Source organism: Sus scrofa, chromosome 1 (genome assembly GCF_000003025.6).
Source record: "Sus scrofa isolate TJ Tabasco breed Duroc chromosome 1, Sscrofa11.1, whole genome shotgun sequence".
NCBI classification, from domain to species: domain Eukaryota; kingdom Metazoa; phylum Chordata; class Mammalia; order Artiodactyla; family Suidae; genus Sus; species Sus scrofa.
In genome coordinates, this window is record NC_010443.5 from 187,457,656 (window position 1) to 187,746,013 (window position 288,358).

A 288,358-nucleotide genomic window follows, 5' to 3' on the forward strand; every position below is an offset into this window, starting at 1 on the left:
TTTATGGTTTGGTATAAATTTTTGGATTATTTGTTCCAGTTCTGTGAAAAATGTCATGGGTAATTTGATAGGGATTGTATTGAATCTGTAGCTTGCTTTGGGTAGTATGGCCATTTTTACAATATTAATTTTTCTAATCCAGAAGCAGGGAATATCTTTCCACTTCTTTGAATCCTCTTTAATTTCCTTGATTAATGTTTTATAGTTCTCAACATATAAGTCTTTCACCTCCTTGGTCAGGTTAATTCCTAGGTATTTAAATTTTTTTGAGTGCAGTTTTAGAAGGTATTTATATATTCCTCTTCTAATATTTAATTGTTAGTATACTGAAATGCAACCAAATTCTGAATGTTAATCTCGTAACCTGCTACTTTGCTGAATTCCTTGATCAGTTTGAGTAGTATTTGTGTGGAGTCCTTAGGGTTTTCTAAATATAGTATCACGTCATCTGCATACAGTGACAGTTTTACCTCTCCTCTTCCAATTTGAAAACCTTGTATTTCTTTTGTTTGTCTGATTGCTGTGGCTAGGACTTCCAATACTATATTGAATAACAGTGGTGAGAGTGCCTTGTCTTGTTCCAGATTTAAGCGGGAAGGCTTTCAGCTTTTTCCATTGAGTATTATATTTGCTGTGGGTTGGTCATAAATGGCTTTTATTATATTAAGATATGCTCCCTCTATACCCACTTTGGTAAGAGTTTTTAATCATGAATCTATGTTGGACTTTGTCAAATGCTTTTTCTGCATCTATTGAGATGATCTTGTGGCTTTTGACTTTTCTTTTGTTAATGTGGTGTATGACATTGATTGATTTGCATGTGTTGAACCATTCTTGTGAACCTGGAATAAATCCCACTTGGTTGTGGTTTATAATCTTTTTTATATGTTGTTGGATTCAGCTGGCTAAAATTTCTTGAGAATTTTTGTGTATATATTCATCAAAGATATTGGCCTATAATTTTCTTTTTTAGTAGTATCTTTGTCTGGTTTTGGTATTATGGCTTCATAGACTATCTCTGGGAGTGTTCCTTCTTCAGCTTTTTGGAAAAGTTTAAGGAGAATGGGTATAAATTCCTCTTTGTATGTTTGGTAGAATTTGCCCATGAAGCCATCTGGTCCTGGACTTTTGTTTGTAGGGAGTGTTTTTATTACATATTCAATTTCATTTCTGGTGATCAGTCTGTTCAATTGACTTATTTCTTCTTGATTCAGTTTTGGTGGGCTATATGTCTCTAGAAAGTTGTCCATTTTTTCTAGGTTGTCAAATTTTTTGGCATGTAATTGTTCATACTATCGTCTTATGGTTTTTTTTTTATTTCTGCAGTGTCCACTGAGATTTCTCCTTTTTCATTTATTTTGTATGAGTTCCTTCTCTCCTCTTCTTGGTGAGTCTGGCCAGAGGTTTGTCAATTTTGTTTACCCTTTCAAAGAACCAAATCTTGGCTTCATTGATTTTTTTCTAATGTTTCTTAAATATCTATTTTATTGATTTCCTCTCTGCTCTTTATGATTTCCTTCCTTCTTCTGACTTTAGGTTTTGTTTGTTCTTCTTTTTCTAATTCTTTTAGGTAGTAGGTTAAGTTGTTGATTTGAGATTTTTCTTATTTTCTGAGGAAGGCCTGTATTGCTATGAACTTCACTCTAAGCACTGCTTTTGTGGTATCCGATAGATTTTGAATCATTGTGTTTTCATTATCATTTGTCTGGAGTTATTTTTAAACTTCTCTTTTGATTTCCTCATTGACCCATTGGTTTTTTAGTAGCATGTTATTTCGTCTCCATGTAGTTGGTTTTTTCTCATTTCTTTTCCTGGGGTTGATTTCTAGTTTCATGCCATTGTGGTCAGAGAAGATACTTTAAATAATTTCTATACTCTCAAATTTGTTGATGTTTGTTTTATGCCCTAGTATGTGGTCAGTCCTTGAAAATGTTCCATGTGCACTTGAAAAAAAAATATATATTATTACTTTTTGGATGCAGTGTCCTGAAAATGTCAATTTAGTCTAAGCCTTTCTGTTGTGTCATTTAAGATCTCTGTTGCTTATTGATTTTCTGTCTAGAGGTTCTGTCCATTGATGTGAGTGGAGTGTTAAAGTCTCCTACTATTATTATATTCCCATCAGTTTCTCCTTTTATGTCTGCTAGTGTTTGTTGTATGTCTCTGGGTACTCCTATATTGGGGGCATATATATTGATGACTGTAATAGCCTCTTCTTGAATGGATCTTTTTATCACTAAATAGTGTACTTCTTTGGCTTTCTTTATGGCCTTCATTTTAAAGTCTATTTTATCTGGAGTTCCTGTCATGGCTCAGTGGTTAACGAATCTGACTAGGAACCATGAGGTTGTGGGATTCAATCCCTGGCCTCGCTCAGTGGGTTAAGTATCTGGCGTTGCTGTGAGCTGTGGTGTAGGTCACAGGCTCGGCTCAGATCTGGATTTGTTGTGGCTCTAGCGTAGGCCAGCAGCTATAGCTCCAATTAGACCCCTAGCCTGGGAACCTCCATATGCCATGGGAGGGGCCCTAGAAAAGGCAAAAAGACCAAAATAAATAAATAAATAAATAAATAAAGTCTATTTTATCTGGTATGAGTATTGCAGCTCCTACTTTCCTATATTTTCCATGGGCATGAACTATCTTTTTCCATCCCCTCACTTTCAAATTGTATGCGTCTTCTGCCCTAAGGTGAGTGTCTTGTAGCCAGCATATTGTAGGCTCTTGCTTTTTAATCCAATCTGCCGCCGTCTTCTGATTGGAGTATTCAGTCTATTGACATTTAAGGTAATAATTATTATTATTTTGCTTATTAGGGCTGCACCCGCAGCATATGGAAGTTCCCAGGCTAGGAGTCTAATTGGAGCTACAGCTGCCAGCCTACACCACAGCCACAGCAACATAATATCTGAGGCATGTCTGTGACCTACATCACAGCTCACCACAACACTAGATCCTTAACCGCAACACTAGATCCTTAAGAAGGCCAGGGATTGAACCTGCAACCTCATCATTCCTAGTAGGATTCATTTCTATGCACCATGATGGGAACTCCGATAATTATTGATAAATATGTATTTATTGCCATATCGTTCTATTTTTATTTTATTTTTTGCTTTTTACGGCTGCACCCATGGCATATGGAAGTTCCCAGGCTAGGGGTCTAATCAGAGCTGCAGCCGCCAGCCTATGCCACAGGCACAACAACGTAGGATCCAAGCCGCATCTGCAACCTAAACCACAGCTCATGGCAATGCTGGATCCTTAACCCACTGAGAAGACCAGGGATTGAACCCTCAACCTCATGGTTACTAGATTGATTTGTTTCCACTGAGCCACTAGGGAAACTCCTTTATTGCCATTTTAAACCTTGTTTGCTAGTTGATTCTGTTTCTCCTTCATTCCTTTCTTTTTTTGGTTGTGTGATTTCCTTTTTATTTTTGCTTTTGTCCTTTTCTTTTTAGTTTTTGTGAATGTTGTGTTTGGTTTTGATTTGTGGTTGCCCTGTTTTTCAAGTATGTTAACACCCTCCTAAATCTGCTGGCTTTAGTCCTTTTTTTTTTTTTTTTTTTTTTTTTTTTTTGGTTTTTAGATCCACACCCACAGCATATGGAAGTTCCTGGGGTAGGGGTCCAGTTGGAGCTAGAGCCAGTTGGAGCTAGAGCCAGCCTACACCACAGCTACAGCCACAGCAGGATCTGCACCATGTCTGCGACCTACACCACAGCTCAAGGCAATGCCAGATCCCTGACCCACTGAGTGAGGCCAGGGATCAACCTATATCATGGATTCTAGTCAGATTTGTTTCCACTGGGCCACGAAGGAAATTCCCTGAAGTCCTTCTTTAACATTTATATGTTTGTCCTCTTGCTGTTCCTTGTGTTTATTGTCACTTTTACAACAGGTTTTTTTTTTTTTCTTTTAGATTTGTATACTGGCTTAAGTGATTGCTTTTTAATTATGAGTTCCTCCATCCTATTTCTTCTTTTTTATTTAGAGAAGCCGCTTTCAGTATTTCTATTAGAATGGGTTTAGTGTTGCTGTACTGTTTTTAGTTTTTGTTTGTTGAAGAAACTCCTTTGCTCCTTCTATTTTAAATGATATTTTTGCTGGGTAGAGTATTCCAGGCTGCAAATGTTTCCCTTTTAGAACTTTGAATTTATCTTGCTACTCTCTTCTGACCTGTAGTGCTTCTGTAGAGAAATCAGCTGATAGCCTTATGGGTGTTCCCTTATAATTAATGCTTTTTCTTTTGCTGCCTTTGAAATCTCCTCTTTAACTTTTGCCATTTTTATTATAATATGTCTTGGTGTGGGCCTATTTGGGTTCAAGTTGTTTGGGGCCTTCTGTGCTTCCTATATCTTGATATCAGTTTCCTTTATATTTGGAAAGTTTTCAGACATAATTTCTTCAAATATATTTTCAAGCCCTTTTTCTTTTTCTTCTCCTTCTGGAATCCCTATTATTCATAGATTGGCCTGCTTTATAGTATCTCCCATAGATTTCTTATATTGCTTTCATGTTTTTTCATTTGGTTTTCTGTCTGCTGTCCTGATTGGGTGGTTTACATTATTCTATCTTACAAGTCACTAACTCATTCCTCTGCATTATTCAGTCTGCTCTTTAACTCAGTTTGAATCTCTGCAAATGAATTTTCTAATTTTTCTTGGCTCCTCTTCATGTTTTCTAGTTCCTTTCTAAAGTAATCTGCATTACTATTTATATCCTCTCTTAATTCTTTGGTATTCACCCTTAATTCCTTCAGTATTTTCACTATCTCATTTTTGAACTCTGTGTATACGAGACTGCAGAGGCCTGTTTCATTGTTTGCTGCTTTAGGTGAATTCTCCTGTTCTTTTAACTGGTAATAGTAGCTGAACTTCTTCATTTTGCTTATGTTTTTCTTTTTTTGCGAGTTTAGGGAAACAAACTACTGTAGTCTTTGAGGGCTTTTTCTATTCAAGAACACCCCTTTGTATTTTGTTTGGGGGTCACTATTTATTTTTGGCATGTGAGTTTGGATATTTGCTGTTTTTCTTCAGTGTGAGCAGGCTGTCATCCCCTTGATAAGGTACGGAGTGTGTTTCCAGGGAGAAGGAAGCAATGGGCAGGGCTAGTAGTCAGGGCCTGGTTCCTGGGCTCTTGACAGTAGAAAGGACCTGCAGGAAAGTAATGCAGGCTACTCCTAGTTGCAGGGCCCTGGGAAGTGGTAATGAGCCTAAGGCAGATTTAAGCAGTGCCCAGAGCATTTGACAGTGGCAGTGGCAGGGCTGGTGTGTTCCCAGGGGAGTGAGAGCAACAATGAGTGGTATTTAGCTGCAGTGCCGTCTTTTTTGCCAACCTCTGAGTTGACTGGGGCTGCAGGTGGAGCCTATTCATAGACCCCCTAATAGTGGCTGGCCACGCCCCTCTCTGGTTTTTGAGATTACTGCTGTGGTTTGTCCCCACCACCTATAGATTACCCAAGAGGCGCTGTGTCACGCTTAGTCCTTGCTGCCCTTAACCCACGAAAGAGGTCCCCAGCAACCCATAGCCCACACAAAAGGCACCTAGTCTCCTGTAGCCCAGCAAGTGGTCCTTCACCACTGTTAGCCTGCACCAGGGACACCCCGCCCTCTGAGAGCCCACGAGTGCACTGGGGAAGAGATTACTATGGCAGTCCACCTCTTCTTCCCTTGCTCTCCCTAACAATGGTGCCTTGCTTCTCCTGCAGGCCTAGACTTCCTCTCAGGTTCCCTCAGCTGAGGCATTCCACTCCCCAGCCTGTAGAATACTGCTCCCTAACCCCTCAGGCTGTCTCCACACAGCCAGCCCTAGTGCTCCCCCTGGAACTGACCTCCAGAGCCTAAGTCTCAGTGCTCAGCCCCGACTGAGAATCTCAGGCTGTGGTGTCCAGGGTGGTGGTACAGATGATCTGTATGGATCTCACTCTGCTTTGTCCTCCTCAGTCCAGCTGCTGTGCTTTTCTCCACGACTTTGAAGTTCCCTCCGTCTCAGCCGATCTCCCCGTTGATAAGGTGGGTTGCCAGGGTGTGATTCCTTTTCTCTTTGATAGCTCCCTCTCAGATGTGCTAGTCCCATCCTGATTCCTTTTCCCTCTCTCTCTCTCTCTTTTTGTTGTTGTTCTACCCAGTGATGTGGAGGGTTTCTTGCCCTTTTTGGAGGTTTAAGTTTTTCTGCCAGCGTTCAGTAGATGTTCTGTGAGAATCTTTATACATGTAGATGTGTCTTTTTGATGTGTTTGTGGGAGGTGAGTACAATCCTGATCCTTCTAGATTTCTTCCCAAGGCTGTTATAGTAAGACAATCTGTTTAGACTTGGCAGATTTAGCAAATAAAAATACAGGATACCCAGTTAAATTTGAATTTCAGTCAAACAACAGATAATTTTTTAGCGTAAGTATGTCATATAAAAATTATTTACCTGAAATTCAAATTTAACTGGACATCTCGTATTTTATCTGCAAATCCCACAACTAGTTCCTTTACTATTGTACTTGAAGACATATTTATTATTTTCTAGAGAATCTTGGTCTCTGGTGGGGGATAATAAATTGCTGAAGTTTTGCATGGTTTCCAAGGACAAATGTGCCTGGGAAGTCAGTAAATGATTTCTAGAATGAACCATTTCCATGATGCAGCCATCTCCGATATTGGCCCTATAATAGCTAAGCTTTGACAGGATAGTTGTGAACACAGATTTTACTGGTAGTGTTCCTTTGATGGGGCATCTTTCTCACCAAGGGCTAACTACTCTCAGACATCCTCTTTGATCCCTATCCAAACCTGCTCTCAAATAAAAACCTAAACTAGGAGTTCTCCTGTGGTACAACAGGTTTAGGATCCAGTGTTGTCACTGCTGTGGCTTGGGTCACTGCTATGGCATGGGTTTGATCCCTGGCCTAGGAACTTATGCATGCCATGGGCATGTCAAAAAGAAAAAAAAAAATAAAAGAATAAAAAAACCCTAAACTAAATCTGACTGCATTAAAATTAAAAACTTTTCTATGACAAGACATTTAATAATTATAAGTAAAGCTACTATAGATATTCACATAGAGGTCTTTGTGTAAGCATACTTTTTTTTTTTCCCTTCTCAGGTAAACATCAGGGAGTAAGGTTTGTGTGACTGCACCATTTTTTATTTAAGTTATGAATGATTGCTTATAAATCCTGTTAAGGAAAATCTCAGACCCTGTAAGTTCTCCTTAGCCATACCAAGTTTTGGAAGGATACAGAAGAACTAGAAGTCCTGTACCCTGCTGGTGACAATCCAAAATGGTAAAACCACTTTAGAAAAATTCTGGCAATTTATTAAAAATTTAAACATATGACCAGGCCATTTCACTCCTAGATATTTACCCAAGAGAAATGAAAGCATATCCATACATAGCAACTTTTTATTTTTAAAAATTTTTTTTGTCTTTTATGGGGCTGCACCGGTGGCATATGGAGGTTCCCAGGCTAGGGGTTGAATCAGAGCTGTAACCGCTGGGCTACACCACAGCCACAGGAACTCCAGATCCGAGCTGCATCTGAGACCTACATCACAGCTCATGGCAACACTGGATCCTTAACCCACTGAGCAAGGCCAGGGATCGAACCCACAACCCCATGGTTCCTAGTCGAATTTGTTAACCACTGAGCCACGATGGGAACTCCCCATAGCAACTTTATTAATAAAAAAACTTGAGATAACCCAGATGTCCATCAGCTGGTGAATGGATAAATAAATTGTTGCATATCCACGCAATGGAATACAGGCAACAAATTAGATGAATCTCAAAATAATTATGCTGAGTGAAAGAAGCCAGTTAAAAAAAAAAAAAAAAAAGGTATACAGGAGTTCCTGTCGTGGTGCAGCGTAAACAAATCCAATTAGGAAACATGAGGTTTCGGGTTGGATCCCTAGACTCACTCAGTGGGTTAAGAATCCAGCACCACTGTGAGTTGTGGTGGCTGTGGTGTAGGTCGCAGACGAGACTCGGATCCTGAGTTGCTGTGGCTCTGGTGTAGGCCAGCGGCTACAGCTCCGATTAGCCTGGGAACCTCCATGTGCCATGAGTGTGGCCCTAAAAAGAAAAAAAAAAAGTATACACATTATCATTCCATTTATATAAAATTCTAGAAAATACATATTAATCTGTAGTGACAGAATGCAAGTCACTGGGTTCCTGGAAACTTGGTAGGGGGTGTGGAGCAGGTGGGGTGGGAGGGAGAGATTACAAAGGGGCAAAGGAAACTTCTAGGGATCATGATTGTGTTCATTATCTTGGTTGTTGTGATGGTTTCATGGGTGTGTATATATGTGAAAATTAATAAGAGTATACTTTTAAAAAATTTTTTTATGGCTGCACCTGCAGCATATGGAGGTTCCCAGGCCAGGGACTGAATACAAGCCACATGTGCAACCCCTGCCGCAGTTGCAGCAACGCTGGATCTTTTAACACACTGCATGGGGTTGGGGGTCGAACCTACAGTGCTGCAGCAACCCAACCTGCTACGCTCGGGTGGTGGGAACTCCTGACGGTGTATAGTTTAAATGTCTGCAGACTGAACATAAAACAGTCTTCTAAAGCAAACCAAAAAAAGCATAAGGAACATGCAAACCCAAGGTCACTGTAGTTAGCTAGAGTAGAACTCAAGTTTAGTCAAGTCAGTGGTTTTTGTTTTGTTTTGTTTTTAGCCTGGTGAAAGCAAGGAGAGATTTGTGCTTTTTCCCTCCTACATATGCTCTGACCCTTTTGAGCTTCCTTCATCTGAGCAGAAATCTTAAGATTTTCCTTCCTTCCTATAGGTATAATAGGCCCAATATATTATTTTTCACTGTTGAATATAAACAAATACTTTTCTCATAATCTACATAAGCTAACTTATGTACTCCTTTCCTCTAATATCCAAACATTTCTCAAATACCTCTTTGAAACACTGATGCTATTAAACTGAAAATTTTATTGTAATGACTTGGGGTAGTCACTTTTTTTTTTAATTAAAAAAAATTTTTTTTTTGTCTTTTTAGGGCTGCATCTGTGGCATATGGAGCTTCCCAGGCTAGGGGTCTAACTGGAGCTACAGCTCCCGGGCACAGCCACAGCCATAGCCACAGCCACGCCAGATCCAAGCCACGCCAGATCCAAGCTGCGCCTTCGATCTATACCACAGCTCACAGCAACGCTGGATCCTTAACCCACTGAGTGAGTCCAGGGATTGAACCTGCATCCTCATGGGTACTTATCAGGTTCATTTCCGCTGAGCCATGATGGGAAGTCCAGAAATTGAAATTTTTAAAATGTCATTTACAATAGCACAAAAACATGAAATAGGTTACAATAAATCTGACAAAAAATGGGAAAGACCTAACCTGAAAACTACAAAGAACTGCTGAGATAAAGACGTGTAAGTAAATGAGGACATGTACCTTGTTCGTGGGTCATAAAACTTAATGTTGTGAAGAATTTCTTTGCTTCTCCAATTTAATGCAATCCCAATCAAAAATCCCAAGAGGCTTTTTTGGTAGATATTGACAAGCTAATTATAAAATTCACATGGAAATGCAAAGGACCTAAAATAGCCAAATTATCTCTGAATCTGAACCATGTTGGAGACCTAACACTACCTAATTTCAATAATTTTTATGGAGTTGTACAGTAATCAAAATGTTGTTTTGGAACAGAATAGAGTCCAGACCTATGGAAAAGAATAGAGAAAAAAAAAAGAGAGAGGAAAAAAAAATTAATTAAAAAAAAAAAAGGAGTCCCCGTCATGGCACAGTGGTTAACGAATCTGACTAGGAACCATGGGGTTGTGGGTTCGATCCCTGGCCTTGGTCAGTGGGTTAAGGATCCGGCGTTGATGTGAGCTGTGGTGTAGGTCACAGATGTGGCTGGGCTCCTGTGTTGCTGTGGCTCTGGCGTAGGCTGGCAGCTACAGCTCCAATTAGACCCCTAGCCTGGGAACCTACATATGCCACGGAAGCGGCTCAAGAAATGGCAAAAAGACAAAAAAAAAAAAAAAAAAAAGGAAGAGTCCAGAAATAAGTCCCTGCCTATATGAACAATTGATTCTTTTTGGCCTCCCCGTGGCATGTGGAGTTCCAAGCAAAGGGATCAGATCCCAGCCGCAGTTGCAATCTAAGCTGCAGCTGCAGCAATGCTGGATCCTTAAATACAGTGTGCTGGGCTGGAGACAGAATTTTCTCCCAGCACTCCCAAGATGCCTCGATCCTGTTGTGCCACAGTGGGAACTCCTGGACAACTGATTTTTGATAAAGATGCAAAGACAGTATAATGAAGAAAGGACAGTGGTTTTTATTTTATTTTATTTTCTCATTAGGGCCACACATAAGGCATATGGAAGTTCCCAGGCTAGCGGCTGAATTGGAGCTACAGCTGCCAGCCTACACCACAGTCATAGCAATGGCCAGATCTGAGCTGCATCTGTGACCTATGCTGCAGCTTGCAGCAATGCCAGATCCTTAACCCACTGAGCGAGGCCAGGGATCTAACCTGCATCCTCATGGATACCAGTCAGGTTCTTAACCTGCTGAGCCACAATGGGAATTCCAGGACACTGTTTTTAAAGAAATGGTCTACAGTAATCAAGGGTAGTACTGGTACAAAAAGAGACATATGGACCGATGGAACAGAATAGAGAGCCCAGATATAAACCCAGACACCAAAAGTCAATAAATTTTCAACAAAGGAGGCTAGAATGTGAAACAGGGAAAAGTCTCTTTAGCAAGTGGTGCTGGGAAAACTGGACAGCTGCAGGTAAATCAATGAAACAAGACACACCCTCACACCATACACAAAATAAACTCAAAATGGCTCAAAGATTTAAACATAAGACAGGCCACCACAAAACTCCTTGAATAGAACATAGGCAAAATATTCTCTGACATCAACTATACAAATGTTTTCTTAGGGCAGTCTCCCAAGGCAATAGAAAAAAAAACAAAAGTAAACAATTTGGTCTAATCAAACTAGGAGCTTTTGCACATCAAAGAAAACTATAAGAAAAAAATGAGAAAAAAAACCTACGGAGTGGAAGAAAATAGTTTCGAACAATGTAACTGACAAGGGCTTAATCTCCAAAGTATACAAATGACTCATACAGCTCAACAACAACAGAAAAAAAAAAAAAAAAAAAAACAAAACCCAACTGAAAAATTGGTAGAAGACCTAAACAGAAGTTTCTCCAAGGAAGATCTATGGATGGCCAGTAGGCACAAGAAAAGATGATCAGCATCACAAATTATTAGATAAAAGCAAATTAAAACTACTATGAGGTGCCACCCTATACCAGCCAGAATGGCCACAAATGCTAGAGAGGGTGTGGAGAAAAGGGAACTCTTTTACACTGTTGGTGGGAATGTAAATTCATACAACCATGATGGAAAACAGTATGGAGGTTCCTTAGAAAACTAAAAACAGAACTACCATATGATCCACCAATCCCAGTCCTGGCATATATCCAGACAAAACTATAATTCAAAAAGATGCATGCACCCATATACCCATATGTTCGCAGCAGCACTATTTACAATAGTGAAGGCACAGAAACAATGTAAATATTCACTGACAGGAATGGATTAAGAAGAAGTGGTACATATTTACAATGGAATACTACTCAACCATAAAAAAGAACAAAATAATGCCATTTGCAGCAACATGGATGGAACTAGAGATTCTCATACTAAATGAAGTCAGAAAGAGAAAGTCGGAGTTCCCGTCGTGGCGCAGTGGTTAACGAATCCGACTAGGAACTATGAGGTTGCGGGTTCGGTCCCTGCCCTTGCTCAGTGGGTTAACGATCCGGCGTTGCCGTGAGCTGTGGTGTAGGTTGCAGACGCAGCTCGGATCCCACGTTGCTGTGGCTCTGGCGTAGGCCGGTGGCTACAGCTCCAATTAGACCCCTAGCCTGGGAACCTCCATATGCCGCGGGAGCGGCCCAAGAAATAGCAACAACAACAACAAAAGACAAAAAAGACAAAAAAAAAAAAAAAAAGAAAGTCAAATACTGTATGATATTACCTATATGTGGAATCTAAAATCTGGCACAAATGAACCTATCTACAAAACAGAAACAGACTCACAGACATAAAGACTTGTGGTTGCCAAGGAGGGGAGGGGAGGGAGTGGGATGGACTGGGAGTTTGGAGTTAGTAGATGCAAATTATTAATTTAGAATGGATAAGCACTGAGGTCCTACTGTATAGTATAGGAAGTTATATCCAGTCTCTTGGGATAGACCATTATGGAAGATAATATAAGAAAAGGAATGTATATAAATGTATGACTGGGTCACTTTTCTGTGCAGCAAAAATTGGCACAACATTGTAAATTAACTGTGCTTTAATTAAGAAAAATAAAGAAATAGTGCTGGAACAACTGGACATCAATATGCAGAAAAGATGTACTTGAAGCCATACTTCACATCACATACAAAAACTCAGAATAAATTCCAAAACCTAAAGCTTTAAAAAGAAAAGAAAACAGGAGAAAGTCTTTGTGACCTTGTACCTAATTGGATTAGGTAAAGACTTCTTAGATATAACACCAATAGTACAATCCACAGAAGAATACATTGATAAAATGGGGCTAATTAAATTCAAAACTTTGGCTCTTTTAAAAGACACTATTAAAAAAAAGACGGTAGTTCCTGTCACGGCTCAGCGGAAACGAATCTGACTAGGATCCATGAGGACAAAGATTTGATCCCTGGCCTCATGCAGTGGGTTAAGGATCCAGCGTTGCTATGAGCTGTGGTGTAGGTCACAGACACTGCTTGGTTCTGGTGTTGCTGTAGGCCAGCGGCTACAGCTCTGATTTGACCCCTAGCCTGAGAACTTCTATATGCTGTGGGTGCGGCCCTAAAAAAAATTTAAAAATAAATAAATAAATAAAAAGACAAATGGAGTTCCCATTATGGCTCAGCAGGTTGAGAACCTGTCTTAGTGTCTATGAGGATGCAGGTTCGATCCCTGACCTTGCCCATTGGGTTAAGGATCTGGCGTTGCTAAGGCTGTGGTGCAGGGTGCAGATGCAGCTCAGATCTAGCATTGCTATGGCTGTGGCTAGTAGGTACAGCTCTGATTCGACCCCTAGCCCAGAAACTTCCATATGCCACAAATGTGGCTATACAAAGGAAAAAATAAAAAAGACAAACAAACTGGGAGAAAATATTTTCAAAGTATATATCAGATAAAGAACTTGGATCCAGACAATATAAAGAACTCTAAAAATTCAATAGTAAAATACAAGCAATGAATTTTTTTTTAAAAGACTAAAGTTTGAACATATACTACTCCAAAGAAGATATGTGAATGTTAAAGAAGCACATATAAATGGTGTTCATCAAGAGAATGAGAAGATATGCTATAGTCTGAGAAAATATTTGCAAAAGACACATCTGATTAGTCCGTTTGGACTGCTGCAACAAAAGTACCATAAACTAGGTGGCTAATAATCATTTTTTTGCTATAGTTGAAGAGGCTGAGCAGTCCAAAATCAAGGTGAGGGCCTTCTGAAGTGGAAGGGGATGGGTTGCTGCTCTGTGAGGCCTCTTTTACAAGGGCACTAATCCCAATCATGAGAGCTCCACTCCCATGACATAATCACCTTCCCAAAGCCCCACCTCCTAATACCATCATTAGTGATTAGGATTTTAACATACGAATTTTGAGTGAACACAAACATTCAGATTATAGCAGACTTACGAAAATATACAAAGAACTCTTAAAATCGAATAATAACAACCAATAACTGTATCACTTTGTTGTAAAGTAGATATTATCACAACCTTGTAAATGAACTGTACATTAATAAAAGTTAGAAAAAAAAAGCTGGCATCAAAAGAAAGAAAGAAAGAAAAGAACGAAAAGAGAAAGGAAGGAAGGAAGAAAGAAAGAAAACAACCAGATGTGAAAATAGGCCAGGGCAGAAAAAAAAAAAGAAAAGAAAGAAAATTGTCCAAGGCAAATAAGTGCATGAAGAAATGCTCCACATCATATGTCATCATGGAAATGCAAATTAAAATAAGGAGATATACCACTATACACCTAATTAGAACACAAAAATTCAAAACACTGACAATACCAAATGTTGACAAGAATGTGGAACAACAGGAACTCTCATTCATTGCTGGTGGAAATGCAAAATGGTACAACCACTCTGGAAGACAGTTTCTTACAAAACTAAACATATTCTTACATATGATCCAGCAATCCTCCTCCTTAATATATACTGAAATGAGGTAAAAAGTTACATCCACACAAAAACCTGCACAGATATTTATAAGAACATGATCCATAATTGCCAGAACTTGGAAACAACCAGGATGCTCCTTCATAGATGAATGAATAAACTGCAGTACACCCAGATAATGGAGTATCCTTCAGCACTAATGGAAATGAGCTATTAAACCATGAAAAGACGTGGAAAAACTTTAAATGCATATGTGTAAGAAGCCAACATGAACAGGCTATATGGTTCTAAGTATATGACATTCTGTAAAAGGCAAACTATGGAGACGGTAAAAAAATTAGTGTTGCCAGGAGTTGGGGTGAGAGAGGGATGAATAGGTGGCATGCAGAGAATTTTAGGGCCCTGTAAACATTCTGCATGAGGAGTTCCCATTGTGACTTGGTTGAAACGAATCTGACTAGTATCGTGAGGACACAGGTTTGATCCCTGGCCTTTCTCAGTGTGTTAAGGATCCAGCACTGCTGTGAGCTGTGGTGTGGGTTGCAGACATGGCTTGGATCCCGCATTGCTGTGGCTGTGGCATAGGCTGGCAGCTACAGCTCCAATTTGACCCCTAGCCTGGGAACCTCCATATGCCATGGGTGCAGCGCTAAAAAAAAAGATAAGAAAAAAAATATTCTGCATGATACTGTAAGGATGGATACATGTTATTATACCTTTGTCAAATCATTGCCATTTGTACAACATCAAGAGTGAACCGTAAGGTAAACTACAGACTTTGGATGGTAATGATGAGTGAATGTAGGTTAATTGGTTATAACTAATGGGCCATTCTAGTGAGGGAAGGAGACATTTATGCTTGTGTGGGTTCCGTGGGTATATGGGAACCCTCTGTACTTAATCAATTTTTCTGTGAATCTAAAACTTCTCTAATAAAATGTTTTTAAAAAGTGTTAAATATCATTAGGCATTAGGGAAATGCAAGATAAAAGCACAGAGAGAATCCACTACAGAGAGAATGTTAAAATTAAAAAAGGTTGATCACGCCAAGTATTGGCAACAGTCTGGAGGAACTAGAACTCTCATATAGCTGTATAGCCATTTTGGAAAAATTCTGGCAGTTTCTTAAAAATTTAACATATTTCTACTATATGATCCAGCCACTTCATCTTTAGGTATTAAGAAAACAGGAAAGATATGTCACATAAAGTCTCACATAACACATGCTTCTTTTTTTTTTTTTTTTTTTTTAAGGGCCGCACCAGTAGCATATGGAAGTTCCTGGGCTAGGGGTCGCTGTGGCCTATATAGCACAGCCACAGCAATGAGGGATCTGAGCTGCTCATGCGCATACGAGACCTACACCACAGCTCATGGCAACACCAGATCCTTAACCCACTGAGTGAGGCCATTGATCAAGCCTGCGTCCTCACGGATAATAGTCGGGTTTGTTACCACTGAGCCACAAAAGGAATTCCCACATACACATGCTTATAGAAGCTTTATTTGTAATAGCCCCAAACTGGAAATAATCCAAATGTTCATGAACAGATGAATAGTTATACAAATTGTAGTAAAATCATAAATTTGAATACTACTTATCAATAAAATGAACCACTGATAAAGCAGCATGGATGAATCTCAAAATAATTATGCTGAATGAAAGGAGCTAGACAATAAAAGAATACACACTGTATGATTCCGTTTACAGGTGATCCTTGAAAAACATGAGTTTGAACTGCACAGCTTCCTTAATGTATTTTTCTCAATAGGGCCCAAGCTGATCCAGTGACAACATGGGATCCTCAACCCTCTTCACTACAAGAAAACTTCCTACAATTAGTTTTTTTTTGTTTGTTTTATTTTTTATCTTTTTGTCTTTTTAGAGCCGTACTCACACCATACGGAAATTCCCAGGCTAGGGGTTGACTCTGAGCTACATTAGCCAGCCTACACCACAGCCACAGCCAAGTCGGATCCCAGTGCCTGAAATGTACACTGCAGTTTAGGGCAACAGGGGATCCCTAACCCACTGAGCGAGGCCAGGGATCAAACCCGCCTCCTCATGGATACTAGTCAGGTTCATTAGAGTAAGCCACAATGGGAACTCCACAATCAGGTTTTAACAATAGCGCAAGCTCCCAAAGAGAAGACAGTTATAGGAAGAAACATACAGTACTCAAGAAAACAATGACCTATGTATAACTTACACCTGCCTACTCTTCACGGGTGAAGGCCTGGCCTGCTTCTCAACCCCAATGGAAGTCACAGCAGAGATGATCACCTTGCTTTGCAAATGCTAGTAATATCGGTAAATTGCTAACTAACCAGCCAACCAAAAAAGATAAATCTAGGTCTTACCTGGCTTATGCCTTCTCTTGGGCTTAGTATAAAAATCCAAACTCGGGTATTTGGGAGGAAGTCTTACCTCCTTTCTCCCTGTCTGCTGAATAAGTCAAATATTAGAAAAGCACCTAGACTAGCATCATGGGTCTCAGTTGATTTTGCTCTGGAACCTTTGGCTCTCAAGTCCGGACCATCAAATTAATGTTTGTTTTTTTTTTCCACGTTAAATTATGCTTATCATTACTTCAACAAGCCTCCTTCCTTCTGCTATTGAGCTCAGGTTGGGAACTGTGGACAGCTGGGTTCTTCTAGGAGATAAAGCTAAGGAGGTTGGAGAGTATGGACTAGGGCCCAGGTGCTCGGTGGGCAGAAGTCTGAGCTAGAAATTGCCCACCATTGAGATATGACTGAAATTTACAGCTGGGGAAACTGAGGCCTAAGGAGGATCAGTTCCCTAGCTGGCCAGATTGCTGACATACTGGGATCTGCCCAATTAGGTGTCGTAAGCAGAGGCACTGGGGCAAGTTTGGGTTAGGGGTTCAGAATTTGGAGTGCGACCGATCTGGGTTCGAACAAATCTAGCCCTGTTACTCTGTTATCTGCAAGGCTCCCACACACCTCTCTGACCGTCGGTTTCCTACTCTACGCGCCAGCCTCAGTGCAAGGCGTCGACGCGCCGCTGCTCACGCCGGCAGCCAGGCGCCCGTGAAGCTCCGAGGACGCTATGGGCACCGCGCCCACGCCCCCTGCTGGCGGGTTGGGCTTCCCGCGCTCGTGGTTCCGCGCTCAACGCTCAGCTTGTGGGACTGCCCGCGGCCGGATGCCCGGCGTCCGCACTGTCCTCGGCCTTCTGGCAGCCCTGACAGCCTGTGGCGCCGTGGCCTTCTTTGGCTACTGCGTCTACTTCGACCGGAAGCGGCGTGGCGACCCCGCGTTCAAGCGCCGCCTGCGGGAAAGTGAGTGCGACGGCGGCGGGGCGCGGCGGGGCCGACCCGGCCCATGGGGCGAGGACGGGGCGCGGGGGGGGATGCCGCCGCCGAGGGCCCCGCGGGGCGCACGCCGGCGTCGGGACCACCGACCAGCACGTGCGGCGTTGTGTTTGCAGAAAGAAGAGCCCAGCAACAGAAGGCTGAGGGACGAGGCGCCCAGGTGAAGTGCTTTAGCGACGCCGAGGTGGCGTTACAGTGAGTAGCCTCCCGCCGGTGCGGGTCCTCGCTGGGCCCCAGGCCCCGTACCTCTTCCTGCGCAGCCATTTCTTAGCGCCTCTGCCTGCCCTCAGTCCGCTGCCTTTTGGCCTGGGTTGAGCTTCCGAAAGGAAGGGAAGGAAGGAAGAACCATTCTGGGGTCATAAAAAGGCAGCAGTACAGTAAACGTGGTAGAAAAAGGCGTTTCTTTTAGTTTATAACAAAGAAGAAAGAGGAGACTTTGCCCTCTCTGAGCAACACCTGACACTTGGGAACCCAGGCAAGAATTTGAGTCTTTGTTTTGTTTTGTTTTTTTGGCTTTGTATGGTTGGTGAGGCATATGGAAATTCTCAGGCTCGGGGTTGAATAGGCGCAGCAGGCGCTGACCTACGCCACAGCCATATCAACGCTGTATCCTTAACCCACTGAGAGAGGCCAGGGATCAAACCCACATTCTCATGGATACTAGTCGGGTTGGTTACTTCTGGGGCAGGTGGGAAACCCCGAGTGATCGGTTTTGAAGATAATCACAGCTAACTCTTTTCATCTCTTATACACGGTGTTCTTAGGTTCTTCTGTGACTTTTCATTCATTCTGTCAGTCCAGGCCCATTGGAGCGCCTGCTGTGTATAAGGCCTTGTTCTAGGTGGGACAGAGGTTAGCAGTGGGCGGAGACTAGCTCCCATCAACAGGAGGAGCATGGACGGGGCAGAAGTTCACAATCAGGGCAGGATTATCATATATTACCATGTTCTATTTACCTACTACCTACTAAGTAGGACGGGACCACGCTCTGTCCTCGCCCCATGGGTAGTAGCTGCTACCTGCTGCTTTAGTGCCTTAAAACAATATCTCTTTTGCTCCTGAATCTGCAGTTGCAGCAGGGCTGGGTGGGAATACCACCTTTCTGCTCCACTCAGCTTCGGCTAGGTTGGCCCCAGGGCGTGGTGCGGGGTCTTCGGAAAGCTCACTTCCTTACACTTGGGGCAGTTACTGCTGGCTGTTCCACTTAGCTGGGACTATTGGACAGAACACCTACACATGTCCTCTCCATGCGGCATGGTCTTGCTCACAGTATGGATCACGCAGGGCAAGCAAGTGTATATAATCAAGTGGTGTGTGTTTATGTGTATACACAGTTGACCCTTGAACAAAGTGGGTGGGGGTGGGGTTGGGGCAACAACCCTTCTCCCAGTCAGAAATCCGAATATAACTTTATAGTTGGCCGGCGCCTATCTGTGGCTCCAAATCTGAGGATTCAACCAACAGCAGATCATGCAGCACTGTAGTGTCTATTTATTTTTCTTTTTTGGCTGTCCATGGCATATGGAGTTCCCCGGCTAGGGATCAAATCCCACCCTCAGTTGCTGTATCCTTTAACCCGCTATGCCAGGGCAGGGCTTGAATCCCATTCTGACACAGTGGGAGCTCCAATAGTGCCTGTTTATTGAAAACAATCCCCTGTATAAGTGGACCTGGCCAGTTCAAACTCCTGTTACTCAAGGGTCAGTTGTAATATACATATGTTTCAGAGAGAGAGAGAGAACAGTGGGAGCATGCCAGGCGGTGCCACTTCTGCGGCATTGAGGCCCACTTAGTTCCTCAAGGGGAGAGGAAGTAGACTCCAGCTCTTTTTTTTTTTTTTTTTTTTTTTTTTTTGTCTTTTTAGGGCTGCACCCACAGCATATGGAGGTTCCCAGGCTTAGGATCAAATCAGAGCTACAGCTGCGGGCCTACAGCTGCCAGCCTATGCCAGATTCGAGCCGAATCCATGACCTATACCACAGTTCATGGCATCGCCGGATCCTTAACCCACTGAGTGAGGCCAGGGCTTGAACCTGCAACCTCATGGTTCCTAGTCGGATTCGGTTCCGTTGTGCCATGACAGGAACTCTGACTCCAGCTCTTCATAGAGGTGTCTAGGTTCTGGAAGTGCATGTGGGGTTGGGACTATTACTGTGGCCGTCTTTGGAACATGCAGTTCTTTAAAGAAGGGTTTGGAAAAGAAGTGGTATTGAACTGAGTGTGGGAAGATGTAAATTTGGGTCCTGGTTTCAGGGGAGATAACATTCAGGATGAAGGGAAATGTAAGTTATATAAAGGTGCAAAAAGGGATCTGCCAGGCCTTTTCAGTAAATCATTATCACAATGGGGGATAGTAGGAAGGAAGGTTGGAGAGCTAAGTAGGGGTTGCTTAGGGAAGGCTTTAAAGGCCAAATTAAGGAATTCAGATTCAGTGGGGGAATTACTGAAGAGCTGGTCAGGAATCCTTTTTAAAAAGAAGGAAAGAAAAAACCTTTGTAGATTAGATCAGGCAGGCGTGTGCTAGATGGACTGGAGGAAAAGAAAGTCATTACAGCTGTGCAGGTGAGAAGTAATCAAAGTCCTTATTTGCAGTGATGGCACTGGCAACTGGTGATGAGAGATGTGAGATGAATTGTCCAGAGAGCATGATTAGATTAAAGGGTCATGGAGAACAGGAGTCAGAGATTTCTGGGGAGTCTCTTAGAAAAGATACAGTTTGACATGGTTAAGAAAGCAGGATAGGAGTTCCTGTCATGGTGCAGTAGAAATGAATCCGACTAGGAACCATGAGGTTGCGGGTTTGATCCCTGCCTTGCTCAGTGGGTTAATGATCTGGCATTGTCATGAGCTGTGGTGTGGGTCACAGACACGATTCGGATTTGGCATTGCTGTGGCTGTGGTGTAGGCTGGCAGCTGAAGCTCCAATTCGCTCCTAAGCCTGGAAACCTCCATATGCTGTGGGTTTGGCCCTAAAAAACAAAAAAAGAAAAGAAAAAAAAAAAAGAAAAGAAAAAAAAAAAATGAGAGTGGAGATGGGGCACTTTCTGTGGGGGCATAGTCCTTCTCCTTCACTGCCCTTGTCCGTGGTTGCTGTTACCTCATCTGTTTGCATGATTATTTGATAGATGCTTTCTGTTTATTAGCATCAGCTCCATGAGAGCAGACCTCATCTGTGTTTTTATTCTTCATTGTCTCTCCAAAGCCTAGAACAGTGTCTGGTACATGGTAGGTCCCCAGCACATATTTGTTGAATATTGTTGTTTATTGTAGGCAGAGAGAAACAGCTTGTGCAGAGGCACAGACCACAGAATTGCCATATTCAAAGCGTCATGGCCACAGAGATAGCTGAGTTGTGGTTTGGTGCCTTATTGTGGAGGGCTTTGAATGCCAAATCAAAATGGTTTGATATTTTTCTGTCAGTTATGGTGACTTTATTTCAGAAAATGAAGCTAATATATTTATTTTTTGGAGTATGGAGTGGAGGAGGGAAGTCAAAGATAGGAAAAACAGTGGCAGTCCAGATGGGAAATAATGAAGCTGTGAATTATTTCAATTGAGGAAGAGGCAGAAGCAGGAATTTTTCAAATTTCTTTTATATAATCCTCATAACAACTCTGTTCTTCTAGTTTTCTAGATGAATAAAGCAAAGGCGCTGAGAGATGTCTCACCCCATCTCTTATAGGATCTTTCTTCCTCCTCAATCCGTGTCCTTTTTGTTTCCCAAAGTTTGGTCTGTGGTCATTCTGCACTAGATTTACCTGGGGCATTTGTTAAAATATAGATTATTTGACCCAAGGACCAGCTATTATGATTTAGGAGCTCAGAGGTAGCCCACGGGTTTGGGGCAGTGATTCTCAGACTTGAGGATTTATAAAAGCATCTGAGGAGCTTCAGATTCCTCGACTGCAGCGGTTTGGGTAGCAAGGAGGTGCAGTGGATTAAAGGATCCGGCATTGCCTCAGCTTCAGCTTGGATTCAGTCCCTGGCCTGGGAACTTCCATATGCTGCAGGTGTGGCCATAAAAATTTTCTTTTGGCAGATTCCTGGGCTGTACTCATAGAGATTGATTTAGAAGGTCTGGGTGGAGCCCAAGAAAACTGCAGTTGTAATGGCTTCTTTGTGAAACACTGCTCTCAGATTCTGCATAATTCCTCTTCTCTCTGGAAACTCCTTCCTTTCTCCATAAGCGATCTCAGATGTGCTGCTGTAGACCCGGAGCCCCAGTTTTGCCTGCCTGCCTGCCAGAGTCTGCAGCCTAGATGCTCTGTTGGCACCTCAACTGTGTGTGTTCAGAAGTCAATTCATCATCATGTGAGCCCTTGCCACTGCTCCTCCACTGTTTCCTTGTGATGCTGCTGCTATTGCTAGCCTTCCTGCTTTGACTGTGACTCATCTGGCTTCAGTATCAACCTCATCTTCCACAATCAATCCCCAATTCTTATTTTTCTGTTCTCTATCTCATTTCCTATTCCCTTTCTATTTCCATTGCTCCTGTACTACTTCAGGCTTTTATTATCTTTCACCCAGGAAATTGAAATAATTTCCTGACTTGTCTCTCTGCCTCTCTTTTTATACTGTCAGAGTAAATTCCTTCTAAACCTCAGCTCTGTATATATAACTCATTGCAGTAGCTCCTTACTCTGCACATGAAAGACTAAGAAGCTTGGGTGCCTTATATATTGACAGCCTTATTTTCCTAAGGGTTAGAAATAATACATGGAAAGTTATCAATGTATAACTGGCCTTCGGTAATCAATAATTATTATTGTTACTCTATCCACTGTGTCATAATCCAGCTATACAGAATCACATGATATTTTCCCTGCCATTTTGCATTACTTGTCCTCTTCATCAGACTTTCACTGAGGTTCTCATCTCAAGTGCTTTTTTTTTTTTTTTTTTGCTTTTTTTAGGGCCGCATCCATGGCATATAGAAGTTCCCAGGCTAGGGGTTGAATCAGAGCTACAGCTGCTGGCTTACACAACAGCTCATAGCAATGCCAAATCCTTAACCCACTGAGTGAGGCCAGGGATCGAACCTGCATCCTCATGGATCCTAGTCGGGTTCACTAACTGCTAAGCCACGAAGGGAACTGCCTTCAAGTGCTATCTTTTCTGAGCTTTCCTTGACCTCCCACATAGATGGAATGTCTCTGTACTTTGAGCCCTAGAAGACGTTGTATTTCATTGTTAATGTATTATTGATTTTGGAGTTCCCATCGTGGCTCAGTGGTTAACAAATCCAACTAGAAACCATGAGGTTGTGGGTTTGATCCCTGGCCTCGCTTAGTGGGTTAACGCAGGCTGGCGGATGTTGGATGTGCTGGTTTAATAAGGTATCATCCAGGAAGGCAATTAGATGTGCATGGTGATGTCATGGCCAGTGCCTGCTGTGTAATTTTTTGTTGTTGTCTGAAATTGTAACTCTGTTTTTTTTAATTTTGTTTTTTTTATAGTTGATTTACTATATTGTGCTAAAGTGACTTAGTTATACATATATGTACATTTTTAAAAACATTCTTTTCCATCATGGTCTATCTCAGGAGATTGGATTTAGTTCCCAGTGCTATACAACGGGATGTTGTTTATCCATTCTAAATGTAACTCCATTTTAAGAAATTATTAATATTATTATTTTCCTTTTTGGCTGCCCTGCAGCATATGGAGTTCCTGGGTCAGGGATCAGATCCAAGTCAAAATTGCAGCATAAGCCACAGCTGCAGCAACACCCGATGCTTAACCCACTGTACCAGGCCAGGGATCGAACCTGTGTCCCAGTGCTCCCAGTATGCCTCCAATCCTGTTGCGCCCCAGTGAGAACTCCAAGAAATTACGTTAAGTGTTATAAAGAACAATTGCATTTGACATACTTTTTTTTTTTGAGATTGGAGTCAAGAAAAATTTATTACAGAATCAGCCAAGCAAGGAGAATGGGCAACTTGAGCTGAGAAAGACCCCCAGGAGTTCCTGTTGTAGCACAATGGAAACAAATCCGACTAGTATCCATGAGGATGTGGGTTCAATCCCTGGCCTCACTCAGTGGGTTAAGGATCCGGTGTCACTGTGACCTGGGTGTAGGTCCCAGATTCAGCTTGGATCCCATGTTGCTGTGGCTGTGGTGTAGGCCTGTAGCTGTAGTTCCCATTCAGCCTCAGCCTGGGAACTTCCATATGCCCTGGGTGCAGCCCTAAAAAGCCATAAAAATCAAAAAACAAAAAACCCACCAAGCCCCAAATAAAACAACCAAAAAAAAAAAAAAAAGGGAAAAATAAAGAGACCCCCCAAATGCCACGTCACACTTTGGATTTCAGGACTAGATTAAAAATGTGCTTTTTTTTTTTTTTTTTTTTCTTTTTCTTTTTCCGGGCTGCACCTGTGGGATATGGAAGTTCTGGGGCCAGGGGTCATATCGGAGCTACAGCTGAGGACTGTACCATACCTACAGCAACACTGGATCCAAGCCACATCTGGGACCTATGCAGCAGCCTGTGGCAATGCCAGACCCTTAGCCAGGGATGGAACTTGCATCCACAGAGTCACAGAGACAATGTTGGGTCCTTAACTTGCTGAGCCTCAGTGGGAACTCTTCAAAATGTGCTTTTAAAATAAAAGTTAAATACTTTTGGTCAGTAACCATATGCCTTATATTCATTACTTATTTAAATATTCTGTGACTCTTTTAGTTGTGGGATCCAGCAAAGAATGAAAAATTACAAGAACTTTTTCTGCAAGAGGTACAAATGGGAGAATTTTGGTTGTCCAGAGGTAAGAATGTAAACATTATTTTGTAAGCAGTTATTTATGGTAATTTGAGAAATATTTATGGGTTGGTATTTGTATGTCATATAACTAGCTGGATGTATTAAACAACTTGCTTCAGTTAAAGAGAATCTTTCCCAGCATTTTCACTTCATCACACTGTCCAGCTCCACTATGTTATAATGTTTGGGTTCATGTTGCAGTCTTGGCAGTGGGCAGATGGAAAAGCAAAGACAAATGCAAGAACACCTCATTTATTATCAGATAAAGTTCTAACTAAATGAGTTTCCCAAGTAAATGATGTATGATTCAAAACTTAAAAAAATTTAACTGCTTTATGAAAATTTTGCTGCCTTAATGTATTCTTAATAAAAGAATTACTTTTTTTGGGGGGGGGCTACACTCATGGCATGTGGAAGTTCCCAGGCTAGGGATTAAACCTATGCTACATCAACAACCTGAGATGCTGCAGTGACAATGTCAAATCCTTAAAACACCGTACTGCAAGGGAAATCCAATAATTACTTGTTTTTGATGGTAAAATTATTATGAATGACCATTCTTAGATTGTAGCTAATATAGTGATACCTGTGAGGGCACCTTGCACTTAATGGCCATGAACTGTATTTTGAATTATAATTTATCCCCACCTAACTCCAGATAAATTTGAGGAAACTGTGGAGTTCCATGGTGGCTCAGAGGGTTAAGGATCCAATGTTGTTACTAGTATGGTTCAGGTTTGCTCCCTGGTCCTGGAACTTTTTCATGCTGTGGGTGTGGCCAGAAGAAAAAAAAAAAAAGACTTGAGGAAAATTCACATTATTTGTAGGTGAAATGATGGTAGATAATATAAAAATGGAACCTTTCAGCCTTAACATTTTTTGAGTGTAAATATGGAGTAGAAGATTATGGATTATAAATAAAAAGAAAAATAATTTATTACATTTTATTTTTAGGTGCTATCATATAAATAGTATAGTTAGAGGTGGATATGTTACAAATATTGAGATGATGAAAACAAAAACTGTAAACTTGAGTTCAAAAATCTTTATTTCTAAGACAATAACATTATTTTTGTGACCCCCCCCCCAAATTAGCACTTTTAGGGTTATATACTTCACTGTATTTTACTTCTAATGCAGTTCTTATCTTGGCTGCTTATTCTTTAAATCCCCACCAAACCCCAGACCAATTAAATAAGAATCCCTGGGGTGGGACCTAGGCATCAGTATTCTTTAAACCTCTGTAGGTTGTTACAATACACTAGTTGAGAACCAGTGTTCTGATGGAATAGTTTTTCACCCGGTTTTCTCTAATCTCCACTCCCTTTTGCAACCACCCCTATTTTCACTACTTTGCTGCCAGGTAGCCCTCTCAATTGTTTGTGGCTATATAACCAGGAGGACCAAAGAGCCAAAAAATTTTATAGAAATTTCTGACAAGCTGATTTGATTTATTGGTTGGTTGACCCAATTAACCAAATTGATTATTGTGTTTGGGTCACATTAGTACCATCAGCTTAAAAGCAGGCACTATTATATATTTTTCTTTCTTTGAAAGGTTTTATACAAAGTGTTTTTTCCTATTTATGTTAAATATGTCAAAATCTCATCTATTATTGGATACACCTGAAGAGAGGCAGCACACTGTAGTCACAGGGTTTAGAAAATTAGGTTCTATTACTAATTCAGGCCTTTTTGCTGCACCTGGGAGCATGTAGAAATTCCTGGGCCAGGGATCAAACCTGTGCCACAGCAGGGGCAATGCCAGATCCTTAACCTGCTAAGCCACAGAATTAGGAACTCCTAATTCTAGCATTTTAATTACCTTTGAAACCTCAAATTATTTCACTGATCTTTGCCTCTGTTTCCTAAAATCAGGTAGTGAGACTAAGCGATACCATGTTTTAGCTTAAATAGAAAGTCCATTGTTAATTTCCACTCTTCATGTTATCATCCTAAACTCAAAACCACTTAGAAATCTAAGTTCATAAATCTCTTTTCTTCCCCTGGATATGTAATTCATGTTGCACTAAATCTTGATTCATTTCTTTGATAATACAGTCTATTTTTAAAATCTCATTAAACTAAAACACCAAGACGTTTCATAACCTTTTTAAAAAACTCAATCCCTCCCTCTTGCATACCCACATTGCAGAACATGAGCATTTCCAATGCAGAGTGCACTTTTAAATAGTAATTTGGGGGCATTCCTGTGGTGGCTCAGCAGTGAGAAACCCGACTAGTATCCATGAGGACATGGATCCAATCCCTGGCCTCCACCAGTGGGTTAAGAATCTGGCATTGCCAAGAGCTATGGTGTGGGTCAGACGCGGCTTGGATCCCTCGTTGCTGTGGCTGTGGTGTAGGCTGGCAGCTGCAGCTCCAACTTGATCCCTAGCCTGAGAACTTCCATATACCATGGGTTCGGCCCTAAAAAGACAAAAGAAAAAAGCAATTAGGGTCACAAAGTTGTTCTCATTGCAATTTGACCACAATGAATCTAATTGGCAGCTCAAAAATTTCCCCTTTATACTCTTTACTCTTTTTGAGACTTGTCTAGTCTAGTTTTAAAAGCTTGTGTAGTTTTAATGCTTGGTGCTTTCTTGGTAATTTGTAGAATGTACATTTTGAAGAACTTTAAAATTTTGTTGTAAACTTTATGTTTCAGGAGAACATCAAATGGGGGTTGAACACCTCAGCAATGCCCTTTTGGTGTGTGGCCAACCACAGGAACTTCTGAAAGTTTTCAAACACACACTTCCTCCCAAGGTATTTGAGATGCTGTTGCACAAAATTCCCCTTATTTGCCAGGTAAGCAAATACTTAATTATCTTTTGTGAAATGAACACAGTAAATAAACATGTTGGGCTTGATTACAAAAAAGAGCAAAGTATGTGTGTGAATGGCCCAAAGTTTCAAATGAGTAAAGTCTCTGAATTTTTGTTTGCTTTTCATAAGATTAAGCTTATTCTTTCATGTTCCTTTGACTGTAATTGTATATTTTGTTGGGTATTAGGCATGTCTCAACATTTCAACTTTAAAGATAGCATTGTTATCATTTATCTCTGTACTTTGAAAGATATCAAAACTATTGATTGCAATGTCAACAGAGGCTTATAAGTTAAATGGTATTATTAAATGATCTACTGGCTTAAAAATCAGATGTAACACAGAAAAATATAAATCATCAAAGTAGAATAACACTTCTACTTTCCAATAATGTGATAAAACATAGAAATCACTTTGGTAAATTTAAACACATAGGCCAGTTAGTATTCTCTTAAGTACAAGTTAGATTGGTAAATATAAGTGGACTGATACCTATTAATAAACTGGCTTGTGAGTATATTTCATTTGATACCAAACTGCTGGGTGTACTTACGCATCAACTAGAATTTCGTGCTGGGACAAGGGCTTGGATTTGTTTTAGAATTCACTTAGCTATAAGACACTACTTTGGTTTACTTTTTATTACATTGGTCACATGCAGTGGCTGAGAATATACCGTATATTATTGGTTTAACTTGGAATCATTCATGTTGGATTCTCAGCTTTTGAACAACACAGTCTCCACTAAAGCACAATAATCAGCTCTTAAACATTCGCAAGCTAGTCTCAGATGGGATGTTTCCTGAAGATACATGAAATTGTAGCTAGGACAAAAATGTGTAGTGCTCACCCTGACACAGGAAGGGAGCCAAGAAAAGGATTGTGCATTGAAATGATTAGCAAGTAACTATTTTATGTATTTACCAGCAATTTGAGGCAGATATGAATGAGCAGGAATGCTTGGAGGATGATCCTGATTGAAAATCACTTCGTGTCCACAGTCCAGTCATAATACCCATGGTACTATATAAACAGCTGTTCAGTGATATTTCCATTTATTTCACTTTTAGCAATAAAAATTTTTTTCTATCTCATACATGATTGAACACATATTTTGCTTTAAAATTAACAGTCACGTCAAAGAAACAATGGTTTATTTTTTCTAATCAAGTGACCAAGCTGCTGAATCTTAAGGCCTCAACAAGTGTTGTATCTCACTACTTTTACTGAACAATAAGACCTTCTATTTTGATTATTTCCGGTAAATAGCAATTATGTTTCTCCAGTGGTTTCCATTTGCTGTTTATGACAGATGGCTTAACATGGTAGATGCTGCTTTCAGGGGATTCTATCAGGTGAATCCTCATTTCCAGTGCAACAGCTTTTGTCACTTTTCATCAAAAGTCCATCCATCAGGACTTCTTTATCGTGGTTGACCAAGGAGTCCTGCTTTGGCAGCCAGGGCTTCATTTTGCTGAATATGATATTCCTGAAATCTCATGGATATTCGCTGAGTCATTTTTAAATATTTCTGTAAGCAATGTTCTGAACAGGTGTTCTAGGAATAAAAAGATCCAAGAGGCAACATAAAAATATTAATTTTAAAAATGCATGTATTCAAAAAGAATAACCAGTGGTTACTTTTCTTTGAATGTATCTGAGAATTAAATGGTGTTAATGAGTAGCATGTGATCATAGCTTTCAATTGTTAATAGATTTTTTGCAGTCATGTTTCAATATTAACTGAAATCCCACATGTTCATCTCTTATTCCAATTGTTAAAATGTAGGCCCAGTAGCAGGTTTGTGCCTTTTTAATAAGAAACTCCACTCTCAACACTCTAATTTCAACTTTTTACTTTTTTGTCTTTTTAGGGCCGCACCCATGGCATATGGAGGTTCCCAGGCTAGGGGTCAAATCGGAGCTATAGCTGCCAGCCTATGCCAGAGCCACAGCAATGCCAGATCCAAGCCACGTCTGTGACCTATACCACAGCTCACGGCAACACCGGATCCTTAACCCACTGAGCGAGGCCAGGGATCAAAAACCCATGTCCTCATGGATACTAGTCGGGTTTGTTAACCACTGAGCCATGATGGGAACTCCAACAAAACTTATTGATTATCAGTTATATGTTAAGTTCTTGGCATGAATGTTTATTAGTACCTTATACAGGAGGAAGTTTATGTCACTTTTAGCCAATATGTAAATGTTTTAAAGAAGATATTAAAAGTGAAAACTTATAGTGGGTTTTTTTTGGAGTCTACCCAATATGAGCCACCAGATTCAAGCTCTTTTTCCAGAATTAATCTGAGCTCTCAGGGTCAGATAGGAAAGTCATGTCAAGTTTCTCTAGCCTGGCCATCTTGACCAAAAGCTAATTATTAAGAATCTTTAAGGAATTCTCATTGTGGCTCAGTGGTAACAAACAAATAGTATCTATGAGGATGCTGGTTTGGTCCCTGACCTCGCTTATGTGGGTTAAAGATCCGGCATTGCCCTAAGTTGTGGTGTAGGTCATAGACATGGCTTGGGTCCCACATTGCTGTGGCGTAGGCTGTCAGCTGCAGCTCCAGTTCAGCCCCTGGCCTGGGAACTTCTATGTGCCTCGGGTGAGACTCTTTAAAAAAAAAAAAAAAACAAAACTTTGCTAACAGAACAATATATTCAGCAAGTCCTAGACATATTGTCTAAAAAAGTCTGCCATAGTTCAATGTAGCTCTCATATTAAATTTGGCATAATTAAACTCAATGTCATAATTAAACTCAATGAGTCCTTGGCTGCTTCATGTCCTCTGAGCAATGGAACATACAAAAGGTAGGCTAAGTTCCTATAATAATTAGAAACAAGCAAAATGCTTAGGAGGATCCAATTTATATTATTTATGATGAGCTTAGAGAATCTGAATAGGCAACACTCTTCATACCTCTTCAGGTTTTACTTCTCTTGTTGTGAAGTCTTTAACACAGTCCAAAAAGCAGGTTTCTGTAAGTTTATTGTAGGTTCCAAGAAATTCCTTAAACTACAAACAAATGAGAAGGTCCTTTAACATATGATTTTCAAAACAAAGATGTTTTAATTACTGATGTATTCAGGCAAAACATCCTATAATATTTGAACTCAAAAATTCTTTTGCAAGCTTGAATGGATATGTAGTATGATGTGCATAATATGGCCTACAAAGTATAGTCAGATTTTGTAGCTGAATGTCTGTTCTTTCCTGGATTATCTTTCAAATTACCTGAAAAATAAACATGTTTCATATCATTTATTATTCATTTGTAGAAATGAAATATAGTTATTTTGGGAGATCACTGATAAGTTGTATTCAGTAGTACCTTAAATTTTTTTCAAAATCGTTTTTCCCTTAATTATAATACCTTACCTGTTTTATCTGATCAGATTCTGGTATTTGTGTAGCCATATTCTTTTGGTACGTTTATAAGTCACCTGATTTAAAAGTAAAAAGTTTGTCAGTATGTATTCAAATGTTTTTAGCTGAAGAGTTAGGTAATCAAAACAAGAACAGATTATGAAAATAGAATTGAAACAAGTCTACCTGAAATTATTATTCTCATATTTTATAAATTTCTAACTGATAATGTAATTATATGCCACCATCCAATCTCCCAGCTCATTAATAAGAACATTATGGTTTAGAATTAGATTTTTTAGATAGACCCCAAAGCCCTGTCTATCTAAATCTCCAATTATAAGACAGTTTGCTCTGTTACCTTGCAAAGCCGCATGTTAAAGCCCCATTTATAGTAGGTTTTATGGGAAAGAGATCGCTGGTATCTTTCTAAAAGTACTTAAATAAACTATTTCACTGGTTGCTAGCAATGTAGACCTGTTCTACTAAAGATCATTTTACTATCTCTAGTAAATGAAAAGGCTTTAGTCATTAACAAACACCATCCATTTATAAATCAACAGTGCTAATGAGTCAGAGCTCTAAAACACTCTAAAAGGAAGTTACAGAAGTTTATGTTCTACAGTTCAAAATGGGTAATCACAGAGACTTCCCAAAAGCTTCTGAATATATGACATTTGCAATCTAACTTGGGGACAATAGAGAAATAAAGATAAGGGAGTCAAAAGGCCTTTCTGAATTACTGCAATTTCCACATATCCTAAATGGGGGACCCAGGCTCAGTTAATTCTGATATAAGAATGGATCACATTTTTTACTTATTCCATCCTGGTTAATTCTAAAATGAACATCTTTCTATAAAAGGTCTGCATAAAACAAACCTGTTTAAAATAGAAATTAAACATATAAAAGGAAGAATAAGCAAATGCTAATCATGTATACTGTAGACTAACAGAATTTCTATGCATTTTATTTAGCTTTCCTTGAGTTTCATAAGTGGATGTGTATATCATTTCTTATTAGCTCATCAATTATTATTTAAAGTGACTGGAAAAGCACAAAATTTTCATAAAGTTTATGTGGAGATTAAGTAGGAAATTCAAGTTTAGGGCAAAGTGTATGTATGCCGTTATCATAAAAAATTAATTCTTACTTTGATTAACAAATACAATCAATGGTAATTCTGTTCCAGCACTCTCAACCATGTATACACCCTTCCCTCTTCCTTCCCTCTTTTTTTTTTTTTGGCTGCACCTGTGGCACATGGAAGTTCCTGGGCCAGGGATCAAATCCAAGGTGCAGCTGTGACCTGCGCCACAGCTGTGCAATACCAGATCCTTAACCTACTGTGCTGAGCCAGGGATCAAACCCATGTTGCCACAGAGACAACGTCAGATCCTTAACCTGATGTGCCACAGCAGGAATTCTCTCTCCCCCCCCTCTTTTGCCCTTACCCTGTATGTTCATGAATATTACTGTCATTTAAGAAATTTTTTTCCACATGCAAGGGACAGCACCAGTTCTTTTCTATTTGCTATCCTAGTCTCATGCCAAATGTGTAACTGTCCATACATCAGACAATCTTTGATTTAGTAGTAACAGGTTATAAACTGTCTTTTCTACTAAAACTTCTCTATCTGCTACAAACAATGCACTAGAGGTTTTAGATCAGGCCAACATTCAGGCAACTAGTGTTCCATAACAAACACCTAAATAACTACAAAGTTAACAAGAATGCTTCTTTTCTTTTCTTTAGGGCTGCACCTGCAGCATTTGGAGACTTCCAGGCTAGGAGTCTAAATGGAGCTACAGCTGCTGGCCATGGCCACAGTCACAGCCACAGCCACAGCAACACAGGATCCCAGCCACGTCTGCGACCTACATCACAGCTCATGGCAACACTGGATCCTTAACCCACTGAGCCAGGCCAGGGATTGAACCTGCAACCTCATGGTTCCTAGAGTTGGATTTGTTTCTGCTGCACCACAATGAGAACTCCCAACAGGAATGCTCTTTATTGCTATTTTATTTTTCAGCTTTATAAATTATATATATATATATTTTAACCAGATAAACCACCTGAAAAATACCAGGGAAGTTCCTGTTGTGGTTCAGCAGAAACGAATCCAACCAGCATCCATGGGGACGCAGGTTCGATCCCTGGCCTTGCTCAGTGGGTCAAGGACCCGGCGATGCTATGAGCTGTGGTGTGGATTGCAGATGCGGCTCGGATCTGGCATTTCTGTGGCTATGGTGTAGACTGGCGGCTACAGCTCCAATGCGACCCCTAGCCTGGGAACTTCCATATGCTGTACTTGCAGCCCTAAAAACCAAACCAAACCAAACCAAACCAAGCCAAACCAAACCAAACCAAACCAAGAATTAACTGAAGGTCACAAATTTTCAGGAATTGCTGTTGCCTATCATCACTGGTATGTTCCAGGTAAGGTATTTTGATTATAGTTACTCTTAGCTCACTTAAGTCATGAAACACTGATTCCCATACCCTTTTAACTACTGAACTGCATAGACGTGCAAACCGAATTATTGCATCGTTAGTATCAACTTCAGACATGTATAATTTGAGGTTATTAGCAGTTACTGTCCTGTTAGATATGGGTAGGTAGGGATAGATTTCATTCAGTAAACATTTATTTACTGTACCAAGTACTGTGCTAGTTATGATACCAGCCATACTTCTGAGGTAAGATATATTTTTGTGGCTGTTATAAAATACCACTAACTAGTCAAAAAAGTAGGATTCTCTAAGTACATCGTACAGAGAGGCTTAGGACTTGTGTTTCTGTGAAGATGGGGTAGATGTCCTTTTCCCTGTTCCTCTCATTAATTACAACTAAACCCCTGGACAATACACATAAGACAAACCTAAGACTAAAAAGTAGAGAGAAGAAAGTATACTAGCTAGGGCTCTTGAAACCTAAGAAACAACACAGTGGTGAATTCTCTTCCATTTTTGGTTCTCATATATCACAAGCTTGGAGCTGAAGAAGGTGGCAATCTGCAAATGCTCGGTGGGGGGCACTGAAAAAAAAAAAAGCCCCCCCCCCCCCCCCGCTCTCTCTAGCTTATAGGAAAGGTGAAGCCTGTAAGACTTTTAGGCTGTAATTGCTGTACTCCAGGAAAATACAGAAAAAAACTGGCTCTAATCCCCATCCACATCAGCATAAGCCAGGTTGACTTTCATCCTCTCTTGACAGCAAGGAGACACTCTATCTCCCACTCCAGAGTAGTGTCAGAGAAGGGTGATTAGGGAGCAGAGACTTTAAATATTACTGGGCAATAATAAGAACCCCTCCTCAAGTATCAATGTAAATTACATGGGGGCCTGGACCTCCAGCTCAGTTATCAGCAAAGAAGAAATTTCTCCCTCCCCTCTGGGGTGATATCAAAGGAGGCCTAGTTGAGATGCAATACTTGCATACTGCCTCATGGTAATGAGGCCACATACCCTCCCTGTGGTGTCAGTGGAGGCCATGTGGGGAGCAGTAATGAGGCACTCCAGTCTTTTGGAGTGCCTTATTGGGAGATACCAATGAAGGCCTAGTAGAGAGCCCTAACCTCTACTCTCACCCAGTAGAAATGAACATCCTCCCAACACCCCCCCCCCAATCAAGCAACAGACTGAGGAACCTGGGCTTCTAAGAATCTCATCTGGCAGCAATGAGGTGCCCCCCTCCTCTAATGGAGCAGTGTTAAAAGAAGCCAGCTAGGGAGTTCCTGTCGTGGCACAGTGGTTAATGAATCCGACTAGGAACCATGAGGTTGTGGGTTTGGTCCCTGCCCTTGCTCAGTGGGTTAATGATCCGGCGTTGCCGTGAGCTGTGGTGTAGGTTGCTGGCGCGGCTTGGATCCCGCGTTGCTGTGGCTCTGGCGTAGGCCAGTGGCTACAGCTCTGATTTGACCCCTAGCCTGGGAACCTCCATATGCCGAGGGAGCGGCCCAAGAAATAGCAAAGAAAAGACAAAAAAAAAAAAAAAAGAAGCCAGCTAGAAGAGAAAGTTTAAATAAGATCTGGAGTCTCATAACACAGGATGCAAAACATCTAGATTAAAAAACAAAAACAGGAGTTCCTGTTGTGGCGCAACAGAAATGAATCTGACTAGTATCTATGAGAATGTCAGTTCAACCTATGGCCTCACTCAGTGGGTCATGGATCTGGCATTGTCATGAGCTATGGTGTAGGTCACAGATGTGGCTTGGATCCCATGTTGCTGTGGCTGTGGTATAGGCTGGCAGCTGTAGCTTGGATTTGACCCCTAGCCTGGGAACCTCCATATGCTGCAGGTGCAGCCCTAAGAAGCAAAAAACAAAAACAAACTCATACTAAGAACTAAGATCTCATGAGTTCCCGTCGTGGCGCAGTGGTTAACGAATCCGACTAGGAACCATGAGGTTGCAGGTTCAGTCCCTGCCCTTGCTCAGTGGGTTAACGATCCGGCGTTGCCGTGAGCTGTGGTGTAGGTTGCAGACGCGGCTCGGATCCTGCGTTGCTGTGCCTCTGGCGTAGGCTGGTGGCTACAGCTCCGATTCAACCCCTAGCCTGGGAACCTCCATATGCCGCGGGAGTGGTCCAAGAAATAGCAACAACAACAACAAAAGACAAAAAGACAAAAAGACAAAAAAAAAAAAAAAAAAAAAAGACAAAAAAAAAAAAAAGAACTAAGATCTCAAACAAAAAAGTTGTTCAACACTGAGATGGCAGATTTAGAATTATCTGACAAAGATTTTAAAAAATTGTGATTATAAAAAAAACTTCAATGAGCAATTGTTTGAAACAAAATGAAAAAAATATATAAAGTCTTAGCAAAGAAATAGAAGATATCAAGAACTAAATGGAAATTTTAAGAAGTGAAAAATAGAAAAAATAAGCTCAATAAACAAAATCAACAGCAGAACAGAGGAAGCTGTGAACTGGAAATTAAAAAATATAATTATTCAATCTGAATAACAGAAAAAGAAAATAAAAAAAGGACAAGTACCAGGGGTCTGTATTACTATAACAAAAGATCTAACTTTAAAAAAAATTTTTTTTTTAAATTTTAGGGTTTCACCCATGGCATATGGAAGTTCCCAGGCCAGGGATTGAATCCAAGCCACAGCTGAGGCAATTCCAGATCCTTAAAGGAGCCACTGCAGACAGAATCTTAATCCATTGCACCACAGCAGGAACTCCATAACATTTGTTTTATTAGAGTCCTGGAAGAAGAGAAAGGACAGTGCTGTTAAAGTACTAGAAGAAATAATCGCTGAAAACTCCCCAAATTTGGCAAGAGAAAAGCTCACAGACTCAAGACTGAATTGAATTCCAAAGAGCATAAACACAAATCTGCATCAAGATATGGCATAGTCAACATCTAAAAGACAAAAAAATTTTGAAAGCTACAAAAGAAAAAGCAACACCTTATCTATAGGAGAAAAACAATTAGGACAGCAGATTTCTCATCAGTCAACTCAGAAACCACTATCTAGCAAAAAAATTCTTCAAGAATGAAGATGAAATGAAGACATTGTCAAGTGAAGAAAAACTAAGAGAATCTGTTGCCAGCAGAGCTAAAATAAAGGATTAAAGTTCTAAGCAGAATGAAAATGATAAAAGGGGACTTGGAACATCAAGAAGGAACAACAGAGTAATAAAAACTCTAAGTAGGTACAGTATACTTTCCTTTCAAGTTTCCTAAATTATGTTTGACAGTTGAAGAAAAAATTATAAAATTGTCTAATGTGGTTCTAAATGTATGTTATAAATGGGCAAGGTAAAGGGAGGCAAGGCTTCCACATTTCACTGAAACTGGTAATATGCTGACACCATTAGGCTGATAAGCTTTGTATATAACATGTAATACCTAGAGCAACCACCAAAAAAGATACATAAAGAGATACACTCAAAAACAGATTAATTAATCCAAATGGAATTCCAAGAAATATTCAAATAATCCTCAGGAAGGCAAGAAAAAAGAAACAAAACCTGAACAGAAGACAAAAAATAAAACAGAACATCTGGAGTTCCTGCTGTTGTGCAATGGGATTGGTAGTGTCTTGGGAGCAGTGGGACACAGGTTTGATCCCCCACCTGGCACAGTGGGTTAAGGATCTGGCATTGCTACAGCTTTGGTTTATACTGCAACTATGGCTTGGATCTGATCCCTGGCCCAAGGAACTCTGTATGTTGCAGAGTGCCAAAAAAAAAAAAAAGCACATCTAAGCCTTGATAAACAATTACATTATATATAATTGGTCTAAATAATCAATTAAAAGAAAGACTGGCAGAGTGAATTAAAGAAATAATGAAGTATATGTTGATAATTGTCTCTAAGAAACTACAAATACAATGATATAGACAGGTTGAAAACAAAAGGATGGAAAAAGATTTACCATGCAAATGTCAATCTAAATAGTAGACATATTAATATCAGACTAAGCAGGAGTTCCCATCGTGGCTCAGTAGTTAATGAATCTGACTAGGAACCATGAGGTTTCGGGTTCAATCCTTGACCTTGCTCAGTGGGTTAAGGATCCCGTTGCCATGAGCTGTGGTGTAGGTCGCAGATGTGGCTCGGATCCCACGTTGCTGTGGCTCTGGCATAGGCCAGTAGTTACAGCTCCGATTAGACCCCTAGCCTGGGAACCTCCATATGCCGTGGGAGTGGCCCCAGAAAAGGCAAAAAAAAAAAAAAAAAAAAAAGACTTCAGAGCAAAAGAATTATCAGAGACAGAAAAGGACATTAAGGGTCAACCCATCAAGATGACACAGTACATTTAAATAAGTGTGCATGAAAAACAGCTGAAAAATACGTAAAGAGAACTGGAAGGAGAAAAAGACAAATATAGTTAAGAGACTTAAACATCCCTCTCTAAACAATTGATAGAACCACTCAAAGAAAATTCACAGGATATAGAAAAACACCATCAACTAACAGGATAAAATCTATATTTATAGAACATTTCACCCAATACCACAGAATACACATTTTTTATCAAGTGCTCATGGAACACATACCAAGATAAACCATATCCTGGGTCATAAACTAGCCTTAATAAATTTAAAAAAACTGAAATCATACAGAGTCTGTTCTCAGATCACAGTGGAATGAAACTAGAAGTCAGTAACAGGTAAGAGGAAAATCAAAACATACTGAAAATAAACAATATACTTGTAGATAACCTATGAATCAAAGAGGAAATCTCAAGGAAATTTTTTTTTTTTTTTTTTGTCTTTTAGGGCCTTACTGGCGGCATTTGGAGGTTCCCAGGCTAGGGGTCGAGTTGGAGCTGTAGCCACTGGCCTACACCAGAGCCAAAGCAATAAAGGATGTGAGCTGTGTCTGCGACCTACACCACAGCTCAAGGCAACTCCAGGTCCTTAACCGACTGAGTGAGGCCAGGGATCAAACCCGAGTCCTCATGGATGCCAGTCGGGTTTGTTAACCACTAAGCAACGACGGGAACTCCATGGGAAATTTTTAAAAAAATCACTGAACTGAATGAAACTAAAAATAGAGCATATTAAAATTTGTGTGACACAGCTAAAAACTGGTACCAAGAGGAAAATTTTATAGTATTAAATGCATACATTAAAAAGGAAATGTCTCAATCTATGTTTTTTTTTTTTTTTTTTTTTAACCTCAGGAACCTAGAAAAAGAGCAAAACAAACCCACCCAAAGCATGTAGAAGGAAATGATAACAAAGTCAACTAAAATAAACACAGAAAAGCAGCAGACCAAAAACAAACAAACAAAAAAAATCAATGAAACAAAGAGCTGGTTCTCTGAAAAGACTATAACAGACAAATCTCTGGCCTGATTAACATCGGAAAAAAGAAGTCACTAATTATCATCAAGAATAAAACGGGGGAAATCCCATCGTGGCTGAGTGGTTAATGAATCCTACTAGGAACCATGAGGTTGCAGGTTCGATCCCTGGCCTTGCTCAGTGGGTTAAGGATCAGTGTTGCCATGAACTGTGGTGTAGGTTGCAGACGTGGCTCGGATCCCGAGTTGCTGTGGCTCTGGCATAGGCTGGCAGCTACAGCTCCGATGAGACCCCCTAGCCTGGGAACCTCCATATGCTGTGGGTGTGGCCCTAGAAAAGACAAAAAAAAAAAAAAAAAGAAAGAAAGAAAAAAAAAAGAATAAAACAGGATATAGTACTGTAGACGCTGCAGTTAAAAGGTTAATGTTGTGGCTCAGTTGGTTAAGGATCTGGCATTGTCACAAGCTGTAGGCTAGGTCACAGATGTAGCTCAGATCCTGTGTTGCCATGGCTGTGGTGTAGGCCTGCAGCTGCAGCTCCAATTCAATCCCTAGCCTGGGAACTTCTATATGCTGCAGATATGGCCATTAAAAAAAAAAAAAGGAAAATAGAACTAAGAACAACCCTCTCTCTATCTCTCTCTCTCTCTATATATATAACATCATATAACAACTTACTCATGAGTTTCATGTTATAACAAGAAAACTACAGAAAAACATCTTCATGAAATAGACATAAAAATCCTTAACAAAATAATAGCAAATATAATTCAGCAATATATAAAAAGAACTATACACCTTGAAAAAGTACGGTTCATACTAGAGGTATAAGGCTAGATCAGCATTTGAAATCAATAAACATAATCCATCATATTAATAGCCTAAAAAATAAAAATCATTATACCAATTGATGCAGAAAAAGCACTTGACAAAATCATTCATGGTTAAAAAAAAAACACACACACAAAAAACTACTCTGAAAATTAGGGAGAGGAGAACTTCAACTTGGTAATAAACACCTACAAAAAACCCTACTCTATATAGCTGATGGTGAAAGACTGAGTACTTTCCCCTCTGTGAGTAAGGCCAGATGTCTGCTTTTACTGTTTTTACTTGACATACTGCTCGAAGTTCTACCCAGGGCATTAAGGCAAGAAAAGGAATTAAGACACATAGACATATGGGAAGGAAATAAAACTCTCCCTCTTTGCAGATGACACGATTATGAGGGTAGAAAATCCCAAAGAACCTACAAAGAAACCCAGAGAGAGAGATGGGAGCTCAGCAAGGTCACAGGATACAAAAGAAACATGCAAAAATCAAATGTATTTGTATACTTTCAGTGAACAAATGAATACTGAAATTTAAAAATCCAATACCATTTATAATCACTTAATAAAAAAGACTTAGGGTAAATCTAACAAAGCCTGTATATAGGACTTGTATACTGAACACTACAAAATGCTGATGAAAGAAATCAATGGCCTAAATAAATGGAGAGAGACAGTGTGCTCATGGACTGGAAGATTCAGCATAGTAATTTTACCAAAATTGATATATAGGTTTAATGCAATTCCTATTGAGTTCCCAAGTAAGATTTCTTATAGAAAAGATTATTTTAAAATTTAGATGGAAAACAAATGGACTTAATACAAATTGGAAAAAAGAGTAATAATGGGGAATCAGTCTACCTGATTTCAAGACTTATTACATAGCTGTAGTAATCAATATTGTATGGTATTGGTAGAAAAGCAGACACACAGATCAACAGAACAGGATTGAGACCTCAGAAATAAAGTCACATAAATATGCCCAACCGATTTTTGGTAAGAGTAAAAAGCAGTTAAATAAAGACAAGCTTTTTCAACAAATGGTGCTGAAATAACTGTACATCCACAGGATTTAACTTCAAAATAAGTCTTTCACTTTATATAGAAATTACCTCAAAATGGATCTGGGACTTAAATGTAGAACATAAAACTTCTGGAAGAATAGAAAATCTGTGGGCTTTAGGGCAAAGGGTTCTTAGACTTGGCATCAAAAGCAAACTCTGTATCTGACAAAGAACTAATACTCAGACAATATAGAGAAGTCTGCAGACTCTACCGTAAAAACAAATTACCCAACTAGAAAACGGGCAAAAGACATAAGACACTTCACCAAGAGGCTATACAGATAGCAGACATGCACATGAAAAGATGTTCAACATCATTAGCCATTAGGAAAACAAAACCACAATGATACGCCTTACACACGTATCAGAATGGCTAAATTAAAAAAATACAGTGACAATGCCAAAATGCTGGTGAAAATGAGGAAAAACTGGATCACTCAGATATTCCCAGTAGTAGCATATAGCCCCGATAAACAGTTTGACAGTATGTTAAAAATTAAATATACAACTACCATATGACCCAGCAATTACATTCCTGGGTATTTTTTTTTTTTTTTTTTTTTGTCATTTTTTTGCTATTTCTTGGGCCGCTCCTGCAGCATGTGGAGGTTCCCAGGCTAGGGGTCGAATCGGAGCTGTAGCCACTGGCCTACACCAGAGCCACAGCAACACAGGATCCGAGCTGCGTCTGCAACCTACACCACAGCTCATGGCAACGCCGGATCGTTAACCCACTGAGCAAGGGCAGGGACCGAACCTGCAACCTCATGGTTCCTAGTCGGATTCGTTAACCGCTGCGTCATGACGGGAACTCCCCTGGGTATTTTTTTCACTGAGAAATGAAAACTTATGTTCACACATAAAAACCTGTACACGAATATTAATAGAAACTTTATTCATAATGGTCAAAAACTGGAAGTAATCCAGAAGTTCTTGAACAGGTTAATGATTAAACAAACTGGTACACCCATACTATAGACTACTACTCAGCAATAAAAAGGAATGAGATACAGATGCATGCAACAACCTGGATGAAACTCTAGAGAATTATGCTGAGTGAAAAAAGCCAATCCCGATTCCATTTATATAACATTTTTTTGGTCTCTTTAGGGCTGTACCCGCAGCATATGGAGGTTCCCAGGCTAGGGGCTGAATTAGAGCTGTAGCTGCTGGCCTACGCCACAGCAATACCAGATCCAAGCCATATCTGCAACCTACACCACAGATCATGGCAATGCTGGATCCTTAACCTACTGAGTGAGGCCAGGGATTGAACCTGTGTCCTCATGGATGCTGGTAAGATTTGTTTCCCCTGAGCTACGATGGTAACTCCTATATAACATTCTTGAAATGACAAAATTACAGAAATGCAGAACTTATTACTGGCTGCCAAAGTCAAGGAAAGGGTGGGGGAGAAGGGAAGTAGGTGTTACTATAAAAAGGCAACATGAGACTTTGAAATGGATATGTTCTATATCTTGACTGTATCAATATCAGTATCCTGGCTATGATATTGTATTATGGTTTTGTAAGATGTTACCATTGTGGAAATCTAGGTAATGGCACAAGGGAACTCTTTTTTCTTACAACTGCATATAAAACTACAATAATCTCAAAAAGTTTGAGCTTGTCCAGCTTTTTAATCCCTGCCAAAGAATAAGATAGTGTGTAGTGTGGTAAATGTTAGCAAATGTTCAGAACTAGAGTTTTTTTGGCTTCTTACTCAGAAAACAGCCTGTAAAGATCTAAGAATGGTAAGATAACTTTGTGGAAATAGTTTTTAAATGAAACTTTTGTTTTGTGGGAACTCAAAAAAAATACCAGGGCAATAAAACAAGAATTAAAGGAACTTGGTTTATCAAGAGCCATCTAGATGTTGGGGTTCCTGTTGTGGCACAGTGGAAAGGAATCTTGACTAGTAACCATGAGGTTGTGGGTTCGATCCCTGACCTCACTCAGTGGGTTAAGGATCCGATGTTGCCATGAGCTGTGGTGTAGGTTGCAGATGTGGCTCGAATACAGCCAGCAGCTGCAGCTCCAATTTGACCCCTAGCCTGCGAACCTCCATGTGCCCTAAGTGCGGCCCCAAAAAGCAAAAAAGAAGAGGCATCTAGGTGAAGGTACAAAAGGTTAGCCAAAGACCCTGAGTCTTCTGAATTGCTAAGCTGTACTTGCTGTACAAGAGAACATGCAACAAACTGGATTTTTTACAAGTCTCACCAAAAAAGAAAGACCTAATTTCCTTTGGTACAAAACCTTAGAAATTTACATGTTTGATAGTTATAATGCCAAATTAGTTTCTTTTTCCTATTCCTATCCTGGTATTTCTTCAGGTTAAAATTCACATAAAGTAAGAATTCACAAATATGACTTTTTAAAGCAGAAGTCAGAGAGGCAGGAAGTATGAAATCTTTAAATGTTTAAGTTTCAGAGACTTGTAACACCGTGCTGACTCTAGGTCACTTCTCCCTTGGTATACAACTCAGAATGACCAAGGATAACTGTTAAGTCTTTGACAGGATATGGATGAAGAGCACCCCCAAATGTCTGAATGAATTTTCTTGGAACTCACTTTAAATACATAGTCCTTAACAACATATTTCCTCATGAAGTTTATCATAAGAGTAATATAATCTATTTCTTGAGAATTTGGAAAATAAAAAGAAGTAATTTTACTACTCAAAGTCCACTGTATTAACAGTATGATTTCCTTTTCTCTACAGTCATCATTCAGTTAGATTATTTTTTTCAAATATCTTCCCAGACCCCTAACTGAATTCAAGAGCTAGGAGTCAGCAGTTTTCTTAAGTCTGTCTATATCTCCAAAGCTCTTCTCATTAGCCACCAATATCAAGATCATGGTATACTTAATTGTAGGCAGTCATTCCTAGAAAATATTGAAGATGACTGGATAAGTGATTTTCAAATTTACTTGCTAGTTTGGGTCTTCTAAGTCTTCCAGCATTCTATTTTGCAGTTATTTAATCATTAGTTATGCTGACTAACAAACTACCGGATAGTAAGAACAGGAAGAAGCAATGTGACTGCCCTTTTATTTGATCCTAATTTCCACATATTACAAACAAATGTTTGTTATTACAGAGGCAAATATCCAATCGGGGGATACCTTCTGGTTATATTTCTGAAACCTGGAGAGGGAGGCATGAGATAGAGAGTTTTGGAATCTCTGTTTTGAGTCTTAAAAATGATTACAGCAATGCTAGGTAATTTTTGCATCAGACACAATCTTTCATAAAACCAGGGAACTTAAGAGTAAAGAGATAAACCAGCTGTAATGGAAAAAAATAAAAATCATCATAAAAAAAAGAGTAAGCAGAGATGTTAGTCATCAAACTCAAACCTTTTCTGATGCATGAGTTTCCTTTCTGTTCTGGAAAAGTAGTTGTCGAACCTTTGCTTCAGTGTTTTTTCCAGTGAGGCCCGATTTCTTACCTGAAAAATGTGGGGATTATAATATGACTGCTAAGACCCCTTAAAGTTTATTTGAGGAAATCTAAACCTCTGCTGGCCAAATCATGTTTTGAAAACCTCTTTTCAATAAGTGAAATTAGTTCCTTCAGTCTATTCTGAGGTTACAATTCTGTGGCATGTGTTGCTTATGTATTAAAAATACTTCATAACTTAATATCCTTATCTTTCTAGGTAATGTGCCTATGTTTTGGTGAACACTCAAGGACAAACAATTCTCAGAAATATCTGAGCATTAAAAAAATTTTAAACTAATCAGGATGTGATGGGGCGGGGGCGGGGGGGGGTGTCAGAGAATACCCTCCATTTTTTAGAATCATACAGATTTGTACCAGATCTGGAGCCAAATTTCTAATTCTGTTCAGATTTAGTTTTCAAGAATTGATTCTTCTGATGTCTTTGGCCACCAAAATTGATTCTGATTTTAGCATGACTAGTACTGGTAATTGGTAATCTTGTGATTCAGGCAAGGGTCATGAATGGATGATAAATCTACTGGGTCATAGGTTGTTGGGGAACAGGATATATCCATTGTCTCAAAGCACTGAACACAGGTTATTTATTGCAAAAAGATCTCTTTACATTGGGAAGATCTGTCAGTCACCACCTTAACCGAAGTGGTACCACCTATGTGGTATTCTTGCCAAAAATGTTTGATGTGACTCTGATCATGAGGGAATAATTAGGAACATCCACATTGTGGGGCAATTTGTACAATAACTAGACTGGTCTTTTCTAAAAACTGAAGTCATAAAGAAAACAGTGGAGTTCCCTTCATGGCTCAGAAGCTAACGAACCTGACTAGCATCCATGAGGATGCAGGTTTGATCCCTGGCCTCGCTCAGTGGGTTAAGGACCGGCATTGCCATGAGCTGTGGTGTAGGTCACAGATTCGGCTCAAATCCCGTGTGTTGCTGTGGCTGTGGCGTAGACCGGCAGCTGTAGCTCTGATTTGACCCCTAGCCTGGGAACCTCCATATGCCTTGGGTGTGGCCCTAAAAAGCCAGAAAAAAAAAAAAAAAAAAAAACAACAACCCAGATAAAGGCTATTCTAGATTACAAGACTAAAAATTATGATAACATAGTTGTTGAAGTTTGATTGGATTATGAATCAAAACATTTTTGAGTTAAAATTAAAGACATTTTTGGGATAAGTGAAGAAATATGAATATGTTATCTACTTAGGTGTGATAAGTCACACTGTGGCTATGTAATAGTATATACTTAAGGAGATACATGCTGAAGAAATTAGTGTTGAAGGTGATGTCTGCAACTTGTAAATGGTTCAGCAAAAAAACCTCCAACTGTTTGTCTATTTATGTATATATAGAGACATGAGAGTGGGAAAGAGAAAGCAAACAAGTAAAAATGTTAACAAAAGAGAGATGAAACAATCTTGTGAACCATGTTTTTTGTTCTAGGGCTATTTGTTCTTTGTTAGGTCAGATGTCTAAACTGATCTGAACTAATTTGTCAGATTGATGTAGAACATCGCATGTCCCTTTACTTTTTAATTATTTATGTATTTGTTTTTGGCCACATGAGCGGCATGTGGAAATTCCTGGGCCAGGGATCAAACCTGTGCCACAGAAGTGACTCATGACACAGCAGTGCATGTCCTTTTACTTTAGGTTATTTGCAGCAGGTTTAGGAAATTGTGCATGATTTAACTGGCAACCCTAATTCATCTTACTATTAATCAGAGCAAAAAAAATTTTTGAAGGATTACCACATACTACCCTCTGGTTTAAAGAATGGCTTCAAGGACAAAGGATGGGACTATGGGCACTGGACTAGATCCTCAAGGCCTAAAGGATGAGCCTATGAGCACTGGACTAGATGGGGGCAAGACTACTTGGGTTTAAACCCCTGCTCTTATATTAAGAGGTTTTAAGATCCAGATCAACTCATTTATTCAAGTCATCTTAATGAGTTTCTACACCTATGAGCACACTTTAGAGAAGGGAAAGATAACTTTATTTCACACCCAAGTTTCATCTAGAGAATAAGGGAGATAAATCATCTCCAAAGTCTCTTACAACTGACACTATCATTTTCCTTTTAATACATGTAAATTATAAAACAAGCTGTGAACAAATAGGTACCACCTGAAAGCCTGATAATGAAGGAAATGTAACTGAAATTAATTACAGAAACTCATTAAGATTTAAAGGGTTCTCCAAGGCTGAGCCCTTAAGGTCCCTTTTAATTCTAAGACTACTTTTTTCAAAGTAGGCAGCTGAGATCTAAGAATAAAATTTGTTACTTAACTTTTCATCAGATTACATTTTTTGATTAGTCTTTTAAAAAGCCTTTAGTAATGCATAAAAGGAAACGTTTAAGTAATGCATCCTCAAAAATTAGCAGATGAGATGAGGTGTGTTGGCCCTGGTATTCTGTCTAGAGAGAATTTTTTTTTCGGCTCAAGGTCACGGCTTACAGACTAATTCACTATCCCAAGACAAGACCACCCGACTCCCCAAACTCGGGTTGAAGGTGGCTCAGGGCCTTGAATTCCGACCCTAGCCCCAGTGACGCTGGATTTGGAGGCAGGTCCCACACCCGCTCAGGAGATGCACTGCCAGGCTCAGCAGCACCCCCCCTCCCCCAAGGTCCCAAGTACACGCGGCGGCCTCCTTCAGAGACCCTGTCGCCTTTCCGGAGCATAGCCTGCCGCCCCCCCGCCTGGGAACCCGGGACTCTGTGGGCAGAGAAAAGAGACCATACTTGAGCACAGGCTCTCGCACACGACACCAGAACGAGGCTGGGGGGTTGCGCTGCCAGTCGAGTCTGGGGGCGGAGGGTCGGGGTCAGGGCGGGCGCCGCAGCCGCTGGATGAAAGAGAACACGTGGGAATGGCGATGTCAAATAACTCTTATACCTTTCGTCGCTGATTCGTTATAATGCCGGAAACGCTAGAGGGAAAAGCCGATATCATAAGTGAATTTTAAAATCTCCTGAGAATTGATTTTTTTGATTGCTTAGACAAATTCTCAATTTCTGACTTTCTCGCCAATATTAACACGAATCTGTCGAAGTTCTTTATAAAACTAATTTACTTAATCCCGCTCTCTAACGGTCTCCTGGAGCTACACTGTAAACTGTCCCTAATAAACGAGAGTGATATTACTTAGCTAGGTCCGGAGCTCTGCGGGTTTCGGATGACTCTTTCTCTTGGGTGTTATTCAGTGTTTAAGTCTTGTGGGGCGGTGTGCTGCTTTTAATAAAACAAAACAAATTCATACCCGCTTTAAGCCTTTTATGTTGGGAGTTTGTTTCCACCCGGAGAGGGACGGATGAGCACCGGAGCGCGTTTAGCCTTTTGGTTGGATGTTTTGGACGGTTTTTTTAAAGGCGCGCAGGCGTGTTGTGTCTCAAGGGCGGGTTTAAAGGGAGGTGGGTGTTGACCCGCGGGCAACTGCAGCTCTCGTCAGAATGGACCTGTGGCCCCGCAGTTGCTGAGCGTTCGGGAGACGCAGAGGGGTGAATTTAGGTGTCTGTTGGTTGCTTCTGGAGGGGTGTGTAAGACTCTTTTGCTGAAGAAAGCTATTAAGCTTCTTATGTGGGTTATTTTGGAAAAAATAGCATTTCAGTTTTACCTGCTTGACTCCCACTTATCACATTTTAACTCCGCCTACACGTCTCTCGGTTTGCACCTTTGGGAGTGGTCTGTGTTGTTCTTATTGCTTATGCGGCCATTCTCTTGTCATCCTCACTTAGATTCATTTGGCATGGTGCATTGATAGACTGAGTGCGATTAATGGGTAAATATGTTCTAGTCATCTCTAATCCAGGATTAAATACCAAATTGAAATTTCTAGCTTTGTAGATTGTCTGTTTAGACATTGTTTTGTTTAAAAGTTGATGATTGCATGTTTCAAAATCCCTTGAAATTCACATTTTTCATCCTATTCTCTCCCTCATTTCTTCTCCCCTACCCTTGACCCCCAAGCCCTGAAAGCAGTGAAAAGTTTGTTCTGAAGTTTTATGGACCCAGAAGAAAATCTGTTCGGAACTGTGAAACTAGTTTTGTAACAAGTAACATGAAAGGCTCTGAGTTTAGCCTGGAAAAGAAAAAAAAGGTGAAAATACCAGCGAGGAGACTTCGTGAGGTAGTTTCTTCAAGTCAAGGAGATAATTTGGCTTTGCTGAAAGATAAGTTGTCCTGTGTTCCTCCAGTATTATCTGCAAATAAATGTCTTCCTGTTAGAACAGGGAAGAGCTCGAATGGAACCTTACCTGGTATGTGATTCTAAATAGTTTTCAACTTTTGTATCTCTTTAGTCTTTATTTTCATTTCGTTGTTTTGTATTTCAAAATTCAGAGGGTTTTTAATGTTTAAATTCTTAAACATAAGATCGGTCTAGTTTGTACAGTGGTTTGAAAAGTGACCCCTTTCCCTGGGAAAATGACAGGCACAGACAGTCTACCTAGAATAATATTGAATAGACGGGATGAATAAAACATTTTGTATTTTTTCTCCACTTTTTTTTTGCACACTGTTCTTGTTCACATCTGTGGTGAACACACTTAGAGTGATGTGCTTACTTTTCACCAATAGGGCTTACTTTTTCCCTTCTGTTTGGATCATGATATCAAGTTTAGCAGAGCAGAAAAGCACAATTTCTGCTTTTTGATGGCTTCCATGTTCCAATTCACTTAACTTGTCTGGAGCTTGCTGAAGGTGAAGATATCTTTTGCTTTACTGGTAATCAAATCAATGTATGTGCAAAACCAAAAAATAAAAATGCAGCTTTTATAATGCTGCTTTTTGGAGGTACAGCATGACATAAGCCTGCCGTTAAATCAGACTTTTATATTATGTGCATGTTTTATTCCTGGCAAATGATTGTACCCATAGTTTGTCCAAATCCAATAGTGTAATGATCTATCTTATACCATTTTATACTTATCTCACTTGTCAGTTCTGCCCTATTTTCCAGAATATTGATGTAAAAACAAACCTTAAAGATATATTAATGTACATTTTAAGATTTTTGCATGAAAAATGGCTTCTAGTTTAAGTCTTGCATGAAGTTTATAGTTCTTGAATCATGCCTGTACAGCTTCTAACAGTAATATTCTGATTTAAAAATCACTAAAATTGATTCCTTTATTTTATTAGGTTCATCAGACTTAACTTCTGTCAGAAATTGTCAGCAGCCTCCATTAGAAAATTCCACTGTGTCAGAAAATGTAAGCAAAATAATTCCTTTTTTTTTTTTTTTTTTTTTTTTTTTTTTTGTCTTTTTGCCTTTTCTAGGGCCACTCTGGCGGCATATGGATGTTCCCAGGCTAGGGGTCTAATTGGAACTGTAGCCACCGGCCTACACCAGAGCTACAACAATGCAGGATCTGAGCTGTGTCTGCAACCTACACCACAGCTCACGGCAGCGCCGGATCCTTAACCCACTCAGCAAGGGCAGGGACCGAACCCGCAACCTCATGGTTCCTAGTCAGATTCGTCAACCACTGAGCCATGACGGGAACTCCCAGCAAAATTATGTTAAAATTTTAAGTATTGTCAAAAATTTTTTTAAAAACTTTGTTTCATTAGCCACAGGCCTTGTTTTTATTTTAATTTCACTTACCAAAGAAATGTTTTTACATACTGTTAGGTAAAGGTAAAGGAATTGTAACAAAATAATTTTTAAAAAGTCAGGTGTGAAAAATATATTATTTAGACTATTCTGAAGTCTTTTGTGTGTGTTGTGTTTTTGGTTTTTTTTTTTTTTTTTTTTTTTTGCTTTTTAGAGCTGCATCCATGGCATATGGAAGTTTTCAGGCTAGGGGTTGAATCGGAGCTGCAGCTGCCAGCCTACACCACAGCCATAGCAATGCTGGATCTGAGCCAAGTCTGCAGCCTACACCAAAGCTCATGGTAACGCCAGATCCTTAATCCGCTGAGTGAGGCTAGGGATTGAATTTGCATCCTTTTGGATGCTAGTTGGGTTCTTTACTACTGAGTCACAATGAGAATTCCTTTTTTTTTTTTTTTTTTTTTTTTGATGACCACATCCGTGGCTTATGGAAGTTCCTGGGCCAGGGATTGAATCCGAAACACAGTTGCAACTTACATGTCAGCTGTGGCAACACCAGATCCTTACTCTATTGGGCCAGGCTGGGGATTGAACCCAAGTCCTCATGGATACTATTTGGGTTCATTACTGCTGAGCCACGATGGGAACGCCTCTAGTCAGATTCTTAAGCCACTGCCCCACAATGGGAATTCCATGTGCTTTTTTTCTTCTCTTTTTTTTTTTTTTTTGAGGGGTCTTTAAGAATAATATGAAATTCTCATCTTAGATTTTTTTATTTATAATGCTGAAAATATTTGATTATAGGTAATGTTTTGGTCGTGCAATCTAATTATACTTTGACCCCTTATAATAATGTTGACCTAAATATTGTCAATTTAACAAGTAACCCAAAAATGATACTGAAACTACTTATAAACATTGTCAAAAACACACAATAAAAATGTATAATTGTGTGCTGTACTTGGTTCCTGAATAAAAGCCTAGTCTTTGGGTTGGTGTTTGTTTCTTTTTTGAGCAGGCTTTAATGATTAATGTATTTGAATTCCATTATCTAAATAAGTTTCCAGTTGTATGGATATGCTTTTATTGTATAATTGAAGATAAAAGGGTGATCTTTGGAAGATCATCAGGCAGGATTCCATTAGATTTATTATGGGCTTACAGCTTGTTTTGTGTAGAATTGCCTACTGTAAAATATACCTGCACAGCAAACCTAGTTCATTATTGTTTTACCCTGCACAAACTGAAATCTCTCTGCATTATGTTTTTATTTCATAAATGAGTGCTAAGATTATAGTGTGTATTAACTTGACCCTGCTTTTTTTTTTTTTTTTTTTTTTGTCTTTTTGCCATTTCTTGGGCCGCTCCTGCGGCATATGGAGGTTCCCAGGCTAGGGGTCGAATTGGAGCTGTAGCCACCGGCCTACGCCAGAGCCACAGCAACGCGGGATCCGAGCCGCGTCAGTGACCTACACCACAGCTCATGGCAACGCTGAATCGTTAACCCACTGAGCAAGGGCAGGGATTGAACCCCCAACCTCATGATTCTTAGTCGGGATTCGTTAACCACTGCGCCACGACGGGAACTCCGACCCTGCTATTTTAATGAGAAAATTGAAGGAGTTTGTGCCTGATATGCTCACATTTTTAAGCTTATTTGTATTTGCTCCTATTCATACCTATTTCTCTCTATTACTGGAAGATGAGATATACCTTGTCCTATTTGGGGCAGATCCTTACACATGTGCAGAAATAAAACAAAAGCTTTAAAAAACTTCATTGTAAAAAATACAAAAAGAAAAAGGAAAAACAAAATTCCACAACTAAAGTCAACTGTTAACATTTTGAGTTTTTTTTTTTTTTTCCTATGTGTATATGTATTTTATGAAGTAGGACCATACTGTTTTGTTTTGTTTTTCTTTTTCAGCCACACTTGAGGCATATGGAAGTTCCCTGGTCAGGGATGGAATTTGAGCCACAGCTGCAAAATGCTGGATCCTCAATCCACTGCCCCTGACTGGGGATCTAGTAGGTGCCTCCACAGAGACAAGACAGAACATTAACCCACTGTGCTGCAGCAGGGACTCTCATACTGTTTTATAACTAAGTAGTATTAAGGTTATCTTTGCATGTAATTGATTTTTTTTTTTCCCCTGGGAACTTTTAATAGGTTCACAGAATTTCAGTGTATGTTTGTGCCACAGTTTATTTGTTCATATTCCTATCATTTGACATAAACATTCTTTTCCCCCAATTTTTGATAATATATACAACCAGGTGATAAACATTCTGGCATATTTTCCAGGCCATTTCCTTAGATTAATTTCTAGGTGTAAAGTTATTAGATAAAAGATATACATACTTTTTTGCAATGTTTCTAAATTGCCTCCATAAAAACTGTATCAATAATATATTTTCTCTAGCAAGATCATGAGTAGAATATAGTGGAATTATTTTTCCCCATCTTTATTTACATGGAGCCGTTGAAGTTAAAAAACTACCATTTTGATAGGTGAAAAAAGCATCTCATTGTTTTATTTTGTATTATTAGTGAAGGGGAAGTTTTTTTCATGTACTGAGACCACATTATGGCTCAGTAACAAAGAATACTGTGATTAATTTGTGATGTTGTGCCATGCATTGGCCATACTTACGAACTTCATTCAACTCACAGTGAATCACACTTTCACATTTAACTATAGCCACTGAGATGTTACATGAGTTGCTCTGCTGAAAGTAGCAAGTCAGGATTTTTTTTTTTTCATTATAGCTGGTTTACAGTGTTTTGTCAATTTTGTACTGTACAGAAGGTGACCCAGTTACATATACATGTATACATTGTTTTTTCTCACATTATCATGCTCCATCATAAGTGACTAGATATATCTCAGATATATTCCCAGTGCTATACAACAGGATCTCATTGCTTATCCATTCCAAAGGCAATAGTTTGTATCTATTAACCCCAAATTCCCGATACATCCCACTTCCTCTCCCACCCCTTTGGCAACAACAAATCTGTTCTCTATGTCCATGATTTTCTTTTCTTTCTCTCTCTCTCTCTCTCTCTCTCTCTTTTTGGCTTTTTAAGCCTGCATCTGCAGCATATGGAGGTTGCCAGGCTAGGGGTCTAATCGGAGCTACAGCGGCTGGCCTATGTCACAGCCACAGCAATGTAGGATCTGAGCCATGTCTGTGACCAACAACCACAGCTCACAGAAATGCCGGATCCTTAACCCACTGACTGAGGCCAGGGATCGAACCTGAAACCTCTTGGTTTCTAGTCAATTTTGTTTTTGCTGAGCTGTGATGGGAACTCCTCCTGATTTTCTTTTTGGTGGAAAGGTTCATTTGTGCCGTATATTAGATTCCAGATATAAGTGATATTCTATCATATTTGTCTTTCTTTTCTGACTTCACTTAGTATGAGAGTCTCTAGTTCCATTCATGTTGCTGCAAATGGCATTATTTTGTTCTTTTTTATGGCTGAGTAGTATTCCATTGTGTATATATACCACATCTTCTTAATCCATTCATCTGTCAGTAGACATTTAGGTTGTTTCCATGTCTTGGCTATGATGAATAGTGTTGCAGGGAACATGTGGGTGCATATGTCTTTTTCAAGGAAAGTTTTGTCCAGATATATGCCCAAGAGTGGGATTGCTGGGTCATGTGGTAGTTCTATGTATAGTTTTCTAAGCTACCTCCATACTGTTTTCCATAGTGGTTGTACTTCAAGTCGGGATTTGAGTCTGAATTTCCAGACCATAGTTGCCTGCTCATTCATTTACCCATTCATTCACTCCTTTGACAGCTCATTACTCATTCATTAAATCTTTGAGTAGCTTCAAGATACCTAATTATTGTAGTGATGATGGGAATTAAGTATATAAAAGCACACAGTCCTGAACTCCCAGGATGCAGTCGTCACAAAGCTAGTAAACGGTACCTGGTAAATAATAAGTCATAAAGTTTATTAGCCTCTCATTTCTTCCTTTTATGTCCTAAAGCGTTTTTCTAAAGATGTTGCAGTGCAAGGGTTACCTTTGGATAAAACAGAAGAGAACAACAGACAAGGTAAAAGGGCAGATTTGATTTTTTTGTGTGTGATAAAATATATGTAACATAAAATTTACCATTTTTAAATGTACATTTCTGTGGAATTAGGTACATTCACATCGTGCAGCCACAGAACTCCATCTCCAGAACTTTTCGTCTTCTACAGCTGAAACACTGAACATCAAATACTGACTCTTTTTCCTTCTCTCACCATTCTACTTTCTATCTTTATAAATTTCAGTATGCCTCATTTATATGGAATCATACAATGTTTGTCCTTTTGTGATTGAGTCATTTCATTTAGCATATTGTCGTGGTTCATTTATTTTTTTAATTTTTGTGCTTTTCGTTGTTTTGTTTTGTTTTGTTTTGTTTGGTATTTTTAGGGCTGCCCACCTGGCATGTGGAGATTCCCAGGCTAGGGGTCAAGTCGGAGCTCTAGTCACTGGCCTATACCACAGCCACAGCAACGTGGGATCTGAGCTGTCTGACCTATACCACAGCTCATGGCAATGATGGATCCTTTAACCCACTGAGCAAGGTCAAGGATTGAAGCTGCATCCTCAAGGATGCTAGTCAGATTTGTTTCCACTGAGCCACAGTGGGAACTCCTGTTTTTTTTTTTTTTTTTCCTTTTTTTTCTTTTTTTTTAAGGACTGCACCTTTGGCATAGTTCCCAGGCTAGGGGTCAAATTGGAGCTATAGCTGCTGGCCTATGCTACAGCCACAGCAACATGGGATCCTTTAACCCACTGAGCGAGGCCAGGAATTGGACCTGCATCTTCATGGATCCTAGTTGGGTTCCTTAACTGCTGAGCCATGAAGGGAACTCCAGTTCATGGTTCATTTATCTTGTAACATGTCAGAATTTTCTTGTTAAGGATAGAATTTTGGTTTTTTTGACATTCACTGTTTTTTTTTTTTTTTAGGTATTTATTAAATAGCATTATAATTTTTTCTTGTTTTCATTTTAAATTAGTTTTTCCTTCCAAATTAAGCTACTAAATGACTCTCTAAAGTCCAGAAAATGGTTTGTATTGGTAGTTTTATTGCCAACCTATTTTGTAGGTTTGCTTTTATTTTTGTATTAAAGTATAGTTGATTTGTAATGTTCTGTCAAATTCTGCTGTATAGCAAAGTGACCCAGTCATACACATACACACACATACATATTATTTTTCTTGTATTATTTCCATCTTGTTCTATCACGAGTGATTGGATATAGTTCCCTGTGCTATATAGCAGGATGTAGGTTTGCTTTTAGATTTATAAATGATGAATTTAAGTTCTGAATAGTCTTTTGTAAGATAACAGATTAAAAATATGATTTTAAAATAGCTAATGACTTTTTTTTTTTTTTTTTTTTTGGTCTTTTTAGGGCTGCACCCATGGCATATGGAAGTTCCCAAGCTAGGAGCTGAATTGGAGCTGCAGCTACTGGCCTATGCCACAGCCACAGCAATACCAGATCTGAGCCACATTTGTGACCTATACCACAGCTCATGGCAATGCCGGATCCTTAACCCACTGAGCAAGGCCTCGTATTGAACTCTCATCCTCATAGATACCATGTGTGTTCTTAGCCTGCTGAGCCGCAAGGGGGAACTCCTTAATAACATTTTAAAAGTAGTTGGTTTTATTTTCATCTAAGTGGTTTTCTTTCTCTCTTTCTTTTCTTTTTTTTTTTTTTTTGTCTGTCTTTTATCTTTTTAGGGCCGAACCCGCAGCATATGGAGGTTCCCAGACTAGGGGTCTAATTGGAGCTATAGCCGCCGGCCTACACCATAGTCACAGCAACACCAGACCCGAGCTGCGTCTGCAACCTTCATCACAGCTCATGGCAGCTCCAGATCCTTAACCCACTGAGCGAGGCCAGGGATCGAACCTGAAACCTCATGGATACTAGTTGGATTCGTTAGCCACTGAGCTATGATGGGAACTCCAAAGCGGTTTTCTCTTTAGAGTTGAACAAATGTCTAATTTGGCCCCAAGGTTTTTACACAATTTTTCTCCTATAGTTGAGGGTTATGACTATTATTGTTCAATCACTTAATTTGTTCCTTGCTATTTAAAATTGAGAAATCAATTGCTGAATTCCCAAACATTTTTTTTTTTTTGGTTAAGTTTTTTTTAAAAAAAATAGCTTATTAAAATTTAATATATTTTCAGTAACCTAAAGTATATTTTTGGTCTTGATTTTGCAGCAAATGACATCTTTATTTCTCAGTATACCATGGGACAGAAAGATGCTTTAAGAGCAGTTTTAAAGCAAAAGTCAGTTTCATTTACAGAAAATAGGTGAGCCATTTCTTGTGTTTCTATATGGTTTTCTAAAATCAACTTCATTTATGCTTTGGACCTAGGAAAAAGTTTCTTTTCAATGTGTGAGATATGTATTGTGTGATAATATGTATAAAACATCTTTCATGCTGCTGGGTACATATAAAATACTCCATAGCTGTTAACAATTGTTATAGAAGAGGTACTGTTCTAAGCACTTTATGTGCATTAACTCATTTAATTTTCTCAAAACACAATGAAATAGATTCTGTTTTTGTTCTAATTTTGCAGAATCCCCATTTCATAGATGAGGAAACTGAGGCACAGAGGGATTGATTTTTCCCAAAGTCATTTAGCAAGTATTCATTGGGCTGGGATCAGACAGTCTGTCTTCAGAGCTCTCTCTCTTAGTCACTTCTGTATACTACTGAAGGCAGTGGTCAGGTAGTTCCAAATTATCATATTTATTATTTTTTATCAAAGGACATTTAGACTTTTTCTGGTTAAGACTTGAAAAAGGGACAAGCTTAGCATCTGGATGGAGTGAAGGGAAACCATGGTTACTACTCTATTTAAATGTTCCCTCTTAACTTTATCTTAGATGTCAATGAAATATAAAACCAACCCCTTGACTGTAGCACCATGATAAGCATGAAACAATGCATCACTGAAGGCATTTTTTAAAAATTCATTAGTGGGGATGGAATGAGATATGTATTCTTAGGCTAAATGTGTTCCACTCCTGCACCAGAGCAGCCTGGGAGGCCCTTAGAAAATAGGAAAAATTTAAACATACTTTTGAACTATTTTATTCAAAAAAGAAATTTTATATTACTTTGTAAATAGAAAATCTATTTCTAATAATAAAATTAAAAGAAATATACAACTGTTAAAGTTTATTCCTTTTTTACCTGTAGTTATCCATGGTATACACATTATACTCTGGGAAACACTAACAAAATAAATACTACCTCTAAACCACAAGCATGTGATCTGAGCCATCCAGAGTTTTACACCTAGTTGTTTGGCCTAATTGTATTTTCCCTTTTACGTTTGTTCAGCCTCCAATTCCCAATATGTGGGTATAATGTTTAGGAGGGGAATTTGGATGGTAAGTTGTATTCTGGGGTTTGTAAATATATAAGAAAAGGCAAAAGTAGGGACCCGAGGGGGTGGTGTAGTTTCTCAAATTCTACTTGAACTAAAAATTGCAGATTACATCTGACTCATTTGGACAGTAAGTGGTTACCACTTCTCTCCGCTGACCCCCAGTAGAAGTGGCAACTTGAATTTACAATAGGCACTTTATTAACTTGCCTTCAAGTCAGAACTCTGAACTGAAACCTGTCAGACTTCTCAGAACTCTCATATCTGAGAAGCAGAAGATACTCATAAACAAGTGGACAGTGAGAGGTAACTGTGAATACTGCCCCTTTTATCTATTCATAGTTAATCTCTCCCCATTCCAGGATGAATGAATGGAATAAAAAAAAAATTACCAAGGGCCTCTGAGAAGGTCTTTGCAAATGTAGAGAATAATAATTGAGTCAGAACTATAAAAATGACTTTCATGTTGGGTTAAAAGACAGTCTAATTATGTCTCAAGAGTTATACTCCTTGTAGTCAGTGTCACTTGATCTGTTGTGTTTTTTTTTTTTTTTTTTTTTTTTTTTGAGAATCGTAGATGGAATTTGGCCAAGTGATTCTGAAATTTACTTGGAAGGATACACAGTTGAGAATACATACACATACTGTTAAGAATAGATGCATGTAGAATGCACATAGTTGAGAATAACTGATTTTAGAAAAACAAGAACAGAATGATGGAGAACTTGCTCTGATACTATAATATGCCATAAAACTGTATTGAATGGTACTGGACTGGAGCCTTTAAAGAATTAAGAGTAGGTCTAGAGGGTCTAGAATAAGGGTAGAATATTCCTTACTTGTGGCTGGAGAGGTAAGCAATGGGCAAGGTTATAAACTACTTGAAAGAAGTTTAGATTTAAGAAGAAATGGCAAATCATTTAACAGTTTTAAAGTATGATATATATTTCTTAAAATGCTTACTTAGGTAGATAAAAATTGCATTGGAAGAGCACTGGATTGGAGGCCAAGAAACCAATTGGCTATAAATTTTTCAGGGATCTTTTTAAGAGATGAATTATATTGGTTCTGGGTACACTGGGGAGTGGTGGAATGAGTGTGGAAATCATGCTAGATTGGAGAGGAGCAGACAGATTTGGAAGATGTTTTGGAGATAGAATTGGCAGGAATTGATGATTAGGTGTGAGAGTGTGGAAGAAGCTAAGGGTGAATCCCCAATTCATTGGCTTTTATAAATGAATAATCATTGGCAGTATTCACTGAGAAGGGCATTCTTTGGGGAATAAATTTCATTTTGGACATAGGCAAGGGTTTGAAGTACCTAGGAGACATCTAGGTAAAAAAAAATCCAATAGGAAATCCAATATAAAGGTCAAATTCACAGGAGTTCCTGTAGTGGTGCAGCAGAATGAATCTGACTAGGATCCATGAGGATGCAGGTTCAATCCTTGGCCTTGCTCAGTGGGTTAAGGATCCAGCATTGCTGTAAGTTGTGGTGTAGGTCACAGATACAGCCTGGATCCCACGTTGCTGTGGTAGTAGTGTAGGCCTGCAGCTGTTGCTCCAGTTGGACCCCTACCCTGGGGACTTCCATATGACTTGGGTGCAGCCCTAAAAAGCAAAAAAAAAAAAAAAAAAAAAAAAAAAAAAAGGTCAATTTCACAAAAGGGGTCTAAGCTAGAAATCCAGAGGTAGACGTCATCAGCATGTAGGTGGTAGTCTAAACTCTAGAAATGGTTGAAGTGACTCAGGTGAGAGTGAAAAGAAAGGTAGCATAGGGAAGGGCTCTGAGAAGAGCAGATATTTAAGAGATGTGCAGAGAAAGCAATGTGGTTTCTAAATGCTACTCAGAAAGTTTATCCAGAAATGTAGGCGAGTGTGGTGTTCACAAAGCCAAGGGGAATGAGCCTCTAAGTTTGTAGCTGCTCAGAGGTAATGAAAGATAAGGAGTAAAAGGGGTCCATTGAATTGGGCAAGAAGTATTGGTAGCCTTCAGTTTCAGCGCAGTTTCAGTGATTGAGATAGATGCCAGATTCAGAGGATTTAGGAATAAAGAAAAAAGTTCTAGAAAAAGTAATAATTTCTTCTGAGTGGGAGAGTTTTGTGCATTTTTCTTCTGGTTCTTTACACTTAGAAGTTCTTTACATTTGCTACATTGAGCATTTATGAATTTGATAATTTATTAAAGCCTGTAAAGAAGTTGGTGTCTAGACTTTGTAATGTTATTTTTCTTGTTGGTCAATTTAGTGTATCAGTGTGGTATGAGAGATCTTAAAGGACAAGTCACATTCAGACTACAGACAGGAATTCTAGAAGGTAGGGATTGTCTGAATTATATTTTCTTAGTATACCACTCAGTCAATTACATATATTGAGCAGCTACTATGAGCTCTTTCTGAGTTTCTATTTGAAAAAATAGTCCCCTGCCCTCACTCACCACCTCAAGTTGCCGAGAGCTTAGTTGAGAGGAGAATATGTACGTTTATGAAGGAATGTGTGATTTGAACTGAGAGGAAACACTCGATATATTATTAAACTGTTTTCTACAGACATTTAAACTGATTATCAAGCCTCAGTTGTGTGGTATAGCCAGTAAATGCAAAAGGGATTCATGAAGTGAGAGATGAAGAGGAAATGTTAAAAGAACCGGCTTATTAGAAAAGATAAGGCTTGTGTTGGATCTTAAGAAGAAGGATAGAGTAAGTTGGTTTTAGAAGATTGAGAGAATAGTGTGAGAAAAAGCATGGAGTCAGCTGTGGAAGTGGTGTGTGAACTGAGAGCAGTGTGACTCAGGAGAGAGGTGGTTTCCTGAGCGAACAGCAAGTACAGTATGTATGGGAGCCAGGGGAAGGGCTAGAGGATGGAGTGTGAGGAAGGCCAGACGGAAGAAATTAGCCTAGTCACTTGTCTCTATAAGGAACAATTTTAGATTTTTGAATGGTGGAAAAATGTGTGTGAGAAAAAATGTGAGAAGTTTTTAAGCAAGTAGAAACTGGAAGAGTGAAATAGTTGGCAAGAGATAATGAAGTTTTAGTCCTAGAGGGGGAGACGTATGAAGGGAGAAGTCTAGTCTGAGAGAGAAAGCTTGGTGTCCTGCGGAGATCTCAGGGAATGATCCTGACTCTGCTACTTACTAATTCTGTGGCTTTGATCAAGCAAATCCCATTGCCTCTGTGGACCTCACTTTCTTCATCTGCAAAATGAGGACATTAGGTAAGATGGTCAGTTGGCTTCCTCCTGCCTCTGTAATTCTATGACATCGTTCCTGTGATTGTGATGAAATAATTGACAAAACTGGTGACTGAGTTGGGTGTGAGAAGGTGAATGGAGGATAGAGAAGTTAAGATAACTTCAAAATGTGGAGAATAAGAGAAAAATGATGCTTTTAGTAGAAATGAGGCAACATCAAGGAGGAATAAGTTTAAGAGCGCTGTACCTTCTTTAAAAATCAAAAGGAAATTTAGCAACTGGAGGTAGAACTCATTCCTGCTGAGTTGACTTAGTCTTACCTAGTGACGCCTCAATTTTGTCAATGTTTCCTTTCATTGATTTCTTTCAGGGCAAATACAGAGCAAAATTGATCAGTCCTTTTTTCTCCAAGTATTTAGTTAAGTATGCTGTATTGCTCTCTCTTTGTTTGGTGAACCTGCAGCATGTAGAAGTTGGATCCCTGACCTGCTGTTCCATAAGGGAACTCCTGTATCTCATTTTTAATTCAAACTGCTCAGTAGCATTTTTGTGCCTATTTTGATAAAGTAGGTGACATTTATTAAATCTAAATGAGCTAGAATTTAATAAATTCTTTTCAGTAGTTTTAACATCCCTCTTGGGTTGTCTTCCTTCGGGAGTAAAACTAAATTTTTAGAGCCTTTTCTGCATGTTTTAGATGTTAGTACTTTTTTTTTTTTTTGCTTTTTAGGGCTGCACATGTGGCATATGAAAGTTCCTAGGCTAGGGGTTGGTTGAATCAGAGCTGCAACTGGTGGTCTACACCACAGCCACAGCAATGCCAGATCTGAGCCGCATCTGTGACCTACACCATAGTTCATGGCAACACCGGATCCTTAACCCACTGAGTCCAGGGATTGAACACCGGATCTTTAACCCACTAAGTGAGTCCAGGGATTGAACGTGCCTCTTCACGAATGCTAGTCAAGTTCGTTACCATGGAGCCACAGTGGGAACTTCCTAAATTTGTACTTCTTGACTATAAATCATAGAAATTATGCTCATGTCTTTTGCATGTGTGCTGAGTCATATTTTTTGAAGTATTGCTGTCTTCAGGGAATTATCTTTTTATTTTTTTAGTGTTTAGTGACCTGAGCCTTAATAGATTTTGTTAACCAAGTGACCGATAAGCTGCTGATAGTGAAAAACAGGGATTTAATTTTTTTAAAAATCAAGAAAACTCACCTGCAGCAGATTACCACTTGTAGTTATTTCTTTTAATGTTCAGTGTAGCTTAACTGAATAGATTTTTATTCCTTGTTTATTTACAGAGCTCAAAGCATGCCTGTTTTTAAGGAAGTAAAGGTACAGCTTTTAGAAGATGCCAGCACAGAAAAGGATGCTGTTACTCAGGAGAATAGAACTTCACCCAGTGGCATTGATTCAGCTACAACTGTGGCTGCAGCGACTGCTGCTGCCATTGCAACAGCAGCTCCACTGATAAAAGTATGTTTCTCCCCAGATAGTCTGATAACTACTTTGTAAAATGTAAAAATGTTTATTAGAAACCGATTCTGTAGTTGTTGTGTCCAGCCAGGAACATTTTCATTGCTCTCCATGGTTGTGTATTATTTCTCAGAAGTTATGAGAATTATGCCTCATCAATGTCTTAGTGCTAGAAAACCCAGGGCTTTCCCAGCTTTAGCACTGAAAATATCTTATCCTGGGAACTCCTCAGTCCTGGGCAACTTGGGACGACTGTCATCTTTATTTTAAAGCCAAAATGGATCATAGAGACCACCTATGCCAGACCCTTCAGTTTGCAAATGAGAAAATTGAGAAACAGGTTCGGGTCAACATAAGGTCTTAGAGCTAATAGGTTGAAGAGCCAGGACTGCCAATCTAGTTCAGCCTTAGATTAGTGAAGTCTTGAAAGGTACTTTGTTTTGCTCTTTTTAAGTTCCATATAAATATTTTCAGTTTCCATTAAGTGCTTAATTTCCAGTAAAGAAAAATTCTATGTGATCAATTTGTCATTTTTTTTATGAGTAAGAAGATCTATTCAAGGATAACTATCTTCTGCCTTTTATTTCTTTTTAATACAAAAAATAAAGGCATAAAATCATCAGAAATTTAAAGGGTAAAAGCTTTGGTTTGATCACTTCTCAATACTAGTCACTGTATATAACCTTTATAGTAATTGAGTGTATTTCTGTTATCTGGATATTTTTATTGTTTTAGGTGCAGAGTGATTTGGAAGCAAAGGTCAATTCTGTTACAGAGTTACTCAATAAATTACAGGAGACTGATAAACAGTTACAACGTGTTACAGAGCAGCAGACAAGCATTCAGAGTAAACAAGAGAAACTACACTGTCATGATCATGAAAAGCAAATGAGTGTGTTTATGGAACAGCACATTAGGCATCTCGAAAAATTACAGCAGCAACAAATAGATATTCAGGTATCTGTAATAAAGTCAGCACACATCCCACGACATTTTGTCTTGGATCTCTAACCTTAAATTCATTGATTATTGCAGTAGCTCATTAGATTGTAATAGTCTTAGTTCTCAAATAACAGTTTGCTTGTTCATTATTCTTCCCCTCTATGTGGAGAACTGCACATTCTAGTTCAAATGTCTAGTTCTGTGAAATTTCTCCTTATAATTGATTTTTCCTTCTTTTGTAGTATTTCTGTTAATACCATATTTTGTTTTCCCTTTTTTGGCTGCCCCTTGGCATATGGAGTTCCCCGGCCGGGGATCATCTCCGAGCAGTAGTTATAACCTAAGCCACAGCTGTGGCAACGCCAGATCCTTAACCCACTGTGCTGGGTCAGGGATGGAGCCTTTGTCCCAGGGCTCCCAGGGCTCCTAAGACTCCACTTATCCTGTTGCACCGCAGCAGGAACTCGCATACCATTTTTAAAGGACTTACATTGCATTGCACCTATTTGTTTACATTGGTGCTTCTTAGCTGGGGAATGTACATCAGAATCACTTGGAGAGCTTTATCAAAATACACATGCTTGTACCTCTCTGAGACATGCAATCTGAGACACGAGATTCTGAGACAGCAGGTCCGAGATGGGGCCTGGGATCCTTGAAAGCTCTCTAATGACTCTGATGCACATTCATGGATGAGAACAACCTCATATATGCATTTATGTCTACATTTACTTAATTCAAAAGAATGAGTATTTTTAGTGCTTTTTGCACATGAGGCCATGGGCTATTATAAAAAGAAGAGTTATCCCACAAGGAGCTAATAGTATGTATAGTTTCTTATTCATTTTGGAATTTCCAGGCCCTGGGATACTACCTAGCATGCAGGTACTCAGTAAACGGTTCTTTTTTTTTTTTTTGGAATGAGTGAATGACCAGCATTGTAAATGCATTGGTTTTAATTTACTTCTTTTCCCCTAATTGGCATGCAATTTAAAAACTTTTAAAAATTAAATTAAAATATAACATTTAGAAGAATATATAAAATAAGCTTATTATAACTCAATATAAGGTGATAAAGTGAACACTATAAAGTGGCCTGTAATTTTCAAGACTTCTTAATAGAGCTTGTCTTGAACTTTTCATGTGGTTCAGACATTATTTTTATTGGAATGATCATGGGCATATAAAATAATGTTTTGGTAAGGCTAAAATTGAGTGTGTAGCATGTTATCTGGAGAGAGGCTAGGAATGGGCCTATTAGAGTGCTGGTCCCCAGTCTACAGATAATTTTATTTCTCTGAAGCTTCATTTTTTAAATTATTTATTAAAAATAATTTTTTTTTGGTTGCACCCATGGCATGTGCATGTTCCCAGGCCAGGGATCAAACCTGCGCCATAGCAGCGATCTGAGCCACATCAGTGACAATGCTGGATCCTTAACTGCTAGGCCACCAGGGAACTCCTTGAGCCTTCATTATTTACCTAGAAAATATTTTATTTTTTTGCTGAGTATGAAATGAGATGACATATTTGAAAACACATAGATATTTTTTCAGATAGTCCTAACTGTCTATCTGCTATTCATTTATCCTTCAATAAATAAACCTGTTATTTAACTTTCTGCTTTTGGAATGATGGAATCTTTGCTAATTCAGACATCTTACTTAAAAAGCTTATAATTAGAGAGATGTGAAGATTCAGTGACATACTAGGTATTTTAGTAGTTCAGTTAATACCTGATGAAACAGTGTTCTTTGGGAGTTCCCATTGTGAGTCAACAGGTTAAGAACCCAACATGATATCTGTAAGGATTTGGGGTTGAACCCTGGCCTTGCTCAGTGGGTTAAGGATCCAGCCACAAGCTATGGCATAGGTTGCAGATGTGGCTCAGACCTGGCATTGCTGTGGCTATGGCATAGGCTGGCAACTGAAGCTCTAATTCGACCCCTAGCCTAGGAACTTCCATATACCATGGGTTCAGCCCTAAAAAGAAAAAAGGAAAAAAAAATTCTAAAAGGGGAGTTCCCTGGTAAGCTAGCTGGTTAAGGATCTGGCATTGTCTCTGCTATAGTTTGGGTTACTGCTGGGGCGCAGGTTTGATCCTTGGCCTGGGAACTTCCGAATGCTGCTGGTACAGCCAAAAACAGACAGACAAACAGAAAACAAAAACTCTCTTCTTTTTAAAAACCAGTCTTGGAGTTCCTGTCGTGGCGCAGTGGTTAGCGAATCCGACTAGGAACCATGAGGTTGCGGGTTTGGTCCCTGCCCTTGCTCAGTGGGTTAACGATCCGGTGTTGCCGTGAGCTGTGGTGTAGATTGCAGACACGGCTCGGATCCCGCGTTGCTGTGGCTCTGGCGTAGGCTGGTGGCTACAGCTCCAATTAGACCCCTAGCCTGGGAACCTCCATATGCCGCGGGAGCGGCCCAAGAAATAGCAAAACAAAACAAAACAAAAAAAAACACCAGTCTTATAAGATACACTTTTCACTTATTTTAATAAATAGTGCTAAAAAGTAGTCATTACAGTGTCCATCTAAATATAAATGAATATATTACTGCTGCTACTAAGCATGGCTACTATTTTATTTGGGTGCTTACTATCAGTGTTTTTTGAACTTTGATTAAAATGAAATCTTACCATCCAGGATGTAACAGATGAGATGTTTTGGCTTAAGTAGAAGTCTAGGGCTAGGTCCCTTCCTCCTGGTCCTTTCTTAGCTAGCTTCAGTGTCTCTTGAGCCATCTCTGAGGTTAAAAGGAAGAAATGAAGGTTTAGAATAAATTAATTGATCAAGGCCACACCACAGAGCCAAGCAGTCTTTGTGATACCGTGTCCTTCCCTCTGCATTGCTGCTGCAGTGGATAATTGCAAGTAAAGTATGTATTTTCATTGTTTATTGAATTTAATAGATTGTTTACAAGTCCCCTAATAAATTTCAGTGTATTTTGTCATCTAATACATTTGAGTTGATATTTGAAATTAACAAAGTAATTTTATGTTTCCTAGACTCATTTCATTAGTGCTGCACTCAAGACTAGTAGTTTTCAGCCTATTACTGGGCCTCCTTCTAGATCAGTAGAAGAGTATTCTGTAAAACCAGACCATGTGAATTTTGGTAGCTGTAATCTATCTTCAGATAACACCTTTGCTTCCAAACAAGGTAAAAAATGTAGTTCTCTATGAATAAAAAATGCCAGATATGAATGTTTTTTATAGTGTATAAGGTGAAAACTTATTTTACTAGGCTATAGAAGGCTAAGTCTTTGTTTTATAACACTAGGGTTTTTTTAGGTCAAAAAATTTCTAGGTAATTTTGAAACTTGTTCACTCAAGTTTTGGATTATGCCCTACTGAGTGGTTTTAATTAAGTTTCATAAATTGTCAGAAGCACTTTTATGTAAAGGTTTTACTTCTCTAGCATCAGAAATGCTTGTTATCAATTCGCTGATTCTCTGACAAACTGCATATTTACAGCTTTTCTCGATATCATCAGGAGAGAAATCACCTGAATACAATTATAAACATTTCTAAATATTTTCAAAGTAGTAGTAATGCAAATCTATTTTAATGGAATTTTAAAAATATTTTTATATAATAATAAAAGAATACATAGCTTATTTAAACCTTTAGAATTTAAACTGCCTCAATAAATTTGTCTCCAAATTATTGATATTTGAATGGTGAACTGATGAAAATCAAGAGCCCATATCCCTTTAATGATATACAGATTCACGTGGTAAAATATTCCCGATATTTGACTTGTTAGAATACAGTTTTTGTTTTTTGTTTTTTTTTGGTCTTATAGGGCTGCACCCATGGCGTATGGAGGTTCCCAGGCTAGAGGTCCAATTGGAGCTACAGCTGCAGCCTACGCCAGAGCCACAGTAATGTAGGATCTGAGCTGGGTCTGCAACCTACACCACAGCTCACGGCAATGCCAGGTCCTTAACCACTGAGCGAGGCCAGGGATCTAACCCCCAACCTCATGGTTCCTATTTGGATTAGTTTCCATTGTGCCACAATGGGAACTCCTGACTTGTTAGAATGTTGTTATGGGGAGTTCCTGTTGTGGTGCAGCAGAAATGAAACCGACTGGTACCCATGAGGATGTGGGTTCCAATCCCTGGCCTTGCTCAGTGGGTCAGGGATCTGGCGTTGCCATGAGCTGTGGTGTAGGTCATAGATGAAGCTTGGATCCTGTGTTGCTGTGGCTGTGGTGTAGGCGCAGCTGTAGCTCTGAATTGACCCCTGGCCTGGGAACTTCCATATGCTGCACCTTTGGCCTGAAAAAGCAAAAAAAATAAAAAAGAAGAAGAACATTGTCGTGTTCCAGATATATTAAAGATTCCTTATACTTGCAAGGTGCTTTGCCTTCCACAACAAATGATTGAGCCTTACAAAACTGCTAGGAAGTAATGTGAGTCAGTTTTTTAAGTTGTAAAGGGAGGAAGATGAAGCACAGAAAGGCTGTGACTGCCTGCTGAAGGTCACCTGGCTTGAGAGTGAGTGTCAGAGCTATAGCCAGAACTCAGGTTTCTGCGCTCACAGTTTAATGTATCTTGTACTAATGAAGTGAGATTTCTGTTTTCAATCTTTTATTAAATGATTCTGGGGAAACCAGTATGACCAGCCATGTGCTTTCAGTAGAAGTGCACACTTGGTTCATGCTCAATTCTGGAGAATTACTTGCTCCTAATTTTTTTCCGTTTTGCTTTGGTTTGGTTTTTGGGGATTTCTTTTTTTTTGCTTTTTAGGGCTGCACCTTCAACATGTGGAAGTTCTTAGGCTAGGGGTCGAATTGGAGCTGTAGCTGCTGGCCTACACCACAGCCACATCAATGCAGAATCTGAGCTGCCTCTGTGACCTGCACCACAGCTCACAACAGCACTGGATCCTTAACCCACTGAGCGAGGCCAGGGATCGAACTTGTATCCTCATGGATGCTAGTCGGGCTTGTTACCGCTGAGCTACAATGGGAACTTCCCCAATTTTTTTTCTTTTGACTTGAGTTTTAAAGGAAAGACTTTTTTTGGTTGTATACTGAACTTGTTTCCTTGTGTATTTTAGTGACAGTAACAGAAATAAAAGAAAAAAATGACTAAATTAAAAATTCAACAAATTAAATTTTATTTTTCTGTGCTTTTTCTTGAGCATATATCGTTTTTATGTACTCATCATTACAAATAGAATTTCATGTGCTTTTTACTAACATATCAGGTTTTTCCCTTGTTTTACATAATTTTCTTCATAATTTTTTTAGTGACTGAATAACTTCTTCACAATTTGCTTGACAATTATCTTTGGATACTCAGGCAGTTTTTAGGTTTTTTTTCTTTATAAATAATACTATTTTGAAAATCATTATATATTTGATGTTTTCTTTATTTCCTTCGGATAAATTCCCCAAGAGTAAGATGACTACATCAATGTATATAAATTTTTTTTTTTTTTTTTTGTCTTTGCCATTTCTTGGGCCGCTTTTGCGGCATATGGAGGTTCCCAGGCTAGGGGTCTAATCGGAGCCGTAGCCACCAGCCTACGCCAGAGCCACAGCAACACCGGATCCGAGCCGCGTCTGCAACTTACACCACAGCTCACCACAACACCAGATACTTAACCCACTGAGCAAGACCAGGGACCGAATCCTCAACCTCAAGGTTCCAAGTCGGATTCGTTAACCACTTCGCCACGATGGGAACTCCTAAATTTTTTTTTTTAACGGCAGCACCCACAGCATATGGAAGTTCTTGGGCCAGGGATTGCATATGAGCTACAGGTGGGACTTACCCCACAGCTGTGGCAATGCCAGATCCTTTAATCCACTGCACTGGGCCAGGGATCCAACCCATGCCTCTCCAATGACCTAAGCCACTGCAGTTGGATTTTTAATCCACTGTGCCACAGCAGAAACGCCTCAATGTATATAAAATATTTCAGACTTGCTAATCTTAGTGCCATATGGTGTCATGAGTTTTCATTGACATGAGCAGTGTCTGGCTATGCCATTTTCACCACAGCTTAGATAGTACTGAATATTGTCATTTTTTTTTCTTATTAGCTATAAGTATAAAGTATTTATCATCTATTTCTTTTGATTTCTAGTGAGGATGAAATTATTTTCTATGTATTTGTCAATGATTTGTGTATCCTATATAATTTTGGTTTGATTTTAAAATACAAAGAAGAGTAATATTACAGTTAAAAAAATTTTAAAAAGTCAGTTAAACTTATTATTTTCTTTATTTCTGTTGAAGCACCTTCAAGAGAGGTTGAAGATATGAATTTTGATAAACAAAAATCTCCTTTGGAGACACCAACACCTCGTAGATTTGCTCCTGTACCTGTTTCAAAGGATGATAAAATATCAAAGAGGGAAAATCCTATGGAAGAAAAAGAAAATATGGAGATGTCACATCATACAGGTAATAAACCAGTTATAATTAGCACCCACTACTTTTATAGACCTAGCTCAAGTTAGGAACAGATTTCCACACTCATAGTTTATAATTCTCTAACTGAAGTGGGTTTCTTTTTTTTAATATTTTTCTTTAAATGATATTTACTGGGCAAATTAATCATCTTTAGATTCTTTGTAGAAGGAATTGGAGATAATCCTTTATAATCTATCTTCTACAGGCTCTCACTTAAACCTTTAATGAAAAAAATTTTGTTATTAAGAAGTAAAAAATAATGCTTTGTTGAGAGTAAGGCTGATAGTGTTACTTATGTTGTTTTTAGGTTTGAATTTTAGTAATAAAACTCAGAGCAATTTAACTTAAAAAAATTTTGTTTTGCTTTTTTTACGGCCACTTCTGCAGCATATAGTGGTTCCTGGGCTAGGGATCAAATTGGAGCTGCAGCTGCCGGCCTGTGCTAGCTACAGCAACGCCAGATCTGAGACTCATCTGTGACCTATGCTGCAGCTTGGGGCATCACCAGATCCTTAACCCACTGAGAGAGGCCAGGGATCAAACCCTCATCCTCATGGATACTAGTTGGAGTCCCACTAAGCCACAATGAAACTCTTAACCTTTATTATCATGTTCAGTTGGAAAAAGTGTTATTAACTTTTTTTTTGTTGTTGTCTTTCTGCCTTTTCTGGGGCCGCTCCCTCTGCATATGGAGGTTCCCAGGCTAGGGGTCTAATCGGAGCTGTAGCTGCCAGCCTTCACCACAGCCATAGCAACACGGGATCTGAGCCGCGTCTGCAACCTACACCACAGCTCACAGCAACGCTGGGTCCTTAACCCACTGAGAGAGGCAAGGGATTGAACCCGCAACCTCATGGTTCCAAGTCGGATTCATTAACCACTGAGCAACTATGGGAACTCCATTAACTTTTATAGAAGTGACAGGAAATAATTACTTGCTAAAGACCCTTAAAATATAGCCTTTCTAATAAAAGTAAGTACAAATGTTAAATATAAGCTTTTAATTTTTTTTTTTTTTTGTCTTTTCTAGGGCCACACCTGAGGCATATGGAGGTTCCCAGGCTAGTGGTCTAATGGGAGCTGTAGCTGCTGGCCTACGCCACAGCAATGCAGTATCTGAGCCACGTCTGTGGCCTACACCATAGCTCATGGCAGTGCCAGATCCTTAACCCACTGAGCAAGGCCAGGGATTGAACTCTCAACCTCATGGTTCCTAGTCGGATTCATTAACCACTGAGCCATGACGGGAACTCCTAAGCTTTTAATTTTGGAATAATTTAAATGCATTCAGGTTTTGTCTTGGACATATTTAAAGAGACTTGAGAAATTTAAAAGGTAATCTTTAATAAACAAGTCAACCTCACCAAAAAAAAAAAAAAAAGGTTATTATGTAGTCTCATTAAAGATGAGGCCAAAGGGAAGATTCAGCCAATAATTGTTGGGAAAAAATAGTAAATCTCTCTTTAACTATTTATAAAAATAGTTCCATTTACTGGGTTTTGTAATGATGTTACACTTCTAGGAGTTCCCGTCATGGCGCAGCCGAAATGAATCTGACTAGGATCCATGAGGTTGCAGGTTCCATCCCTGGCCTTGCTCAGTGGCTTAAGGATCCAGCGTTGCTGTGAGCTGTGGTGTAGAGTGCAGACGTGGCTCAGATCTGGCTGGCATTGCTATGGCTGTGGCATAGGCTGGCAGCTGTAGCTCCAATTAGACCCATAGCGTGAGAACTTCCATATGCCTTGGGTTGACTCTAAAATAGCAAGACAAAACAAAACAAAAACAAATTCTTTTTTTCTCTGATGGAAAAAATTCAGGCCTAAACTTTTACAAGTATAGTTTTCATGAGTTATAAATACTTAGTTTTATTTGATGGATGTATTTATAATCTATATCGTAGAGTGAATCAAGTAGATCATCACTATAAGAAACTAATTTAGTACAAACATGAGATATTTAAGAGCGAAATGAATTAGTACTTGAAAAATGAGATTGTATTTCTTCTATTGTAGGAAATATAAGACTCTTGGAACAAATTTTGAACAACCCTGATTCTTTGACAAGAATAAGTGAATCTTCAGGTAAAACCCCACTAACTAGGTCCAAACTAGGATGGCAACCTGAGAGGAGAAACAGGTAAAAACAAGGACTGGCTTAAAAGCTAGATGGAAAGAGCTTTGTTTATATTTCTAAAATATCTTGAAGAATTCCAATAAATTTATAGCATTGCTTTAAAAAATTATCTTAGGTTTAGTTATTATTTTCTATTGCTAATATATATATTATATATCTTTCCTCTTTTCTATAATTATAAAATGAATATCTAGTTTTCTCAAAATGCAGATTATTAATTTCTCTTCATTTCTGAAGAAATGATACTTGGGATTTGCTTCAATAATAATCCATTGCAGGATAGGGGAACCCATGTTGGAGGTATAAATGAAATGATGATAGACATGGGTTAATGATGTTGTAGTTAAATAAGAGTATATGGGGGTCATTATACTATTCTTCTTTCTTTTGTGTTTATTTGAAACTTTATATTATAAAAGGTTTTTGTAAAAGTCAGATTAACCTAGGCCAATATAATTTTATTTTTCTTGAAGTCATGAAAACTACAATAATAAAAACTAAATAAGTTACATTTTGGGTAATGTAATAAGAAATGTACAATACTGCAAAATAATGCCATTTGCAGCAACATGGGTGGAACTAGAGACTCTCATATTAAGTGAAGTAAGTCAGAAAGAGAAACAAATACCATATGATTTCACTTGTATCTGGAATCTAATATATGGCACAAATGAACCTTTCTACAGAAAAGAAAATCATGGACCTGGAGAACAGGCTTATTGTTGCCAAGAGGGGGTGGGGGAAGTGGGATAGACTGGGAATTTGGGGTTAATAAATGCAAACTATTGCCTTTGGAATGGATAAGCAATGAGATCCTGCTGTATAGCACTGGGAACTATGTCTGGTCACTTGTGATGGAGCATGATAATGTGGGAGAAAAGAATGTATACATGTATGTGTGACTGGGTCACCATACTGTATAGTAGAAAATTGACAGAATACTGTAAACCAGCTATGATGGAAAAAATAAAAATCATTATAAAAAAAGAGAAATGTACAGTTTTGGTCTATTACATTTAATGTAATTACTGATACTACATGTTCTATATCTTCATTTGTTTTTCTTTATTCTACTATTCCTCCAGAATGCCTTTTTTTAGATCGAGTAGGAATTTTCTAGTGTAACATTTTAATTCCCTTGTTGCTTCTTTTACTATATTTTTGAGTTATTTTCTCAGTGATTGCCCTAGGTATTACAATTAACATCTTAATTTAAAACAATCAAGTTAGTGATTGACACTGGTTTGATTTCTATAGAATTCAAAAACTTTGCTCCAGTGTATGTTGATTCACTCCCCCTTTCTTTCTGCTATTGTTGTCATACAAATTACATCTTTATATGTTAAAAGCTCATCTGTACAACCTGATAATTATTGCTTTATGCTGTTGTCTTTTCAATCGGTAGAAGAAGAGTTATAAACAAAAATGTGTTTTAATACTGTCTTTTATATTTACCTATATAGTTAACCTTTACCAGTACTCTTTATTTCTTCCCGTGGATTTAGGTTAGAGTGTAGTATTCTTTTATTTGACTCTGAGGGACTCCTTTTAGTATTTACTTTAGGGTAGATCTTCTGGTGATGAGTTTTGTTTACCTGGGAACATCTTATTTTCTATTTTTGAAGGGTAGTTTTGCTGAATGTTGAATTTTTGGTTGATACTTTTTCTTTTAGTGCTTTGACTATATCATTTCACTGCTTTCTGGACTCCATGGTTTCTGATAAGAAGTGAGCTGTTAATCTAACTGAGGAAACTCGGTATATGATTGGTCATTTTTTTCTTGCTGCCTTCAGGCTTCTTACCTTTCAGCTTTTGACTGTTTGACTGTGATATATCTAAGTGTGGCTCTCTTTCAGTTTATCCTCTTTAGACTTTGTTGAGCTTCTTGGATGAGTTGATTGATATTCATTAAATTGGGGAAGTTTTTGACTGTTATTTCATTTTCTTTCTTTACATTTATTTATTTATTTATTTACTTACTTTTATAGGGCTGCACTCACAGCATGTGGAAGTTCCTGGGCCCGGGGTCAAATCAGAGTTGTAGCTGCCAGCCTACACCACAGCCACAGAAACACCAGAACCAATCTGTGTCTGCAACCTACACTGCAACTCATAGCAATGCCAGATCCCTTTTTTTTTTTTTTTTTTTTTTTTGCCTTTTCTAGGGCCGCTTCCGTGGCATATGGAGATTCCCAGGCTAGGGGTCTAATCGGAGCCATAGCCACTGGCCTATGCCAGAACCACAGCTACTCAGGATCCAAGCTGCGTCTGCAACCTACACCACAGCTCACGGCAACGCCAGATCCTTAACCCACTGAGCAAGGCCAGGGATCGAACCTGCAACCTCATGGTTCCTAGCCGGATTCGTTAACCAACGTGCCACGACGGGAACTCCAATGCCAGATCCTTAAGCGCACTGAGTGAAGCCAGGGGTCAAACCCACATCCCTATGGATACTAGTCAGATTCATTACTGCTGAGCCACAGGAACTCCTGACTTACTTCCTTACACAGTTAAATAGTACACATGACCCTTATCTTCTCTACTGAGGCTATTTGTTTGTTGGTATGCTTGATGGTGTCCCACAGGTCTCTGAGGCTTTTCATTTTGTTTTAATTCTTTCCGTCTCTTTCTCAAACTGGATAATCTCAATGAATCTATCTTTAAATTTCTGATTCTGGGAGTTCCCATTGTGGCAACAGTGGAAACAACCTGACTAGTATCCATGAGGATGCGAATTTGATCCCTGGCCTTGCTCAGTGGGTCAAGGATCTGGTGTTGCTGTGAGCTGGTGTGGGTTGCAGACGCAGCTTCCATCCTATGTTGCTGTGGCTGTGGTGTAGGCTGGCAGCTGTAGCTCCAATTGGACCCCTAGCCTGGAAACTTCCATATGCTGTGGGCACAGTACTAAAAAAAAAAAATTGCTGATTCTTTCTTCTGCCAGTTTGAATATGCTGTTTAGCCCCTGTGGCGAATTTTACATTTCAGTTAATGTAGTTTTCAATTCCAGAATTTCTCTTTTTAAAAAATTAGTTTTAACTTTATTGATATTCTCTATTTGGTGAGACTTCATTCTTATACTTTAATTGTAATAGCTAATTTATGGGCTTTGTCTAGTAAGTCAGATACTTGGAGTGTCTCAAGGACAGTTTCTGTTGCCTATGCTTTTTCTGTGTCTAATCTGTACTTTCCTATTTCTTTGTGTGTCTCAGAACATTTTGTTGAAAATTAGACATTTTATTTTTAATTTCTTTTTTTTTTTTTACAGCTGCACCTGTAGCATATAGAAGTTCTCAGGCTAGGGGTTGAATCAGAGCTGCAGCTGCAGGTCTATGCAACAGCCGCAATAATGCGGGATCCAAGCCACGTCTGTGACCTATGCCATAGCTGCATACTTAACTCACTGAATGAGACCAGGGATTGAACCCACATCCTCATGGAGGCTACATCATGTCCTTAATCCACTGAGCCACAATGGGAACTCCTGGACACTTTATTTTATTTTTTTTCTTTTTTGGCTGCACCCACAGCATGTGGAACTTCCCAGGCCAGGGATCAAATCTGATTTGCAGCTGCAACCTGTGCCACAGCTTTGGCAACATGGGATCCTTAAGCCACTATGCTGGACTGGATATTGAATCTGCACTGCTGCAGAGACAATGCTGGACCCCTAACACGCTGCTGGACATTTTAAATGATATAATGTGCCAGTACTGGAAATCATATTCTTCCAACAGGGTTTGTTATTGATGTTTGTTGTTGTTCTTCTTGTAACTTTGTTTATAGTGATTTTCCTGGACTAATTCTGTAATTTGTATTTTTTATCATGTACAGCAAATCTAATTGGTTATCTAAGTCTGCTACTGATTGGGAAGAGATTTCTTTAACTGTTTCAAATGAATAAGACTCCCTCTCTTTGCCAAGAGACTGTGTGTGTGTGGGGGGGGGGCACAGTTTCAGTGCTCTGCCAGTTTATAAACATCTCTTTTTTTTTTTTTTTTGCCATTTCTTGGGCCGCTTCCACGGCATATGGAGGTTCCCAGGCTAGGGGTCGAATCGGAGCTGTAGCTGCCAGCCTACACCAGAGCCACAGCAACGCAGGATCCGAGCCGAGTCTGCAATCTACACCACAGCTCACGGCAACGCCGGATCGTTAACCCACTGAGCAAGGGCAGGGATCGAACCCGCAACCTCATGGTTCCTAGTTGGATTCGTTAACCACTGCGCCACGACGGGAACTCCTATAAACCTTTCTTAACCTTAACTTACCATTTGCACAGAGCCCAAGGTCAGCTAGATGGGAGAGATTATATCCTTCTTAGGTTGGTCTTGTACATGAGCACAGCTTTATACATGCACATGACTTTCTAGATTCCCAGTAACATGTTGGAGCTTTTCAAAACTCCACCATGGACATCTCATTCCCGAGGTTTTCAGTTTATTGGCCATCCTCCTGTTTGCCTCAACTGATATGACCATCTCAGGCAGCAAAGATGTTAAATAATTGCCATTGTTTTTGAAAAATGATCTAGGTGTGGGGTTTCTCACTGAGCTAGCTCTGAGTCAGGCATAAAGAGAAACTTTGTCAATGGGACATTTTGAGGCTCTCTAAACTTGTTTTTCCTTTGTTAGTGGTCGTAAGGCTGTTTGTTGGTTTTCAAAGCTACCACAGAGTTGGGGAAAGAGCTCTGGAAATAGGACAAGTTTAAAATGCCCTAAAACTTGCTCTTCTTATCATTCATTTTCTTAATTCAGTGTTCCTTGGAGTGTGCAAGATTTTGTTTAATTTCCAGAGTTCTGAAAAAGCTGATTTGACCAGGTTTGCTAGTGTTCTCTTTGCTTTTATGCAGGAGTGGATTTTTAGAGGTTCTTACTCCTCTATTCTAGAAGTGCTTTGCATGTTAGCTTCTTCAAAGCAAAACTTTTCCTCTCTTTTCATACTTTTCCTAAACCAGTCTGGCCAGGGTAATTTTGCTTCTTGTAATTTTTGGTATTTCATATGTTTAATTACTTAACTGGTTAATTCCGCTGTACAATTTTAATAAGACATCATTCAGAATTCATATAACTCAGAATGTATCAAAGATTTACATAATCAAATATTTACTGAATTTATGACAATTTAGAAAATTTTATTTTTAAATCTTTTACAGCATTGATACTCTATCCACTCAAAGATTTCCTTCTTATGAAGAACTAGGAAGAGCTAAAGTGACCATGCAGAAGTCTGATGATATTCTTCATGATCTTGGCCAAAACAAGAAAGAAACAAATGGCATACTTCAGGTAAGGTGGGAGCAAGATGTTAAAGTTATTGATTAGTAAAGGTAAAAATTACAAAGAAATTAAAAAGTTATCAAGACAGAAAACAAAAGGAAGGATGAAGACAATGCACTGAAAAAGGCATGTCAGCCCAACCTGATGCCCTTACAAAACTTTTTCAAAAGCCCTTACCAAGTGATTTCTACCTGCTGCTATTTGGCTGAGACTGAATCACATGGCCACCTGTAGCTCTCCAGCTTCTACTGGAGAGGAAGGAAGGCTGAGGGAGAACTATGAATGGCCCTCATTTATCCAGTTCACATTGTCCACTCTGCTTACCTAGAGCCAACTTGCCCTCGTTATGTTTTAATATTCTTCACCAGATACAGCTTTTATTGGCCACTGAATTGCTGTGAACTTAATAGCCCTAGTTCACTAAACATTCATATTAGTTCTTCTAAATGGAAAGAAACTTTAATTGCCAAGAATTTTTTTTTGTTTTTTAGTGGCTGTACCTGCTACATATGGAAGTTCCTGGGCTAGGGGTCGAATTGGAGCTTCAGCTGAGGCCTACGCCATAAACCCCATCAACTTTGGATATGTGACCTATGATGCAGCTTGCATCAGTATTGGATCCTTAACCCACTGAGGGAGCCAAGGATTGACCCCACGTCCTCATGGAAATAATCTCTGGTCCTTAACCCCCTGAACCACAGTGGGAACTCTGTCAGGTGTTCTTTTAAATCTCTTCAGTTTGACATATTGATTCTTTAGATTGTATTGGCATAGTGTGTGCCCCAACTATAATAATAGCTCTTTTTTGGATTTAAATAATTAATATGAGTTTTACATGGTAATATTTTTACCCTTTTATATTTTAAGCCAAAAGAATCTCAGATTGTATCAAGACTTGCTGACTTACCACAGAATTCCATAAAGCTTCAAACAACCAGTACAAGATCTGTACTAAAAGATGCTGAGAAGATTTTGAGGGGGGTACAAAATAATAAAAAAGTACTTGAAGAAAACCTGGAAGCTATTATTCGAGCAAAGGATGGAGCTGCCATGTATTCCTTTATCAATGCCCTGTCTACCAACAGGTAGGACAGGGTGTTGACATCCCAGGGTTTTTTATGAAACTGGCAGGTTACAGGCTCTCAATTTTTTTCTTAACACTTTGTTTAATGTATTTTAACATCTAGAAAAATTCTTCATTGCTTTTAACAATGTAGACTCCAAAGCTAGAATTTGTATATACACACATTGCTATTATTTTCATAGATGTCAATTTTCCCTTTAATTTTTTTTCTCGTTTTGGTAAATATTTTCTATGATTAGCATGTCCTTTTCAAACATCCTTCAAACATTTAATGAAACTAATAACATTGGTTTTTCCTTTTCAGATGAAAGGATAATGTGCTACACAGTAGATTTAAAACCAAGCAAGAGATCTGTTATTAGGATATGTAATATTAATTTAATAAAATTATTTTTTCTCTTTTTAGAGAGATACCAGAAAAGATTCGGATCAGAAAGACAGTAGATGACTGGATTAAAACTATTTCTGCAGAAATTCAAGTAGGTATTGGAAAAAACCAATTAAGCCAATTCTCAGTAGTTAATATTGATTCCAGTTTATAAGTATAATATTTATCCTCAAAATTTATAAATCTACTTAATGATTTTTTTTTTTTTTTGGCTGTACCCATAGCATGCAGAAGTTCCTGGACCAGGGATTGAACCTCTGCCATACTGCAACCAGAGCCACAGTAGTAACATGCCAGATCCATAACTTGCTGAGCCTTGAGAGAATTCCTCACTCATGATTCTTAATTTCACTCTGTCATCCTTTACATTTACTTAAAAATAAGTTTCATATTACTTAACAAGTGCGTTGTCTCATAAATTATATTATGGCTCTTTTCTGGCAAATTGTGAACAATAACTAAAATACGAGTAAGTTGAATCAATTTCAGATGGAAAAACCACCACTTTCTCACCTCTACACAGTTCACGGTGTATCTTCAGACATTAGCTTTGCAAAAATCCAGGAGAGTTAATATTAGGGGATCAGTAATTTAAAGGAAACTTTTAAAATTCTGTGTATTAGAAGAAGCAAAGCTAAACAAAGTCACTCATTTTTATGGGGTGCAATGTGTTTTTTTCCTGACTGTAAGATAAGTGTATATGCTTACAGTGGTAGCAAGATGAAGTGTCAGTTCAGTTTCCACAGCAGTAAACACTAAAATATACTTCTAAACACTGTTGTTTTAAGAATATATATCTGTAATGTGGTTATAAAGAATTATGTGAGCTATTATATGAAACACTAGAAGAAAAGTTGAGCTAAGAATAAAAAGACTTGGAGTTCATAATCTGGTTCTACAGACAACTAGCAATGTATGTTACTTTGTAACTGTGGATTCCATGCAAAATATGTTTGTTTAAACCTTCAAGTAGGGGAGTTCCCATCATTGCGCGGCAGGAACAAATCAAACTAGAAACCATGAGGTTGCGGGTTTGATCCCTGGTCCCGCTCAGTGGGCTAAGGATCCAGCATTGCCGTGAGCTGTGGTGTAGATCACAGAGGCAGCTCGGATCCTGTGTTGCTGTGGCTGTGGCGTAGGCCAATAGCTGTAGCTCAGTTTAGACCCCTAGCCTGGGCACCTCCATATGCCACGCGTATGGCCCTAAAAAGCGGAAAAAGAAACAAAAAAAAAACAAACAAAAAAACCAACAAAAAACCTTCAGGTAGGGAGTTCCTGTCATGGCTCAGTGGTTAATGAGCCCGACTAGTATCCATGAGGACTCGGTTTTGATCCCTGGCCTCACTTGGTGGCTATACCATTGCTGTGGCTGTGGTATAGGCTGGCAGCTGTGGCTCTTATTCAACTCCTAGCCTGGGAACCTCCATATGCCGTAACCCTAAAAAGACAAAAGATAAAAAATAAATTAAATAAATAAATAACCCTTCAGGTACCTTTAATTTATACATATTTATCTCAGAGATTTATTACAAGATTGTTTACTTTTTGGAAACTATTTTTTTGAACAGTTACTATCTTCATATAGTTAAACATCAAAAAGTATAAAAAGGTTTATAATGAAAAAATTGCCCTTCTACCTCTGAACCCCATCTACTATTTCTCATTCTCTCTTCTCCATGAAACGTCATTGTTTTATTTATTTATTTATTTATTTTGTCTTTTTAGGGCCACACCCATGACACATGGAGGTTCCCAGGCTAGGGGTCGAGTCGGAGCTGCAGTTGCTGGCCTGCACCACAGCCACAGCATGTGGGATCCGAGCCACATCTGTGACCTACACCACAGCTCATGGCAACGCTGGGTCCTTAACTCACTGAACAAGGCCAGGGATCAAACTCACGTCCTCATGGATACTAGTTGGCTTCCTTAGCCACTGTGCTGGTTTGATGAGAACTCCAAAACGCCATTGTTTTAATTTTTTTCTTTATTTTACAAAGAATTTTTATTCATATGTAAACTAATATAATTTAGAAAGCATTTAAAACTGCTAAATTTTATGTCTGTAACAGCAGAAAATAATTCCTAGATCTTTTGATATGCAAGCATTGCTGCTTGGATAGATTTTAAGTAATTCTGATTTTGGTTGTGTTAAGGATGAACTGGCAAGAAAAGATTATCAACAAAAGAAATTTGATCAAAAGAATCAAAGGACCAAGAGAACTCAGAATATGAGCAAAGATATTAAAACAAACACACAAGGTAAAACTGTAAATAATTCTTTATTTCCGAGAAGACATTCTCAAAGGCCAAAAGAGGAGTGTTTTAGAAATCCACCTACAAGGAGCATGGCTGCTTCAAGCTTACCGAAAGAGAGAAAAGAAGTAAGATCTGAATTAGATTTTGTGACGTAAATGTTGTAATTGGTTGTTTTTTAAAGATATAAATAATGAAATGACTATGCAAATGTTTTAAAAATATGAATGACGATACAGATGTAAACCGTCTTTAAACTGTTGATATTCAGGGGTTTGGATATCCATTGTTGGAAATCACTGTACAAAATACACAGTTCCTTCTGAGATTTCACACTTATAGTATTTCAGTCAGGTATATGGAGTCATTTAGTCCAAAAATTAGGTTCTCTAGTTCATGGTATTCAAAATTGTATTTCATTTTTTTTTTCTTGATCTGTGGTATACGGAAATTCCCAGGCCAGGGATTGAGTCTGAGCCACAGCTGTGACTGACACCACAGCTGCATCAAGGCCAGATCCTTAACGCACTGCGCCACAGCAGGAACTCCTGTATTTCATCTGTGTGTGTGTATGTGGCTTGTTTGTTTTCCATTTTAACAAATACGTGTTTACTGCCTAGTGATTTCGAGGGAGGCCTGGTACTCTACGTTACAGAGAGAATTTTTTGGCTTCTCAAAGCTGTAACTTAATGCCTAGCGTAGATTGTTGAATAGATTAATAAAGCGTCTAATTCAGTGCTTAGCACTTAGTGGATGCTCAATAAATTCTGCCTTTCTGTGGCATTTAGATTATGATTGAAGCTGAGATCAGGAATGTAGAAAATTATTTAAGCACTTAGTTTATGTTATTTCATTGTACTTGAAAGTACTAAACACGTAAAACGTGTTTAAACCTTTTTGGTGCTGAAAATATGCTGAGTTGTAAGAACCTTCATGTTTCTTGGGTGGATGATTTTTTTGTATTTAATTTTGAAAACTAAAAAATATTCTTTTGAAAACTGTAAAACTTTAAAACCATAGTTTTTTGTATTTAATTTTGAAAACTATAAAACTTTAAAACTATAGTTTGAGAACTATCGGCAGAAGTTAAGAGCCATTTAAAATAGAGAACTTTCTCAACCTTAGCATTCTTTTTTTTTTTTTGGCCACGCCCACAGCATGTGGATATTCCTGGGCCAAGGATCGAACCTGCATCACAGCAGCAACCTAAACTGCTGCAGTGACAATGCCAGATCCTTAACCCCTGTGCCACAAGAGAACTCCTATGATCATTCTTAATGTTGTACTTATGCTGGCAAAAGGAGGCTTTAGAAAAATGAGATAAGTGTTTGGTGACTGTTTTGATGCTGAATTGAATAATTTTCTGTACTTAGGGACTTTTGAAAGCAACCACAGAGGTACAAGACAACGATTATACATTACAAATTTATGGAAAACCAGTTTATCAGGGTCACCGCAGCACTCTTAAAAAAGGACCATATCTCAGATTTAATTCTCCATCTCCTAAGTTCAGACCGCAGAGACCAAAAGTAATAGAACGAGTTAAAGGTAAGGAATCTCATTTTTTTTGGTGTGTGGTAAACTGCATTTTTTATGATAGTAGTTTAATATATAAAGTTTAATTTTAGTTTTTTTTTTTTAAGTGCTGCTATTTATTTATTTATTTATTTATTTATTTATTTTTGTCTTTTTTAGGGCCGCACCCATGGCATATGGAGATTCCCAGGCTAGGGGTTGAATCGGAGCTGTAGCCACTGGTTATGTCAGAGCCACAGCAACGCAGGATCTGAGCCGAATCTGTGACCTACACAGCTCATGGCAACACCGGATCCTTAACCTGCGAGGCCAGGGATTGAACCCACAACCTCTTGGTTCCTAGTCGAATTCGTTAACCACTGAGCCATGACAGAAACTCCTAATTTTAGTTTTTTATTTATTATTTATAAATACAGTTCAAGTTATATAATGCTTAAGAATGGAAAAACATTTCCTTCTAGGAGAGTAGGGAAAAGCAGACCAGATTCAAGATAGGAATAAGTGGGGAAAAATATAGTATTAGATGCTATATTCAGATAAAGCATGATAAAATTTATGAGATGATGCATTTTAAGCAGTTTAAATTATAATCTTGAGAAAGTAGACATTTCCTTGCAGACCTTGGTCCATCATGGTTATTTATAAACAGAAAGATAAACCATGTACTGTACGTTATCATAAAAGTGCTTATGGAAATTGGACCTGTGCCAGTTGCTTTAGTTTTCCTTTCCTAAAGTTAGGTGATCTTATGGGGTATTGGATTATCTAGAAATCATACTGATTTTTATTTTAGTAAGCTTATGGATGATATTTACCTAAAGTTTCCTCATTTCTTGGAGCTTGCTGTTAACTTACAATTGAGGTTTAGAAAGCCTTTGCAAAAGATAACTCAAAGTTTTAAAATGCTTTCAAATCCAAAAATCTCTTTATTAAGCAACCTTTTATTAAGCAAACCCTTTTTATTGGTAGAAGTGCTTGAGAACCTGTAGACATAGGCTCTTCCTTGGGCCTTGGAACCTGCTATTTCCTTTGCCCGGAGGGCTTTTCCCTCAGACACTTGCATGGCACACTCATTTTTTTTTTTTTTTTTTTTTTTTTTTTGGTCTTTTTAGGGCCACACCCGTGGCATATGGAAGTTCCCAGGCTAGGGGTTGAATCAGAGATAATAGCTGCTGGCCTGCACTACAGCCACAGCAATACCGGATCTGAGCCTTGCCTGCGAACTACACCACAGTTCACAGCAATGTCAGATCCTTAACCCACTGATTGAGGTCTGGGATCAAACCTGCATCTTCATGGATACTAGTCAGGTTCTTAACTTGAACTCCTCACTCACTTCTTTTGATCTCTGCCCTCAGAGTTAGCTTCTCAGAAAGGTCTACCTTGACCACAACAATACCAGATCTGAGCCTTGTCTGCGAACTATACCACAGTTCACTGCAATGTCAGATCCTTAACCCACTGATTGAGGCCTGGGATCAAACCTGCATCTTCATGGATACTAGTCAGGTTCTTAATAGGAACTCCTCACTCACTTCTTTTGATCTCTGCCCTCAGAGTTAGCTTCTCAGAAAGGTCTACTTGACCATCCTGTCCAAAATATTACCACCTCGTCCTCCTTAACCCCTTGTTCTGCCTTATTGTTCTTCATAGCACTTTTCACTATTTGATGTTATGTTTTTATTTGTTTGATTTTTTTCCCCTTACTAGACTGTAAGCTGTGTGAGTATAGTTGGTTTATTGTATTATATTTCCCGCATCTGGAATGATGCCTAATGCATTTTTTTTCTTTGCTTTTTAGGGCCGCATCCACAGCTTATGGAAGTTCCCAGACTAGGGATCAAATCGGAGCTACAGCTGCTGGCCTACGATCCGAGACGTTTCTGCTACCTACACCATAGCTCATGGCAATGCTGGATCCTTAACCCACAGGGATTGAACCCGAAACCTCATGGTTCTTAGTTGGATTCATTTCTGCTGCACCACAATTCAAACACCTGCCTAAAACATTTTAAATGCTGATAAAGTGTATTTTAAATAGACATTTAAGAAAAATTCTTTCAGCTGAGTGAATGAATATTTGAGAACAGGATGAAAAAACATAAATGTGGTGCTAAAATTTTTCTTCCTGTCTAGATTTATAAAATTATATGTAAACTATATTTAAAAGTCTAGATTTATAAAATTACATATTAAAAGTGAGAATGTAGTAATATCAGTAATTTATTTAGAAGAGATTTTAGTTTCTTTTCCTTTACACTTTTACTTTTATTCACTTTTCTTAGATTCCATAGAAATTTATGTACTTCTCTAAGGAGATAGATAATCAGAAAAATTCTCAACTTTTTTTTCCTGCACTCACAGCAGGTGGAAGTTCCTGGGCTAGGGATTGAGCCCTCACTATAGCAGTGACCCCAGCTGCTACAGTGACAATGCCAGATCCTTAATCCACTCCACCACAAGGGAACTCCCAAAATATCCAGTTTTTAAAAAATTCAGGATTTAATGTCTATATTTACTTCACAAGAATTAAAAAAAATGCATGATGATAGTAACTTCTGTAAGACTTTTGGTAAGTATAGAATTTGATTGCTGTACATAATTTCAAAAGATAAAGGTTATTGGTTTTTCATAATAATGAGAAGATGAAAAAAAATTTAATTCCAAAAATGATCATTAACTTTTTTATAACTACAGGGAAAAAATGTAATGAGTTAAAGAATACATTCTGAGTATCTTTTTTTTTGTCTTTGTAGGGCTGCACCCACGGCATATGGAGGTTTCCAGGCTAGGAGTCAAATCAGAGGGGTAGCTGCTGGCCTATGTCACATCCACAGCAACGCCAGATCCGAGCCTCATAGTCAACCTACATCACAGCTCATGGCAATGCCAGATTCTTAACCCACTGAGCAAGGCCAGGGATTGAACCCAAGTCCTCGTGGATAGTAGTCTGGTTCGTTAACTGCTGAGCCATGGCAGGAACTCTTCTGAGTATCTTTTAAATCTTCAACATTTTTTTCTAAGTCATTTTATTTTTTTCTATCGTAGTAGTCGCGCAAGTTGTTACATCTTTTCAGAGGTTAAGAAACAATGGCCTGGGAGTTCCCTTCGTGGCTGGGTGGTTAACGAACCTAACTAGATCCATGAGGATGAGGGTTCCATCCCCAGCCTCGCTCAGCGGGTTAAGGATCCCGCTTTGCTGTGAGCTGTGGTGTAGGTTGCAGACGCAGCTTGGATCCCGAGTTGCTGTGGCTGTTGTGTAGGTCGGCAGCTGCAGCTCCAATTTGACCCCTAGCCTGGGAACTTCCATATGCCTCAGGGGCAGCCGCCCCCCGCCCCCAAAATAGCAGAAACCATGGACTGCAGGTCAGCTGCCTATTTTTGTAAAGGAAGCTATATTGTAAGATAGCTATGCTCATAAATTTATGTATTGTCTATGAGTGCTTTCATGCTACAGCAGCAGAGTTGAGATGTTGCCAGTGAGACCACATGGCCCATGAGGCTAAAATATTTACTATCTGGCCACTTAAAAAAAAGTTTGCCACCTCCTGGTTTACATGTTCTATTTTGGGGCCTTGTAACCTTATGTAGAATGAGATCATTCTGTAAAGAAGAGTTTCTATATTTCTAGATGACTGGATAGTAAATGTTCAAACAATATTTAAAAATATCTTCCATTGATGCTTATTATAGGCACTAAAGTAAAGTCAATAAGAACACAAACTGACTTTTATGCAACAAAACCTACAAAGGTGGATTCTAAACTGCAACATTCCATTACTACGCTGTCTCCTGGTGATCAGCAGTATTTGTTCAGCCCAAGCAGGGAAATGCCTACTTTTTCGGGTACATTGGAAGGTCATCTAATTCCTATGGCGATTCTTTTAGGTAAGACCCAACAGAATAATGGGTAAATTTTAAAATTCTGATCAGAACTTACAAAATGGGACTGATAAAATAGTCACCCACCATTTCCTTCCTGTGTTGCTTGTATTTGTGGCTAGGGCCTCAAAATGTGTCTTACTCTGTGTAGTAGCAGTCTCTGAAATGATGGGTTCCTGTTCCTGCTATAGTTTCACTTACAGGAAACATTCTCTTGGTATTTTACAATGTATTACCATAAATGAAATGAAATTAAAATAATGTTTAGATGTCATAGACATTGATAATAATGAAAGAATTCAAGGATTTTGATTGGTTTAATATCATTGTGTCTTAGGAAAAGTACTTTAGAGTACTTTTTATGTACTTTTGAACTAGGCTGTGATAAATGAAAATTGCAGAGTTGTGTGTTCTAAGTCAATAATTTGGTTATTTACTTTGGTTATATACTTATTTAAAGTCTCTCAGATCCATCATTGTAAAAATGGAACAAATTATTTTTGCTCTCACACTAGCTCTTCAAATCTAGTTGGCTGTTTTTTCTTTTAGTGTCTTTGCTATTCTTCCTTAATTTTGATGAATTATTTATGAACAATTTTCAACATAAAAGAATTTGTAATTTTTGATATTTTGGGTTAATGGCATGACTACTTGGAAGCTAATGTCTATTCAAACATACCTTCTACTAAAATAGTAGCTAATACTTACAAAGTCCTTACTGTATTCCAGGTACAGATATAAGTGCTTTATATATGTTAACTTATTCAATCCACCCTATAAAACACATGGTAATGTACCAGTTTTATATTTTTATTTATTTATTTATTTTTTATTTATTTGCTTTTTCTAGGGCCACTCCCACAGCACATGGAGGTTCCCAGGCTAGGGGTCTAATCCAAGCTGTAGCTGCTGGCCTACGCCAGGGCCACAGCAACGCAGGATCCGAGCCGTGTCTTTGACCTATACCATGGCTCATGGCAACACCGGATACTTAACCCACTGAGCGAGGCCAGGGATTGAACCCGCAACTTCATGGTTCCCAGTTGGATTCGCTAACCACTGAGCCACAATGGGAACTCCAGTTTTATAGATGAAGAAACTGATGCATAGAGGAGTTCAGTAATTTGTCAAAGCCCACATAGCTAGAATGGAGCCAAGATTCAAACCCAGGCACTATGGTGTTCGAGTCTGTGCTTTTAATGAGTGCAAAAATACTGTCCCTCTTTTTTTTCTTTGCTTTTTTAGGGCTGCACCGTTGGCATATGGAGGGTCCCAGGCTTGGGGTCGAATTGGAGCTACAGCTGCTGGCCTATGCCACAGTCACAGCAGCGTTAGATCTGAGCCGCATCTGCAACCTACACCATAGCTCATGGCAATGACGGATCCCTAACCCATTGAGTAAGGCCAGGGATCAAACTCCCGACCTCATGGTTCTAGTCAGATTCATTTCTGCTGCGCTCTGATGGGAACTCCAGTACTGTCTCTCTTTACTTTGAAATACAGGAAATAAGTGGACTTTTGAAGTGAAAGGTAACAAAATTTCAACAGCTATGATAATTACCAAATAGTTGGCCTACATGCCATTTATTGGTAGTTAAACACTAATATTTTGTAGTTGGCTTTATTTCTGTCCGTTGCTGCTCTATGAAGATTTGAGTACTTCATAGAATATATATTATAATGCAGTACACTTTAGTCTTGGCTTTAGTCTACACTAACAAACTATTATGACCTTTGGCAAATTAGGTTGTTTCTGAACTTCTGTTTCCTCAATTGTAGAATGTGAATAATAATACTTCATAGGCTTTTTTAAAATTTATTTTTATTTTTTGTTTTTTAAGGGCCTGTGACATATGAAAGTTCGACCCCAGGCTAGGGGTCGAATTACAGCTACAGCTACTGGCCTACACCACAGCCACGCGGGATCTGAGCAGTGTCTATGACCTACACCGAAGCTCACAGCAACGCCCAATCCTTAACCCACTTTGTGAGGCCAGGGATCAAACCTGTGTTCTCATGGGTGTTAGTTGGATTTGTTACCACTGAGCCACAGTGGGACCCCCTTCATAGGCTTATTTAAAGAAGCGTTTAGTACGTATGAGTGCTTCATAAATGTTAGTTGCTGATAAAAGGATGACATGATGAGTATGATGACGGTGGTTAGGTGATTACAGAGGGAAAGGTGATTACAGATGGTGCTTTCCTTTCATATGAGAATTTAGCCTTAAAAATCCAGGTTGTTGAGTATTAAATTTTTTTCTTTATTTCTGATGCCTGACTCCTTTTCTCCCTGCAATTTTTTTTAGGACAAACCCAAAGTAATAGTGATTCCATGCCACCTGCTGGAGTAATTATAAACAAGCCACACCCTATAACAGTGACTACTTCTATTCCACCATCACTTCGAAAAACAGAAACCAGAGTAAAGAAACCTAACATAGCAGTTGTAGAAATGAAGTCAGAAAAAAAGATCCTCCTCAGCTTACTGTACAGGTATGCCAGTGTGCAGAAACAGAAAAATTAAAGGAAAAAAATCTCTCACTTAACTTTAAGCACTTAAAATCTATTATGGTCCTTCATGAAAAGTTTGCTTTCATGATGGGTCTTTTGTTCTTTAAAACTGTCATGTTAATGTGGTATCACTACCCTTGTTCTGCATGGTTTGATCTACCTTTCCAAAGGCAGTGACTGATAGCCAGGTGACTCAGTGGCGTTCCAAGAGGAGCAATTGAACAGTATGTTATAATTAACTTAAAAAAATGCAGTGTGTTTGCTGTAATTAATACTTTAACCTTTACACAAACATATATAAAAGAACTTGAATGAAAAGAGAACTTATATGTAAGCTTAAATATTCAGGTTGTCAGTTCTTCCTTGGTGTATAATTTAAATGAAATTATATTAAAAAATAAAAGCATTGATTTTTATTTTAACTTAAACTTTATGATCATTTTGATATTTGAAAGAAAAAAAGAAGTTCCCATTGAGGCACAGTGGAAATGAATCCGACTAATATCCATGAGGATGTGGGTTTAATCCCTGGCCTTGCTCAGTGGGTTAAGGATACGGCCATTGCCATGAGTTGTGGTGTAGGTCACAAATGTGCCTCAGATTCTTCATTGCTGTGTCCATGGTGTGGGCTGGTAGCTGCAGCTCTGATTCGACCCCTAACCTGGTGAGGCCCAAAACAAAAAGCAGGGGGAGGGGGAGGGAGTGGGATGGACTAGGAGTTTGGGGTTAGTAGATGCAAACTATTGCATTTGGAGTAAATAATGAGATCCTGCTGTACAGCACAGGGAACTATATCTAGTAGTCACTTGTGATGGAAAATGATGGAGGATAATGTGAGAAAAAGAATGCATATGTATGTGTGACTGGGTCACTTTGCTGTACAGCAGAAATTGACAGAATATAAATCAACTATAATGGAAAAGTTAAAAACCAAAAATAAATAAATAAATTAATTAAAAATTTAAAAAAATAGAGAAAAGGGGTTTAGAAAAGTTAAATTGTTTTGGTAGTGGTCCTATTTCATAAATAGCCTTGGTTATTTAAAGAATGTAATATGTGATGGATACTTCATTAGTCAGTGGGAAATGGGATTCTTATTTTTTTGCCTTTTTAGGGCCACAGTACTGGCATAGTTTCTAAGCTATGGGTCGAATAGGAGCTACAGCTGCTGGCCTACACCACAGCCACAGCAATATCAGATCCGAGCCGCCAACACTGGATCCTCAACCCACTGAGCAGGTTGGATTCCAGTTGGATTTGTTACAGCAGAGCCACAGCAGGAACTCCTGGAAATAGTATTCTTATAAATGAAGTAATCTATCTTATAATTGGTTAGTGTGGAAAATAGATCAGTTTTAGACTCTTAAGTTTTTCTGTGTAGAAAATGAGCTCCACATAGGGGATAGGCTAAAGTACAGCTACAGAGTATAAAAACATAGAAGAATTAGAAAATAATTGCATGTAATCCTTATCAGAATTGAAGCTAAGCCTGGATATGAGAGAAGAAAACTTAAATATGATAGAAAAATAGATTTGAATATATAGAATCTAAAACTTATACACAAAAAATTCCTAAATAAAAAGGAAAACATTACAGTGAGAAAGTATTATTGTTGTTTCTCATATGTAGAAAGATTTAATTTTTAAATATAAAACCCACCGTAAATAAATAAGAAAACATAAGGACAAGTCCAGAAATATTCGAAGAACATGAATAAGACTCTATAGAGGAGGAAATAGAGTTTACAAGTAAGCAAATTGAATACTTGAAATCTTGCTAGTTATCAAGATAATGCAAATTAAAGTAATAGTATACCTCCATTTAGAAACTTATTGCTAAAATGCTTCTACTATGTAATTTGGGTGAAGGTTGGGTAAAACTTATGATTATGCTTTTGATGATGGAAATAGAGCTCTTTTGGACTGCATTTTGGCAGAAATTATCAAGAATCTTAAATATTTATGCTTAAAGAAGTTCATCTAATATTTGGCTATCCAGCATAATGAAATAATTCAAAGTTCAGGGAAAAAGGCTCTACACATATGTGAAATGTTTGGGAGTGATATATATTTGTCTATATTTATCTAATAGTGAATATATTAGAGATATCCTAAATGTTTATCAATGGGAAATGATTAAATAATTAAGGCATGTATATTTCTTGAAATACTGTGCAGTCATTTAAAATATAAATATGAAGTCTATGTGGAAGCATAATGTGATGTTTTTGACCTAGTTACAATTATAATCAGGAATGAAATTATTTCAGATTTTAGCTACACATAGTGGATGGTAAAAAGATAAAAGCAATAGTGAAAGTGAAGTTATCTTAAGATAACAGGATTCTTGGAGTTCCCATTGTGGCTTAGCTGTTAATGAACCCAACTGTCATCCATGAGGACATGAGTTTGACCCCTGGCCTCATTCAGTGGGTTAAGTGCCATGAGCTGTAGTGTAGGTCAGAGATGTGGTTCGGATCTGGCGTTGCTGTTGCTGTGGCGTAAGCTGGTGGTTACAGCTCCAATTGTACCCCTAGTCTGGGAACCTCTATATGCCTAAAAAGACAAATAAAAAAAAAGGTAGTAGGATTCTTTGTGTTTCCCCTTTTTAAAAGTTATTTTAAAAATATTTTATTAATTTTTATTTTGTACTATTTATTTATTTATTTTTATTCTTTTCTTTTTAGGGCCACACCTGTGGCATATGGAAGTTCCTAGTGAGTTGAATCAGAGCTGCAGCTGCTGGCCTATGCCACAGCCACAGCAATGCCAGATCTGAGCTGCATCTGTGACCTACTCCGTGCTCATGGAAACTCTGGGTCCTTAACCCACTGAATGGGGCCAGGGATTGAATTTGCATCCTCATGGATACTAGTCAGGTTCTTAACCCGCTGAGCCACAACAGAAACTCCTGTATTTCCCCTTTAAATTTTCCTCATTTTGTAAAATATGTAGAATATGTAAAATTTAAATTTGTTATCCTTTGACTTCACAATAAGAAGTTAAATATTTTATCAGTATATAGATTCACAAATATTTGAGTCAAAATGATAAGCTGAAAGCTGGATGTTGTTTTCTGCTTAGGTACTACCCAGCGTAGATATTGACAGCATTTCAAATGGTAGTGTGGACATCGGTCTGTCTCCGTCTAGTCTCAAAGAAGCCTCTCCTCCTCTGAAAACCTGGATACAGGTATTGCTCAGAAATGTATCATATAGCTTTGAGCAGTGTCTGACTATAGATTTTAACTAATGTTTTCCATGAAAGTCTTCCATTATAATTATAAGCTATTACAGTAATTTAGGTTTTAAGGAGAAGATTGAAAACAAATCTGAAATTGCTTATGGATTTTAGAAAAAAGTGTTTTAGATCTTTACATATGTAAACATTCTAAAAGTGATAATCCTTAGTGTAACTTTTTGGTAACTTAAGTTCTAAGACTTACATGTGAAGAAAGAATTTCTGTCTCTTTGGAGAAGAATCTTTTAATTTAAATGGGAATTAAATTATAGTTTTCCTAAGTGTGCATTTTATAGTGATGATTGGAGTTCATGATTTGGGATGTTACTCTGTCACCATACTATTTTTTTTTTTTTTTTTTTTTTTTTTTTTAGGGCCTCACTCACAGCATATGGAAGTTCCCAGGTAGGGGTCAAATTTGAGCTACAGCTGCCGGCCTACGCCGCAGCAGTGCAGGATCCAATCCACGTCTGCGACCTACACCACAGCTCATGGCAACACCTGATCCTTAACCCATTGAGGGAGGCTAGGGATCAAACTCACAACCTCCTGGTTCCCAGTCAGATTCGTTTCTGCTGTGCCATGATGGGAACTCCTGTCACCATACTATTGACGTGATGCAAAAATATGTTTATTCCTAGTATTTATTTGCTGCCTGTGACTGAATTACAAAATTATGTCTTTACTACACAGCAAAATAATACTGTTAACTTTTCCCCAGGTTTCATCTATTGTAAGCAAATTTGGTTATTGAGGCTACAGTTTTTTTTGTTTTTTTTTGTTTTTTTTTTGTTTTTTTTTTGTCTTTTTGCGTTTTTTAGAGCCACTTCCTGCAGCATATGGAGGTTCCCAGTCTAGGGGTCTAATCAGAGCTGTAGCCGCTGGCCTATGCCAGAGCCACAGCGACGCGGGATCTGAGCCGCGTCTGCGACCTACACCACAGCTCATGGCAATACCAGATCCTTAACCCACTGAGCAAGGCCAGGGACCGAACCCGCAACCTCATGGTTCCTAGTTGGATTCGTTAACTACTGTGCCATGATGGGAACTCTGAGGCTATAGTTTTAAGGAGAGGAAGAGCATCAATTTTTCACATTCAGAAATAGTAAAGTAGAATTGACGCTGAATGGCATTTGTGCCTAATTTTATTTTTTCATCAATACTTTTTTAACTAGAAGTTTATTAAAGCATATTTGATTAAAAATAGTAATTTTTTAGACTCTATCATTCTGCTTTCAAGAATTATCTATTGTGGTTTTTGGTGACTAGATTATATATAGTAAGTCATAGAGGCTAAATTTGTAGAATAATTATTTTGCTTATCACTAAATTGATTCTGTATCTGCCGTTTCTTGAGTTTGTATATGTGTAAACTTATATATATATATATATAAGTTTATATATGTATAAGTTATATATATATATATATATATATATATATATATAAACACTTTTCTTTATCTGTACCATAGAGAAATCACAATCATATCAACTTGAACAGTTGTCTTAAGTAACATTTTTGGTAGAATTCTTGATAGAAAAACTGTTACTTAATTTTTTTTGTCTTTTTTAGGGCCCCACCATGGCATATGGAAATTCCCAGCCTAGGGGTCGAATCAGAGCCATAGCTGCTGGCCTACACCACACCCACAGCAACGCCAGATCCGAGCTGTGTCTGTGACCTATACCACAGCTCACAGCAACGCCAGACCCTTAACCCACTGAGTGAGGCCAGGGATTAAATCTCTGTCCTCATAGATCCTACTCAGATTCGTTTCCACTGAGCCATGACGGAAACTCCCTAATACTTAATTTCTTATAGCTATTGAAATAACTTAATGGCTTGGGGACTGGATTGAATTTCATTTACTAGTCAAATCAATTTCGAACAAGATATTAAAATAAAAAATGGGGGTATTTAATAATAAGCTTATGCTATGGGTGGTATTATGATAAATTATATATATGATAAAAAGATACTAACCAAAACAAAAACTTTCTGAAAATGCTTTCCTTAGACTCCAGAATTCATGAAGGCAGATGAAGAGGTAAAGTTCCCAGGAACTAACTTTGATGAAGTAATCGATATCATACAGGTAACAAAGCTTAGCAACCATGAGAATTTATTTTTCTACTAGTATTTTTCATGTGATTTGACCATTTTTTTAAAGACTTTATTTTTTTTGGAGGAGTTTAGGTTCACAGCAAAATAGAGAGGAAGGCGTAGAAACTTCCTGTATGTTTCCTATCCCAACACATACATAGGCTCCCTTATTATCAATCTACTCCAACAGTTCAAATTTGTTAAAGTTGATGTACCTACAGTGACACGTCATAATCAAAGTCCATAGATGTCCATAGGCTTCATTCTTGTTCTTATACATTCTGTGGGTTCGGAAAATTTATTCATCATTATACTATCATGCAGAGTATTTTCTCTGCCCTAAAATCGTGTGTTCTGATGATTCATCCTTCCCCCACCCACCCCAGTAGCATATGGAGGTTCCTAGGCTAGTGGTCGAATCGGATCCATAGCCTCTGCCTATACCGCAGCACAGCAACGCCAGATCTAAGCAACGTCTGCAACCTACACCACAGCTCACGGCAACCCTGGATCTTTAACCCACTGAGTGAGACCAGGAATCAAATCTGCGTCCTCATGGATACTAATCAGATTTGTTTCTGCTGAGCCATGATGGGAACTCCTTGGGTTGTTTTATTATTGAGTTTTAAGAGGTTTTTGTATATTTTGGACATCTTTTGTCAAATGTATCTTTTGCAAATATTTTCTCTCAAGCTGTGGCTTATATTCTAGTTCTCTTGACATTGCTTTATATAGAGCAGAAGTTTTTAGTTTGAATAAAGTCCAGCTTACCAGTTAGTTTTTTTATGGGTCATGCCTTTGGGCCCTGTGTGTGTGTGTGTGTGTGTGTGTTCCAACAAAACTTTATTTATAAAAACAAGCAGAGGTCTGGATTTGGTCTGTGGAGTATAGTTTGCTGACCCCCTGCTATAATTCACCGGACCCCTGCTTGGGCAGGTCTGAGCAGCCTTTAGGACTGGCCATCCTCCCTAAACTCTGGACCTGCAGTAGCCGTCCCAGATTCCCCAATAGCCTGGCTATCCATTATTGCAGAGAAGAGAGTTTGTATGAGGGGAGAGGAAGCAGATGTTTCCTGAACTTAGTCTCCACCCCCACCCTGGAATCACTTCACCTTTAATTTAATTAAACATGATCAGGTACCTCCCCAGAGAACACGTGTTCATGGCTCCATAAATTGCCCAGGTAGGCCACTTACTTACAGAGATGAACATGGAGTGATCTATCTACAGGGAGTCTTGTGAGTCTAGACAACAAGATGGAACCCTGGGGAGGGGCCACAGGGCTTAGGATCAGGCTGCAATGGGAAAAAATGGTTTCAAGTCTCAAAGCTGCTGTCACTTACTATTCAAATGTCCTTCTGTCCCTTTGGTCCTGTATCTAAAAAGTCATTGCCATAGCCAAAGACATCTATGTTTTCTCCTATGTTCTAGGAGTTTTATAGTTTTTCATTTTATATTTAGATCTGTGGTCCATTTTGAGTTAATTTTTTATGAAGGCTCTATGTCTAAATTATTTTTTTTGCCTGTGAATGTTGAGTGTAACACCATTTGTTGAAAAGACATATATTTGTTCTATTTTATCGTCTTGGTTCCTTTGCTATATTCATATGGATCTGTTTCTGGGTTCTTTATTCTGATCCATTGATTTATTTGTTTTCTACCAAAAGCACACTGTCTTGATTACTGCTGCTTTACAGTAAGTTTTGAAGTAGGATAGTATCAGTTCTCTAACTTTTTACTTCTTAAGTACTGTATTTAGCTATTTTGAGTCTTTTGCCTCTTCATATAAATTTCAAAATAAGTAATGTAACTTGAGATTTTTATTGGACTTGAACTCTATAGATCAATTTGGGAAGAACTGACATCTTGACATTATTGGGTCTTCCTCTCCATGAATGTGGACTATCTCTTCATTTATTTAGTTCTTTATTTCATTCACTAGAATTTTGTAGTTGTCTTCTTATAGATCATGTACATGTTTTGTTAGATTTATACCTAAGTATTTCATTTGGAGGGGAGTGCTAATGTAAATGGTATTGTGTTTCTAACTTTAGATTCTGTTTGTTCATTGTGGGTATATAGGAAAGTGATAGACTTTTGTATGTTTAACTTTGTGTCCTGCAACCTTACCATAATCGCTTATTAGTTCCAGAAGTCTTTTTGTTGATAGTTTTTCAGATTTTCTACATAGGCAATCATGTTATCTGCAAACAAAGACAGTTTTCTTCTCTGTTCCCAATCTGTGTACCTTTAATTTTCTTTTCTTGTCTAATTACATCAAGGATGTCCGGTACCTGTTGAAAAGGAATGGTAAGGGGACATCCTTGCCTTGTTCCTGATGGTTGAGTATCTTTTGACCATTATGTTATATTGTTTTAAGAAACCTCCTTTTACTTTTCAGTTCATTATATATTTATTTTAAAATTACAAGGTTGTTATTCTATACTACAGAATTACCTTCTGTATCACCTAGCTGCCTCCATGAATCTTAACAATTGTTAGCTGTTTCCCACCTGTGTCTCATTTCTCCTGCTTCCTACTTCCTTTTTCCTTTTTGTTTCCTTTGGTTTCCCTGTCTCCAATCTGTCCTTCATTCTGTCATTTTTCTTTTCATTTCTGGATTATTAGCAAGGTCACCAGTTAGTTTGTATTGAGAAAAAAAGTTGTGAGGGGTCTAAAATCCAAGAATCCAAGGGAAGAGCCCATATAGCAGGAACAGTTACAGAAATAAACAGGAACAGTTACAGAAATAGGAAGTAAAATGTAAAGGATGGGAGAAAAGATCATAGAACCTAAGACTACTTGAGTAATGATGTGTCAGAGACTTTAAAGAAGACATTTGTTCATGTTTATTAGACTTTCAGAACTAAGACCAGTTTTGTTAATTGTAAAATAAAACCCTGTTTTAAATATTAAGAGATATTCAGTATTTTAGTGTTAGTTTCTCACTGGTATGTCTTCTCAATGTGAGCTCCACATGAATGTTTTGAAGGCAGTTATTTATCTTTATATTCCTAGTGCCTAGGCAACTGTTTGTTCAGTATACAAGTGAAAGAGACATTGTAGAAATTGCAGAGAATTTGGAGTTCAAAGAGAAGTGTTTGTACCTTTCCTCTGCCATTTAACAGCTGTGGACTTCATTTTTCAATGGGGGAATATTATTGAGTTAACATTTTTAAAGAGCCGTAACTTTTTTTGGGATACATATTGGATTATTTATAGATAAAATGATATAATAGTTGTGGTTTATTTCAGAATGGTATGTAAAGGGAAAAGTGGATGGGAGAAGCATAGACACAAAGTTCATTAGGAGTTGATAATTGTTAAAGCTGGGGAACGGTTAAGTGGGATTCTTGAAATTTATGTATAACAGATAAAGTGCATGAGTACAATTTTGTTTACTTTTAAACATGTATGATATTTTTCATAATAAAAAAGTTTAAAATTTCCAGAATAATTCTTTTGATCGTGATGTGATGGTACAAATAAAATATAGGATGACCTAACTGCATATTTAAATGTAAAGTATATGTTCTCTAAGAGTAAGTAGTGGTTCTTGGAAATGTTAGTTTTACTATGATAAAAAATTTCTAGAGCGAAATGTTAAGACTGTTTTATGTAGGAATAGCCAAATTTTCTTGTTTGTTTTGGGACTTTAAAATTAATATGGGCTTTTAAGAGACAAAATAATTGTGTAATTAAGGTTTCTTCAATGTCATTTATGTGGCAAATGTGTACGTTATAAGTAATGTGGTACCACTTTACTGAGAAAATGCTATTGATTAATTTAGAAGTGTTGGTTAATTCACTTCCCTGCCTGTACATGGCATGCAGTAAGTATTGAAGAGATACATAAATATAATAGTTTTGTTTTTATTATTACCAGGAAGAGGAACAATGTGATGAAATTCCAGAATACTCTGAACCAATTCTGGAGTTTAACAGAAGTGTTAAAGTTGTTTCTACAAAATATAATGGCCCTCCATTTCCACCGGTTGCTTCTACTGTTCAGCCCACTGCTGATGTTCTGGATAAAGTAATTCAGAGAAAAGAAACATTGGAAAATAGCTTAATTCAGTGGTGAGTTTACAGTGGTGTTGGGTTGAGCAGCATTATATTAGCAAGTATGAACAGCACATATCAAGTTTTCGTTGAAAATCTTCCTTGTCTCCTTAATGTTTATTCAGTTTTTCCTTTGCAGTGGTCACTGCATGCTGTCTAATGTCATGCTGAGGGTCTTAACTAACTGTTGGAGTTAGTTGTTTCTATCCTTGAATATTTGCATATAGGCTGTCTGTTGTTGAGTTACAGAAGCCTTAAAAATGTACATGTTCTTTCATCCAAGTGGTTCACTTTCAAAATTTATCGTAAGGAAATAATCAGTTCTGCTGCCAGGCCCTAGGACACTTAGCACTTAGAGCACTTACTACAAACAAGGCACACTCTGCTGTTTGTTGCTTATTTAAATTTATGAACTCTATTTTTATACCTATTTGTACCTGTGAGAAACCTTGAGGAAGTTATGGAATAAGTTAAACTGAATTTTAATACAGTGGTCAAGAATGGGTTTAGAAGAATATTTAATGATGTGGAAAGATATTAATAACATACGGGTGCATAAATGAAGCAGGATACTAATGATGCAACCACAGTTTAGAGGAATTCACTCAAAAATAAATATGCATGGGGAAAACTAATATCAAATGTGCATGTTGAAAAATAATATCAAATTGTCAACTGTGTTTATTCCTGGATCTGAGATTGTGAGTGAACCTTATCTATTTTTTTAACTTTTGTGTATGCTCTGGCTTTTCTACAATGAATGTCTGTTACTTGTATCATAATAACTAAGAAGCCTGTTAGCTTCTCTAAAGAAATGTACAGAAGCAGTCTTCTATCATGTTTCCCTTCCTTTTCCTCTTCCCCTCCCCTTCCTAAAAATGACCTTGAAAATAAATGTTCTTTTCCTTTTTAGAGGAAAGCTACCTGTATTGCCTGTATTGCAGGCTGTATATTTATTTCCTTGAAGAGGAGGGAGTTCTTTTCCAGCTCGGATCTTGTAGGGTTTTATATGCACTTTCAGAGTAGGGAACCCAGAATTTTAGGCACGTAATATGCTAGGTAATCATTGACCTAAACCTTATCTTGAATTTAGGAGGTCTGTTAAAACTTTTCATTAAACTGATCTGAAATATTTAATTTGATATAATAAACTATCTCCCACATGGTGATTCTGTTTCATGTGCTTTATTTTGCTAGGAGATATATTTGAATTTTTTCTTCTCTCCAGATTCACCTTTCAGAATGACTGCTTTCACCTATAAATGTTTGTGTCCATGGATAATGTTATTTTTTAAGGGTGGTATTTCTAACCATTTATAAATTTCAACTAAATTTAGGGATCCTTAACTTTTTCCCCAGGGTAGAACAAGAAATAATGTCAAGAATGATTTCTAGGCTCCTTCCAGTCCAACAACAGGCCACAGCTAATGTCAGTGTATCAGTTAGTGAGGCCAGCGAGCCATCAACTTCTGACATTGGTAAGTGAAATGGAATCTTTTTGCTTTTCTTTTTCTTTCTTTCTTTCTTTTTTTTTTTTTCCTTTGGCCTTCCCTGTAGCATGTGGAAATTCCTGGGCCAGAGACTGAACCTGCACCACAGACGTGACCCTAGCTTCTTGCAGTGACAACACGGGTCCTTAACCCACTGTGCCAAAGGGAACACCTAGCTTTTCTTGTTATTAAAAGGCAACACCTTCAGGTTGTTGTGGATTCATATATTCTAGAGGTCACATAATCTTCAGTTGACAAAATGTAAAAGTCCTCTTTCTTTCAGTGTCATTTCCCAGTTCTCTGTAGTGGAATTTAGTTCTCCCTCACCCCCTTATCCACACTGCAACATTCAGATCATTCTACCAGCTTCTATCCCTCCCACCCCAAATCTCTCCATTATATCCTATAATACTTTGTGTGTGTAGGTGTGTGTATCTTTGTTATAGTAACTATCAAATTGTATTGTGATTGGTTTGCATATTTATTCTCACTCACTAGATTGTAAATTACTCGCAAGTAAAGATGTTTCTCCTTTAGAGCCTAGCCTTTGACTGACACCTAGTAAGAATTCTCACTGAATGGATAGACAAGCCTCTTTCTTTCTGTAGCTCACACCATTCTTTCTCCTTCTTTCTCCTCTTTCTCTTCTCTCCCTCCTCCCTTCTTCTTCCCCCTTTTTCTCCATTAGTTTTTTGAGGTATAATTTACTTACCATAAGATCCACCAGTTCTATATCTACAGTTTGACCAATTTTGTTAAACACAACTACACATTAGCCACACATTCATGATACAGAGAAACATTTCCTTCATCCCGAAAAGTTCCCTCATGCACTTTGCAGTCGATCTCTAATCCCTTCCGTGCCTGCTAGGCCCTTACAACCACTGATCTATCACTGAATTTTTGCCTTTTCTAGAATTTCACATATATGTTATCATGTAATATGTAGTCTTTTGTTTCTGGCTTCCTTTATTTAGCATAATGCTTTGACAATCATGTTGTTGCATATAGTAAGTAATACATTGTACAGAAATACCATAATTTGTTAATCCATTTACCAGTTCATGGGCATTTGTAGTCCTAGTTTTTGGCTATTATAGATAAAGCAGTTCTGGAGTTCCTGATGTGGTGCAGTGGAAATGAACCTGACTAGTATCCATGAGGATGGGGGTTCCATCTCTGGCCTCACTCAGTGGGTTAAGCATCAAGTATTGCCATGAGCTGTGGTGTAGGTCACAGGCTGGCTCAGATCCCATGTTGCTGTGGCTGTGGCCAGCATCTCCGGCTCCAATTGGACCCCTAGCCTAGGAACTTCCAAATGCCATGGGTGTGGCCCTAAAAAGCAAAATAAGTGAATAAATAAAGCAGTGCCATGAATATTCGCAAATAGATCTTTTACACAAATCTTTTTATTTCTCTTTGTCATATGGTAAGTAGATATTTAGCTTTATGAGACTGCTGGAAAAATAAAGAAATCCTCTGGTCCTAAATATAATAGCTTCATATAAATAAAATTGTAAAATACCTATAAAAAAAGAGACTGCTAAATGTTTCCAAAGTGGCTGTTCTGTTTTGCATTCCAGTCAGCAGTGAATAAGAGTTCCAGCTATTTACACATCCTCACTAGTGCTTGGTGTTGTCAGTGTTTTCAGTTATAGCTATTCTGTAAAGCATGTGGAGACATCTCATTGTGGTTTTTATTTGCATTTTCCTGGTGACTAATAATGTTATGCAATTTTTCATGTGTTTATTTGCCATTTGTATGTTTACTTTGGTCAAGTATCTTTTAAACTCTTGTTCAGTTTTTAATTGGGGTTTGTTGTCTTACTGTTACTGAGTTCTTTATTCTGGATACAAGTCCTTTATTGTATATGTTTTGCAGATATGTTATCCTGGTTTGTATCTTACCTTTTTGTTTTTTCAGCATTATCTTTTTAAGACCAAAGATTAACTTTGATGCAGTTTTATCAATTTTTCTTTTATAGCTTATGGTTTTTTGGGTATACTATTTAAGAACTCTTTGCCTGACTCCAGATCATTAAGATTTTCTTCTATGTTTTCTTCTACAAGACTCTGGTTTTAGACTATACATTTAGGTCTATGGAATGTTTTGAGGTAAATTTTATAAATGATGTGAAGTAAGGATCAAGTTTTGTTTTGTTTTTTGTTTTTAGTTTTTTTTGTTGTTGTTGTTCTGTGGCTATTCATTTGTGCTCGTATTATTTGTTGCAAAGATTTTCCTTTTTCCTACTGAACTGCCTTGACACCTTTGTTGAAAATCAATTGGCTATACATTTGTGGATCTGTTTCTGGATTTGCTATTGATCCCATTGTTCTACAAGTCTATCTTTACACCAATACCACATTTCTTTTTTTTTTTTTTTAATTTTTTTATATTTAGGGCCATACCTGAGGCATATGGAGGTTCCCAGACTAGGGTTCTAATTGGAGCTACAGCTGCCGGCCTATGCCACAGCCACAGCAGCATAAGATCTGATCTGTGTCTGCGACCTACACCACAGCTCATGGCAATGCTGGATTCTTCACCCACTGGGCAAGGCCAGGGATCAAACCAGCAACCTCATGGTTCCTAGTCGGATTTGTTTCTGCTGCACCATGATGGGAGCTCCCAATACCACATTTCTTTTTTCTTTTTTTTCCTTTTTTTTGTCTTTTTGCCTTTTCTAGGGCTGCTCCCGCGGCATATTAAGGTTTCCAGGCTAGGGGTCTAATTGGAGCTGTAGCCACCGGCCTACGCCAGAGCCACAGCAATGCAGGGTCCGAGCCATGTCTGTGACCTATACCATAGCTCACGGCAACGCCGGATCCTTAACCCACTGAGCCACGATGAGAGCTCCAATACTACATTTCTTAATTACTATAATTTAAAAATAAATCTTAAAATTGGAATGTAAGTTCTCCATCTTTTTTTTTTTTAATATTCCTTATGTGTCATTCTTCTGTTTTCTCCCTTCTTTCCAGCCCAGAATAATCTTCTTCCTTCCTAAGCTACCTCTTAGCAACCTAAATCCTAGACAATAGAGTCTATATTTACTGCTTTTATTTTCTCATTGGTCACTTTCTCTTTAGTTCTTGTGAATTGGCTTTCTTCTTCCCTCTCCCTCATGAAGCTCCTCTCTCCTTTTTTATTTTTCAAATCCTTGTTCTCTTATATGGCTATAGTATGGAGAATTGACTGCCTCTAGTTCTTAAATGTTCTACTGGTTTTGGTGTCTTAGAATTCATTCTGTTGTTTGTCCATTTATCTTTTTAATTTCTTTTTTAAAAAAGATTTTTAGTTTTTCCATTGTAGTTGGTTCATAGTGTTCTGTTGTTTTTCTACCGTACATATATACATTCTTTTTCTCACATTATCCTCCATCATGCTCCATCATAAGTGACTAGATATAGTTCCCAGTGCTATACAGCAGGATCTCATTGCTTATCCATTCCAAAGGCAATAGTTTGCATCTGTTAACCCCAGATTCCCAGTCCCTCCCAGTCCCTCCCCTCCCCCTTAGCAACCTCAAGTCTGTTCTCCAAGTCCATGATTTTCTTTTCTGTGGAAAGGTTCATTTGTGCCATATATTAGATTCCAGATATAAGTGGTATCATGTATTTGTCTTTCTCTTTCTGACTTACTTCACTTAGTATGAAAGTCTCTAGGTCCATCTATGTTGCTGCAAATGCCATTATTTTGTTTTTTTTTTATGACTGAGTAGTATTCTATTGTGTATATATACATCTTCTTAATCCATTCATCTGTCAATGGACATTTAGGTTGTTTCATGTCTTGGCTGTTTTGAATAGTGTTGCCATGAACATACAGGTTTATGTGTCTTTTCCAAGGAAAGTTTTGTCCAGATACATGCCCAAGAGTGGGATTGCTGGATCATATGGTAGATCTAAATTGAGTTTTCTGAGGTACCTCCATACTGTTTTCCACAGGGGTTGTACCAATTTACATTCCCACCAATAGCGTAGGAGGGTACCCTTTTCTCCACACCTTCTCCAGCATTTGTTATTTGTTGACTTATTAATGATGCCCCTTCTGACTGGTGTGAGGTTGTATCTCATAGTAGTTTTGATTTGCATTTCTCTAATGATCAGTGATGTTGAGCATTTTTTCATGTGCTTTTTGGCCATCTGTATATCTTTGGGGAAATGTCTATTCAGGTTTTTGGCCATTTTTCAATTGGGTTGTTGGTTTTTTTGCTGTTGAGTTGTGTAAGTTGTTTGTATATTTTAGAGATTAAGCCCTTGTCAGTTGCATCATTTGAAACTATTTTCTCCCCTTCTACAAGTTTTTTTTTTTTTTTTTTTTTTTTTAATGGTTTCCTTTGCTGTGCAAAGGCTCGCCAGTTTGATTAGGTCCCACTGGTTTATTTTTGCTTTAATATCTATTGCCTTGGGAGACTGACCTGAGAAAACATTTGTAAAGTTGATGTCAGAAAATGTTTTGCCTGTGTTCTCTTCTAAGAGTTTGATGGTGTCTTGTCTTACATTTAAGTCTTCAAGACATTTTGAGTTTATTTTTGTGCATGGTGTGAGGGTATGTTCCAGTTTCATTGATTTACATGCAACTGTCCAGTTTTCCCATCAATACTTGCCAAAAAGACTATCTTTTTCTCATTTTACATTCTTACCTCCTTTGTTGAAGATTGACCATAGGTGTCTGGGTTTATTTAATTTCTTTAAGACTTCATTTACTTATCTTTTTTTTGAAAAAAGATTAATTGAATAAAAATTCAATTTGAATAAAAATTTTCTCCAAGTTCCTGTGTTCTGCCCTATTTCTTTTCTGTTTTTTTTTTTTTTTTTTTTTTTTTTTTTTTAGTCTCTTCTTGGCATTAGTTATCCAGAGTGACCCATCTAGGCTTTACTTACAGTTTTACCTGTTGATGCAGTTTTACTTGATGTTCCACTGGCATACCAAACTTGACGGGTCCAAAATGCTCATTTTTCTAGCCAAACTTGCCCCTCCTTTGTTTCTGTTAATGTTATCACTATTTTCCAAGTTCCCAGTCTCCAAAGCCTTGGAGTTATTATTGCTTGTTCTTCTCTACTTTCTTTGGCCTTCCTCAGTGCACACCCAGCCACATCCTATGTCCTGGCTCCGTGAAATTTATTCTTGCATTTGACTAATTCTTCCTATTAAGTGTAATTCAAATGCCTCTTCCACTGCTACTATCCCAGGTTTTCTTTAATCATCTTATTTTTAAAGGAAGGAATAAAATTATGAACAAAGTTACTAGGGATTGTTTTGTTTTGTTTTGTTTTTTAAGATTAGTGCTGCTTTAATGATAAAATCATTTTGCTATTTTAGAAGACACTTTTTGGAAGAAGGCATCTAGGAATACAACCCAAAAGAAAATCAAAACCAGTTCATCTAGATAATTGCTCTGAGAATTTTCAAACTCTGTTGAAAAAGCCACAGGTAGAAAACATCAGCCAAAATGAAACAGAAGAAAAAGAATGGGGAGCTAAAAAGACCACCAAAGACCATGAAATGTGCCTTGGAGAAAGAAATAGTTGGACCTCTGTAGCTTTTGGTCAGAATTCTAGTTGTGGAGGTGGTATTCAGCAGTCCCAAGACAAGAGCAGTGTAGGAAAGTACTGTAGGAGTCACAGAAACAAACAGATGTCTCCAAAGATTTGTCTGGTTTATGATGAATGCTGTCCAAACTGCCAGATGCTTTTTCCCTCATTGCTAGGTCAGATACCTCCATGGCATGTTTTGGAGTGTCTGGACTCTCTGCCAGTATCTGTCAGCATGAAGCAGGGCTAGTAATAGTCCTCTTAGCAGTTCTTCACATTGGTCAGGTGGTGGTTTTAGCGAGACTCATTCAGGCTTTGTAGCCTCAAGAAAAGATGATCTAATATAGAAGATATTTAGATCCTGTTCTCTTCTCTTTAAAAGCATGTGTGTTTACTTTTGTTTTGCTTATGTCTGGGTAGAACTTTTGGGCTTTATAACAGAAATGTTCTGATTTTTAGTCATGCCTAAACAATGAATTATGGGAACTAAAAAGGAGACATATTGACATGTACTGTTGAATATAAATTTGGGATCGTGATGGTCTTTGCTTTGGTAGCTCCAAAGCAAATCGTTGTTACTTCTCTCTCAGCAGGTGATTCCAAGACACCTGTACCCACCTTCTAGGGAAATGTGAATGATGCCGCTATAGTTGTACTAGTTAAGGAATACTTTTGGGAGAGGTCACATCTCCATAAAGTTGTATAGATCACTGCTTTCATGTTTTCCACATGGAGCTTTAGAAGTTAGCCACTTTAAGCCTAATAAAGACTATTTAGGAAGTGTTACTGAATTTTATATATGTTCGTACAAGTAAAAAGTACAGCTCATTTGGAAAATTAACATACCTGTAGAGCTGCTGATATCAAGCCCCTAAACCACTATAAAAGTTTGAGGAGGACTAGCCTGTAAAGTTATAACTGATATATCTGAAAATAGAAGGAAAGAAGGTTTGTCTGCATATTTATGAAGAAGCTGCCATTTCTCTAAAATGCCCCCACAGCCCTTGTGTCTCTGTGTTTTACCAAGATCTGTCACATATTTTCCTGGTGCCCTACTTACGGAGGTGTGGATTGTTTTAATGAAATCATTTAATGTAGATGCAAATCCTTTCTAACACTCAGTTCTGTAGTGGTAGGAAAGAGGACGTATAAGTAAATTTTCATCCGGGTGTTTTTCTCCTTCCCTTTTTAGTTTGTTAAGAGAGGATGTTCATTATGTGAGTTAACCATCTTCTTCTCTTTCATAATATTAAAGTAGATTTTGTATTTTCATTTTATTCCTCCTCACATCATCTTATATACATTATTCACATCTCTAAAATTTTAAGAATTAAGGCTCAGAATACAGGTACGTTTCTTGCACACTTATTCTGAAGTTCTTTTATTTTTTAGTGGAAGGAACAAGCAGTGGTGCCCTCCAGCTTTTTGTTGATGCCGGGATTCCTGTGAATTCAGACATGATTAGGCATTTTGTGAATGAAGCTCTTGCTGAGACCATTGCTGTTATGCTGGGTGATGGAGAAGCAAAGAAGCAAGGTCCTGTTGTTACAAGTATTTCTGGGGATGTTTCAACAGCACACTTGCCGGTAGGTGTGATTCTCCTTTATGACTTGGAGTCCTGGGGAATTTTTGATAATTTTATTAAAGAACAGTAAAATAGACCAATTTTAAGTTGGATCATAGATCATAGTTTGTGGTGGAGATTGGTTTCTTGTAGCTATCATTTTAGTAACAATGCCTCCAGCATTTTATTTAAAAAACGTAAAAACCTATAGAAAATTTAAAGTATGATGCAATGAACATTTGTGTGTGCTTTACTTATACTTACCAATGGATAACATTTCGGCACATTTTCTTTATCTGTCTTTACATGTTATATATTGTATGTTCTTTAAAAATCATTTGAAAATTGCAGATATCATGGCACTTCTGAAAGCATCAGCAGAAAAAAAATATCATTAACAGGATCTCCTAAGAATAAGATTCTTTCTTACATAACCAATATGCAATCGTTACACTTCCTAATATTGACATGTTCCCTTTAACAGTGGTGTTAACAGCATATAACATGGAGTCCATATTCATTTTTTTTTCTTTTTTAGGGCTGCACCTGCGGCATATGGAAGTTCCCAGGCTAGGGGTCTAATTGGAGCTGTAGCTGCTGGCCTACGCCACAGCCACAGCAACTGCCAGATCTGAGCCACATCTGCAACCTACACCACAGCTCACCATAACACCGGATTCTTAACCCACTGAGCGAGGCCAGGGATCGAACCTGCAACCTCATGGTTCCTATTCAGTTCGTTTCTGCTGTGCCATGACGAGAACTCCTAGAATCCATACGTGAATTTCCCGTTGTTCAAAAAATATGCTTATAGCTTTTATTTTTATTGTTTTTCTTTTTTTGTTGCTCCTCGTCATATGGAGTTCCCTGGCCAGGGATCATTAGATCCAAGCCACAGTTGTGACCTGTGCCACAGGTTTGGCAACACTGGATCTTTTACCCCACTGTGCTGGGTGAGGGATCAAACCTGCATCCTGGCACTTCAGAGGTACTGCTGATCCTGTTGTGCCACAGTGGGAACCCCGGATTTTTTTTTTTTTTTTCTTTTTAGGGCCACACCTGAGGCATGTGGAAGTTCCCAGGCTAGGGGTCGAATCCGAGCTGCATTTGCATCCTACACTGCAGCTTATGGCAGTGCTGGATCCTTTATCCTTATCTGCAGAATTGTCATGGCTTTTTTTTTAACCTTTTGCTCTTTGAAATATATTTTAGTTTAGTTTAGTCTCTTTAGGGCTGCACCCGCAGCACATGGAGATTCCCAGGCTAAGGGTTAAATCAGAGCTGTAGACACTGGCCTAAACCACAGCCACAGCAATACCAGATCTGAGCCACATCTGTGATCTATACCACAACTCACAGCAATGCCGGATCCTTAACCCCCTGAGCAAGGCCAGGGATGGAATCTGCGTCCTCATGGGTGCTACTCAGATTCGTTTCTGCTGAGCCATGATGGGAACGCCTAAGATATATTTTAAAGTTAGTTTTCAAGTTCTATAAAATATTTTGTTGGGGATTTTTTGGAAGTTAATTCCATCTTGATTGGCTTAATTTTGGGAGAATTGACATCTTTGAGATACAGTATCTTGTGAGCCATCACATAAGGTTTTGTAAAAGATTCAATTAGATAATATATGAAAGAGCTTAATCCAGTGCCTGGAACTTGGTAAATACTCAATAACTATTGTTTCATTATTACCCATTTAAGACTAGTAGAATACCTTTAATTTCTATCATGATGTTGAGTCAGAAGCCTTATATTTGAAAACAGCACTCTTATGCTATAGCTTTATGGAGTCAAGAAGGAAAAAACATATGGTGTATTTCTTTCATTTAAAAAAATAACCTGGGAGTTCCTGTTGTGGCTCAGGGGTTAATGAATCTGACTAGGAACCATGAGGTTGTGGGTTTGATCCCTGGCCTTGCTCAGTGAGTTGAGGATCTGGCGTTGTTGTGGCTGTGCAGTAGGCTGCAGCTACAGCTCTGATTTAACCCCTAGCCTGGGGACTTCCATATGCCATGGGTGTGGTTCTTTAAAAAAAAGAAAAAAATTTAAAAAACAAAGCTGACAATATGTTATTTATTAAGCAGTTCTGTAGAATTTCCGATATACTTAATGATTTTTAATTTGTATATCAATTTGCAACTCATACTACAATGTAAAGGCTAATCATCCTACTGTAAAAATGTTTTAGAGAAGAAAAAGTCAAATAGAAAAGTAGGCAAGAGACATGTCCAGAAAGTTCACACATGAAAAGGAAATACAGTTGGCCCACATACATACAAAATAAGGTGGTCAGTCTCACTGATAATAAAAAAAAAAAAAAAAAAAAATCACTGAAATTCCTTTTTTACAGCTCCAGTTGGTAAAGCCTTAAAAGCTTGATTAATGCCATTGTTCAGCAAACCTTTGAGAAATGAGAATTCTCATACCTTCTGATGTTAGTGTAAAATAATACAACCTTGTAGAGGGAAATTTGTATTCAAATTAAGAATGCAATTAGTGGACTTCCCATCGTGGCACAGCAGAAATGAATCCAACTAGGAACCATGAGGTTGTGGGTTTGATCCCTGGCCTTGCTCAGTGGATTAAGGATCTGGTGTTGCTGTGAGCTGTGGTGTAGTTCGCAGAAGTGGCTCGAATCTGGCGTTGTTGTGGCTGTAGTGTAGCTCCGATTCGACCCCTAGCCTGGGAACCTCCATATGCCTCGGTTTGGGCCCTAAACAGCAAACAAACAAAACAAAATAACTCAAAGTGAGCAGTCATAAGTTTTGAAAAAAATAAAGAATGCAATTAGCCCTTTAACCAAGCAGTTCCACTTCTGGGAATTTATGCCATAGATAACCTATACATATGTGAAATGACTTAAGTCTCAAAACTAAAAATAGAACTACCATATGACCCAGGAATTCCTATCCTTGGTATATATCAAAAAACCCCAAAAACACTAATTTGAAAAGATATATGCACTCCAGTGTTCATAGCATCTTTATTTATAATTGCAAAGATATGGAAGCAACCTAAGTGTCCATCAACAGATGAATGGATAAGGAAAATGTGTTGAGTGTATATTTCATTATCTATAATGGAATATTACCCAGCTATAAAAAAGGATGAAAATTTGCCATTTGCAGTGACATGGATGGACCTAAAGATTATCATAGTAAGTGAAGTAAGTCAGACAAAGTTAAATATCATATAATATTTATCATGTTTATCATATATCAATGATACCATATTTATCATGATATCATTTATATGTGGAATCTAAAAAGATAAAAATGAACTTATTTACAAAGCAGAAACAGAGTCACAGAAAACTCATGGTTGCCAAAGGGGAAAGGCAGGGGAAGGATAAATTAGGAGTTTGGAATTAGCAGATACAAACTACATATATAAAATAGACTTATAAATACTTATAAATATATATATATAGGTATGCTTATGTATAAGTATATATAAATATACATATATATGTAAAAGTATATATAGGTATGTGTATGTAAGTATATATATTTTTATATGTGAGTATAGTATAACTGAATCACTTTGCTATACATCTTAAACTATAGCAAAACATTGTAAACCAACTATATTTAAATAAAATAAAATAAAATCAACATAAAAAATTTTAAGTGGGAATATAGCCAGTATTTTGTAGTTACTGTAAACTAAGTATGACCTTTAAAAATTATATAAACATTAAAAAGTAGAATATTTTAGACATAATAAAAGAAATGATTTAGGATTATATTTGATAATTCTGTAAGGGAACTAGGTAGATAGGACATGGGTAGGATCATTATCATCCTTTTGAATTTGTAATCATTCGAGTTACCTATTTAGATTGACTTTATTCATTTATTTCTTCTCTAGTACCTTCTATCTCCACATTGTCTTCATTTCATTTCCCCTACTTTTTCTTATCCTTTCATTGCTTTTCATAAACTTTGTTCTTTTGATATCTGGTCAATTATAAAATGCTTTCTTTCTGTACATGGTCTACCCAGCTTGTATTTGGATTTGATCTTCAGCTGTGTCTGTTTAATCTTCCTCTCTAAATTAGATAAGGGAGGCTTAGATTTCTTAGGGGCCTAGTTCAGAGGCAGAGCTGTTTCAATTGCCTGAGGCTTTCTGCAGGCTGGTCTTTAGTCTAGTGGCCAGAAGTTTAAGATCCAGGGTCTAGAGTGCTCCATTTTCCCCATATTAATCCATTTGAATTTTATGCAACCCTGAATAACATCATTTTATTTTTTAAATTACCTTTATTTGGAGATTATAAGTGCCATTTATCTTGTTTTATTTATTTTAGGCAAGAGCATGTACCCCGTTGCCTACCCCACAGCCAACTCCTCCTTGCTCACCTTCACCACTTCCTAAAGAGTGTGTGTTGGTAAAGACTCCAGATTCTTCTCCCTGTGTTTCAGATCATGATGTAGCTTTACCCGTGAAAGAAATATTTGCTGAAGAAGGTAGAAACCTTATTTCTCTAACTCAGTTTTAATTTTAGCAACTTTTAAATACAATATCATGGCTTGTTTTATAAGATGCTTTGCAGATTAATATACACATACCTGTTGCTTACTAGTTTTTAGTAAATCATTTTTTCTTGAAAGCAAACTAAGCAATTGGTTGCCACTTTTATTTATTTATTTTTGTCTTTTTGCCATTTCTTGGGCCGCTCCCACAGCATATGGAGGTTCCCAGGCTAGGGGTCTAATCGGAGCTGTAGCTGCAGGCCTACGCCAGAGCCACAGCAATGCGGGATCCGAGCTGCGTCTGCGACCTACACCACAGCTCACGGCAACGCCGGATCGGTAACCCACTGAGCAAGGGCAGGGACTGAACCCACAACCTCATGGTTCCTAATCGGATTCGTTAACCACTGCACCACGACGGGAACTCCGGTTGCCACTTTTTTAAAGTATATAATCTAGTAGACATTTAGACTTTTTCAAGTTCATGGTGATGTTGAAAGTGATAAATCTTTTCAAGATTATTTTCTTGTACTTTACTAAGTTAATTTGGAAATGTTCCCATCAATGGCCATCATCATTATTATTAGTTATTATTGCCATTATTTGTATGCCAAAATGTTAAGGGATAAATAAAACAACATATCTTGCCTTCCTGTGGACTTCTTACTGACTGTTTTTTCTTTTAAAAAACACCTTTAGGAAATGATATGCCTGGCATCACACTCGTTAATACCCCAGCAGTTACCCCAGCGACTACCCCTCCTCCTGCAGCAGTTCTTACCCCAACTTTGTCAGAGACTTCCATTGATCAGTTGAAGATATCAAGCCCTGAGCTGCCCAAGCCATGGGGTGACAGAGACCTGCCACTGGAAGAAGAGAATCCCAGCTCTCTTCAAGAAGAGCTTCATCCGAGAGCTATGTAAATGATAATACATTCACTCTTAGTAACTGTACATTTCATCTTCTGTTGACTTAGGTGACCCATTGAAAACATCAGAAATGACAAACGAAGGTTCATAAACCACAAGCTATTCTATACTTTAGTTGGAATAAACTTCATAAATTTTAAATTAAAAAAAATTTTACCAAATTTATTTATACCTTTAGTTCTCTCTTTTTAAAACAAAACTTTTTGGGAAACATTAAGATAAAGATATCTCTAACATTGTTTTTGGGTTTGTTGTTTTTTTTTTTGACCGCACCTGCGGTGTGCAGAAGTTTCCAGGCCAGGGATTGAACCTGAACCACAGCCGTGACAATACTGAATCCTTAACTGCTAGGTCACCTTGGAATTCTCTATGATGTTTTTAATAAAATTAGAAGAATGATTTTTCCCCCACTGTGAATCTTCATTTACTGTGATCAGTTAACTTTTATGTGGTCAAAGATCCCCATGTAGATTTATTTTAGGGATGATAAAACTTTCAAGATGCTCTGTGATTAAAACATGAAGATAATTTTGGAAAAATGTCTTGGTTAATTATATGGGGCATATTATAGAAATATATAAATTTATATATCAGAATAGAAATATGTCTAAAGGAAATGTAGTACTTTGAATCTATTTTTATTTTTAATTTTTTTTTTTTGTCATTTTGCTATTTCTTTGGGCCACTCCCGCGGCATATGGAGGTTCCCAGGCTAGGGGTCGAATCGGAGCTGTAGCCCCCGGCCTACTCCAGAGCCACAGCAACGCGGGATCCGAGCCGCGTCTGCGACCTACACCACAGCTCATGGCAGCGCCGGATTGTTAACCCACTAAGCAAGGGCAGGGACTGAACCCGCAACCTCATGTTTGCTAGTCGTGTTCGTTAACCACTGCGCCACGACGGGAACTCCATGAATCTATTTTTATATAAAAATTAATATAGGCCTTCACTGACCTAATAAGTTCAAAATATGTCTTTTTCTTAGTGTAATGTCTGTGGCCAAGGATGAAGAACCTGAGAGCATGGGTGTCCCTGTTCAGCCTCCACCTCCAGAGCCAGTTCCCGTTATGGCGCTTCCCACTGGCACTAAGGCTCCTGCCCCCACACAGATGCCAAGTTTGGATTCATCAACAACGGAGAGCACCTTTAGCATCACTGTCACGGAAACTGAACCTATAGATAGACTCCTCTCTGAAGGAGAGATTTTATTGAACTGTGGTCAAAAAGTGGTTCCTAAGAGTAAGTTAACATGCCTCAATTGATTTTACTGGTTAGATTATCATAATTCCTACGTAATTCTCTTCTAACATGTTTTTACTTAAATTTTCAAGATTTAACATGGTATAATAGAAAGAAGATGAACTCTGTGCAAGTTAACTTTCCTAGGCCTTAACCTCAGAAAGTAAAATATCCCCTATAAATCTCTAGAAATAATGTTACTCTTAATAGTTTGGGGTATACCCTTCTAGTCTTTTTTTTCCCGTGCATATGTAGATACCTAAATATATTTGTATGTGTGTATATTTTTACCTTTAAAAATGGGGTCATACAATACATATGGTTTTGAAACTTGAATTTTTTAACCTTAAATATGTTGTAGACATTTTTCTGTATCAATACATACAGTCCTACCTCTTTTTTTCAGTACCTGGGTAGTCTGTAAAAACAGTGCCATAGTGATAGGCATTTAGGTTGTCTTCAGTATTTTCAAACTGTACATAACTCTCCGCTGACCATCCTTGCGTGTATGGGCGTGTGCACATGCACACATACATGTATATATCTTTGTGAGCTTATATAACTGATAACTTTCTTTTTTTTTTTTTTGCTTTTTAGGGCCACACTCATGGCACATGGAGGTTCCCAGGCTAGGGGTCGAATCAGAGCTACAGCTGCCAGCCTACACCACAGCTACAGCAATGCCAGATCCTTAACCTGCTGAGTGAGGCCAGGGCCAGGGATGGAACCTGTAACCTCATGGTTCCTAGTCAGATTCCTTTCTGCTCTGCCACGGCGGGAACTCCTAATTGATAACTTTCATAGAGTGCATGCCTAGAAGTGGAATTGTTGAGTCAGAGTATGCACTTTTAAAATAGCAATACATTGCAAACATGCTCTCCTAAAGATGACTCAATTTTAAATTTTAATCAGTTTTTAATTATATCTGTAGTATATAGGAGTACCTCTTTTTCAATTTCATGGTTATGGTTGGTGTTTATAGCTCTTTCTAATTTCTCACAAGCTGGTGAGTGAAACAAAAATCTCACCTTTGTTATAAAATGCACTTTAAAAACAACTGGTGAAATTGAATAGCATATGAAGATATGTGAGCTTTGCCAGTATTTTTATTGTATAAATTTGAAAGTCATGTTCTATGGCTTTATGGTCAGATTATTTGCTAAATTTATTTCTTCTTTTTTCTAAATTTTTGTATTTTAATTTCTAGTTTTAGGAGATGAAGGATTGTATATGACAAACCTAAATGATAGCTTATCCAGTACTCTGCAGGATGCTCTTGAAATGGTAAGAAATGATTGACTTCACATTGAATTCTGACATGAAGAATATCTTGATGAACTTCTTGCCACCAATTAGGGTTTTTTCTCAAATATTTGAATTAATAGTCATAAAATTTTCTCTTCTTTTTTTCTTTTTAGGGCCGAACCTGCGGCATATAGAAGTTCCCAGACTGGGGGTTGAATCAGAGCTACAGCTGCTGGCCTATGCCACAGCCACGCAACGCAGGATCCAAGCTGCGTCTACGACCTATACCATGGCTCACGGCAACGCCAGTCCTTAACCCACTGAGCGAGGCCAGGGATTGAACCCACAAACTTGTGGTTCCTAGTCGGATTAATTTCCGCTGAGCCGCGATGGGAACTCCCATAAATTTTTTTTTTTTTTTTGCGTCTCTCCATGCTTAAGTTTTATTTATTTATTTTTTATTTTCCCAGTACATTGTTTTTTTCTACTGTACAGCATGGTGACCCAGTTACATATACATGTATACATCTTTTTTCTCACATTATCATTCTCCATCATAAGTGACTAGACGTAGTTCCTAGTGCTACACAGCAGGATCTCATTGTTAATCCATTCCAAAGGCAATAGTTTGCATCTATTAACCCCAGATGTTTTCCCATACAATTTAATGAAATATCTGTGAAGGAATTTAAGGTTTCTTGCACATCTTATCACATTTGCACATTTTATTATCATAATTGTGGGAATTAATAGATAATTATTATTAACCTCTGTGGCTCTAGCAGTTGAAAAATGCAGTTGATATAATTAGGTAATGAAAATCTAATTCAAAATGTAATTGTAATGTATACATGTAAGGATAACCTGACCCCCTTGCTGTACAGTGGGAAAATTAAAAAAATTATATAAATAAATAAAAAAAAAAGAAAATCTAATTCAGTGAAAGTTGTTACCTGGATACGTTGGTTTTACAACGTTTTAGGCGGGACATTCACTGTTGAAACCAACTGTCTTATAATACATTTAAAAAATTTTCCCCAACCATAATTATAATTCTTATGCTAAAAAATAATTGAACTTAGTGGCTTTAAAAAATACTGAAGTAGGACCCAGGAGTCCTACTTATAGTAATAACTCTTCCTAGTTATTATCTAACTTTATGGAGAAAAAATTGATGTTTAAAAATATTACATATTTTAACATATATAATACATTATATATATATAAATATCATACAGAAATTATAATAGGAGTTTTCTTTTGAAAACTAAGGAATAGAAATCTTTATTTATTTATTTATTTATTTATTTATTTATTTTTCCTGCTTACAGCATGGAAATCTTCACTTTTTTTATATTTTCAAACAACCTAGGCAAGAAAAGGTGGCTCTACTCAACTTGGTCTGCAATTATCCATAGCCTTTGCTAAACACTGCTATTATTGTTGCTGTTAAAAAAAAAATCTTATTTGATAATTTTTGACATATGCGTATATCTGTAAAGTCATTACCACAACTAATGTAATGAACATATTCTGTATCCACTCCCAAAAGTTTCCTCAGGCCTTTTGTAATCCCTCCTTCTTGTCTCTTATTCCTCTCATCCCCCATACCTCTCCAGCAATCACTCATCTACTTTCTGTTACTGTAGATTAGTGCATTTTTTAGATTTATATGAATGGAATCATGTGGCATGTATTCCTTTTTTTTTTTGCCTAATTGCTTTAATTCAGTGTAATTACTTTGAGATTTGTCTGTGTTATAGTTTGTGTCATGGTTCCTTCCTTTTTTATTGCTGAGTAGTATTGTACTGTATGGATGTACCACTGTTTGTCCATTCACCTGTTGATGGACATTTGGGTTTATTCCAGTTTGGAGCTATTAGAAATAAAGCCGCTAGTTCCCGTCGTGGCTCAATGGTTAACAAATCTGACTAGGAACCCTGAGGTTGTGGGTTTGATCCCTGGCCCGGCTCAGTGGGTTAAGGATCCAGCATTGCTGTGAGCTGTGGTGTAGGTTGAGAACGCAGCTCGGATCTGGCATTGCTGTGGCTATGGTGTAGGCCAGCAGCTACAGCTCTGATTTGGACCCCTGGCCTGGGAACCTACATATGCCTCCAGTGTGGCCCTAGAAAAGACAAAAAAAGAAAAAGAAAAAAAAGAAATAAAGCTGCTGTAAGCATTTGTGTACAAGTCTTTGAATGGATATATGCTTTCATTTCTCTCTGGAAAATACTTAGGAGTTGAATAGATGGAAAATATGGTAGTTATATGTTAATCTTTGAGAAAAACTATCTAATTTGACCTGTCAAAATTGTAGACTTTTCCTAGCTATGTTTTATATTACTATAAATATTTTTAAGCTTTGCTCAGTTAAGTACTTAGAGACAGTTTTACCCTTTTGACTTGTTTTTAAGGTTTGTTAGGCAAGACTAGAACAGTACTATGGAGAGAAGACCCTTCTATGTACTCCATCCAGGGCCTCATTAATAAGGTTTTCCAGCCTGGTTAGTGGGCCAACCATTATCTAGGCTCTGTGTGAGCATCAGGCACTGTTTTACCCAGTCCCTTCTCAGGTGCTTGTTCCTCCAGCTTCCTGTAATCGTCTCAGATGCGTCTGCTGATCAGTACTCAGCTTAACACCTAAAGGGGTCTTCTTTATTTATTTATTTGTTTTGTCTTTTTGTCTTTTTAGGGCCACACACGTGGCATATGGAGGTTCCCAGGCTAGGGGTCTAATTGGAGCTGTAGCCACCAGCCTTCGCCAGAGCCACAGCAACGTGGGATCTGAGCCGCATCTGCGACCTACACCACAGCTCACAGCAACACCGGATGGACAACCCACTGTTCGAGGCCACGGATTGAACCTGCAACCTCATGGTTCCTAGTCAGACTTGTTAACCACTGAGCAACGACAGGAACTCCAAGGGGTCTTCTTTAGATCTCCAGAGTTTACTCCCTTTGCAGCTTTCACTTTTCTAGCTGTTTGTTTTAGGAACTCTAGCTATCTTTTCCTCCCTGGAGTTTCAGCTCCAGCTTCTCAGGTCAGGGGTCCACGGAGCCCTGCTTAGGCTTTCCCTCCTGTGTCACTGCCTGGAAACTCTCACAGGCAGCCGGTTGGAGCATAGGGTTCTCCTGATTTGTTTTCCGTCTCTCAGGAATCACTGTCTTTTGTTACCTGATGCTCCATACCTCAGAATGCAGTTTTTCACATGCTGTGTCCATTTTTTAGCTGTTTAAGGGGTTGGGCATATCTGGTCCTTATTACTCCATCCTGACTAGAAGTAGAAGTCTAGCTGCTTTTTTTTTTTTTTTTGGTTTTTAGGGCTGTAGACGCAGCATATGGAAGTTCCCAGGCTAAGGGTCTAATCAGAGCTACAGCAGCTGGCCTATACTACAGCCACAGCAATGCGGTATCCGAGCCAGGTCTTCGACCTACACCACAGCTCATGGCAACGCTGCATCCTTAACCCACTGAACAAGGCTGGGGATCGAACCAGCAACATCATGGTTCCTAGTTGGATTCATTTCTGCTGCGCCACGATAGGAACTCCTCTAGATGCCTTTTTACCTTCCCACTTGTATCATTATATATGATCATGATGATGACAGAAAGATTAGTATATTTTTGAAACATGTCCTTCTTTCCCCTTACAACTGTAATGTAAGAAATTTCTTTAAAGCAGCCTATTCAAGTGATGTAAACTACAACAGTGTATTAAATTCACCAGTGGAATTTTCAAAAGATATGCGTCCTGGCCCACCCTCTGATATATTGATTCAGTAGGTCATGAGGATTTTTTATGTGTGTGTATAGGTTAGAAGCCTAGATCTGAATATTTTGAAATAGCTTCCAGGGCTTCTGATATGATTGATCCTTTGTTAAAAATATGTGGGAGTTCCCGCTGCGGTGCAGTGGAAACAAATCCGACTAGTATCCAAGAGGATTCGAGTTTGATCCCCAGCCTTGCTCACTGGGTCAGGGATCTGGCATTGCCATGAGCTGTGGTGTAGGTCGCAGACGCAGCTCAGATCCCATGTTGCTGTGGCTGTGGCGTAGGTTAGCAGCTGCAGCTCCAGCTCTACCCCTAGCCTGGAAACTTCCATATGCCATGGGTGCAGCCCTGAAAAGAAAAAAAAAATGTGACTACTCTTCATTTTACTTCGAACTGAATAATGTTAAATGACTTGTTTTTGCCATATAGCTATGTAGTGACATATTCACAACACTTTTTATACAGATACATGATACTTTTGCCTCTCATTTTAAGCTGTCAGCTTAAGCTAATAACTATAAATTTTGAGCTCTAATAAGAGCTGTATGAATCCTAAAGCTTGAGTTGCAAGGACCTGGGTATGTGTTGCAGACACTTGTCAAATCCGAAAGCTTTGAAGGCTAGGTATCAATTTATGCTATTAAAGACACAATGGTGTACAGATGCCAAGTGTGGAGGTTTGTATATTCAAGTAATAAAATTTGTTAAAGCAATTTGCTTTATTATGTGTAGAAAGATGAGCTAATTAATGAAGGAGAGTTTTGATAAGATTTTAATGGAGCGGTTACTTTTCTAACAGTAATTATTTGTGCCAAGTAATTGATTGAGTCTGTTATAAAGAGGGTAGAAACCACTTTTATAAAATAATATGGGGGAAGCATAAATGAGAAGTCTTTGTTACACTAACATTTGGCCTACTTAATATGTCATGGCATTTTTTTTTTTTTTTCTTTTTAGGGCCGAACCTGGAGCATATGGAAGTTCCCAGGCTAGGGGTCAAATTGGAGCTGTAGTTGCCGACCTGCACCGCAGCCACATCAATGCTAGATCTGAGCCACATCTGTGACCTACACCACAGCAATGCCAGATCCTTAACCCCTTGAGCGAGGCCAGTGATCAAACCTGTGTCTACATGGATACTAGTCTGGTTTGTTTCCACTGAGCCATGATGGGAACTCCTCATTATGGCATTTTTATCCATTGTTAGAACTTTATCATGGTGCCAAAGCACATTTATTTAGAGTAAACAGCTAAACTGAACCACGACTAAATGATAACATCTTTCTTTTTCTTCATTTGAAACTAAACTTTAATATTGGTATTTTTGCTAAGCCTCCCTCAGATATGCTACGAATTCATGATAAAGTCACATGCAGATGTGTAATCTTGAAAAATAGAATAACTTTTAAGTCGTGGACCAGTAGGCATTTCTCTATATATACCTGGGGAATGAAGACTTGTACTCCAGAGTTAATAAACTTTATTTTGTTACACATGAGATATTTAAGTAAAAATATTATTAATGGAATTTAAAATCATGTTAAGGAGTTTATGTCATGGCTCAGTGGTTAACGAATCCGACTAGGAACCATGAGGTCATGGGTTTGATCCCCGGCCTTGCTCAGTGAGTTAAGGATCCAGCATTGCCGTGAGCTGTGGTGTAGGTTGCAGACACGGCTTGGATCTGGCATTGCTTTGGCTGTGGCATAGGCTGGCAGCTACAGCTCCGATTAGACCCCTAGCCTGGGAACCTGCATATGCCACAGGTGTAGCCCAAGAAGAGGCAAAAAGACAAAAAATAAAATAAAAATTAAAAAAGTAAAATCATGTTAAGACTTGTATTTATAAGGACATCCACTTTTCTGGCTCTGCAGCCCACACTATCCTTCATTTTTGGACTGGTCTATTTTAAGTCACTAAGCTGGATCTTCTGGTGAGGGCTTTCAGTATCTGCTCCTTAGCAAGTACTGGAGGTCAGCACAAAGCAAAGTGACAATTAAAGGTCTTTAGGTGCCACCACATGTTTCTGCAGTTTTCATTTTTGTCTGTGGTCCAGGCTGCATCACTGCTACAGCGCTTTGCCCCCATTGCCACACTGTGGTGCCGCTTTGTACACTGTATAAACACAAAGCAAGAAATTGTGTGAGCGGAAAACTTGATGACACTAGAAAACATTTATGAATCATTGAAACTCAATTGCATGGAACAGTGGGTCCAATTTTCATAAGCTTTTATAATAAATTTCCAGGCAAAATATAACCAAATTATTTTATACTGTTGTTTATATTGAGGCAAACACAAAGGATTTTTAGTATAGTCGAATGGAAAAGAGAACTAAATGAAAATAAAGTGTTCATCTTCTTTCTGTAAAGTGCTAATATGACCATTTTCATGATGACTGTTAAGTTTTTTGTTTTTGTTTTTTTTTGTCTTTTTAGGACCGCACCCTCGGCATACGGAGATTCCTGGGCTAGGGGTCTAATCAGAGCTGTAGCCACTGGCCTACACCACAGCCACAGCAACTCGGGATCCAAGCCACGTCTACGGCCTACAGCACAGCTCACAGTAACGCCGGATCCTTAACCCACTGAGCAAGGCCAGGGGTTGAACCCGAAACCTCATGGTTCCTAGTCGGATTTGGATTTGTTAACCACTGAGCCATGACAGGAACGCCGATGACTGTTAAGTTTTATTCATCATAAATTATGAGGAATGTAATCATTTGATAGATTAATTTTTTCTTTATTATAGTAATTACCTTTATTTTTTTTTAGGAAGATGATCCTCCCAGTGAAGGACAAGTGACTAGGATGTCCTATAGAAAAATTCACGCAGATGCAATTCTTTCTCTTCGTGCTAAACAAAACCAGGAATCATTAGTTCAACAGCAAGCTGCCTGTCATTCAGAGGTACTTTTTAATCTTAGAATTTTTCTGTTATACCTAAATACAGGAAAAAGATAGCAAAAGTATTCCTACTTTTTTTTTTTTTAAAGCATGCTACTACTTCACCTTATTCAGGAATCAGCCTTATGGTAACTGTAACCTGGAAACACAGAGTTATGAGTTTACAGCTAAAAGGAATTTAGGCCATGTGTTCTGATCTTCTTATTCTACAGATAGAAAGAACTGAAGCCCTTTTAAATGGTTTGTGAAGGTCATCCATTCATCTTTTTTTTTTTCTTTCTGCAACCATTAACTGAGTGTCTACTGTATGCCAGACACAACCTCAGAAAAGATACAAATATGAATTAGGGAGGATCCCTGCCTTTAAGCAGTTACAGTCATGTAGGAAGAAAAAAGCTTAAACAATTGCTCTACCATGCAGTAACTGATCAGACAGCTGTATTTATGTGTATATGAGCACGGAGGAAGGAAAACTCCACTTGAAGTTGGATGACATTTGTATAGGATATGATATTGATGTGGGTCTTTAAAAATCCAATAGAATTTTTTTAGGCAGCAGTGAAGGAGAAAGACATTTCAGAAGCAGAGATAGCACATGTTAAGGGGTAAGAGCCAAGAATGATTAGGGCTGTTTAGAAAGTGTGCAAAGTCTCAGTGTGGCTAGAGCTTTAGGTAAAGAGATAAGTCTGAAAAAGTAGATTGAACCAAATGATCATAAAGAACTCTAGGCCATGGTAGGGTTTGGGCACTGTGAAGCCCCTTAGGAAGAAGTTTTTTTGAGAGGTTTTGTATTCCTGTCCTGGCATGAGGAGGCAGGGAGACAGAAAAGGAATGAGTGCCCATGGGTTCCTAGTCAGATGTCACCTGTAGCTTTTCACCCCAGTTAGGCCTTCATGCCCCTGGTGGTGCTTGGGGTACTAGTGTCTGCAGCCCAGATTGTTGCCAAAATCTTTATGGTTAAGGGGCAAGCAGTGATGATCTCAAGTTAATAAGGGAAAGGGAATGACAGCAGCATTTTGCTCCAGTCATTCTCACTAAACCTGTTCCCGCCCCCTTCCCTTCAGGATGCAGTCTCTTTCTTCCCACACACACCAGGGTAAGTTATCAGTCAGTCTTTCCCAGGGTTTTTTCACAATTTTATTTCGTTCTTAGAAGCCATGATTTCGTCTCACTTCTGTAGTTACTCCAGCATTGATTTAGGGATAGGAAGCTGGTGGCCTTTGTTAGTGTGTCACCTTGGCTAGACCTGAAGCCCAGAAGTTGGAAGTTTATCCTTTCCAGGTCTTTTTCTAAGCATCTAAGCATTTGCATGTATTTGTGTGTGTGTGTGTGTGAGTGTGTGTATTTGTGTGTGCTCATGTATGGATAATTTTTGAGGTATATGTATGTGTTATTCTGCAGTGTGATTTTTTAAATTTATATATAAATCCTAAAGGTATACCATATCCTTTTTTAATCTTATCAAGTACTCTACCCTAGTTTATTCTGTCGAGTGATTTTTAAATTGGTTTCAATTCTTCTCTATTTACACTATAATAATAAAATCCTTTTTTGCATTATGAGGAATTGCCTCTCTATGTAGGATAATGAGAAGTGGAATTACTCAAAAGGCACAAGCATTTATAATTTAAATAGTTACTAATAAATTGCTCTCCAAGTATATGAGACTCCTTTCCAATACCATGCATATTTTTAATCCCAAATTTTTGCCAGTCTGATTAAACAGTGACATTTAGCATGTTATCATATGTTTACAGAATTATTAAATGTTTGCGATAAGAACTACTTATAATGACACATCTGTAAGTTAAAATATTGCTTTGGTAAGAAAATAGTAGCCATCCTTTGTGCTTAAAACTCTGCCCAGAAGGAGCTTTGGATCAATAAGAGTTGTCTGATGGCAAAACTGCAATTGGTACCTTTATGTGGGTGGACTAGGTGTACTACTATAGGTTATAGGCTTAGAACTGACATGAGTCTGAGCTTTGAGTATAATAGGAAAATGATAAATACTTAGAAGTATGAGAGCATTTTGTGAATAGGGAAGCTAAATTTTCAGGAGGGTCATTGAGTATTAAGATGTTCAATAGTTCAGCAGTTACAAGAACCCCAGAAAATTGGTTCATAATGGAGAAGGAACTGCATATTACACAACATTGTACATGGTAGTGGCAGAGTAATAGAGGCCCTGTTAAATAGTTCTAATTAATTTTTAAGGAACCTGAAGCTGCCATCGTTCTAAACATTGCCCGAGAGACTCCAAGGGTTTTATATTCATTGCAGAACAGTCAAAGGATGTTGAGCAATTGATATTCTTAAAGAAAAGTCAGATTAGGGAATAAGAGGAGATACAAATCTATAGAGGATAATTAGGGCAAATTATAGAAAATCTTGAGTGCTGAGCTAAGAAGTTTTATTTTGTAGTCAATAGAGTCATCAAAGATGTTTCAGCAGTCATTTCTTCAATATTCAAGTAAAAAAACACTCTTGGTTGAATTAAACTCCTTTTAACTAAAAAACTTGAGAGCTTTCATATATTGGAATTTTTGTTCAGTTCTTGATTAGTAAACTCATTAATTAGAATATCTTCAAGTCACAAAATGTGCTAGTGATTAGGGCCTACAATTTTTTATGCAGAAAAAAATAGAACTCGTCAGTTTTTAAGTTTTTGTGTCATACATTTGGTAAAGAAACATATTTGTACTTTTTGTACATTGTTTTTTCCTTTTATGGCCACATCTGCGGCATATGGAAGTTCCTGGGCTAGGGGTCAAATTGGAGCTGTAGCTGAGGCTTACGCTATAGCTTGTGGCAGCGCCGGGTCCATAAGCCACTGAGCGAGGCCAGGGATTGAACCCTCATCCTCATGGATACTGTGTTGGGTTCTTAACCCGCTGAGTCACAATGAGAACTCCAGCATTTTCAATAAGTTATTTATTATAAAATTCACACTAATACTTTTAGCCAGTTTGCATTCATGAAGAACAAGGAGTGAATTTTCTATTCTTCTGATTTTAAGTTGTTTGAACAGTGTATAATGTGTGACAGCATGTGGTGTTTTAAATAATAAAATTTTTCTGATGTGTATTATTGCTGTCTAATTTGGAGGTTGAAAAAAAACAGATAATGGGTATTTAACTTCATGAGAAATAAGGAGTTAAAAACAGAGCTTATTGGCGTTCCGTTGTGCCGCACTGGTTAACGAACCCAACTAGTATCTGCAAGGACGTGGGTTCAATCCCTGGCCTTTCTCAGTGGTTTAAGGATCCGGTATTGCCTTGAGCTGTGGTGTAGGTCGCAGGTGTGGCTCGGATCTGGCATTGCCGTGGCTGTGGTGTAGGCCAGCAACTACAGCTCTGACTTCACCCCTGGCCTGGGAACCTTATGCTGTGGGCGCTGCCCGGAAAAGACAAAATAAATAAAAACAAAGCTGATCACTTAGACATATTTTTTCTTTGTTTGTTTGTTTTGCTTTTTAGGGCCGCACCCACGGCATATGGAGGTTCCCAGGCCAGGGGTTGAATCGATTGAGAGCTACAGTTGCTGGCCTATACCACAGCCATAGCAATGCGTGTGCATCTGTGACCTACACCACAGCTCAGGGCAACGCCGGATCCTTAACCCACTGAGCCACAGCAGGAACTCCCCACTTAGACATCTTAAACTCACTGTCCTGTAGTATGTATGTGGCGTAATAAGCACTTTCTGAAATCCCTTTCAAGCAATCGAGTGGTCTGCATCACAATATATTTGACAAATATTTCTTGCTCTGACTCATTTTAATGTAATATTTGTGACAATGGTTTCTACTTCTTGCAGAACTTAGAAAACAGTGTTGATGAACTTAGTGGAGGACAAAGGCCCAGTCTGACAGCAGAGAACATCTTACTGGGACATTCTGCCTATACGCAGGAGCCTGTGGCTAACACAGAGTCTTCAGATCAAAAATGTGCTCCTAAGCCATTATCTCAACAGTGTGACACAGTTACAGGTATACACCAAAATACTGCTTCTTGATGTCAGAATATTCACTTTGAATCCCATCACACTTTCTTTGTACTGTTTCCACACTGAATTCTTTATTGTTTTGTGTTGTTATACTCTTACGGTAGTGTTCCTAATCTGAATTAAGAAAAGCATAACTAGGAGTTCCCATTGTGGTGCAGAGGAAATGAATCTGACTAGTAACCATGAGGATGCAGGTTTGATCTCTGCCGTGAGCTGTGGTGTAGGTTGCAGATGTGGCTCGGATCCCGAATTGCTGTGGTTATGGCGTAGGCTGGTGGCTATAGCCCCGATTTGACCCTTAGCCTGGGAACTTCCATATGACTTGGGTGTGGCCCTAAAAAGCAAAAAAAAAAAAAAAAAAAAAAAAAAAAAGTGTAACTATTTTCAGGTAGGGACTTGCCTAATTTCCTTATTAAAAGGAGTGTAATACCTTTTTCAATGATTTATATAGCAGTATTTCCCCAAATGTGATGTAATAGTGTTGGCACATGAATCACTGGGTGGTGCATGAGATAATTTTGGTAATGTGCGTTATGTCTACTTAGAAATTTTTAAGAGTGATGTATTTGTTTTAATATATGATAGAAAAATATAACTAGCACATCAAAACTATGATATAATAGATCTTATGTAGAACAAGTTTAAATAAGGCAACATTGTAGAAGTTCACCCTGTACGAATTTCTGACTCAGTGTCCATGCACTCTGGACTACTTTGAAACTTTATTAAGTAAACTTTCTCCTGTAACACTTTGGCAATAAGAGTAGAATAGAGAACATCAATTTTATCTTATGTAGTTGATTCTTAGTATATGCAGTATACATGTCCTGTAGAGTCAGCAGAAACACTAAATTAGCAAATGCTGAACCCCTTCTTCTAGGGGAAATAATAGGGTTAGGTTACTATGAGCCTCCGATGTTGTATACATTTTTTTTAAATTTATTTTTATTTTTTAAGTTTTTTTTATTATAGTTGATTTACAATGTTCTGTCAGTTTCTGCTGTACAGCAGAGTGACCCAGTCTATCTGTATGTACACACACACACATATATACATTCTTTTCCTCAACTATTATCCTCTATCATGTTCCATACTGTTAAATACATTTTTGACAGGTGATCAGTACATAGCCTTATTTTATGTATGTTTCTACTTAAATACACTTATTTAATATATATTAGTGATTCATTAATATTGAACTCACAGCCAATAGCACTGTAACTCATTCCTGCAGGAAGCTTATCTAATACATGTATTTTTTCTGTAAGGCCCATCACAGCCTTCTTGCACTTAGGGTTACTAGAAAGACGTTTGGGGGCCATTTTAAACAGTAAAACCACCAACAAAATATACAAAAATGTGAAAAATATGTCACTAAATAGACAGCAAAAAAGAACATTTGTTCACAGTATAAGAACTGATAAGAAAGCAGAGTAGCACTGTGTTCAGCCTCACTTGCTGAAGTGTGTGTAGCGTGATTCGGGTTTTCATTGCTCTGCACATGTCTACAAGTGACTGAACGTGCTGGGAGTATTTTGAGGTTAAAAATAAATTTCCTCAAGGAGGTGAATTTGCAAAAAAAGAATCTTCAAATTAAGGAAAATCAACAATATTCTCATTTATTTATTTTCCCCCTCATGCTTATGACTGCATTCTCTTAAATGAAAGAACTTCTGGAGATATGCAGATTTCCCAGAAACCAGAAAAGGGGATGCCTGAATTTTAGAAAAGCATTGGTGTAGAGTATTCAGTGCTAGTTTTTTTTCCCCCCATGGCTGCGTCTGCGGCAAATGGAAGTTCCTGGGCTGAGGACTGAATCCAAACTGTAGCTGTGACCTGAGCTGCTGCAGTAGGATTCTTTTTTTTGGGTCTTTTTGCTATTTCTTTGGGCCGCTCTTGCAGCATATGGAGGTTCCCAGGCTAGGGGTCGAATTGGAGCTGTAGCCACTGGCCTACGCCAGAGCCACAGCAACGCAGGATCTGAGCCGCGTCTGCAACCTACACCACAGCTCACGGCAGCGCCGGATCGTTAACCCACTGAGCAAGGACAGGGACCGAACCCGCAACCTCATGGTTCCTAGTCGGATTTGTTAACCACTGCGCCATGACGGGAACTCCTGCAGTAGGATTCTTAACCCACTGTGCCACATCCTCATGTCAGTTTTATATTGAGCAAACACCTTGTATCATTCAGAACTGAGAGAAATTCAAGACTGAGTTTTCTATAGCAATAAATGTAAAGTAATATTTGAATTTGTTCTCATTTTATGTGCATAAGAGTATTAAATTTTTTACATTCTTTTAAATTATGATTCAAAGTGGCATAAAATGTGACTTTTGTTTCTTTGTCAACTGTGCAGACTGCAATTACATAGAATTGACACTAGATGGCTCTTGCAGATCACTTGAGAGCTGCTTGGTACTTGGGAACAAGGAGGTACTTACTTGTTAGAAGTGAAATCCGTGAGGATACATCCTGTTCAGCTCCCCCTTATACCCTGGTAGCACCTAGCAGATTACCTATGGGTATAGTGCATTTTTAGTTGTAGGTAAATTGTAGATATTTATTTTGTTCAATTAGAAAAAACAATAAGTAATGTGGCATAAGATTGAGTATATAGATGAGTCAGTATAAGAGAATGTCTAGGAGTTTGAGCTTTTGGAGTTTCAGGAATCACTTCCAGCTCTGTATATTTGGGCAAATAATTTAATCTTTTTGAGCCCAAGTTAATTCATCTATGAAGTGGGGATGATATTTGTGTATTAGTTATCTTTTGCTCTGTAGCAAATTACCTCCCAATTTTTAAAATTATTATTATTTTAATAGGTTTACCGCAAAATTTAACAGCTGAAGATAGCAAACATTTATTGTCTCACATAGTTTTGCAAAGTCGTGAATCTAGGAGTGGCGTATCTGCATGGTTCTCAGGATCTCTTGAGGGTGTAGTCAAGCTGTTGGTGAGGCTTTGGTCATCTGAAAGCTTTAACTAGGGTTGGAGGAGCTGCTTTCCAGGCTCACTCACATGGTTGATGGCAAGATGCCTCAGTTCCTTACTACATGAACCTTCCTATACAGCTGCTCATGACACGAAAGCTGACTATTCCCAGAGTGGATGACCTGAGAGAAAGTGAGCAACCAAGATGGAAACCACAGTGTCTTTCATAACCTAATTTTAGATGTGACATGTCATTTCTTCTGCCACATTCTGTTGATAACACAGACCTATCCTGGAATAATATAATAGGGGATTACAGAAAGGTGCGACTGCCAGGACTCATGTATTAGGGGTCATTGTAGAGGTTTGTTACCACAAAAACATCTACTTCATAAGGTTATTAGGGATAACAATCCATGTAAAGTAGTTAGTAGGTGACAATGCATGTAAAATAGTTAGCACTTAGCTTGATACATGACGACTGTTACTCTTTTTAGTAATGCTTGGCGTATGTAAAAATATCTTTTCAAATGTATTTAATAGAACCAGAGACTATGCACAGTTGCCTAAAAGGACGGTGCTAGAGTGAACTAGCTTGTTCCTCTTGTTTTAAATATCCTGTTACGTTATGGTTACTGTCGAAGAATGAAATCCATGTATCATTACTTTTGCTATTGGCTAATCTCAGGCCTTTCCTGTTGATTTTTAATAACTTCGTTTACAAAGGCTCCCATCTTATTATGTTGCCTGTCTGTATCCCTGCTCACTTGCAGAAAGTGTCCTACTTGGCAACCTATAGCCCCCTACCACTGTTTCTAATTCTGAGGCTCTCAAGTTGGATTGAGTAACAAAAAGATGCTAAATAGGCTTTGAAGAATTGTCTTGAGAATCCTAAAATGTAAACTGGAATTTTGAACAAACTGTGAGGACCCTGGGACTTAACTACCAATTAGAACTCTTCATTTTCTTAGCAAACTTACATTGAATACCTCATGTGTACCTGCTGCCATATTAGTACTGTATCAGAGTCCTGAGATAAGAGATGGTAGACATCTGCCCTCAAGGGAGTTTACAGATTTGTGTAGGAGAAATAAGATAACAATTATAATATTGTGTGATTAGTGCAACAGCGCAGACTGCTGTAGGAGCACGGAGGAAAAATAGCCCACACATGACGGCTCAGAGAAGGTTTCCCACACGAGCCAATGTGAAACTGAATCTCAGAGGAATTAGCCAAATGATGAAGTGTGATATGCATGTTCCATTTTGTTCATTTACCTATTCAGAAAAGATTTTTTTGAGTGCTTATTTCTGCTCTAAGTTCATTCTAGGTAAAAGGAATATAAAACCTGGTAAGGCCCTATCCATAATGAGTTTTTTTCTCTAGTAGAGGTAGTAAATGACAAGGCAAAAACATGTGGTAAATTATTACAGTTATTGTGAGGAAGTCCATGTAGGGTGGGAGTACAGGTCAAGTGTATCTGGGGAGGGCAGTCAAGAAAGACTTCATATGTGGGGAGCTTACTTGAAATGAATTCTCAATGATGAATAGATGATGGTGGAGTTCCTGTCGTGGCTCAGTGTCTAACAAATCTGACTAGGAACCATGAGGTTGTGGGTTCAATCCCTGGCCTCACTCAGTGGGTTAAGGAGCCAGCATTGCCATGAGCTGTGGTGTAGGGTCACAGATGCAGCTCAGATCCCAAGTTGCTGTGGCTCTGGCATAGGCTGGTGGCTACAGCTCTGAATAGACCGCTAGCCTAGGACCCTCTAAATGCTGCGGGTGTGGCCCTAGAAAAGGCAAAAAGACAAAAAAAAAAAAAAAAAGAAAGACAAAAAAAGATGATGACCCTGTAGTAAGTGTAGGAGAAACCTTCCAGGCAGAATATGCAGTGAGACAAGGGGATGGCCAGACAGTGATACTTAAGCAGGGACATGTAAGTACTTTATCAGTGAATTAGATCTTGGGATGCAATGAGATTGGGAGAGTAAGCAGAAACCATGTGAATATGGATGATAATACCAAGCTGTTTTTGGATTTACTGGAAGACAGCAGAGGTCCATTTGTGTGCAAAATAGAAAAGAATTCCAATCTTATTTTGTATTTATTCCCTTGGAAAATTCAGTCTCGAGTTTCTCTAAATTCTGAATGTTTTGTGATATTCACAGATTCCCTTAAGGATTACATATAAATTGGAGTTCCTGTTGTGGCTCAGTGGTTAACGAACCCTACTAGTGTCCATGAGGATGCAGGTTTGATCCCTGGCCTTGCTCAGTGGGTTAAGGATCTGGTGTTGCCATGAGCTGTGGTGTAGGTTGCAGATGTGGATCAGATCTTGCGTTGCTGTGGCTGTGGTGTAGGCCAGCAACTGTAGTTCCTATTCAACCCCTAGCCTGGGAACCTCCATATGCCGAGGGTGCAGCCCTAAAAAAAAGAAAAAAAATTTTTGCATAAATGAGCCATATGATCATGTTTACTTTTTATTTGGCAAGCTCATGTGAGGTGCACTGTGATGGACAGATTGAAAGGATTAAGACTGGGAGCAAGGAGCCTCCAGCTTTTATATAGTTATTAAAGCAAACCTGGTGAGACATTATTCACTAGTGAGAATATATAAAAAGGGAGATTTGAGAGACATTTAAGGAGAATGGGCAAGACTTAGTTTCAATATAAGAGGTGCAAAAGAAGAGAAGGTCTAAGAAATCTCCAGGTTTCTGGCTAGAATGATTAGATGGACGGTATTTGCATTCACTGAGAGAGAGAGGGAATGTGGAGGAAAGACAGAATTAGGAGGAAATAAGAATGAGTGGGGTTTTATCCATGTGGAATTTGAGGTACCTTTGGGTTTCATCCAAATGGAATAATTTATTGGACTTTAAAGAACCAAAGCTGCTGCTGGCACCGGCCATTCATGGGGACTTAATCTTCTCTGAAAGTCTACTATGATTGCTTTTTCATAGCAATAAGATTCTAGAAAAGTAAAATTAGGGATTTCATATTTCAAGCATTAAATTTGACTTGAATGGAATAATACTTTAAGCATCCCTCTTAAACAGAGGGCTCACTAATGTACATTATACTCAATGAATGTACCTTTTAGAAGTTACACAGCAAATTGAAATGTTGTTTGATTGCTGTCATGGAATCTTCTCCTGACCCCTTAGCATTAGGTTAGATGCCGTCAGATACACTCTCTCTGTGTATTCCTGTACTGTCTCCTGCCTGATGTTGCCCTGATCATACTGGTTTGTAATCTCACTTGAGAGTGGAGACTGTATCTTGTTCACTGTCATATCCCTGTCATCCAGCAGAGTATGTAGCATGGTTGGTAAATACACGTTAAATGATAGGGTGTAGTATGAGCTGAAACCTATTAGGCACTTTTAATGGTTTGGGGAGCTGTTTGATTATATACTTCCTTTGTTTCTACGTTTAATTTTTTTTCTTCTTTTATCACAATCACCTTGTGTCTTTTAAATTTTTTTCTTTTACGTAAAAATAAAATGTGATTGTATTATGAATTACTTTAAATTATGGGTTCTTTTTTGGGGATGCTCTCCATCTACCCCTCCTCCTCACATTTTCTCCTATCCCATTTTATGCCTTACCTCAGGTAACTTATGTTAAGATTCTGATATGTAACCTTCTTGGTTTTTTCACTTATGCATATAATTATATGCATGCATACATACAGTAACATAATTGGTACACATGATGTGTGTGTATTTGTTGTGATTTTGCAAGTTGGGATCATATCCATGCACACTTGCCTGTGGTTTTTTTTTTTTTTTTTTTTTCATCTGGTAAACCCTGTGGAAATTACTCCAGGTCAAATAGTATTCCTTAAATTCATTCTTTATATTGACTGTATAAGACCTTTTAATGTGGATTACCAATAATTTATCAGTTGTTGCTCTATTGATGGGTATTTACTTTATTTTCATTCCCCCCCCCATTGTAAACAGTGCTAGAGCAGAAATGTCTGACTACTTGTAAGCTTGTTGGATATTTGAATTTGCTCTTCTGTGAGTTACCTACGGAAGTTACTTTGTAAGAGCTCGTTCTGCATTTTATTTTACTTTATTTTATTTTTTGCTTTTTTTTTTTTTTTTTTTTTTTTTTTTTTAGGGCTGCACCTACAGCATATGGAGATTCCCAGGCTAGGGGTCGAATTGGAGCTGTAGCTCCAATTTAGTACAAATTTATACTAAATATGAACTCGTAAAAAGAATTCAGGAGACTACAGGTACAAACTTGTGCTGGAGAAACCTAACCATGCGATGAAAACACAGGAGTTATTTATAAAAGATGTAAATAACTATATAAAAATTTTTAAAAATTATATGGAAAGAATATAAATAATGCCAATGTACGAAGTACAAATTTGGAAAAAGAAATTTGCAATACAGATGACAGAAAATATCTAAAATACAGAAAGAGGAGTTCCCGTTGTGGCTCAGCAGAAATGAATCTGACTAGGAACTGTGAGGTTGTGGGTTTGATCCCTGGCCTCTCTCAGTGGGTTAAGGATCTGGTGTTGCCATGAGCTGTGGTATAAGTCGCTGCTGTGGTGTAAGTCGCAGACGCGGCTTGGATCTGGTGTTGCTGTGGTTCTGACGTAGGCTGGCAGCAGCAGCTCCAATTAGACCCCTAGCCTGGGAACCTCCGTATGCCGAGGGTGTGGCCCTGGAAAAAGACAATAAATAAATAAATAAATTTTCATTGAGGTAGGAATTTTTTTTCCGTATTTTTTATTCTAAATATAACCTACACCACAGCTCATGGCAACGCTGGATCCTTAACCCACTGAGCGAGTCCAGTGGTTCCTAGTCAGATTCATTTCCACTGCACCATAATGGGAACTCTAGAATTCTATACCTTTCTTAATAATTTTATTTTTTTATTTTTATTTTTTTTGTCTTTTTGCCATTTTTGTCTTAATAATTTTATTGTTCTGGTCACTATAATAAAAGATTATTTTTCCATTTCTAGGTGCATATTGCATAATATAGAGAAAAGACAATGATTTTTATATATTTTTCTGCTATCTAATCTTATAACCAAGTTCTCTTATTCTAGTAAAATTCTTTTCCCTCACTCTAGTGACTCTTGGGTTTTCTATAATCAGCCAGAAAAGTTTTTAATCTCTTCCCTTTCAACATTATATATGTGAATTCTTTTATCTTAATTCATTTGCCAGTCTTAAGAAAATGTTGGAAAAATGACATAGGAATAGCCATATCAGAGTATAAAGAGGCTAATGTAAGGCTTGGAACAATAGTTGCTCTATGGATATTATTACTATTATTTAAATTAATCTTATATTATGCTAGATAATTAAATGAGGGTGAAACGTAATAATTTTGAGGAATTGTTTTGTACAGATCAAATACTGCAAAGATAAAACTTAAAGTCAACGTATGTATTCTGTATTACGCAAAATCTACCTAAAACATAGATTAACATAAAAAAATCAGAGGGTGATTATTTGCTATATCTAAGAAATTGTCAACAGATTACCTATAATTGGAAAACATCTGTGGGGTCTTTAGAATATCATTTCATTTAAAACAATTTTGTTTATGTATAATGCTTCAGGTCTATTTCTTTTGATTAAAACGAAGTAGACTATACTGTGCTGTATTTACAAGGGGACCATTAATTAGGAAAAACAGAATTTTCTTAGAAATAATTTAGCAAAAACGTGAAAAAAGGAACATTGACTAGGTGTTGAAAGATGAGTATTTTAACTCCTTTGCTTACCCGGTACTCTAATTTTTGGACAGTTAACTTCCCTGAGCCTTAGCTTTGTCAGGGAAAGACAGTTTTTAATAAAGCTGTCTGATCATCCTACCTTACAGAATGATTGTGAGATTCAGATTAATGAGCTAAATTATGTACAAGTGCCTGGAGTACAAAGCACAATATAAATGTGCAGTGATATTATTATTAAATATTTATCTCTGCTTATTGTCTTCTTTTTATTGATTTAATTGAAATGTCATTTGAATGAGGAAAAGTGGCGCTTGATCGTTCGAAGAAAAATGTCTACAGAATGTGCTAAACAATACCAACATTCTCTAATCAGGAGATTTCCCCTTGCTTTAAGATTACCTTATAAACAGAAAGTATTCTCTTGACTTTTATTGATTGAAAAGGTAAACTGGAATATTAGGAGTTGGTGTGTAGGCGTGGGTGTTGGGTGTGAACTGTAGGAACAACTCGTTGATTGCAACCTTAGGAGTAGTCCACAGATTTATTTGAACAAAAGTACTTTTTACAGTCTCTTTGAGCTTTTGGTTTTAATTGCAATGAAGCCTTGGTGACAGTGTTTTCTGTTTAAGTACTTCTAATTCTGCAGGTGAGAAATATTAATTTTAGTCAATTTTTCTTTTTCTAAGAAATTATTTTAACTTTTTGTTACATATTTGATAACAGGTGGTGTTTATGAAGATTCTTGTGCTAGTCATGGTCCAATGAGTTTGGAAGAATTGGAGTTACAGCCACATCCTCATGTTGCTCTTCCCAAAACGCTACTGACAGCACAAGAAAATGATGTTAAATTATCAGTAGCAGCTACAGATTTTCCTCAGGTACCCAGTTAATAGCACTTGTCCTTTACCTAAATCAGAATGGTAACAGTATTGCCTTAGCATAGTTCACTGTCAAGATCACAGTCTTTAGAGTCAGCCTCAAATCATGCCTCCTTTTTTTGCTAGTCAAGTCTGGCTGTAAATCTTTTTTTTTTTTTTTTTTGTCTTTTCTAGGGCCAAACCCACGGCATATGGAGGTTCCCAGGCTAGGGGTCTAATTGGAGCTTTAGTCGCTGGCTTGCACCACAGCCACAGCAATGTGGGATCCGAGCTGCATCTGTGACCTACACCACAGCTCACAGCAACACCAGATCCTTAACCCACTGAGCGAGGCCAGGGATCAAACTTGCAACCTCACGGTTCCTAGTTGGATTTGTTTCTGCTGTGCCATGATGGGAACTCCTTTTTTTTTTTAATCATAAGATATTTTATCCTGAGTTAAGCCAATGGCCTGTGCAAGCTTGTGTACTGAAAAAATAGGTTAATTACTCACCAAGATGTTAAAAAAAAATGCTCATGTTATTAATTACAGTTTTTTATCTGTGTAATAGCAGTACATTTCTCACTGTGGCTTACTTCATTCAATAAATAGTCATGGTATAGTATGGTGTAGCACTGCATAGTGTTGAGGATGAAAGCCAAAAAAAATATAAAATGAAGACTGTTTATGGAACACACCATTAGGTAGGGTTCAGTATTGATAACCTGTGACCAAGGAAAGATCAGGGAAAAACCAGTAATGAATAAATATCTGTTCATAACTTCTGTAATAAAAGAAAAATTGTTTGTGACCTTGGGATAGGGAAAAATGATACTACTAGCACAATCCATGAAAGAAAAAATTAATAAACTGGTCTTATCAAAAATAACTTCTACTCTTCAAGACACTATTAAAAGGAAGAAAAGACAAGTTGTAGATTGGGAGAAGATAATGGCAAATCACTTATCTGTTAAAAGGCTTATATCCAGAATATATAAGGAACTCGCAGAATTCAGTATTAAGAAAACAACCCGATTAAAAATGGATAAAATCTTTGGACAGATGCCTTACCCAAGGAAGATATACTAATGGTAAATAAGCATGTGAAAAGGTTTTCAGCATCAGTATCATTAGGAAAATGCCAATTAAAACCACAAGGCAATACTACATACCCATTAAAACATCTAAAATTAAAAAGACTTAGTTTTGGCAAGGGTACGGAGCACTTAAAGTCTCATATCCTGCTGGTTGGAAATGTAAGATGATTTCAGCCACTTTGGAAAGCAGTCTGGCAGTTTCTTAAAAAAGTATGTACCTACCATTTGACCCAGACATTTCACTCCTAGTTATTTATTTACCCAAGAAAAACTAAAACATATGTCTATGCAAAGACTTGCACATGAATGTTCATAGCAGCTTTATTTGTTGTAGCCCCAAACTGGAAACAACATAAATGTCTGTCAGTTGTTGGATGTACAACTTGAGGCATGTCTATAAAATGGAATACTCCTTAGCAGTCAAAAGCCATGGACTACTGATACATATAATAAAATGGATGATTCTCACAAAAGTTATGTGGAGGGAAAAAAGCCAGACCTCCCTCCCCCCCTCCCCTAAAAAGAGTGCATACTTCATGATTTCACTTATATAAAATTCTAGAAAATGCAAACTGTAATTATAGGAGGGATTAAGAAAAGGTTATGAGAAAACCTTTGAGATTGTCTTGATTTTGATGATTGCTTCATGAACATATATGTATGTCAAAACTTAGCAAATAATACACTTTAAATATATGTACATTGTTGTCTGTCAATTATATATCATTTAAGATACTTAAAGAGTAAAAGAGGTGTTCCCATAGTGGCTCAGTGAAAATGAACCCAGATGGTATCATACATAAGGATGCGTGTTCGATCCCCAGTCCTCTCAGTGGGTTAAGGCTCTGGCATGCCATGAGCTGAGGTATGGGTCCCAGGTGCAGCTCGGAGCTGGTGCGTTGCTGTGGCTGTGGTGTAGGCCAGCAGCTGCGGTGCTGATTCAACCCCTAGCCTGGGAACTTCCATATGTTGCACCTGTGACCCTAAAATAAATAAGAAAGATTACTCTCCTTTAATATTGGCCTGTTTTAAAGCAAAACTGCAAAGTGTTACCAGAAGAACAGCTTCAGAAAAAATTCCTTTGTTGGGAGTTCCCATTGTGGCTCAGCAGTAAGAAACCTGACTAATATCCATGAGGACACAGGTTTGATCTCTGGCTTCTATCAGTGGGTTAAGGATCTGGCACTGCTGTGAACTGTGGTTAGGTTGCAGACACGGCTGAGATCCCGAGTTTCTGTGGCTGTGGTGTAGGCCTGCAGCTGTAGCTCCGATTCGACCCCTAGCCTGGGAACTTCCATGTACTGCGGGTGCAGCCCTAAAAAGACCAAAGGGGGAAAAAAAATTCCTTTGTTAACAAGGAAATATGGTTAATAATAGCAATAGCACAAACTGTTTATAGTGCTTACTCTGCCAGATGCTGTTCTAAGTTTATTACATATTTAACTCATTTACTCCTTAAAACAACTTAATTGAAGTAGCTACTGTTTCCATTTTATGAATGAGGAAATTGAGGTATTGGGGGGTTATGTAACCTACCCCAGGTCAAAGCTAGATAATGTCTTAGCCAGATTTGAATACAGGCAGTTTAGCTTCATAACATAAAACAGCTCTTAATCCCTGTCATTAAGCAAGGGAACCTATAGAAAGGTTCTAAGTTGAAGCAGCCCAAGATGGTCATAATACCTATCTTAGAAATAAACACCGAATAATATTTCCTTCAGGGCAGAAACCTATGTGACTAATGGCTATAAACTTAGAAGACCAGAGTTAAGGCTAGTTGTTACTATTGCAGTCTAAAGCTGCTTATTGTTATCTGTAGATAAATAGGGACCTGCCGGAACTGGTTACACCTGAGTCTATGTGGAGTGGGTTTCAGATTCTTCCCTGAGTATCTGTTGATAAGAGTTCAGAGGTACCATTTTAAGTTCCTTTTAAAGCAAATATGATAACTGTTATCAGAGACTCATTCATAATTAGACTCACAAAACAGGAAAGGGAAGAAAGACAATGGCTAAAGTCCTCATAATTTGTAATGTATGATTGTGAAGGAATTTGTGACTACTGTGAATTTCAAATATGGTTAAAGTATGGGTGAGGAAGAGATGATGGGGCTTGTGGTAGAGTATACATTTCTTGAATGGCAAAGGAGGATAACAATACCTACTCAACACTTGTGAGAATTAAATGATGTTACTATATATAAAAGCTCTTTGAAAATTGCAGTACATTATGCAAATTTTCATTTTATGCAAAAATGGTTATATGAGAGTGCTTACTGCCTAAAATTAAGTTTTTATCCTGTCTAAATCCATCATGTGTATATCTGGAATAGTTGATTTATAAGTAGCTCTGAATTCTCTAGTAAAAATGGAAATGATTTGATTATTTGAAATCTGTATATATTACTCAAATCTTTCAAAAAAAATTTTATTTGCAGTATTTTTTCTTTAGTAATATATACTCCTTTGCCCATTTGGTAATTAGGGGGTATGCATAATATTCAAATTTTATGTACTAAAACAATTTAATTGCTCAAATCTTTATAAAGTAACTAAAAATAATATTATGACTTCATTTCTTAAATTCTTTAGTACCAACAAAAGGAAGATCAAGATGTTAAGCAAGTTGAACACAAGCCTGTTCAAAGTCGTTTAATACATGTAAGAAGTAAATCTGACATTTCACTTCAGCCACAACAAAGTAAGATTTGTTTTCTTGCAATATTGTAATAGTTTGATATTTGTAATATTGAATAAATATATAATGGGAATTTTTACTTTTTTAAAGACTTGTTTTTATGTAAAGTATAATCAGTTTGATACTTGTGATATTGAACAAATATGTAATACTTATATTTTATAAGGCAAGACGTTTTCTTATAAAATGTAATAGTTTGATACTTGTCCTAATATTGAACAAATATATTCTTTACTTCTCTTAAGTCTTATTCTTGTCTCTAAGTTGTTTTCCCTCATTTAATCCATTCAGATAAAGAATCTGGCATGATATTTGAGTATTTATTTGTTATTTTTACCAATAAACACTATATCTAATGAATTTTAAAAACTCTCAGGTAGTATTTTTCTCTCAGTCTTACATTTTGGTTCTTGTATAATTGAATGTCAGTGTATTTTTATCTATATAGAAGTCTGAATCTGTATCATAGCTGTCTATTTTAAATTATAATATGATAAAGGCAGTAGTTATGGCTGTTAAGGTGCTTTGTATAGACTGTTTCTGTTGTGTGGTGACTTGATCAATAAGTACAACCCCAAACCCAAAGGATTCTCATGTTAAATGTTATTAAATGAGTGAACTTTACTGATTATCAAAATCGTGTGGTTGAACAGTAATGCTACAGTCAGCATCACAGCATTTTGGTGTTGTCTTTGTGTTTCTGCAAGGCTGTTAGCCATGTGCTTCTTTTGCTTTCTTGCTTCTTAGTTATTTAAATTTATATAACCTAAATTCTGAAATTTGACAGTAGAAATGAATATATCTTCTGTTTAAAAACTTTCTATCTACAGTCCAGGTAGAAGTATTATGACTATTTTGAGTAATGAAATGTTTTTCTTTGCTTTTATAATTGTGTTTTTTATCTCCTGTATTGAATGCCAATATAATTGCATGTGTAACTAAGCATTTGGCAGTTTGAGGATCTGAATGAGGAAGTGCTTAAGACTATGCTATATGAGATTTAGGTTTTTACTTTTCTTCTTGTTTTCTGTTCCTCTCTTGCCCTCCTGACCTTTTTTTTTTTTTTTTAACCTAATGAATTGGTACAATAGGGTTAATACTGTATTTTGGAATCCTATGGAAAGTTGCCTGTAAAGCTTTTCTCATTATATTTAAAAATTATTCATGACAGTGTATAGATAAGAGCAAATGAATCTTCCTATGATAATATAGGACTGAGTTGATGTCCTTCTACTAAGTACAGTTACCATTCATAGTCACTGTCAATGACTGTATATTTAATGTAATTTTTTAAAATTATAATTTCTTAAAATTATAAATGAATTTTGTTTTCTTGGAGAATGCTACTATATATGATGAAATGAGACATTGTTTTCAGTTTCACCTCATGAATGTCTGACCACAAGACGGCAATAATTAAATTTTTGTTGACTAACAATATCATGAAATAAAATCCAATTAACAGTTAATGTCAATAAAAATAATAAAAATGAAATCAACATGTTAGCTAGTAAGAGGAAATTTTACTTAGAATTTGGAACAATTGTATTTAATATGTGGAAAATTTTAATTTTTTTTATTTTAAATGATTTTTATTTCTTCCATTATAACTGCTTTAGTGTTTTGTCAGTTTTCTATTATACAACAAGGTGACCCAGTCACACATACAAATACCATTCTTTTTCTCACATTATCCTCCATCATGCTCCATCTTAATTGACTAGATAATAGTTCCCAATGCTATACAGCAGGATCTCATTGCTTATCCATTCCAAAGGCAACAGTTTGCATCTGTTAACCCCAAATTTCCAGTCCAGCCCACTCCCTCCCCGCCCCGCCTTGGCAACCACAAGTCCATTCTCTAAGTCTATGATTTTCTTTTCTATGGAAAGGTTCATTTGGGTCGTATTTTAGATAATATGTGGAAAATTTTTTTGTCTTTTGTCTTTTTTGTTGTTGTTTTGTTGTTGTTGTTTTTGTTGCTATTTCTTGGGCTGCTCCCGCGGCATATGGAGGTTCCCAGGCTAGGGGTTGAATCGGAGCTGTAGCCACCGGCCTATGCCAGAGCCACAGCAACGCGGGATCCGAGCCGCGTCAGTGACCTACACCACAGCTCACGGCAACGCCGGATCCTTAACCCATTGAGCAAGGCCAGGGACCGAACCCGCAACCTCATGGTTCCTAGTCGGATTCGTTAACCACCGCGCCACGACGGGAACTCCATATGTGGAAAATTTTACATCTAATATAGAAGTTAGGGGAGCAGACCTATGTCAGTTTGACCAAGACAAATAGAATATTTTAAATAGAAGCCAAATGTTTCACTCTATAATTGATACATATCTCTATACTGAGTATTTTTTGAATGAATATGATTGCCTTGGCACATACAGTCAGTTATAATTTTTTTCCCATAAATTTTGTAGGTTTTATTTTTTTCTCTGTTGAAACTCTGCTACATTGACAAATGTTTCAGAGAATAGTAGAGTTAGAGTGCCAAAATAATCCTCTAGGACTTTCAGGACCTTAAAGAAATTCAGTCCTATCTCTTATAGGCAAAGGCCATGAAGATAATGAAGGAAATTCACCTTATCTCAAGGGAATCAATAGTACATCTTTCTGACAGATAAGAATGTTTGAACCTCAAATTATGCCTGTTTCGGGAAAAAGTATGGTGTATTTCACTTTGAAATGCAATGTGTATATGTGTATATGAAGTGTATATGTGTATATGAAGAAAAGTCAAGCAGTTGACTTGCAGTGTATATAAAGAAATCAAGCAATTGACTAGCAGTGGCAGAGGTTTCAGTGACATCCATTAAAAGTTGTCTGAAAATACGGTAGGTCATATATTCTAGCACTATGCTTTTGGGAAATCTGTAGTCCTTGTCTCCCTGCCTCTCCCCTTGATTATTACTTTCAGATTTTGATATGAAATAATTGATTGTTCTGACAGTTGTTATCCTTGGAGTCTAAGAGTAAAACTCTTTCTTTTGGTATTGAATTCATTGCATATATTTTTGACCACATGATACCACTTATCTATGTCAAGATTAATGTCTAATAGTTTTATAGTGAAAGCAACTTTCAAGTGTTTTAATGAGTCATTTTAATTTTTTCCCTTTTACTGTGTAAGATAACTTTCTTCAATATATAAATGAGACTAATTTTAAATCCATTTATTTATTATGAACTGAGGAACAATTAAATTCTATAAAGTGATGTATTAAAATAGTTCACTTTAAAAAATATTTTTCTTCTTTCATTTCTCTCTTAAAATTTTAAGGCCCTACACTGTAAACCAGCTATGGTGGAAAAAAAATAAAAATCATTATATTAAAAAAAATTTTTAAGACCCTTATAATAAGGAATAACTAGAAAGTCAAACGTGCTCTATTATAATTAATGGGAAAAAGTTAGAATATATGTTTTATGGTTAAATGCTAGGACAGATTAGTTGTCAAAGTTGTTTGAAAATCACAGCACTTTTCAGTTTTCTTATTTGTGGATGACATGTTGCTTGGGAAGTATTTATCAAAGTGCTAAAAGTAATTAATGTAAATGCAATAATTTATCAAAAGCAAGTTATGTTTTTGTAGGAAATCACAGATGGATTTTTTTTTTTTACATTGTGTCTTGAGTTTAATTCCTAACCATCTTAGTACCTTTTTTACCTTACGTACAGTGAGTGATTATGACTTATATAAATATGCGAAAATTAGGAAATTCAAAACTTATGTGTATGTAGAAACTATTTCTAACCATATGTGCAAGTGAAATCATTTTTATTCTTTAATAAAGTGGTGATTTTTGCCTTTGTATTTGAAATATAGCTTAACTAGAGTAGCTCTCAGAATTGATTTTTAGCAGTTTAAAAGTCAGAGTTGAGGAGTTCTCTGATGGCTCAGCAGGTTAAAGATCTGATATTATTGCTTTGGCTTTGGTTACTGCTGTGGTACAGGTTCTGTCCCTGGCCCAGAAACTTCTGCAGGTCATGAGTATGGCCAAAAAAAATCACAGTTAAAAGTTTATTGATTTTTTTTTTTTTCCTCAAAAAGTATGACATTGATTTAAAAACCATTTGTGTGGATCTCTGATATGGAGAGGATGGGGCACAGACTAATAAATCTGCCCTCAACCTATGAATGCAAATGTGTGACAAGTAGAATCCAAATAAATGTGTCTTTCACAAATCAATGCTATTATTGATTAATAAAATAGAAATTCACTTTAAAATGTTGCTGAATTTGGGTGTTCTGTTTCCACCTAGGAGGAATGGAGAGTGTCACTTCTCCTAACTATAATAAAATGTCAGATAAACTACAAAATCATAATATATCTTGAACCCATCAGAAGACTTATGATGCAGAGCAACTAAGTAGCCTAAAGTCCACAGAAAGACAGATTCTTCTAAAGAACTGTCTCACTGTGCCAGAGCACAGTCACAGGAAGGGGCATTAGGCACCATACAAGCAGATAGGATGTATTTGACTAAACTTTTTTTTTTCTGGCTATGCCTGTAACATATGGAAGTTCCAGGCCAGGGATTGAAACCATACCACAGCCTCAACCCGTGCCACAGCAGTGACAATGCCAGATCCTTAATCTGCTGAGCCACTAGGGAATTCCACTGACTAAACTTTTTAAAAATGAATTGCTAAAGGTCAAACATAGTAGCTACTGATACAAGCTACTGATATACTCCCACTTGGAGTCTTTTTTCCACAGACCTCTATAAAAAGAAAGATCAGGAGATAAGGCAGGATCCTGGAGATACACTTCTTCGCTGGTATAGGCCTGGAAGAAGAGAGTGACTGCCACTGCTGGAAAGACTGGAAAATTTTCCTAGCATTACTCTGATACGAAAACCAGGCAAAGACATTATTGAAAAATAAGATTGTAAACCAGCATCCCTCATGATCATAGACACAAAATTCCTCTACAAAATATTAGCAAATTGGATCCAACACTATATAAATCATGACCAAGTAAGCTTTTCCCAGGAAGGCAAGGATGGTTCAACATTAAAAAAAATCAATGTAGAGTCATCATGTGAACAGACTAAAGGAAAAAAAAAAGTGATCATTTCAATAGTTGCAGAAAAACTTTTTTTTTTTTTTTTTTGTCTTTTGTCTTTTGTTGTTGTTGCTATTTCTTGGGCTGCTCCCGCGGCATATGGAGGTTTCCAGGCTAGGGGTTGAATCGGAGCTGTAGCCACCGGCCTACGCCAGAGCTACAGCAACGCGGGATCCGAGCCGCGTCTGCAACCTACACCACAGCTCACGGCAATGCCGGATCGTTAACCCACTGAGCAAGGGCAGGGACCGAACCCGCAACCTTATGGTTCCTAGTCGTATTCGTTAACCACTGCGCCACGACGGGAACTCCCAGAAAAGCTTTTGACAGTATTCAATATCTTTTCATGATTAAAATCTCAGAAAACCAAGAATTAAGTGAATCTTTCTCAGTTTTATAAAGGACATTTACAAGAAACCTATGGCCAACATCATACTTGATGGTGAAAGACTTAATGCTTTCCCAGTAAAATTGAAAACAAGGCAGTGAGGTCTGCTTTCACTACTTTTATTCAAAATCATTCTGGCAATCCTAACTAAAACAATAGAAGGCATACAGATTAGGAAGGAAGAAATAAGGAAACATTTCTATTTGCTGATGCATGATTGTCTATAGAAAATGCCACAAGGCCTAACAAAAAACCTACTAGAATTAATATTTGATTTTATTTACAGGCTATAGTGTCAGTGCACAAAAATCAGTGATATTTCTCTGTACTAGCAATGAAAAATTGGAAATTATAATGAAAAACTGTAATTTATCATAGCAACAGAAACAGGAAACACTTAGGCATAAATCCAGTAAAAATATTTGCAATATTTGTGTGCCAAAAAACTACGAAAACACCTGATGAGAGAAATCAAGGAAGACTTAAATGAACAGATATAATATGTCCATGGATTAGAACACTCAAAATTAAGATGTCTGTTCTTGCCAACTTGGTCTATAGATTCAATGCAATCTCAATCAAAATTCTAACAAAATTTTTGGTAGAAATTAACAGCTGAATCTGAAACTCATAAGGAAATACGAGGGTCTTGAATAGCCAAAGTAACTTTTAAAAAGAAAAACAAGGATGAAAAATTTATACTGTCTGACTCCAAAACATAAAGCTCCAGCAATCACTATAGTTATTGTATTGGGATAAAGATTAACAAATGGAATGGAATAGAGAGTCCAAAAAGTAGTCCATGTGTTTATGATAAATTGATTTTTCACAAATAGCAAAGAATCTAATGGAGAAAGAATAATTATTTTAACAGTGATGGGGCAAGTGGTCATCTATATGCAAAAAATGAACCTTGACCCATATCTCACAAACACATACAAAAATGAGCTCAAAGTGGATCCTCAATATAAATATAAAGCCTAAAACTACAAAAATTCTAGAAGAAAATATAGGGGGAAATCTTTATGACCTTTGGGGGAAGATTTAAAAAATATTACAGATAAATAATAGTTCATGAAAGAATACATTGATTAATTAGACTTCATCAAAGTAAAAACTTCTTCAAAAGATGCTGGTAAGAATTGGGAGAAAATATTTGCAAATCCACCTTTTGATAAAGAAATATATTCTTATATCCAGAATATATTTTCAAAATCATAAAACTCAGTATTAGGGAGGAGTTCCCATTGTGGTGCAGTGGAAACAAATCCAAATAGTATCCATGAGTATGTGGGTTCAATCTGTGGCCTCACTCAGTGGGTTAATGATTCGGTGTTGCCATGAGCTGTGGTGTAGGTCATAGATGGGGCTCAGATCCTGCGTTGCTGTGGCTATGACATAGACTGGCAACTGGAACTCTGATTTGACCTCTGGCCTGGGAACTTTTTGTATGCTGCAGATATGGCCCTAAAAAGCAAAAATAAATAAATAAATAAATAAAATTTAAAAATAAAACTCAGTATTTGGAGAATCAACAACTCAATTTTTGGAAAAGGTAACATGGAGTTCCCATTATAGTACAGTGGAAACAAATCTGACTAGTATCTCTGAGGATTCGGGTTCCATCCCTGGCCTTGCTCAGTGGGTTAAGGATCCAGCTTTGCCATGAACTGTGGTGTAGGTTGAAGTCTTGGCTCGAATCTGGCATTGCTGTGGCTGAGGTGTAGGCTGGCAGCTGCAGCGCTGATTCATCCCCCAGCATGGGAACTTCCATAGGTGCAGCCCTAAAAAGCAAAAAATAAAAATAAAAATGAATAAATAAGGGTAACAGATTTGAACAGATACTTCTCCAAAGAAGGTTATATATGTGTGTGTTCATACACACACACATACATATATAATGCATTTTTTGTATTAAACTATATATATATACATATATAATCAAATAAACACATGGAAAAATGTTGAATATCATTAGTTACTGGGGAAATGCAGTTTAAAAACTAGATACCACTAAATGCCCATTAGTTGGGGTGAAATCAAAGAAACCGATAATATCATGCATTGATGAGAATGTAGAGCAACTCATATTCTCATTCATTGTTGGTGGGAATATAAAATGCTACAGCCACCTTGGAAAACAGATCGGCAATTTCTTAGAAAATTAAATATAACTTTACCTACAGCCTAGCAGTCCATTTCCTCTTGAGAGAACTGAAAACTTGTGTTCACACAAAACATTCCGATATTTTTTAGCAGTTTCAATCACGATTACCAAGAACTGAAATCAACCAAGATGTCCTTCAACAGATTGATGGGTAAACAAGTTACGATTGCATCCATGCAGTAGAATACTACTCAGCAATTAAAAGGAATGGAATACTCACATACACAACACCATGAATGAATTTCAACTGCATTATGTAAAGTGAAAGAACCCAAATTCGGGATTCCCCTCATGGCTCAGTGGTTAGCGAATCTGACTAGTCCATGATTTTCTTTTCTGAGGAGATGTTCATTTGTGCTGGATATTAGATTCCAGTTATAAGTGATATCATAAGGTATTTGTCTTTGTCTTTCTGGCTCATTTCACTCAGGATGAGATTCTGTAGTTCCATCCATGTTGCTGCAAATGGCATTATGTCATTCTTTTTTATGGCTGAGTAGTATTCCATTGTGTATATATACCACCTCTTCCGAATCCAATCATCTGTCGATGGACATTTGGGTTGTTTCCATGTCCTGGCTATTGTGAATAGTGCTGCAATGAACATGCGGGTGCACGTGTCTCTTTTAAGTAGAGTTTTGTCCGGATAGATGCCCAAGAGTGGGATTGTGGGGTCATATGGAAGTTCTATGTATAGATTTCTAAGGTATCTCCAAACTGTTCTCCATAGTGGCTGTACCAGTTTACATTCCCACCAACAGTGCAGGAGGGTTCCCTTTTCTCCACAGCCCCTCCAGCACTTGTTATTTGTGGATTTATTAATGATGGCCATTCTGACTGGTATGAGGTGGTATCTCATGGTAGTTTTGATTTGCATTTCTCTTATAATCAGCGATGTTGAGCATTGTTTCATGTGTTTGCTGGCCATCTGTATATCTTCTTTGGAGAAATGTCTATTCATGTCTTTTGCCCATTTTTTCCATTGATTGATTGGTTTTTTTGCTGTTGGGTTGTATAAGTTGTTTATATATTCTAGAGATTAAGCCCTTGTTGGTTGCATCATTTGAAACTATTTTCTCCCATTCTGTAAGTTGTCTTTTTGTTTTTTTTTTTGGTTTCCTTTGCTGTGCAAAAGCTTTTCAGTTTGATGAGGTCCCATGGGTTTATTTTTGCTCTAGTTTCTATTGCTTTGGGAGACTGCCCTGAGAAAATATTCATGATGTTGATGTCAGAGAGTGTTTTGCCTATGTTTTCTTCTAGGAGTTTGATGGTGTCCTGTCGTATATTGAAGTCTTTCAGCCATTTTGAGTTTATTTTTGTGCATGGTGTGAGGGTGTGTTCTAGTTTCCTTGCTTTGCATGCAGCTGTCCAGGTTTCCCAGCAATGCTTGCTGAATAGACTTTCCTTTTCCCATTTTATGTTCTTGCCTCCCTTGTCAAAGATTAATTGACCACATGTGTCAGGGTTTATTTCCGGATTCTCTATTCTGTTCCATTGGTCTGTCTGTCTGTTTTGGTACCAGTACCACACTGTTTTGATGACTGTGGCTTTGTAGTATTTCTTGAAGTCTGGGAGAGTTATGCCTCCTGCTTGGTTTTTGTTTCTCAGGATTGCTTTGGCGATTCTGGGTCTTTTGTGGTTCCATATAAATTTTTGGATTGTTTGTTCTAGTTCTGTGAACAATGTCATGGGTAATTTGATAGGGATTGCATTGAATCTGTAGATTGCTTTGGGTAGGATGGCCATTTTTACAATATTGATTTTCCCAATCCAGGAACATGGAATATCTTTCCATTTCTTTACATCTTCTCTGATTTCTTTGATTAAAGTTTTATAGTTCTCGGCATATAGGTCTTTTACCTCCTTGGTCAGGTGTATTCCGAGGTATTTGATTTTGTGAGGTACAATTTTAAAAGGTATCGTATTTTTGTATTCCTTTTCTAATGTTTCATTGCTGGTATACAGAAATGCAACTGACTTCTGAATGTTAATCTTATATCCTGCTACTTTGCTGAATTTATTAATCAGTTCAAGGAGATTTGGGGTTGAGTCCTTAGGGTTTTCTAGGTATAGTATCATGTCATCTGCATACAGTGACAGTTTGATCTCTTCTCTTCCTATATGGATGCCTTTTATTTCTTTTGTTTGTCTAATTGCTGTGGCTAAGACTTCCAAAACGATGTTGAAGGGCAGTGGTGAGAGTGGGCATCCCTGTCTTGTTCCAGATTTGAGTGAGAAGGCTTTCAGTTTTTCCCCATTGAGTATTATATTTGCTGTGGGTTTATCATAAATGGCTTTGATTTTATTCAGGAATGTTCCCTCTATACCCACTTTGGCAGGGGACTTGATCATGAATGGATGTTGAACTTTGTCAAATGCTTTTTCTGCGTCTATTGAGATGATCATATGATTTTTGACTTTTTTTTTGTTAATGTGTTGTATGATGCTGATTGATTTGCGTATGTTGAACCATCCTTGTGAACCTGGGATGAACCCAACCTGGTCATGGTGTATAATTTTTTTGGTATGTTGTTGGATTCGGTTGGCTAAGATTTTATTGAGAATTTTTGCATCTATATTCATCAATGATATTGGGCGATAGTTTTCTTTTTTGGTGGTATCTCTGCCTGGTTTTGGAATGAGGGTGATGGTGGCATCATAGAATGTCTTTGGGAGTATTCCTTCTTCTTCAACATTTTGAAAGAGTTTCAGGAGGATGGGCACCAATTCCTCTTTATATGTTTGATAGAATTCACCTGTGAAGCCATCTGGTCCTGGACTTTAATTTGTAGGGAGTGATTTTATGACCTCTTCAATTTCATTTCTAGTGATTGGTCTCTTCAGTTGGTCTGTTTCTACTTGATTCAGTTTTGGCAGGCTGTAAGATTCTAGAAAATTGTCCATTTCTTCCAGATTGTCAAACTTGTTGCCGTATAGTTGTTCATAGTATTCTCTTATGGTTTTTTGTATTTCTGCTGTATCCATTGTGATTTCTCCTTTTTCATTTATAATTTTGGTTATTTGGATTCTTTCTCTCCTCTTTTTAGTGAGTCTGGCCAGGGGTTTGTCAATTTTGTTTACCTTTTCAAAGAACCAGCTCTTGGTTTTATTAATTTTCTCTATTGTTTTTTGAGTCTCTATTTTATTGATTTCTTCTTTGATCTTTATAATTTCCTTCCTTCTGCTGACTTTAGGACTTTTTTGTTCTTCTTTTTCTAATTTGTTTAGGTGGAGGGTTAAGTTGTCCATTTGGGATCTTTCTTCTTTTTTGAGAAAGGCCTGGATTGCTATAAATTTCCCTCTGAGCACTGCTTTCGCAGCATCCCATAGATTTTGAGAGGTTGTGTCTTCATTATCATTTGTTTCAAGGTAGTTTTTAATTTCCTTCTTGATTTCCTCATTGACCCATTGGTTTTTTAGTAGCATGTTGTTTAGTCTCCATGGAGTAGGTTTTTTCTCTTTGCTTTTCCCATGGTTGATTTCTAATTTCATGGCATTGTGGTCAGAGAAGATACTTGAGATAATTTCTATGCTCCTAAATTTATTGAGATACGCTTTGTGTCCCAATTTGTGGTCGATTCTTGAGAATGTTCCATGAGCATTTGAGAAGAATGTGTATTCTGCTTTTTTTGGATGTAGTGTCCTGAAGATATCAATTCAGTCTAACTTTTCTATTGTTTCCTTTAGGATCTCTGTTGCTTTATTGGTTTTCTGTCTAGAGGATCTGTCCATTGATGTGAGGGGGGTATTAAGGTCTCCTACTATGATTGTATTCTCATCAATATCTCCCTTTATGTCTGTTATTATTTGTTGTATGTATCTGGGTGCTCCTATGTTTGGGGCATATATGTTGACAATAGTAACATCTTCTCCTTGGATGGATCCCTTAATCATTAAATAGTGTCCTTCTTTGTCTTTCCTTATGTCTTTTGTTTTAAAGTCTATTTTGTCTGATATGAGTGTTGTGACTCCTGCTTTTCTCTCTTGCTTATTGGCGTGAAATATTTTTCCCCACCCTTTCACTTTCAATCTATATGTATCTTTTGTCCTAAGGTGAGTTTCTTGTAGGCAGCGTATTGAAGGATTTTGCCTTTTTATCCACTCAGCCACTCTGTGTCTTTTGATTGAGGCATTCAGCTCATTGACATTTAAGGTGATAATTGATAGATGATTATTTATTGCCATTTGAACCTCATGTTCCAGTTGATTCTATGGTTCTCCATTCTTCCTTTCTTTTTTTTTTTTTTTTTTTGGTTGGATGGTCTCCTGTTATTATCTGCTTGAGTGTATTTTTTTTTTCATTTTTTGCAAATGTAATATTTGGTTTTGGCTTCTGGTTGCCCTGTTTTTTAAATATGCTAACCCCTTTCCATAATTGTCTGTTTTAGCCTGATGGTCCTGTAAGTTCAAACACTTCATTACTATATTAAAATTAAGAAGAGAAACTTACAAACAAACAAAAAGGGTTATTTACTTCCTAACATCCCTTGCCCACATTTTATGGTTTTGATGACTCTTTTTTATTTTTTTCTTTTTAATTTTATTTTGTTTGAAGCATGTTCATGATTAAATCTGTATGCTGGCTTATTTGAGTGACTGCTCTCTGATTGCAGTTTCCTCAGTCCTAGTTCTTTCTCTTCTTTTTTTTTTTTTCTTTTCTTTTTCTTCCCTTTCCTTCCTTTCTTTTTGGTTTAGAGAAGCCCTTTCAATATTTCCTTTAACCTGGGTTTTGTGTTGCTGTATTCTTTAAGTTTTTGTTTGTTGGAAAAAATTTTTATTTCCCCTTCTATTTTAAATGATATTCTTGCTGGATAGAGTATTCTAGGTTACATATTTTTTCCTTTTAGCACTTTAAATATCTCTTGCCATTCCCTCCTGGCCTGTAATGTTTCTGTAGAGAAATCAGCTGATATTCTTATGGGGGTTCCCTTGTAGGTAACATTCTGTTTTTCTCTTGCTGCCTTTAGGATCCTCTCTTTATCACTAACTTTTGCCATTTTTATTATGATGTGTCTTGGTGTGGGTCTGTTTGGGTTCAGTTTGTTTGGGGCCCTCTGTGCTTCTTGTATCTTGAACCCAGTATCCTTTAGATTTGGGAAGTTTCCATCGATAATTTCTTCAAATATATTTTCCATCCCCTTATCTTTTTCTACTCCTTCTGGAATTCCTATTATGCATAGATTGGCCTGCTTTATATTATCCCATAGGTCTCATATTGCTTTCCAGTTTTTTGATTCGGTTTTCTGTCTGTTGACTGGATTGAGTGATTTCCATTATTCTATCTTCCATATCACTGATTCCTTCTTCTGCATTATTCATTCTGGTTTTTACTGCCCCTCGTTCTGTTTGCATCTCTGCAAATGAATGTGCTAGTTTTTCTTGCCTCCTCCTTATATTTTCTAGTTCCTTTCTGAGGGTATCTGCATTACTATTCATATCTTCTCTTAATTCCTTCAGTATTTTCACTATTTCTCTTTTGAACTCCAGGTCTGTCTGACTGCAGAGATCTGTTTCATTGTTGACTGTTTTAGGTGAGTTCTCCTGTTGGTTTGACTGGGGGTGGTTTCTCAGCTTCTTCATCTTGCTTGTTGTTTTCTTTCTCCTGAGGGAGTTGTACTCTCCGTGATCAGACAGTGTTTGCCTTGTCACTGCCGTGGAATATTTCCTGAGGGCTGGCGTTGTTGGTCAATCTTTTTTGAGGCAGTGTGGCTTTTCTGGAGTGTTGATGGGGCTAACAGTGTTTCTTTGACGCAAAGGAGGACTTCCTGAGGGCAGACAGGACTGGGAGGTCCACCCCACGATGGTAGCAGATTTCACTTGGTCATGCAGAGCTTGCTCTGGTGTTTTTAGGCTGTGGGGTTCTTGCAGGGGGTTGGCGGTGTTGGGCAGCTGCTCCTCAGGGTTCAGCACCCCCTGGGGGCTGGAGCAGCTATCTGGGTCACTGAGAACCTAAGAGGCTCTTCCCTAGGGCAGCCCAACTCAGAAGGACAGCCTGAGAATGTAGTCGGATCTTTTCACAGTCTGGCTGAGCTTGTTGCAGTTTTTCTGGGCTGCAGGGGCTCTTCCAGGGGGCTGGTGGTGCTGAGCAGCTATTCTGCGGGAGTGGGGCACCCCCTGGGGGCTTGGGCGGGTAGCAGGGCCACTGGAAACCCAAGAGGCTCCTCCCCAGGGCAGCCCGACTCAGAAAGACCATCTGATCTCTTTTCCTGACTCAGCCAGGCTTGTTGCAGCTTTTCTGGGCTGCAGGGGGTCCTGCCTGGAGCTGGCAGTCCTATGCAGCTGGTCCACTAGGTCTCAGCACCCCCTGGGGGCTTGGGCGGGTAGTAGGGCCGTTGGAGACCCAAGAGGCTCCTCCCCGGGGCAGCCCGACTCAGAAAAACCGTCGGAGAATTAGGCCGATCTATTCACGGCCTGGCTAGGCTTGTTCTAGCTTTTCTGGGCTGCAGGCCTTTTCTCTGCGGAAGTGTAGCCCCTCCAAAGGGCAAGCAGGCCTGTGCAGGGACAGCCCCTGCGGTGGTAGGCTTCAGGCAATTGTTGAGGCCAGCCCTCCTGGATGGCAGGCAGCCCCAGGTCCGTGAGAGCGTAGGGGGTGGCGGGGGTCGGGGGAGGGAATGCACTGGGAAGCACAGCTTTCTGCTAGCTAGCGGGCCTGTAAGCTTGCTGTGGCATGGGGGGTATTCTATGGGGACCCACCCCTTCTTCTCTCCCCTCCCCAGCAGGGGCGCAGACCAGGCTCTTCTCCCAGGTTCCCTCTGATGCAGCTTTCCACTTCCCCACCCCTAGAGTATTGTTCCCTTCCTCTGCGACAGCTTTGTTTTCTAGTCTCCCAGGCAGTCTCTGCCCCATCAAATGGTTTCTAGACCTCCCAAGCAGTTTCTGCTCCGCCCCGCCCCCCCAGCCCGGGGACTAACCTCCTGGACCGAGGTCTCGGCGCCCAGCCCCCACCCAGGCATCCCCCGGCCCTTTCCCGGGGACTAACCTCTGGAGCCGAGGTCTCGGTGCCCAGCCCCCACCCAGGCGTCTCAATTTTTGGTGACTGTGCCCATAGTTCAGATGGTCCATTGGGTTCTTGATCGGCTTTTCCGTACTCCAACTTACTGCTACACTCTTCTCTGCATCTGGAGATTTCTCCGGTTTGTTTGATCTTTCCCCCGGTAGGTGACTTTCCAGGGTGCGGGAACCCTTTCTCCTCCACAGTTTCCTTTCGGGAGTGCCCGTCCCGCTCGGATTCACCTTCTCTCACTCTCCTCTTTTCTCCCGTTCTGCCCAGTAATGTCACGAACTTCTTGCCGTTATTGGAGTTTAGGTTCCTCTGCCAGCGATTGGTTGCTGTTCTGTGCGAGTCATTTATTCTGTAGATGTGCTTTTTTTGTTGTGTTTGTGGGAGAGGGCAAGCGTGTCCTCCTACTCCTCTGCCATCTTGTCCTCTCTCCCCAGTTACTGATATTTTTGAATGTTTACATGATGTAAACAGCCATGGTAAAATAAGCCAAAGTCATTTTTACTTGCTTTTCTAAAAGACTATGTCGTTTCCTTAAGAGTTTGTGATTTCTTTTTTAGTATTAATTTTTTTCATTCTTTGAGGACATATAAGGCAAGGTGAAGGGACTGCCAAGAATATGCCTAAGGGTAGAGAAAATTAAATGAGGTTACATGTTAGTGGGAAGTTTTTTTTGTTTTGTTTTGTTTTGTCTTTTTAGGGCCACATCTGTGGCATGTGGAGGTTCCCAGGCTAGGGGTCAAATCGGAGCTGAAGCTGCCAGCCTACACCACAGCCTAGCCAAATCTTTGACCTACGCCACAGCTCATGGCAATGCCAGATCCTTAACCCACTGAGCAATGCCAGGGATTGAACCTACATCTGCATGGTTACTAGTCAGATTCCTTTCTGCTGAGCCATGACAGGAACTCCCCCATTCATTCTTTTTTAAAAATGAGATATAATTCATATATCACAAAACTTTCCCTTTTGTATTATACAATTCAGTGTTTTCTTTTTTTTAATATTTTCAAAAAGCCATGGAAATTGCAGAAAATTTTCTTTACCCCAAAAAGAAGCCTATTAATATTTACTCTCAATTTTCCCCTCTGCCCAACCCAGTTCCTGAGAACTACTGGTCTACATTCTATCACCATGGATTTACCTACTCTGCACATTTCATGTAGGAATCATACAGTATGCGCTTTTTGTCTGGCTTCTTTCACTTAACATGTTTTCAGGGTTCATTCATGTTGTAGTAAAAGTCATTACTTCATTTCTCTTTGTGGTTCAATAATGTTCCATTGTACATCCATTTTTAGGTCAGTTGTTTTAGCATCCTTTTTGTATAAAGGACTATAGAAGGTGCTTTGGAGCCAGAGAAAGGAGTAAAACAAACATCTGCTCTCAATGGATAAGAAGAAAGGGGTAGTTTGAGAAGAATAATTTCTTTAAAACACTGTGTCTTAGAAATAATTTGTTAGAATACGATTAAATACAAGAAGACAAACATCTTTATGTAATCATACTGTCAAATTGTCACTTTTTTCTTACAGTGCCGAAAAATAAACATGTGGCAGCAAGTGTGTTAGGTCAACTTGCTGATTGTGTATATACATTTCTTACCTTTTACATGAGGATGTTTGTATGGAGGTGGGGGCTTAAGCCACATGAGAAAAGACACTCTTCTGGCACGCTAATAGGTTTTTAACATAGATGATTATTTCCACTATTTATTCCTACAAGAAAGGATTTACACCTTTGATTTAAAAAAAAGTAAAAATACAGGCATTCCTGCTGTAGCACAGTGGGTTAGGGAGGTCACAGTTGCAGCTAGAATTTGATCCCTGGCCCAGGAACTTCCATATGCCTCAAGTGCAGCCTAAATAGATACATAAACTCTAGGAGATAAATATGCATAATTAAAGCTATTCCTTAAATGAGCAAAATGCTTAGAGGATTGATATGGAAAATCTTTAAAAAGACACAAAATTATTCAGGGATTTCTATAACATTTTACTTGGTGATAAAAGTAATATCCTTTTCTATGTAGGAGTATTTTAGTTGTGGTAATCATTTAATTTCCTTACTGTTAGAGAATAAATTATACACTGTATATGGAGTGCTTAGATTTTTCTTGTCTTTGATATTAAACCTATCTCACCAAAGGTGTATTCTAGGATTCTTTTGAAGATTTGCCAGTATTCCAGAATCTCTGCAATCCTTTCATCATTCTTTTTTTTTTTTTTTTTTTTTTTTTTTGGTCTTTTTGCTATTTCTTTCGGCCGCTTCTGCGGCATATGGAGGTTCCCAGACTAGGGGTCTAATCGGAGCTGTAGCCACCGGCCTACGCCAGAGCCACAGCAACGCGTGACCCGAGCCGCGTCTGCAACCTACACCACAGCTCACGGCAACGCCGGATCGTTAACCCACTGAGCAAGGGCAGGGACCGAACCCGCAACCTCATGGTTCCTAGTCGGATTCGTTAACCACTGCGCCACGACGGGAACTCCCTTTCATCATTCTTAGCCAGATTTCCTGACCCTGACTTTAAAGTTTTTATAATTTTTACAAAAAGTTTTTTTATAGAAATTAATTTATGCAAAATATAATTTAAACTGTTCATTAAACATAGTAGCATTTTTATTCAATAGCCATGAGACAAAGTTTAACCTTCCAAAATAATCACAGAGGCTAAGTGTAGATTTGATAATATCTTTGTATTTTAATAGCAATGAAATACTAAACTAGGAGTAAGAAGATCAGAATTATGACCTTTGGGTCTGTTGAACTGGAGATGATCCCTCTGCTCCAAAAACCAAAGGTCATAATTCAGATTAGTGGTAGCATCTGATCTTCTTACTCCTAGTGTAGTAATATTTCTATTATACTTAACTGCCTTCCTCCAAATAAAACTAACTGCAGATGCTTTTCTTCCAATAAATGTAATAATCATTTAAATTTTTTAGTGAATTTCATTTTATATAGCTAAAATACAAATTAGATAGATTATTTCACCCAGGATAACAGTGGATTATTCTACTAACCTAGCTCTCCTGTAAGTAAAAGAAAAGCTTGATTATTTCAATTTAGAATGAATTAGAACAGAGATGTTATACAGACTTAGGATACTTGTAGGATGCACTGGATTGTTTGTTAGTCTCTAATACAGTGTCTCTCAAACTTTGACTTCTCTTGTATTTCTAATTTAAAATGCAGATCCCCCCAGAGTTCCCTGGTGGCTCAGCAGATTAGGATCCAGCATTGTCACTGCTGTGGCTCTGGTCACTACTGTGGTGCAGGTTCAATCCCTGGCCTGGGTACTTCCACATGCTGCAGACATGACAAAAAAAAAAACAAAACAAAATTCAGATCCCCAACTTTACCCTGAAACTCTGTTTGCCTGAGATGGGCCTGGGAATCTGAATGTTAAGCTAGCATCCCCAGTCATTCTGATGGAGCAGGAGGAGGTCTACCCTTTGTGAAACATTGGTTAATGTCCATTCCGATGCTTATGCTGGTATCTCTTCTCCTTTAGAATTAGACACACTACAGCACAGAACTTGTACTGTGGAGTCAGACTGCTGGGTTCAAATCCTAACTCCACTCACTATTCACTTGCTGGTGACCTTGGGCAAGATACTTAACCTTTCTGTGCTTTTCTCCTCTGTAATGTAGTACCTGTTCCATAAGATTGGTGTTCTAGTTAAAGACACATAATACACTTAGAATAGGCCTTGGATCATACTGAGAGCTATGAAAATATTAGCTCTTATTATCATGACTGTCTCTGGAACACCTCTCCTTTTTGAATACTCATGTTGTGATCAGCTCTTCTTTAACAGATAGGCATTGAATCTGTGTTGGTTCTGAGCTTTAAGGATATTGTGAGAAAAATGCTAGAGATGGTACATGCTCTGTATGGTGTTAGGTGATAAATTGACTTTGAACACAAAGTTTAAGGTAATTTATTAAACAGCTTGGATTCTTTTACAAAATTTTTTATTGATTTGCGTGTTAGACAACTAAAAATTGTGATACTTATTAGCCAGGGTTATTTCCTATCTATAAGCCTATCTATTGACAAGTGGGTATTTTAGTAAATTGCATTGTGTTAGCAATTCTCTGGTTTTTAAATCCAGGAGATAAACTGATAACTCTGTAGCTCAATAATCATGTATGACCTGTGGCATCCTGATTAAAGGTAAGGGTTAAAATTAGAAGCGGTATTGGGTATGCATAAAGGTATTAAAAATGATTAAATTTCTTAGGAGAAAAAACCCTGTAACTCCAATGGCAAAAGGCAACACAATCTCATTGTCATTTTGAGTAACCTTCCTCATATGCCTTTGGTAAACATATTTTTTCTCCTTCTGATTCTTCTTACATATTTTATTATGTAGAAAAGTTAGCACTTTAAGTTTCTTACCCGTAATAATTTTGCTTTTTATCACTAATATCGCTTATTATTGATGTTGTATAGGATAATATTTTACTTACGTAAAATGCCCCTCAATTTTGGCCTTTGGGCTCAGCCTTTTCCCCACTCACACCCTAAACAAAGGTCTAACATCATTTAGGTAGGCTTAATCTATTAGCTTTATTTAAAAATCATCAAAAAATTATAAATGGGAAAAATCTCTCAGGATTGTTCTTTGCAACAGGAAAAACAAATAACATTGGTGAAGTGAAAGCCATATTTTAAACCATGTAATTCATATATAAACATGTAATTCAGGCCTAAAGGTAGACATATTCTACCAAAACAGACTTGTGGTGATTTAGAAATAAAGTGGAAATGAGAGTCATAGACACTGTTGAGAGATGGGAGATACAAATTAAAGCTCAGGTGCTTAGGACTGTGAAGTGCTCTAGGCGTTTTATTGATTTTGAACAGGGTTTATTATGTCTCTTTAAAGAGAAGATACACTAAGAGGATTGTCTTTTTAAAATTTTTATTTTTTTATTTTTTTACTCAAAGAATTTTATTATATTTATAATTGTACAACAGTCGTCAAAACCCAATTTTATAGCTTTTCCATCCCAAACCCCCAGCCCATCCCCACCCCCAACCTGTCTCCTTTAGAAACCATACGTTTTTGAAAGTCTGTGTGAGTCATTATCTGTTCTGCAAAGAAGTTCATTCTATCCCCCTCACTTATATGTGGACTCTTAAAAAAAAAAAAATGGATTGTCTTAGAGTTCTCGTTGCTGGCAGTATCTGATCTAGGGAGAACTCAAGTTACTGTCTCTCCTCCTTGCGTTTCCTACATGGGGTCCTCTCCTTTAAGGAGCAGAAAAGATGAAGAACTGGACTTAGATAATGTTCAGAAGTGGTAGGGTGTTAATTAGCTGGAACTACTTTTCCTCAGATGGCTTTCTGTTGTCTTTCAGCTTCTTTAGATTTTCTTTTCTCCTTGGAAACCTTAATTTTTGGAAGAACCTATGTTCTGGGAAATAATGAGCAGCTGTGCTCCTCGGTGTATGCATGGATATAGTTGTCTCACTCATTATACAGCTTAATACTTCTTTTCTCTTCCTTTCCTTAACTGGGCTGATTTGGGTAATGGGATAGGAAGCAGATATTGTGGGGTAGTTAGTACGTCAGTCATGGATTCTTTCTCCCACCTGTACTGGGACCTCCATTTACTCAGTCCTATTTCTCTTATCTGGCCATTCTTGGAGCCCCATGTCTTGCCTGACCCATATGGTTAACCCATTAAGTACTGTGTTATCAATGTCCAGACTTCCCTTTCTCTTTGATCTGTGCTAATCTCCATTCTGGATTCCTCCTACCCCAGGGGTGTCTGATTTTTGTTCCCTGGTCATAAAATCCTGGTGGATGATGATGTAATTTGTGCAATTATAACCTGTTAGCAAACTGTGCTATGGGGCTTGGAAGTGGACTTTGGCTGTTCCCCAGTAATTCTTTTATTAATTTCATATTGATTTTAGTTCCCAAATAGCACCTACTCCAGCCCTTCTTGCAAAACCCTTAACCTCAGTTTTATCCCCTCAATTCTCTTTTAATATATGCTTTTGCTTTTCTAAATTTTACTTTTTCAAATGTGAACATTTATAGCTACTCTAGCCCCAGCTTCTTATGGCTCTACATTAATCCTTCATTCTTTTTTCCTCTTGGGTTGAAGAAAGAGCTGTGTTTTTTACCTCTCTAAGGGTTATTTTCCCACTTGCACCCTTGATCCCATCTCTTTCTACAGTTGACAGAGGGAGAGAGAAACCTGAGGGAGGAAAAGAGTAAGTGAAGAGTAAGGAAGGGAGGGTATAGAAAGAAGGGAAAAGGTGGGGGTAAATGAGAGGGGAAAGGGAAAGGGGAGAGGGGGCGAGAGCATGGGGGCCGGGGAGTGGGTATGGAATAAGCGGGATCACTTACTCTCGTGCACAGCATGAGGGTTGGGCTTGATGAGTCCTCAGGTCACTTGTAGCCACATGCATATAATAATTTTATTTCTTCTCAATCCTCATCCTGTTACGTGTACCAGTATCTCCTGAGTTTCCCCAACCCACGCCTTTCTCAGTGTCTTCACTTAGAACTGCCCTCTGCCTGCCTTCTTACACAACCTTTTTCATTCATCTCTGTACCACTTCAGTCTGGCACAGCATCTTAAATGGTAGGTTTCCAGTAAATGTTTACTGAATCAAATGTATTAGGTGGTCCTGTTCTCCCATCAAGTGTAGGGGCTTTATTGACAGTTTTCTTTCTTTTTCTTTTTTCCTCTCTTCTCCCTTCCTTCCTTTCTTTCTCTCTTTCTCTCTCTCTCTCTCTCTCTCTTTCTTTCTTTCTCTCTTGCCACACCTGCAGCATATGGAAGTTGCCATGCTAGGGGTCAGAGCTGTAGCTGCTGGCCTACACCACAGCCACAGCAACACCAGATCCCAGCTGCATCTGCAGCCTATCCTGCAGTTTATAGCAATGCTGGTTCCTTAACCCACTGAGTGAGGCCAGGGCTTGAACCTGAATCCTCATAGAACACTATCGGGTCTTTAACCCAGTGAGCTATGATGGGAACTCTTCTTTTTCTATTCATTCATTTATTCTTGAGTAGTTGGTGTCTGCCAGGCACTGTTGAAAAACTTGGGGTTACTGTAGTAAACAGGTGAAATCTTGGTTTCACAGAGTTACATCCTTGTCCATATGGTAGGAAAAAACAAGTTAATTTACAGCAATTTCAGATTATGTTAAGTGCCGTGAAAAACAGAGAGGGTTTACATTGGGAATTCCCATTGTGGCTCAGTGGTTAATGAACCCAACTAGTATCTTTGGGAACTAGGGTTCAATCCCTGGCCTCGCTCAGTGGGTTAAGGATCCGGCCTTGCCATGAGCTGTGGTGTAGGTCACAGGTGCGACTTGGATCTCGAGTTGCTGTGGCTGTGGTGTAGGCTGGCAGCTGCAGCTCTGATTTGACCGCTAGACTGGGAACCTCCATATGCTGCAAGTGTGGCCCTAAAAAGACAAAAGACAAAAAAAAAAAAAAAAAAAAAAAAGAGGATTTACAGAAGAATGTCAAGTGTCAGCAGGCAAATGTGGAGTGTTGGGAAGTCAGCATTTTGTGACCATCCTAGCAAAGATTAGATCGGGCACAAATTGTCAGCAAATGCTACATGTAGAGGGAAATTTTAATGAGGAATGGGATATTTGCATGGTCTTGAAGTGTCTCTTCACAGATTGGTTTGTTTAGTTGAAAGGGAAAACAGAAGGCAGTGCCCTGATTGGGCAATCAAAATTAGTATGACCACAGAGGAGCAGACGAATACTGTATGCCTCCAGATGGGTTATCTGAGCACATAACTTGAATGTAGTCATGGCAAAATAGCACACCAACATAGAGCCTGGGGGAAGAGTTAATTGTGAATCCAGGTGAATGAAATATAGGTGTGTTTTATACTATCCTTGTAACTTTTCTCCAAGTTCGAAATTCTTTCCAAATAAAAAGCAAAACATTTTAAGGAGGTATTGCTTTACTTATTTATTTATTTTGTCTTTTTAGGGCCGCACCCCACAGCACAGGGAGGTTCCCAGGCTAGGGGTTGAAACCGAGCTATAGCCACTGGCCTACACCACAGCCACAGCCACACCAGTTCCGAGCCATGTCTGCGACCTACACCACCACTCACAGCAATGCTGGATCCTTGACTCACCAAGTAAGGCCAGGGATCAAACCCTCGTCCTCATAGATACTAGTCAGATTCATTTCTGCTGAGCCAAGAAGGGAACTCCTGCTTTACTTATTTTAAAAATAATGTCTATATCAATGTGCATCTCTGCTAGTGTCAATGAAAGGAGCATAAAGCAGGGTGATGAATAGTGAAGGAAGCAAGGTAAGTGGTTTTCGCCTTCAGATTATTTGGTTAGGGAAGCCCTCTCTGAAGGAGTGGCATTTCCACAGAGAATGAAGGGAAGGGGAAATCTTGCAAACAAGATTCCATATAGAAAAGTAGGGGAAGAGTATTCTATCTAGAAAAAGCAGGAAGAATGAAGGTTTTAAGGTGGGAATTGAACTTGTCATGCCCGAGGAACAGCATGGAAGGGCAGTGTGGCAGGAGGGGAGTGTGCAAGGGAGCTGTGGTAGGAAATGAGATGTGAGGTAGGCAGCAGTTCTTGGAAAGCCCTGCAGGCTCTTGAAGGGAATTTGGATTTCCTTCTGAGTGTGATGAGAATCTGGTGGAGTGTTTGAGCTGGGGGATGGCAAACTCCAATCTGCATTTTTTAAAAGCTTCCCCTGGCTTCTTGGTGGAGAACAGACCATAGGGAGATGAAACTGGAAGCGGGAGACCAGTTGGAAGACTTGCAGTCTTCCAGGTCAGAGGCGGCAGTGGCTTGGGCCCTGGTGGAAGTATCACAGTGGTCAGGCTCAGGCTAGGGATTGATGGTATATATCTAATAGAGTTGAGGAATAAGTTTATTTCAAAAAATCACTTATTAGGGTGGATTAAATGTGGAGCGTAATTGAAAGCAGAGCCAAGGATTTCTGGTCTGAAAGTTATTGGATGAATAATAGTGCTATTAAGATTAAGAAGACAGAGGGGAAAAAAATCAGTCATTGAGAATGACAAAGTTTGAGAAGTCTAATAGATCTCTAAGTGAAGAAATCAAGTAGATAGTTTGTTATTAAAGCTCAGGGAAGAGGTTGCGACTGGAGAAATAAATGTGAGTATTGACAGTATAGCTGATATTTAAAGTTGTGGGTATGAAGGATATCACCTAAGGATTGAGTACAGAAAGGGTAGGGAAGCATCTCAGCATTACAGTCTTAGACACCTTCGGGATTTAAAGACAAAGAAAGAGAGAGCCAGCAAAAGGAATATTGGATCCAACAGATGGTCATTTCATGATATCAGCAGACACCCTTATTTGCTGTACATTTTATGGATGGAAAGCACTAATTATTCTTTCTGAGTTAACATTTGCCTGTCCATAACTTCCCACTCATTGGTTCCAGTTCCGTCCTGTTGGGTGTTAGAAACAAGTCTTTCAATGGAACAATCTTTTGAATGTTTGATGAGAGCAATCGTAACCCAAGGTCTGCATGCTATCTTACTGTTCCTTATATATTATTTCCAAGCTCTACAAGTTTGATCATACTCTAGTCAATATATCTTGCATAGAGTTACACAAGGATAGAACATGATCTAGAACCTAAACACTGCTAAGTGCGGTAGATCTGTCTTTTCCTTCAAATCTACAATGAAACCAACATTTGTCAAATGCTTTAGAGCTGACAAAAAACTCACGTATTGTAGCTTTCATTCTCACAGCATACTTGTATATAAGGATGTTTTTTATTATTGTTGTCGTTTTTATTTTACAAATAAGAAAACTGAGGCTCAGAGAGGTTAAGTAACCTCACTACTCTTTAACTCAGTGTTCACAGAAGTTATTAAAAACTGTAGCTTGGAGTTCCCGTCGTGGCGCAGTGGTGAACGAATCCGACTAGGAACCATGAGGTTGCAGGTTTGGTCCCTGGCCTTGCTCAGTGGGTTAAGGATCCAGCGTTGCTGTGAGCTGTGGTGTAGGTTGCAGACGAGGCTTGGATCCCACGTTGCTGTGGCTCTGGCATAGGCTGGCGGCTGCAGCTCCGAATAGACCCCTAGCCTGGGAAACTCCACATGCCGTAGGAGCAGCCCAAGAAATGGCAAAAAGACAGAAAACAAAAAAACAAAAAAAAAAACCTGTAGCTTAATGCTGTGGTTTTCAGGGCTCTAATAAAACAAACCAAGATATTTTTTCAGCAGCTTGTTATCAAGCTAAGTTTTCTACCTTCTGCAGTTGTGTAGTTGATTTTTTTGAGCTTAATATTCTTCAGCTTTAATATTATCCTGAGAAATTTCTGAACTGGTCTTCCCATATTCATTTTTGCTCCCTTATTGTTTATTATCCACCCAGAGCAAGCGTGATGTTTAAAAAGATTAATCAAATCTTGACTCCTTCTCAAAAAAATGACTCTGCTCAAAACCCTCCAAATACTTCTTTCCTCACCAGAATAAAGCCCAGACTCCTCCTTATGACCTAAAAGGTTTTGCATGATCTGGCCTTTTTCTTATTCTTTGAAATCATTTCAAAATCTATTTATTTGATAAAAACTGGTTAAATGCAGTTACTTGTTTTTATTCTTATGGAATTTGTGCTAGCCCTCTAGGTTGATCTCATAATTTATATGAGTACCCCATAAAAGTAGAAATGGGTAATATCTGAAAAAACATGTATCAATATACCTTAAAATAGAAATGACGCCAACTCCCTTTTTTTCATGAATTAACCCAGCGTCTGATAAATACATTTATTAATAAATCCAAGACAAACTACCTTTGTTAAATCATTTTATGAGAGTTGATTTCATGTGTTGAGAAAAACTTTTAACAGAATTGATATATTGCTGAATGATACATTTATTATTATTATTTTTTTTTTTTTTTTTTTCATTTTTGGCTGCCCCGCTGCATATAGGGCTCCTGGGCCAGGGATCAATTCAGAGCTGCAGTCGTGCCCTAAGCCACAGCTTCGGCAATGCCAGATCCCTAACCCACTGTGCCACACTGGGCGAACCTGTGTCCCAGTGCTCCCAAGATACTGCTGATCCCGTTGCACCACAACAGGAATTCCAATGCATTTATTCTTAATTCTTCTTATGTCAGACACATTGTATTTCCTTTCCTACTTATTATATGATAATTTTGCCTTTAACATAAGCACAAACTGATTTCTTGAATTTTATGTTTAAATTTAGTCAAAACAATCAGTTATCTAGCTCTATTGCCACTAATATAGACTTTAAAAAAAGAATGTGTGAGTGCACATTCAGCAGAGTGCAGGGGGAAAAAGCTGGCAATGCTGATGACAGCATCAACCTACATACCACACTGTTGCTCCACTTCTATTTCTCTGGTTTACTTCGGAATTACCTTGCAAGGGGTGAAAGGTCTAATACAACAGAAAGATGGCTTTAAGTCTTTTGCCTTAGTTTTTAGGGTGGGAAGAGTCAATGAAAATAACCTTGACAAGGCACCAAATGCAAATTGGGAAAACCGAGTTATGTCTCAAGTACTGCAGAGGTTTCACAATTCCATAGATACTTGTCTTTTAAGAAACTGAATTTTTTAAATTGTAAAAGTATAAAACAATGTAGGCTTATTTAATTGTAAAATATGTTTATGTGCATGCAAAAATGCTGTTATTTTCAGTTTTTCCTTGATGGGTTCCTTATTCATCATCTAAGAGCCGTGATTACAAATATAAGGCTTTCTTGGATGTGTTTTTAAATTAGTAGTAAATGCAGAGGCCCAAGTTGTACTGGGATTTCCAATGGAAAAAATGTAATACCTTCATATTATTTTAAGCTGGAATGCTATCACTATGTTTTAAAAATCTATGCCTACAAAGTCTTTAAGTGAAAAGTTACTGCCAAAAGTTATCTTAAAATCTAATTGTTAATCTTTGTTACACTTGACAACTCAAGGTGAACAAGTACTTTTTATTGTGATGAGACTCACACAGTAAGGTTACAGAGAACACTGGCACTTTTTTCCTGTGAATATAATTGCAAAAATACTGTCGTATTTAATAAAGTCATAAAAAATCATTTAGGTAGAAATGTAGTTCTGAGAGCCTGTGATAATTGCCTTTGTATTATTCTTCCTATATTAAAACATATCAGACTTAGGAAGTCATGGAAATATTATGTTGGATATTTTCTAATTATTGTGTCAGTATGATCAATCATTTTCTAAATTTACCCATTTCTTGAAATAGCTTAGCCTGTGTTCATAGCACTTTACAGGAAGCAGCGCAAAATTAGTTTCTATGTCCTCATACGTTTTTCTTGGTGTCACAAAAGTATGTATCGTATAAATGAAATATTTGTCTTTGGCAAAGAGGCCTGTACACCAAACTGTAATTAATGAATACAAGAATTAGAAAGCAAAACTTTGTTTAGTCTGAGGAAAAACAATTCTTTAAACTGTAACCACATGGCTGTTTCTTGTTTGCATCAACCCTGGGTGACTGTTATTGTCTTCTGCGAATTCTCTGGGGCAGGGGCCTGACTTTGTTGAATGAGCCAATTGTTTTCCTTTGTGTTACCCATCTAGTAAGTTCCCATCTGGTTTGTATCAGACTGTTTTCACAGCCAACAACTGCTGCCTTCTCTATATCCTGACACTTCAGGGCCCCACGCTATCAAAGCACTGCTGCGATGGCCTTGCTGGCAGGCCTGTACAGCTGTGCCTCGCAGCTTGGAACTATTACCCACCATAATAATGGTAACGTAGAACTTGGACTGGCCCTCGTTCCCATTGGTGTCGTGTGTACAGTGAGCAGAAAGCCCTCCTCGCCTCCCTGCCCCCTCGCCCCCAAACTTACTAGTCAACCCAGAATCTTTAAAGCTCTAATTTTAGGATGTGGAATGGTGTTGTTCTTATTTTTGAGTGGCTTCCTGTATTTGAAAGCTCATTTTTCATTCTTTCACTTTTTTTCCTCCAAAGTTAACAGGTCTGGCCTTGGGGGAAGTGAACTGGTCACTCTGTCACATTTAATTTTTGTTTCCAAATTTAGTTATGAATGACTAGATACGGCAAAAAACACTGTAGAGGCTATGCAAATAATACAGTGTATTTTTAGTATTAGTCACAGGCTGTAATTTGAGAGAGGTTTTCATATTAGGAAGGATTTCCATCTTAGAAAATGGATTTTCTGTGATTAAATTATAGAAACACTTAGATTCAAACTGTTATGTAATTGTTAGGGACCTATTTTGCCTTCACCTTTGTTAGCTATCAAATGTCATTGGTAAGAATGTGATAGTACTGGCCTATAACAATCTGTGGCTTGTAATTTAAGTTATAGGAGTTACTGTAGTTGAGTTTAAATGTAGTTATGATGTCATTGTTTTATATACATAAACTGAAACAGCAGACTTTTTTTTGCAACCAAAAAAAGAAGTTTGGTGGCTTTTATAGAATGAATTAATATTTTAGAAATGCTTTCAGGATTAGTTGAAATAAGATTTAGTTTGTGTGCTCAGTTAAACTGAGTGGTAATTGTTAGGAATATCAGGTATTCAAAGTAGTAGGTCAGGCTAGATCTGTGAGAGTCAAAACTAGAGCAACAACAACAGCAACAAAAACTCACCTTTTGCTTCAGAATAATTTCAGCTCACAGGTATTTCAAGATTTTAAGCAAAGAAACAGGAGGGAATGTGTCTTTGTAGTCAGCCTTTGTATGGCCTACTGCTGCTGTTAACTTGATGTGAAAGGCTACCTAGTTAGTTATTTGGCAATTTCATTCACTGGAAAACAGTTTAAAACTTTATAGAAGGGAATCGTCTTCTAATTGATGAAGCTAACCTACTGGGTTTTTTTTTCCCAACTTTAACTTTTATGGAAATATACATATAGAAAATACACATATCTAAACATACAGCTGAAAAAATTTTTAAAAACTGAGCGCACTTGTAAAACCCATACCCAGCAGAGCATTGCCAGCACCCCCAAGCCCCCTCACGTTCCCTTTCAGTCACAACTAACACTGCTGAAAGGATAACTACTCTTATTTTCAGCAGTGTAGATCACTTCTCTTGTTTCTGTACTTTAAATAAATGAAATCATATGGAATGTATGGCTTCTTTCACAAGGCAAATCTATTGTAATTTTCAAGATTCCTTTAGTTTTCAAACCGTTATGGCATGCTTTTTAAAGAATTATCTGAGAGGAATTTGTTTTAGTAGCTGTGAGTGTCACAGGCTGTTCAACCAACAGGAAGTGCCTTGTAGATAAACTTGTCTACTAAAACATCTAGTCTCTCAGTTCTCAACCAGATTTTAATGCTGGAATGTCCCTCTAGACATTCCTGTCCCTAAAAGGCAGGAACTCTCTTTGTCATTATACTACATAGCAGTACATTTAAGCACTTAAATGGTTTTTAATGAGCCTTAATAATTAAGTATATATTATTCACATAAGTTATGGTCTACATTCAGGATAGGTGGGTCCTCTATTTTCTAATTACCAATTAGCTTCCTGGCAGTTGAATGTAAGCTTTCATGCTGCCAAGATACCCTTTCCAGAAAATGCTAGTTTTGGCAAGAGTTGTATACCTATTAGATTTATGAAGCCATTGAGCAACTTGCTTTAAAAGTGCTAACTTCTTTTTATATATCTTTACCTTAATAAAATTCCTAATATTTCCTTTCCTTTTCCTTCAGTAAACTTAAATTATTATAAAAGCTCCATCTATTCTGAATGTTGTTAATTTTAGATTTTTTTCTTAGATTTTGTTTCAAATTCTGGGTATCACTTATTTTAAAACTCTTGTGGGTTAAAAAATTCATGTTTTGGAGGCCTTCATATTTATGTCCTTGTTTTGCAGTTAACAGCCTGTAGTACTATACAGTTTCTTTTTTGTTTGTTTGTTTGTTTTCTGTCTTTTTGCCTTTTTTCTAGGGCCACTTCACAGCATATGGAGGTTCCCAGACTAGGGGTCTAATCAGAGCTGTAGCCGCCAGCCAATGCCAAGAGCCACAGCGATGTGAGATCTGAGCCATGTCTGCGACCTACACCACAGCTCACGGCAACACCGGATCCTTAACCCACTGAGTGAGGCCAGGGATCGAACCCACACCTCATGGTTCCCAGTCGGATTCGTTAACCACTGAGCCATGACGGGAACTCCCTATACAGTTTCTTAAATACGTAATTTGTTTAAAATAATAATATAATGATTTACAGATTTAAGTATTGCTGTACTAGTGATTCTTACTAAAGGTGATAATATAGAGAAGATACATTTTTAAATTTTTTAAAATATAAGAGTAAAACATTATAAAATTCCAGTTCTTATCCTTTTAAATACCACTTTGGAATACAACATGGCTTACTTTAAAATTGGTACCAGATTGGGAGTTCCCATCATGGCACAGCGGAACCATGGGGTTCCGACTAGGAACCATGAGGTTGTGGGTTCGATCCCTGGCCTTGCTCAGTGGGTTAAGGATCTGGTGTTGCCGTGAGCTGTGGTGTAGTTTTTGGCTTGGATCTGGTGTTGCTGTGGCTGTGGTGTAGGTCAGCAGCAACAGCTCTGATTGGATCCCTACCCTGGGAACTTCTATGTGCCATGAGTGTGTCCCTAAAAGGACAAAAGTCAAAAAAAAAAAAAAAAATGGTACCAGATAGCTACAAGATTTTGAATGACCATTTAAAATAAAAAGTTAGGGAGTTCCTTTTTGGCTTAGTGGGTTAAGAACCGAAGTTGTTTCTGTGAGGATGTGCATTCAATCCTTGGCCTAACTCAGTGGGTTAAGGATCCGGCATTGCCACAAGCTCAAGTGTAGGCCAGAGATGTGGCTTGGATCTGGAGTTGCTCTGTCTGTGGTCTAGGTCACAGATGCAGCTCTGATTCCACTCCTAGCCTGGGAATGTTCATATGCTGCAGGTGCAGCTATAAAAGATTAAAAAAAAAAAAAGAAGTTAAAGTGTTGAAGTAATGTGAGTGTTTGGAAGAAGCACAGGTACAAGCGGTACAGTCCCAGTACTTTGGTGTGCCCTCATTGAAAGCTTTGTCAGTAGTATCCCTGCTTTCCAGTCTTGGATTCTGTTTCCAAATCTGAGATAACTTGTTTTTATTTTGTGGTACCTTAAAACATTTAAATATAGGTTAGCAATTTTGTGGTACCTTAAAACATTTAAATATAGGTTAGCAATTTTGCCTTTTGTGGAAAAGGTAAAAGGATAAATTCATAGATATGCCTCAATTTTTAGTTAGTATTATCTACTCAGAATTTCCATGGGAATGTTAATAAAAGTTTATAGATAAAATACTTAGATATTTTCTCTTCTCATTCTTTGACTTAAATACCAGTGAGTATTCTGTTTCTTTAGTTTTGAACAGTAGATTGAGAGAGTGCAAGAATTACTTGATAAGTAATTTTCAAATCATGTTGGCCACAGTATGTTGTGTTTGCTATCTTAATCCTCACCTGCAGAGCACAGTATTCACACTTCTAGTAGACCCTGTCACCAGCAAGTGAGAATTACGAGGTAGCTACTTGTTACAGGAAAAAATGACAATGTCTGATGTTGACATGGTAGTGCTTTTTCTTTAACTGTTAGGAGAAATTATTGTAGAAATTAAGATTCTTTCCCAGTTTTGGTAGAGAAGAGCTTTGTTTATATTTATTTTTATTTTATTTTATTTTTGTCTTTTGTCTTTTTAGGGCCGCACTCGAGGCATATGGAGGTACCCAGGCTAGGGGTCGAATAGGAGCTACAGCTGCCAGCTTATCCCACGGCCACAGCAACGCCAGATCCGAGTCACATCTGTGACCTACACCACAGCTCACGGCAACGCCGGATCCTTAACCCACTGAGCGAGGCCAGGGATCAAACCTGCAACCTCATGGTTCCTAGTTGGACTCCTTTCCACTGCGCTATGATGGGAACTCCTGTTTATGTTTAAATAAACAGCAACAATAATATGTATTAGCCATCATCTCTATGTACTTCTTATATGTGATGCACTCTGCTAACATCCTTAATCAGTCCAATTGGGTAGATAATAATAGTGTCATTTCACATTTGAGGCACCTGAGGCCTAGAGAGAGGTTATGTATTTTGTCCAGTGTTACACAGCTGATAAATGATAGAGCTGGGAGTCAAACCAAGTCTACTTTTGAAAGCAAAGGCTATGCATTTAAACACACTGTATATTTCCTTCCTTGAGCATTTTTTAAAAAGTAGAACAGATAATTTTTGATTATTTTAACACTGTATATTTCCTTCCTTGAGCATTTTTTAAAAAGTAGAACAGATAATTTTTGATTATTTTAACAAGTCTCAGTATCTGAAGATACACCCTACTAGGAGAGTGAAAAAGATAAGTGGTGGGGAAAGAACTGTTTACCAAGAGTTTTAGTCCCTACACTAATTTTTAACATTGATTTCTTTGTCAATTAACCTTTCTGAGTTGTGATTTTCTTATATATGATGACAGTTTTCCCTTTTTCTTAAACAGAAAGCCTCCCTGTCAAAATATATTTTGAAAGGTTTGCCTCTCGAGAACAATTCTTTTTTTTTTTCTTTTGGTCTTTTTGTCTTTTTAGGGCCACACCTGCGGCATACGGAAGTTCCCAGGGCAGGGGTCCAATCAGAGCTGTAGCTGCTGGCCTTTGCCACAGCCACAGCAGTGCTGGATCAGAGCCTCATGTCTGTGACCTACACCACAGCTCATGGCAATGCCAGATCCTTAACCCACTGAGCGAAGCCAGAGATCGAACCCGCGTCCTCCTGGATGCTAGTTGGGTTTGCTAACTGCTGAGCCACTATGGGAATTCCTTCAGAACAATTCTTTTGTCAATTGGGAAAAGTTAGAAAATAATCATAGGCAAACCAGTAATAAAACTACCATTTATTGAGTGCCTCCATAGGCACTACTCTAAAGTTATTGACATATATCATTCCTATTAACAATTGTGAGAAACCTATGTGGTAGAAGAGGAAATTGAAGCACAGAGTGGTGATACTTCAAGAGTGGTGGCGTTTCTCCCAGGTGGCAAGGCGAGGTGGCACTGTCATTTGCATTCAGGTAGCTTAGCTTTCAGCCATGAGCTTATAACTGCCTCTCTAATAACAGTCTGGTTGTTATTTACTACTTCCCCTCCCCATTTTTTTCTTATATACTATTATTTACATTAAAAAGTGGGTGTTTTTTCTAGAAAAAGATCTATACAATATCACAGAGTATTATATCCATTCTACGTAAAGTTTTCAGAAAGGGTGGGTATTTCTTGAACAACTTTATACAAAGAACCGAAGTGGGCATCTTAGGGAAAATGAAGGAAGGCAATGGTGGGATCTATATCTTTTCTCATCCTTTGAAAAAATCTGGCATTACAGAATTTTTCTTTTCTTTTTTTTTTTCTCTTTTTCTTTTTCTTTTTTTTTTTTTGTCTTTTCTAGGGCCATACCCACGGCATATGGAGGTTCCCAGGCTAGGGGTTGAATCAGAGCTGTAGCTCCCAGTCTACGCCAGAGCAACAGCAACGCCAGATCTGAGCCGCATCTTCGACCTACACCACAGCTCATGGCAACACCGGATCCTTAACCCACTGAGTGAGGGCAGGGATCGAACCTGCAACCTCATGGTTCCTAGTCAGATTCGTTAACCACTGAGCCACGACAGGAACTCCCAGAATTTTTCTTCAGCCTGTGAAGTGGCTTATTTGAAGACATACCTTTAAAAATTAGCGTATTTTATATGTTATTTAATTTAGGTAATTTTACTAATGTAACTTTTTGTTGGTTGTAAAGAGATGACTAATGCATGCTTTGTTTTGGAGTAATGAAATAGTTCTTTTTTGAGTTAAAATTCAATTTTTAATAAGGCAAAAATAAGCTGTTTTGCAGAGTTTCAGGAAAATGTTTTTATTTAGCAAATAATCTGAATATTAGAGAAAACATTCTCCGTTTTTTTATTGCAAAGAAAACGGAGTGAAGAAAATGGAATGTAGGCTGGCGGCTACAGCTCACGTTCAGTGGGTTAAGGATCCAGCATTGCCATGAGTTGTGGTGTAGGTTGCCGACGAGGATCAGATCTGGCATTGCTGTGGCTCTGGTGTAGGCCAGCGGCTATAGCTCCAATTCGACCCCTGGCCTGGGAACCTCCATATGCCATGATTGCAGCCCCCAAAAGACAAAAAAGTAAAAATAAAATTCACATTTAGTTATTATGAATGTAGAAGAGTGTTTCGTTGTAGCAACCACTCCCTTTGGGGGATACATCCCCTTTGGAGTGTGGGCCTGTCAGAATAGCTTTGAAAAAGCCCAGGGGTGAAGGGGGAAGTCTAAAGACTTTCCCTTCTTCTACCCCTGTGGAAAATCTCTGGTTTAAAAATGGTGTCACAGTTCCTTTCTCCAGAGCATCCAGGTACACCTATATAGCACCTGCTTAAAGAGAATTTTATTTTATTTTTTTATTATTATTTTTTAAATTTTATTATTTTTATTATTTTTTTAAGTGGTTTTATTCCAAAAGTACACTTTTTTTTTTTTTTTTTTTTTGTCTTTTTGTCTTTTTGCCATTTCTTGGGCTGCTTCCTCGGCATATGGAGGTTCCCAGGCTAGGGGTCTAATCGGAGTAGTAGCTACCAGCCTATGACAGAGCCACAGCAACGCGGGATCCGAGCCGCATCTGTGACCTACACCACAGCTCACAGCAACGCCGGATCGGTAACCCACTGAGCAAGGGCAGGGATCAAACCCGCAATCTCATGGTTCCTAGTTGGATTCGTTAACCTCTGCGCCACGACGGTAACTCCTAAAGAGAATTTTAAAATAAGACAATAGAAAATAAGAAGAGGAAAAGAAAATTACAAAGAAATAGAAGAATTCAAATCACAAGTGGAAAGAAGCATTAGCAGACAGAAGTGGTATAAAAGTAAAAGGCAGAAAGCTCAATTAGCCGTTAGTCTTTAAAATCCCTTATATTTTTGGTGCATTAGTTGGAAGATTAATTAAACCTAAGGTAGATTTTCTTTTTCTTAGCTTCCACCCAGTTTTGTTTAGTCTGAAAGGGGAGGCTACTGGTTATTTCTTACTGTAACACAATAGATAAGTTTGTTTTTTTTTTGGTTTTTTTTGGTTTTTTTTTTGTCTTTTTGCCATTTTCTTGGGCCGCTCTCGCGGCATATGGAGGTTCCCAGGCTAGGGGCTGAATCGGAGCTATAGCCACCAGCCTACACCAGAGCCACAGCAACATGGGATCCGAGCCGCATCTGCAACCTACACCACAGCTCACGGCAACGCCGGATCATTAACCCACTGAGCAAGGCCAGGGATCGAACCCGCAACCTCATGGTTCCTAGTCGGGTTCGTTAACCACTGCGCCTCGACGGGAACTCCCAATAGATAAGTTTGGATTTGGGCTTCTGGGCAACCACTTCAGAGAAGACTGCCACTTAATTTACTTGCTACAAACAAATCCTTCATTGGAGGGGGCCTCTCAGGTGGTACTGATAGCTTTGTTTCCACATTTGTGCTGAGGTACAATATAGAATCTGAAAGATGCCTAGCTGTAATTTCTCTCCCTTCTAATGTTCAGAAACTTAAAGGCAGAGGGGAAAGGGGACATAGATAGGATCTAATAGTAACATCATAGTAAGTACTTTCAATGCATATAAAAAATTTTTAATAAACACTATTGAAGTCAAATGTTCAATCTGGGTCAATTTGCAGATTATCAGTACATAAGTAACTTGTATTTGCCTACAGACGTACCCTTACAAAATTATATTTTCTTCTAAAACTGATTTTTAAGCTTTAACTTTCTCTTCCTTGATCTACATTGCATTTAAGTTTTTTATTGAGGTATAGTTGATGTACAGTATTACACAAGTTATAGGTGTACAGTACAGTGATTCACAATTTTTAGAGGTTATACTGCATTTATAGTCATTATAAAATATTAGCTGTACTCCTTATGTTGTACAGTATTTCCCTGTAGCTTACTTTATACATAATAGTTTGTCCCTCAACAAATGAATGGATAAAAACAATGTGGAATACTAGTCAGCCATAACAGAGAATGGAATTTTGCCATTTACAACAACAAGAATGGACTTAGAGGGTATTATGGTTAGTGAAATACATCAGGCAAAGAAAGACAAGTATTGTATATCACTTACATGAGGAATCTCAAAGATACAACAAACTAGTGAATATAATGCAAAAGAAACAGACTCAGATAACAGAGAACACTAGTGGTTTGCCAGTGGAGAGGGACAGGGAGAGGGTTAAGAGGTACAAATGGGTAGGGGATTACGAGGTGCAAACTATTATGCACTTAATTTTTTGATGTTTAAATTTATGTTTCCTACAGCATTAACTATGATAGTTTGATGTGAATGTTTATCACCAGTGAGAGTATATCGCTCAGTTTAATGAACTGTGTAATGCTTAACATCTTGTTCACTTAGTTATCTTCTTTTAAATCCACTTGGAATTTTATTGAAATAAAGGATACTTGAGAGATGATTTTAGAGAAAATCAGAAAATACTGATTATACCATACTGTAAATGATTTTTTCTGAATCAGTCTGTCCAAGATTTGTTTGAAACAACAATTATTGGCAGTTACTGACTGAATTTCAGAGTACAGGATAACAGCATGATATCAACAGGGGCATATGTCTTAGGCACCCAGGATATCTTGTTGGCCTGAGAACTATGTGTACCACAGGTTCTCTCTAGAGTTATTTACTTTTTCTCGGTTTCATAACCCTCTAGCCAGATTTTGTGTTTTTCAGCCATCCTATTTCATTTGAATATTAAAATTTGGCTTTGGTGACAGTGCAGTGCTCTCTGCTCCCTGCAGCTTTATGGGTTTTCATAGATTGTGCTGGGGCAGCATGCCCAGTACTGGCCTAGGGAAAAGGGAAATTCTAAACCTCTTTTCATAGTGATTAAATCCTTAAGTAAGAGAATCTGTGAAAACTTTTAACCTTGGAAGAAATGGCCCATGAGATTTTTTTATTTAATACAAATTGCAGATATTCTCAGGATTCTTGGCCTCCGCCTTTCCCTAATCATTGACGCATAGAGATAATAATCTATTAGGTTACTATAATCTAATATTAGATCTATTTATTCTACTGACAGTAATTAAAATTCAGCTGTTTACTTTATATTAAGGCTACTAGATCAGATGTCTTACCTGGTTTTATGGAAGTAACTGTAACAGTGCATTTGGTTTATGTGTTTTTTTAAGTGAGAGTGAATCGTAATTATTTGTAGGCTTAACTGATTTTATGAAAAACAATTTTTAACTGTAGCTTCACCAGGTGATATGGATCAGACGCAAATTGAGCCCACTCTGTACCTGGCATCTGTATTTACGGGTAAGATTTTTACTTTAAAAGTTTCATATTTTTTTCATTTCCTTCTTTCTTCTTTTATCTCATAGTAATTAACACAGTAGTGATAGCAATTCCAATTTTGTATTCTTCTAAAATATATACAAACTCATTCCAGGTATAGCACTCCCTTCATGCACTAAACTCAACTCTCCAAAAGTTAGGAAACAGAAAAAAAAAAATCCATCATTTCCTTTTGCAAAGTTTATAAAATGTTGAATTAAAAGGCTGCAGGTGTGGTATTCAGAGCACTGAGGCTAATACTTGGATAATTCCATCTGGGGGAGGTTATTTGTTGGGACAGGACACTGTTTAAACTTTGAAGTCGGTTTTAAACAAAGTGAAGCAGCTGGAACCTGGCATCAGAAGAAACAAATCTTTCACATTAATTATTGGTTTTTGGAGAAAAAAAAGATTTGGAGTTGTTTTTACAGGTGCCGATACATTTATTCTTCCTATAGGAACTGCTGTATTTTTTTCCTTAAATTATAAATTTTAAGATAAGCATTTGTCAGCTCACTCAAAAAATAGAAGTAATAGCAAACTTGAAAAATGTAATAGGATTTACATGTCTCAAACATATTTTGGAATGAGACTATAGTAACATTTTAAAATCACTCCTAAACATGAAAGGAAAGAGATGTTTAATAGTAATTCTGTACAGCAGAGGCAAATAAAATTTGTACGTACTGTATACTTGACATCAAGTGACCGGGCTCCTCATTCTTCAGGACTTGTAGTATTTGCCCTCAATTACTGAATCTGTGATATTGCAAAATCTGCAGTGCTGTGTTAAGTACATGAGGAGAATTGAATACAGCAAGATAGTTTAGCAGCTGCTTAAACAAGGAGTTAAAGCGGGAGTAGATGAGCCCAGGGTGGACAGGAAAAATGCTTCAAGAACTCAGTAAAACACAGCTGAAATACTGTAACATTTTCATAGACAGCTGGGAAGCAACTGCCTTGCTGGAACTCCGGGCTGATTTTAAAGGCGAGTCTGGTCAGCATGAATCTAAGCAAGCTGTTAGCCATGAGGAACCACAGACTCTCTGGGTAGAAACAGTTTTGTTCAGCAGTCATTTCAAGGTGCAGTATGTACCTACCATCATGTTACAGCTTGGTGGAGTGCAGAAATAAAAAAGACGAAATCTCTGTCCTTATGGGGCACATTTAACAGGAGCCACAGACCCATAAGCAAATAACAATAATACAAGATGATAAGGTCACAGATACTTAGATGGGTACCTACTATACTAATCACTCAGAAGACAAGGACAAAGTCACAGTCCATGCTCTTAAGAAATATACTGTCCAGTGGGTCAGAAAGAAAAAGACAAATACCATATGATATCACTTATATCTGGAATCTAATGTAGAGCACAAATGAACCTTTCCACAGAAAAGAAAATCATGGACTTGGAGAACAGACTTGTGATTGCCAAGGGGGAGGGAGTGGGATGGACTGGGAATTTGGGGTTAATAGATGCAAACTGTTGCCTTTGGAATGGGTGAGCAATGAGATGCTGCTGTATAGCACTGGGAACTATATCTAGTCACTTATGATGGAGCATGATGGAGGATAATGTGAGAAAAAGAATGTATAATGTATATGTGACTGGGTCACCTTGCTGTACCCAGTAAAAAATTGACAGAACACTGTAAACCAACTATAATGGAAAAAAAAATCATTAAAATTAAAAAAAATTAAAAAGATCAAGAAAAAAGAAATATATTGTCCAGTGGAAGTGACAGAGACATAATTATGGTGCAGTTTGGTAAGTGCTACAACAGAGTTGTCTTCAGAGAATAAGACATCCACAGTAACAGGAGAGGAACCCTGTATTTCACCACTACTGCTGGAAAAAACAGCTCAGAGAATGTGATTCACTTGCATGAGTTCTTAAATACATTGGGGCCGCAGAACACTTTAAGACGCTAATAGTTATGATTACCTTCCCCTCTTCTGGTCTGTGCTTATATGAACATAGCTTGCATGCAGTTTCAGGGTATTCACAGATCCCTGGTCCCCCATCCATGGACTCTGGGTTAAGATCCTTCATGTACTTGGATTAGAGATTATTACATTTGTTTCCTTTTAAAATTTTATTTTTAAATATGCAGTTTATAAGAAACAAATCTTGATCTGCATGTATAAAAACCCCAATCCAGGCAATTTGTTGTACTGTCTAGTCATTATCTCATAGAAGAAAACCATAAATTTATCTGTGTCTTGTACCATGTGCAGTTACTGAATCTGAATGAGGAGTCTGAGGTGATGCACTCTAGGAAGTTACTCAGGAAATTTTCCTTTCTTTGCTGTTTCACAGTTGTTTTAGGAAAGAATGCTTTCTTTGGATTCCTTTCAGTTTGCAAGTAACAGAGTAACAATAATGGGTTACCACATGTTTGAAAAACCTGCCTATGAAATGGATTATCTAAACCTAAAATATTTTAGAAAGCTATGTACATGTATTCAAAGTTTATATACACACACACATATACACAATATACAAGCAAATTCTTAAATGGACCTGAAAAATCTTGTATTATTACTTGCATTACTTAGAATAAATTAGTTTTAGATTTTCTGTTCTTTTTAGGCTTATAATCAAAGAACAGAAAACATAAAATTTTTCGGAATTTTTAATATTTTAAAAGCAAAAAATTTAAATTGCGAACATCTAGAAAATATGTTAAAATATGTCTCAGGAAGCTTCAAAAACATGGTCTCGCTCAGTGGCATCTCCAGCTCAAATGCATGCCAGGTTAAATGACGTACTGCCTACCCACGGAATCGAGGAGTAGTCTCCCTTTTTTAAAAACAAACCTGAAAACAGCTGTTGAAACAGTTACATCATAGCGTAATGACAGACTGGAAATTTAAAAAGTCAAACTTTGAAAGCGTCAAAATATATTTAATGTAGGTAGAAAATTTGTTTGCTTTAATGATGATTTATTAAGATATTATGTCTTTTCTTTTAAAAAATTAAACTCTGAGGATCATAACTGGATATGAATGTTACTCTTTTTGCCTGTTAACAGTAACCAAAGTGATGAACTTTTTAAAAATGTCTCCAGTCTAAAAAAAGTTCTCTTTTTATTTTTTATTTTATTTTTTTAACTTTTAAAAAAAATTATTATTTTATTTTTTCTAACCTAACCCTATTTAAGTTTTTCACTTAAGCGGTTGCATTTTTTGCAATTATGGATTTTCTATTTTATTATTTTTAAATTCCATGTTTTTTTTAAATTAATAAATTACTCAATGAATTTTATTACATTTATAGTTGTATAATGATCATCATGACCCAATTTTATAGCATGTCCATCCCAAACCCTCAACCCACCCCGCAACCCCCCAAACTGTCTCCTTTGGAAAGCGTAAGTTTTTCAAAGTCTATGAGTCAGTATCTGTTCTGCAAAGAAGTTCACTGTGTCCTTTTTTTAGAGTCCAAATATAAGTGATAGCATATGATGTTGGTGTCTCACTGTTTGACTAACTTCACTTAGCATGATAATTTCTAGGTCCATCCATGTTGCTAAAAATGCTGTTACTTCTTTCCCTTAAATGGCTGAGTAATATTCCATTGTGTATATGTACCACATCTTCTTGATCCACTCCTCTGTCAATGGACGTTTAGGTTGTTTCCATGTCTTGGCTATTGCAAATAGTGCTGCAATGAACATTGGAGTACACATATCTTTTCGAGTCATGGTTTCCCCTGGATACATGCCCCCCAGGAGTGGGATTGCTTGATCAAATGGTAGTTCTATTTTTAGTGTTCTGAGGAATCTCCATACTGTTTTCCATGGTGGTTGCACCTATTTACATTCCCACCAAAAGTGCAATAGGGTTCCCTTTTCTTCACAGCCATTCTGGCTGGTGTAAGGTGGTACCTCATAGTGGTTCTGATTTGCATTTCTGTAATAATGAATGATGTTGAACATCTTTTCATGTGTTTTTTGGCCATCTGTATGTCTTCTTTGGAGAATTGTCTGTTTAGATCTTCTGCCCATTTTTTGATGGGGTTGTTTGTTTTTTTGTTACTGAGCTACTGAAGACAACTCTGTTGTAGCACTTACCAAACTGCACCATAATTATGTCTCTGTCACTTCCACTGAACAATATATTTCTTTTTTCTTTCTCTTTTTAAGATTTTTAAATTTTTAATGATTTTTATTTTTTTCCATTATGGTTGGTTTACAGTGTTCTTGTCAGTTGCTTCATTCGCTAATATTTTCTCCCATTCTGTGGGTTGTCTTTTTGTTTTGTTTAGGGTTTCCTCTGCTGTGCAGAAACTTTTAAGTTTAATTAAGTCCCATTTGTGTATTTTTGTTCTTATTGTCATTAGTCTAGGAGGTGGATCCATGAGAAGATGTTGGTTTAGTCGTGGAAGATTGTACTTTTCTAAAAATTTGTCCATTTCTTCTAGGTTGTCTGTTTTATTGGCATATAGTTGCATATAGTAGTCTCTTATGAGCCTTTGTATTTCTGTAATATCTGCAGTTACTTCTCCTTTTTTATTTCTAATTTTATTGATTTGAGTCCTCTCTCTCTCTCTCTTTTTTTTTTTTTTTGATAAGTCTGGCTAAGGGTTTATTAATTTTGTTGATCTTTTCAAAGGACCAGCTTTTCGTTTCATTGATCTTTTCCATGGTTTTCTTCATTTCTGTTTCGTTGATTCTGCTCTGATCGTTATGATTTCTTTCCTTCTGCTAACTTTAGGTCTTGTCTGTTTTTCTCTCTCTAGCTGCTTTAGATGTAAAGTTAGCTTGTTTATTTGAGCTTTTTCTTGTTTCCTGAGGTGGGCTTGTATTGCTATAAACTTTCCTTTTAGAACTGCTTTTGCTGCATCCCATAGATTTTGAAGTGCCGTATCTTTGTTGTCATTTGCTTCTAGATATTTTTTAATTTCCTCTTTGATTTCTTCAGTGATCCACTGGTTGTTTAGTAGCCTAGGAAGTTCCATATGCCATGGGTGCAGCCCTGAAAAGGACAAAAAAAAAAAAAAAAAAAAAGTAGCAGAATTATTGGAAGCCTTCTAGAAATGTGGGGTTTTTTTTCCTTAGTGCATCTCAGTGGCACATTCCTGTTCCTCTCAAGTTGACTACCTTTTGCAGCCCACTCTGAGGTTCATTGCCTCTTAGGATAATTTCTTTCCAGTTACATAAAAGCAAGTGCTGATCTGTTTTAAGTGCTTTCTCTGTGCCAGTACTATATTAAAACACTTTATATGCATTATTGCATTTGATCCTCACAAAATATTCTAAAGTAGGTAGTCTTGTCTTTATTTTGTAGATGAGGAAATGAGGGCCATTACCACTCATTCTTCCTCTTATCCCTTACCTATTTTTCTTTGTAGTACTCATCACCACCTGACAGAGTATGTTCATTTCCTTACTTGTTACTCATTTGCCCTTTATACCCAGCTGGGATGTGATGTCATTGAGACTAGAGCATTTGTTTTCTTCACTACTGAAATCTTCAGAATCAAGAACAGCTCCTGGCACATCATAGGTGCTCAGTTAATCTTTGTTGAGTGAACAAATGGATGAGCCCACCTCTGCCCTATTCCAATATCCATGCTCTTATTCCTCCCCTTTCTCCTTTTTGTTCCTTCCCACACGAAAGCTTCACACTGGCAGGCTGGATGGGACCTTTCCCAGGTGACTGTACCATAGACCTCATTTGGACCCCAGACTTGACTGATCAAAAAGGGATTTGTGCTGGAAGCTTCATCACTACTCTTCTCCGTAGCTGCCTCTCCTATTACATACCACTGCTAACATGAATTTCTCTGAACCACCTTTAAAAGCGATCATTGTTTATGTGGGTAATTAAAGTATTTGTTATCAGGCAAAAAAAGCAGTGAGTTAAGAGGTGGTCTCAGCTCTACCAGTTATGAAATAGATGAATTGCGCTAGACTCTTTTTTGAAAACTGTCTCTTACCTGGTGTGACTCTTCACTCCTGGATCTCTTCCTACTCATCAAACATTTCCCTTTTGTGTTCTTTGTCCTTCCCTTATTTTTGTCACCATTTCTCTTGTCAGCCTGTATTCTCTCCCTAGGTGATCCCTGTTCTGATTGCTTTGATTATTGTATCTGTATAGATGACTGCTAATTCTATATCTCTAAAACTGCCTCACCGTCTTTGACATCTTTGACCCAAGTTGCCTGCTAGAAAAGTTCATTCACACATCTTGCAGGCCTTTGAATCATCAAGTATATAACTGATCTCAGTACCTCTCCACCTCTCTGTACCCACTGTAGCCTTAAGCTTGTTTGTATTCTTGTCTCTGGCTACTCAGTCAATTAAACCTGTCACTTTAGAGCCATACTCATTTCTTTATAAATACTGTTTCCCTCCAAAATATCTTGAATCTATTTCTACTGCCATAGATCATCATTTCTTGCATGGACAGGTTCCTAGATCCCTTTCCTCTCTTCTTATTTTCCATACTACTAATGGTATTCTCTTTTCTAAAGTACATTTTTTCATGTTACTCCTTTGTTCGGAATCTTTTGTGACTTGTCATTGTGTATGGAACTTGATATTGACCTACCTTTATGGGGCTCTCTGTCATTATTCCTCTTATCCAGTCAATACTTTGTTATCGGAATACTGAGTTTCCTTAACATGATAACTTTATCTTGACTTTGTTTTGCTGCTTTCTTTTCCTTCATGACCTTCCACATCTTCTAAGTCTTAGCTCAACTGCTGCTTCCATTTAATTTAAACCAAGTATTTGTCTACATGTTTATCTCCACTACTAGGTTTTACATTTCTTGAAGATGAAGACTGTTTCTTTTTCACCTGTGTATCTTCTTGACACTATCTTAGCTCCGTACATACAATGGGCTTATATATAGATGTTTAGTCAGTTAGCATATGCTTTTGGAAAAGCCCACTCTAACATCTCTGTGCCACAGTTACTTGGTCTGTCTCCCAGAATTGCTGTTAGGATGGGATAAAATGATGGGGGAAAGAATCTTGCAAAATTTTAATTGCTGTGTAAATACAAGACAGTAACTATAAGAAATAACGTAACTGTACAATAACTGAATTTAATATGTTCCTTGAGACTTGGAAAATTCTTCAAGGCCCAAAAATGAATAAGATAGTTACAGCTCTTGTTACATCACTGAACAATTTAATCATTAATTTAATGCATAGGAAAGGTACATATAAAACAGTTTTGTGAAATTAGATAACAGAGAAGAGACTCTGATATCAAGTGTAGTTTCTGATAGGTGTGTGAGTAGCTCAAGGAATGGATTTTTTTTTTTAGTAGAGGGAAGGTAACAATTTTATAGATTAAAAATTTATTTTTATCTCAAGTTTTAGTTATAACTTGTGTTAGTTTTTACTTTATTGATGAGGTAAGCTCTGATCTTGGATACTTCTCTTGGCTATTTTGCGTACTCTATCATGGCTTTGTAAAATGTCAGACTATTTATTTTTAATTTTTTTTCTTTTTTCTTTTTTTTATTACTCAATGAATTTATTACACTTGTAGTTGTACAATGATCATCACAATCCAGTTTTATAGGATTTCCACCCCATAACCCCAGCACATCCCCCTACCCCCCAAACTGTATCCTTTGGAGACCATAAGTTTTTCAAAGTCTATGAGTCAGTATCTGTTCTGCAAAGAAGTTCATTCTGTCCTCTTTTCAGATTCCACATGTCAGTAAAAGCATTTGATATTGGTGTCTCATTGTATGGCTGACTTCACTTAGCGTGGTAATTTCTAGGTCCATCCATGTTGCTAAAAATGCTGGTATTTCATTCCTTTTAATGGCTGAGTAATATTCCATTGTGTACGTGTGCCATTTCTTCTTGATCCACTCCTCTGTTGATGGACATTTAGGTTGTTTCCATGTCTTGGCTATTGCAAATAGTGCTGCAGTGAACATTGGAGTACACATATCTTTTCGAGTCATGGTTTCCCCTGGATAGATGCCCCCAGGAGTGGGATTGCTTGATCAAATGGTAGTTCTATTTTTAGTGTTCTGAGGAATCTCCATACTGTTTTCCATGGTGGTTGCACCTATTTACATTCCCACCAAAAGTGCAATAGGGTTCCCTTTTCTTCACAGCCATTCTGGCTGGTGTAAGGTGGTACCTCATAGTGGTTCTGATTTGCATTTCTGTAATAATGAATGATGTTGAACATCTTTTCATGTGTTTTTTGGCCATCTGTATGTCTTCTTTGGAGAATTGTCTGTTTAGATCTTCTGCCCATTTTTTGATGGGGTTGTTTGTTTTTTTGGTATGGAGCTGCAGAAGGTGTTTATAAATTTTGGAGATTAGTCCCTTGTCAGTCGATTCATTTGCAAAGATTTTCTCCCATTTTGTGGGTTGTCTTTTTGTGTTGTTTAGGGTTTCCTTTGCTGTACAGAAACTTTTAAGTTTAATTAGTTCCCATTTGTTATTTTTGTTTTTACTGTCATTACTCTAAGAGATGGATCAAAATATCAGACTATTTAAATAATGCTTATGTCCTATTAAGATTTTTTAAAGCAGTTCTTATTGTTTCTTAATTTTGGGTTTTTTTTTATTATTATTCATACCCTGACAGAGCTAAATCTCAAGAATTTTTTTTTTCTATTTAAAATATTTATTCTCTTTAAATTGACCTAAGAATTGCTTTCTTCTTAAAGGATTATGGTGTGGTATTATAGTAGGTGATACTGCTGTAATGATACCAAATCTTCTTTCCCTTTCCTCTTCTATTAAAAAAAAATTTGATGCAAGTAACAAAAAGGAATGGTATATTAAAATAGTCTTTGTTAGACTTCCTAATATGAAAGGAGTTTGTCTTTTACAAGTATTTTGATCATCTTGGACATTGTGATTGTGTCATCATTGAAATCTCTAGAACTAGCTATTTTTTTTTGTGGTCCCTAGAAAAATTTGATGGAAAATTTCACTTTATTATGGTGGAAAATATTTTAAAAGTATAAAGGAGTTTTAGGAAAGTTACTATGACTCTTGACTCAGAGATGTCTTTAGGATTATTTAGGATAATTTGCTTTTAAGCTGCTTATTATTATGCATATAGAGTAAATCCATGAAATTTGAAATAAGGATTTTTGTGGCCTTAAACAATACCATGTTGTCATTCTTTATAGTCTTAGGCGTGTACCTTTAAAACTTAGAAGAGTGAATTAGGTTTGAGCAGATATATACATATATAGTCAACTCTAGTTTTTTAAAAACATGTTAATGAATTCTTCACCTCAAGACTGCCTGCCCTACTCAGTCTTACCTAGCATTTATCATCTGTACCACAGCTTTGGGCACTTGCATGCTGTCTTAGTCTGTTCAGACTACTATAACAAAATACTGTAGACTGAATGGCTTTTAAACAAAAGAAGTTCATCTCTCACAACTATGGAAGCTGGGTATCCAAGGCCAAGGCACCACCTTTTGGTTCCTGTGTCCTCACATGGTAGAAGGGGCTAGCAAGCTCTCTGGGGCCTCTTTCATAAAGGCCCAAATCTCCTCCATGAGGGCTCTACCCTCGGACCTAAGCACCTCCCAAAGGCCACACCTCTTACTATTGTCACGCTAGGCATTAGGATTTCACCACACAAATTTGGGGGGACACAAACATTCAGATCATAGCATACACTTTTTAAATGTTGTCTCTCATTGTCCAGGGTAGGAGTGGAAAGGAGGGCGTATTTTATCTTTGTGACAAGTTCTGAGCACCTTGAGAACTGAAATGATCTCAAATGCAATCCTTTTTCATCCCCTGTATGATTTAGGAAAGTTTAAGGCCCATAAGTACTCATATCCACTTATTTAGCTGAATGAGTCTCTCCTTTTTACAGGTGGGAAAGCAGTACCGCTCTTCACTCCTCAGATGTCACCTCCCAGGATGTCTCTGACTGTCCCCTCAGTGAACCTGGAGGACGGCGCTCAGTCTCTGAGCATCAACACCATCCAGGGGGACACAGAGTCCTCAGGAGCAGATACCTTCTGAATGGGAAATGAGAGCCAGGACCATGTTTGTGCTGCTGGTTTTGAGGTCATTTTTCTGTGGCATAAATCCTTCTCTCTGACTATTTTGGTCTTTCAACATATTCAGAAAAACAATTTTTAATTTTTTATTAAAATGAAAAATGTAATTTGGATATTTAGGTAACATTTTAAAATAAAATAATTTAATGAAAATCATCATGAGTCTGTGAGTTATTTCATAGAATCCTGAGGTAGCATGGATTAGTGGAAAGGGCATGACTTTTGACATCTAAAAATTTATTCTACAGATATAATTATCTGTACCTAGTTATGAAACTAAGTTATTAAAGGTTATTCATTCCAAATTTTTTATAAGAGCAAATAATTGTGAGCCATCTAATTTAAGGAACTGATTTTAAACCTGATGGTGGAAGTTCCCTTCATGGCTCAGTGGTAACAAGCTCAGCTAATATCCATGAGGACGCGGGTTTGATCCCTGGCCTTGCTCAGTGGGTTAAGGCTCTGGCTTTGCTGTGAGCTATGGTGTAGGTCACAGACATGGCTTGGATCCCATGTTGCTATGGCCGTGTTGTAGGCTGGCAGCTGCAGCTCCAATTTGACCCCTAGCCTGGGAACTTCCATAAGCTACAGGTGCAGCCCTAAAAAGACCAAAAAAAAAAAAAAAAAAGATGGTATAGCAGAATATTAAGTGGCACAGAAAAGAACGTTAAAAGGTTTATGTGTCAATATGAAATTATTTCTGAGGCATATGGGTTTTTTCATTGATTTTTTTAAAAATTGAAGTATAGTTGATTTATAGTATTATGTTCGTTTCAGGTGTACACTATAGTGCTTCAGTATTTTTGCAAATATATTCCATTATAGGTTATTATAAGTTATTGGGTATAATTCTCTGTGCTATACAGTAAATCTTTGTTGCTTATTTATTTTACATATAGTAATCTGATCTGTTATTCTCAAACCTCTAATTTGTTCCTCCTCCCTTCCCTCTTCCCTTTGGTTACCTCAAGTTTGTTTTTTATGTCTGTGAGTCTGTTTCTGTTTTATATATGTGTATCTCCATTTGTATTATTTTTTAGATTCCACATATAAGTGGTGTCATATTTTTCTCTGTCTGACTTATTTCATTAGGCATAATACTCTCTAAGTCTGTCCATGTTTCTGCAAATGGAAATGTTTAATTTATTTTTATGGCTGTGTAATATTCTAATGTGTGTGTGTGTGTGTGTGTGTGTGTGTGTACACACCACATCTCTGACTTCATAATTTAACATCATATTTTTAAAATGAAAAAAGCCATGCTTAAAAGGGTATGTGAATTATACCACCATTGTTTAAAATGAGGTGGGGAAGGATCCAGATATATGACTTGTACACACATAGGCTTCCAAACCTGTATTTGCTTATGTATGCATTAAATATCTTTGAAAGGATAAACAAGAAGCTGCTAACTTGGTTTCGAAGGAGAGAGATCAAGTGGCTAGGCAACAGAGAGACTGAGTCATAGGAGTCAAAGATGCCTGTATTTACTGTGGATTTGAACTACAGTTGTGACAGGAAAAAATTGAGTGAGCTTCATTTTTTATATACCTTATAAACCTTTATACTTTATGTATAAACCTCTGAAATGTGACTAGGTTAACTTTCAAAAAATAAATATATATAATGAAAATAAAAGTATGGCTTTATAATCAGACATACATGGGTTCTAGCTCCAGTCTCTTCTCCTACTTGGTCAGTGATGGGTGAACAAACCTCTCCATCATAGCTGTCTGAGTAAATACCTGGTTTTCAGGATAATGGGGTTTATGAGTTATGTTGAGGGTAGCACCCAGCATGGTGCCTGGCATTAGATAGGTACTCAATAAATGGGGGTGTCGTTTTCTTGAGGATTCAAGGATCTTATGCTAGATGGTAAGCACAGGAGAAATAAGGCAGCCTGGCATCAGCAAAAACATTTCTCTCCCTAAAAAATCTTTTCTGCGACAACTGAAGTTCAAACACACAGTAATTATAGTCATCCTTGACGTTTTTCAACATTTTTCTAGGTGGTGGGTCTCAGCCCTGGCTGCACGTTAGAACCTCTGGGAGCTTTATTTAAAAATGCCTGGGTTCCGTATCTGGGTGGGACTCAGGCATTGGTATGAAACAAGAAAAAAGACCTTCCCAGATGATTTTAATGTGCACTCAAGATTGAGAATTACCAAAGAGCAATTTAGGAGTAGGACACGTTGCCTGGAGAACTTAGAATCTGAGGATTTTTTTCTCAATGAAGATAGAAGCTACAAAGATCTGTGGAAACTCAGAAATGTGTCCACATGTGTTTCCTCTTAGGTCACAGCTCCTCAAGCTTCTCTCAGATATTTGGTTATTGAAATGCTTTATATTTCACTTTTTTTTTTTTAAGGGCTGCACCCACAGCATATGGAGGTTCCCAGACTAGGGGTTCAATCAGAGCTATAGCTGCTGGCCTTCACCACAGCCATAGCAACATGACATCTGAGCCATGTCTTCGACCCTCACCACAGCTCGTGGCAATGCTGGATCCTTAACCCTCTTTGTGAGGCCAGGGATCGAACCTGCGTCCTCATGGATGCTAGTCAGATTCATTTCCATTGAACCATGATGGGAACTCCTCACTCTTTTAGAACCTATTTTCCTTTGCAATGGCCTTTTAGACATGTCCACTTGTAATTGTTCCCATTAAACAAACAGAAGAAAAATGCTATTCTATGGATCGTAATTTTTTTCATTTTATTTTTGTTACTTTATTATTTTTATTTGTTTCTATTAAAGTATAGTTTATTTACAATGCTGAGCCAATTTCTGTTATACAGCAAAGTGATCCAATCATACATATACATATATACATATATATACATACACACACACATACTTTTTCTGATATTCCGTAATGTTCTGGTTGGGGGTTGGTTTGTTTGTTTTGTCTTTTTAGGGCCGCACCCACATCATATGGAAGTTCTCAGGCTAGGGGTTGAATTGGAGCTCAGCTGCTGGCGTACGCCACAGCCACAGCAACACTGGATCCTTGACCCACTAAGTAGAGCCAGGGATCAAACCTATGTCCTCATGGATACTGCTCGTTTGATACTACTGAGCCACAATGGGAACTCCTCTTCCATCATGTTCTGTCCCAAGAAGTTGGATATAGTAATTTGTTTTTGATGTTCATTTATAATTCTCTGATATGTGAAAGCTGCGGAAATGTTTCTCAGTGCTGCTTCATTTTAAAACTTTACACCCCACGCCCAATTTTTGGTCTTCAAGTCTCTTTCTGTTTGGGAAAGGTGTTTCTTAATTTTAGCAAATGCATTTTTTTTTTTTTTTTGTCTTTTTGCTATTTCTTTGGGCCGCTCCCGCGGCATATGGAGGTTCCTAGGCTAGGGGTCGAATCCGAGCTGTAGCCCCCAGCCTACGCCAGAGCCATAGCAACGCAGGATCCGAGCCGCATCTGCAACCTACACCACAGCTCAGGGCTACGCTGGATGCTTAACCCACTGAGTAAGGCCAAGGATCAAACCCGCAACCTCATGGTTTCTAGTCGGATTCGTTAACCATTGAGCCACGATGGGAACTCCTCTTCAGTTTCTTAATTGATGTATCACATTGATTGATTTGTGGATATTGGAAAAATCCTTCCATCCCTGAGATAAATCCCACTTGATCCTTTTAATGTATTGTTGGATTTAGTTTGCTAGTATTTTTTGAGGATTTTTACATCTATGTTCATCAGTGATATTGGCCTGTACTTTTCTTTTTTGTGTGATTTCTTTATCTAACTTTGGTGTCAGGGTGATTGGCCTCATGGAATGAGTTCAAAAGAATTCCTTCCTCTACAATTTTTTTCATAGTTTCAGAAGGACAGATGTTAACTCTTCTGTAAATGTTTGGTAGAATTTATCTGTGAAGCCATTTGGTCCTGAATTTTTGTTGGGAGTTTTAAATTACTGATTCAATTTGAGTACTGGTAATTAGTCTATTCATATTTTCTGTTTCTTCCTGGTTCAGTCTTAGGAGGAATTTGTCCATTTCTTCTAGGTTGTCTGTTTTATTAGGGTATAGCTACTTATCTTAGTCTTTTATGATCCTTTGTATTTTTGTGGTGTCAATCTGACTTCTCTCTCATTTCTGATTTTATTGACTTGGGCCCTCTCCCTTTTTTCTTGATGAGTCTGTCTAAAGGTTTATCAATTTTGTTGATCTTTTCAAAGAAACAGCTTCTTCTAGTTTCATTGATCTTCTCTACTGTTTTCTTCATCTCCATTTCATTTATTTCTTCTCTGATCTTTATGGTTTCTTTATTTCTAACTTTAGGTTTTGTTTGTTCTTTTTTTCTAGTTGCTTTAGATGGAAGAGTAGGTTGTTTATTTGAGATTTTCCTTATTTTCTGAGGTGAGATTGTAATGCTATAAACTTCCCTCTTGGAACAGCTTTTTAGGAAAAGCTATTTTTGTTTAGAGGTGTTGGTAGTTTTATCACTCTAACCTTAGAAAACTTGACTTTTCTAGTTTAGGGTAGAACTATAACCCTTAATTTATTCTACTCCTTGTGTACTTGAGTTTCTTTTTAAAAAACAGTTTGATATTCATTCATCAGTATTTTGTTTGTTTACAGTATTATTTCTGGCTAGGTTTCCTCCTATATATATTCTTCTGCCAATGATCTCAAATATTTTTGGAATAAAATTATGTTCATAAAAGTAAATCACATGGCATTTTTGATGTTACAAGCTTTAAAAATTTATATTTAATTTTATATTTTCCAATTTCTATATTGATCTGTTTATAAGACATGCCGCTAATAAGTAGAGTCTATCAGGATATCAAGATCAAAGCTGCTGGGAGTTCCTGTTGTGGTGGCGTGGAAATGAATCTGACTAGTATCCATGAGGATGCGGGTTTGATTCCTGGCCTTGCTCAGTGGGTTAAGGATCTGGTGTTGCTGTGAGCTGTGACGTAGGTCACAGATGTGGTTCGGATCTGGCATTGCTGCAGCTGTGGTGTAGCTGGCAGCTATGCTCCCATTTGACCCCTAGCCTGGGACCTTACAAATGCCGAGGGTGCAGCCCCCCTCCCCCCAAAAAAAGATCAAGGCTGTTACTATAGTTAGGCTTACATGCCAGGGTAACAGGTATTTAAAATGTTAATTTGGCTTAAATCCTAAAATAAATTTGCTTTTTTTGCATATGAATAGCATCTTGAATAAATGTTTTTTGTTTTCAGGAGATGATTACGTCAGTAGTGTACTTCTTATCACTTACATATTTCCGGTATCTTAAATTTTTCTTTTAAAATGCTAAATATATTTAAATCAGTTTTATAGTTTTTCTATTAAAAACATAGCTTTTCTGAAAGCAAGTAAAATAACATTTCTTTTTTTTTTGCTTTTTTAGGGCCACAACTGTAGCATTGGACGTTCCCAGGCCTGCAACCTACACCACAGCTCATGGCAACTCTGGATCCTTAATCCACCGAGTGAGGCCAGGAATCAAACTTGCATCCTCATGAATATTAGTCGGGTTCATAACCCACTGAGCCACAACAGGAACTCTTAAAATAGCATTTCTTAGTGCATGGTGGATTATTGCCCCCAATCCAAGAATAATTCTGTATGCAAAACATCTTTTTAAAAAATCTCTTTAAAAATGTTATTTCCTGAAACTATCATTTCCTTATAGGGAGTAACTTGAACAGTTATGATAGTAGGATCCTTAGAATTTCTGTGATGTTACTAAAGGAAATCTATTGAAATATTCTTTTCTAGTATACATCATATATATATAAACAGATACATATATATATATATATAAACAGATACATACATACATATATATATATATATATATATATCTAAGAAAACTTAATTATAAGGGGTGTTGGGTATACAGTGTGGTATGGGTACTTTGGGGCCAGACTAGGCAGCCATCTCAGGGTTCATCATTTTCTCCCTTTGGTCATCTGCGCCTCCTGGACAATGAAAGTTACCCAGGGAATTCTGTCTCTTCCTAGCATAGAATCAGGTGTGGTCAGCTAACATCAGTTGCATAGTAGTTTTTATTTGTATTTGTATTTTTTTGTCTTTTTTTTTAGGGCCACACCTGCAGCATGTGGAAGTTCCCATGCTAGGGGTTGAATGGGAGCTGTAGCTGCTGGCCTACACCACAGCCACAGCAATGCTAGATCTGAACTGCATCTTCGACCTATAGCACGGCTCATAGCAACCCCAGATCCTTAACCCACTGAGTGAGGCCAAGGATTGAACCCACGTCCTCATGGATGCTAGTCAGGTTTGTTACCACTGAGCCACTACGGGAACTACCACACAGTAGTTTTCAAAACTCTCTTAAAGATGCATTGAAGAAAACTCACTATTGCAGTGAGAAATACCCTCAGTTATGTTGGGAACATTTTAGGAAGCCAGTATTTTATTTGACATAGCTCATGCCAGGAGGATAGGGTCCAAGTCTCAGATCATCAAATGTTTGAGAGTAATCAACTTGTGTCTGTATTTTTTTAAAGGTATTGTTTCTTCTTGTACCAAAGTGTTTACCTAGAAACAATAGGAAGTATTAGTTGGATGCACATGTCCCGTGATAAGGTCGATAAATATTCTAAAGCTCTGTGATGTCCACTAATGACTAAGAAAGCAAACAAATCAAAGCTCTTTTGTTAGATCTTTATAGTGCAAATGGTCTCATTTATAGTTTCAGCCATAGTAAGGGGTAAGTTACTGATACATCTCTTAAATTCAGGTACCCCTAACCTAACTACAGATCCTCAAGCAAATCAATAGACTACTCCGACTTCTCCTGGGAGGTCACATCTGTGAGACCTTTAAAGAGGCCCAGATGGTGAGCTTGAACAGGATTTAAAATCTTGAAGGGAGAGGTAAGGAGTCCCAGGGTTAGCTCTTGGTATGCCTAGAGGTCATAGATAAAGAACAAGTCTGGTGCTGCACAATTAATATGATCTACATGTAAAGAGTTGAAAGTGTATGCCTTTTCCCCTGAATTATTATGACAAACAGTGATAACTCTTTCAGTCGATGTTTTGTATCCTGCTTTTCCTGAACAAAGATTTTTTTTTCTACTTTTTGCAAGGTGTTACATTAGGGGTAAATATTAAGTGAGGAGGTATTTCTCCCCTCAGGATAGTTTAATGGGATTTCTTGGTAAGCTTGGTAAATATTTTTATTTCCTTTGTTTGTTATTTCTTAATAGTTTCATGAGTTATGAAAATATCGTAGATACCTAGGATTATTTTAAAAGGTGTTTGGATTTTTTTTTTCTGATTGGCTGCATGCAATTCTATGTAATTTATAACAACTAGCCCAAGTATCTGGGTTGGGAGATAATTGTTGTATGTTCTGAAAGGTAGAGGAGTGGGAGTTCCCATTGTGGCTCAGCGGTAATGAATCTGACTAATATCCATGAGGACATGGATCCCTGGCCTCGCTCATTGGGTTAAGGATCTGGCATTGCTGTGAGCTTTGGTGTAGGTCGCAGGTGCAGCTCAGATTCAGTTTTGCTGTGGCTGTGGTATAGGCCAGCAGCTGTAGCTTCGATTTGGCCCCTTGCTTGGGAATCTCCATGTGCCAAAGGTGCAGTCCTAAAAAGACCAAAAAAAAAAGGGGGGGGGAATATAGAGGAGATGTTCAGATCATATTCTTGACAGGCAGGTTGCTAGTGTTAAACAGAGATATTGCAATGATTTGAGTGACCCCTGGAGTTTGAAATGGGTAACAGGTCCAGCAAGAGGTCAGGTTGGTACATGAGGCCATATTCTGACTCATTCTTAGAAACCAAGTGAGAAAATATGTTTTGTTTCAGAAAAGGAAGGGGGAAAATGAAGAAAAGTCAGGTCACAGAAAACACAGAGAAGGAAAGCAATAGCCCACAGTGATGTATTAACAGTCTTAGGAGAAAGGCAGTCAGTTTGATTGGTATAACAAAAAGTTTTGGTTTTGTTTCATTGTTTTGAGGGGAATTTGCAATTCTGAAATTGTCTACTTGACCTGAAGGTCTTCAATAACCTATTTGTACCTTGAAGCCATCTGTTTCTGGAGGCTTCTTTGGTCAACTTGCAGTCCCTTGTAGGAATAAAAGTCCTTTGGTGTGAGTAGGAAGTTCATTTTCATTATGACAGTGTTACACCCTGGGTAGACTCTTAGAGCTGTTGTCAGGAGGACCTGAAATGTCTCTTTTCTGTAATTTTAAGCATTTTTGCATCTGTGTCACTTAGCATTTTCTGCAAAACAAACCACCACAAAACTAGGTGGCTTAAAACAACCATTTATTCATGGTTCTGTAGATGCTCAGTTTGGCTGGATCAGCAGGGATAGCTCTGCTCCTCATGGTGTTGTCTGGACTTAAGCAGGCATTTCCAGTCATTTCATATTTGATGGCCACAATCACATGTCTGCTGGTTGCTGGCTGATGGCAGGGCAACAGAGGTAACTGGGTCATGGGTCTCATCATCTAGCAGGCTAGCCCAAGCTCATTCACATGATATTCCCTGAGGGTTCCTAAGAGTATCAAGAGAGGACAGGCTCCAAAGTGCAAGCTTTCAAGCCTCTGCTTGTGTCGTGTTATTAATGCCTCATTGGTAAAAGCAACTCGTGCCCAAGTCCAGACTCAAAGAACAGAGAAATAGACTCCATCTCTTTATGGCAAGATCTGCAGTCACATGCAAAGAAGCATGTGCATGATGGGAAGCACTTGTGGCCATTTTTGCAATTTTCTTTTCTTTTCTTTTTTTTTTTTGGTTTTTAGGGCGGCACTTGTGGTATATGGAAGTTCCCAGGCTAGGGGTCAAATCGGAGCTACAGCTGCCATCCTATGCCATAGCCACAGCAAAGCAAGATCCTAGCCGCATCTGCAACCTACATCACAGCTCATGACAATGCCAGATTCACTGAGGGAGGCCAGGGATTGAACCCGCATCCTCAGGGATCCTAGTCGGGTTCGTTAACTGCTGAGCCATGAAGGGAACTCCCGTTTTTGCAGTTTAACATGCATTGATATCTTTTCTAGCAAACCTGGTCACTGAGCTAGAAGTCTATAAAGATGTGGATTACATTTCCTTTGCTAAGATGGCTTGTGCATGTTGGGCATAGGACAGTATACTAGATTAACGTCTCACAGGGTTTAGCTAAATCTGCGTGCAGCAAAATAGAATGATTGGTGGAATTATTCCCAATCACATAGGACATCCTGAAATGATGAGGAAAAAATTGTACCAGCTCTGAGGGGGTCATAGTGTGGCCATTAACAATGGTAACAAAACAGTCGACTAAGGCCGATTAAGGGTTTTCGATGGTTTAGAACTGGAGTCAGTAAAATTTCTTGGTAAAGTGCTAGTTAGTAAATTTTAGATAGGCTTTGAAGGCCAAATGTCATCTCTGTCACATATTCCATTCTCTTCCTCTTTTTTTTAAAAAGCAAACTTTAAAAATATGTAAGAAACATTTTTTTTTTTTTAACTTGTGAACTGTATGAAAACAGTCCATAGGCCAGATTTGTCCCATGGGCTGTAGGTTGCCAACCCCTGATGGGGAGAGTTTTAGCTCAGTGTCTCATTTACTCTTTTTTCCTTTCCTGCATCAAGAGTATGGTTTTTGTATTAGGAGAGAAACCCTGCAGGGTTCCTATGTGACCGTTACAGTGAAATAAATTCTGGGATTGCTGGGTGAGAAAGTAGAAATTCCCCAGGCTGGGAATCCAGAGTCTAGCAACTGTAACATCTGCAGCTTCTCATCAAGGAATGGGTTTTTTCCATCCTGAAAACTTATAGGCTATTGATGATCTATATTTATAGCCTAAAGACCTGGAGAGCTGTATAACATCCATTAGTATGGGTGTATAACTTCCATTAGTAAGGAGTGGGATGGACTGGGAATCTGGGGTTAATAGATGCAAACTGTCACATTAGGGATGGATAAGTAATGAGATCCTGCTGTATAGCACTGGAAACTATATCTAGTCACTTGTGATGGAGCATAATGGGGGATAATGTGAGAAAAAGAATGTGTGTGTGTGTGTGTGTGTGTGACAGTCACTTTGCTGTACAGTAGAAAATTGACAGAACACTGTAAACCAACTATAATGGAAAAAATAAAAATCATTAAAAAAAAAGAAAATCCATTAGTAAATGTTCAAAAGGCCTTGAGAAGGAATTTCTGTATTTTGTCTTGCTCCTTTCAGGTTTACCTGGGTTATATTAGCATACGGAAGACATAATTCTACCACTATCTAGCCAATTTTGAAAAAAAATTCCCATTATTTATCTACTGTAGAACTTCAGTTGATTTGTTCTTGATGCAGAAAATCATTGGGGAAATCCAATTAGCATCCATTGGATGGCTCCTGAGCAACTATCAGGAGATTCTGTGAACCCATCTTTAGGGAGAAAGTGTCCCTTAATTGCCAATATTGGTTTTCAGAAGGTTGGATTGATTGTTTTGAGCCAGTTGTAGCTGGTCTAAATTAAGCCAGTCTCCCTTCCAAGTTTGGCCGGAATAGATGTCATTTTGGTGGAACTTATAGTTGGAATAATAAAAACTGCATTTTTAGCATGTGCGTTAGCCAGGGCATTCATTGGTTTCTGGGAAATGTATTGTCTATGATTGTCTATATTAACTGCCAGGTATTTTTCAATATTGAGTAGCTTTTAGTGAATCACTAATATCTTTACCATTTTGATCAGGGTATCTTAAGAACTCAAAAATCCCCTTTCCATAGCATCCCAAAGATATGAACTATTCCAAATTCATTTCTACTATCTGTTAAGTGTTTATCATTTCTTTCTTTGCCGGAGTGCAAGTTAGAGTGATTGGTTCATTCAGTTGGGCAGATTGAATGTTATGCAATGGGACGGCTTTGGTAGCTGCCTGTTAGGTGGTGACAGTATGTCCTGCTTGGGAAATGCCTTTATCATTTTTAAGATAAGAACCATCTACAAATAGAATTAAATTAGGATTGACTGAAATTTGACCTTGGCATTCTTGTGTGTATAATTTCACTTTTTACTAAAGTATATAATTTATACAGAAAAGTGCTAATCATGGAAAGCTTGATGAATTTTTACGCATGTATGCATAACTGTGTAACTACCTCCAGCAGGAAATAGAACATTTCTGAGCACCTCAGAAGGTTCTTTTGTTCCCCTTTCCCAGTAAAAACACACTTCTCCTCTTCCAGAGGTAACCACCATCCTGGCTTCTACCACCATCAGTTAGTTTTGCTTGTTCTTGAATTTCATATGAGTAGAATCATAAGTGGATAGTCATTTTCTTTTGGCTGCTTTTGTACAGAATAATGTCTGTAAGGTTCATAGATGAGCAGTACAGCACATGACAGAGAGAAGCTGAGTGTTGCTTGGAAGTCTCAGGGATTGCACAGCACTTCCACGGGAGTTTCTACTTTGGCATTCCATGTGTTTTGGTAAGCTCTTATAAGGTCAATCCTGAAAATCCTCTCAGTTTTTGAGTGTGGGAGCTTGAAATCAATGGAGTAGTCTTTATTTTGGAGGAAGACAGAGTGTCTGCCTATAGACAGATCATGACCCAAATTAAGTAGTTTCAAATGTTATGGTTATTTTGTAATCATGTTGTTACAAGTTTTCAATTATGAAGACCAAAAGTATGCAAGGTTGTAACTTTTCTCCCAATGCTTTATGTCCTTTCTCTGTCGATCTTATCAAGAGATATTTGAAGCCTTCCTATGAACGACTCAGATCAGGAGAGTATAGCAATAAATTACCTGCTGTATTTGAGTGGATTCTCATGGGAAAATGGAATAATTAAGGTAATTTACTGACATTGATAAAAATATGAGTGTGACTCCCTAAGTCCTCAAGTTCCATGATTTTTGCACATGAAGCCAGCAAGTACCAACTTTCCTTAACTACTGGTTACTAAAGAAGGCTGCACATCTATCCACTGCCATAAAATACTTGTGGAAGGAATGGAGGACAAGATAGTATCTGGGTAGGAATATAATGAATCTAAGAATCAAAATCCTTTTGATTTCTCTGAAGTCTTAAATCAGTAGTGTTTCCCATTAGGTTTATTAATTAGCAGTGTGAGCATGGCAAGGATTGGTTTGAATAGAATTAGCCTTTGGTCCTAGACAGTGACATTGCATATGAGATCTTTCAAGTTTGAGTTGAGTCTTGGGCAATTTTGTCAAAAGTTTATATAAGAATTGATTTGAATCTTAATAGGGTCAGCATTCATAAGCAAAGCTCTTAGACTTTGGATATTGTTCTTATTCCTAAGCTATGGACCTTCTAGGATTTCAGCGGAATGTTCAAACTGTTTACCAGGCCCCTCTCAGTTGGAGGGACTCTATCTTTCCAGGATCAGACAACTGTTGACATCTCTACTCAGCCCTTTCAGACTTCCAGCTGTTGCTTTCCACTGACTCGTTGGATTTTCACCTAGCACATGCGTAGTACAGGAGTCAGCTAGGATTTGAGTATGTATGAAAATTTTACCCCCTCCCAGCTATGGCTCCCTTCTTTATGGACTTTCCCTACCTAACATCTAGCCTTTTTGTTTTGGGGTTGGGTTTTTCATTTGTTTGTTTGTTTGTCTTTTTAGGGCCGCACTCGCAGCATATGGAGGTTCCCAGGCTAGAGGTCAAATAGGACCTATAGCTGCCAGCCTACGCCAGAGCCTCAGCAACGCCAGATCCGAGCTGCATCTGCAACCTACACCACAGCTCATGGCAACACTGGATCCTTAACCCACTGAGCAAGGCCAGGGATCAAGCCCATATCCTCATGGATACTATTACTGTTCACTAACCACAGAACCACGATAGGAACTCCAGCATCCAGTCTTTCTGAGTGCCATGAGTACTGATCCTGACTTCTGAGGCCTACAAGAGTGCCCCTCTGCCTGAGTGTATCCTCTGTGCCCATAGGCATTAGGAAGTACCTTGGATAAATGTGGGCCTCAACAAGTGTGTTTTCCTCCTTCCAAGGTATGCATATTCTCTTGTTTCTGCCTGCTTTTGGTTCTTCCCCAGTGCCTTCAAATGGCTGGTTTTTATATTTTGTCCAGAGTTTGTAATTGCTCCTGGCAAGAGGATTAGTCTGTTATAAACACTTTACCATAACTAGAAGCTAGAATCAGAATGGCAGTAAAATAGTGAGTGAGGGGTGGCCAGATCTTCATTTTTTAACCTTCTCCTTCCTTCTCTCTCTCTCTTCTCCCCTCCCTGTTCCACCACTCACCCTCACCTAGAAAGGCCCTGGACCTCAGTAAGAAGAAAGGGACAGGATGGGCTGTTGGCATCAAGAGATGGCTCAATATTTGGAGGAAAAAGGTGATTTCCTTCTGTGTGTAAGTCTCCTCTTATCAATGATATCCTAAAAACACTAGAGAAGTTCCAAATCTGGCAGTGGACAGTTTAAAAACTAAGATGCACAGACCCCACTCCACACCCACCAAATCAACAATGGGTGGAAGGGCCCACATGATTCTGATAGTTAGTTGGGATTGAGGACCATTGCCAGAACAGGCAGGCCTCAGATGCTTCCTGAATGAACCAATGAATGAGTGCATATGCACACCTGGCATGGGCAGGTGAGCTCCTTCCCAGAGGTTAAAGGTACCCTTCTTCCACAGGCTGGGTCTCTGGTATACTGGGTTGTAGTGGGCTTGTCCAAGTGCTGTGGAAAGTACTAGCCAGAGTGTGTTTTGACAGTGATATATGATGCCTTGCTTCATGGGAAATAGTTCAGGAACTGCCAGGAAGTCTGAAATCCATTGAGAATGTGTTAAACATGAGGTGTCCTGTTAGGTTTCTCAATCTCTCAACAGTCTTGAAATTTGTTTGTCCTTGTTCCAGTTTATATGCTCCTGAAAAAGGCCTTTTATTGTCCTGCATCTGTCACTTAAAGATATCCTTAACTCAGGAAACAAACCTCACTTATCTTCAGAAGTGTTTTACTTGGATCAAAAAGCGGCTGAATACAATGCTTTATGATGCCTGAAAAATAACACCCAGAGGTACGGTTCTAAAACGACTTTGAAATCCTCCCCTTTTAATAAAAATCTTCCTCCTTTGGGAGGATAATTTTTTGAGAGGTAATAATCTGGTTACTGGTATCAACCTGAGACCCTTTTCCTATTAACTGTTGTAAACAAAGCTCTTGCTTATAAAGATGAACATATATTAAATTTCAGGAACTTTAAATTTCCTGATAAGAAAAGGGACAATTTACAATGAATTGATAGCATCATTCTGCGACCATGTTGGAGTACTTGGGTTTAGGACAGGGAGACCGTCCACAAAAGGGCTAACTTGGGGATGAAAAGATGAAGTTTCCATTCTCCATGGGCTAAAGATGGTATAAGTTTTTCCCTAATAGATTTCTACAAGGTATGTTTTATATCTTCACTTTCACTGCACATTTATTGCCTCAACACTAATCAATGATGAGAAAGTGTGTGTGTTGTGATTTTTCTCTTCTAAAGCACAATTGATAAACCATCATTTCCTTTTTAGTTCATTCTCTTTTTTTCCTCACTGCATATTCACATCTAGATTTTTCTCTTTGGGAATGTAACTTCCTGTGAAGCAGTGATGATGATTTTAAAGGAAAAAAATGAATATTACACCCAACATAATGACATAGTCTTTTAATATATAAAAATGTTTGATACTTATAAATGATAATCATGCACAACAATTTGGAACACTGTAAAATCTTGGATTATATAAGCAGAGCTTGAATTGGTGCCTCTTCACCAACAGAACAATTAGGTAAAAGACAGTATCTCTTTAGAAACATTGTCAACGCATTTCCTTTTTTATGTTAGAGTTTTCTAAAGTTTTTGCTCAGCATTATTGATTTATTTGATTTAATCACACACATGGAAGGATTAAAATATGTTTGGAGCAACTAAGGAATTTGAAATGTGTACTTTACATTCAAATTGCATCGATCCTTTTCACATCTACATGGACATAAAGTTTCATGAAAGGGCCTCTAAGTTCCTTGCTTATGTGGGCTTCTTCCTTAATCTCCCCCCCCTTCTCCTTTCTCCTTTAGAATGCTAAATATCCTCCTCCTATGGAGACTAAATTAGACGCATCTTGAATTCATTTCTTAGAACATAAGAAATCTTTCTCTTCCCCCTAAACTGTCAGTACCATTTATATTTTAAATGAAAGGCAACCCTTTTCCTGAAGGAGGAACTCCAACTTTCTTTGGGGATTATCTAAACAATGTCACGTGTCTTCTTTTCTCTGCTCCATCTTCACATGAGAAAGCATAAATCATGGAACCCAACAAATAAACACAATTGACATGTTATTTCTCTTTCTATAGAGACATCAGTTCTTTAATCTCCTATTTCTTGTGAGCAGGCCTACTTTGGAGGACTGAAATCCTAATGTATACACAGTGGTATTCTGTGTGTAGGAAAGGAAACTCTAATGGAACTGTATGCTAGCGAAATTTAATGTAACATGACTACATGAATACCTCTTGCTGTTTTGCTTCTCTCATCCCGTTTGGCTATAAAAACCAGAAAGCATTCCTGCTGAAAGGAAAAGAACAGCTAGCTAAGAGGAAAATCTAACCGTGAAGGGCTGGCAGTGCTCAGTGCCAAGAACCTGAGACGTTCTTTAAAGCGTGATGTTTCATTGTTAAGGTTTTATAAGAAGTTAGCTTTAACCTATTAAGAAAAGAGTGATTTAGAAATAGGGGGAAAGGAACAATTTGCCTATATTCTTTCTTCTCTAGTATAAACAAGGTATGAGACTAATCTTTTCTTGGCATAACATGAAGCTCTGAACTAACAAAAGAGGTGCAATTAAAGCTCACCTGGCCTCAGAGGTCTTCTTTCCATAAAGGTTAAACTCTAATGATCAGCACTCAGTGGCCAAGATTGGCTCAGGATGCTGGCGGCAGGTTCAATTGATGCAGAGCAGTTCTCTCAAAATAAAAGTCATTAAATCAACTGGAGGAAGCCTAGGAGAGGATCAGTGGGGGGATCCTCCTTATGTGTTTATTTTAGGGGTGAGCCCCTTGGACAGGGGTCTGGTAGGGTGAATGTTTGGTTTGTGAACCTCTCAAGCAGTCCAGGGGTATCCTCTAGAGTCTGCTTCAGAAAGGCCGACCACGTGAGTCTTGTTCCCAAAGAAAATGAGTTTTGTGCTGTGATTTCATCTTGTTTCCTTCAGTCTGAGTGATTCCCAGCTTTCAACCAACAGAGCACAGATAGCAGAGCAAGGCATTCTGGGACTTAGGTTTGGCACTGATGGCATCCAGGAAGACCAAGTTGCTGCCTGTGGAATAACTGCATCTGCTGTAAGGAGCAGGTAAAATGAACTTTTCCCCGGTCCAGGGCTTGCTTATAGGTGTAAGTGTGCCTCCATTCTAAAGTGAGACACTGGAGGGCCTGCAAAGTAGGTGGTGATAACCTGACCCCAACACTCTCCTCACAGGTAGAAAAGGCCAGGTTTTAGAATTTCTAGGGAGAGACTGGTTGAGGGTGGTAGTGAGTTTGATGGAGCCCAGTACAAGAAGCTGCAAGAAGACCACTTGGAGAGCTTGTTGTGTCCTGGGAGTTGGAGGAACCAATGGGACTGTTGTCTTAGGAACATAAAGATGAGACACCATGGCTATCACCCTCATGTAGCAGGGGAGAGAGCATGAGGGCAATTGTGATGTATTGGGAACTAGCTCCACTTCCCACCAAGGAGGAAGGGGAAAGTGCAGGGATATGGGAGTAGTTTTTTTTATTGGACCAGAAGTCGGCAGTGTGGGAGAGAGCCCTGCTGGAGACACTGTACATCTGTCTTCCCAGAGGGGCAACCTAGAGGGATGACGTGACCCCCACCAGGGTTGGATCATGAAATTCCCTGGGGCTCAGGGAAGAAATAAAAACAACCAGCCAGAGGGAAATGCATCACACACCTGAAGAGAATTATAGTCTAATGTTCTTACTAGGATCCCTGAAGAACTCAGAAATGCACCACAGGGAAGGTGGTCAGCTTGAACCGTTCACCTAAGTCAGGGAGCATCACCTTAAAATAGCAATTCAGCCAGAGGAGCTCCACCCACGTGATATAGGTGTCAGTCAGGTGAGATCTTTCATGCCTCTTTCCACCTACCTTCCCCCACTCCACATCCTTTCAGAAGCCTAGTGATGGGGAGAGCAGAAGTGGGAGGAGCAGACAAAGAAATGGAGAGGAATTCTCCACCACAGCACTTCCTGCTGTGGAGCCCTCATGGGTTAGAGAGGAGGTTAGACTTTAAATATAGAATTCCCACAATAACACTGGGCATTTCAATATTTGTGATTTTTTTTGCCATTGTCAGTGATCAGAGGACTTTTTGTTGATGAGGAATGAGTGGATAGCTATGAGGCCTGCCTGTAACCCTCAGGGTTTTGCTTAACAGAATTGATAAAAACATATTCATTAATCATGCTATTATGCTATTGCTTATCATCTCAGAGTGAGTAGGTAAGCTGTGGGCCCACTCAAGGTGTCATCGTGGGATCTAAGAACAATGAACTTCAGACAGTGGACTTGAATGGGGCTTGAACTGGAACAGAGTTGTTTTCTGGTTGACCAGCCCATGAGTCATTTCTTCTCAATCAATGTGCCAGGCAGAATTGAGAAATTACTTTGTAAAAGAAGATGTTTCGCATCCTTCTTTCTCACCCTGACATAGATATTTTCTGCTCCTGAAGTGCATTTGGTTAAATAAACATAAGTGATTTCTGGAGTAGCTAAAAACATCACTAGAGAATTTCATGTCCATGACAATGAAGGGAAATATGGAACCTCCTAAGGGTTCCCACACTGTATGTTAAATGTTACTTTGTCCAGGTTGCAAACATATTTCATAGTGATCATCCTCCCAGTGAGTAGGAATCTGGAAATCAAAATTAATAGGAAAGTTCCCATTGTGGCTCAGTGGTAATGAACCTAACTAGTATCCATGAGGATGCAGGTTTGATCTCTGGTCCCACTCAGTAGGTTAAGGATGCCATGAGCTGTGGTATAGGTCGTAGACACAGCTCAAATCCCAGATTACTGTGGCTGTGGCGTAGGCTGACAACTACAGCTCCGGATTTAACCCCTAGCCTGGGAACTTCCATATGTCTCGGGTGTGGCCCTAAAAAAAGGACAATTTTTACGTACTAGAAGAAACATTATGTGTAGAGCTATTGATGGCAAGCCCATGGCCACTTTAATAAAGTCTCACTTGAAACATCCACCAGCACCTGATGAGATCACTTATAGTTTTTTTTAATGATGTGTTAAGTTCTAAAATATCCAGTTAGTAACCTGTTTCTGAAGGAGGGCTTTTAGAGCACGACAAGGTAATCTCTTCAGAATAGTGACACTCTGCTGGTGAGCGGACCCAGCTGAGGTCAGGTGGAACATCTGCTCTTGAAGAATATAAACTGGTGAGATAAATTGTAAATAAAGATAAGGCTGTTCATGTGGGAGGAGGAAAGAGACTGACAGAACTCTGCTAAACTCTTGAAAAGCATCATTTCCCAGTGCGGCCTAGGGAGTCTTTTGAAGGAAATGGTGATTAGTACAAAGACTGCAGGGTGTCTGAGAATTAATGTTTTATTTGTGTTTTTATTTGATTAATGCCTGCTCATCCACTTAGCTTCATGAGAGCAGGAACTCCTTGTCTTGCAGATTTAAAAAAAAAAATTTTATGGCCGCACCCACGGCATATGGAAGTTGCTGGCCCAGGGATTGAATCCGAGCTGCAGCTATGACCTGTGCAGCTGTGCAAGGCGGGATCCTTTAACCATGGAGCGGGGGCCAGGGAGCAAACCTGCACCTATGCAGCAACCTGACCCTCTGCAGGCAGAGTCTCAACCCACTATGCCTTGTCTCTTGGATTTATAATGCTTCTCAGGCCTATAATCATTTGGCCTCTTCTTTCTTTTTCTTTCATTTTCAAAGATATTTCCCTGGAAAGGATGTTGTCTACTGTCTCTCTCATCAACTCTCCCTACTTAGCCACACACACTCCCTACCTTGGCACGTCTCTGTCAGGGCATAGGAGGTGAGGGGTGGGGTTCCTACACTCAGACCTGCGACAGCATGGACAGAGTCAGGAGATACTGGCCCTTTGGAGCAAATCCAGAGGCTGTAACTGAGCTCCAGTGAATATCCCTTTTATTTTGGCTGGTCAGTTTTTCTGGTAAGAGCATACTTCCTTTTTTATGATTTTTATTGTTTCTATTATAGCTGGTTTACAGTGTTCTGTCAATTTTCTAGTGTACAAAAAGGTGACCCAGTTACACGTACATACATACATTCTTTTTTCTCACGTTATCATGCTCCATCCTAAGTGACTAGATATAGTTCCCAGTGCTATACAGCAGGATCTCACTGCTTATCCATTCTAAAGGCAATAGTTTGCATCTATTAACCCCAAATTTCTAGTCCAGCCCGCTCCCTCCCTGCCCTGCCTTGGCAACCACAAGTCTGTTCTCCATGTCCATGATTTTCTTTTCTGTGGAAAGGTTCATCTGGCTGTATATTAGATTCCAGATCTAAGTGATATCATATGGTATTTGTCTTTCACTTTCTGACTTACTTCACTCAGTATGAGAGTCTTTAGCTCCATCCATGTTGCTGCAAATGGCATTATTTTGTTCTTTTTTATGGCTGAGTAGTATTCCGTTGTGTATATGTATCACGTTTTGGTCAGAGCATACTTCCAATTGCAGAGAATTGACAGTCTTCTTACATTATACCAGGACCACTTGGCACAGTGAGAAAATAAAATGCAGAAAAGTGCCAGGGTTTATCCTTTATCCCGGGACCCCTCCTTGTCAGCACTGACAACTCTGCCAGGCTAATCTCCATTTCAAGAAGGGTAAACAGACTTGAGGTGGGGGGGTGTGAGAGAGAGAGAGAAAGAGAAGCAGGGTTTAGTCAAAAAGGAGAGCATCTTCACAAAGAAGAAACAGAGCAGCATGTACCCTTGACTCTATTCTTCATCCACTATTCATGGGTCCTCATCCTAAACTTCCTTCATCAGAGTTTGCTTTTTAGCATCTTTGTTTTTATAAACTATCCCTCCAACAAGTGACATTTAATTATTTTTAAAAAGTAAATGACTTCTGGTTTTATATTTTGGCTCTTGTTGTTGACCACAGAAGTAGGAATCCAGGGCTGTCCTTCCTCCTCAGAATATGTAACTAGGAGAGTGGCCTTTCTTCCTTCAGAGGGACTCATGGTGAAGAAATCTTTTAACAGTTGTCCATTTTAAAAGGCACCTTAAAGATTCAAGTAACTTGTATACACACACACACACACACACACACACACACACACACACACACACACATTAATTTTACTAATGGGAAGGCAGATTTAAAGCAAAAGCAGTGAGATCTTTTCATTCCTTCCAGAATGTGGTCCTAGGTGAATACATTAAGTGTAGAGCTTGGGATTTACCTAATGGTTTTCAGAAGCCAGTTCCATAGCTTTGATTAATGCTGCCTCATAATACCAATGATATGTACCCCAGTAAATCATTGGAACATTTTCCCTTGGTAATATATTAAAGCCACACATTACAGGCTACTGTGGCTCAGGTGATATATTGCTTGAGGAGAAAACACACCCAACTGCCTAAAGGCCCTGTTGTACACACTTGGGTAGAATTAAGCCTGGCTACTTGTTCACAGAATCTGTTTGCAGCATTGAGTGGGTTCAGAGAACTTTGGGGTTTTTTCCCCCTAACATTAAAAACATGTTGCTCACATTTGCATGGGTCCTTTGTTCCAAAGGACCCAAACTCTCTTTAAGTGCAAATGCATGTGAAAAATGTTGAACAAGTTGAAAGTACGGATTTTGGTGGGTTGGAATTCTAGCTCTTTCATTTGATGGTCTACAAGTTCTTGGGGAAATCATTTAGATGTTGTGTAAAATAGGGAGTGTGTGTGTGTACTCTCTACCTTTCAGGGTCACACTGAGGATGAGTTGAGGTCCTGAATATAAGTGGGTAGCTCAATGGTTGGCACCTAGTCGGCAAGTGGTAGCTAGTTTGGAATATTCTAGCAGGGACCTCCCCACCAACATTTCTATACTCTACTTGGACTCTTCCCACAGCAATTGCTTTATTTGGAGCTGCTTTGAATGACTAGGTTTATGTGGGTGTCAAGGTTAATGACCCAGGTAATGGCCTTCCATTTGGAAACTGAGTGGCAGAGTAGCAGGGCAGTGCTAAGTATCCTGTCCAGCAGGCTCTGTGGTCCCTTGGCCATCCTCCTCGCTAGGCAGTAATAACAGCTTAGCTACACCTAGAACACCCGGTACCACAGTGTAGACAGGAGCTCAGGTAGAGAAGAAGTCCTGACTATCCTAGCTCTTGTCCTGAGTTTTGGCTCTTGGCGGTGAAAGAGAAAAATGAAACTGGAAAGATAGTTTTTTTTTTTTTCCACAAAATTCATATGAAATAATTTGATTTCAAGCATCCCAGATAATCTCTTCTAAGCTTTGGTTCCAGGAGTTCCTGTTGTGGCTCAGTGGTTAACAAACCTGACTCGTATCCATGAGGATGCAGGTTCAATCCCTGGCTTTGCTCTGTAGATCAAGGATCCAGCATTGCCGTGAGCTGTGGCGTAGGCCAGCAGCTACAGTTCCAATTCGACCCCTAACCTGGGAACCTCCATATGCTGTGGGCAAAAAGACAAAATAAATAAATAAATATATAAATAAGTTAAAAACCCCCACAAACTTTCTTCCCAATTGAGCTGTACTAGTCTGATCTTGCCATCAGCAAAACCCTTTTAAAAAGTGCCCTGCTTGGGTTGTTATATTAATGTACCTGTGCGTCCTGGGAACAGCTTATGGGGAAAGTCATAGCTATTACACATGTAACATAATAATAACACAGATAAGGAATTTTTCTATAATTTCACCAGCCCAACACATCTCCTGTTTTCATTTTTCTAGAATCCTCTCCAAGCTTTACCCTATGCATACATAATTTTATGTACTTACATTATTGCATAGCTATAATCTTTAATTTAGATTATTAGATAAGTGATCTATGATATGTATATATGTGCTGTAAAAATTCAAAACTATATAAATTCTATGGCGCTAACAGTGACGGTCTTTATTACTTCAACTAGTTTTTTTTCATTATAATTTTGTTTTTTTCTTTAAAAAATAACATCATCTCCAAGTATTGTCTGCGACATCCTTTTATTTACTTAACATATCTTAGAATTATCCTAGACCAACTGTTGTAGCCTCCCTTTTTGCATTTAACATTTTTATAAACTTTTCTTCATGTTGCCAAGTACTTTTAGAATTATCACTCTGAACAATGAATGTGAGTAGAATCAAGACCCACGTGGCTTACTTATGGGACATGAAACACTATAGCCACAAAATGTGCTCATCCCAGGTAGCTTGCTTGTTTGACATTGAGTTGGTTGGCGAATCATAGAATGGTTCGGTGGAAAGACAGTGAGCCTGTACGCATTTTACAGATGAGGCAGCTGAAGCCCTTCCCCTCTTCTTCCTGCATGGAAGACAGGAAGTAGAGCTTCTTACAAATCTGAGGATCAGGATCATTTGCTAAGAAAGGGGCTGGGTCCCTGATAACTTCCTTGAGCAGCTCTGTCAGCTCTGGGTTACCTATATATGGACTTTGTTTTCCATGAGAGAAACATCCATCTACTTGGTATAGTCACTATAGCAGGGGTCTCCCTCACATGCAGCCGAACACATTCCTGACCTATACAGCTATGTTCACGCACTGACTTATCCACTTACCAAACATTGATTTCTGGTCATGTGCCCACAAGATACAGATTATACACCTAATAATGATAGCGTTTTTGGAACACTTACTATGGACAGTGCTTGGGCCATGGCCTTCACACTTAACTGCAAAAAACCGCATGCCATTTATTCTTTAGGGAATAGGGACCCTACAGATTTTTTTGAGAAGCCAAACAAATAACCCTGTGAAGTACAAATTCCCATTTTCAGATGGGATTTGGAGAGATCAAGTGACTTCAGTGCAATTAATTCTGTTTGACAAACATCCCCTGGGCCCTGGACTCTGGAGACTTTCTCAGAGGCTTGAGGCTACACAGCCAGATGAGACAAGGCCTGGCTGTAGTGAGCACTGCAAAGGAGGCAAGACTTTTCTGGAATTAAAGCAGTTGTAGAAGTTGTGCTTTCTCTGCCTGGCTTCAATTACTGACTTTCTGTCAGCAGAATATTCCAGATGGGTTGGTTTCTATAAAGTCCCTAGGGGGAATCCCAGGGTTTAGGTTCTAGGGGGAGGGAAAGGAGGAAATTGGCAGAAGAGATGGTTTGAAAGGACCATTTTTCAGTCTCCCCCAATCAGGTACCAAATAATGAACTGTCACAGAATACTTTCTATTTGTTAATTGTGCAGTTCTCCCAAGCACAGAGAAGAGAGTGAGAGAAAGGCAACCTTTGCCACGTGATTGGAGTCAGATTTGTTTACCAGATCAAAGCCTGTGGGTAATGGAAACTTCAGGGGAGGAGAGGGCAGGAGTGTGGAGCCTTGCCCACAGCGTCTGCTTAGCTGAATGCATCATTCTGTAGGCTCCGCTCCGGAGCTTGAACTGCACCACGTGGAAATGCCAACTCTCTTCAAACGCATCACAAGAGGGTTCTGGGCCACTTGGAACTGCCCAGGGGTGCTGGATGCTAAGAATGTTTATAGAGTGAAGCTCCTGGATTATGTTCCTCTTCTGTGCTGTAGGCATCTCTCATTTCTTAAGGGAAAAGTAACAAGTTCTCGGTTTTCCTAAAAGTTGTGTGTAGCTAATTTGGAAACTGTTAACATTTCCTGATGCTAAAAAGTTTTAAAATAAACCTAAATTCCTTTTTTCTGGTTCTGCAGTTTGGAAGTCCAAGAACAGGGTGCCAACATGGTGGGGAGAGCCTTCTCCCGGCAGCAGAGGGAAGGTCAGCTTTCTGAAGGACTCACTATATATCCCATGTCTTCTGGGGAGATATGGGACCCACACCATTATGGACTGTGTTTCTGTGTCCCCTCAAGATTCATATGTTGACCCCTAATCCCCAGGGGGGTTGTATTAGGAAATGCTGGGGTTTTGGGGCATTGATTAGGGTTTGATCAGAGTCAGGCCCTTGGGATGGGACCAGAGACCTTATAAAAAGAGGAGACCAGGAATCTCTGACTCAACCGTACCCTGTCATGGTTTTACTGGGAGTCTTTTTTTTTTTTTTTTTTGCTTTTGCTTTTTAGGGCTACATCTTCAGCATATGGAAGTTCCTATGCTAGGGGTCAAATTGGAGCTGTAGCCACTGGCCTACACCACAGCCACAGCAAAGCGGGATCCAAGCCATGTCTGTGACCTACACCACAGCTCATGGCAACACCAGATCCTTAACCCACTGAGCGAGGCTAGGGATCGAAACTGCATCGTCATGGATGCTAGTCAGATTCATTTCTGCCGAGCCTCAATGGGAACTCCAGGTGTCATTTATAATTCAAGACATTAATTATAAACATAGAAGAAAACGGAAGGAAGGATGCACCACAGATTGATAACCCCATGACCTCCAAGGAAGGAAGCCTGATGGGAAGATTTTACTTCAAATATATTGTTTAAATTTTGCTTTATATTGAGTCTGTACTAATGTGTTACCTCTATAATTAAAAACCTCTCTTTCTAAAAGAGAAAAGATTCTTTACATAAGACATTTTAAAAGTGGTTCTTGCATTTAGTTATTTCAAACTATGAGGATTCTCATTAATCCTCTAAAAGAACAACTCAGCATAATGCCAACTCTTGAAAAGTAATGTTTTTAAATGACAAGATAGTTTGGGATTAGAATTCCCTTATAAAGTGGAGGTTGTTTGCACTGGGAACGGACAGATAATACTTTGCAAACAGTGGTTGAATGATTTGTGATTGCTAAGTGCCTAGAGGATGAGCAGCCCCCAATGCCTGCCTGGTACTGTTAATATATCTTTCATCTTTCGCCTACTCCGCAAATGTTAACAGTTCACTCTCAAGAATGATATGAATAAATTCTTACTGCTGTTGTAACCTGAGGTGTAGGGAGAGGTCAAGGGGATTTTTCTTCACTATAATTTTTGTGGAATGGTCAGGGAGACAAGACTTTGGTTTAATCTCCAGCAGATGATCTTTATGTTTTATGTCCAGGGTCTCTGCCTGTGGGCCATGCTTGAGGCAGGGCATCTTTGGTGAGGCTAGGTGACCCTGTGCCCAGGGTCCTGCCTACTTGGGCCCAGCAGAGGTAATGTGTTTTTAAAAACTCTTTCCTTTTCAACTTGAGAATTTTACTTTCTATCAATTCTCTCTGTTTCCCCTGAAACCCTGAGAGAGGCACTGTGTCGACTGTGTTATTACTAGATAGAGTAACTTATGGCAAATTGTGGTGAATTGTATCTGCACTGGGAGGACTAAGCCCCTGAGGGGAAGACAGAGCCTTGCACTGACCTGAGGGAAGTGACTCGAATTTGGACAAGTCCCTGGAATGCACTGGGCACTATGCCTTTGGAGTTGTTAGAGGAGATGTTGGCTCCTGGCTACAGGAGGCTCCAGACTAGGGGGCAGGGGGATCCCACATGTACCTCATGTGGTCTCATTTCCCTTGCACTAGAACCCTGGGAAAGCAGAAGAGCCCAAGACAGCTGCTGCCCTGCTGGCAAGATTTCCCGTCTTATATCCTGAAACCAAGTGTGGTTGGCGATGGTCTTGTGAGTCAAGGTAGGTTTTGCAGATCTACTCTGCAGCCGTTTTCTGAGGTGCCTCTCAGGGAGTCATTAGGCATCCAGGCCTGGCCTCTTCTACTTCCTGTAAAATCTGCTGACCCTTCTTGGACTATTGGAAACCTTCTGAATCTCTCCTTGAAATTTCTTGGTGTTTCTATTTTCCTTTCTACTCTTAACAGTATTTCTTTGACAAGTAGGGTCCTTTAATAAGAATGAAAGAGCCATTGCTTTTGAGCATCTTTGCCTTCCACCCTGCAAAATTTGCTAAGACAAGGAAATATGAAAGGCTACCTATTAGGAAGGATGGACAGGGGACAGAAAAGAAAACTCTAATTAATATGTGAAAAAGTCATGCTGCCACACTTGTTAGTATTAGCATTCAACACTCTTTATATTATATAGAGCTTGGTTATTTGCAAAGGGTTTTCACAACCAGTCTGTCATTTCAGCCTGACAATAATAGAAGGGAAGCAAGCGGTGGCAAGCCCTGGGGAGGGAGAGGGAAACCTTGCTTTGTAACAGTTGCCCATTTCCATGGTGTAAATGTTCTCACCACAGCCAATTCCAAACTACCATTGACTTAAAAAGCCTGGATTACTGGATATTTAACAATCAGCTCGGGACAGTTGATGCAGTCTGGCTCCAGCACACCACTGGTGGCAGGAGATGTGTAATCATCCTAACTTAAAGGTGAGCAAAGCAAAGCTCAGAAATTTTATCCAAGGTCACAGAGCTAGTAAGAAGCAAAGCTGGGAACTTGAGTCTGATATTCTGAGCATTTTTCTTGCTGAATCAAGTCCTTCCTTCATGGTACTGGAATAGTAAAAGAACAAATCTATTTCACACCAATAAGAAATACCTAAAAAACCCTCAGATGTCTGCTTTCCTCCCTCTCCCTTGAAGGAAGAAATCCTCTCCATGTGCAGAATCCTTTCCCTCCCCACTCATATGGAGCCACATTCCATCAGTTAATTCCTCTGTCTTACATGTTAAAAAAAAAAAATTGGGGGTAGTTCCCATTGTGGCTCAGCAGTAACAAACCCGACTAGTATCCAGGAGGATGTGGGTTCAATCCCTGGCCTCGCTCAGTGGGTTAAGGATCCGGCATTGTTGTGAGCTGTGGTGTAGGTCACAGACGTAGCTCAGATCTGGTGTTGTTGTGGCTGTGGTATAGGCTGGGAGCTGCAGCTCCAATTTGACCCCTAGCCTAGGAACTTCCATGTGCCACACGTGCGACCCTAAAAAAAGACTAAAAAAATAAACAAATATTTTTCTCCATGCCCATGGAAAGTTCCTGGACCAGGGATTGAACCCATGCCAGAGCAGTGACAACACCGGATCCTAAAGCAATAGACTATCAGGGAACACCTCTGTCTTACATCTCTATCATCCCTCTTCCCGCCCTCTTTCACCCTCACCTATCACTTTTTTTGTTATTTCTCTAATACAAGACTAATTCCCTGTTTGACTTGCTCACCATCTACTTCTGATGACCATGCTTCTTGACAAAGTCAGACTTTTATTTCAGCACTTCCACTCCTGCTTTAGGTCACTGTCATTTGATTTGGTCATTTGTCACTCAAAGTCCCAAATCTCCCCTCTCCAAGGTTATCTGTGCCCTTCTTTATTTATTTCTGTTTTGTTTTTGTTTTTGATATCCTTCTTGAAATTCATTTCTCACTTGGTTTTCCTGCTCAGTTGGGCTCCACAGGTTCTCATCACATCTTTGTGAGTGATTCTCCTGTTAGAAAAGGGAGCCTCATGAGCATCTGGACAGAACCTGGGGCTAATGCCTGATTATTCAGTCCCTGACTCTCGCACCCTCTCTTCCACTTCACTCTGCTGTTTACATCACCCCTGTCACTTGGCAGAGCTACCTGGCTGCCTTTGGAACATTCATTTCAATTGATCTGCCCCATGACTCTGTGTAGATGCAGTACTCAATGGACATGTACCCAGATGTTATAGGAAAGGAAGTTACCAGGAATAGCCTCTGTTTCTAGGAAAAGTCCAAAACAGGTAGACCTGATGGGCCTGGCACCTTGGCCCACCTCTCCTGAGTCTCATGGTCCCTGACTTTACTGTTCCTATACATTTCTCTTGAATCTTTAGATTTCCACCATTTGGCCTGTTGGAAAGAACATACATAGACTTTGAGGTCAGAAGGCTCTGGGCTTGAATTCTGCTCTGTTACTTACTAGCATCATGGCTTTTGGTGTGCCCTGTAACCCTTCTAAGTCTGTGCTGTCCCCTGAAAAACCTGATACCCTATTTGCAAGGAGACTGTGGGACTGTGAGATAATGCATGAAAAGAGTCCAGCATGGCTGTCACTCAACTAATGACAGGTGTAGTCATTATCATTGGCCTTCTTCTTCTTTTTTTTTTTTTTTTGTATCCAAAATGTGTTTATTGGGATCATTTCCCATTCATCTTGATTCAGGGTGCTTTTAGTGCTGCTTCCATCTGAAGGAGCATCCTTCTGTAAGCCTTGCTTTTCCTCCTGTAGGCTGGCAGAGGACAGTAGAGCAGTCAACACACAAAACTACTGTTTGTGCATGGCTAAAGACGGTGGTGATTTTATAGCATTCTGGGCATTTCACATCCATGAAATAGGAATTGGGGCTCTGCACCAGGCGCTTCTTCTTGTGTTTCCTCTTCTCCTCTTCTGGAGAGGGATGAAGGAGATCCTTTGCGAGAGGCATGTTCTTGAAGGGACATCATCACCGCCGGAAAGGCTATCATTGGCCTTCTATCCTTCTACCCAGCTTTGTGTTTGGTGTCTCCCCACAAGACTGCAGTTTTCAATCCCAACCACTCACATTCCAGCCAGTTTGGATAACACCCCTCCTGGGACGATCCACAGTGCTCCGATCTGGAGCACCTGCCCCACAGATGGCATTCCTCTCCGGACCCTGGCCTTTGGCTCTTTGACCTCTACTTTACTGCCAAATTGAAAACATAGAGGAAAGAAGTATTTACTCTGTTTTAGCCCAGCTAGCTTTGCCAGTCTCCCAGGTCCTCCTTTGCCTGGCGTAGGACATAATAGGGCTACGTTTGGGTTTGGAATCTCTACATAATTTAAGGTAGACTGGAATGATTTCTTTTTAGGTGAGAGCTAATGTGTGTATAGGTCTATATTTGTCCAAGGTGGTTCACTATTTCCTTGATTGTTTGTCTTTTTGAGGTCTGTGAAAAGTGATCACTTCATGGTTTGGTAAGAAATACCTGTCTCTTTTGAGTTCCAAACCAGTGAGTTTTTGGAAGTCAGTTATGTTTAGCTCAAAGAGTATTTTTTGTGTGTATTTTTTGTTGTTGTTGTTTAAAAACACATTTCCCAATGCTGAGTACTGAAAAAACTGTGATTTCTGTTTGGGGGATGAATCAACAAGTATAGGATTTCTGCCCTTAATATGATTCCATCTGAATATTTGTTTGTTTTTTCATTTTGTTATACTTGTGTCCTTCTCAGGACCAGAACTGTGAAAATGCTTAAATCTGATCATTATCATGTATTTCTGAAAGGACTGAAGAGTTTAAAAGTCTTTTAATTACTATTTCAAGAAAAAGGTGTCCGTGAAGTTCCCTGGTGGCTCCACAGGTTAAGGATCCAACATTGTCACTGCACAGGTTGAATCACTGCTGTGGCATGGGTTCAATCCCTAGCCCAGAAACTTCCACATACTGTGGGCTTGGCCAAAAAAGAATAAGGTAAACTCAAATTCAAACACTTTAAAATCTTTAAAATATAACATGATTAGCATAACTTTTTAGATTATTTTTTTGTGCATGTACTAATGCATATATGTGTGAAAATGTCTGTCTGTGTGTGTGTAAATTTGCTTGTGTGTATGTTCACATAATGCTCTGCAACTTGCTTTTCTCACTTGCAGTGGACTGTTGCTTCTTTCTGTGTTGGTAAATAAAAATTTGGCTTCTTTGTTTTTTAATCATCTGCATAATAATGCCATTAAACAGAGGTGCAATTTTAAGTCAACTCATTCATTCTCATTCTTTACAGAACTTCTAGTTCTTACAAGATTTAACTGAATAGTACCTAATTATTTAAGTAGACAGCTTTCTATGCCTGATAATTTGTGAATAAATAATTCATTAGTAACTAGGGGCTACTGCAAACCTAGACGTCCTAGGAAAGCAGGGGCTTATTGCAGTAGGAGGATCTGTATACCTAAGGAGAGACAGCATGACATCGAGGAGAAAGCACTGCACTAGAAGCCAAAGATCTTGGGTTCTAGTTCTGATTTTTTTTTTTTCTGTTGAATAAGACACCAGTATCACTGGGTTTCACCACATCATTAAGGTGATGATATTAATATCTATCTGCCTAACTCAAAAGGTTCTTGTGAGGGTGCCCTGAGATAAAATATACACAAGCACTTAGAGAACTATCCATTTTGCTAATAAGTGTTATTTGATGATTTCAATGAGTTTGAGCAATTGAGAATAAGTTGATACTTACTGTAGAGAGCTCTAATTATACAGGGTCTGGGAAACTTGATGAACACAAATTCTGTGCTGTATCATCTATGGAGAGATGATGTCTAATTCTCTTCACCTTGGATTTTGAACTATAGAATGCAGCAGAAGTAGTGTTCTTGGACTTCCAAGGACAGATCCTAAGAAGCCTAGTAGATTGTGCCTTGGTCTCCTAGAACATTTTCTCTAGGTGAATCCAATCACAGCATAAAAGAAGGACCAAGTGCTCTGAAGTTGCTATGCAATGAGGAAACCCAGGCTAGCCACCATGGAGAGGGCATGGAGAGAAATGCCTGTCCAGTATCAGCTGTTCCAGCCTTCCCAGCTTGGGTACCAAACATGGGAATGAAGAAGACATTTTGGCATCAGCAGACATTAGCAGACACGATGCAATGAGCCATCCTGGATACTGTAATCTATATACAGGCAAAGAACCTATACTCAGTATACACAGAGTTCTTATACCTCAATGAAAGTAAGACAGAGGGCCAAATTTCTCTCTACCAGCCCTCTTGAGACTAGGGTGCAGACATGTGGTCCCTTAGCAATCAGATGTACCTTCTCAAGTCTTTAAATCCTTAGCTGGTGATGTAAACATACAGAACCATTTAGAGTTTGTTCTTGCCAAGGGCATCCAGAGCCTAGAGGCTGGTTATTGAAGCTGCAGGGCCAGCAGAGTTGTCCTCACCGTCTTTTTCAGTGGTGACGTAGCTCTGGCTTTGGGCCCTGCTGGCTAGGCTTGAGTTCTGGCCATTTGCCCAGACTGATTCTCCAGCCTTCCAGATTATCCTGTGAGTCACCTGATATCTTTCTGATAAGTTCCTTTTCTGAGGTCAGTTTCTGTAGTGTGAAATCAAGGACTCTTGCTAATTCAACAGAATGACCTTCTTGATATGTCAGTGAGGGAAGATCAGATGTGCAACTTCCTTCCCAACTCAACAATCTGTCTTTTTATAGGAACTTCCTTAATATTTTTTTGTGGTATCTAAAAGGCTGGAATGCAAAAATCTCTGGAGGAGTCAGCCTGTCTATAGAAATTTCCTCCATTTAGTATCCTTGAGTTTTTCTCACCCTGGAAAAGAAAAAGAGAAGTCATCCTGATATTTTTGGTGTTCAAGTATAAAGTATGTTTTGTCTCAGAATGTAAAAAAGAAAAAAAAATAATAATACAACAAACCTTGTTTTTGTGAAATCCATCTAGCTAGAAGAATGTCTGGCTTTAGTAATTTTTTCCCATGTTCCCAGAATAATATGCAACAATTGAATATCAGTTAAGAGGAGCTTATAACTCTGATTGGGTTAAAAAAAAAAAAGTCAATGAGAGAGAAGCTCCCTGCTTTTTTTTTTCCTCAGAGAAGAGGAGTGAGTGACAATTTAGGAGATGGGGCCACAGCAGGGGTGGAGAAAAGATGGAGACACTAAAAAAATAAGTACTCTGGGAGTTCCTGTCGTGGCGCAGTGGTTAATGAATCTGACTAGGAACCATGAGGTTGCGGGTTCGGTCCCTGCCCTTGCTCAGTGGGTTAACGATCCGGCGTTGCCGTGAGCTGTGGTGTAGGTCGCAGATGTGGCTTGGACCCCGCGTTGCTGTGGCTCTGGCGTAGGACGGAGACTACAACTCCGATTGGACCCCTAGCCTGGGAACCTCCATATGCTGCGGGAGCGGCCCAAGAAATAGCAAAAAGACAAAAAATAAATAAATAAATAAATAAAAACTCTCATTAAAAAAAAAAAAAATGTGTAGAGGGTCCAAACTACCAAACCAGAGGCATCCTCCCTCCCATTTAAAAAAAAAAAAAATAATAAGTACTCTGGACACAGTCATGGGCTGCCTCTGTCACCATCACATTCATCCTCTTCAGAGGGTACCAAGACCCAGCTCTCATATTCCAAACCACCGAGAAATGGGTGAGTGGCAGGTGGCCAACTCAGTGAGTTATGGTCCAGGAGCCCCAACTCCATCACATCCTCCTGGAAAGAGGGAGGCCGAGGCCGCAGGGTGGGAAATAGCGAACAGGCACTGACTACTGCTCCCTTTGCGTACAACACCCAAAGTTGCCTCCTTAGTTTCTCTCTAATAAAGAGCATCATGTAATACTTAATATATAGTGGAAGACCTGGGAACATATACATAAGTGACGAAGCACAGTGACTTCAATCCCAATGGAGACTCTCAATCCCACTTCCCAAATTAAGGACGAGAATGGTATCGGTATTAAGAGTAAATGTACCCTTTCCTTTCTTTTTAAAATCCCTAGTATGGAGTAATTAATTCAGTCAAAATACCTATGTAGACTTGGATGAATGGAAATAGACTGTAAAGGAGTTCCCGTCGTGGCGCAGTGGTTAACGAATCCGACTAGGAACCATGAGGTTTCGGGTTCGGTCCCTGCCCTTGCTCAGTGGGTTAACGATCTGGCGTTGCCATGAGCTGTGGTGAGCTGTGGTGTAGGTTGCAGACGCGGCTCGGATCTTGCGTTGCTGTGGCTCTGGCGTAGGCCAGTGGCTACAGCTCCGATTCGACCCCTAGCCTGGGAACCTCCATATGCCGCGGAGTGGCCCAAGAAATAGCAAAAAGACAAAAAAAAAAAAGAAAAAAAAAGAAATAGACTGTAAAGACACCATAAACCACCATCCCTGACAGGTAGCTATCCAGTCTTTTTTTTTTTTTTTTTTTTTTTGGTCTTTTGTCCTTTTAGGGCCATGCCTGCAGCATATGGAGGTTCCCAGGCTTGGGGTCCAATTGGAGGTGTCGCTGCCAGCCTACACCACAACAACGTGGGATCCAAACCACGTCTGTGACTTACACCACAGCTCATGGCAACGCCAGATCCTTAACCCACTGAGCAAGGCCAGGGACCAAACCCACAACCTTATGGTTCCTAGTCGGACTCATTCCCACTGTGCCACAATGGGAACTCCTCCTGTCCGGTTTTTAATTACACACTTCCTATGACCAGATATTCACTGCTCATTATGCAAGTTGCGCTGTGAATAAACAGCCTCCACCCTTAGAGGAGTCTTCCTTATGTCAAACTGAAATCTGCATCCTGTGACTTCCATTCCATTAATCTTAGCATTGTGGTTGAGTGCGAATTCCAGAATCGAATCCATCTAAGTTCATTCTTTTGGTCCTTTTTTTTTTTTTTTTTTTAGGCCACACCCACGGCATATGGAGTTTCCCAGGCTAGGGGTCTAATCAGAGTTGTTGCTGCCGGCCTACACTCCAGCCACAGCAATGCCAGATCTGAGCCACGTCTGTGACTTACACCACAGCTCACAGCAATGCCAGATCCTTAACCTGCTGAGAGAGGCCAGGGATTGAACCTACAACCGCATGATTCCTAGTTGGATTCATTTCCGCTGCACCAAGACAGGAGCTCCAGAATCATCTAAGTTCAAATCTCAGCTCTGTCACTTGCCAATTGTATGACCTTGGCAAGTCACTTAGCTTCTTTGTACCTTAGTCTCATCTTCTGTAGAATGGGATAAGTGCTGGTCTGGGATTGAGGGCTGGTGAGGTTTGGTGTGAATTATTTCAGTTTTGGTGTATTGTGTAATCCACTAGGAATTACGGTATGTTGTTGTTTACAGACACTGGAATTACAATGGCTTTTAAAAGATAGATATCTAGTTTTCTTCCAGATAAAAGGGGAGTAGGCAGTCCAGAGCTGATCTCTTTCGGCCCTGCCACTTTTAGTGCCTGGTTTCATGGTGCAGGATGGCCAGTGAGTTCAAACTATCCTCAGAATTGTAGACGGAAAACTGAAAAAGGGGAGAGAGGCTGCATGCCAAGAACCCTTCTTCCTTTTAAGAAACTTTCCTATAAAATCACGGGGCCATCCTTGTCTATAAGGCTGACTGGGAAATGTATTCTTTTAGCTGGAATATGACCATCCTAAATAAGATTAGGATTCTGACACCAAGAAAGAAGAGAAGCATAGCTATTGGTCAGGCAACTCACAGTTCCCGCTGTATGAGTGAACCAGGCAGTAAGCAGTGCGCAGTGTGTAGATAGCATCGTATCAAGGTTCTCCAGGGAAACAGAACCAATAGGATTCATTGTAAGGGATCAGCCCATGTGATTGTGGAAGCTGGCAAGTCTGGAAGCTGCCAGAAGCCGGCAGGCTGGAAACCCAGGGAAGAGTGGATATTGCAAGAGCGGATGAAGTCCCAAGGCAGCCTGGAGGCAAATCCTTCTTCCTTGGGGGAACCCCAGTCTTTTATCCTAAGGCCTTCAACTCATTGGCCACCCACATTCCACAGAGTAGTCTGCTTCACTCAAAGTCTACTGGTTTAAATGTTAATCACATTAAAAAACAAAACAAAACAAAAAACCTTCACAGCAACCTCTAGACTGGTGCTTGACTGACTGCTGGGCGTTGGACCCAGCCAGGTTGACACATGGGATCAACCATGAACACATGGTCACAGATACAAACAGATTTGGCTGCTCTGTGCCTCTCTTTCTAATGGATTTAAGTGGATGTGAAGTTCACTGGATTCGGCAGCCCTAGAGGAATTTGCCGTGTCAGAAGAGGCCGGAGCCTGACCTTGCTGCCTTTTGCAGCTTTTCAGGCTGGCAGGAGGGTAGGGATGGGGGTGGGGGTTGGGTGGAGAGGATGCTTTAACACTCTGGGGTCACCCTGTTACAATGGAATGCAACTTTTGTGTTGGTCACAAAATGTAGTTATTTCCATTTGTTATTTCCTACTGAGTCCTAAGGCCTGTACTCACTTTCAGTGCTACTGGCCTAGGTGAAGCCACTAAGAGTCACATGTGGTTCCTGTCAGCTCTTCCCCTAGAACTCTCCCAGCACCGTGCTCAGTACTCAGCACAGGCCAGGGCTCATTCTCATTCCTGGTGAATATTTGATTGTCACTCTCATGTCTTCTCCTATTTCTTTTCCTACACATACCTGGTTTCAGTCTTAGCACTTTGTAATCTTGAATGAACATTGCCCCTTTTTTTTTTTTTTTTTTTTTTGCAAAGGCAGGGGGAGAATTGGGGGGTTGGGAAATGGGACTTATTAGTGCACTTTTCATTGTAACAGATGTTGGTATGCAAAGTAGCTAAATGCTGACTTCGAGCAGTGAAGTTTTACCTTGAAGTTGAATACTAAAAGCAGTTTGCTTCTATGCACAAGTAACTCTTGATAGAGGAAAGGAGACCTATGTTCACAGGGGCCTTTCTTCTCTGGGTATGCAGCTTCTTCCCACTTCTGCTTCAATGACGTCTGGTACAGCGACAGCTAATTTTGCAGGTAACACAACCAGAGAAAAGCCAGGGCAGAGGAAAGGAGGGTAAAGGGTGGATTTGGCCTTTATTATTTGCTGATACTCTGTAGTAGCTAAATGGTAGCTTTACCAAGCTTTTCCCCAGATCCTCCAGGTATGAAGTGCAGGTAGAGTTGATAGGGTGGAGGTGGAAAGCGATCAGTATGATGTACTTGCAGGTATGTCTGGTGACTTCTTCTTGCGTTCTTACTTACACCAGGTAAGTGTGTCTTTATTAATGGAGGGGGAGAATGGCAAAGGGTGGGATGGGGAGGCATACATTTTAGAACTTCAAAAAGAAATATATATATATAAACTTCCCTTGGTTTCCATAGCCCAGCTGCAGAAGACCACCCAATTAGTTAAAAGGAAAAGAGGTTTGAGATCATAGCTGGTTACTTCATGTATACTGAAATAGAGGGAATGGCTACAGTTGCTTTGCCAGGGGTGTCCAACCCTGCATTAGACTAAAAAAAGGCATCTTATAGCCTCAGACAACTTAAAAAGATATCACAAGGGAACTGCCTTCTTTGCACATCTTTGAGGAACATCTGGCTCTGGCATGAGCCCTAGTAACTTTGACAGTTAGTTGGTGGCCCACAAATTAAAAAAGAGGCAAAGCCTCAAGTTGTCAGGCTTGCCTATAGAATTTCCTGGTGGCATAACCACCAAGCCCAAGGGCAAAAAGCAGCTGGAGAGTTTGTGCAGCTGCCAGCATCACCCACGCTGAGCTCACTTCCTGACCATGGGCTTAAAAGAGACAGGCCCTTGGAGACTCAGGTGCTAGCCTCAGGAAGCAGTACATCTGCACTCTGCACCAGAGGGCCCTTCACCCTGAGCATGGTGAGGGGCATCTGGGAGGCTTAATCCCTCGATTTCTGCTCTATTTCCTTTGTGGCACTGGGTCGTTGAAGAGATGTGCCCTGTGGCAGGTTGCATTTTACGAAGATAGCTGCAACAGCATCTCTCAACCCATGTGCTCATCTGCAAGGCTCCCATCAAGAGTCTTATTTCCCTGCCTTTGAATGTAAGCTGGCCATAGTGATGTGCCTGCAGCCAATCATGTGTCGTGGAGGTAATACCTCCAAGGTGACGTCTGAGGTTAGGCCTGGAGGGCCATGCAGCTTCCCCCTGGCTGTCTCAGAAGCCTGGCTTTCTGCATGCCCCTCCTGAGATGCTCTGTCTCTGAGCTGGCTGCCATGATATGGGACACCCAAGTCACATGAAAAGGCCACACACGTGTGTTCCTGTTGACAGTTCCAGTGGAGGCTGGCCTTGGAGTCACTTTAACCTAGGCCCCAGACATGGGAGTAATGAAGGCTCCAGATGATTCCAGCTCCCAAACGGGTTTTGTAGCTGAGACCTCAGACATCATGAAGCAGAGGCAGGTCATCCCCGCTCTGCCCCATCCAGACTCCTAACCCACAGGATCCACGACCACAGGTGGTTTGTTACACAGCAATAGATAACCAAAGAATGTTCATGAGAGACACATTGCGAGGAGTCTGAACACTGTTAGTCAGCACGTTCCATTCTCTCTGCTCCCCCATCCCCCGCAGGTATGCCCAGCACCGTATTACACGATGTGCGCTTTGTGCAGGGCTATCGCTTGACTCTCCTTTGTAGGCACTGGAAAATCCTGCCCATTCCTTGGCGACAGTGCAGTCCTGCCCCACAGCACACAGCCCGGCAGGCCAACTGCAGGCTACTCAACTCCTGCCCCAGCCTGGACAGATTCATGTGCAGTCTACAAACTGCACGAGTGTAACACAGCGGCTGTGGAGAAGTATAAAAGTAAGTCTCTCCTCAAGGAATGCATGTTCTAACTTATGTTAAATATGTGTAGTTTACCATAGGAAAGAGCCAAATGCTATATCCTGTGCTAACACTGCTTTCTGAAAGGGTTTTGTAAAAATAAGAAAAAAACGGAGTTGTAGAAAAGGCATTGGCCTTTTAAGTAGGAATTCTGGGCAGAAGAGCTGGGCTCCCGTCCTCTTCTGCTGTTGCCTATCACAGCCTTGTTTGGTGCCTGGGAGCAGATTCCCGGGTTCTTTTGACTTCAGGGTCTTTGACCTGGAGAGTGAAGACATTGCTGTAATTTGTGATTCTCAAATGTTGCCACTGAAATATCCCTATGGCAGAGTGGGGTCGGAGGGTTTAGTTGGACTTAGCTGCCAAACACTGGACTTAAAAACTATATGCACATTTTATTTGTTCATATGGCTCAGTTTTCAAGAAAAAAAAAAATGGCCTTAGTAGAAAAGTCTTCCCCAACCACCATATTTAAAATAACACGCAGCTCCTTCACCACAACCATTCTCTCTCTGTGGTGGATTAAAGATGACCACAAGCTCTTTGATACTTCTCCTGTGGAGAGGCAGGGTCTCTGTCCACTTACACACAGACATGTTCTGTGGTTGCTTTGAGCAACACAATATGGCAGATGAGGTGCTGGCACAGTTTCCAGGCTCCGGCCTTAAGAGATTGGCAGTTTCCACTTCCTGCCTCTTAGCACAGAGTCTCTGGGAGTCTTGGATTTGCTTCCTTGAGGCTGCCACAGTGAAGTGGCGATGTGTGGTCACTCCAGTCACTGGTTTCAGCTGAGCCCAGCTCTCTGGTCATCCCCACCGAGGGCCCAGACACATGAGCAAGGCCATCTTGGACCCTCAAGACCTGTCCATCTGCCCGTTGATGTCACTAATTAAAGGACTGCCACACTGAACCCTGCCAGAATGTCTGGCCCACAGAATTGTGAGATATAAAAAACAGTTCTTATTCCAAACCACTGAGACTTGAGGAGGTTTCTTACACAGCAAAAGGTAACTGGAACACCCACCCTCAGCCATCTTTATTTTCTCTCTTTAAAAATTCAGTGAATTTTACTATATTTATAGCTGTACAACCACCATCACAACCTAATTTTAGAACACTTCCATTCAAGACCCCCAGCCTATTCCACCCCACTCCAGCCAGTCTCCTCTGGTAACCATACGTTTTTCAAAGAGCAGCTTCCTTTATTTTCTTTATTGCCAGTGGTGTCCTGGGTCTGGCTCATACTGGCTGATTGTTAAATTTTCAGGAATTCTGTGAACCAGTTAGTAAACAAAGCCATCATTAAAAATTAAATAATCCAGGAGCTCCCACTGTGGCACAAGGGGATCAGGCGGCACCTCTGCAGCACCAGAGCTCAGGTTGGATCCCAAGCCTGGCATGGTGCTTTAAAGGATCTGGCATTCGAGAACTATAAAACATTAATAAAGGAAGTTAAAGAAGATGTGAAGAAATGGAAAGATATTCCATGCCCCTGGGTTGGAAAAATTAATGCTGTAAAAATGGCTATACTACCCAAAGCAATCTGCAGATTCAATGCAATTCCTATCAAATTACCCATGACATTTTTCACAGAACTAGAACAAACAATCCAAACATTTATATGGGACCACAAAAGACCAAGAATTGCCAGAGCAACTCTGAGGAACAAAAGCCAAGCAGGAGGCCTAACTCTCTCAGACTTAAGACAATATTACAAAACCACAGTCATCAAGACAGTGTGGTACTGGTACCAAAACAGACATACAGACCAATGGAACAGAATAGAGAACCCAGAAATAAACCCAGACACCTATGGTCAATTAATCTTTGACAAAGGAGGCAAGAACATAAAATGGGAAAAAGACAGTCTTTTCAGCAAGCATTGCTGGGAAACCTGGACAGCTGCATGCAAATCAATGAAACTAGAACACACCCTCACACCATGCACAAAAATAAACTCAAAATGGCTGAAAGACTTAACTGTAAGACAAGACACCATCACAGTCCTGGAAGAGAACATAGGCAAAACATTCTCTGACATCAACCTTATGAATATTTTCTCAGGTCAGTCTCCCAAGGCAACAGAAATAAGAGCAAAAATAAACCAATGGGACCTAATTGAACTGACAAGCTTTGGCACAGCAAAGGAAACCAAAAAGAAAAAAACAAGACAACTTATGGAATGGGAGAAAATACTTTCAAAGGATGCAGCTGACAAGGGCTTAATCTCTAGAATATACAAACAACTTATACAACTCAACAGCAAAAAAGCCAACAACCCAACTGAAAAATGGGCAAAAGGCCTGAATAAACATTTTTCCAAGGAAGATGTACAGATGGCCAACAAGCACATGAAAAAATGCTCAACATCCCTGATTATTAGAGAAACACAAATCAAAACTACCGTGAGGTACCACCTCACACCAGTCAGAATGGCCATCATTAATAAGTCCACAAATAACAAATGCTGGAGGGGGTGTGTAGAGAAGGGAACCCTCCTGCACTGCTGGTGGGAATGTAAACTGGTACAGCCACTATGGAGAACAGTTTGGCGATACCTTAGAAATCTATACATAGAACTTCCATATGACCCAGCCATCCCACTCTTGGGCATATATCCGGACAAAACTCTCCTTAAAAAAGACACAGTCACCCTCATGTTCATTGCAGCTCCATTCACAATAGCCAAGACATGGAAACAACCCAAATGTCCATCGACAGATGATTGGATTAAGAAGATGTAGTATATATACACAATGGAATACTCCTCAGCCATAAAAAAAGAACGAAATAGTGCCACTTGTAGCAACATGGATGGAACTCGAGACTCTCATACTAAGTAAAGTAAGTCAAAAAGAGAAAGACAAGTACCATATGATATCACTTATATCTGGATCTAATATATGGCACAAATGAACCTTTCCACAGAAAAGAAAATCATGGACTTGGGAGAATAGACTTGTGGTTGCCAAGGGGAGGAAGATGGAGGGGAGTGGTTGGGGAGCTTGGGGTTAATAGATAGAAACTATTGCCTTTGGAATGGATTAGCAATGAGATTCTGCTGTGTAGCACTGGGAACTATGTCTAGTCACTTATTGATGGAGCATGATAATGTGAGAAAATAGAATGTGTACATGTATGTGTAACTGGGTCACCATGCTGTACAGTAGAAAAAAAAATGTATTGGGGAAATAACTATTAAAAAATAATAATAACAAAAAAATTTTAAACAGAAAAAAAGAAAACATTAAAAAAAATTAATAAAGGACTGGCATTGCTGCAACTACATACGGCATGGGTTGCAATTGCAGCTTGGATTTAATCCCTGACCTGGGAACTCCACAGGCTGTGGGGCAGCCAAAAAATAAAAATAAATAAATAAATAAACTTGCAATAAAATTAATTATATTAAAAACAAAAGTAATAAATCCTCAAAACATATAACTTCCTAGTTCTTTTACTATAGTTTACTGTCATGTGTGCTCTTGAGGTTGTTTATGCCTCTTGCATCTGTATGGTGGAGCCTCTGTGCAATAGTGCACATGTGCACATCTCTACCCAACTCCATGGTCAGTGATTTCATTTTGGGAGCTGGAAATTGACGTGGTGAGGGTGTTTCCACCCTGGAAATCTGTGGAATGCCTTCCAAAGAGGTGGTTGTTAAACATTTACCAGCACACCATTACCAGTGTTCACTGCACTTAAAAACCGGCTGATACTTGACGTACTTACAGAGTATTTTCCTCATTGTTTTTCCCCCTCAGTGGAATGTAAGCTTCCAGAGAAAAGGAGCGTTGTTTTTTGTGTTCAGTGTTGTCTCCCCAGAACCTGGGAGAGTATAAACCCAAAGGAGGCACTCAATAAATACTTCCACAAAAAGGCATTCAGCTTCGTAACGTATGTGTAGTAAAATTCATGTGTTGTTTGCCGCATCCTCTTCTCTGGAGACCACACAGAGGCTGTGTGACTCTGCCGTGCTGGCCATAGACAGGTTCAGGTTGGACCAGCAGGCATCCCTAAACTACACATTTATAGTTTAGGTGAGTTAAATGTGAAGGAACCCAAGATGGTAGCAGGTGTCGGAGGAGGGAGTAAGGGCACAGGTCAGCAACTGGGGTGACTGGTAATTGACAGCTTGTGACCTTGCAAGCTATTGATGCCCATTTCCTGTTCAGCATGAGGGTGAATTAGCAGAGAAAGCCCTTTTTCCATGGGGATGAAGCCATTTCTCAGAGAGACACAGTGATGAGTGTTGGCCCCTCTGGGGTCTCATGTATTCTTGCCCTTGGGGTCTCCCTATATCCTTATAAAACATTTCTGTGGTGTGAATTCACTAACTTATTGATTTCTTTCTTTCTTTTTTCTTTTTTTTTTCCTTTTAGGGCCACACCCATGGCATATGGATGTTCCAGGGCTAGGGGTCGAATCAGAGCTACAGCTGCTAGCCTACACCAGGCCACAGCAACACAGGATCCAACCCTCATCTGCAATCTACACCACAGCTCATGGCAATACCGGATCCTTAACCCACTGAGCAAGACCAGGGATTGAACCCACATCCTCATGGTTCATTACTGCTGAGCCACAATGGGAACTCCTTAAATTCATTTCTGTTGCTTGCAACGCAAAATGTCCTAAAGCACAACTTCCATGTTTGTTTTAATACAGTCTTTTAAATTACTTATCGTCAGAAAAGAAAAAAAAAAAAAAAGCAATGACTCTCTATGGGCATCTTCAGTAATTTTGGAAAAATGAGTCACATTTAGTCTACGCAGTCTGAAAACACATACATGGGATGTGGCTCCCAGCAGTTTGTCTCTTTAGAGTCATGACATATTGAAAATTAGGTTGAAATGTGATAGTGGGTTGAAATAGCAAGGGTTTTCTTTTTCATCAGTTTACAGTCTGTATTAGGTCCAGACACTAAGTCAGACATTAGGCCCAGTGTGGAAAAGACACTAAGAACTTAGGTGTGCAGGTCCACTTTGGAGGGAGTTTCACTACACTATTTCTTGTTTTATGGTCATTTGTGGGGGAAAAGGAAAGGCCAGTTGGAGTCAGTCTCTTTTACTGTGTCAAAGAAATCCTGGTCACGGAAATTTTTCATGAACAAAGAAAGACAATCTATGATGCTATTCTTTATCGTATCACTTCCCCTGAAATTTGTATTGCAGATAAATGAACTAAAGGTCTTCTATTGCTTGTAGTCTCCACTGTCAATACTTTGTGCTTTTCAGTTTTATTTTCTGAGCAACAGCCTTCTTCTGTGGAGGGAACATGCTTCCAATCTGACCTACCCCTTGGCCATGGAGGGTGGGCAGCCTCACGACATCTGCTAAGTGAGCCCGTTTTGGGAGGCACTTTCCTGATGAGGTTGAACATTGAATTCATTCACCCAACCTGGGTCTTTCCTCTTTGTTTTGATGTTCTTTTTTTTTTTTTTTCTTTCATGAAGAAACAAGACAATTCAATACTGAATTTGTATTCTGATGGCACTTTTTCTTGGTTATGCCAGCCTATTTTTTAGAAAGGAGAGTCTTCAACATGACTTCCTATTTCATCACCATTTTGTTTAAACCGACTGGTGTCCAAGCTATTATGTTGTTGTTGCCTATTTGCTTGATTATTTAAATTTGTATTTCATACCCCACTGATGTCTGAGAAGAAAGGGGAGCACCCTGTGTTGAGCACTGCAGGTGAGTTCAGGGGCAGTGCCTCTTCACCCAGGCCACCAGCCCAGACCTTTTTTCTTTCTCCTTTAACTTAAAAACAGATTTTGCCACATCAAGGGGAGTGTATTTTTCTTCCCTGGGAGCTGCATGTTCCAGAGTCATTCTGAAACCCACCTTGAAGGAAGCTTTGAGCTATTGCTCACCTACTTTATCTGCTTTTCCTGGGGCTGTTCTGAGCCAAGATTCTTCCCTTTTTATTTGTCAACAACTCTACTGCTTTTCCTTTGAAATCTGTGCAATTGTTTTAAAGTATTTCAAAATAACTTTTTAAACACACGAGCACGTGGCGAAGACGACATAGCAAATACCTGTGCCTCACCACCTCAAACAAATACTTACATTTTGCCAGAATCGCTTTAGGTCCTTTTCCTTAAACTCAATATTACAAAAGCCCTTTTTGTAGCCTCTTCTTTCCAGTTCCTCTCCCTTCCTCATGACTGGTTTTAAAATGTCACTGCCAGAGTGACGGCTTCATGTGCTATTCCTCAGGGCTTTCTCATCCAAGAGGCACTGGGATTGAGGCCCATTTACATCTTCACAGTGATAAAACCCATATTTGAAATGAGCATCCAAGTACATATCCTGTGCTCTGTCAAGTGACAGCTGCGTTTGTGCTTTGTAGAGTGACTGACTGTGGTGGGGACGATACTGTACTCTTGTTCCTAGAGCACTCGAGGGCCCTCAGGAGTCTCCTGTCTGAACCTTCTGTGGCTTCTTGCAGTTTTGAATTTCTCTTCTATTCTCTAGTTTCGTCAGTTTTCCATTTATGCTTCAAACTGACCCCAACCTATGTGCCCAGCAGAAAATTATTACCCTTTTAATAAGGTTGATAAAGAAGGGCACTTAGGGGAGTTCCCGTCGTGGCACAGTGGAAACGAATCAGACCAGTATCCGTGAGGATTTGGGTTCCATTCCTAGCCTTGCTCAGTGGGTCAGGGATCTGGCGTTGCAGTGAGCTATGGTGTAGGATGCAGACACGGCTTGGATCTCACATTGCTGTGGCTGTTGTGTAAGCTGGCAGCTGTAGCTCTGATTCCAACCCTAGTCTGGCAATTTTCATATGCTGCAAGTGCAGCCCTAAAAAAGAAAAAAAAATAAATAAATAAAATAAAATAAATGAAATAAAAAGAAAAAAAGAATGGCACTTTGAGTTACAAAGCCAAGAATGTCTGGGTCCTCTGTGCTACAGGAAAGAGGTGAACCAGCAAGGGGGAAACAGCCAAAGGCGAAATCCTTTGATTCCCTTGAAAGTGTGATCCTCTGAGTGCACAAATAGGTTGTCACATTTCAGCTTCAGGTCTGAGCTGCCCGAGACAGCCTGTGTGCTTGCTTTCCTAAAGGTGACTCCCACTGAAAACAAATGAAGAATCTGGAGAAAAAATTGCCCACAACCTGCCACTGGGAATAATCCATCTCCCAATTGCCATCTTCCAACTCTCTGATTCTGAAGCTACAAACTATGAAAAGTGTGTGGGAAGCAGGCAAGTCAATTTAAAGGGCACATGTCTGAGCCATCTAGTATTAGCAAAGGAACTCCATTTCTCTAGGAAAGAAAGTGGTGGAGTTCCCATGGTGGGAACAAATCTGACAAGGAACCATGAGGTTGCGGGAGTTCCGTCCCTGGCCTTGCTCAGTGGGTTAAGGATCTGACATTGCCGTGAGCTGTGGTGTAGGTCGCAGGCAGGGCTCGGATCCTGCGTCGCTGTGGCAGTGGCGTAGGCAGGCAGCTGTAGCTCTAATCGGACCCCTAGCCTGGAAACCTCCATATCCATGGGTGCAGCTCTAAAAGAGCAATAAATAAATAAATAAATAAATAAATAAATAGTTGCAATTCTCACTTAAATTTTTTTTTAAATGAAAAAAAAAAAAAAAAGAAAAGAAAAAAGCAAGTGGTACTGACGCCAGCACATAGCAGGTGGCCTTCAAGGGCAGACCCTTCCAGGATCCCCTTCACTTGTCATTGGGCTGATTCCAGTCCTTTTCAGCTTTGCTGTGGGGCCCAAGTCAGAGGACATCATAACAATAATAGCACAATTTGTAGAATGCTTAGCATGTGCCTGGCACTGCCCCAGACGGGTTTATGTGCTTTCTTTCGTTTAATCCTCATAACAACTCTGTTGGGCAGGTACTCTTGTCCCTGAGGTCACATGGGAGTGAGTTGGGAAGAGAGGCAGTGTGACCTGGAGCCTGGGACCCTGTGGGGGAATTGCTGTGTTCCTTTCCACCCGGCTCTTGCCCGATTACCATAAAACAACCTCGACAGCCAGACACTTCTAATAGTTAACTGTCTAGCAAAAGGCTGCATTGTCTTTGGTGCCTTAAACACAGACCTTTTAATTGGAATTGCTTCCTAAATCAGCTACATATATCTTCTCTCCTCCCACACAAAAGAATCCATTGTGTTGGTCTTGGACGAACTGGATGCTCCTTTGATATACTTTGCATGTAAATGTAAGGAACAAGACTCATTTGATTTCATTATATCCTTTATTGATGTGCCTGCAGGATTTTATTGTAGGTTTTTGTGACTCGAATTTCTAACAAAGGAGGGAGTGGGGCTTCCGGGCTGGCAGCTCAGCTGCAGAGAGGATTTACCACTTTGGGCTCTAAAAGGATGCTCACTGGTGGCTGTTGTCATTACTAAGCTTTTAACAGGGCTGATGTTTCAGGAGCTGCTGCTGTTCCATGACTGTAAAAGTGTTATCAAGCATGAGATGAATGCTTCTTGCCATTGTGCAGGGGGTGGGGAATTTACCGAGTCTGCCCGAAAAGAGAGGCAGGATGACATGGTATCACAGGGAAAAGTGCTCATGTGCCAGGACTGACAGAGCTGGTACCTAATCCTTACAACCGGTTGATGACAGGCTCCTGGGACTATAGAATGGGGTTAATTATTCCCAGCATTCTTCATTATAATTCTAAATGGGATAATGATAAGAAGTAATACCTAGGCATTGAACTGTAAATGCCTGAGGCATTCTCCTGCTGGAGAAACTAGCACTTTTTCCTATGGTGTGTTAATTCTTTTCAGCACTACCTTTTTTTTCTTTCCCTCTCCCAGGTTTAGTCAGTCTTTTAAATAATTGGAGCCTCTGCAACTCTGTCATGCCAAATAGAAACAATTAACAAGAACCAAGAGCTGATGAAGCACCAGGTACTTTATGTGTTACTTTATCTTCACGGTAACCTATGAAGTTGGGGTTTTAATAGTTCCATTTTATAAGTAAGAAATGGCACAGAGTGGTTAAGCGCTTCCGCTAGTGACATGGCTAGTATGCCGAGGTTTCAGGACTTAGGTCTATGGGGTCAGACTGCAAAAAGTAGGACACTGTCTCCTAAGATCTTGAGCTTTCTGCCCTTAACACCTGGATTGGAGGTCTGTCCATAGCTCATCTAGAGGCCTCTGGGGCCTATCGCCTTCCAGATGGACATCACATTTAAATGATCCCATTAGCCTTCTCTTTGTCAGTTCCAGATCAATCTGTGTTCATTCTGCTCTCTCTCCAGAAGGCCCACCTGGGACCACCCCCACATCAGCCAAGGTTTTGTCAGCTGAAGAAAACAAAAACACCCTGTGTGGGAGCTCTGAGTTCAGTTTTATTTGGGGCTCACTGTGGACAGGAGACAACCTCTCAGATAGCTCAGAGGAACTGCTCCAAAGAGGTAGGGGGTAAGGTCAGTATATATATGATTTTGGTGAGGGGAGATTATATGCAGTCTCACTCACATCTTAGAAGTAGAAGGTTGCTCCTACTCAAGAGGAACAGATGTCTCTGTTAATGATATTAGTGCTGTTTTAGGAATGAGAAGATACAAGAAATTGGGTTCATAAAATTTTCTTCTGAAAAATACGTAACTGTCTATCTGAAGCCCTCTTCCACTGGTTTTTCTGAAAGCACAGAGTGCCTCATTCCTGATCTCCACCCTGAACTTTCAAGGTGTGTTTAAGGCCAGTTACTAGACTGCAGAGGCTAGTGACTTCATTCTTGTAGAACCAGATGGAGAGCGACATTCTTTAGTTTGCAGTTTCTATCAGCACTCCATTTCAGGAAAATAAATTGAATGTAGCTTTTTAAAAACTCAGTTCTTCATTATAAAATCTTGGCATACCAAAGTATGTATCATTAGAACAGAAGTCTTAGGTTGCCTAATTATATACACCACTAAGACCTAAATTTGCTTTACTTTGACTTACTGTGGAGTTCCTTCAAATACTGAGCTCCTGGATGCATTTAAAGTGAGATTCAATTGATGACAACATTGCTTCACAACTTTTTAAGAATGAAGGCATAAAGAAGGCAGCATACTTTAATTAAATTCTTTCATATATATTCATACATTTCCTTTAACCTAGAAACTCCAATGCTAAACATGACTAAAGGTTTTTCAAGGCTCCCACACATCAGTGGAGCCCAGTTCTCTTCCCATTCTCTTTCATTCCGTTTCTAAGTTGTGAATCAGAATGATAGAAAAATCAGTCATCATGTAATAGTTTTCAGTGATTCCAGAACTCATACACAGCTTTCTTTAACTTTTTGAAAAAATAGCTTCAGGTTTTCTAGCTGATTGGAGAGTTGGCTGGGAGCATAGTAGTGTCTAAATATTAATATCTTTCTAAGACATACCCATAGACCTAGAGTTACTGGCTAATTCCCACCTACACTTTGGAGGATAAGCAGTAACCTTGAGATTATGTTTCTGTTTCTTTTTTCTTTCTCTTTACTTTTTTTTTCTTTTTTTGCTGTGCAAAAGAAGTCTGACTTAAATAGCAAAACAGCTATTATTATGAATGTGTTTCAGATAATATTCAAGTGAGTGGTAGCTTTTATTTCAGATCTAAAAAGCAATCTGTTACTGCCTTTCCCACTTATGCTTCCCTGTCAAGTAGGCAGTACCAAACTGGGGCTCTTAGCAGCTGATCATTTCCAGTTAGCTTTAATTATCATCTAGTTCATGACTTCCTTGGTAGGCTGGCTTCCTATTTGGCCCTCACCCTAGTTTTCTACCCCTGTCTAATATGTTTTCTGTTACTGTATAGCAAATAACCAGAAACTGAGTGTGTTAAACTAGCATACATTTAGGATCTCACAGGCACCTCCTAGCTGGCTTCTCTGCTCAGTCTCACAAAGCCAAAATTAAGATGTCTTCTGGGACTAAGGTCTCACCTGAGCCTTGGGGTCCTCTTCCAAATTCATGCAGTTGTTGGCAGGATTCATTTTCATGCAGCTGTAAAATGCATGCCAGCCTGCTTCTTCAAAGCCAGCATCCTGAACTCTAGACTCTCTTCTAAAGGTCTTACCTAGTTTGGTCAGGCCCACTCAGGGTCATCTCCTTTTGATTGACGTCAACTGATTATAGACCTTCCTTAATCACCTCTGAAAAATCACCTCATCTTTGCCATATAACATAACAAATGTGGGAGTGAGGTCCCATTGCCTTTGCTCTATTCCTTTGGTTAGAAGCTAATTACAGGTCCCACTGATACTCAAGGGTGTGGGTCACTTCGGGGTCTCTTAAATTTTCCTACCACATTCTCCGTCTGGATCAGAACAGAAATGAGTACCTACTAGCCATTCTGTCATGCATTCAGGACAGTGCAATGTAAATTCATGCTCACGAAAAATATCTTATGTCGTCTGTTTACATCGCTGAATCACATCCCAAAATCAAATATCACTGTTTTGAGATTTTAGGGTTTTCCCCTATTGGGCAACTATGGCATTAACATGGCTTTAGAGCCAGTGGAGGTGAAAGGTGTGTGTGGTCATTTTGAATGTTGAATTGTTCCTTTTCAGGGGATATCAGGGAGCAAAGAAAGCTGAGTCTATTGATAGAACTTGTCTTCAACCTCAAATGGAAACTCAAAGGCGCTTCAGGATAAGATCAGTAAGGGTCGAAGGTCCAAAGGATGTATCAGCCTCTCCTGTGTTTGGAATAAAGTGAGTTCTTCCTGTACCCTAGGGCCCTCAAAGGGAAAATGAATCCAGTCATGACATCCACAGTAAGGGTGGGCCATAGCTCTACCATTAGTGTTAAAAAATGTTTCTCCAGGAGTTCCCTGGTGGATCAGCAGGTGAAGGATCCAGCATTGTCACTGCTGTGGCTTGGGTTGTTGCTGTGGCAAGGTTTCTGTCCCTGGCCCAGTAACTTCCACGTGCTGTGAGTACAGCTAAAAACAATGTTTCTCCATAAACACTTTAAAGTAGTATAATTTTCATTGCCTGTACCCTTCTACTTTTGCATTACCAGTTTCTTTTCATTGTAGGTCTGGCCCTGGAAATCCTGGTAAAATTACAAGTAGACTAAAAAGTGTCATTCACAGCACAAGTAACAAGTTGTAAGTAAGATTTTGTCCAATCTAAGAGTCAAAAAATTGTAGATTTTGAGATGTACTCCTTGGAAGAGAGAATTAGAGGAGCACCCAAAACCCATGTGTGTGCACATGTATGTATGTATATTGACCCTTTTCACACTTCCTCATTGCTTTGCACATATAACCCTAAAATGATGATAATACCAGCCATTCATTGGTGCATGGTGCTCCAGCCATGTTGTGTGCAATATTGCTTATCTTTCTGCCTATCTATCTATCTGATATTATTAATGTAATACAGACAATGTTAGTCTTGCCCTACCTTTGAAATTAACATAAAGTTGGTTTGAATGTCTTAATTTTCTGTAGAAATCCAATTTTCTCATCAAGATTGGGATAGATTCTTGTGGTCATTGCTAGATCGGATTTCAGGTTTCTGCTGAATTCGCACTCTCATTGGTATCTAGCCTTCGGAGCTTTTCTCTTATCTGTTCCACAGACCCACTGACCCCCAAAGAGAACAGAACTGGCTACATAATTTGTAGGGCTCAGTGCAAGAGGAAAATAACGAGCCCCTTGGTCAGAAATAATTAAGAATTTCTAGGTGGTGACAGGAGAACCTTAAACCAGGCACATGGCCTAAGCATGGGAGTGTGACTGCACAGGTCATGTGTCCGCAGAGGTAGTCCTGACCTAGCATTTCCCAAAATACCAGTTCTTACAAGGCAATAAGATGGACTATACATTTATTAAAGAGCCTAGGGTAAAAGTAGAAGCATGTTTTGTCTGGGGATCAACAGCAGCTCACAGCAGAGAACTTCAGATTAAATAGTTCCCTCAAAGTTCTTTTCCATATCTACTAAAATTTAGTTTATTGATAATTTCCTCTTTTTTTTCCCCTTAATATCTTTCTAAACCATGGCCCACATCCAGCGTTTGAGTGTCGGTGCTCATCAAAGCATTTTACTGGGCAAAAACTTGACCTACTCCTAAGAGAAAACTATCTCCTTCCCTAGGGATGGAAGTAGGAATCTCTGTATTTTAAATAACAACTTATTCTCCCTGCTGCAAATTATTCTCTTTTTTTTTGCAAGGTATTATTATGATCATTCTCATTTTACAGGTGAGGAGTTCTGGTGCTCAAGGGAACATAGCTGGCGTATCTAGATTCAACATTTACCTCCTTTGGGGGTTGAATTGGAGCTGTACCACTGACCTACCATAACCACAGCAAAGCCAGATCTGGGCCGCATTTCTGACCTACACCGCAGCTCATGGCAACGCCGGGTCCTTAACCCACTGAGTGAGGCCAAGGATCGAACCTGCGTCCTCATGGATGGTAGTCAGTTTTGTTTCTGCTGAGCCACGACAGGAACTCCAACATTTGCCTTCTTTCCACTATGCTTGCTTCTCTCCAAATCTGGAAAGGCTTATGAGAAACGACACGTTAGCCCCAGAACGCGCCGATACTCTCTCTGTGGGGATGCAGCATGCTGTAAGTCTTTCAGTGTCTCCACTAGAACCCAACAGTTCATACTGTTGGAGTTAGACTCTCATGAGAAGCAAGATCAGCCAGTGGGATATCCTGAAAGGTTGGGCTGTGTCTGTCTTCCTTTCTTGGGCAATGCGGGATTGAAGGACTGGTTAAGACACATTTCTTCAACTTTCTATAGACCTGGAGACCATCATCGTTATCCTTGTGCTCTATGTACAGTGAAAAACATAACTATCCTCCTCGGACTGTCACAGCCACTCTTGGTACTTAATTTCCCTCTTTCTCTACAAGAGAGGAGGAATTGTGCAATACTTGGAGGATATCCTTGGTGACATTTTGTCTGTTGTTGGTGTGGCCCAAGGACTGTGGTCAATCCATTACTGAATCTTAGGATAACCTAAGCTAACTGACCCATCAAACTCTCTGTGTATTCAATCTGGGTATGCGTGAATGTGCTGCTGTCCACTTTTTGGACTAAAAGTGTGAAATATGCCTCCTTATAAATAGAGTGATTATATAATTTCAATTTTCAGCATCGAAATCTGGACAGTTTTAAGAGTGAAAATGTACTAAAATATTAATTATATAATTTTTTAAAACATACATTTATTAACCAACAATTTAGTTTTATTAGAATCGGAGTTCCCGTGGTGGCGCAGTGGTTAACGAATCCAACTAGGAACCATGAGGTTGCGGATTCGGTCCCTGCCCTTGCTCAGTGGGTTAACGATCCGGTGTTGCCGTGAGCTGTGGTGTAGGTTGCAGACGCGGCTCGGATCCCGCGTTGCTGTGGCTCTGGCGTAGGCCGGTGGCTACAGCTCCGATTTAACCCCTAGCCTGGGAACCTCCATATGCCGCGGGAGCGGCCCAAGAAATAGCAAAAAGACAAAAAAAAAAAAAAAAAAAAGAAAGAAAGAATGATGGGTCTATAAAATCTATTTAAACACTTTTCAAAAATACAATTATTTCTAAAGAATAAAAATAATATATCAGGTGTTCTTGTTGTGACTCACTGGAAACCAATCTGACTAGTATCCATGAGGATGCAGTTTGATCCCTGGCCTCGCTCAGTGGGTTAAGGATCTGGCATTGCCATGAGCTGTGGCACAGGTCACAGACAGGGCTTGGATCTGGCATTGCTGTGGCTGTGGTGTAGGCCTGCAGCTCCAGCTACAGCTCTGATTCGAGCCTTAGCCTGGGAACCTCCATATGCTGCAGGTGCAGCCCTAAAAAAAAAAAAAAAAGGAAAGAAAAGAAAATCAGTGTACATGAAAAAAATTTTAAGTTATTTACATCTATTATCTGAACTTAAAACACATCATCTGAATAATCAGTCTTAGTATATATTAATGTGCTTTAATCAGTTTCATAGTATTCTGTCTATTAATCAAACCATTGGTATTATTCTGATGGATTTTTATTCAATATGGCCTTATTAAGTTAAATATTGACATATCAATGCTCACAATCATCTTAAAGATTACATCTGAAGGTTAATAAATTTTAAAATTGTTAACACCTTTAATTGGGTCTTGTCTGAGAAAATACTTTCTACAGATGCTGAGATACTTGTTAAGCTCAGAACAAATTCTGCTAAGTAAAATATATTTTCGATTTAAATTTTTAATTTGAATTTTCAAATTGAATACTTCAGCCCAAACATTTTCACGAGGACTGTCTTTCTGTCTCTATTTAGAGTAACTATTTCAATGGATAATTTTACAAGCAAAAACTCACTGAAGTTTGCTCTGTATATGAATGTTCTGAATGTTTTGCTAAATTAAGATGCCCCCAAACTGTAGCCTTTCTGAAATCCCTTTCCATCCTTAAATAAAATATAAAAGTATCCAGTTAAAAACAGGAATTCTGTTCCTATCAAAAGGTGTATCTTCCTATAAGATGAGATATTCCCAAGTACAATGACAGCATTTCACATCACATCTGAAGATACTAAACTCTCCTTTCTGGGTTGTTCACTTTGATCTCTTGCTTGTGTAGGGATACACTGCAATAATATCTTTCTATTCATAAACTTTATTTTTATTTATTTTTATTTTTTTCTTTTTTTTAGGGTGGCACCTGCAGCATATGGAGGTTCCCAGGCTAGGGGTCTAATCAGAACTATAGCTGCAGGCCTATGCCAGAGCCACAGCAACTTGGGATCTGAGCCACATCTGCGACCTACACCACAGCTCATGGCAACACAGGATCCTTAACCCACTGAGCAAGGCCAGGGTTTGAACCTGCATCCTCATGGATGCAATTCAGATTTGTTTCCACTGAGCCACAACAGGAACTCCTTCTTTTTTTTTTTCTTATTTGGCAGCCCCGGTGGCATATGGACTCCACTGTGCTGGGCCAGGGATTGAACCAGAGTCCCAGTGCTCCAGAGGTGCCACCAATCCCATTGCACCACAAGGGGCACTTTGAGAATGCTATCTTTACCATGTTGTTCTGCTTCACAAAAACTTGAATTATTATCACCAAATTTTTTTTACTTTATCAAAATTTTAAATGGAATTTTCAGTTTGCATTTACAATATCAGGCAAGGGGGAATCAACATCTAAAAGCTTTTTACTTTGAGTCCACTATTTGGATGAAAGACATAGACCCAGTGTTGCAATTAAAATCTTTTTCTATTTGAAGTAAACTAATATAAAGCTGGTAGCATTTAACTGTGATTCTGTTAGTGGAGATAAGACATAACATCTCTTGTTTTGTTTTTTCTCTGTACGTGATAAAACAGAATTGAAAATATATTGATAGAATTCCCGTGGTGGCTCAGTGGTTAACGAACACGACTTGTATCCATGAGGACTTGGGTTCGATTCCTGCCCTTGCTCAGTGCGTTAAGGATCTGGTGTTGCGTGAGCTGTGCTGTAGGCTGCAGACAAGGCTCGGATCTGGTGTTGCTGTGGCTGTGATGTAGGCCAGTAGCTGCAGCTCCAATTTGACTCCTAGCCTGGGAACCTTCATATGCTGTGGGTTCAGCCCTAAAAAGACAGAAGACAAAAAAAAAAAAAAAATGTTGAAATGTGTTTAGAAGAATAGTCATTTGATTTAAAGGATCTAAACACATGGTTCACAGTGTAAGTGAGTGTAAATGTATATTCTGAAGCTTTAGTGGCTAACATTTTGCCCAGTACTTTCTTCTTAAAATAATGAGCTTTTTTTTTTTTTTTTGGCTGCACCCACAACATGCCTAAGTTCTTAGATCACAGATAGAACCTTCGCCACAGCTATAACCAGAGCTACAACTGTGACAATGCCGGGTCCTTGACTGCTAGGCCAAAAGGGAACTCCTTAAAATAACAACTGAGCATTGATATTGATGCTTCCTTAGCAGACATAGTCTTCTGGCTCTCAAGCAGTCAGTGATACCACTTTGACCCCCATGGAGAATGATAAGTATTAACAAACGTTTTGTCTAAGGAACATGTTCTTCATCAACTTTCTTGGCCATTTAGTACTTAATTTTCCACTAAATATACTCTTTCATGTCTGTTAAATTTGTTGCTGTCAAAAGGATTTATTGCAGTATAAACAGGTTCTCGATAAAATAAATAGTTGTAGATTTACAATAAATGGCCAAACTACCATGTAAGAACTTAATCTCTAGACTCTCTCACATCTGTTACAGTAGCGTTTCCCTGTGCCTTATGTTTTTCATTGACCATCTCGCTGGCTCTGACGGAGCTCTCTTACATCTACTCTAGCTTTTTAAAACAATTTTTTTATTTTGGCCAGGTCCACGGCATGCTGAAGTTCCCAGGCCAGGGATCAAACCCATGCCACAGCTGTGACAACATGGAATCCTTAACTGCTAGGCTACCAGGGAACTCATATTCCAATTTAATTTAATGCAACAATTGCTAATTATACTTTGTTCAAAAATGAAAAATCCAGGAAAAAATGCTAAAGCACAGGAGATAACGGACCCCCAAGCAAAATGAGACACAGAGACATCCCACTGAGAAGAATGTAAGCTCTGCTTGCATATTCTATCCTAGGCTCCACCCATAAACCATGGGCACTCTTCACATCTTCAATTAGTGTTCTTATGATGTAACACCTGAGGAATTTTTTTTTTTTTTTGTCTTTTGTCTTTTTTGTTGTTGTTGTTGCTATTTCTTGGGCCGCTCCCGCGGCATATGGAGGTTCCCAGGCTAGGGGTTAAATCGGAGCTGTAGCCACCGGCCTACGCCAGAGCCACAGCAACGCGGGATCCGAGCCGCGTCTGCAACCTACACCACAGCTCACGGCAACACCGGATCGTTAACCCACTGAGCAAGGGCAGGGACCGAACCCGAAACCTCATGGTTCCTAGTCGGATTCGTTAACCACTGCGCCACGACGGGAACTCCACACCTGAGGAATTAATTCTCCATGTCAGGCTGAGCTCTTTTATTATTTTTTTAGGTTAAAAAAAAAAAAACAAAAAAACTGAAGTAGGGATTTCCATTGTGGCTCAGCAGTAACAAACTTGGCTACTATCAATGAGGACGCCAGTTCAATCCCTAGCCTTGCTTAGTGGGTTAAAGATCCAGAGTTGCTGTGAGCTGTTGTGTAGGTTGCAGATGTGGCTTGGATCTGACATTGCTGTGGCTATGGTATAGGCTGGCAGGTGCAGCTCTGATTCAACCCCTAGCCTGGGAACTTCCTTATGCTGTAGGTGCGGCCCTAAAAAAAAAAAAAAAAAAAAAAAGAAAAAAAATGTCATACTTAGAACAGCTAAAATAAAAATAATGACATTACCAAATGCTGGTGAGAATATGGAGCAACTGGATTTCTAATACAGCCGTCTGAAAAATAGTTTGGCATTTTCTTATCAAACTAAAAATGCATTTACCATAAAGCCCAGCAATTATACTTGGGTATTTATCCCAGAAAAATAAAAACTTAATGGTACATGGATATGTATGCAGATCTTTCTAGAAGCTTTATTTCTAATAGCTAAAAATCAGAAACAACCTCACTGTCCTTCAGGTGTTAAACAAGCTGTGATACATCCTACCATGGACTCATACTCACAATAGAAAGGAATGAACCACTGATCCATGCAAGAACTTGAATGGATCTCAAGAGCATTATGCCGAGTTTAGAAAGCCAATCTCAAAAGGTCACATTCTGGATAATCCTATTTCTGTAGTATTCTAAAAGCACAAAATTATAGCTATGTAGAACACATTGATGGTGGCCCTGGGGTTAAAAACAGCAGTGAGTGCAACTTTAAACAAGAAGTGTGAGGGAGTTCCTTGATGATGACAAAACAGTTGTGTATCTTATGTATTGTGGTAGTGATTATATGAATCTACACAGGTGATAAAATTACATAGAACGACACACACACACATGCACACATGCGCACACGAGTGCAATTTCCAGGTTTCAATATCACACACCAACATTTTGAGTTCTTTGGTAAATTGTTTATTTCTGTTTCATTACACTATAGTTATGTAAAATGATGACGGGGGCGGGGGGGACTGGGTGAAGGGTACTATTTTTGCACCTTTCTGTGCTTGTTTATCTATCTATTTCTTTTTGGCTGCCCCTGCAGTATGTATAAGCCCCTGAGTCAGGGATTGAGCCCGAACCACAGCAGTGACAATGCTGAATCCCTAGCCATTAGGCTACCTGGGAATTTTGCAAATTTATTTTCAAATAAAAAATTAAATGAAGAAACAAAAATATATTTGCCCCTTTTATGTTGTATCTGGTGTTATATCTGGTAAAGAAAGGAAAAGTAATGATCAAGGGATATCACATTTCAGGTATCTTTTTCTTCTTTCTTGTCTGTATTTCCCCTTTGTTTTGTGGTGAGAGTGTACTATTCACATACGAAAGACAGGAGATAAAATAAAGCTTGGACCGCTAATGTCAAGGTGGATTGAGGTGAGGGAAGAAGCACCAGAGCGTGGCCACTAAAAAGACATTAGCGACTGTATTTTTCTGTGCTGTTCGTAATGCGTGCATAATGTATGACCCCCCACACACACTGCTCCCCCTCCCCCGCCCATAGGTGCGTGATGATAGTCTACTGAATGAAAGAATGAATGTTCAAAATGTGCTAGACAGAATTCAGAGCAGATGGAAAGAGAGGTTCAGAGAGAGAGAGAGGCTGGAAAGCCAATAGGTAGCAGCAAGTAGAGTGGCTTCCTCTTAAACCAGGGCATAGAAATGGAATCTGTTTTTTAAAAAAAGGACTGATAATCTCTAAATGTGGAAGAAACCTAGACCAAAACTGTTTAGACCAGGCTTAAATGCCAAACAAAGTCTCACTGACTTCGGAGAATAAACCATTTGGACCATTAACACTTCTTGGGACCTGAAAAGCCAAGCTGGTGTCAGGTTGGATGGTAGCTTTGTATTACAAAGAGCTGAGTGCCTATAAGACATACTGGAGCCCTGCCAAGCAAAGGCAGCATTCCTTAGAGGAAAGACCTACATCCTAGACTCCAGGAAAATTCCTCGTCTCTCAGAGTCCAACTGTGTAAGCTTCAAAAATGACTTGAGGGTTTACTTGGAGTAAGTCAGTACCTCAATCCCAGGCTGAGGTTAGCTTGTGATAGGGGAAGAATGGAAATGGATCCTTGGCTGGGCCTCACCCACATGAGATTGTTAAACAAGGCATAGCCTTAGCCCACGGGCACTCCTGCTTGCCACACCACCAGTGATCATTTGCACCTTGCCTCAGCGCCTTTGTGGATGCAGGTGAGAGGCTCATCCTGTGTTCCATCTGTGGCGTGGGCTCTTCATTATTCACATGTGTCAACCACACAGGCACATCTCAATGCTGTCTTCCCTCTTGTAGTAATTGTCATCGTGTAAACAATCTAATCTGCGTGCTAATACATGTCATTTCACTGAGCTGACAGTAATGAATCTTGAGTGTGCCGTGCTTCTTTCCCAGGTGGGGGGCGGCAGCGATGAGCATCAGCATCTGCGGCCACACAGAGTCCATGGTGTTTTTAAGGTCTTCGGAGGAGCACTTCCACTTTCAGGTTAGTAACCCCTTTCCTTTGTGAATTTTAAGTGAAAACTGTAATAAAACATACAGTCTGTTGTAATGGAGAAGCAGCAGACTGTAATTCAACGAAGAATTGCGGATTTTTTTTAATTAAAAAAAAATCTTTTTTTGACTGCACCTGTGACATGTGGAAGTTCCTAGGCCAAGGATCAAACTCCAGCCACAGCAGTAACCTAAGCCGTAGCAGTGACAATTTTGAATACCGTAACTGCTAGGCTACCAGGGAACTCTGAATTACAGATTTTTAGAATAATATTTGGAACACTTTTTACAGTTGAGTGCTTATTTCTGGGAGCGAGACTTGATGAGCTTACCTAGTTTTACCAAATAAGCCACCCAGTTTTACTCTGAGTCTGTGGTCAGTTGTCTTTCATTGTCAGCCTCCTAGTGGAGACATATACTTAGATGCTTGAATCTTCTGGTTCCAACCCTTGTATTTTACAGTTCAGAGAAACAGAGGCCACAGATAGGAGGGTCAGAGCTGGTCTCAGAACTTGCCCCATCCTTCCCATTGCAATGACATTTCTCCCAGGCCATGCTCTTTATTGATGTGCCACCTTTAGAGGCTGCAGGACCCCAGAGGACCAGGGGCCAATTATTAGGCATGAGGCCAAGGGAACAGTTAGAAGTGATACTACTTTGTGGCTTATAAAGCTGCAAGAAATGATGGCAGCAAAATGTATTCATTCAATCCATTCAGCGATTAAAAATCAAGTACTTTCAATGTTCCAGGAGTTTAGGATATGGAAATGAACAAAGTAGCAAAAGTCCTCATCCTAGCTTGTTTGGGGAAAAAAAATCTGAAAAGGAATGGGCATATGAATGTGTATAACTGACTTATTTGCTGTATGCATGAGATTAACACAACTATATTCCAATAAAATTAAAAAAGAAGGAAGGAAGAAAAGAAAAGAAAGAAGGAAGGAAGGAAGAAAGAAAGAAAAAAGAAAGAAAGGAAGAAAGAAAGAAAAAAGGAAGGAAGGAAGGAAGAAAGGAAGGAAGGAAGGAAGGAAGGAAGGAATTTGCTCAAGGTCATGCAGCAAGTAAATAAGCAGCCCACGATTCAGACTTGGCTACTTGGCCCTGAATCCCTGCTCTGAACCCCTATACTTCACTGGCTGATTCATGACTGAGGTTAGAGTCATAGTTTCCTTTTTTTATTCCTGTAAGCAGCAGAAGCCTACCTCTTTTTTTTTTTTTTTTTTTTTTTCCCAAAAACGAACTTCCATAGTTCCCATTGTGACTCAGTGGAAATGAACCTGACTAGTATCCATGAGGACAAGGGTTCGATCCCTGGCCCCGCTCAATGGCATAAAGATCCAGCATTGCCATGAGCTGTGGTTGCAAGACATAGCTTGGATCCCACATTTCTGTTGCTGTGGTGTAGGCTGGCAGCTGTAGCTCCAATTCGACCCCTAGCCTGGGAACTTCCCTATGCTGCAGGTGCAGCCCTAATAAGCAAAAAATAAAAATAAAAAATGAAATTCCATGTGGAATCCCCAAAAATAAACTAATAAAAGTGGCCTGTTCCGGATGATGAGATGGGAAGGGCGGGAAGATTTCTGTCACAGCATGTAAGGAACAGGATTAATATATGCCTGCTTCCTAAAGAGCCCCCAGTCCATTACGCCTGGCACCCTGTAAAAGGCTTTAGAAAGAGCTGGAGTGGAAGTATGGAAAATGGGAGAACAGACGTGTCTAGGTGAGTTCTGGAAGGTTAGAGACATTGTAGTATTAGTACCAGCAGAATAACTCGGGATTTTTCAGTCTGTAACCTCACAGTGTGTGTTTTGGGGACATGTCCCCATCCTTTCAGAGTAACTGATGCTGTGGTGCTTTTCTGTGACTGATGGGAGACAGTCTTATGGGAGGGAAAGGGGGAGCTTGAAGGCATATTGAAAACCTGGGGATGCTTTTCTTTCTCTCATGATTCCTTCTTTTGCCTCCTGCTTTGGCCCTGCACAAGGGAGCTGCAGCCACTGCCAGAAAGAGGCCTCCCATCTCTGATGGTGTGCGTCCCTTTGCACATCCACTGAGGTCAGGTTTTACAGACTCTAATGACTGCTATGGCAGTAGCCAGGAAACTTCCTTCTAGTGGCACCATTATTTCATCATCTCTTAAAAGACTAGAACAAATATTACTCCTAGTCTTCCCCCCCCGCCCCCCTGCCCCAAAGTTGCCAGATTCAGAGGGCAGTGTCTGGGGTATTTTGTTTGAGAAAGTCCTGGAATGGAGCAGTTTACAAAGTCATCTTGCTAACCACTCCCCCTGCCCCCCTTTTTTTGCAACCACTCCCATCTCAGCCCTCAGTAATCTGGCTGGAGGTTTGGCGATCACCTGCCCAGGCCAGTCTGGAGGTGGGTTTCCTGGGCTACCCCTCCAGATTCCTTTTCACTGGTCTCTGCTTTGAATTGTTAATTTCCTCTCTGAAGGCACTTTCTGACTTTGTTAGCAGGTCTGTCACTGTCTGGCTGCTTGCAAAGGGCGACTGGTGCCAATTAAGTGCCAGCATTGTTCGAGGCATAGGAGACACAAAGGGGAAAAGATCCTTTTTCTAACCTAAAGGTGCCCATAGTTTAGTGGGGAGACAGCCAGGCAATGGGAACAGGAAGCAGTCTGCCTCATCTGCTTGGGGGAAGCGGGGGCGGTTTCCAAGGGGGTCAACCTAAAGCTGAGACTTGGGAGGAAGGAAAGGCCTTCAGGGATCTGTGCATCAAGTTGGAAGAGAACCATCACCAAGGGCTTTGCAGCACATGTCACATGCCTTGTTTAAGGCGTTTGTCTTTGTTACTGAAAGAGAGGCCCTGGCTTCCTCCTCCTGCTTCTCCATCATCAGGGCAATCAAAAGTCTTAGTTTAAAACTTGATCATTGCTTTCTTTGTATTCTTGCCAGAACCCCCTTGAGAATCTGTGCTTTTAAAAAATTTCACTTTCCCCTCTTCCCCACCCCATCTCACCTCCAGGAACAAGTATAGTGACTTTGCCAATTAGCCCTAAATAATGGGAGCTGAGTTGAACAATGAAAGAATAAAATGGGATAAATGATGTAAAAATAAAAGTTGGAAAGTAGCTGGCCAGATTCTGGAGAGCCTTCAAGATCAGCCTAAAGAGTGTGGGCTTTACTTGGTAGCAGAAGCAAGAATCTGATGCAGTAAAGACAGGTCAGAACTCGAGATAAGTTTTAGGCCATTGTCAGGATGCTGTGAAGAATTAGTTGAAAGCAGCCAAATAAAATGAGAACTGCAAGAATATTTTATTTTTTATGAGCCATTGTAAGACATACTTTATTTGCCACCAGAAAAGAAAAAAAAATGTCAATTTAACTAAGGCATCTTTTGATTTTACATAATTTTTTTATAAAAATTAAAAAAATTTATTATAGTTGATTTACACTGTTCTGTCAATTTGCAAAAATAATCTTGAGGAGAACAGATCCAGAAAAACCTATATTAATGCACTGTTTTCCACATGTGTGGATATTAAGAGCACCACTCAGTCTGAGTTTCGAGGATTCATTGAAATAATGCAAGAAAAGTACTTAGAACAGTGCCTGGTGCAGAGCACTTAATAAATATTACTCTTCATTATTATTATAAAAGAATGATTTTCTTTTTTGCATTGAGATAAGGTCAACTGATGTACAAATACTAATTGTTAATATATGCATTGATGATTTGTTGCCCGGTAACTATGATTTTTGAAGTGACAAACTCATTTCAGTGTTTGCCTTTTAATTAGAATGGGTATTTCAGCATTTTAAAATTCAGTTTTGAAGGTACCCCCCACTGAGCTGCAGCATCTCAGGCCCAGCAGGGGTATACTATGATTTTTTTAAAAAAGCCAGCTAACAATTAATGTCATAATTTTATATTTATCCTGCTAATTACAGCAAAGACAAACCCCAGTTTGTCCACGGCTGTGCAAACAAACAAAGAAGCCTCAGCACCAAGAGGCAAGTTACTTGCAAATTTGCATATTAATTACTGTTTACCGCCTTTGCCCCTGTGGCTGATTACTTCTAACAAAGAGCAGATGTATACAGTGGCTTGGATTGTCTGAGACAACCTGAAACGCAGCCCGCCACTCTGCGCAGGCTAGGAGAAGTCCACTGAGCTTCCTAGTGGTGATGTGACCAGAAGTGAACAGTCCACATTGTGGCTCCAGGGATCTTTATGCAAAGAGACATTAAGATTTCTGAGATGCATTTTAATAAAGAAAGAGAGGCAACAAACATGGTCCTACAGATTCTCGCTCAAATAAGGTCCATCTTTGCTTTAATGTACTTTGGAGAAGTATTATTGATGTGTGCTACACAGTGTAAAAGGTAAGATCTATTATTTTCTGTGCTTTGAAAGATTACCTGTATATGAAACTCTGATCAAAGCACCCTGGAACCAAAGATTTCCTAAGGCTCATGAATATCCTTTTTTCCTTCAATTTTGGAGCCAATTGCCAGGGGGACAGGGTGCTCTGAGTGGAGACAGAGTCCAGTCCTGTTTTCTCCCTGTGGTGTTGAATGAATTGGGACACCCTTATGTCTAACTTGGGCAGGGAAGTCTAGTGTGTGTTGGAGAATTTTAATTTGGTTGTAATTGGAGACAAAACCCACATTAGTTGATTTAAAGACCCTGAGCCTGAAAGACATTCTTTGTGCTCACAATTCAGAAAAAGCAAAAGCAGCCTCCTCTTGAGATGAAGTCCTGTCCAAAAAAACCCTTGATGGAGGCAAGAGAAAAGTCAATGGAAAAATTTTAATCCTGACATAAGCATAATACATTATGCATGATAATCTTCAGAATTTGAAATCCACTTAAAGGCAATCATCTGAAAAAGCAGGGGCTGGTTTACAAGGTAGACTTCAGCTTCCTGTAGTTGTTAGTGAAAAATGTTCCAAGTGTAAGAACAGAGCAACTCCCCTCTGTTTTTAATCTCTAAAAGAAGCAAATACTTGTAATGTCTCAACAGCCACTCCTTAGGAAAGTCACAGTAGTATGACAGTAATAATAACAACAATGATAGCTAACAGTTATGGAGTGCTTACTCTGTTCCAGGCACTTAATTTGCATGATCTCACTTGATCCTCTCAATGAGGAGAGTTATATTTTTTTATCCCCATGAAAACAGCTGAAGAGACTGAAGCTCGGAGAGATTAAGAAACGTGCCCAAGATCATAGAAGTAGAACGTGGCAGAGTTGGGATTTGAACCCAGAAAGATTGACTCTACAGGTGACCATGCTAGGCCCCTTTATTTTATACGTTAGAAAACTAGTTTATTTTCCTAATGCCCCAAGTTTTGTTGTAAAGTGGGAATTCTATCCCAGCTTTCTGAGCTCCAAAACTCATTGTCTTTATATTCCTTCATGCTACCTTCCTTATTTAAACTAAGCATTAGATTTAAAATATCCTAGAGTTCCTGCTGTGGCTCAGTGGTAATGAACCCAACTAGTATCCATGAGGATGCAGGTTCGATCCCTGGCCTTGCCTGTTGGATTGAGGATCCAGCATTGCCGTGAGCTGTGGTGTAGTTCACATATGTGGCTTGGATCTGGCGTTGCTGTGGCTGTAGCTGTGGCTGTGGCTGGCAGCTGCGGCTCCAATTTGATCCCTACCCTGGGAACTTTTATATGCTGTGAGTGCGGCCATAAAAAGCAAAAAAAAAAAGATTTAAAATATTGTAATATCTTAGAGCAGAGGTCAGTTGATTTAACTCTGGCCTGTGGGCTAAATCTGTCCCCTACCTGATTTTGTAAATAAAGTTTTATTGGAACATAGCCATGCCCACTTGTCTAAATGTTTTCTATGGCTCTTTTTGTGTTGAGTCGTTGTGACAGTCAGTGCAAGGTCCACAGCCTGAACTGTTTCCTGTCTGGCTGTTCACAGAAAGAGTTTGTTGACTGATGACATACAGGAGACATTTCTTTTCTTTTTCCTAACTAACCTGTGGCCCAAGACTTCAGCAGCAGCATCTTTAAGCCAGAGAGTAGGTGTAGTGATGACTTGCCCAGCTAACTGTGCTTATTTTATTTTATTCTTGCTTTTTGTCTTTTTAGGGCAGCACCCATGGCATATGGAGGTTCCCAGGCTAGGGGTCGAATCGGAGCTGTTGCTGCCGGCCTACGCCATAGCCACAGCAATGCCAGATCCGAGCTGCATCTGCGACCTACACAACAGCTCATGGCAATGCCAGGTCCTTAACCCACTGAGCAAGGCGAGGGATCGAACCCTCAACCTTGTGGCTCCCAGTCAGATTCATTTCCGCTGCGCCATGATGGGAAGCGTGCTTTAAATAACTGTGCTTATTTAAAATCTGAGAGATGGTCTGGGGCCAGGAGAAGGGGCCAAGTGAGTGCCAGGACAGAGGTGGCAGGCAGCTTCTTACCGGCTTTTGGTGCTTTCTCTCTACCTGTCCCAGGAGCCCAAGAAAAACTAGTCCCAGCTCTGTCCCCAGCACTTGGAACACTGCCACAGATATAGTGGGCACAGCGTGGATAACTGCTGAATTAATTGTCAGAAACAAAGCTTGCAGTTAGACCAAGGATTCTGTCTCTAGTCTCAGGATGGAGTTCCAGCTCCTTAACCTGGCAGTTAAGATCTTCGCCCCTGCTCCTTTCCTCCCTCCAGAACTCATTTACCTTTGCAGTACTTTCTGGTTTTTTAAAGACTTAATTCCTGACCATTTGCCCACTTGGGAAGGTCAGGTTTACCAGGTGGGCCAAATCACAGCTGGGCCAAGTCAGTCCTCCAAAGAGGACTGAGGGGATCAAAACGATGCTTGTGATGTGCAAAAGAACCTGTAGGGGGGAGAGACTAGAGGCTAAGGGATCAATTAGGAATCTATTTGAGGTGATAATTGTGTAGCCAAGGGCAATGAGAATAGAGAGGAAGGGACAAATTGGAGAGAGATTTGAAAGGAAGCATCTTCAGGAATTTGATGACTTAGTGATCTGAGGGATGAAGGAGAGAGAAGCATAACAGAATGAGAATTTTAGTGTCAGGACTAGTAGTTTGTGTCGTCATTGACAAAAATAGATACTCTGGGGAGAGAAGCAGGGTAGAGGGGATGAGACAAAGTGTATCTGGAGTTAAGTTTGGGATTATCCTTCTGATACCTTCATGGCCTGTGTGGAAGAGGACACGTGCCCTTAATGTCACTCTCAAGGTGATGCCCAGAGATTTTGACCTAATAAGAATGGACAATCTGACTGGTTCATTCGTTCCCTCAGCAAGTGTTTATTTGGGCAGCACAGTGTGCCAGGCACAATTCTAGGCCTTTGGGATATATCAGGGCCTGGATGAACAAAATGAAGATCCGTGCTTTTACGGGACATGCATTCCAGCAAGAGAGACAGGCAATAAATAATGAACTTAATAAATAAGTAATGTATATAATGTAATGATGTGTTAAGCGCTATGGAAAAAAAGACAAGGTAAGGCAGGACAAGATGGACTGGAGGCTCAGGGGCAGTGAGGGCTTTTGCAGTTTTGAAGGTGTTCCCAGGCAATACCTAGACCTTTTTTTTTTTTTTTTTTCTGTCACTGGTATTTGTTATTCATCTCCTGACCAAAGCGACAAAAGGAAAAATGGTAGGGCATTGGCTACTGTGTGATATTTTAATAAAGATTCTTTGTTTGCCACATCTGGAGGCAATTTCAAAAAAGGGAAACAGCTCATGGTTCCCATTTCCTGAATGAGTAGCGCTGCGATGAAATTCAGATGAGTCGAGGCTGATAATTTTCAGCAATTTAAATGTCGTTGCCTTTCCTAGAAGGAAGAGCTTTGTTTATAAATAGCTGGGCCAATAGAAAATGTAGCCTCATTATTCACATTCTTCTGATAGGCTCCCAGTCCAGACACACAGGGCAGAAAGGATATACAGAGGCTGGGAACATAAGCACCTAGCTTTGGGGTTTTGTTCTTTGTGATGAGATGGGGAAAAGGTGAAGGGCTAATTTATTTCTATTTTTAATTTATTTTATTGAAAACATTTAAAAAATCAATTTGTAGTTGATTTACAGTGTTGTGTCAATTTCTGCTGTACAGCACAGTGACCCGGTCATACATAATATATACATTCCTTTTCTCATACTCTCTTCCATCATGTTCTATCCCAAGAGATTGGATAGAGTTCCCTGTGCTGTACAGTAAAGGACTTCTTTCTCAGGAGACAGATTGGACAGATGACACACTTTTTGTAAAGACCAAGAATCTGAGCAATTACCTAGTGATGCAGAGGAAGGCAGCCATCTCTGCACGCTTCCCTTCTTGGATTATTAATGATCAAAGCTCTGCTTGGGTCACATGCTAAGCAGCTTTCAGTTTTCTGTGTTTCTTCAACGGGATATGATGGGGCAAAGATCCTCTTTAATTTCCACTGCCTTCCATTGCCAAGATGCTTACTGAGGGTCCTTAGAGGAGAGGAGATTATTATTATTGTTATTATTTTGTCTTTTTAGGGCCGCAGCAGCAGCAGCATATGGAAGTTCCCAGGCTAGGAGTTGAATTAGAACTGTAGTCGCTGGCCTACACCACAGCCACAGCAACGAGGGCTCCAAGCCGCATCTGTAAACTACACCACAGCTCAAGGCAACGCTGTATCCTTAACCCACTAAGTGAGACCAGGGATCGAACCTGTGTCCTCATGAATGCTAGTCAGATTCGTTTCCAGTGAGCCATGACAGGAACTCCGAGAAGGGATATTTAAAAAGAAAGGAGGGAGAAGAGAGAGATGACTCTTTGGTTGGGACAGTGTCAGAAGGCACAGTTGATACAGATTAAGAGAGTGGTATGCATTGTGATTCTGAAATGGCCCCAGCTCTATTGAAAATGGAGAAACTCAATTCTTTGGTGTGGAAATGAGCTAAAGAGGGGAAGGAAAAGGTGAACTTGGAAGCTCTGGGTTTTTTTTCTGTGCTGCTTGTTCTAAGCCAGTGAAATCCCCTGGGTGCAGGGTGCAGCGTGATGCTTGAAGGGACGGACAGCCATTGTCCAGCAGACCCAGGAGTCCCACCCCTTGTGTGGACCTAAGTGGCTGCAGCCAGAGGAGTTGGCAAGGTAAGATCTTGGCCTCTTGGAAAAATCCTGGGAAGAGCTCAGCATCAGTCCGAGCATATCTGGGTCTTCCAGATACAGGTTCAGGAGGACAGACAGAAGGGCTTGAAGGGGAACAGTGGGGAAAAGTTTTAATGTAAAACTTTCTGCGCTCAGAGAAGGGGGCTTACATGCATCCATCTTTGGAAAGGAACCGTTCTCAGTTAGAAGAGGATCTATCTTCAGTGAGAATGCATTGGTTTAATATTACCTTTGCAATTCCTACCCCTTGCACCTACCCAATTCAACAAACATTTATTAAACTCCTAGTAGGTGCTGAGGGCTCTGTGAGGTGCTACAAACTATCATGAAGGAGGAAACTGGAATTAATGACAAAATGAAAGGAAACCAGTTTTTGGTTTTTGGTTTTTTTTTTTGTTTTGTTTTGTTTTTGTTTTTGTCTTTTGCCTTTTTAGGATCGCACCTGCGGCATAGGGAGGTTCCCAGGCTAGGGGTCCAATCAGACCTGTAGCCGCTGGCCTATGCCACAGCCACAGAACCACAAGATCCGAGCTGTGTCTGCAACCTACACCAAGGCTCAATGCAATGCCAGATCCTTTACCTTTCTCATGGCTTCCATCACTGGAAGCCATGAGAAAGCATGGATCCCACGTTAGTGATACCCTTATCTGTCATTCTCATCCTTATTTATGAACATACAAACACACACAGATGTGCTCAGGTAGAAATGCCTTTTGGTAGAAACACCCAGGGCTCTTTACACAGTGCCAGGGGCCTGGCTGGGCTACCCTGAAGTGTCCTCTCATTGATGAAATGCTGATTGAGTTGCTTTGTGCTCCATACAGGACCAGTGGGTCATTTTCTGTTTCTTGTCAGCTTCAAACAGGCTGGGCTGTCTGAGTTTGTTTTAACTCTACTGACCCCAAATGCCTTTTTCTAGAAATGGAATGGTTTCTCATTTTCCTGTTTCCTCATACTGTCCTAAAAGGCACAAACTTAACAAAAGATGTTTCTGAAAATGGAGCAGACTGGAAACATACCCAATCATACCCAACTTTGTTTCTAAATATCTGTTTATAGAATTTTCCAAAATCCTTCCTGTTCCAGACAGGGAATTCCATCTCAATCTACCATGAAAGGCTGTCAAGTTAAAGGAGCATTTGGTATCTGTTTTGTATCTGGCTTTGTTCTGAGGGAGTTAGAGGAAGTAGGATTTGTCCCTGCCCTTGAGGAGTTTAAAGTCAAATGGAATAAGAGGCAACACTAATTAAGCCAAGAATTTACTTCTGAGTTTTCTTGGCTTCAGTATTTCTATGTATAATGGCCAAAAGGGTCCATTAGTTTTAATCTGTGTAACATAATAGATTTAGTTCAGGAAAAAATTCTCTCTAACCCAAATAAAGGAACCCAGTCTAGACACTGGGGATACTTTAACTGATTTTCAATCTAATTTCGCTTACCTAGTTCATTTCCTAATAATACTTTGTTCCAGACTCCATGACTGAATGTTAAGCCTTAACCCAGTCCTGCCACCTTCCCTGGAGAGGTAAGGCTGCATCAGGCATGAAGCCAGCTCTCAAGGAGCTCGCTGCCAAGCTCAGTAGGTGAGACAGAACACGAGGGGAAAAGTCATTGGTGCACAAGAACAATCAGACCACGGGACTAGTAACTGGGGCCTTGTCCTGAGAGGCTGGGGGAATCATTTCACTGCTTTTCTTCATGGTGACTTCACCTCCCCCCATCATGATGTACTGTGAGGATGGTGCGAAATGCTTTGTGCTGTTTGAATGGAAGATGTATTATGAAAAGTCTGTAAAAAGTTTTTGGATAAGTTTCAAAAAAGTAATTGGTAACGATGATAATGATATATAGCACTTATTGAGTGCTTATTATATGCCTAACACTAAACTAATGATGCAAATACAACTCTAATCTGTACTTTTTTTGGCTGTGCCCATGGCATGTGGAATTTCCCAAACCAGAGATCCAACCTGAGCCACAATGTGACAATGCTTAATCTTTAACTGTTAGGCCATCAGGGAACTCCTGTAGCTCCACTGGTCCCCAACTTATCAAAGTATTAAGTTCTAAATGGTCCCTGTTCATAATCTGTTTCCAACTGTTAACCTGGGTGATGGTTTCTTGGGAATTCATTATACTATTCTTTCTACTTTTGTGTTTTGAAATTGTCCATAATAAGAGGCCTCGCAAAAAAAGGAAAGGTGAAGAAAGAAGGACGTCAACTGTTTTTCAGTATTTATTTATTCTGAGCCAGATCCTTCAAATACTATCTATGAATTAACAGTAATCCCATTTTACAATAAATCAACTGAGGCTCAGAGAGATTAAAGGACTTTCTTAATGGAGTTGAACCCTGGCCAATGCTTATGCTCTTTCCAACAGGCTACCTTGCTCTACTGGTCCATATGGTTTTATCTTGGCTGCCCCAACTGCCAGTGGGTGGAATCACTGTGCTACTCTTCAAAAGTCTCTCAGACCTTCTTATATTTCAAAACCTGATAAAGTGTTCTGAAAACAATATGATATATATGTTAGGAAAAAATTCAAAGCAATATATGAGAACCGGTAAAGCAGTGGTTAATGATCATTTTTATCTGATTGGACTGTCCTTAAATGTCCATTCTCTGTGTGGGTGTGCACATGCTTGTACACCATTTGGGACTTTGTGGTAACCAACATTTATTTCCAGACATCTCACAACCTCTCTATAAATTTAGATATAAGACCCATTTTACAGATGAGAAAGACAAGGCTGAGAGAGGTCCAAGGTGGCAACAGTGGTGGATGGTGGGCATTAACCAGCCATGGAATGTGGAGTGTGGGGTTCAGATCCAGCCTGGTCTGCCCCTCAGTGGATATCCTCTCACCATAACAGTGAGTCCTATTGGAATCAGGTTCTTTCTTCTTTGGAAACAGCATCTATTCAAGGCTAGAGAGGGTCAACCAAATTGCTCCATGGGGCCTGGGAGGGGGCAAAGAGTTGGGTGTAACAAAATGGCAGCATTTCCTTATCATTAGGCCAAACTCCCTCCACTGTTTGAATTTAGTCTGCAAGGACAAACTGAACAGAAGCGAATTGTCCCATCTGTTGTCAAAAGTGTCCTCCCTGACTTCAAAGAATCCCGCCCTGAGGGCGAGTCCCCGGGGTGCAGAGGGAGATGGAAGTGGAGCCCCTGGGCCTCCTGTCGGCCGCCTGTCTCTGGGCTGGAGCCACTGCCTGTCATTCCCGCTGACATCTCTTTGAATCCGAGGCTCTTCACAGCCCCAGCCTTCCCTCAGCCCAATGCTCCCAAGGCCCGATTTCTGTTTGAAGTGGATGTGCTACTCTTCACACGCTGTGGAGGGTGTAGGTGCATCGGGATTAGAGGAAGTGGCTCCCTGTGGGGCGAGGCCACGTAAGCCCCGCGGCAGTGAGCGCTTTCAGCCACTCTCCGGGTGATAATGGCATTCTGGATTTTTCCACAGGGGTCCCTAGGCCCCCAAGGGATCTTAATTAAATTGATGTTGTGGGTCTTTTAGGCAAACACCGGCCCAGAACTTAGGGTGCGGGCTTGTTTTGAGTTCTGGTTTCCCCCTGGCCTCAGAGAGGTGAGGTTCATAGGAAGAAAGAACGTGAAAGAACTAGACCTACTGTCTAAATCCCTAAAGCAAAAGCCTCTGCTCTCACCTGATTAACCCGGAGCTCTCCTGCTGAACATCACTGGTCCTTTCCCTTTGCTGGTGTAGAAATGACCAGGAAACCACACTGGGAATTGCCTGCAGCTCCATGGATTGCAGGGATGCTTTCTCTTCCTCCTTTCTGAGAGCATTCTGAGGAAAAGGTAATAAAGAGATCTGTAAGGAAATTGGTTATCTTAAGAATTAATCACCCATGCTAGTTACTACCTTTCAGGGAATGATAGTTAGATGAGAGTTTTGAGTTATTTTGCTATAGAGCAAGTATCTCTCTATAGACATTTCAAATGTAGCTCTAAGGAGAGTAAATATTTTTTTGAAAAACATAATAAAAAATTAAATGTAAGATCTCTTTCCCTGTAAAAAACTTGGGTTTTATAAAGGCTGGTGATTTGGGTGATTGTGATTTCATTTGAGTATTCCTTTTTGGATAGGATCATAGAATATATTTGCTTTGAAAATATTATATTGAAAAAAGGAAAAATGAAGTGCCATTTTAAATATAATATTAATAATTATATTTACTTGTTAAGATGGTACAATTGGGAGTTCCAGTCGTGGCTCATCAGAAATGAATCTGGGAGTTCCCGTCGTGGCACAGTGGTTAACGAATCCGACTAGGAACCATGAGGTTGCGGGTTTGGTCCCTGCCCTTGCTCAGTGGGTTAACGATCCGGCGTTGTGGTGTAGGTTGCAGATGCGGCTCGGATCCCGCGTTGCTGTGTCTCTGGCATAGGCCGGTGGCTACAGCTCCGATTCGACCCCTAGCCTGGGAACCTCCATATGCCGTGGGAGCGGCCCAAAGAAATAGCAAAAAAAGACCGAAAAAAAAAAAAAAAAGAAATGAATCTGACTGGCATTCCTGAGGACGCAGGTACTATCCCTGGCCTTGCTCAGTGTGTTAAGGATCCCAGCCAGCAACTATAGCTCCAATTCGACCTCTCACCTGGGAACTTCGATATGCGGGTGCGGCCCTAAAGAGACAAAAACAAAACAAAACAAAAAAAAAGAATAGGGCCTACTTTAAATTGGAGTTCCTGCCATGGCATAGCAGAAACGAATCTGACTAGGAACTGAGAGGTTGCAGGTTTGATCTGTGGCCTTGCTTAGTGGGTTAAGGATCCGGCGTTGCATTAGCTGTGGTGTAGGTCACAGACTCGGCTTGGATCCTTGCTGTGGCTGTGGTGTAGGCCAGCAGCTGTAGCTCCTATTGGACCCCTAGCCTGGGAACCTCCATAAGCTGTGGGTGTGGCCCTAAAAAGAAAGAAAAAAAAAAGACACAATTGGATAGAATTAAAAGAAATATTAGCTTCCAAGGATATTTTATATTGATGCCTTTCTCTCTATTCTTAAAATATGAAATTATTTGCACATACTCCTGCAAATTGTGGCAGTTGTTTCATAATTTGGAGATACATATGTATATATCACACATAGATGTGTGTAGTTATTTAGTCAGTGCCAGTTTACCTCCTAGACCTTAGCTCCATGAAGGCAGGGACCAGGCATGTATGAGGTACTCAAATATCTGTTGGATAATCACTCAAAGAGTTACAATAAAATGATGACGATATATGTTTTTCTCCTATAAGAATGCCTGCTTAAGTTTTTTTTTTCTCTTAATAGAGACTCGGGTTATAAATTTGGATTTTGTTATTTTAAGAAATCACTGGGGTTCTCTTGTGTCGCAGTGGGTCAAGGATCCAGTGTTGTCATTGCAGCAGCTTGGGTTGCTGTTGTGGGCAAGGGTTCAACCCCTGGCTGGGAATGTCCACATGCGTGGGCCTGGCCAAAAAAAAAAGAAAAGAAAAGAAAAGAAAAGAAATCACGAATACTTATCTACAAAGAAATATGACTTAAAATGTTCTTTGGATTGTTAGATCAGATGTGTAATAGTATGCCGGTTCAGGAGTATGAGACCTTCAAATAATTGGCGACTGGTCCAATAAACCAGAGTAAAGGCAAAAATCCACTGAATATAATTATTTAAAGAGGGCACTTGTCGTTGAAACACTTTTACATTTTGCCTGGGGGTGAAATCACCCTAACCATTTGAGAGTACCAGGGCAAGCAGTTCTAGAGGTCTTGCACAGTTGCTATGCTGCACCTTCCATCTGTAAAGGTGACCAGATGAAACGGTAGAGCTAAGGGGCTGCAGTCCAAGGCTGGTGGAGACATCAGTGATGAAGACCGTGGCAAATGCAGGTCACTGCCAAGCAGATGCCAGTGTTGGGAACTCACGGTGCTCTGAGAAGCCTGAAGTTCTTCCTGAAGAACTCACTCCCCAGCTTCACGGAACTCCCTGGCACTTGCTCCTTCTGCAGAAACCTGGTGACGGGAGCTTCTTTAACAATACTGAAAAAGAGCTCAAAGACAACCTTTTCTTCCAGGAATACGGATGCCTCTGGTTGTGCACGAGCCAGTGAGGGTAGAAGAAGCTGCTTCACAGCCTTGCAGACAAGACCAGCATTGTCAAGAGTTCGCTGTTTCAGCTGCCATTCCCCGGTTCCCCTCTGCCCTCAAAGGATTTTTAAAGTGGTCAGAGCCATGTTGCTGCCCAGTTTTGCTACCAACTTTCTTTTCTCTTGATCTTTTGTTTCAATGTCTGCTTTCTTTCCCCTATGTGCTCACTGAAGCCTGATTGTGGGGTCAAGCTATAATTAGTTTATATATGAAGTTTAATTCACTCTGGCTCTTCTGGCATTAGACTCAAATGGGCTTTGATGTCTGGCTGGAGCTTTGATCCCAGTCCCTCGAGTGGTGGTCATCACCCCAACTCAAAGGATTGCCCTTTATTTTTTTCCCTCCTTTTCGGAGACAGCTTTTCCCAATTACATCATTTGTGTTTGTTTGGCCATAAAAGCTGCAAGGCATCATTTTGTTGCTTTGCTCTATAGCAAAACGTGCAATTGATGCTCCTCACTTTGCTTGGCTGCAAAAGAATGCTCCCTGCTGGATAAGGCATTTGTACAATGATGCTCAGACTTTGCGGGGGTGCTGTTGGGAGTTGTTCTGCCCAAGGGCAAAGCGTTGGACTGTGTGATCTGAAGGACCCTTCCTGGCTCTGTCCAGGAAATATCTTAAAGCATCGGCTACACAACTGTGATCTATTCAGTCAAGACTCCTTTTTCATGCTGGCAACTTTAACTTACTCTTCATATCCTCCAGGCAGCAGATCCACCCTGTCTTTCATGTCATACTTTCTGAGTGTTGATTAGCAGCTTTTTTGAGAGGACAGAGGCCTCCAGGGAAAGCAAGAGAACTAACAAAGGCTGAACAAAACTAGAAAGATGGTAACAAAGTAGCATTGGTGGAGGAAGACTCCCCAACACTTCCTTTAAAAAGAAAGGGAAAGAAGAATCAAAACAGTAGAGGGAAATGCGAGCCAGCTGTAGACAGGCGGGAGCAGCCAATGGTGGGTGATTACCTTCAACTGCCTCCCAAATACCTGCAACCAAAACAAAGAATCAAAGAAAGAAAGCAAGCTGGGCCAAAACTGGAAAGGAGAAGATTTGGCTGTTGGGTTAAGAAGAGAATAGGGGCAACCCAACCAGGCCCATTTAATCTGACGACATTAGGAGTTTTCCTGGGAGAACAATTACAGCATTGAGCTCCTTGCTTCTAACTTCACTTGACAGCCTGAGTTTGTTTTAATTGGGGTGTGAATGAACAGCATTATTTATTAATGTGTAAGGGATCCTTGGGAAAGCATAACCTTTTTTCCTAGTTGTGACCATTTTATTGGTGGAACCATTTGAAAACATTAGTTCTAATATTTAAGTTTGCTGGGGACACTTTTTTGTGGAGGTGTACAAACTGTTATGGCAAATGGTTTGCTTTGGACTAATGAGCCAGCTCAAAGTGGCATTTGGTGGTGAGGGAATTGGAGGAGGGGGGAGGTTTGGAGACACAGCGACTTGTCTGTCTACTTTGACAAGATTTATTAGTAGTGGTTAGAAACATGTTTCAGCTTTTTTTTCCCCCCTCAACTACATAAATATAGTTGTCAGTGTGTGACATAACACAGGCCACAATAATAGACTCCACCCAGCCAGAAGGCATCTAATTCAGAACTAGAAAGCAAGAGGCTTGCCTAGAAATGAATAACATGAGACAATGACAGAGGACATGGGTGAGTGGAATTTGGCAGACAGAAGTCCTACTAAAATTAGAATTTAATTCCTCTATTACCAAGTATGGTGTTTGGCCTACAGTAGGCATAAAGCATAGGTGAGCTGAATAGAATTAATTTTGTTTGCTGATGAGCACCTAAGCATAATTCCATTTTTAGATCTAATATACAGTCTGGTTAATAATGAATCTTGGTTGTAGCTATAGTCCCTTTCATGTCTGAGAGGGGCAGCCATGGGGACATCAGTGGAGGGTGGCAAGAGAACTGTTTTCTTTTTGGGGGGTTTTTGGTAAATGTCAACTTGACTCTATTTGTCACAGAGACTAAATGGGTACTATAAAGTTAGTTAGAAAGTCTGTTCATGAAAAAGCAATTTATAACTAATGTACAGTTTCTTGAATGCTTGCAAAGCCATGGTCCTGAGTACAGTAATACCAAGAGGATATTAAAACAATCTCTGCATTCAGGATCCTTGGGAAAGCATAAACTTTAATAATGTAATTGGAGGGAAGAGATACATATAAACACCTACATAGATGTGTATGTACATACCCAGATAAATAACCATACAAGTAGCATTTGGTAAGAATCAAAGAGTCATGCAATTAACTGGAGTTCAGAGGAGGGAAGTGAACTGATCTTGGAAGGAAGGAGGCTGGAGGACCACACAGAGGGGAGAAATGGAGAATCCCTTCTGCCCCTAGCTTGCTGTGTGGCAGTTCGTGGACCAGGGAACCAGCCACAGAGCCACAATAGTAACCTGAGCCAGAGCAGTGATGACTCGGAGTCCTGAATTGTTAGGCCACCAGGGAACTCCAGAAATAGAGAATTCTTGACAGGGGTAAACAGCTGGGTAAAGGTGTAAAAGTCTAAGGTAATGATATAGGATTATCATTTACCTAAGTTTCAGCAAATTGTGACTTGCTGGCTTCAACTTCTGAGGCTCCTGGCCCTATTGCTTTTTTAAAAATAGATATGGTACTTTTCCATAGATAAGCCAGCTAGTGGCATTTCCAGGTCCCCATCCTATTGAAATTCCCTGTGACGAGTGTGCCAAGTAAACATGACCATAATACCACTGCTGCTCCAGGGGAAAAGTTTGTCTCCCTGGAGGAAAAAAAAAGTTACAACTCTTATAGCCCTTACTATGTATGTGCCTGCCACGCTGTTAACGCACCCCCATGCATATTACATACTGAATTTATAATTCTTACAACAGACATGTTCTGTTAGCAGCTCCATTCTACCATTGGGGAAACGGAGGTGAAGTTACTTGCACAGCCTGTCTTGGCTGGAAAGGGCATTCAAATGCAAGCAGTCTGGTTTCAGTCAGAGCTTTTGTGCTTGCAGACTAAATAACAACAATAAAAAAACTCAAAAACCGAGGCGCGCACGCGCGCGCACACACTAGACCCCAAGCCTGTAAAAGAATTGATGCAACCGCTTGCAATACAGCGACATCCTACTGCCTAATTTTTAATGCTTTCCGTAAAAAAAGATGAAAACAACAGCAACAAAACTGAGGGCTAAACGGTTTTAGGACAACGGTGTACTGTGCCTTGTAGTTCCTGCCTTTTACAGCGTGGAGTCAAAAAACCAAACCCAAGATACGGTCTTGGAATACTTTGGCAGGACCTTGCTGGGTAAGGTGAAAGAAACCTAAGTCGGCCGGAGTGGATAGGGACAGTGGACGTGTGGGAAAGGGTTAATACTGTGCTGCAACTCGGTCGAGTTTCAGAAAGTTCTCCGGGGAGCCCAACTACCGCGTCCCTCGGCGGACCCTGCCTGCGAGGCCGACTGTAATAGGATGCTGGGGATCGAGGCGCTCGCCCGTGGCTTTGTGAGACGGAAAAGAACCAATAAGGAGCGAGGCAAAAACTGGGTGCCGTAAACCCGAAAAGGGGGCGAGGAGGCCCGCGGGAAGAGCGAGGGGGGAGGAGAGAGGGAGGAGCGGGGAGGGCCGCGCGAGGAGGAGGCCGGCGCAGAGCGCGAGCGGCGCCCCAGACACAAGAGGGGGAAGCCGAAGGGGGAGCGGGCCTCGCCGCCGAGGGGCCGGCGCGGGGAGGCGGGCGCCGGGCGGGGGTTCGCTGTGCCGCCGCTCGTGACGTAGCGCCGGGCAGGGCGTTATCAGTTGCGGGGCCGCGGCGAGGGACGCTCGGCGACAGCGGACGACGCCGCCCGGGCCCGGACGGCTGCAGCCCGCGGCCACGCGCGGGTCCCGAGCGCTCCGTGTCTCCGCCCCCATCGCCGCCGCCACCGCGCCCCACCGCCGGGAGGCATGAGCCCAGGGTCGCAGCCTTAGCGCCCGCTCCTCCTCCCGGGCGGCCCGGCTGCGGGGACGGGTGCGCGCTGCAGGGTTGGGGGCCATGAAGCCGAGTCTGGCAGGGACCGCGAGGGAGCTGGAGCCGCCGGCGCCGGCCCGGGGCGAGCAGCGCGCGGCGGAGTCCGAGGGGCGCTGGCGGGAGAAGGGAGAGGCGGACACGGAGCGGCAGCGCACCCGCGAGCGGCAGGAGGCCACGCTGGCCGGGCTGGCGGAACTGGAGTACCTGCGCCAGCGCCAGGAACTGCTGGTCCGGGGCGCCCTGCGCGGCGCCGGGGTCTCGGGGGCCGCTGCAGTCCGCTCCGGGGAGCTGCCGGGGGAGGCGGCGCAGCGCAGCCGCCTGGAGGAGAAGTTCTTGGAGGAGAACATCTTGCTGCTGCGGAAGCAATTGGTAGGTCTTGGCCGGAGGTGGGGGCGCGGCTGTCCTTGATGAGGGGCCGGGTTTCGGGCAGGTGGCCCGCGGCGGGCGCTTGGGTGCGGCGGGCTGGAGACATCCTCCGGCTTCCGGGGATCCCCTCCCGGTGCCTCCCTGACCCTGGGTTCCTGAGGGTGCCCGCGGCGTGTGGGTTGCCGACGCCCACGGGTCCCCGGCGTGTGCCCGCTTTGTGTCAGGTGAGGGCCTGGCGACCCCGCGCGGAGGGCTGGGCGGGGGTGGCCGCCCTCCCCCACCTCCCTCTTTTGCCTTCGGGATTCTTGGTGTTGCCTGTTCCTAACCTCCCCTCTCTATAGTTAGACAAATGCGTGCGCTCTTCCCGAAGGTTTGCAAACCCTCGTTTGAAATAGCATTTCTTTGAAGGGCTTCTCGGCTTCAGGTCCTTCCGCCAGGAGGGGACAAAAGCCGAGGAGGGGGCGTGTGGCATGGTTGCCTGTCCCGTGCCGAATTTTACGGTTACACGGAAGTGGCCCCGGGGACCCTGCCGCTCCTAGGGTTGTCCCCGGCCGGCCAGCTTTTGCCTGGGCTGCTGCCTCATTTCAGATAGAAGCCCTTTGTATGAGCGGCTAAGACACATGCAAATGATGGAAATTTGGCTGGAGAAAGTGTCCCCTCCCCTCATATTTTATCCGTACTCTTCGCTGAGACTTGAATTGGAGGTGAGAGAAGTGAAAATCTGCTTCCAGGGAGCATTTCTCTTTACTGGATTTGCGTCAGTGTCTCAGACATTCCCCGCAGTCTTCATTAATCGGGAAGAAAAAGAACTTTGGCGCTTCATGTATTGATGAACAGCTTTTGACCCCGCCTCAGAGTAATGGCGGCAGCTTTGTTTCGGTGACCTCAAAAATGTAGTTTTGCAAACAGAAAAAAAAAAAAAAATCCTTATCTGACCATGTGATCCTATCTGAAACTAGACACATGCTAGATAATGTCCCTCCTGCAATTACGAACAGAGTGATGCTGTGCAGTTGTCAAGTGCCTTCTTGTTTTACCTCTTTTCAGATGATTTTCTCTTTTTTTGAGCATTGACGTGATTTGACTTGTTTAGTTCCTTTTTACCCCTGAAGAAACTCATTCTAACAAATAAACATGTGTGTCCCCAAGCTTTTTAAGTCAAAGGACAGACAAGAGGAGTAGATGTGCATCTGTTTAGTCAGGATGGATGTACATGGTGGTTTGTGGAATACCTCTTGTTTTGGCATTTGTCTGTGGTTTTTGGTAGCAGACCAGAGTTGCGTATAACTCTGATTTGAGCCAATTCTTGCTGGTTATGCCTGGTCATTGACATTGTGTGCATTGTACAATAGCACCTCCTGCTCTTCTTGAATCTCACGATTTTAAGTGGCGCATTCCTGTTGTCCCCTGGAGGGGAGCAAGGCTGCATGTCAGGAGAATTCCCGGCCAGTCAGTGTTTGTGGTACTATTTTCATTTGTAGACTTGGCATTTGTGATTTGAACCAGATGCCTTTTGAGGTTTTTTTTTTTTTTTTTTTTTTTTTTTTTTTTTTTTTCCCTCTCCCAGCCATAGGAAGCACTAGGTGGCGGTGTGACACTCCAATCTGTCACCTTTGGAAACCCGAGTTGAGTTCAAATCTTGATGGAGCTTCCCTTGAGGGTTTTGGATTCTGCCAGCTCACATTATACTTGGCACTGGCTATTAGTATTAGTTTCTCACTTTCAAAGGCCCTAAGACTGATTAAACCCCACAAAGCAATTCATAGAAAACAAAACTCTGCAGGACATTTGGCCAGAAAATCTCACCTAAGTAAGATTATAGTGCATTGGAGGAAATCTGTTACACTCTACCTTCAAGTCGAAGAGTCTACTGTGAAGTACTGTTGTGTGAAAAAAATTGGCTGTACACAGAGGATTTTTAAAAACCTCAGTTTTTTTTTTATCCCTACCTATAAAAAGTTAATGTGTGTGTATATATGTGTGTGTGTGTGTGTGTGTGTGTGTGTGTATGTTAGTTGAAACTAAAAGCAAGCCTTGTTTTCATGAAGAAACTTTATATCACCAGAAAATGTGAGAAAGTGGAATTAGATATAGGACATATTTTTAAAGTTTTTTTATTTCAAGTCATCCAGGAGAATTTTGGTTTTAGAAGATTTAGTGACTGCCTCAGATGGTAATTGGAATACTTAGAGTGGGCTTTCTGGTTCTTTGTCACCAAAATGTGTTTATTTTTCCTTTCTCTGTCTCTTCCTAATCAGAATTGTTTGAGGAGAAGAGATGCTGGTTTGTTGAACCAGTTGCAAGAACTCGACAAGCAGATAAGTGACCTGAGACTGGATGTGGAAAAGACCTCTGAAGAGCACCTGGAGACAGACAGCCGACCTAGCTCAGGTGAGTGTGGGAGCACAAGGGAGAATTCTGCAGTCCTGAGTGCTACCTTGGCCCCCCCCATGCTTAGCATCCCCAGGTCTGCAAAGGACAATGACATTTGTTTCCAGTGCAGAGAGAATTAACAAGACAAAACAAAAAACAGTCTGCCATTCAGTGGCATGAGGGGAAAACAAAATCAGACAGCCAAATTTTTAATAATGAGATTGATCTGACTCAATGCCCTGAGTTTAAAAATAAAAGCTTCTATTCAAATTTCTGGAAGAGCGTTCTTCCTTTGAAACTTGAGAAAGTCAGAACTAGGCTAGAAAATTAGTCACACTTCAACTTCCTGAGACCACTTCAAAAGTTTTTTTTGTTTTTTGTTTTCCTTTTAAACCATTTGGCTCCTTAAATAAATTTGTTTTTCTCTTCAAGTTACTCTTTCTGAAATGTTCATGAAAAAGTTGAAGCCTTGACAGATCTAAGTCTCTTTCCTTGCACATCTTTAAAGGTGGGGTCAAGGAGGAAGGTCAGTTTGAGAGTGAGAGTAACTTTGAAATGTACCCATAGTCATGGGCTCTTTGCCTTTTTCTAAGGATTGCTAGAAATGAAGCCATAAAATCAGGACACTAAACCTAGTGAACCAAAATTGGCACCCCCTCCATACTCTCCCTTTCCTACTTTCCCTACATGATCACCCGTTTTCCTTTTAACACGAATGTGTATTATTGCTTGACATGATCTTAATCCCAAATGATATTTTTATTTGTAGGGTTTTATGAACTGAGTGATGGGGCTTCAGGGTCCCTTTCCAATTCCTCAAACTCGGTCTTCAGTGAATGTTTATCCAGTTGTCACTCCAGCACCTGCTTTTGCAGCCCCTTGGAGGCAGCCTTGACTATATCAGATGGTTGCCCCAAATCTGCAGGTAAGACTTTGTAGAATTGAAAGACATTCTTAATTGGAATGGGTCCTTAAAGGTCAACTTCACCTCCTTCTACTGATAAAAAACAAGAGCTCAGAGAATTTCACCAGCTTCTTGCATTTAGTGCCATAGTTGCATCTGGAATCAAGCTCACCACTAGTTCAGTCCTCTTTGGGTGTCACCTGGCTTTATATACTGATAGTAGTAAACAGCTCAGCATTAGAAATTGTGTCCCAGAGTTCCTGTCGTGGCTCAGTGGTTAATGAATCTGACTAGGAACCATGAGGTTGTGGGTTCGACCCCTGGTCTTGCTCAGTGGGTTAAGGATCCAGCGTTGCCATGAGCTGTGGTGTAGGTCTCAGACGCAGCTGGGATCCTGTGTTGCTGTGGCTGTGGCATAGGCTGGCGGCTACAGCTCCGATTAGACCCCTAGCCTGGGAACCTCCATATGCCGTGGGTGGGGCCCTAGAAAAGACAAAAAAAAAAAAAAAAAAGAAAGAAAGAAATTGTGTCCCAATGTTATAGGTCTTGAGTGCTGTTTCTGAACCTTTGCCATTAACTTGTTTGCATTTTCTTTTGAAAATCACTTTGGATCTGTTTTCTTCTTTCTTTAATCATTTAAAGCTAAAGCTTAGATTAAATTAAAATATTTTTCAGTTTGGCCAAGAGCTGCTTGGCACTTCTGGTAGTGGGGGCCCCACCGTGTTCTCCAGAATGCCTTGCATGATGGCAACTCTCTCTTCTTTTAGCAGGTGGATGGGGTAAGATCCCATTAGGCCATATTCCCCAATTGGGGCTTTGTTTGCAACGACCTCTAGACAGAATCATGCTCTTGTTGGTCCTGCGAGAGTTTCTGCATCCCTATTCTGTGTCACACACTGCTGTATGCTCTGCGCACAACTCTCTGCTTTGAATCCTCCCAACAGTTCTGCAGAGTGCAGGTGTTGTTAGCTCCATTTTATGTATCAGAAAACAAGGTCTTTGGAGGTTAGGTTAGGTAAGTTGTTTAAGGCTATGTAGCCAGTGAGGGGCAGAGGCAAGTTTCAAGCTCAGGATGCCAAGTTCTTGTTTTCCATCACCAAGGGAATTCACAAATTGTTGTGTTCATCCTCTCATCAGAGAAGGAATTTAGTTTCATACGTCCTTTGTCAGTGGCTCCTCATTTGCTGAATGGCAGAGTTGTTATTCCTTACTTCTGCTTTAGTGTGACTCTGCAGAAGAGCAGAGAAAATATGGGTCTTAAAGAAGCTATAGGTCCTAGCACAAGTATGTGTATGTGTTTTATATGTTGTTTGTTCACTCTGGTATAGGGCTGAATTTCTGAGGTCCAGGCAGTGCAAACATAACATCAGACAACTGAGGTGGCTAGTTGGCTGGTGTCTTTGTATTTGTACAGTGTGTGTTGGTAGCAGTAGTCATTTGGGGAAGCACAAATCTGTTATCTAAAGTGTCTAGGCCCAGAGTTCATTGGTAATTACTCCCTTTCACTCTGCAGATCTGGTTTCAGAGGGAAATTTTATAAACTCATTAAAGGTACTTTGGTATAGGTTTTCCTTAAAGACAGAACCCTGCTGTCCCAAATGCCACATCTTCACATAATTGAGACAGCTGGGCTGGCCCTTGGGGCCTGGGATGTCTGTCTTGTTCCTTAACACTATGGAGGGAAAAGGGATGCAAAGTGACATGTAGGTAAATGTGGCTTTAAGTCAGGCCAGATAGGTCTTAGGGTGGTGGAGGAGGGGTGGGTAAGGATACCAGCTAGAGAGCTTTCTTCTGCTTATAACAAAGCTGTTTATTGGAAGTGGAGGTGGGATTGGAGGCATGGCACTTTTATAATAATCTTTTGTTTACAAATGAATCACATAATTTCTGGGTCTAGACTGGATTTTCCCCCCAAGACTTCTAATTATCATTGAAATTCATGGAGCTTTCCTTTAAATTAAACAATTAACATAGAATCTAGCATGCAGTGGGTTTTTGGTATTTGAGTGAATAAACATAATTATAATGGAAGACAAATTAGTGATAAAAACATTGATTTTCCCTAACTAAAGATCGTTCAAGGGATTTGATATTTGTAATATTCACCAAGATAAGAAATCAAAAGCATGTGATGAAACAAGAAAGCTTGATTTCATTGTATTTTGGTAGGAACATTTTTGAGATGTGGGAAATTTATTCGTGAATACTACTACTCAATCTTTTAAAACCTCATTAAGAGTTCCTTAAAAAAAAGGGAGGGCGTGTGTGTGGCGAGTTCCCTGGTGGCTTATCAGATTACAGAGCAGGGTCACTACTGTGGCATGCATGGGTTTGATTCCTGGCTCAGGAATTTTTGTATGCTATGACGTGCCAAAAAAAGGTGTAACTTTTGAAAATATATGGTGATTGTTATTTAGATTTAATTAGTTTCTGTTGAAATTTGATCAATTTCCCTGTCCAATTAACAGTTAAATTTGAACACATGTCATCAAGAACTAGGTCTAAAAAAAATACAAAATGAGGAGAAAGCCCATTGAAAGTATAGTTTATCTGAAATATTTTAAAGGGAAACCAGAACACAGAAGGGAGAGTGACCTAGAGTAAGAATGACTCGAAAAATGTTTATTTTTCCAGTTATAAATGCAATATGTATTTACTGAAAATTTAGAAAACAGAAAATAAAGAGGAAAGTAAACATAATTTGCTTTCCAACCACACTGATATGCTACTATTAGCATCTTGGCATGCTTCACTTCAGACTTTTTTTTTTTTAAATATATCTAGTCTTTTTTTTGTTTGTTTTTTGTTTTTTGTCTTTTTGCTGTTTCTTGGGCCACTCCCGAGGCATATGGAGGTTCCCAGGCTAGGGGTCTAATCAGAGCTGTAGCCGCCAGCCTACGCCAGAGCCACAGCAACGCGGGATCCGAGCCGCGTCTGCAACCTACACCACAGCTCATGGCAACGCCGGATCGTTAACCCACTGAGCAAGGGCAGGGACTGAACCCGCAACCTCATGGTTCCTAGTCGGATTCTTTAACCACTGCACCACCACGGGAACTCCTAATATATCTAGTCTTAATAAAACTATAGTCAATATCCTGGTATTGTGATTTTCACTCCACTTTAAAATGTTTTCCCCATTTTATTCAATAGTTTGAAAGCATTTTAATGGCTGGATATTTTCCTTCAGAGTTCTATCATATCTTGTTAAAAATTCCTTTGTTAGTTATTTTTTCCCTCCCCCCAATAGTATGTATGCACTGTATGTGAAATAGTGGAGTATCTTGTGGCATATTTTTTGATTCTTTAGCATTCTCTCTCAACCCATGAGTTTATCTTCGTGGAAATTGGCCTGAGTCAAGCTGGTGCTGACCGATTCATTTCTTCAGAGTGTACCTTTAAATGTTTTTCAGATCTCATAGGATGGTTGGAGTATAAAGAAAGCCATTCTGAAGGCCAGACCTCAGGGCCAGTTTGCTGTTCCCCCTCCACATCACAATCTAATGCCCTTGGTGTCATTGCAGATGTGAATCCCAAGTACCAATGCGATCTGGTGTCTAAAAATGGGAATGACGTGTACCGCTACCCCAGCCCGCTTCACGCCGTGGCGGTGCAGAGTCCGATGTTTCTGCTTTGCTTGACCGGAAACCCCCTGAGGGAAGAGGAGAGGCTTGCTAACCATGCCAGTGACATGTGTGTCGGATCCGAGCTGGACGCCGTCAAGACAGACACTTCCTTGCCATCTCCAAGCAGTTTGTGGTCTGCTCCCTATCCTTCATCCAGTAAGAAAATGGATGGTTACATTCTGAGCCTGGTCCAGAAAAAAACACACCCTGTAAGGACCAACAAACCGAGAACCAGTGTGAACGCTGACCCCACCAAGGGGCTTCTGAGGAATGGGAGTGTTTGTGTCAGAGTGACTGGGGGCATCTCACAGGGCAACAGTGGGAACCTTAAGAATTCTAAACAGATGCCTTTGCCCTCTGGCGGGATCCCTTCTTTGGACAATGGGACATTCTCCCCACTGAAGCAGTGGGCCAAAGACCCAAAGCCAGAACTACTGGAAAGCAAGAGGTTGCCCCTGCCTGAGGGCTGCTCCCCAGGCGCTGCCAGTGAACTTCAAGGTAAGCATCTGCCCAAAACCGCCAAGCCAGTCTCCCAGGAACACGCTAGGTGTCCCCCCGCGGGGACAGGGGAGTCCCCTAAGGAAAGCAGTCAGATCCCAGCTGCCTCTCCCAAAGAGAGTCCCGGGAAGGTCCCCGCCCCGCTGCAAGAGAACAGAGGGGGCCAGCCGCTGAAAAAGGTGCCTCAGAAAAACAGCCTGCAGGCTGTCTCTCCGGCGGCGCCCGCTTCCGCCGCTCCGGCCCAGCTGCCCCCAGTTTTCCCGGCCGCTGAGGAGCGGCCGGCCCTGGATTTCAGAAGCGAGGGCTCTTCTTCCCAGAGCCTGGAGGAAGGGCCTCCGGGGAAGGCGCCGCCCGCCCTGGCGCAGCCGCCCGGCGTCAGGCCGCCCCGGGGAGCGCGGTCCGCGGCCGCCCCAAGGGGCTCCGCCCAGAAGCCCCGCGCCCCGGGCGGGCACGGGCCAGAGAGCTCGCTGCCCGCCGTGCGGGAGAAGGCGCGGGCGGCCGGCAGGAGGTGTCGGCTCCCGGACGACACGGATACGAACAAGAAACTGCGGAGAGCGCCAGCCAAGGGGCGGCGAAGCGGGGGCGGCCAGCCAGACGCTGGGCTCCCGGGCCGGCAGCTGGGGGCGGGCCACCGGGCGGGGAGCCGCGCGCATGGCCACGGCCACGGGCGGGAGGCGGTGGTGGCCAAGCCCAAACACAAGCGAACTGACTCGCGGCGGTGGAGGTCGGCCGCCGAGGTGTCCTACGAGGAGGCGCTGCGGCGGGCGCGGCGGGGCCGGCGGGAGCCCGCCGCCCTGTTCGCGGCGGGGCCGCCCTTCGCCAGCCCCTATGCCTACGTGGCCAGCGACTCGGAGTACTCGGCCGAGTGCGAGTCCCTGTTCCACTCGACCGTGCTGGACACCAGCGAGGACGAGCGCAGCAACTACACCACCAACTGCTTCGGCGACAGCGAGTCCAGCGTGAGCGAGGGCGACTTCGTGGGCGACAGCAGCAGCACCAGCGACTCGGAGGAGAGCGGGGGCCTGATTTGGTCCCAGTTCGTCCAGACGCTCCCTCTGCAGCCGGTCCCGGCCCCGGACCTCCGCGGTCACCCCACCAAAACCTTTGTCAAGATCAAGGCTTCGCACAACCTCAAGAAGAAGATCCTTCGCTTTCGGTCTGGCTCTCTGAAACTGATGACGACCGTTTGAGTAGCACCGTTGGTGTAGAAAGCGGGAGTTTTTCTCCTTCCCAAGAAAGCTGTGGCGTCTTCCTTGTTGTGTGTAATAATTTCATAGAATGCTTTCTTTTGTTAAGTTAAAACCGAGGTGAATTATGTCTCATCTTCATCGTGTATGGACACTAGTGCCTTTAATGGAAGGTAAAGAATGTTTTGCTGGTTAGAAGTGAATATCGAGTTTCTGATGGTGGTGATAGTGAATTTTGTGGTACCGATGGCTTTTATTTGAAATTTTCTAAGCATTTTGAAGGCACAGGTTGTAATGTTCAAGTGTTAATGGGATGAGACCGTTTGGTCTGAAGGTCAGGTGAATGGAATTTTCCGACATACACTTGCTCCTTTGGTTCTTTGGGGTGGCGTCTCCATGAGGGTTTATCTTGTTGGGGCTAACACATACAGTTTTGTGAGGTAGGTACAGGGGGCAGTCATGGGTTTTCTATAACTTTTTATATACTCTGCTTTTCTCAGATGTATCCCCATTCTATTTTCTTCTCAGAACTGTTTGGTTTACTGGACTCAGAACTTGAAGACCAGACCCTAAATCCAGAGAGGTGACCTGGATAGGTAGGCTGGTAATACCTTAAAATGATTCACTAAAACCTTTGCCGCACTTGGTGCCTAGGCCCTGGTTACAGTAACCCCCCAGGGCCATTTACCCAACATGGATGCCTTTCTTCCCCTCCCTGATTTGCAGCAGATCCAACCATTTCTTCCTTGGAGACTTGCCTTTGGGATAACATTTTGGTCATTGGATACAGAGACACTCAGTCCTAACAAAATAACCTTTGGGTGTGACCCCCAAGCTCAGAATTGCTCACTGAGCACTGTGCCACCTAAGCATTAGCCCAAACATATTAGTGCAATCCAGTCCAGATTGGACCACTGACCCTCTCTGGAAGGGCTTTTTTTTAAAAAAAAATTTTTTTTGGTAAACAGTATTGTGTAAAGTTGCTTTTTTATACCAATATATGCATGTTTGGTGCATGAGTAGTATTTGTTTTGATATTCCTGTTGATGTTAAATGACTGTATGATATAAACAGTATGTGTTTTTATATATCTTTGTGTAAATTTAATATAACACATTATATGCTGTAATAAACAATTTGTTTTACTGCTGTTAAGTTTGTTATTTGGGTATAAAACCAGGGGTTTACACCTGTAAACCTTGTGCTGATTATTGTGGGGTTTATATTAGGCTATTCTAGCATTAGATTATTACTTGCAATCATTAAGGCAGATTTTAGGCGTATTGGAATGGATGTTGAGTAAGCAAATGAGGAAAAGCAAACTTCTGATTCTTTAAAATTTAGGGTAAATTTGATAGGTCTCTACTAAGGAAAATATTTCTCAGACTTCCCCTCTTTCCCCTCGCTTCTAGGTATTAACAATTCTCAATATGGAACAGTTGAAAGAATAGTACAGTAAACACCTGTATAGCTACCACCTAGATCCAAGTTAATATTTTGCCATGCTTCCTTTAACTCTTTTTATGTATATATTAGAGTAAGTCACATTGCTGGTTTTGTGGATGGAAGACAGATTTTGGCCGTCCTCCCTCTCCCCACCATGCTGCCGCATTATTTTAAAGTAAATTTCAGGCAACATGCTATTTTATCTCTGGAAACTTAAGCATGTATTTCCCAAGAACAAGGAGATTTTCCCATATAACCACAACATCATGATCACACTTAGGGAAAATTGACAATCATTCTTTTTCTATCTTTAGGGCCGAAACTGTGGCATATGGAAGTTCCCAGGCTAGGGGTCTGCAGAATTGGAGCTGCAGCTGCCAGCCTACGCCACAGCCACAGCAACACCAGATCCGAGCCACATCTGCAACCTACACCACAGCTCGTGACAATGCCAGATCCTTAACCCACTGAGTGAGGCCTGAAATTGAACCAGCATCCAGTTCGTTACTGCTGAGCCACAACCAGAACTCCACTATCATCAAATATTTAACCTCTATTTGGATTTTCCAGTGTGTTTCAATAATTTTTTAATAGCTTCCCCACTCCCCCCAACCAGGATTCAGTCAGTGTTACACATTGCATTTGGTCATAGATCCCTAAGATTTTTTGTCTAGGATAGCCTCTCTGTGTATATATTTTAATGACACTGGGTTTTTAAAGTCTGCAATGGTCTTGTAGAAGGGCCCACAATCTGGATTTGGTTGTTACTTTATGTTGTGTCCTCCAGTATCTTCTAGTCACTCTATTTCCTATAAACTGAAGGCTTAATTGGCTTCGAGTTGGACATTCTTGGCACGATTTCACTAGTGATCTCTCATACTTTTATTGTTTCACATCAAGAAACAGAATATCAGGTTGCCCATCTATTGGGGAAATTAAGAGTGGTCCCTTGTTCAAGTTGATGAAGAGTTTTCTGCGCTATAAAAGGTTTTTTTTCCCCTTCTCTTTGCAAATGGTTAGTATTTGTGAGTGATTCTTGGTAGTGTGTGGATGTCCTACTCTTCCTAACCTCTCTCCTAATGGCTTTAGTTTACATTACTGATCCTTTCCTGAATCAGTTATTGCCTTGGAATGTAATATGGTGGTTTTCTAAATATCTTCCCTTCTACTTTTATCAGCTGGCCTTCCATAAAAAAGAGCTTTCCTTGTCTTCTTCCCTTTCTTTTTTAAAAATATCATGATGGGCCCAAAAATCTTTATTCATTTGATACTTTACAATCACTTGGCAATTATTGTTCTTTTTGATGCTCGACATGTCCCAAACTTGGCCAGTGGGAGACCATAGAATCAGCTCAGTCTCATAATTCACATATTTATTATGAAATGTGCTCAATTAAAATAATTTCTTCAGGGAGTTCCCATGGTGGCTTAGTGGTTAATTAACTGGAGTAGGGACCATGAGTTTGTGGGTTTGATCCCCAGGCTCGCTCAGTGGGTTAAGAATCCCACGTTGCCATGAACTGTGGTGTAGGTTGCAGTCATAGCTTGGATCTGGCATTGCTGTGGCTGTGGTGTACAGCTCTGATTCGACCCCTAGCCTGGGAACCTCCATATGCTGTGGGTGCAGCCCTAAAAAGCAAAAAAAAAAAAAAAAAAAAAAAAAAAAAAAAAGATTTTTTTTTCAGCCACTCTCTCGCCTCTTGAGATGGACCACATTCTGTTTATGGAATGTGTATCTTCTCGCCTGCTCTTGCCTTCTGAAAAGTCCACACTCTATCTCTCAATATATCTACTTCTTACCTATCAAAAAAAAAAAAAAATCCAAGCAGATTTTTTCAGATGCTAAGTTTCAATGCAACAAAATCCCTTGACTATCCATTTTTTGATTCTGTCTTGGAAATGATCTCTTTTCCTATATTTTAGTACCTCTTTAAGAAAGCTTTTAACTTTGGAACATAACGAATTATTTCTCCATGGCTTATAAAGATAAGACTTTTTTTTTCAACGAGATATCTTTTTTAGCAAGATGTCTCAGATAATTCTTCAAAATGTTGCAGAGTTGCTAGTCTTTTGGTATTCATATGTTTGTATATGTAGCCAGTCATTCTTCTTTGACTAGAATTTCTTTGGTTACCTGATTAAATCTAAGCCAAGCACAAACAAGGAGATGATCTCACCATCTTTCTAATTCTGTGATCCAATCTCTTTGGGGGCAAGTTATGTAGTTTATTGTGTAAGGCAACTGTGACCTGCAGTTGGTTCTTGAATCACGGCCAAGTTGTTCTCAATAAGCATTATTCTCAGAAGGGGACGCTGTCTGAAAACCAGCTTCTGAATAATTACATTTTAGGTGACAGGATGCCAAAGGAAGAGAAGCGTGAAAAACAGGATTTTCAAAGAACGTTGGTTTTGTCCTCCTCTGTCTGTTGCTTGACTTCGCTGTAACTAGCAGTTGTACTGCACTGGGAGAATTGGGTTTAGTCCATTATTTTCAATGATAAAATACCTGTTATTGTTGTTTCAAACAAAAGAGCTCTTTAAAATACTTTCCTTTATTTAAATGAATTAAAATGCTCATTGTCAGAAAAAAAGAAAGCAGGTACATACACAGGGGTTTACACTCCTCTCAATCCTCCTCGAGTCCTACTCTTCAATAGTTTTGGTGTATATATTTCCACACTCTGTTGTATGCACAAGCAAATATATAACCTTTATATTTTTTCCTTCCAAATCAAGTCTCAGTCTATATGTATCATTCTGTAACATGTTGTCTTCATTTCATGAACATGATATTCTCTATTCTTTTTAATGAGATTCCACGTATTTCCTCACTGAGGAAAAAGGCACCAGATTTTCTGGGGCTACTTGTTTGCCCTACTTAGAAAAATTCTAATATTTAGCAACAAAGGTGTAGTTTCCTGAGTGCTATACATTTGCACACATGTTGTCTTTCTAGTTTTCTCATGTATTGTGTTCTTTTGTATTGTGAGGCCACCTCACTGGGGTATTTTCAGAGGGATCCTGCGAGGCTTAAGGGTTTTGCCACACTGAGGAGCTTTGTGTTTTTTTCTTTCAGATGCCTCAGGGACATTTCCAGGCTGGACTGCTTTTAAGTTAATTTCTCTCTTTCAGGGTTACCTGACCAAAGAGATAGTTTAAATTCAAATCCTAAACTCATTTGAGGGTAGACTGGTTCTCAGAGGAGACCTATCCCAAGCAGAAGAGCTTCCTTATTTTCATCCTGGGCCAGGAAGTGGATTTTTTCCCGCTGGACCAACCCTTCACTGAGGGGATGGCCCTTCAGTACCTGTAGGAATATGGGGGAGTCTCAGCCCCAAATCCTACCCTGAGAGAGCATCCTTGTCCTTGTGTGCCTTGCTTTAGGGACCAGAAACTTCTCTCTCTGCTCTGCAAAGGTAGATCAAGCTTGGGTGCCTTTATAGTGAGGTCAGCATACACGTATGAGGATGATTGTTACTAGTTTAGCCATCATTTCTAAGTGTTTTACAGGGAAACGATTAGTTTATTTAGTCCAACGAAGGGCTGGACTAGAAACCATAATCACCCATTGCCTTTGTTGATAAGTTGGTTTCTCCTTCCCCCCTCTTATTTTTTTGGGTACCATATTATTGAGGTACAACTTAAGTGTAATAAAATGCACATATTTGAACTTGACAGTTTGATCAGTTTTGACATATACCTGTGTAATCACCACAATCAGTATAGCAGACATTTCCATCCTCAGAAACTTTCTTGAGATCTCTGTACACCGTCTCTCTCTCCATTCCTTTCCCCAGACAACCACTGTTCTGCTTTCTGTCACTATGGAGTACTTTGTATTTTCTAGAATTCTTATATAAATGGAATTAAACAGTGTCCACTCATTTTTGCCTAAATTTTTCATCGACATAATGATTTTTAGAATTACCATGTTGCTTCATGTCTCAGTAGTTCATTCCTTTTTTCTGCTGAGTTATATTCTTCTCTATAGATAAATAGTGATTTGTTTATCCCATTTACTTTTTTTTTTTTTTTTTTTTTTTTTGTCTTTTTAGGGCTGCACCCTCGGCATATGTAAGTTCCCAGGCTAGGGGTTGAATTGGAGGTAGCCGTTGGCCTACACCACAGACACAGCAACACAGAGTTTGAGCCGCATCTGTGAACTACACCACAGCTCATGGCAGCGCCAGATCCTTAACCCACTGAGTGAGGCCAGGGATCGAACCTGCATCCTCATGGATGCTAGTCAGATTGTTTTTGCTAAGCCACAATGGGAACTCCCCCATTTACCTGTTGATGGACATTTGAGTTATTTCCAGTTTGGGGCTATTACAAATAAAGTTGTGAGGAACATTCATGCACAGGTCTTTGTGTGGACAATTGCCTTTGTGTCCCTTGGGTAGAAACTCAAGAGTGAAATGTGTTGGCATTATGGTACGTATATGTTTAGCAGTTTTAGAAATTGCAAAAATAAGTTCCAACTGAGTTGTATTAGTTTGCCTTTTTATAAGTAACATATGAGAGTTTCTGTTGTTCCATATCCTTACCGTCATTTGGCCTGTTCAATCTTTTTAATTTTAGCCAATGTAGTGGTTCTGTAGTCGTGTCTCATTGTGGTTTTAATTTGAATTTCCTTGATGACTAATAACATCTTTTCATGTGCTTTTTGGCTATCTGTCCATCTTTGGTGAAGTATCTGTTCTCATAGTTTATCCATTTAAAGAATTGATTTATTGGGCTTCTTGGTGTAGGAGGTTTTTTTTTTTTAATTTCATGTTAAAGTCTTCTGATATATTGTGAATATTTTCTACTAGTCTGTGGCTTGCCTTTTCACTTTTGTAATGGTGCCTTAGAAGAACAAACATTTTTAATTTTGATAAAGTCTAGTTTTCTGTTTCTTCTCTTATGGTTTGTGATTTTGGTCTCCCATCTAAGAAAGCTTTGCCTAATCGAAGGTTGCAAAGATATTCTGCTATGATTTATTATAGAAGTTTTATGGCTTTAGGTTTACATGTCGATCAGTGGCCTATTTTGAGTTACTTTTTGGGTGTGATGTGAAGTAAGGACAGATGTTCAATCTTTTCAGATATTAAGTTTGCCTAGCACTATTCATTGAAATGACTTTCACTTTTGAATTGGCACCTTTACAGAAAAAAAAAGGAAATACCTATTTCTAGATTCTGTTCTGTTTCATTTATCTATATGCCTATTTTTTTATCACTACAAAACTGTATTTTTTTTTGGCTGCACCCATAGCATGCAGGAGTTTGTGGGCCAAGGATCAAACCTGTGCCACAGCAGCAACCTAAGCCACAGCAGTGACAATGCCAGATCCTTCACCTGCTATGCCACCAGGGAACTCCCAATACCAAACTGTCTTGATTTTTGTAGATTTACAGTAATTATTGGAATCAGGTAGGGCAAGTCCTTCAACTTTGCATTCTTATTTTCTTTCTTCCTTATTCGTTTTTAAAAAATCTATTTTTTAGAATATAATTGATTTGCAGTGTTGTCAATTTCTGCTGTACAGCATAGTGACCCAGTCATACGTATATATACACATTCTTTTTCTCATACTATCTTCCATCATGTTCTATCCCAAGAGACTGGATATGCTTTCTTGTGCTGTCCAGTGGTACCTCATTGCTTATCTACTCCAAATGTAATAGTGTGCACCTGCCAACTCCAAACTCCCATTCCATCCCACTCCCTTCCCCCTCACCTTTGGCAACCACAAGTCTATTCTCTATATCTGTGAGTATGTTTCAGTTCTGTGGATAGGTTCATTTGTGCCATGTTTTAGATTGCACATATAAGTGATATCATATGGTATTTGTCTTTCTCTTTCTGACTTTCTTCATATGGTGATCTCTAGTTGTATCCATGTTTCTGTAAATGGCATTATTTCATTCTTTTTATGGTTGAGCAGTATTCCATTTTGTATATGTACCACATATTCTTAAACCATTCATCTGTCAATGGACATTCAGATTTTTTTTTTTTTTTTTTTGTCTTTTGTCTTTTTAGGGCTGCACCCTTGGCATATGGAGGTTCCCAGGCTAGGGGTCTAATGGAAACTGTTGCTGCTGGCCTACACCAGAGCCACAGCAATGCCAGATCCGAGCCGCATCTGTAACCTACACCGCAGCTCACGGCAACAATGGATCCTTAATCCACTGAGCAAGGCCAGGGATCGAACTCACAACCTCATGGCTCCTAGTTGGATTCGTTTCCTCTGTGCCACGATGGGAGCTCCCATTCAGATTGTTTCCATGTCTTGGCTGTTGTGAATAGTGCAGCAATGAACATACGGGTGCATGTATCTTTTTGAAGGAAAGTTTTGTCTTTGATTCAAGATCAAGCTCCTTTGATTATTCTTTTTTTTTTTTTTTGTCTTTTTGCCTTCTCTAGGGCCGCACCCGTGGCATATGGAGGTTCCCAGGCTAGGGGTCCAATCGGAGCTATAGCTGCTGGCCCACACCACAGCCACAGCGACATGGGATCCGAGCCTCGTCTGCAACCTACACCACAGCTCACAGCAACACCGGATCCTTAACTCACTGAGCAAGGGCAGGGATCAAACCCGCAACCTCATGGTTCCTAGTTGGATTCGTTAACCACTGTGCCACGATGGGAACTCCAAGCTCCTTTGATTATTCTTGATCCTTTGCATTATTATTTAAATTTTAGAATCAGCTTATTAGTTTCTACAAAACAAAACCCTGCTGAAATTTTTATTGGTATCACATGGAGTGTAGTTCACTATAGAGATATTACCATCTTAAAAGTAATGAGTCTTTCAATATGTGAGTATGCTAGATCTTTCCATTTATTTAGGTCTTCTTTAATTTCTTCAGCAATGTTTTGTGGTTTTTAGTATAGAGGTCTTGGTCATCTTTTGTTAGATTTATTCTATGTATTTTATGATTTTTGGTGATACTGTGAATAGATGTTTTGAAAATTTTGTTTTCTAATTGTTTGCTGGTTGTATATAAGAGTACAGTTGATTCTGTACATTAACCTTGAACCCTGCTAAATTCATATATGTTTTAGTAATTACTTTGTAGAATTCCAGTGCTAGACTTGTTGAAACTGACCTGAAGATATAGAAACCTTGTTCATTTTTTTCCCAATATTTTCTCCTTGTTCTTCAGTTTAGATAATTTCTATTGATCCATCTTTGTTTTCTTTTGTTATCTATATTATACTGTTAAGCCCATCAAATGAGATTTTTTTTTTAAATTTCAGATAGTCTTTTTCAGTTTTAAAATTTCTATTTGGTTTTGTTTGTTTGTTTGTTGTTTGAAGTTTCTGTTTCTCTACTGAGAATTTCTATTCATTTATTTTGTTCTTTTTTTTTTTTTTTTAATTTTCCATTATGTTCTAACCCAGGAGATTGAATGCAGTCCCTGTACTGTATAGCAGGACCCCATCACCCATCCATTCTTAACGCAGCAGGCTGCATCTACCAACCCAAACTCCCCAGCACCCCCTCCGCAAACACAAGTCTGTCCTCCATGTCCAGGATCTGTTTCTATTTTGTAGATAGATAATTTATGCCATATTTTAGATTCCACATATAAGTGATATCATATGGTATTTGTCTTTCTCTTTCTGACTTACTTCACTTACTATGAGAATCTCTAGCTCCATCTATGTTGCTGCAAATGGCATTATTTTGTTCTTTTTAATGGCTGAATAGTATTCCATTGTACCACATCTTAATCCATCCGTCTGTCATTCATTTCAAATGTTGTCTCTCTCATGGAGCATAGCTGTAGTAGCTACTTTAAAGTCTTTGATCGTTTCAACATTTAAGTCATCTTGACATTGGCCTCTGTTGGTTATTTTTCCTTGAGAATGGGTCACATTTTCCTATTTCTTTGGTTGTCAAGTAATTCAGATAGTATCCTAAATGTGTCAGGGTAACACTGCGTTATTTCTGAGTGCTTCCATCTTCCTCAGGAGAATGTTGATGTTTTTGCTTTAGCAGGCAATCAACCAGTTTAGGCCCTGACTCTAAGTTCTTCTCACCTTTGTGGGCAGTGGTTTAAATCTCAGTTCAGTTATATAAGCCTTTGCTCTGTTTGCTTTGGGTCTGTCTTGCACATGTGTAGTTCAGGGGTTAGTGTGACACTAGGTAGGTGGTTCATATCTCATATAACTTCTCAAAGCCTTTGCTATGTTGTTTTGAGTCTGTACCTTGCATGCTTGGCTCAGATGTTAGATTGAGTGAAGGGTTCATCTGCAGAATTAGGGGACCCCTTTCTTTAGTTTTTTCCCCTCTGAGAGTTCTTCTACTCACTCTACCCCACAGGGTGATCACTTCCTGGTACCTCTGGTTAGAAAGACATGTTTTCTATTGAAATTTTAGCTGCCTGTAGCACAGGCTACTCTGAAACTAGAGCCTATTCTTAGGATAATGCTGCATGAGAAAAGAAAAAAATGGAAAATACACCCCTTCCCCCCATTCCATCTGCTTTTGTTTACTTTCACAGTTCTTTGGTAGTTTATTTCTCCTCATGTTTTTGTTAGAGTTTTTAGCTGTAATTATAGGAGGCATCGGCTGCTATGGCAGAGCCAGAATCTACTGACCCACTTATTTTTTTAATATGGAGAGAATTCAAAGATTCTATGGACAGAATTAAAAGATGCAGCAGAGTCTCCAAGGAGAGCAGATGATATGCTTCCCCCAAATTCCCACCCCACTCCGAAAAACACACAAAGCTTTCTATATTTTAGTTTTTAAATCTCCTGAAACAGTAAGTCATTAAAAGCTAGGAAATCCTTTACCAGTGGGTGTACTTAGAATGAGTACAGCAGATTTTATTTACCTTTTTCTAGATGCAGGCCTTTAATTTGAAGCATGGGGGGAGTTATATAAGTATTTATTTCTACATGATTCTTTCTTTTGGGGGTAGGAAAAAAATAACGTCTAGGGATATGTATATTGCTTGAAAGGTAGTATAAAAGTGCCTCTCATTTCTCTGGGAGTCATTTTGTTTAGTTTCAGACCTGTACTTTTAATTATTTATCTGATCATATCTCTGACTACAGTCTAAATACAGAATATAATTATACTTTTGAAAAATGGGTATTTATTCCTTGGCCCACAGTGGTTTTTTGGAGCTGCTACAATCGATCTGTTAAACATAAGGGGAAGCAGCATGAAGCCCAGAGCTTATTCAGAGAATTATTTTAATTTAATTATTGTTGCCCAGGTAAATACCAGCTGCTTTGGAATCATTACAGCTGAAGGGGTCAGTGAATAATTTACCTTTAACTGTAACAGAGGAATATTTCAAGGTTACCAAGATAGGAAAAGTGTCTTAAACATCGCAAATTCATCTAGCTGTTATATTTTAAAGGGAATGCTATGTACAGATACCAGACTATAGAGTTGTAGCCTGGAGAATTTTGTTGGGAGATTGAGATTAATGATGGGCAACATCAAAATGATCAGAGTAGAAACTCGTTTTCAGTAAACAAACCTAGAGTCTATTTATTTATCCAAATCTTATGCAAAATTTGTTAAAGCCTTGAACTGGCAAACTTGGGCAGGAAATATTGCAAAGGCAACTTTTCCCGGTAAGATTGTCCTTTTAAATTTATATTCTTAAGAGGATGCTTCCCACATTTCTGGCTTTCTCTGGGTTCTGGCATTTTATTCTGAATATTAGCCAGAACCAGGAATTGCACAGGTCTATTTTTAAAACTGAAGGGACCTTTTAAAAATTGAAAACACTCCTTTATTACTACAAACATAGTGTATGTGTATTATAGACAGTTAAAAATAAAAATAATAAGCAAAAAATAAGAATATAAAAGTGCCATTCTTATGTCCAGAGATTTTTCTTGCCAACCCTTCATTGTATATCCTTTCAGACCCCTTTCTAATTATGCTTATATGTATTTTTGTTCCTAGCATGAAGTTATACCTTATTTGCAGTTTTTCTACTTGATTTTTAAAATCAAGGATCTCTACCTTTCTATGTACAACAAATGCATTTTCATCTTAGCTAATAAATAATACCCAGTTCACATTCATATTTCCCGAACTGTCCAGAGGAACTTAAAAAAATTTTTTTAATTAAATTCAAAGTCAATCCTTGATTACTAAGGATATTATTCTAAATATTTGCCTGAATCTGTCAGCTTCAGAGAATTCCTGGGTGGTCTTTGGCAGGCCTGATAGTTGGTATTGACAATCATGTGGTTAATCTGTCATATAGATTAATTGATACTGATCCCAGCCCTGGTGCTCTGGTGAATTAAGAGACTAAAATGATTCCCATTCTGTTAAGAAGTTCCTAATAAACATGAGAAAACATATAGGGTGAGAAATATAACAGTACTTGTATTTGTAGCATTTCACTTTCTTTTCTCCTACTTCATGTGATGCGCGAGTATGGGTTATCATGGGAGCAAGTTAGAACCTTTAGAAAGGACCCAGGTAGTTGCTGCCCATTAGTATGTGTTCCATAAATGAATTTTTTTTTGAGTTTTGTCCCTTAAATGGTATCCCATGGCAGGAAAGAGTTACAGTTATTCCCAAAGAGCCAAAAGTAGTCCAAGGGAGGAACATTCTTTCTCTGGACTCTCATCAGTTGATGTTTAGAGGAAAGGATTTAGGAGGCTGAAAATATGGCTCGTTGCCTAAGACACACATATTTTATTCTTAAGAAACAAATTTCTGGAAGAGAAGCACTATAACCTTTAGAGAAATGTGCCTAATTTTCTTTTTATCCTCACATCCAGGTTTTTAAATATAAAAGTTTAAAACATACACATTAAAGAAAATTAAATAGAGAAAAAAGGCAAATTATCATTGCTTTACCTTCCTGTGCAATGACTAGCAATTTTGATATGTTTCCTTGAGGTATCGTTCCTATGCATATGCCATGGTTGATAGTAACTATGTATTAAATATTGCTATCATATACATACTTCTATATAAGTACATATGCGTATGTAAGTATATGTAAATTTTCATACACATATAATATGTACTTTTTATTTTGTATATGCATATAAATATTTAAGTATACATTATATGTACTGTATGTACATAAACATATGTACTTAGCAATAGTCAAGCATTTTCCACTGACAACCGCATTCTTTCTGATCAGTATTTGGTAATGGTTACATAATACCTTATTGCAGTATTCAATAATTTAGCCTTTCCTCTCAAGGTGGAAATATATTTTGTTCCTATTCAGGATCCAGCGTCTCCTGGCCCACCCACCTACCTTGCTTGAGACACTCTGTGGAGGGTTCTTCCTTTCCTTCCCCACCCGCTCTCAGGGCATCGCTCCAGGATCCACATTCTAGAATGTTCCCTCAAGGAGCCTGATCCCAGGGGTCAAGCTTCATTTTGGCTCTCTTGCTCTGCTCTCCACTGATGGACTTGACATTTTGAACTCTTCTTTCTTGTAAGTCTGCCTTGCCAGGAAGTTGGACTTAAGTTCTGTGTTCTTCGCTGCCTTTTCCCAACCCTGTCTGCATCTTCCCAGCTAGTCTTGGGTTTATAGCCTTCGGCCTGGGCCAGAGAGCTTGGCTTCAGCTCACCATTGGATAGGAATCAGGGTGGCAGGGAAAGGTCACTGAATCTCCGGTTTGTGCCTTTATAAATGATGCTGGGATGAGCATTTTTGTTTTTTCATAAAATTTCCCCTCATACTTAGGATTATTTTCTTAGGATAGAATCCCAGAAATGGAATTACTGAATTTAAGATTATGACTATTTTTAAAGCTCTTAATATTTATCATCAACTGAATATAGCTAATATTTATTAACCATTTCTGAGCCATTATCTCACTTAATTCTCAGCCAGTTTTATCCATATCTCCATGATGGAGGCATAGAGGGGTATATGCAACATGACAGTGTCTTATTTTGAGCTGTCATCGTGGCACCATCATTGTTTACTATAATTTAAAAGGCAGTAATAGGCTTTGTTAATGTGTTTACCTAATTTTGTTTTCCTTTTCATTCCTAAATCTGTATCATATGGAAGTTCTAGGCCAGGGGTTGAACTGGAGCTGCAGCTGAGGCCTACACCACAGCCATAGCCACACTGGATCCTTAACCCTCTGAACAGGGCCAGGGATTGAACCCATATCCTCATGGAGACCACATCAGGTTCTTAACACTCTGAGCCACAACAGGAACTCTTACCTTGTTTTTTTGAGGGTGGTGGTGGTTACAGTAACAGGAAAGTTTCACTAAGTAATTTTTTTTCTTTTAAAAAACAGCTATGGGTTTTGTGGTATTTTGAGTATTATTTGTACAAAGATCCTCAAACATGAACACAAGATCCATTTTAAACTAAAAGATAGGAGTTCCCTTGTGGCACAATGGGTTAAGAATCCTGTGTTGTCACTGCAGTGGCTCAGGTCAACTGTCAACTGCTGTGACATGGGTTCCATCCCTGGCCCAGAAACTTCCACATGCTGTGGGTGCAGCCAGGAAAAAAAAAAAAAAAAAAAAAAAGGCATAAACTAAAAGATAAACAGAAAGGCTCTTTGGTGACTTGTTTATCAAATATTTTAGCACCTACTAGATGCCTAGTTGTGTGGGCATATTGAGCTAGAATGTAGGCTTCATGAGGAAAAGGAGAGGGATTCTGCCTGCTTTGTTCACTGCTGTATTTTCAGGGCCAGGGTGTTTGGTGTTTGGCACAGGGTGTTTAGTACTCAAGAAATGTTTGTAGAATGAATGAAAACACAGTTACCATTTTAATGTTAGGATTTGGTTCATCAGTGAGTGACAGAAACTCCAAAATAACACTGGCTTAAACCAGATGGAAGTTTATAAAAACTAATTTTTATAAAATAAATCTAGAGAAAAGCAATCCAGGCTGTTTGGAAAGGTTCATAATATCATCCGGGCCCAGTTAACCCATGACTTATTGCTCTGTGTTCCTTGGCATGTGAGCTTTACTTCAGGGTCCCCAGCTGCTGCTTAAGCACCAGCAATCACATCACCATTTCCAAGAAAAGGCAGAAAAGAAGCACATGCTGCCTCTCTTTCAAGGCACTTCCTATAAATTGCAGAGGGCCCTTTTATTTCTGTTGCATTGGCCAGAACTTAGTCCCATTGTCAATTCCAGGGCTAGGAGGCTAGGAAATGAGGGCTTTGTCTTGGGCATGTGCCCCAGGTAAAACCAGGAGTTCTGTTACTCCAGAAGAGGGAAGGAATGTATTTTGGGGACAAATAGCAAGTTCTCTTGGTAGTGAGCTTAAATCTTCTTAGGAGGTGAAACTATACACACATTAAATTTTATTTTTTTGCCCTTTTAGGGCTGCACCCTAAAAGGACAAAAAAGGCATATGAAAAGTTCTCAGGCTAGGGGTCGAATTGGAGCTGTGGCTGCCTGTGTACACCACAGCCACAGCAACACCAGATCTGAGCCATGTGTGCCACCTACTCTATAGCTCACAGCAACACTGGATCCTTAACCCACTGAATGAGGCCAGGGATCGAACCTGCATCCTCATGGATTTCTAGTTGGGTGTGTTACAGCTGAGCCACGATGAGACCTCCTACACACATTAAATTTTACATAAGTGCGTAAAGCTTTTATATTGTTGAAACAAACAAGTTGTATAGATGATATGAAGCACAGAGAAACCTACTGAAAGAACAGAGTTAAGAACGGCTTCAGAGCTGAGAGGTGAGGCTGGGTACACAGAGATTGGGAGGGAGAATTGGAAGCTAATCCAAGGGCAGCAGATGTTTTCTATTAGGCAGAGGTGGTAAAAATACAAAAATAAAATCACGATGGTGATGCATAACATTCTATCTACTTTTGATCATCAAGATAAGGTCATAGTAATACAGTTTCAGAATTAATCTATTTTATTTAAGGCGTATATTTACTTCCTTTAAACAAATCTGTAAAGCCATGTTACTTGCACTTCCCCCTTGAAAACTCCTGTGGTTCTTCTGGGTTTAATCAGTGGTTCTCCAAGGCCTCAATTTTCTTTATAAGACTCTTCTGTTTCTTTACAGGGCACAGAGCACTCAAGGAATCCTTGTGGCCAAAGGAGATTTCTCCCAGAGTCAGGGCACTGTAGCACCCAGCACACCCCCTCCGCCTTTCAACAACTGCTGGCTATCCTAAATCCCTAACATTAAACAAGGAACAGAAACAAAAAATTTCCCCACGTATTTACAGGCTGAATTTCTTTCTCTTAACTTATGATTATTACTATTTTTTAAAAATCACACATATAGTACACTTTCACCAAAGAATTAGAAAACAGGGGTGAGCAAAAAGAAAAAAAGTTAATCTGTAACTCCAGTCTCCAGAGTTGGCTATAATTCATTTTTTAAAAATTGAAGTATAGTGGATTTACAATACTGTGGTAGTTTGAGGTGTTCAACAAAGTGATTCATTTATATGTATATATACATTTTTTTTCAGATTCTGTTCCATTATAGGTTATTACAAGATGTTGAATCTAGTTCTCTGTGCTACACAGTAGGTCCTTGTTGTTTATGTTTGATATATACTAGCGTGTGTGGTTTCTCCTAGTTTATCCCTCTCCACTCTTTCCCCCTTTGGTAACCACAAGTTTGTTTTCTACGTCTGTGAGTCTGTTTCTGTTTTGTAAATGAATTCATTTATATTATGTTTTAGATTCCACTGATAAGTGGTATCTCAATATTTGTCTTTCTCTGCACAGTTCACATTTTGCTGTTAATCCCTAATAGACATTTTAACGCCTTAAAAATATATTCACATAAACATTTTTTTAAAATTGTTGAGTTGATGTTTAGAATCTGCATTTTCAATTTAATTAATCTGGGGCGCACTGTTTTCGCTCAGTAGATGTAACTGCCTCATCATTTCAAATGGCTGCCTGCTGTTTTAGTGGGAAGACCTGGAAGGACCAATGGGCAGTGATACGAAATGCCTGTGTGCCATTCTTCTTTTCGTCCGTGGGTGCAGCCCTAAAAAAGGACAAAAAGACAAAAAAAAAAAAAAATTCAATTTAGGAGACCTGCACACTCCCAGGAGCTGAGCAGGCACAGAAGGCTTGAGAGAAGGTCATCAGGAAAGGTGAGTTGCGCAGTTGCCCGAGGCCAGAGACGGAATCTGATACCTGGACAACTGGTTGTTGCTGGAGGAGGCTGTCTGGAGAGGTGGCTGTCAGTGGGGATCAGTATCACTTAGAGCCTGGGGCTCCCCCAGGAAGTGTCCTGGAGTCCAGGTGAGGGCCTCTTTGGAGGCAGGTGGTTCTAGAAAAGCCACCTCAGGCCAGCTGGTGCCAGATGAGGACCTTCTCTTTAATTTGTGTGAGAGAGAAGGAGCTTTGTCAGCATGGGTGTAGTTTTGGAACTGTTTTAGCTGCTCCCTCATTCCTGTTACCTCACCCCTCATTCTGCACTTGCTCACATTCTGCTCCCCCTATCTGATGGCCACTGAGAGCGATTACTTCATGAGCTAGGTATGCGCGGTGCTGAAGGCTTCCCACTCAGGAGTCTGGAAATAAAACTCAGATTAGGTAACTGCTGGGGCAGGATAATCGAGTACATTTTTTAACGGTGACATAATGACTTTCCTCAGTTATTTCCTATTGTTCGAAAGGGCTCATTATCTCTCTGTGAAGCCACATCTGATATAGAGGCTGAAGTGAATTGCTGCAATACTGGTCCTTACCTCTGAATGGTAAGAGCCCACCTGCCTCTATCTAATGGGCTTTGCACCATCAGGACACTGAATGGATGCTGGGCGCTTGCAGGCTGCTCTGATGTTGTACATTAAGTGTACATTTCTTATAATATGAGAACCACATCTGATATAGATTCTGCTCCACAAGAATAAGCTTGTTCTTTCTTGAGGATAAATGACTTCAGGGATCGTTGGCTTTTAAGCGTTATACATTTTTATGACATTATGAAAGGAATGGGGGCAACGGCAAGCCACTTAGTATTAGATTTCCATTTTCTGGATAATGGATTAGGTGTAATGTTCCAGCAAATATGAGTCGAATACAGAGATAAGACTAGATATAGAATAGGACACAAATATGTACAACAGAATTGCCCGAGAAAGTCAAGTTAGCTCTCCTCTGATATGACCAATTACTAAAGTACAAGGTAAATAAAGGCTCAGGAGCAGTGTTAATAATTGATAA

General features: G+C 39.5%; 5 protein-coding genes across 10 annotated transcripts; 3 read left to right on the plus strand and 2 right to left on the minus strand.

Annotated features, from left to right (window-relative positions):
• On the plus strand, positions 17,090-38,385 carry TOMM20L (translocase of outer mitochondrial membrane 20 like). Of its 4 annotated transcripts, none has more exons than XR_301237.3 (5): positions 17,090-17,502; positions 17,652-17,730; positions 24,219-24,300; positions 26,965-27,107; positions 28,053-28,170. XR_301237.3 is itself a non-coding variant. In XM_003121830.4 (5 exons), exons 1-5 carry the CDS (start codon positions 17,271-17,273, stop codon positions 28,104-28,106), a joined length of 555 nt encoding a protein of 184 aa, XP_003121878.2. In that variant the 5' UTR covers positions 17,090-17,270; the 3' UTR covers positions 28,107-28,170. The 4 variants fall into 4 exon arrangements, 2 of the variants coding, with proteins under 2 accessions (XP_003121878.2, XP_020958311.1); XM_003121830.4 differs by having other exon boundaries at positions 17,652-17,695; XR_002347099.1 differs by lacking the exon at positions 28,053-28,170 and adding an exon at positions 38,147-38,385 and having other exon boundaries at positions 17,091-17,502.
• TIMM9 (translocase of inner mitochondrial membrane 9) lies at positions 27,752-46,797 on the minus strand. Of its 3 annotated transcripts, XR_002347100.1 has the most exons (6): positions 46,783-46,797; positions 46,380-46,567; positions 43,525-43,616; positions 30,512-30,576; positions 30,053-30,148; positions 27,752-28,683 (listed from the first exon to the last, which is right to left on the minus strand). XR_002347100.1 is itself a non-coding variant. In XM_021102666.1 (5 exons), exons 3-5 carry the CDS (start codon positions 30,548-30,550, stop codon positions 28,549-28,551), a joined length of 270 nt encoding a protein of 89 aa, XP_020958325.1. In that variant the 5' UTR covers positions 30,551-30,576; positions 43,525-43,616; positions 46,380-46,648; the 3' UTR covers positions 27,752-28,548. The 3 variants fall into 3 exon arrangements, 2 of the variants coding, with proteins under 2 accessions (XP_020958325.1, XP_020958330.1); XM_021102666.1 differs by lacking the exon at positions 46,783-46,797 and having other exon boundaries at positions 46,380-46,648; XM_021102671.1 differs by lacking the exons at positions 43,525-43,616; positions 46,783-46,797.
• Positions 47,039-184,837, plus strand: KIAA0586 (KIAA0586 ortholog). The gene is given in 33 exon segments (XM_021102647.1): positions 47,039-47,135; positions 47,605-47,894; positions 48,778-48,848; positions 53,203-53,269; positions 55,456-55,549; positions 61,138-61,312; positions 62,048-62,269; positions 65,262-65,415; positions 68,510-68,677; positions 70,699-70,822; positions 75,973-76,105; positions 76,964-77,181; positions 77,587-77,659; positions 79,722-79,949; positions 81,195-81,369; positions 85,051-85,245; positions 87,546-87,698; positions 87,701-87,732; positions 90,835-90,942; positions 93,009-93,086; positions 96,980-97,173; positions 98,515-98,633; positions 105,576-105,769; positions 110,058-110,217; positions 110,923-111,142; positions 112,138-112,391; positions 113,599-113,675; positions 120,184-120,318; positions 124,135-124,306; positions 133,699-133,853; positions 137,522-137,630; positions 174,572-174,637; positions 184,495-184,837. Coding segments are annotated over 32 exon segments (4,674 nt in total). The 5' UTR covers positions 47,039-47,135; positions 47,605-47,695; the 3' UTR covers positions 184,647-184,837.
• LOC110262272 (40S ribosomal protein S27-like) lies at positions 212,812-213,171 on the minus strand. The gene has a single exon (XM_021102675.1). It carries the CDS (start codon positions 213,136-213,138, stop codon positions 212,884-212,886), a length of 255 nt encoding a protein of 84 aa, XP_020958334.1. The 5' UTR covers positions 213,139-213,171; the 3' UTR covers positions 212,812-212,883.
• On the plus strand, positions 261,736-271,913 carry DACT1 (dishevelled binding antagonist of beta catenin 1). Its single transcript, XM_021102679.1, has 4 exons — positions 261,736-262,178; positions 264,434-264,566; positions 265,318-265,473; positions 268,977-271,913. The coding sequence occupies exons 1-4, from the start codon at positions 261,834-261,836 to the stop codon at positions 270,764-270,766; spliced, it is 2,424 nt and encodes an 807-aa protein (XP_020958338.1). The 5' UTR covers positions 261,736-261,833; the 3' UTR covers positions 270,767-271,913.

Coding starts and splice junctions, on each gene's coding strand:
- LOC110262272 (XM_021102675.1), bottom strand. CDS start 213,138: ATGCCTCTCGCAAAGGATCTCCTTCATCCCTCTCCAGAAGAGGAGAAG.
- TOMM20L (XM_021102652.1), top strand. CDS start 17,271: ATGGGCACCGCGCCCACGCCCCCTGCTGGCGGGTTGGGCTTCCCGCGC. Junction 17,503..17,651: donor CAAGCGCCGCCTGCGGGAAA/GTGAGTGCGACG, acceptor TTGTGTTTGCAG/AAAGAAGAGCCCAGCAACAG. Junction 27,108..38,146: donor AAATTCCCCTTATTTGCCAG/GTAAGCAAATAC, acceptor TTTTAACCTCAG/GAACCTAGAAAAAGAGCAAA.
- TIMM9 (XM_021102666.1), bottom strand. CDS start 30,550: ATGGCTACACAAATACCAGAATCTGATCAGATAAAACAG. Junction 30,149..30,511: donor AATCTGATCAGATAAAACAG/GTAAGGTATTAT, acceptor ATTTGTTTGTAG/TTTAAGGAATTTCTTGGAAC. Junction 28,684..30,052: donor GAGAAGTAAAACCTGAAGAG/GTATGAAGAGTG, acceptor TTTTATTCCTAG/AACACCTGTTCAGAACATTG.
- DACT1 (XM_021102679.1), top strand. CDS start 261,834: ATGAAGCCGAGTCTGGCAGGGACCGCGAGGGAGCTGGAGCCGCCGGCG. Junction 262,179..264,433: donor TGCTGCTGCGGAAGCAATTG/GTAGGTCTTGGC, acceptor CTTCCTAATCAG/AATTGTTTGAGGAGAAGAGA. Junction 264,567..265,317: donor AGACAGCCGACCTAGCTCAG/GTGAGTGTGGGA, acceptor TTTTATTTGTAG/GGTTTTATGAACTGAGTGAT.